General features: G+C 47.3%; 4 protein-coding genes and 1 pseudogene across 24 annotated transcripts; 4 read left to right on the top strand and 1 right to left on the bottom strand.

Moving 5' to 3' along the window:
* The first annotated feature begins 7,126 nt into the window (after positions 1–7,126).
* On the top strand, positions 7,127–146,284 carry PTK2B (protein tyrosine kinase 2 beta). 7 transcript variants are annotated; one of them, XM_027549973.1, is made up of 31 exons: positions 7,128–7,525; positions 80,730–80,970; positions 109,527–109,705; positions 110,216–110,303; positions 111,858–111,937; positions 114,317–114,379; positions 114,898–114,952; positions 115,384–115,524; positions 115,919–115,993; positions 116,609–116,710; positions 117,367–117,484; positions 118,039–118,078; positions 118,736–118,782; positions 119,913–119,963; positions 120,477–120,574; positions 121,296–121,380; positions 121,984–122,084; positions 122,321–122,436; positions 125,458–125,558; positions 125,737–125,826; positions 126,678–126,882; positions 129,276–129,384; positions 131,169–131,234; positions 133,417–133,542; positions 138,552–138,698; positions 139,253–139,288; positions 139,653–139,677; positions 141,850–141,896; positions 142,553–142,690; positions 143,116–143,196; positions 145,167–146,283. In XM_027549973.1, the coding sequence occupies exons 2-31, from the start codon at positions 80,767–80,769 to the stop codon at positions 145,380–145,382; spliced, it is 3,030 nt and encodes a 1,009-aa protein (XP_027405774.1). In that variant the 5' UTR covers positions 7,128–7,525; positions 80,730–80,766; the 3' UTR covers positions 145,383–146,283. The 7 variants fall into 7 exon arrangements, with proteins under 7 accessions (XP_027405778.1, XP_027405774.1, XP_027405780.1 ...); XM_027549975.1 differs by lacking the exon at positions 7,128–7,525 and adding an exon at positions 33,410–33,494; XM_027549976.1 differs by lacking the exon at positions 7,128–7,525 and adding an exon at positions 47,454–47,472.
* Positions 145,896–163,875, bottom strand: CHRNA2 (cholinergic receptor nicotinic alpha 2 subunit). Of its 11 annotated transcripts, XM_027549980.1 has the most exons (8): positions 163,689–163,875; positions 163,279–163,429; positions 160,355–160,589; positions 158,988–159,139; positions 158,501–158,545; positions 153,938–154,047; positions 148,617–149,631; positions 146,135–147,460 (listed from the first exon to the last, which is right to left on the bottom strand). In XM_027549980.1, the coding sequence occupies exons 3-8, from the start codon at positions 160,425–160,427 to the stop codon at positions 147,335–147,337; spliced, it is 1,521 nt and encodes a 506-aa protein (XP_027405781.1). In that variant the 5' UTR covers positions 160,428–160,589; positions 163,279–163,429; positions 163,689–163,875; the 3' UTR covers positions 146,135–147,334. The 11 variants fall into 11 exon arrangements, with proteins under 11 accessions (XP_027405784.1, XP_027405781.1, XP_027405782.1 ...); XM_027549983.1 differs by lacking the exon at positions 163,689–163,875 and having other exon boundaries at positions 145,896–147,460; positions 153,938–154,207; positions 163,279–163,607; XM_027549981.1 differs by lacking the exon at positions 163,689–163,875 and having other exon boundaries at positions 160,355–160,451; positions 163,279–163,611.
* Positions 163,876–181,554: 17,679 nt separating this feature from the next.
* EPHX2 (epoxide hydrolase 2) lies at positions 181,555–252,763 on the top strand. Of its 3 annotated transcripts, none has more exons than XM_027549991.1 (19): positions 181,555–181,776; positions 189,609–189,693; positions 192,566–192,725; positions 194,235–194,425; positions 196,364–196,486; positions 214,434–214,508; positions 219,801–219,896; positions 220,410–220,488; positions 223,987–224,021; positions 226,240–226,266; positions 227,940–228,025; positions 233,041–233,152; positions 241,772–241,843; positions 244,050–244,083; positions 245,261–245,363; positions 246,738–246,807; positions 250,368–250,448; positions 252,084–252,142; positions 252,287–252,763. In XM_027549991.1, the coding sequence occupies exons 1-19, from the start codon at positions 181,676–181,678 to the stop codon at positions 252,363–252,365; spliced, it is 1,668 nt and encodes a 555-aa protein (XP_027405792.1). In that variant the 5' UTR covers positions 181,555–181,675; the 3' UTR covers positions 252,366–252,763. The 3 variants fall into 3 exon arrangements, with proteins under 3 accessions (XP_027405792.1, XP_027405793.1, XP_027405794.1); XM_027549992.1 differs by having other exon boundaries at positions 220,428–220,488; XM_027549993.1 differs by lacking the exon at positions 189,609–189,693 and having other exon boundaries at positions 181,752–181,776.
* LOC113897339 lies at positions 222,772–223,545 on the top strand (annotated as a pseudogene). The gene has a single exon (XR_003512328.1). The product of XR_003512328.1 is annotated as a nascent polypeptide-associated complex subunit alpha pseudogene (transcript).
* Positions 252,764–259,379: 6,616 nt separating the features above from the next.
* On the top strand, positions 259,380–285,296 carry LOC113897340 (L-gulonolactone oxidase). Of its 2 annotated transcripts, XM_027549994.1 has the most exons (12): positions 259,381–260,089; positions 261,067–261,168; positions 263,160–263,285; positions 264,544–264,638; positions 265,007–265,097; positions 267,921–268,106; positions 276,206–276,313; positions 277,370–277,446; positions 279,643–279,792; positions 280,627–280,791; positions 283,651–283,741; positions 284,516–285,296. In XM_027549994.1, the coding sequence occupies exons 1-12, from the start codon at positions 260,087–260,089 to the stop codon at positions 284,642–284,644; spliced, it is 1,323 nt and encodes a 440-aa protein (XP_027405795.1). In that variant the 5' UTR covers positions 259,381–260,086; the 3' UTR covers positions 284,645–285,296. The 2 variants fall into 2 exon arrangements, with proteins under 2 accessions (XP_027405796.1, XP_027405795.1); XM_027549995.1 differs by lacking the exon at positions 261,067–261,168 and having other exon boundaries at positions 259,380–260,089.
* The last annotated feature ends 1,423 nt before the right edge of the window (positions 285,297–286,719 follow it).

Below are 286,719 nucleotides of genomic sequence, written 5' to 3' on the forward strand. Positions count from 1 at the left end.
TTTTTTGTACATGAAGTAAAGGAAGGGTCCAACTTCACTCTTTTGTATGTGGATATCCATTTTTCACACCACCATTTGTTGACGAGACTGTCCTTTCCCCATTGAATGGTCTTGGCACCCTTGTTGAAGACCATTTGACCGTATATGCAAGGGTTCATTTCTTAACTCTCAATAGCACCCCACTCCAGTACTCCTGCCTGGAGAATCCTGTGGATGGAGGAGCCTGGAAGACTGCAGTCCATGGGATCGCTGAGGGTCGGACACGACTGAGCAACTTTACTTTGACTTTTCACTTTCATGCACTGGAGAAGGAAATGGCAACCCACTCCAGTGTTCTTGCCTGGAGAATCCCAGGGACGGGGGAGCCTGGTGGGCTGCCGTCTATGGGATCACGCAGAGCCGGACACGACTGAAGTGACTTAGCAGTAGCAGTAGCATATGCCTGTCTTTATGCTGGTACCATACTGTTTTGATTACCGCAGCTTTGTAACGAGTTTATAAATCTGGAAGTATGAGACCTCCAACTCTGTTTTGGTTTTTAAAGATTATTTTGAGTGTTGGGGTCTGTTCAGATTCCATATTAATTTTAGGATGGTTTTTTTTAAATCTGTTTCTGTATTAAATGGTGTTAGATTTTCATAGGGATTGCATTAAATCTGTAAATAGCTTGGGAGTAGTATTGCCATCTTAACAATATTGTCTTCCAATCTATGAATGCAGGATATCTTTCCATTTACTTGTGTACTATGATTACTTCCAAATTGGGAAAGGAGTACGTCAAAGCTGTATATTGTCACCCTGTTTATTTAACTTATATGCAGAATACATCATGCAAAATGCTGGGCTGGATGAAGCACAAGCTGGAATCAAGATTGCCAGGAGAAATATCAATAACCTCAGATATGCAGATGACACCACCCTTATGGTAGAAAGCGAAGAGGAACTAAAGAGCCTCTTGATGAAAGTGAAAGAGGAGAGTGAAAAAGCTGGCCTAAAACTCAACATTCAAAAATGAAGATCATGGCACCTGGTCCCATCACTTAATGGCAAACAGATGGGGAAACAATGGAAACAGTGACAGACAGATGGTGACTGTAGCCATGAAATTAAAAGACACTTTCTCCTTGGAAGAAAAGCTATGACTGACCTAGACAGCATATTAAAAAGCAGAGACATTACTTTGCCAACAAAGGTCCATCTAATCAAAGCTATGGTTTTTCTAGTAGTCATGTATGGGTGTGAGAGTTGGACCATAAAGAAAGCTGAGTGTCAAAGAATTGATGCTTTTGAACTGTGGTGTTGGAGAAGACTCTTGGGAGTCCCTTGGACTGCAAGGAGATCCAACCAGTCCATCCTAAAGGAAATCAGTCCTGAATATTCATTGGAAGGACTGACGTTGAAGCTGAAACTCCAATACTTTGGCCACCTGATGAGAAGAGCAGACTCATTGGAAAAGACCGTGAAGCTGGGAAAGATTGAAGGCAGGAGAAGGGGACGACAGAGGATGAGATGGTTAGATGGCATCACTGACTCTATGGACATGAGTTTGAGGAATCTCCAGGAGTTGGTGATGGACAGGGAAGCCTGGCATGCTGCAGTCCATGGGGTCACAAAGAGTCAGACACGACTGAGAGACTGAACTGAACTGAACTGATGATTTCTTACAGCAGTGTTTTACAATTCTCAGTGTACAAGTCTTTCGCCTTCATTTTATCCTTTTTGATACTATTGTAAATGAAAATATTTTCTTAATTTCCTTTTCGAATAACCAGTCTGCCTTTGCTCTTAAAGAAGGAAAGATCTGTCTACAATTGCCACATTAAGCTCCCTCTTCTACATGGCAGGAGACTTGAGCTGAATAGCAGCTGCTCCCTGTAGGAGGAACATTTGTTCCTGTTTGCCAGGTTCCCCATCTAGCCAGCTTCCCTCTCACTCCCTGCCTCCGTCAGCATTTGGGGTTTTGACCCATTGTTTGGAGGTCCCCCTGGTGGCTCAGGCAGTAAAGAATCTGCCTCCAGTGCAGGAGACCTGGGTTTGATCCCTGGGTCTGGAAGATCCCCTGGAGAAGAGAATGGATATTCATTCCAGTATTCTTGCCTGGAGAATCCCATGGACAGAGGAGCCTGGCAGGCCATAGTCCATGGGGTCTCAAGGAGTCAGACACAACTAAGCAACTAACAATAACACTTGGAGGTCCCCAGTGAAGGCTACACATTACTGCTACTCCTTGTGAAGGAGCGAGGTTGGTAAAAATACTCTGGTACAGACTGCAACTTGACAACTTGACAAAATGAAATCTAAACCGATGTTCCATGTTCCTAAAATTTATCTTTAAGCGCTCAATTATTTTATGGCAAACATTTTCAACAGAAATTTTTTTAAATTACATCATGTGCTTTTCTCTCTCTAAAATAGAGGATGCAGAATATCATTTAAACTTTTCTTCATGACTTACCAAAATAGACAATAATCACTGGGCTAGGCTGGGTAATAATGGGGTGCCCTCAGAAGTTAATGAAGTGTGCAGGATTCTTTTTCTCTGCCCCTTCAGTGGCCACAGATCCCTGTGATTTGCAGGTTCTTGCATCGGCTGGGCTTTCTTTCTTTCTTTGTTTATTAGAGCCTGCCTATAGCAACCTGCACTTCTTCCTAGTTGATGCTTCTAGCATAGTGTGGGCTGGGAGCTGATAGCCATGTGTGTTAGAATCTCTGGCATCAGCAATGGCAAAACAAGATTCACACAGTCATTTGTTACTTCAGAGCTTTTCCATAGGCTGGAGGTGGGGGGACCTGGTGAGTTCAGTCACAGGTAGGGCTAAGGATTGAAAACCAAAGTCAAAGTCACAGGACACAGAGCTGACCCCGAGTGGGCAAGGCGGGCTCCCCTTCCATGCAGGCACCCTCCAGGAGCATCCCAGAGCCCACTGGCCTGCCTCCACCTTGAGGGGCTATAGAAGGGCTGGCAGCAGTGCCCCAGGCTGTGGAAACTGCTGAAAACAAAAACAGTCTTCTGCCTTATCCATCTGCCCTTCCACTTGGGTACCCAAATTAATTTCTCAGTTCATTTAATATCATTTTATTTTTCCAAAGGAGATACTTTGGATTATGTCCCAGAATTCTTTTTTCCCCCGCTCTCTGGAAAGATTTTATTTATTTTAACTTTCTTACTATGAATATTTTCAAACACAGTGTTAGAGAGAATAGTATAATTAACCCCCACATACCCATCATTCATCTTATGTCAGTTCTAAATTTTGCTGTTTTTGTTTCTCTTTTCCTTACACTTTTGGAAGCAGGATATGGAATATTTCAAAGTAACCATCATTTTTATTTCAGGAACACATTTTTTAAACTTACAACAGGTTATAATACCTCCCATTATTGTCCACTATGAACCATAGCACTAGCAAGAAAACTTCCATGTATTATTTCTAGTCTTCTCACAACTCTGTCAATTATTTCCATTTTATATATGGGGATGTTGAGGTTCTGCCTTAATTTGTATACTTAAAAAATGAACTAAATGATGGTATATTGAAATGGGCTAAAAGATGCAGTTTTGGCTTTGGTTTTCAACAGAAAAGCCTCAAGGCAGTAGTAACCTGAACAACTGAAGTGTTTCTTTCTCTCTCATGTAAAAAGTTTACCCAGGTCCAGGCCAAGTCTGGGGCCAGCACGCTGGCTTGATGGCATTCAACAGGGACCCAGGCTTCGTCTCTCATGTTGCTTAGCTATTCTCAAACACACAGGCCAAGAAGATTGCTTCAGGGTCCATCATCAGGTGGAAGTGGAAAACGGACTAGTGGAGGGCATACCCATTGAAGAAAGGACTTGGTCCTGATGCTGCATACGTATGTCTACTCACCAGCCATCACCCAGAACATAATCACCCAGTCACACTTGCAAGGCAGACTGGGAAAGGCAGTCTTTATTTTGGGCAGCCTCTGGCCAACTAAAAATCAGGGATACTACTATAAGTGAAGAGAGGAGGACAAGCAGGAGTGCTTTTGTGGATGGAATAAAGGGTTCTTTAGAAGTCAAGGGTATGGTTTTGAGTCCTTCATTTTGGCTTCAACCATGGCCCATTTAGTACACTTAGTGGTACCTGGTTAAATTAGAGGCAGATGGCTTTGGGTCATGAACAACTTAATTGTTTAGTGCATGTGCCCATGAGTTTTTTCTTTGTTTTTTTGTTCAGGACACTTATGACCATGCTGTCCTTTTAAAATGAAATGAATTGTAATAGTAAATTTATATTATGCGATTTAACTCCATTGTCCATAATGGAGAGACTCCAATCACTACCATCATGGCCCAGCAAATGGCTTCAGCTTCTCTCTTTACCACCTGGGTGGTGGACAAATTTTTTATTTACCTTCTCCAAGCCTCCTTTACCTTTCTGCAAAATAGGAGTATTATAATCAATCTGAACTGTTGTGAAGATTACTTAGATGATGGGTAAAAGTGCTCGTCATAGTGAACACTCAATAAACTGTATACATATAACAGATACATATGTAAATCTCCCCACTAATCCCATCCTATTTAATTCCTATCACTCTAAAAATAATAATTACAGTATTTTATAGCATTTTTGTAGTTGTTAACTTAAGCATCACAGAACCTTGTGAAATAGGCAGTGAAGGTAGTCCTTAATCTTCTAGATTAGGAGATATGAGCTCAGAGAGAAGGATCCCACCTGCTCAAGTTCACGTCTTCCTTCTCGACTGGATCCTTCCATGTGCATTTAAACCTGCATCTTAAGCAAATGATTACATAGCCATGTTTCAACCCACAAGTGCCTCAGCACCCCATCTCTTCAATTTTCCTTTCAGCCAACATGCTGCCTCTATGTTCACACTTGTATTTCATTCATTAACTCCCTCCCTGACCCAACTGTTGCCTCTTCACTAAGTTTGCTCCTGGCAAGAGCCAGACCTTAAGATCTCTGCTCCCTCTCACTGCTGTCCCAGACCATCGCACCTATTCCTGTGGTTTCAGATGCCAACTGGAAGCTCATCACCTGATCAGACCACTTTACTGAAGTCCAGATAGCAGTGTGGGAAGATCAAAAGAATCCTTTTCTAAAGTCTAGGCATAAAACAAACAGACCGTGACCCATAGTAGGGGCAATAGGACTAGAATGAAAATGACGAGTAGGAAACATGCTTAGAAGGATTCCAAGAACGTAGGGACTGAATGACTATGGGGCAATAAAGGAGAGTCAAAGGGGAATCCACCTGCCAATGCAGGAGCGCAACGGACACGGGTACTATCCCTAGGTCTAGAAGATCCCCTGGAGGAGGAAATGGCAACCCATTCCAGTATTCTTGCCTGGGAAATTCCATGATCAGAGGAGCCTGGTGGGCTTCAGTCCATGGGGTTGCGAAGAGTCAGACACGATTGAGCACACACACATTGGACAGAGTATAAGAAGACCTGAAGATGGAGTTATACATTGCAGGGAATTCCTCAAGGCCTATTTCACAAATAAAACCTGTGATGCTACAATTCCAGGAGCTAGATTTTGGAGCTTCAAAAAAATTTGCTAAAGACTTAAACAATCTAAATATCTGAAAACTTCTTCCTCTGAATTACAAGTCAATGAAGATGTAGTTCATGGATTTGGCCACACAGAGGCAGCATACACAAATTCAGCTTTTATTAAACCAGTCTGGAGTAGCTTTGCTCTTGAGTACCCACTGTCAAGACCTGGCACCAAACTCTCCACAGTTCGCACAGGTTCCCTTGCCTTCACACCACTGGACCTTCATCACCTCATTCCCATGCCAGGAAGACAATCAGGTCACCCGCTTTCTGATGCCCTCTGACAAGTTCCTCATAGAGTGGTCAGTTAGTGCCTCATCGTCCCCCATAAGTCCCCTACTAACTCCAGTTTACCCTATCTGACTCACTTTGTCGCCCAAGCCCTAGCCAAGGTATCCCTGGATACCTACTTGTGTGTCTTCTCACTGCTTTGTGGACCCCGGCAATACTTGGTGCTGAGAACACAGCTGATCAGTGTATGCGATTAACAAGGCTGTGAGTTCCAACAGATGGGTTGTAAGTTACCCTGCATGAGTGGGTGGGTCCCAGGCTCAGAGATTCTGATTTTCAGTAGCCCCAGAGTCACATCCAGGTATCTGCATTTTAAGAGCTACAGACAGTCCACTGATCACACTTACAGGAAACTTTGACTTTCTGATTTTGCAGCCTTGGACGTTTTAATCTAAATCTGTTTTCTTTTCAGAAAATGGGAAGAATGAAAGGAAATGTTAACATAGATAAAATGTAAACTGAGTGTTCCTTGGCACAGTGATTGGCATTTAGACATACTAACCAAATGCTGGCTTTTCTCCTGGGGTGGCTTGTTCTCTGAGTTTGGAAGTGCTTGGGGGGAGGAAGACTGGGGCTGGTTGTAGTGTACACTGGGCTGTCACAGGCAGCTGCACAACACCAGGGGGCACCATGCTCAGAGACGCCTTTGTGAAGAGCATCCTTTAACAGTGTGGGAGATTCCAGTTCTTCTCAGGATACAGAATGAAGAAGTTTGGGGTGGGGCTCTGGAGAGGAACTTCGAGAAGGTGAGGAATGCTGAGTGACACACCAGCTTTTTGACTTTATGCTAAGTCCTGTTCACCTGCTCCTACTCAAGAAAAAATCTACAATCTTTCTAGTGACAGAGAAAGGGGTTACTAAGTGTCCTTGAGTCACTGCCTCGACTCTTGCTGCCCTCCTGGCCTAAGTGAAGAGGCAAACCAGACTCTTGGTCAACAAACCAAGTGGACTGATGTGGAGAGGGGACGAGGAAAGGCTGCCCAGCATCTATTATTGTGCTTCTGGTCCTGGCTGTTGCAGTGCAGGAACCTGGTCCATGGCATTAAGACGCCTGGACCAGTTCTGCCAAAGCCCCTGGTGATAGTCACCTGATCTCTGGTGCCCCCACTCCACCCTCCCAAAGCAGCACTTTAGGACTTGAAGAGACCCGGAGGGACACCGATGCTGGGAGTGGCAGGCTGCTAACAGTCTCTAGCTCTGTAACAGACCTGGGAGCTAAGAGGAAAGCTTCCCAGTGGAGAGGAAGGGAGAGCGAGGAGGGGTGGAATTGGGGGTGCTCAACTGCTCACGAGGTGGAAGCGGTGGTGACAAAGACTATCAGGAGACCCCACGTGGGGTTGGGGGTGGCAGAGACGGCCCCTTCCCAGGTGGGCACGTGCAGCTCCGGGAATTGGCAGCGGCGTCTATTTCAGAGTTTATGGTAAGAGGCTGGAGCCACACACGCTCCACACCGCAGACAACACACCCCACCCTTTAAGGAAGTGGGGAGGAGAGCGGCAGGGGTGTGGTTAAGCCGGAGGAGGAGAAGGGGAAAACACAAACCTGTCAGCGCTCTTACTCAGCGGAGGCCTCCCGAGCCGCCGCGAGCCCCTTCGGAAGCGCCCCTTACCTGCCTAGCCCCCGCCGCACCTGGCCGAGCAGAGGAGAAGCCGCAGCCGCCGCCACTGGAGCCGGCGCTTCGCCCCGAGTGAGTCCCCTCCCGCGATCGATCGGCGCCGAGCGCCTGGCCAGAAGTTGGAGGCTGGACGAAGGAGGGGTGGGGGGCGACTCCCGGACCGCGGACCCAGATGTGGGAGCCTCTGGGCCGGCTAGCCCTCGGCCAGAGGGAGAAGGAGTCTATTTGGGGAGTTAATTTGAAACTCAAGGGTGTTTTCTTTCCCCTCTTAGTTCTCTTATCGGGTTCAGACAGGGAAGGCCGGGGTTATGATGAGAGGACTCAGAAGGGCCGCCTGCCTGCAAAGGTCAGATCAGAGAGCTTTCAGAATCCACCTTCCACTCCTGCCTTAGAGCCTTTGCCTGCGCCCCGCGCTGCACCCCCACCCCCCGCCCCTGCCCCTGAAGACAGCGCGCCCACCCCGGTCACGGGCCCATGAACACCCCGCGGCTCCCCGCATTGGATTCTTGTTCCCCCACCTGACCACCCCACGAGGCATCTTCTGTATGTTGCACCCCCGACTGGAAGCGAGCAGGGCTCTGCAAGGGCGTAGAGGCAGGACTCGTGTGTGTGTGTGTGTGTGTGTGTGTGTGTGTGTGTGTGTGTGTGTATGTGAGAGAGAGAGAGAGAGAGAGAGAGAGAGAGTACCTGTGTGCCCTGGGGGACTAAAGTTAACACCCGCTGCCGCCCTGGGTCTCTGTGAAACTACTTGGGAATACCTCTAAAGAGTTAAGCTCCCTGCCGCCTTCTCCTCCTGGCAGGCGGTGCGTGGGCAAACAGGCAGCATATGGGTGCTGTTCTGAGCCCAGCAAGAACCCCACCAACTGCCCTAACCCTCAGCCATCTGACACTCTCTACTCCCTGCACCCCAAACTTGGTGCTCAATCCAGTTAGACTCCTCCAAGGGTCAGGAGAGGAAGGAACTGAATTTGGGACGCAGGGGACACTCACCAGGGGCACTCAGAAGCCAGAGCAGAGAAGAGCTTCCCCCGACCTGTAGCTGGACATGAGCCCTCAGGGGCAGTTGGTGCCAAAGATGAGGGAAGGGGCAGGAGGAGGCCCCTCCCTCGAGGGCAAGGAATGCAGTTGTGGACCTAACCCCAGATTTCACAACTCCTCTGGGGGCGGGTGAGAGGAGGCAGAGATGAAAAAGTGGGTGAAGATGGACGGAGGGAGGGAAGTAGACACACCAAGAGACAAGCTCTGGCAGGACACTGGGCTCTCATTCCTTCATTCTGTACACACTGGCTGACTTCCTACCCCAGGCCAGGTGTTAGCACTGGGCGTCGGGGACCACGGTGTGCACCATCCGCACCCCCCCAACGCCCCCACCCACCAGCAGTGCTGTGGGGACGAAAGCAGCAGGTGCTGACCGCCCAGTTCTGGGGACTGTGGGAGGAACTAACTGGTCAGGGTATCCAGGAAGGCTTCCTGGTGAAAGTGGCTCTAAGCGGAGACATGAAGGATCAGTAGAATTAGTCCGGGAGGGAAAGAGGGGGATAAACAGCACAGGGCACAGCAAGTGCTGAGACTGGAGGCCAGAAACAGCATGACGCACCCAGAAAACTGAAAGGAGCTCGGGGTGTTCAGTGCGTGGAGAGTGCAGGGGCGAAGTGACGCTGCAGAGGTGGGGAGAGAAGCTCCAGGAGGGTCTGCTCGGGCTGCCATGGCAACTCCTGTCACTCAGGCCCTAGAGCCAGCAGCCTCTGACTTGACTCAAGGGCGGGGCTTCCAGATTTAGCAAATGAAAATACGGAACACTTGGATTTGAATCTCAGATAAGCAACGGTGTATTTGTCAAGTTCGAGTATGTCCCATGCACTCTTTGGGACATACTTGTACTAAAACATTATTCACTGTTGATCTGAAATTCAGGTGTAACAGGACGTCTGGTATTTTATCTGGCACCTGTCTTCCAGTACAGTGGTCCCCAATCTTTTGCGTACCAGGTAATCATTTCATGGAAGACAATCTTTCCACAGACTGGGAAGGGGGGAGGTATGGTTTCAGGATGATTCAAGCGCATTTGTTGTGCATTTTATTTCTATGACTTTTACATCAGTCCCACCTTGGATCCCCAGGCATTAGATCCCAGAGGCTAGGGACCACTGGTCTGAGAGAAAGCCGAGGATGCTATTGTGCTTGGAAGTGAGGGGTGGGTAGTGTGCAGGCACCAAGGGAACAGTCTCAGGACATATCATCTTGTAGCCAGTCCTCCTAGATTCCACTTTGGGGCTTGTCCACTAATTGACCATGTTGTCTCTTAAAAACAAAACCAAACAAAAACAATTCCTTAGTCTTTGGAGCTGAGTGGACCTGGTCAAATGCCAGCTTGGCCACCTGCCTGCTGTGAGACCCCCATAAACCACTTAGCTCCTCACAGCCCCAGAACCTCTTCTCAGAAATGAGGATGAGAGTACCTGTTTGTCCAGGTTATAGGCTGAATCCCTGGTATGTATGTAAATTACCCAGGGAATGCTGAAGAAAAAGTGGTAGATATTAATCTTTGTAACACTTATCCGGGGGTGACCAAAGTAGCATCCTCAAAGGACTTGGGGCTCATTTATTTCTGTTTTTATTTATTGAGTGCTCAGAGGTAGCATGGAGAAGGCAATGGCAACCCACTCCAGTACTCTTGCCTGGAGAATCCCAGGGACGGGGGAGCCTGGTGGGCTGCCGTCTATGGGGTTGCACAGGGTCGGACACGACTAAAGCGACTTAGCAGCAGCAGCAGCAGCAGCAGCAGAGGTACCAAAGTCTTCCCAGGTGGCACAGTGGTAAAGAATCTGTCTGCCAATGCAGGAGATGTGGGTTCGATCCCTGGATCAGGAAGTTGCCCTGGAATAGGAAATGGCAACCCACTCCAGTATTCTTGCCTGGGAAATCCCACGGACAGAGCCTAGTGAGCAACAGTCCATGGGGTCATGTGGAGCCAAACACTACTGAGTGATTGAGCACACAGAGGTCCCAGGGGAAATATGTGGTGGGGATTTCGCTCCGAGGGAGAGAGTGGGTTAGCTTCTGAGAGGGAGAGCCTGGCTCATTTTTCAACTTTGTCTTTGACCTGCTGCCTAGATGCCCTGCTTCAGGGGAAGAGATAACCAGCTCTTCTATTGGAGGACACTGGTGGTGGGGTGAGGGGGGTGAGGGGAGGGGAATGATTCAAAGAATCAACTAAAAGGAAATGTGAGTGAAGTAACAGGGAGCATCCAGGTAAACAGCTAGCACAGTGGCTGACAGAGACAAATGTGCCATAAAATTTGGCTGTCAATATTCCCATTTTTATATTTTTAAAGATTTATTTATTTGACTGTACTGGGTCTACATTGCTGTGCCTGGACTTTCTCTACCTGCCTCCAGCTGGGGTTACTCTTTGTTGCTGTGTTCGGGCTTAGACTCTAGGCGTGTTGGCTTCAGTAGTTGTGGTGAACGGGCTTAGTTGCTCTGCTGCCTGTGGGATCTTCCCAGACTGGGGATTGAACCTGTGTCCCCTGCATTGGCAGTCAACCACTAGACCACCAGGGAAGCCCAACGTACCCATTTTTATACTGAGTAACTTATTAGGAAAATAGAGCTCAGGGGTAGAAGTAAGGATGCCTTGTTTTGACTTTTATGGGGGTGTTTGTAAGGGCAAATTTACTGGCATTCTGAAAGGGAACCTGGAAGGAGCTAAGAATCTGTTAAGAGAAAGAGGAAATGGAAAGTGTGTTTCCCTATGAGAACTGCTGGGTTAAAAATGGCCTCTCTTTCCAGTGGCTGAATCTCCCCATCCTCCTGCCCAGTGATAAGCATTTTGTCCCCAGCTCTTAGAGCAACATTTGCCAAACAGTATTTAGAGGAACTCTGTGCCGTGAGATGGTTACAGGTGTTCCACTGGTGACACGTTCCAAGGAGCCCACTCTCAGATAAATATGCATTTGTCCCGCATGTCTGCATGATCTAGACCATGGTCAATTCCACAGAAGAGTCATCTGTATCACTGAACTTACTTGGTGATGGTGGTTTAGTTGTTAAGTCATGTCTGACTCTTTCGACCCCATGGACTGCAGCCTGCCAGGCTCCTCTGTCCATAGGATTCTCCAGGCAGAGAATAGAGTGGGTTGCCATTTCCTTCTCCAGGGGATCTTCCTGACCCAGGAATCGAACCCAGGTCTCCTGCATTGCAGACAGATTCTTTACCAACTGAGCTATGAGGGAAGCCCCAGAAATCCCTAAATTTGCTATAGACCCCTTGTAGCGGGCTGTTGTTGTTCAGTAGCTAAGTCGTGTCCAACTCTTTGCAACCCCATGGACTGCAGCATGGCACTCTTCCCTGTCCTTCACCATCTCCCCGAGCTTGCTCACACTCATGTTCACTGAGTCGATGATGCCATCCAGTCATCTCATCCTCTGTCGCCCCCTTCTTCTCCTGCCCTCAATCTTTCCCACCATCAGGATCTTTACCAGTGAGTCAGCTCTTCGCATCAGGTGGCCCAAGTATTGGAGCTTCAGCTTCAGCATCACTGCTTCTTATGAATATTCAGGGTTGATTTCCTTTAGGACTGACTGGTTTGATCTCCTTCCAGTCCAAGGGAACTCTCAAGAGTCTTCTCCAGCACCACAGTTCAAAAGCATCAATTCTTCGGCACTCAGCCTTCTTTATGGTCCAACCCTCATATCCGTGTGCGTAGTGGGTTGAGGAGGCCACTATTACCTTCTCAAGGGAAACAGCCAATCCACACCTAGTGACTGTTGATGTGAGTGCAGTTCTTGGACCAAGCAGATCTTTCCGTGGACATCATTCATCCCATACTTCTAGCCTGGACTCAGCAGTGTCCAGCTTATGGAAGATCTTCGGGTACTGGGCACCATGTGGCCTGTCCTAGCGTCACTCGTGCCTCACGGACACAAACCCTGACATGTGTCAGCCTACAGCCTCCTATGACAGTTCCCACCCATTTTCCCTGGTTCAGAGGACCCTGGAAAAGTGTGTCTCTCAGCCCATAAGCCCCCTGGGATGATGGAGGAGTTCCGTGTGTTCACATACTATTAAGTACAATTGAGGTAGGGGAGGGGAAGGAGTGTATCTTGGGCGAACCCTGCATGGTAGGTCTCCCGATCCCTAATTTTCTCCCTGCCCAGGAGTCCTAGGTTCGGGGACCATGTGGTCCCAGCCTCCCAGGTAAATGGAATAGATATGGATAATCCGAGGCGGCTGGAGTAGAGATCGGCAATTGCCAAGGTGTGCGGGCAGAAGGGGTGGTAATTAACACAAGTTCTTGCTGGCTCCTGATCGAGAGTTTCTCTTAGACTCTGGGCCAGTTCTAGAGTAAAAGGGGAGGAGCAGGGAGATGGGTAATGGTCTCCGAAACACTAATATGGTTGGTGGTTCTGTGGGCCAGAGCCTGGACTTGGTCAGCCAGCCCAGGTTCCAGCTTCAGCTCTGGGACTCATGGTATGACATTGGCTTGGCTAAGCCCTGTCACCCTCTCTTCCTCATCTCTGAGATGGAGACGATGACAGGGCTTTCTGTGAGGGGATACCAGGAGTAATAGTCAAAATGTTAACAGCTACTAAGGCCTGGGCAGGAATCTAACAGAACCCAGCCCGTTGTGTCAGTGTTCATGGGTAACCTGGGGGATGGACCAGGCAGGCAGTCAGGGCGCTGGGGGAGTGGACGTTTACTAATTTGGATGGACTGCTGTGCTGTGCTAAGTCACTTCAGTGGTGTCTGACTCTTTGTGACCCCATGGACTGTAGCCTGCCAGGCTCCTCTGTCCAAGGGATTTCCCAGGCAAGAATACTGGAGTGGGTTGCTATGCCCTCCTCCAGGGGATCTTCCCGACCCAGGGATCAAACTCATGTCTCTTATGTCTCTTACATTGGCAGGCAGGTTCTTTACCACTAGCGCCACTTGGGAGGCCCTCCAACTTGGATGGACTAGTCCAGTGTTTTCATCTCCCAGATGGACTTATGCACCAGCTTCATCGCCTTGACCGTACATAAGACATTCAGTCCTTTATCAGGCACATGGTAGGCATCCCATAAGTGTCAGCTCTCCTTATCATTCTGTATTTACATTTAGAGTTAATCTGAGCTGATGGGGAAGGAGCTTTTTTTTTTTTCCTGGTGATAAAGTCCTTCTTCTGAGGGGCTGAAATCAGCTTCTCACATGGACTGTCTCACCAACACGCAATCACATATGAGAAAGAATTTGCGTCTTGCCCCCAACCTGTACCCCTTACTCCTGCCCCCAGTTCACTCTTTTAGCAGCCTGGCAGGATCAGCTCTTTAGCCCACTGAGAGCCTTTCTACTCCCACGCATCAGACACTAGAGCCTGTACGGTCACTGAAGGTGTACAGAGGGCCGACAGGAGAAAATGGTGGCTTCAGCTTCCGGGGTGCTAGGCACCCAGCACAAAGCTCTGAGCCGTGTGAGGGGGTGGTGTTGGGGGAGGGGTGCAGCTTTTTTAGTCACTCTGCTGTTTCCCAGGGTATAATTATTACTCATGATGATGGTTTGATTAAGAGAGCAGGCTGGAGACTGTGTGCTCCGATGTACTTTTTACCTAGACCCGAGGAGTGGGTTGATAGCGGTGCAAGATTTTGTCTCCAAGTGACCCTCTGGGTGGGCTGTGGGTAGGCTGCAGACCCCAGCTAGCTCTGACCTTATCCAGCACTAAAGGCAGCCAGTCAGTGTGATTAGAACCGAGATCAGCCACCTCCAGTGCCTTGGAATGGAACCTTCCCCTTTTCTATCCTGGTGACCTCCACTAACATTTTCCTCCTCTTCTGTGTTCTTCCCTTTTGTGTCCTGAAATTCTCCCTCACAGGACCTGGCACTATCACTGCCTAGACAAGAGTTCAAGGAATCCACTGGCCTGGTGTTGAGAGCTTGCTCCTGGGTTTAGTTTTTGTCTCGTGGACTATCTCCCTTTCAATAGACCAATTCTCCCAACAACTTTGAGGGCACCCTGTTTCATGCCCCTTTTTTCTCTGACAGTCTTCCAGCTGGCTTGCTGACTCCCCGGCTGTTGCAATCCCCCTGGGACACATGCAGGGTGACCCGTGCAGGGCCCGAGAGTGGGCTCTTGTCTGACACTTGGAAATGAATTGTCTGAGGAGACACACATGCTGACAAAGCAAGAGACTTAATTGGGAAGGGGTGCCTGGGCAGACAGCATTAGGGTACAAGGACCCAGGAGAACTGCTCTGCCACGTGACTCACAGTCTCAGGTTTTATGGTGATGGGATTTGTTTCTAGGTTGTCTTTGGCCAATCGTTCTGGCTCAGGGTCCTTCCTGGTGGCTCACACGTTGCTCAGCCAAGATGGACGTCAGCGAAAAGGATTCTGGGAGGTAGTTGGACACGTGGCATCTCCTTTTGACTTTTCCCCAACTCTTCTGGTTGGGGGTGGCCTATTAGTTTAAGACAAGATCTCCTGCCGTAAAATAACACACACAAATGGCTACTATGGTGCCTGGTCAGGGTGGGTGGTTTCAGTCAGTGTGCTTCCCCTAACAGGCCCATTGGGGAATTTTACTCCGAGTTCAGGTTTTGCTCTTCTGAGGGCATGGGTACCACTTCCCACCAGTGAGAGAATGGTCCCTCCTCTGGTCTGTGCCATTTGGAGCATCATGTGTTTTCCGGGTTTCTAAATTAATGTCAATTGTCCCTCCTCAACAACCCCCCCCCCCCAACTTCCTCTCTAGCCTTAAGTAGTCTCTTTGTTCTTCAGGAGCTTTGAGGGTGAGAACCCAGCTCCTCTCTCTTTGGCTCAGGTGTATGCTCTTCCCACCCTTAGCTCCTGCTCCAGCAGGTAACCAGAGATCTGATACTCCAGCACCTTCGAAGATGCTCTTACCAGCATCGGCTTACCTGTGTTTGCTATGACATAGACACCAGGCACTGAAACACGGCCATGCCTGTTGAGCCAGTTGTGAGTGGCTGTCCCCAGCTGAACTTCTCAAGTCCCCAGCTCAGCACTGGCAGATTGTCAGCCTGGGTGAGTGGGAAAACGGTCAGGGGTCAGGAGACCCGGCTCTGGTTCAGATTCTTCCAGTCACTGGCTGTGTGACTTCAGGCAAAGTAACTTCGCTTTTCTCTTTCAAAATGAAGAAATAGTACTGCAAGTTTGACAGGGTTGTTGAGCTAAACACCTGACTTGTGTGAAGTTGCCCCATAAGACACCCCAGGCATGATTCCTGGAAAAATGAAGAGTTTGGGTCAGAAAGACATGGGTTGAGTCTTTTTTTTCTTATTATTTATTTATTTTTTGGCTATGCTGGGTCTTCGTTGCTGTGTGGGTTTTTACCTCGTTGAGGTTCACAGGCTTCTAACTGCAGTGGCTTCTCTTGTTGCAGAGCACAGGCTCTCAGGTGCCCTGGCTTCAGTGGCTGTGACTCCCAGGCTCTAGAACGCAGGCTCAGTAGTTGTGGAGCATGGGCTTAGCTTCCCCATGGCATGTGGAAACTTCCCAGACCAGGGTTCAAACCCATCCACATCTCCTGCATTGACAGGCAGATTCCTATCCACTGGACCATGAGGGAATCCCCGTGGGTTGAGTCTTGATCTGTCACTTTTTCCCCTAGATGACATCGCCAGTTATGTAACCTCTCAAAGCCTGAGTTTTCGCACTTGTGACTCATTCTTGGCGTTTATTCAACATTTCTCCCCTCCTTCAGCCCCCTTGTCACTCACAGAGTATATTATTTCCCCGAGTTTGAAGGATTGTATCTTTCCTCAAAGAGTTTACAGTCTTCTTAGGGACATAATGAAAGTGAAAGTGTTAGTCTCTCAGTTGTGTCTGACTCTTTGCGACCCTATGGACTGTAGGCTCCTCTGTCGATGGGATTCTCCAGGCAAGGATACTGGAGTGGGCAAGCCATTCCCTTCTCTGGGGGATATTCCTGACCATAATACATAAAGATAAATAACTGTGAGACCAGATAGGGACTTTTGATTCCATAAAGGAGGCACCAATAAAGTACAATGAGGTCAGAAAACAGAGAGAATTATTCTGTCTTGGGAGTCTGGGAATGCTTCCTGGATGAGGTGGCATTTGAAAAAGCTCTCAAGAGATGTCCAGAGTATAACCCTGGAAACATGGGATGGTGGTTGTGGTCAAAGAGCATGAATAAGAGGGAGGCTGGAAGGCATGATTTGAATGACTCATTTTGGCTGGAGCCAAGAGTATCAAAGGGCGATTAAGATAAGGGTGGAGAATAAGATAAGGTTGGAACATGGTGGCTGAGGGATTGGACATGATTCTACAGGCCATTGGGAGCCACTGGACTTTGTTCTGAACATGAGTAAAGGGTTAATAATCAGGTTTATGCAGCAGTGTATAAAGTAGATCAGAAAGAAGAGAGCTTGACCTGGAAAGAGGGGCATGAAGGAGTCTATTATTACAGCTCCTGCCTCAAGAGTCCGAATAAATTCTGTGATCTGGGATGATTTGCAGGTCCTGGAGAGTGTCTGCTGGTTAGTCGGAGGCTTCTGTGTTCTCTGAATTGAAATTGGTCCTGACGTGGATTTAAAAGATGTAGCATTTATGGGAGCATCAAACTGTTTAGGTTATATAAATAATTCGTCATTCCCCTTAGTCTTCTCCTTCCTCCACATTCTTGGTTCACATGTAAGCCATTTCCCGTGGACCTCATCTTTGGTGGAGATGCACTGTCATCCTGTCTCGAGATCCTATGGCAAGCTCTGTAATGGCAGCCTTCTGGAGAGGCATGCAGCTCTATCTACCACCTCCAATCCACCCTCATCACTTCAGACGACTCCTGGTTCCCTCCTCCTGCCTGATCCTTCTCCCTTGCTTCAGCTCTCCACTTCTAAGAAACTGTAAGAGATGTCCACTTGAGTAACTCATCTTCAATGCTGCAGGTTGAAAAACAAAACTTGCTGTTTTCTTACCCCAAAGCCTTGCCTTCTGGCTTGCCTCCTCTGCACAAAGTTGCAGCTCTCCTGGGCACGCAGTTGTAGTTCTCCTAGTCAGAAACTTTGGGTTATCTCCCCTTTCTCCTCTGCTCACATCTTACCCATCACTAATCCTGCATATTCTTTCTTCGTGCCTCTCATTCCTTCCTCCCACTTCCCATGCCCCTACTCTAGTCTGAGCCATGTTACCTGATATCACCGGATATTACCTCACTTCCTCTCCTTGCTTCTAGATTCCTCAGAAGGTTCTGTGCCTCTAGGCAGATCTGCATCCCTTACATCTACTGTTTAATGCCCTCTGTAATCTCACCTCCGTTTACCTTCTCTCCTAACTTCCCCATACTTTCCAAACTAAGCCCTTCACCCCAAGTAGCCTGGTCTGCTTCCCCATCAAACCTCTGCCCAAATCAAACCTCTGCCCAAATCCTCTTGGACGACCTGCCAGGACTGCCAGCCCCTTCACCCTTCTTCAATCAGACTCCTCCCCCAGGGCTCAAGCCAAGCCCCACCCACTCATCTGTCCTTCCAAACTCCCTTAAATTCCAAGGGTTGGAGATTCCATCTTCCTCCTTTACACACTCATCTGGCTTGGCTCCCTGGGGCCAGATGCAATCTTTGTCCTCTTCTGTGCTGGGCTTCACAACAGCCGGCTGCAACAGAGAGAGGACTGCATTCTCCATGTCCACCCACCATCCCTACCCCCTCCCAACCCCCTAAGGTCAGGATGCTATCCTGGCCTCTCAGGGAATGTGCAGGTTTTCCAGAGCCCAGAGAGAGGGAATGGGTGATTTAGAGCTTGATAATCCCTTTGTTGAGCTGCTCCTGTCTCTAATCCATTGGATCCTTGATTTCTTTTCCCTCTCATCTTCCTGCTTATTTGAAATCATTCTAGCCAGGCTGAGTGACAGTAGAAAGTCAGGGAGTAGGAAAAAAGACCAGAAGCTTTGGTCAAGGGCGAAGTCACTTTGGGGATACAGGAGAGATTTGCAAGGCACAGGTTGGCAAAGTGATTGCTTCAGGAGTACGTACATGGTGATAATGAGAATCTCACTTAAGATTCGAGCTTTGGTTGCTGGAAAAAGAGTCTCTCCTCCACTGAGAGCCTGAGTGATAAGGAGATCCTGAGTGATGAGAGCCACAGTTTTTAGCCACTTGGACTTCCACCCACTTGTGCACAGGCCTGGGGCTTGTCATGGTGGCTGCAACAGAGCTGTCCAGAGGGTGGCTCTCCATGGTCCCCAGAGTGGCCTCTGGACCTCCTCCCTCTTTCTCTACCTGACTCCCTGTCTAGAAAAACTTTTCCTGTACCTGTTTGCTAAACGCTTAGCAGCCAGCCTGAGTTCACTCCTGGGGAGAGGCGTGGGGACGGAGAGAGCGCTGCCTGGGAAGCAGACCCAGGAAGTGGCTGCTCAGTCACCTCCATGTCACTTGACCTTGGGTGAGTCACTTGGGTGGGCCGCTTCAAGCCTCAGGGTTTTTATTTGTACTTAGAATAAGGGGGCTTGGGAGTTGTTAACCAGAGGATATCTTCTTCAACATGGATCTTAGGGGAAAGCCCAGTGTGTAAACCAGGTCACATTTATAATATAATTCATATATTATAAAATTGTTGCTGCTGCTGCTAAGTCACGTCAGTCGTGTCCGACTCTGTGCGACCCCATAGACGGCAGCCTACCAGGGTCCGCCGTCCCTGGGATTCTCCAGGCAAGAACACTGGAGTGGGTTGCCATTTCCTTCTCCAATGCATGAAAGTGAAAAGTGAAAGTGAAGTCACTCAGTCATGTCCGACTCAGCGACCCCATGGACTGTAGCCTACCAGGCTCCTCCATCCATGGGATTTTCCAGGCAATAGTACTGGAGTGGGTTGCCATTGCCTTCTCCGAAACCAGGTCACAGTAGATCTTCCCAAAGTTCAAGCAGGGAGGGCAGGTCCCTCCATGCATCTCGAGGGGCCCACATCATCTGGGATCCTCTCCAGGCCTCCAGTTCCTGAAGTCCTCATTGTTCATGTGTCCAAACACACAGACAGTGGACAGCAGGTCTAGATTCGGGTGCATTCAATGAAGAATGAGCTCACAGTAAGGAATGCAATCTGGGGCATGGTGTGCGTACTGCAGGAGCTGAGGGGGGATTGCACACGTGAACACCCTTGGGGAAGATGCATAATTTCCACCTCTGAGGAAATGCACATGTTTATGAGAATAAAGTCCAAAGCTTTCATCTAAGCTCCAGGGAACCTATGGCACCCCTCCACCAAATATTAAAAACAACCCACAGCGTTTTGTAATCAATTTTATCAATTTTTAAAGGAATGATCTCCAACTTAAGCTCTGTTTTAATTCAGGTGAACTAGGCTGTAAGCTCTGTGGAGGTCAGAACACAGGTCTCAGCGTTTATACTGAGAGTGAAATGGACAGATGGTGTTTGATACACAGTTGACATTTAATACATACATGTTTCATGCCTGGGCACATGTGTCTCCTGATAAGGAGGGTTGTGTACAGCACAGCTAATGTAACTATGTAGACATTTCAAAATGGACTTCCCAAGTGTCTCAATGGTAAAGAATCTGACTGCCAATGCAGGAGATGTGGGTTTGATCCCTGGGTCAGAAAGATCCCCTGGAGGAAGAAATGGCAGCACAATCCAATATTCTTATCTAGAGAATCCCATGGACAGAGGAGCCACACAAACGTTTCAAAATATTTAATGTATAATTTTAGAGGCACACATTTTAAAGCACTTGATATTTATATAAAATAATATATTACATTTAAAGTATGGCTTTTCCCCAACTCTCCCTGTTTACAAAACAGTCAACATTTCACTCTCATCTTGACACCAGTGTCCTCTTCACTTTTTGAATTGACTGTGTTGTGGCCTATATCACCGTCCCAACAGTCTAAAGAGAGTTGGCTATTTCTTATAAACACAGAAGATGTTTGTATGTTTTTTAGGAACAGCCTTTTGGAGATAGAATTCATATATTATAAAATTCATTCTTTTAAAATGTACAGTCTGGTGAATTTTGGATCTACAGAGTTGAGTAACCATCATGGCTGTCTAATTGCATGATATTTGTATCACTGTCTAAGAAACCTCATCCTGTTAGTGGTCACTCGTCATTCTCCCCTCCTCCCAGTCCCTGGCAACCACTCATCTGCTTTCTGTTTTTGTAGATTTGTTATCCTGGACATTTCATACAAATCGTAGGTCTTTTGGTGACTGGCTTCTTTCGCTTCCAGTAACGTTTTTAAAGTTTACCCATGCTGTCGGGTGTATTGGTCCTTCATTCCTGTATATTTCCAGTTACTAGTCCCTATTTGTATATTCCACACTTTAGTTAACCGTTCGTCAGCTGATGCCCATTTGAGCTGTTTCTTTTTTCTTTCTTTTCTCTTTTTGAGTTGTTTCTACTTTTTGAGCATTATGAGTAATGTTGCCGGGAACATTCATGTACAAGTTTTTGCATAGACTTATATTTTCATTTCTCTTAGTTATAAACCCAGAAGTAGAATTGCTGGGCCATGTGATAACTACGTTTACCATTTTGAGTAATGACCAAACTGCTTTCAACAGCCGCTGCACCATTTTATACTCCCATCAGCAATGTGTGATGGTTTCCATTCTTGGGACTCTTGTTATTGTCCGTAATTTTGATTCCCTGGTGGTTCAGATGGTAAAGTGTCTGCCTGAGATGCGGGAGACCCAGGTTCAATCCCTGGGTCAGGAAGATCCCCTGGAGAAGGAAATGGCAACCCACTCCAGTATGCTTGCCTAGAAAATTCCACGGATGGAGGAGCCTGGTGGGCTACCATCCATGGGGTCACAAAGAGTCGGACACAACTGAATGACTTCACTCAGTAGCCATGGCGGTACCCTGTCATGGTTTTCATTTGCATTTCCCTAATGATTGAGGATGTTGAGCATCTTTTCATGTATTTATTGACCATTCATACAGCACTTTGGAAAAATGTTTAATCAAACCCTATAGAAGATATTTCTTTTAGATGTCTAGAGCATAACTACTTAGTGCATTGCTTTTTGAAAAAATGGTCTTTAACAAAATTCAGCACTTGTAATTATGAGGCTATATCCTCAAACAAAGTTTCTGAATCTATATTATAGTACTGTAATATGGAGATAAACTTTAAAAACATTACTGTAAGTGAAATCTACATTATAGTCCTGCACTTCTTCTCTAAAACAGTTCTATCGGGTAACCTTGGTAAACAGCCCAAACTAACATTTATTGTAGTGGCGTCAAACTAATATATTTTCCCAGCTTGTTCAAAATAGGCTGATTGTGAAGGCAGCCCATAAAATGAAAGATTATATAAGGACTAGAATACAAACTTCCTGTTTTCTGACAGATAATCTGGGGAGAGAAAGAGCACACATATTTAAAAACAGATGATGACCGAATGGATGGATGGATGGATAAATAACTTTAGGAATGAATGAATGAACAAAGGAAGGAATGCAAGCTGATGAGAGAGTCAATCAAGCAGCCACACCAATCTGGCCCTTTTTACTTCTTTATTCTCATGGAGAAAACCAGCACTGGTCTTTCATCTCTACTCTATAGAATCATATATAAATTATTAATTTTTTTGGAAAACTTGCAGTTCCAAGTTGGAAACAAGACACTAGATTTTCTGTTGTCTGACAGTCTCTCTCACCTTCTTTAAAATGGGAGAAGCACAGTCTGCCTGGTTTCTGAAAGTGGTTGAGAAACCAAAGGCCACGTAACAGGACTGCATGGTTGAAGGCTACGCTTCGGGGGAGCAGGGCCTTTAGGGATGTGACGTGGTACAAGGGTTTTCTTGGGTTTGCCCTGATCAGGCTCCAAGTCCACCGCTGCTCTTCCCACTAGCATGAGGACTTGGGGTGTCTAGCCCTGGAGGCTTCTCTCCCTGGCTTCTCAGGGGTGGGATGGCCTGACCACCTCACAAACCACATTCCCTGGTGATTCACCAGCAGACTCCTCAGAGAGAGACTGGCCCTTCCATACTTCCCTTCCCGTCTTCCCTTAGGACACATGTGAGCTGGAGCGTATAGCCCTCCTGGGTTTGGAGAATTGCTGCTGCTGCTCAGTTGTGTCTGACTCTTTTGACTTCGGGGGCTGTAGCCCACCAGGCTCCTCTGTCCATGGGGTTCTCCAGGCAAGAATACTGGTGTAGGTTGCCATTTCCTTATCCAGGTGGTCTTCCTGACCCAGGGATTGAACCCACATCTCCTGCATTGAAGGCAGATTCTTTGCTACTGTGCCACCTGGGACAGTGAGGAAGGGAAAGAGGAAGATTGACGGGCAGGAAGACCAGAGTGGAAGTTGTGGCCAGACGTGTGAAGAAGTGACAGACAGGGATGGAAGCTTGAGGGGTGGCTTTTAGAGGCCCAGACCCCAGAGGGGAAATCAGTGATGGATGAGACTGCTCTTTAGAAAGACCTTCACAGCAGCCACAGAGGGACAGCCACAGTATGGGCAGTTTGGGAGGCTGTGAACAGCTCAGGGATCCTGGACCCAGCAGGACTGCAGTTCTACTGGAGTGCGTGTGGCTGGAGTTGGGATCAGAGAGCAAGAGGTAATGAAGGGAAGTGTTGATGGGCCTGGTCCCCCCTTCCTTTACAGATGGTGGTCCTAAGGGAAATGGGGGGCACATCTGGTAAGTCAGGCAGAGCCTGGGTCCCTTCCCACCACTTTATTTTCTTTTAAAGGTATATTTTTTTTATTTTTAAAGTCCTTATTGAATGTGTTACAATATTGCCTCTGGTTTATGGTTTTTTTTTTTTTGTCGTTGTTGTTTTTGCCACGTGGGATCTTAGTTCCCTAACCAGGGATCGAACCTTCAACCCCTGCATTGGAAGGTGAAGTCTTAACCACTGAACTTCCAGGGAAGTCCCTCCACCACTTAGTCCATTCCTAGGCAGGGTCCCAGCATCCTCCAGTGACAGCTAGTCCTTACTTCTTTGCCAAGGCGGGACTGAGTCTAAGCTCTCTTCCCCTCTCCTACCCGCCATGTGATTGTTTATCTTGAGTTAAACTTCTTCAAGGAAGGACAGTCTGTATTCTTCCTCCTTGAAGTGCTGTTTCCTTCTTTAAGAATGTGGGATCAGTGGGAGTGTTACATGGTGAATCTGAAGCCCAGCTCCTCATCACTTAGTACCAGCCTTGGGCCAAGTGATAAGCAAGGTGCCAGGGTTACAAGGGTGCACAAGAGAGCATCCTCAAGATGAAAGAACCATGCAAGAGCTGCAGTAAAACCAGATGGGCTGCAAGACGATGGCCAAACGCTGTAGATACACAAGGCCAAGGCCACCCATGTTATCGGGGGAGGCTAACAATGCTATACTGTTGAGGTGATGCTGGGAAGGGTTTTAAAGAATGGATAGGAGTGTACCAGGCAGAGAAAGAGCAGGGAGGTGCCCCACCAGGCAGAGAGCACAGCAAATTTAAAGACAAGGCATCAAGGAGTGTGGATGATCTGGGAAGCTAAGAACAGCTCAGGGAGGCTGGAGCTGGCCGGACAGCAGTGGGAATAAAGCTGGAGGGATGCAGAGAGGCACTTTACTATGGTCACTTGGCACTGGACTTTGTTCTCTAGCAACAAGAAGCAACAAGACAGATAAGAGAGTGTGTCTATAGGATGTGTAGCCGTAGGAGTTTTCGAGCAGGGAAGCGAGTCAGATTTTTGTTTTGGGAAAGAGGACTCTGGCCCCAGACCAGAGTGGCTCTTGCACCAACTGCAGACAAGGATTGGCTCAGAGACCTGTAGACAGGCATTTCTGGGGCATGGCTATGGTCGGCAGTGGTGCCGTGCCAATGGCCCAGAGTTCCCGTCGTCAGCTTGGGTGTCACAGCTCCCCACACCGCTGGCTGGCCAGAGACGGTGGTGACAAGGGCTGGCCCACAGGGCTGGCTCTGAGAAACAGCCTACTTCTCGTTTCCTTCCCCTGGACATCCATCCTCATGCAGTGAGGAGGGGTCTGAGTGGACAGAGAGGGGCTTGGCCAGGGGAAGAGGAACTAGCTTGCCTTCAGTGGGCAGGTGCAGTGGGTGAGACTCAAGCTGCAGGAATAGGGAATCTAGGAGAGGATGCCTGCTGCAAAGCAAGGGGGATGCCCATCACCCTTGCTGGCCCCTCCAGTTGGAATAGGGTGTCCCACAGGTATTATGGGATGTATAGGATATTCAGGGCTTCCCGGGTGGCGCTAGTGGCAAAAAGCCTGCCTGCCAATGCAAGAGACGTAAAAGACACAGGTTTGATCCCTGGGTCGGGAAGGTCCCCTGGAGGAGGAAATGGCAAGCCCATTCTAGTATTCTTGCCTGGAGACTGAATTCTATGGATAGAGGAGCCTGGTGAGCTACCATCAATAGGGTCGCAGAGAGTAAAACACGACTTGAAGAGACTGAGCATGCTTGCACACGTAGGCTATTCAGGACCGGAAGACTCTGGGTGGGGAGTGGTGGGCAGAGGGATTTGTCACAGGATGGAAGCTCACACTCCACCTCCCCCGAGCCCCCCTCCTCCCAGAGTTCTTGGCTGTACCCTCCACTTATGCCAGGCACATGTTATCTTGAGATAAAATTATTTTTTCACACGTACACGCCTTGTTCAATGGAATGGGGGAAGGCGGGGACCTCGCCTCCTGCCCCTGTGTCTCCCGACACTGTTTCAGCAAATGTCAGGCTACAAACTCGTGCTCAGTAAACACTTGTACAGACAGAGGAGATTTTAGGGAAAAGAGCAGAGGAAAAAGTGCTTTATTTAGAGATGGTTTCCAACACTGGTGAAAATGAGGGACATCAGAGGAGTTCAGATAAAGCAGGATGTGAAAAATCTCATCAGCTGCTGAAAGAGGCAGGTGGGCAGAGGACTTCCTGACCCCAGGCCACGTGTACCTCGGAGAACTTTCAGGGCGGAAGCAACCTAGGTCCTCCAGCGGAGTAGACAGTGGTACTGATCAACCGTCAGTGCCACCTCAGAATCAGCTGGAGAGCTTTCAAAAGCCACAGGCAACTGGGCTCCAACTCCCTCTGCGTTTCTGACAGGTTTAGAAGTGACGGTGATGCTGCTAGCCTGGGGACCACTCTGTGTGTTGTGACCACTCTGTTACTTGGGGTGTGTCTTAGAGCTCCCCTGGAACCCCTGTGTCTGTCTGCAGTCAGACCCACACAGACATCTGTTCCCTCTTTTAGTTTTGCTCTGTTTTGTCCTTAACGCTCCCCAAATGGTTCTGATGCCCACCAAGGTTGAAATACCTACCGCATCTCCACAGACTTTGACATGACGCCTTTCCTGCCCACAGCCTCAGGCTGGCTTCAGCTCACCATCCTCTCTATCCCCAGCACTCTGTTCCTGACTCTGCTAGCACATTCTTCCTGCCTTGTTTTGTCATTCACTACGTGTGTGCCCTCTGTCCGAGTCAGTGTGGTGGCCATAACAAACTCAGCTGAGTGGTTTAAACAGCAGTCCTTTATTTTCTCAGGTCTAGAGGCTGGGAGGCTGAGGTCAGGCTGTCCGCACGGTTGGTTTCTGGTGAGGACTCTCTTCCTGCCTTGGAGATGGCCACCTTGTTGTGTGTCCTTTCTTGATTTATCTTTGGTGGATGTGTGTGTATAAGAAAGAGGGAGGGAGAGGAAGAGGGAGAAAGAGAGAAGGAGGGAGGAGAGCATACTCTGGTCTCTCTTGCTCTTCTTATATAGACATTAATTCCATCCAATCAGGGCCCACCCTTAAAACCTCCTGCATGTGTGCTAGTTTGCTTCAGTCACATCCCACTCTTTGCAACCCTATGGACTGTAGCCCACCAGGCTCCTCTGTCCATGGGATTCTCTAGGCAAGAATACTGGAGTGCGTTGCCATGCCCTTATTCAAGAGATCTTCCTGACCCAGGGATTGACTTCATGTCTCTTACATCTCCTGCATTAGCAGGCAGGTTCTTTACCACTAGCGCCACCTGGAAAGCCTCTTAAGATCTTATTTATCCTTAATTACTTCCGTAAAAGCCTTATCTCTAAATACAGTTGCATGAGCCATTAGGGCTTTCACATATGGATGGGGTGGGGTGGAGGGGGTGGGGCGCAGTGGGAAGGCCTCTCTGTCCATAACAGGAAACACTCTGTCCATAACACTGTCTTTCCCAATTAGACTGGAAACCTGGGAGATCACAGGCATGGTGCCCACGTGCCCCTCAATGGGTCTGTAGAGGACTAATTCAATCTGTGTTTGCTGAATCACACTGAGCGTCTGAAAGAAACCAAAACAAACTGAGACCTGTTTACTTCGGCCTTCCCTGGGTCCCCGTTCTTGAAAGACTGAGGTGATGGACAAGAGAAGGCATTTGCTGAACTCCATCCATGAGCTGATATGGCCAGGTCCCAGCATTGTGGATGGGCTCATCAGCCTTGAAACTAATTTGATTACTAATCTGTATCACTCAGGGAACTACCACCTCCAGAGCTGTATTAAGAATGTTTTTCTCAGGCCAAAAAAAAAATGTGCTGTCTTTGGCATTCAAGGCAGCCTCAGGAATTTCTTTTTATGATTGATTCTTCTCTCTGTTTTGTTTTGTTTTTTTGCTCCTTCCTGTGCTCCTTCCAGATCTCTCAGTTGACATATAACCAACCCCCATGCTGCCCTCTCAACACTCAAAAAACTTTCCAACATAGTTGCCTTCCCCCAACACTGTCTTGAAGTTCTTGCTAAGAGAACTCACTCCTTTCCAGTGGGGCTGCTGAGGTTCGCCGGGAGTTTGGTCTCCCTGCCCTGAGGACCCCTTGTGAATCACAGAAGCCCTGCGTGACCTGCATACATCTCTGGGACCACTGCCCTTTGCTGTTTATTTACGACTGTCTAATGACATGTGAATATTGAGCTTTAAGCCAACTTTTTCACTCTCCTCTTTCACTTTCATCAAGAGGCTTTTTAGTTCCTCTTCACATTCTCTTCTCATCCTCTTCACATGATACCACCATAAGGGTGGTGTCATCTGCATATCTGAGGTTATTGATTTTCATCACTTCATGGGAAATAGATGGGGAAACAGTGGAAATAGTGTCAGACTTTATTTTTCTAGGCTCCAAAATCACTGCAGATGGTGACTGCAGCCATGAAATTAAAAGACTCTTACTCTGTGGAAGAAAAGTTATGACCAACCTAGATAGCATATTGAAAAGCAGAGACATTACTTTGCCAACAAAGGTCTGTCTAGTCAAGGCTATGGTCTTTCCAATGGTCATGTATGGATGTGAGAGTTGGACTGTGAAGAAAGCTGAGCGCCGAAGACTTGATGCTTTTGAACTGTGGTGTTGGAGAAGACTCTTAGTCCCCTGGACTGCAAGGAGATCCAACCAGTCCATTCTAAAGGAGATCAGCCCTGGGTGTTCTTTGGAAGGAATGATGCTAAAGCTGAAACTCCAGTACTTTGGTCACCTCATGTGAAGAGTTGACTCATTGGAAAAGACCCTGATTCTGGGAGGGATTGGGGGCAGGAGGAGAAGGGGATGACAGAGGATGAGATGGCTGGATGGCATCACCGACTTGATGGATGTGAGTCTGAGTGAACTCCGGGAGTTGGTGATGGACAGGGAGGCCTGGTGTGCTGCGACTCATGGGGTTGCAAAGAGTCGGACACAACTGAGCGACTGAACTGAACTGAACTGAATGACATGTGACTCAATGGTAAAGAACCCTGCCAAAGCAGGAGACTCAGGTTGGATCTCTAGGTCGGAAAGATCCTCTGGAGAGAAGGAAATGCAACCCACTCCAGTATTCTTGCCTGGAGAATCCCATGGACAGTTCTCCCTGGAGAATCTTATAGCCTGGCTGGCTATAGTTCATGCAACTGCAATAGTCAGACACAACTGAGCGACTAAACAACAAATGACAAAGTCAGCCAGGAGGAGACCACAGTTTGCAGGGGGTGCCCTTGGTAATCCTTCTACAAGCTGTACATTATTCATTAACCTTGTCCCCTGCTTTCTGGCCTTTCCTCTCTGTTTTGTTCCTCTGAGAGCTGTGACTAAGTTAAAAATGGCCTCAGGTTGGAGAATGGGCTCCTGGACTCTGTTCTTGACCCCATCTTTCACTTCTCAGGAAAATGGCAAGCATATCAGCTGCCTTCTTTGTGTGCCACCACCCCCCCCACCCCCACCACTCCAAATCCTCCCCTCCCCAGCCCCTACCCGCTCCCCAGCACAAGCTTGGGTCTGACATTATTGCTCCCTTAAACATGGGGCAGTTGAGTTTCCCAAGGAGGCAGAGGTTCACCCAGCTCGCACACAAACAGTGACAGTCCATCAGCAAGCAGCATTGGTAACAGGAAGGAGCAGTGGTCTTCATCCTGTGCCCAAGGTGTGGCTCCTTACTCCCCAGCCATGTGGTCGCTAATCCTCAACTTTCCTCCCAGCCAAACAGTCATCAAGCTAGTGCTTTCCTTAAAGGGATACTGTAGAGATTAAAGAGACATAATATGTTTATGTATGTAAAGCACTCAGCCTGGGTGCAGGGCATGTAACAAGTTTCATGGAGCAGTTGCTCTTATTAATGGCACCTACGATTGGGAGACAGAAGTAGGTGCAACTGAAGTGACTCTGGGGGCCCTTGCTCCTCACCTGTCTGGTCACTGCTGACAGAAACCCCAGTTCCACAGCCCATGCCTGCCCATGACCTCTGCCCGTTTTAGATTCACCTCCTTGTGCCTCTGGTCACCTCTGTGCCATCAGGTCTTGTTCTGTCAGTCACCCCAAGGCCCAGAGATCAGCCCCCTTCCCCAGTTCCCTACACACAGATCCTACAACGTTCCATTCATTCTCTGGTCTCCCCGCACCCTACCCCTTCCATTCATTGTCTCCATTCTTTCCCAACACAGTGAGCAAAGCATACCTGCCAGGATTCCCTGAGCTTCACCTTCTAACTCCAGTGATGCAGTAGAGTATTACCTTAGTCCGCTTGACAACTAAAACAAGATACCATAGACTGAGTGGCTTATCAGTAGAAGAAATGTATTTCTCAGTTCTGTTGCCTGGAAATCCAAGATTAAGGCACCAGCAGATTCTGTGTCTCATGGGCACCTGCTTTCTGGTTAGACAGAAGTCTTCTCACTGTGTCCTCACATGGTGGAAGGGGCAAGAGATCTCTCTGGGGTCTCTTGTCATGAAGGCCCCACCTTCGTGAACTCATCATCTCCCACCTCCTAGTACATCACCTTATGAGTTAGGATTTCAACATATGGATTTGGAAGGAACACAAATATTCAGACCATAGCAGACATATTTCTAAGTAACTACAGCTTTATTCCTGGAGGAATTCTGTCACTGTCTCCTAAGGGAGTAGAGATCTCATTATTCTTTTTATTGATTGATTGATTGCTTTAGCAGCATCGGGTCTTAGTACAGCCAACAGGATCTTTGTTGCATCATGCAGGATCTTTCCTTGCAGCACACAGACTCTCTAGTTGTGGCCTATGGGCTCAGTAGTTGTGGCACATGAACTTCGTTCCTCCACGGCATGTGGAATCTTAGTTCCCAGACCAGGAATCAAACCCTCATCCACGGCATTGCTAGGCTGATTCTTAACCACTGGACCACCAGGGAAGTCCCTTTTTATTCTCTACATGTGTTAAAGCAAACACAAGATGCTGCCATATCCTGCCAACAGGACCCCAAAGTTGATGTCTGGGGAGTCAAAATGGTGAACAAGGCCACGTGGGACAGCTACCCATGACTGGGGACAGAGCAGTTGGAGAACAGAGATTATGAAATAGGTGCCCACTCCTTGTGAAGATAAACTGAGCCTAGTTGGAGTGTTTACTGCTTGTGAAGGATGGCAGACTGCAGACTGGACATTCTGGTGATGAGACTTATTAACCCCCACATGTACTTCCTGATAAAACAAGTCAACAAGAGAGAGAGAGGTTCTGTTAGATATGGATGAGTCAGCCTTGGAAAATCGAACCAAACCTAAGACAGGGTTGATGCATCCCAGGGCAGGTGAGTCATATGAAAATGTAGAAACAGCTGCCAGGAGCTCATGACCCTGGAGGTCTCAGAGAGGACTCCAGGCTGTGGTATGGAATTTTGAGAAGCAGGAGAGGCTCAGGGAGGGACTAAGCCTATCCCACTTACTGCATCACAGGGATCCAAACTCCTAGTCCCCCAAAGTGCTATTTGCTCTCACACGTTTTCCCAGAAGAGAATTCTCTGATAGCTCAGTTGGTAAAGAATCTGCCTGCAATGAAGGAGACCCTGGTTCAATTCTTAGGTTGGGAAGATCCGCTGGAGAAGGGATAGGCTACCCACTCCAGTATTCAGTTGCAAAGAGTCAGACACAATTGAGCGACTTTCACATCACTTCACTTTTTTTTGCCAGAAGCGCTGTTTCATCTACCCAAATGCTCCTCAACCCTGCGTCTCACTCTTTTTATTCACCCCTTAAAATTCTTCTCATCTTTCCCCCACACCATTCCTGAGGGGGCCTTCCTGAGTTCCTCTTGCCCATCATCAGAGTGAACTGCCCTGTTCTCACTGGTCTCCTAGCTCACAGCCTTGGGTGACAGTGGGCATTCCCCTCCTTCCGACTTCCAGCGAACTCTGTAAAGCAATCTAACCTGTTTTCCAATCCACTCTCAGCCCTATCTAGTGGCTTCAAGTGTCTGGAATTCAGTAAAATCTCCACAAATCTTTTAGAAATCCATTCAATGAAATTCTGAAATTTCAGTTTCAACTGAAAGTCTGGTCACTCAAGACCACGTTTGGTGTCATGGGCAGTTGGCCCTCGTGGAGTTTCCACTTCCCACTTGCAGATGGGGAAGAAAGAGCTCAATAAGGATGTTCTGTGGATCTACTCTTCTTGTAGAACTGCTTGCCCATGCTGCTGTGAGTAATGAGAAAAGTGATGGAGAATTTCTTCTGAGCACAAAAGAGCAGAGCATCCCCTAAGGACCAGAGATTACCTTGCTGATGAGAGCATTATTTGGGGGAAGGAGCAGGTGGCCTGCTGAAGTTATCTAATCTAAACTTGTGAAGAAAACTCTTCTTTTCCTTGAGCACTTGTGGGAAATGCCTCATCCATAGAACTCATTGTTGTTGAAAAACTCTTATTGCTAGAAGGTTCTTCCTTTCACTGAGCTGAAGTAGCTCTGAAACACACCCCACCAGTGCTAGATCTGCCCTCTGCAACAGCTGTGATCATGACCTTTTCAATATGGCTGCCCTGAAAGATAAGGACCACCCACCCTACGATTCTTGTTGAAGGCTTCACATAAAGAACTGTTTCACCTCTTCCTTGCATGACATAGTTTTCAGATGCCCTGCCTTTCTGGCTCTCCACTTCTGCATGAGTGATTTTGTTGCCATCTTAAAAATGCCAAAGCCAGCCATTGACATTAACACGCCATGAGAAACAAGACCTATTAGCTGGTTCCATCCTCTTCATCACTTATGGGCTCCCATCTTTCCCCTGCCCAAGCGGGACTTCTGTTTTGAAACATCCTCATTAAACTTAAAAAGTAAAACCCATCGACAGTCCCTTTGAATTCCTCAGCCTGGCTCTCATGTTCCCAGAAACTCCCATCAGTTTCTCTCTGGTCCATTCTCTCAGTCTTGCTTCTCATCATTCTTCTATTCCTCAGCTCAGCTGCATAACCAATACCACTGACTGGGCAGCTTAATGGAGAAGGCAATGGCACCCCACTCCAGTACTCTTGCCTGGAAAATCCCATGGACAGAGGAGCCTGGTAGGCTGCAGTCCATGGGGTCGCTAAGAGTCGGACATGATTGAGCGACTTCACTTTCACTTTTCTCTTTCATGCATTGGAGAAGGAAATGGCACCCCACTCCAGTGTTCTTGCCTGGAGAATCCCTGGGACGGGGGAGCCTAGTGGGCTGCCGTCTATGGGGTCGCCCAGAGTTGGACACGGTTGAAGTGACTTAGCAGCAGCAGGGCAGCTTAAACAAACATTTATTCTCTCACAGTTCTTGAAACTGAAAGCCCAAGATCAAATATTCACAAGATTAGCTTCTTCTGAGGCCTCCCTCCTTGACTCCTCCCTCAGTTCATATCCTTGTCTGTATTTCCTCTTCGTATAGGGACGCCAGTCATGCTGAGGAGGGTCCACCCCCAATGACCTTGTTTTACCTTAATTACCTCATTAAAAGTCGTAGGTCCAAATACAGCCACATTCTGAAGTCCTGGGGGTTAGGCCAATAACATGTGAATTTGAATGTGGGGGAAGACAATTCAGCCCATTACATTCTACCTTACCTTTGCTGGTTTGACCCAGTCTTCTCAGAACACATCCTTTACTTTCATCTCTCCTGCCTTTGTTCCTACTGCCTCTTGCCCTGCCTACCCTGCTTCTCCTTCAAGGCCACTCTTCAAAGATGCTGTCATGCCAAGTGGTTGTCCAGTCTGTGTAGACACCCCAGAGATGAAGAATTCCTGTTCTCCTAAACTAGTCCATTCTCCTGGCTTCCACAGCTTTCTATACGAGCAACCTGTACCTAGAAGCTCCAAGCTTCACAAACAGAAAGAGCTTCCCCTTCCAATTTAGATAAAATGATCCCAAATAAGTAAAATGATCTCTGGACACAATGAGAACTGAATAGCATGTGGGGGAAAAAATCTGAAATAGAAGTTGAAAACTAGTGAGACTAGATGCCTGAAAACTGTCTACCCTGAGATATTGTTCTTGAAATACAGACTTCAACAGAACTCGGTCCTCTTCTCATATGGTGAATAGTCAGGTTTCTTCATTGGTTCCTCACAATTCAGAGTCTTGCAGTCTTTTCCATGTTCCCTCCACAAGACGAGGCTCTCCCAGACTTCACCTGCCAAGATGCCCGAGTTAAAATGAAATCCACAGAGCCTATTTCTCTTTCCACTCCACTCTGCAACTCTTTCCCAGCATGCACACTCTCCAACACACACCTCCCAGAGCTTCAGCCTGGCATATCATCTTAATGCTGTTGCTTAGCAACGAGCAGGGGAAGTGTGATCACACCTCCGCGCACTGTCCATGGAGCACTGCAGACAATACAAACAGTTCCCTGGCTTCTCCGTGCAACAAGAGGAAGGTAACTGTCAGAGGTGGCCAGCATCATGCTCCAGAGATATTGGCTCATCCCCCGGGAGCCCTAAATTGGTTGCCGTTTCGCTCTTACTTGGCATTGGGTAATGTCTTTGTGGGGGCGGCTGGGTAGGTGGTTCTTGAAGGGCCGGATCTCTCTGCTTGCACTTGTTCTCAAGATGCCTGTGATGCAGACAGGGCAGCTTGCAGATCCTCTCTGCTCCCACGCAGCCCTGCCCTGCACCAGGCCTGCGTCCGCCCCGCCCCCAGCCACCGCAGTTCCCCTCACTCTCTTCCATTTGGAGATGGTTCTTCAACGTGCTGGCACTGCCCTTTCCCCACCCCACCCCCTTGCAGCCCTCTGTTCTTCCAGTCCCTGGTCCCTCTGCCTTTCAGATGCAGCTCCTGTGACCAGACAGCCCCCAGTTCCTCAGATCAGCAATTCCCCTCACCTTACCGCCCCGCCCCCTCCCCGCCATTTCCTGTATTCCTGTATGTTCCTTACATTCCAACCTCAGGCCACTGGGCCAGACACCACTCGGTGGACTGAAGTCCTCCTCCTACCCGCTGTTGGTGTCCTGATCAGAACCGGATGTTTGCGGGTTGGAGTTCACAGATGTGGTGTATGTAGCATGAAACAGTAGAGAAGGTGAGAGTCTGAAGTCTCAAGACCTATATTCCAACTCCTGATCCTCTTTTTTCCCCCTTGATTCTGTGATTTAGATCAAGTTTCTGTAACCTCTCCAAATTTTTGTTTTCTAAGGGGATTGGAATATTTGCCTCACCAGGCAATGATGACAGTCATACAAGGTAACATAGAAAGAGCCCAGCAAAATACATTGCAGAGAGCTGGAGAACTCCGTTTTTGTCCTTCTCCTTCCATCTCGATCTCTTTACCCCTTTCTTTGGCAGCTTCTCTCTCTCAAGGGAAAACCAGTTTTCTGGTTGGATTCTCAAGTGGCACCACTGTACAGTGACAAAGACACGGGCCCAGAGCGGGTAGACACACTCCAGGTCTCTGGGTCAGTTCCTCTGATCTTGGGTCCTGCCTCAATAGCCCCGAGGTTCCCTCTGTTCACCTGTAAAATGGAACTAAGAACACCTGAGTTGTCGAATGCATATTCAAATGCATGTTATCTCCTTTGAGCTGTGTGCGTGCTAAGTCGCTTCAGTTGTGTCCAACTCTGGGACCCCATGGACCATAGCCCACCAGGCTCCACTGTCTATGGGATTCTTCAGGCAAGAATACTGGAGTGGGTTGCCATGCCCTCCTGCAGGGGAGCTTCCCCACTCAGGGATCAAACCCACATCTCTTATGTCTCCTGCACTGGCAGGTTCTTTACCACTAGCACCATCTGGGAAGCCCATCAATATCCTTTACACATTTTAAAGTCTTTCACAAATTTTAGAGATCAGGATTATTTTGGACAAACCTGGTCCCATTTCCCTCCTTGTCAAATGAAAGAGTTAGATTAAAAAATGCCTAAAGCCCCCTTAAATGCAAAAACTGTAGCAAACTGAGAAATGACAGTGACCTTCAAAAGCCTCTGTGGAGAGAACTGAATCCTTCTTTACAGAGTGTATTTGTCCTGTGGCCAGAAGAATAGATTCCTCATCTCTGGACCCCATGACCAAGGTGGCTGTTTATTATCCAGTTGGAGGCTTCTTCTAGTTCTAGTTTGGAAGTATATAGAGAGCTCTGTCTTTTCAATAATGAAAACAAATGAGTCAGAACGTGCCCGAGGTGTGACAGAGGTGCTGGGGAAGAGGTGTTTGGATGGGTATCATGGAGACTTCATGGTGCTTCTTTGTTTAATAATGACCTGAAAAGGCTGCATTTGCAAATACAGGAGTAAGCCAGAGATACAGAAGTTTGTGACGTCAGCAGTTTACAGGAAGTTAACAAAAGTGTAGCCAAACCATAGAATTTGGATATTACTGAAATCTTGAAGGGACTTCCCTGGCAGTACAGTGGTTAAGACTTCAGGCTTCCACTGCAGGGATTGTGGGTTCTATCCCTGGTCTATGCAGGTAACTAAGATCCTGCATGACTCACGGTGTGGCCAAAAACAAAAATCTTGGAGCTTGGGAGTCTGGCCAAGGATGAACAAACATTCCAGAGCCTTTGCAGTTTCTTCAGTAAGACTTCCCCAGGCAAACACAGCATCTTCATACAAGGAAGATCCCAAGAGGAAAGATGGATACTTCAAGTGACTCTCAAAGCTCTGGCTTTGCCCAGAAGATCTATTTCCAAGCCCTTAGGAGAGAGGGGTCAACTTCACTTGGGGCCTTTACCCATTCTCCAAGCCCATGGCTTCAGGAGAAAGATGAATAAACACATTACAAAGTTGGGAATTCTTCCTGGAGAAGGAAATGGCAACCCACTCCTGTATTCTTGCCTGGGAAATACCATGGACAGAGGAGCCTGGCAGGCTACAGTCCATGGGGTCGCAAAAGAGTCAGACACGACTTAGCTGCTTTGCTAAACAACATCAGCCCGTGGGGTATCATTTTTTAGCAATCATTTGTGAAACACTTAAAATTTTATAATAAAAATTTGATATTTTTTAAGAGTCAACAAAAAAAGTTGGAAATTCTTGCTTTGTAATCAAGCTGCAAGGGATCCTGTATTGTACAAGTATCAGTGGTTAACCACATATTACCACTAACTTTTCAAAAATATAGGTGTTTGGTGGGGGAGCACCAGGAAGACAGATCTGATCTCTATTATGACTGGACCCATGTAATAATTGGGCTTCCCAGGTGGCACTAGTGGTAAAGAACCCGCCTGCCAATGCAGGAGATGTAGGAGACATAAGACATGTGAGTTCAGTCCCTGGGTCTGGAAGGAGGAAGGCATGGTAACCCACTCCAGTATTCTTGACTGGAGAATCCCATGGACAGAGGAGCCTGGTGGGCCTGGTGGGCTTGCAGAATCGGACACAACTGAAGCGACTTTGCACATACACGTGGAATAATTAGTCATTGAATTAGAGAAAGTTAAGCTGGAAGGGACCTTGGCCATCACCCATGACAGTCCTTTGGTCAACAAACAAGGCAAGAGTCTGCAACATGTAAACAGTACTTCATTTGGAATTGTGGAAATGTGGGTGACCACCACTTTCTAAATTTTTGCTTTTCAAATAAAAATACAAAAATGAGAAACCAGGAAAAAAAAAAAATGAGAAACCAGGAAAGTGATTTGCCTGAGGCCCCGTAGCAGTGTCAGGACAGAACCTGCCAAGCCCCACTGTCAATTTTTGTTCCTCTGCTTGTCCCCAGAGGATTCCACCCAGGGCTAGACCTGGGTTTGCAAAAATATCCTTTACAATAAGAACAGAATCATGCCTCCAATGAGACTCCACAGTTTAAAACCTAAAATGATCAGCATTTTCCAGTCATCCAGGGACAGGGGAGCCTGGTGGGCTGCTGTCTATGGGGTCGCACAGAGTTGGACATGACTGAAGTGACTTAGCAGCAACAGTAGCAGTAGGTTCATTTTATAAACATCTTCTGTTGAATACCAAGGAGTCTCACTCTGTGTTGGTCTTGTTGCCATTGTTTAGTCGCTCAATTGTCTCCGATTCTTTGTGACCTTATGGACCACAACCCACCAATCTCCTCTGTCCATGGGATTCTCCAGGCAAGAATACTGGAGTGGGTTGCTATTTCCTTCTCCAGGGGATCTTCCTGACCCAGGCATTGAAATCGGGTCTCCAGCATTAAAGGCAGATTCTTTACCGCTGAGCCACCAGGAAGCCACCTCACTCTGGCGAATGTTAAAAGTAAAATGTCAGTTGTACGCCAGTCTCTCCAAACACACCTGGTTTATGGGGTTAAACCTGCCCACTGAAGGAGGCTGTGCAAAATGGAACCTGTGTTTGATTTTCTTAACCCACAGCCCACGTAGCCCGTCCACTTGAGGAAAGAGAAACGCTGCTAATGGGTGTTAAAAGCAGTGTGAATGCTGGCCCCCGCACAGGCTCCCTGTGACAGCTTTTGTTCCCATGGTCTCTTCAATAAGTATGACTCAGTCCGCTGTTCAGGCCCCGCTTCCCCAAGCTGGGAGCTGACTTCGGCACTTGCTCTGCAGGGCCTGTCATGCATGACTCAGGGGGCATGTTGCGGCGGGGTGGTGGGACCCTGATTGAGTTACCTCCCCTCTCACTTGCTGATCCCCTTTCTGTTCTTCTGAGCTCCAAGACCCCCACCCTTCCCACCTTTCAAAATGCTCACCCATTAATACAAATGGTGTCCCCCTACCACCCCATTTTTTAAAATATACTCTACACATATCCTGACAGTGCCGAAGCTTTTTTTCTCACTCACCTACTCATCCTCAGAATTGGTAGTCTCCAGCATAGGCAAAGTAAGCATGATACCCTGAAGGCTAAGTCAAGGTCAACATGGGTTCCTGTGAGCAAGGAAAACAAAAGACAGGAAAAGCCTTGCAACCAGCTTGCCTCATGTCAGTGCTTGTTAGAGCAAGAACACTATCCTCACCATGCAGAGGGGACGTGTCATCAGGGCCAGCCCACACTTGTGGACTTGTTTTGGCTCTAAGAGTCAAGAGAGGAACTTAAATTGGGAGGCATGTGATTTTGAACCCAAGGGGATGGCATGGTGTCCTGGCACTTTCTGTCTCGAGAGCAGAAAAAGCATTGAAGGAGAAACATGTCTCCTTCCCCTGAGACAGAGGAGGCCACGCCCCCTCAAGGAGACACAAGGCAGAGAACTACATGCTCACAGGACTGCCTATCTAGTCTCAGGCTTGAAGGGGATTCATTCCAGAATCCTACGCCAAAAGAGATCCAAAAAAGTCTAGAGCACAAAGTTGCCATGAGCTCTTCATGGATGGGGTTGTTCCTGTTGGAGGTTTGTTCTATCAGATGTTCAAGATGAAGGCAGTGGTTCGGATAAAGAGCTACCAGGCCAAGCCAGTGAGTCACCCTTGATTTGGGGATGGGCTGCCTGTCCCCAAAGTCTATTGTTTACTAGGACAATTCAGAGACAGTGTCCATTGCTTTCTAATCCATTGTCAAGTTTTCTCTCCCTCCTTTCTTTTCATGGGATTTGCTCAGTCATGTCAGACTCTTTGTGACCCCATGGACTGTAGCCTACCAGGTTCCTCCATCCATGGGATTCTCTAGGCAAGAATACTGGAGTGGGTTGCCATTTCCTTCTCCAGGAGATCTTCCCGACCCAGGGATTGAACCCAGGTCTCCTGCATTGTAGGCAGACGCTTTACCGTCTGAGCTACCAGGGAAGTCTAAGGAAGGAAGGGCCCAGCTTGGACTAATTGTACGTGTTGACCTATGAATTGTTCTTGTTGCTGTTTAGTCGCTCAGTCTTGTCTGACTCTTGGAGACTCCATGGACTCTCCTCTGTTCATGGATTTTCCATGCAGGAATACTGGAGTGGGTTGCCATTTCCTTCTCCAGGGAGTCTTCTGGACCCAGGGCTCAAACCAGTGTCTCTTGCATCTCTTACATTGGCAGGCAGATTCTTTACCACTGTGGCCACCTGGGAAGCCCTGTGAGTATGAATAAGCAAAGTCCCTAGTGCATTCATTCACACATTCACAACCTCTCTCTCTCTCTCTCTCTCTCTCTCTCACACACACACACACACACACACACACACACATGCACTCATGCTTTGGTTACCACAACACAATCTCCATGTGTACCCTGTAATGGCAGTTTACATCAAGATCAAAGCTTATGTAAAAGAGGCACTTTGGTCACAGGATTGTTCTAAGGTGATGCTGCTTTGAAGGTATGATCTCCCACTATTCATCTGCTTGAGGATGACTAGCCTTCAAGTGCCTACTCATGAAACATCATCAGTCACATAGACCTTCAAAGTGTGGCCTTGGAATAAGTTTCCCAAATAGGAGCAAGAAAGCATCCACAGAAAAGAAACTGCTGTTGAGGATAGAGCAAGAAAAAGAAGGCATCCCACATCTGTTATCGCCACAGTCAATAGCCTTGTAGATGTAGATGACACAAACCGCAAAGATGCTGGTCCAAAGACAGGATTTGCAGGATCACATATCCAAACTAAGGGAAGATTCAGGAAGCAACTGAACTCAAGGTCAACTCAAACTAGGCATTTAGACATGGCCAGGGACTCCTGGCTCTGCCCATCTGCCTCTCTGGCTCTCATTGCATGTTGGCTTCATTCTTTCAGAACAACTTCTCCAAAAGCCAGGGGCATTGCCACTAACTGTGTCGAGTTTTCATCCACAACCTTCTCACCCACAAGGGAAATCCTCACTCCCTAAGCCAAAGTTTGAAAAATGCCAAAGAAAACTGATTGGTCTGGCTAAGGTCATGTGTCCATTTCTGGGCCATTGACTCATTTGAAAAGACCCTGATGCTGGGAAAGATTGAAGGCAGGGGGAGAAGGGGGTATGACAGAGGATGAAATGGTTGGATGGCATTACTGACTCAATGACCATGAGTTTGGGTAAACTCTGGGAGTTGGTGATAGACAGGGAGGCCTGGCATGCTGCAGTCCATGGGGTCGCAAAGAGTCGGACACAACTGAGCGACTGAACTGAACTGAACTGAACCTCCTGGCCAACAGGGCGGGTGCCATTTTGCCCTAGCGAGGGTGTCCTGCATCCTATATGTGGTCCAGACAGGAGAAGGAGATGGTCTCCCATGATGGCCAGCCTCCACTAGAACCAGCTGGTTGCCGTGGAAGGAGGACTAGCTCCCCACAAAGAAAACTAGGGAAATTCTGAAGAAGGGGAAGGAGGTATTGAAGGCAGACAAAACAATGGAGGTCCCCCTGCAGTAGTCTTGCCAACTTTGATCATACAACAAAGTTACATCTGCTGGCAGGTGTGTGTGTCTGTTGGGAAGATAATTCAATTTGAGGAATGGAGGGAAATGGTGACATCTAAAGTGCTTGGGAATTGACGATGTAGAATTATGTTACAGCCAAGGATTAAATACAGCTTTGCAGAAAGGACGGGTTGTAAGGTCATAAATTATATGTCCATAAATCATTTACATACTGTTGAACTGCTTGACAACAGTTATTATATGAAGGAGGAGATGACTGAGTTTGACTTCCTGGTCATGCAGCCAAGCTTGTAGGATTTCCCAGACCAAGTCACCTGCTTACTGGTCTTTCTTTCCTGGACTTGAAGACAATGTCACTAATAGTGGTGACACTAAAAGTGATTTTTAGTGGAATCACTAAAAGTGATTTTCTTTCATATTTATTTATTTGGCCACACCATGCAGTACTTGGAAATTCTCCATCCAGGGATCGAACCCATGCCCCCTGCAGTGAAAGCCCAGAGTCTTAACCACTGGATCATCAAGGAAGTCCCATCCTCGATTTTCAAGAATGACATTTTTATTGTACTGCCTATGTCTGAAATTTTAAAACCAAGGTGCCCTTTTGTCACAAGTGAATGTTGTTTTTAGAGTAAATGACTATTTTCAATTCTGCCTCTTCAGTCTCTAGACTACACTTTGCTCTTGTTCAAAAGGAGTCTTAATGCTTTAATACTGTGTATCTGGTGTATAATCAGAACCTCCCAAAGATGCCCAGGTCCTAATCTGAAAACCTGTGAATGTGTTGATTTACAGAACAAAGGAGACTCTGCAAATGTGATTAGGTTAAGGACCTTGTGATGGGCAAATGATCCTAGGTTACCTGGTTGCCTGTCACATGGGGTCTTATAAGAGGGTGACAGGAGGGTCTGGGTCAAAGAAGGTGATGTGATGTCAGAAGTATGGCTCACATGGAGAGTGATAAAGATGTTATTCTGCTGGCTTTAAAGATGGAGGTAGGGACCAGCAAGCTAACAAACAGTTTCTAGAAGCTGGAAAAGAGAGGGAAAGAGTTTCTGAAGGAATGCAGCCCTGTGTATCTGTGTCTGTGCTCATTCATTAAGTTGTGTCTGATTCTTAGCAACCGTTCCTCTGGCCATGGGATTCTCCAGGCAAGAATACTGGAGCGGGTTGCTATTTCCTTCTTCCTTCTTCAGGGGATCTTCCTGAACCAGGGATCATACCCACATCCCTACATTGGCAGGCAGATTCTGTACCCCTGAGCCACCTGGGTGGCCCACACAATCCAAAACTACTCAGTAAAAAGAAAGAAGGGACTGTTGATAAACACAACAACCTGAATGAATCTTGAGGGCATTATACATAGTGAAAAAAAGAGTCAATGCCAAAAGATTCCTATATGATCCCAATATGTAACATTCTTACAAGACAAAACTGTAGAGATAGAGAACAAAGCAATAGTTGCCGAAATGAAGGGTAACACAAGTGAGTTCTTTCATGGTGCTGGAACAGTTCTGCATTTTGATTGGGGAGATAGTTACACAATCATACGCATGGGATAAGAGTGCATAGGACTACACACACAGAGACACACACAAATCCCTGTGGAAAATGGTGAAAATGGAATTAGGTCTATTGTCCACTCACAGCAGTAAACCGATGTCAGTTTCCTGGTTTAGATATTTCAGCATCACAGGAAGATGGATCAAGGGTACTTGGAGTCTGTACTACTTTTGCAACTTCCTTTGAGTCTACAATTATTTCAAAATAAGAAATTTTTTAAAAGCTACCAACTAAAATTCATCTGTCTCATGATATTTCTTTTGTCCCCAAGAACTTCCTCACCACTCAAATAGTTCTGGGTCCATTTCCATTATTGTTTAAACACCTCATGGTTCCCCCATCACTTTTAGACATCTGCTCAGGATGGGGAGATGATGCTAGTAACTGACAGCAGAGAATAGAAAACTCACCTCCTCCCAGATCTCTAGTGCTGTGCAACACTCCATGCCTGCCTTCTCCCTCAACAACCACCGGGAGCATCATTTCCTGGTATATAGTGAGATTGGCTGTGTTTATGAGACACACTGGACATGTGAGAGCCTGGCTTTCTTCTGTTTCCTCTGCCAACTCTGGATGAGGGAGGGGAAATGTCCAGTAAACAGAATGGAGAAAGGAGAAGCCTTTGTTGTGGGGGGAGATCTGGGGGAAGGGAAGAGACAGATGGTTAAGATTAAGATGGGTAAAATAGGTGCTTTAACTTAATAGAAAAAAGCACAGACTTGGAGTATTATCTGAATTCATCCATTTATTCAGCAAACATCTTTATCTGTTCAAACTGCTGTAACAAAAGAACCATAGACTAGGTGGCTTAAACATCAAACATCTATTTCTCACAGTTCTGGAGGCTGGGAAGTCTGAGAATAGGGTGTCTGCAGTCTGGTTAGAACCTGCTTGCTGTTCACAGTTGTCTTCTCCCTGTGTCCTCACGTGGTGGTGGAATAGTAGTAATTCCTCTAATATCTCTATTATAAGGATGCTAAACCCATTACTGGGGCTCTACCCTCATGACCTAATCACCTCCTAGAGGACTTGGCTTCTAATTCCATCACTTTGGGCATCTGCACAGTTCTGTAGAGCTCAGACCAAATGAAGTATGGAAGGTGAAAATTCTTTATGTATTCCTGTTCATTTTTGCTTTATATTTTTATTTCATTGTGTTTTGATATGTTCATTATTATATCTTCTTGGTAAATTGTTTTCTTTTAAAAATCATTCTTTATCATAATCATATTTTTATTTTTTTCTTCAAATCCAGCTAGTTTGTTATTTTATATACTTGTATCAACTGTCTTTCATTTAGTAATGGTCTGATTTGCGGTTTTCCCCTTATCTTCAACTTTTCTAATATTTTAGTTTTATTTCTTGTAAAATACATAGAACTGGTTTTTTAAAAATTGAATCCAAAGGTTTTTCTCTTTTAACAGGCAATTTAAGATTTTTTTTTAATTTATTAAGACTTCTAATATATTCAGTATGTTTCTACTATATTATTGTATATTTGGAAATCCATTTTCCCTTTGTTTTTTTCCTGGCTTATTGTCTTTCACTGGATTGACTGTGTTTCTTTAATTTCCTCCTCTTTTACCCTCCTACTTTAGAAGTTATACATTACAGTTCTATTATTTTAGTGACTTACCTCATCTTTAACACGTTACTTGATTTGAAAAGTCTGCTGCTGCTGCTGCTAGTGCTAAGCCGCTTCTGACCCTGTGCGACCCCATAGATGGCAGCCCACCAGGCTCCCCCGTCCCTGGGATTCTCCAGGCAAGAACACTGGAGTGGGTTGCCATGTCCTTCTCCAATGCATGAAAGTGAAAAAGTGAAAGTGAAGTCACTCAGTCGTGTCCAACTCTTAGCGACCCCATGGACTGCAGCCTACCAGGCTCCTCCGTCCATGGGATTTTCTGATTTGAAAGTTTAGCATTAGCCAACATCTTTGTCCTCCTCCCCAAAGCGGAAGATAGGACACCTCAGCTCCAATCTTTGACTGTCCATCTTCCAAGCTATTACAGGCAAGCATTTTAATGTCACCTTGTTTTTAAAATTCTCCCTCCCAAATTTAGCCTAGTATTAAAAGAATTATCATCTTCGATTTCTCATATCTTTCCCCTGCCCACTCTCACATTTACATATTTGAAATAGACTCTTTATGGTCCTGGAATTATTCTGTTAACCCCAGGTCTTGCTTTTCTTTTTATATATATATATTTATTTTAATTGGAGGCTAATTACTTTACAATATTGTATTGGCTTTGCCATACATCAACATGAATCCGCCACAGGTGTACACGCGTTCCCCACCCTGAACCCCCCTCCCACCTCCCTCCCCATACCATCCCTCTGGGTCATCCCAGTGCACCAGCCCCGAGATCCTGTATCATGCATCGAACCTGGACTGGCGATTCGTTTCACATATGATATTACACATGTTTCAATGCCATTCTCCCAAATCATCCCACCCTCACCCTCTCCCACAGAGTCCAAAAGACTATTCTATACATCAGTGTCTCTTTTGCTGTCTTGTACACAGGGTTATTGTTACCATCTTTTAAATTCCATATATATGCGTTAGTATACTGTATTGGTGTTTTTCTTTCTGGCTTACTTCACTCTGTATAATAGGCTCCAGTTTCATCCACCTCATTAGAACTGATTCACATGTATTCTTTTTTATGGCTGAGTAATACTCCATTGTGTATATGTACCACAGCTTTCGTATCCATTCATCTGCTGATGGACATCTAGGTTGCTTCCATGTCCTGGCTATTATGAACAGTGCTGTAATGAACATTGGGGTACATGTGTCTCTTTCAATTCTGGTTTCCTCGGTGTGTATGCCCAGCAGTAGGATTGCTGGGTCATATGGCAGTTCTATTTCCAGTTTTTTAAGGAATCTCCACACTGTTCTCCATAGTGGCTGTACTAGTTTGCATTCCCGCCAACAGTGTAAGAGGGTTCCCTTTTCTCCACACCCTCTCCAGCATTTATTGCTTGTAGACTTGGATAGCAGCCATTCTGACTGGCGTGAAATGGTACCTCATTGTGGTTTTGATTTGCATTTCTCTGATAATGAGTGATGTTGAGCATCTTTTCATGTGTTTGTTAGCCATCTGTATGTCTTCTTTGGAGAAATGTCTGTTTAGTTCCCTGGCCAGGTCTTGCTTTTCAAATCTATGATTTTTGTCTGCTGAGCCTTCTCCACAGGTGGCTTGTTAATCTGCATGGTTTGTAATTTTGAATTGTGTGTTTGTATATGTAAAGAGTGGGGATTCCCACTTCATTTCTGATTGAATTCTTCCCCCTCAGCAAAGAGTTTTGTTTTTTCCTCTGCCAGAATCACTTGTCACCATTTCTGCATTTGTTTTCATTGATTTATTTTTAGTCGTGCCGCCACCATGGCATGTAGGATCTTAGTTCTTTGACTAGGGATCAAACCCGCAGCCCCAGCAGTGAAAGTGAGGGGTCCTAACTGCTCGACCACCAGGGAAGTTCTTGAATTTGTTTGTTTTAATTACTTGTATTAGAATTCTTGGTGTACATTACTAGAATGGCACAGGCTTTGGTTTCTAAGAAAAAAGTCTTTCTTTCTTTTTTTAATCGGGCCCCAGACAGAGGTCAAGCTTTCTCACCTCTCTGGGCTGGTAAACGGTGTTCCCAGGGCCCATCTCTATTTATTCTCTGTGCTCCACCCCTGCCTTGAAAGGATCTGGACCCAGAAGTCACCCTCTGCGTGTGTTCATCCCCAGGACCTGGGGTCTCCACAGTGTCAGCCCCCACTCATCTACTCTGGCCGTGAGTCCTTCCATTTGTGATACCTAGGAATCGCCTCTCGACGTTGGCTGTGATAAGATTTTTCTGTTATATTCTGTCCGGCATTTCTGCATATTTGGAGCAGGGCGGGCCAGATCTATACTAGATCAGTCTCACTATGACTGTAAATCAGCCGATCTCACGTTCTTAACCCTGATGGAAGCCCACTTTCATTCTTTTCAGTGAGTAAACGTCACTGAGCCAATGAGATCAGAGGGCTACGGTGCAGACTGAAGATCTGCCCTGCCCTCCCAGAAGGTGACACCCAGAGAAGGAGAAAGCCTTGAATCAGGTAGCCTGAGGAATAAGTGTAAATTTGCAACCTTAGCTAAGGAAAGGCATGTTATTGTGTCCCAACTGAGGCCTGATTCAGCCAGCAGTCAGGAGAGAAGCAGCCCAAATGTCACAAAGGCTGGAGGACCAGGCACCCGATGTGATCCAACCCTACAGGTGTGGGAATGGGTGGCAGGGGCAGGATTTCCCCTGGCACGATGCCCTAAAATACTGCAAAATACCCTCACAGATGATGCCATATATGCGATGAACAAAAAAAGAAAAAGGATGTGAAAGACTTGTCTGTGGAACACTGCACCTGGTATACTTTGACTGGCAGGATGGAGGGGAAAAAAAAGAACTGTGTTTCTTTTGTCTTATGGGTCTAGGACTGGGGATTTCTTCTCCTTCCAGATGATGACCACAAGAAAGGGTCCTCGATTATTCTCCAAGTACAACATTTTGGTTATTCAAATAGCCCGGGGGGTGATGAAGGATGGGTGCCTGCATGCGTGCTAAGTCACTTCAGTCGTGTCTGACTCTTTGGGACCCTATGTACTGTAACCCACCAGGCTTCTCTGTCCAGGAGATTCTCCAGGCAAGAATACTAGAGTGGGTTGCCATGCCCTCCTCCAGGGGATCTTCCTGACCTAGAGATCGAACCTATCTCTCTTACATCTCCTGCATTGGCAGTCAAGTTCTTTACCACTAGTGCCACCTGGGAAACCCGAAAGATAGGTGGGGAGGATGTTTTACAGGAAAGAGCCATGGGAGAACCACAGCCCAGCTCTTTCTCCAACTTCCTGATGGGACTACGGTCAGGGGCACCTGGCACCAGGCCCCTTCTCTGTAAGGTGAAGAGAGCTCTGGGTCTGGAAGGACCCTTCTACATCTAATGTTCAAGGTGCCTCCCCAGGGGAAATGGGGTGCTGGGGAGGCCCAGCCACCCTGCTCCCCCAGGGTCCCCAGTGAACTACCCCTATTCATGGGGCTATGGAGCAGCCTCCCAGCTCACCTCCGCAACACCCCCCCACTTCCTGTCACTGGTGACCCCGTGATCCAACACCCTCCCTTAGTAATTCTTCTCGTCTTCAAATCCATCTTGGCAGCCAGCTCAGCCCTTTTGTGCCAAGAAAACACAGTGTCTGAGTCATGAGTGTGAGTGTGCACCTTCTCGGTGTTTACCAACCTACCCACGTCAGGTGGTGGGGAGCCCGGGCCTGGTCTCCCTTTGGAACTTCCATTTATGGACACAGACTGCTGACCAACCCTTTGCAGGCCTGTACTAATCCAGGGCTGGCCTCAAGCCTTCTCCCTCCTCCAGTTTTGCTGACCCAGTTTATAAGCCTGCAGGCAGGGCAGATGGAGTTGAAAAGTCAGAGCCTGCAGCAGTCAGGAGCCCCAGCTTCCCAGGGCCTCATTCCCCTCCCCTTTCCCCCACCCCGAGCTCCTCTGGGCCAACCAGTTCTTCCCTTTCCACTTCCGGGGCGTGATTTGCCCAGAGGCTCCCTCTCAGCATGGCAGGTATGTGTCATTTCCTTATTGCTCTGAGACCCAGGCTTTGAGCGTGTCGCACCCCCGCTACCTCCAAGACCCCTCTGATCTGATTGAACAGGACTGAAAGGGTTGGACCTTCAAGCCCACTGCAGCATCCTGGTAGGGATTTATTTTTGGAGTGAATTTATCTATCACCTATGGGAGAGGCGGTCTGTGTTTTCCACTGGGAAGTGTTTGGGAAAAGCAGGGGCCTGGGACAGTGGGCTTCATCTTGTTCTCTGCCACCCCCACCCCCACCTCCATCCCCACACCCTCCCCACCAGTCCCCAGAACTGTTCCACTTTCTCCTCACCTTCCCACCAGTGATGCATCCTTTGGTCTTGTGGGCAACCCTGATGCGGCAGCCTGCCACTCCCTGGGAAGGCCAGCGGAGTGATGCTAGGCGCTGTGACTGGGCAGGAAGGATCCAGCCTCAGAAGTCCATCCCCGGCCTTCCTGGTTAGAGCAGGATGGGAGAGACCAGCAAGCAGGCAAAGAGCCATTCCCGTGTGAAAACTGGAACTGCTTGGTGGAAATGAGGTTCCATCATGCGGACATGGCACCGCTCTATAGGCACTGTCCCACCTCTCTGTGACCTGTGATGCCTGTGATGCCCACGCGGCCAGAGTTCAGCCAGGAATCCTTGTGATGTGGGCTCCAGAGGCAGGTCTTCTGAGGAGAGCAGCCATCCTGCTGCTCACAGTGGGAAGTGGGGAAAAGGGCAGGGTCCCATTGACCTCAGGGAAGTCTCCCTGTTGGCAGAGGGACCAGTATTGGGCCAGCACAGTCTAGGAGGCCATGGTACTTCTGTGGTCTCGGACCCAGTTCTGAGGGCCCCATCTCCATATAATGGTACAAAGCTTGCTGGAAGGATCTAGGGAGATGAAGGAGCTGAAGGTCGTGTCTCACGAGAAATGTCTGAAGGACTGGTGAACCCCTGGAGGAGCAGGTGAGCTGCTCTCTGCTACCAAAAGGCTGTTCCATGAAAGTGAGATGCACTTTGTCAAGTGGAGGTCCGGGAGACAGACTCAGAAAGTTACAGAACAGTGTATCTGGGCTGACTGGAAACAAACGCCTGCCTATAATGAGAGCTTTGAATAGTGTGAACAGACTGCTCACAGTTTGAGATAGTGAGCTTCTTATTGCTAGAGGAATTCAAGCAGAAGTTGGCCAAGACGGAGCTTCTGCAACTGGGCTAAAGCTCAGGCTGCAGGATTGTTCCACTCTCACCTCCAGGAGTCTCTGATAGGGTCTAGCTCTGCCTGTCTTCCAAACCCACAACACTCTTGCAGCAAATCTCCATCTTTCTCATCGTCGGAATCCTCCCCTGAGCGAGACAGAGGCCCATAGTCTGGCCTGTGCTCTGGCCTGGGGTGGCACTAGTGGTAAAGAACTGCCTGCCAATGCAGAAGACACAAGAGACATAGGTTTGATTCCTGAGTTGGGAAGATCCCCAGAAGGAGGGCATGGCAACCCACTCCAGTATTCTTACCTGGAGAATCCCATGGACAGAGGAGCCTGGCAGGCTACAGTCCACAGGGTCACCAATAGTCGGACATGACTAAAGCAACTTAACACACACACCAGCCTGGGGTGGGCTGGGTGACAGCTCTTGGCAGAGCCCCCAGAAAAGTCTGCCATGTGTTGAGCCAGTCCAGTCACCAAGCGTTTCTGTGACACATGTCTGTGAATTCTTACTGGTCATCTCACCCACCCACCAGTCCTGTGGGTCAAGATTACTCTCCCTCAGGCTGCAGATGAGGAAGTAAGGAGATATCCAGGCCACTGCAGAGCTAAGATTAGGCCCAGAGCCTGGCCTGCTCTTTCTGACGCTGTTCATGGGGCGCCTGCATGCTGTACATCCTACACGCAACCTCAAGTCAAATCCTTAAGGCAAGTCTGAAACATCTGTGTTATCAACTCATTGCACAGAGGAGGAAACCGAGGCTCAGAATAGATGGAACTGTGCCTGGGACACAGCTAGTAAGGGACAGAGCTGTGCTGCTAGCATATCCACCAGGAGCTGTAGGGACATCCCGTGGACTTGCCGGAGGGAGCCTCAGGCAGCTACCTGCATGTACTCCAGGGTTCAGGACCGAGCAGTTCAATTCCATACTCCTGAAGGTGTGACCTTCTCCATAGATTCCAGGCCCTGTGCTAAATACAACAGGGGTGGGGGGAGGAAGAGTATAAGGTACTATTTCTAGCTTATGAGAAAGCTGTGGTCCCAGAAATGAACATTGCGTGTTCACAATAAGCCAGGTGCACCTCACTGGGCCTAAGAGGTCAGCGTATTGAAGGACAGGAGGAAAAGCTTCATAACAGAGATGGAATTTGAAATGGACTTTGTCAACAGGAGCCTTGGGTGACAGAATTGGGCCTGTGAAGTCTTGAGCTGTTGTTAAGCAAGCATGCTTGACCCTCATATTTTCTCTACCCACTCTTGGGTGGCCCCAGCCCCCAACAGAACTGTTCAACCCAAGCTTCTCCTCCTCTGACTTGACAAAGAGCCTCACCAGGCTGCCAGCAACTGGAGGTTGTAGTAGGCAACACCAGGGCCTCTTCCAAACCACTACTGATGCCTGCAGCTTCTCTGCGGACACCTCCCTTTATCCATCCCTTACTGCTACCTCCTATCCTAGCCGAGACTCCCGTGCTTCTTGCGTAAATCAACCTATCAGGCTCCAGAGTCTTTCCCTGCAAATCCACCTTACGCATAGTTGGGCGTAGAATCACCTTTATAAACCTTGGCACTTGGACTGAATCCACAGCAAGACTTCCCTTTGCTGTGGTTTTGCCCACATTTATTCTAGGCTTTGCTGACAACCTTACCTGCCCATCTCCTTTGTTTTACAAACTTTGATTACAAACCTCACCACTCCCACCTCCCAATGCCGCGCCTCCTCAGGTGAAGTTAACTCCTGTTTCCTTGCTCGCGGGTATAACTGGATCTATGCTCCTCTGCCAGCACATAGGACACTTTGCCACGTGGAGTTAATCTATGGACACGCCTGCCTGTCTGCCTAGCTTGGCTCTAAGTTCCCACATGGCGAGTCATTTGCCTTTGTCATCCCTCTTCTGTCAGCCCGCTCATGGATTTGATTGTAATCACAGGGCCTGAGGTCCAGCCTCAGACTGAAGGGATGCAGATAGAGACCCTGGGAAAGCAGCTGTACACAGGGCTTGACCTTGGCAGAGCGCCATACACACTTTCTATGGGAAAAGAAACAAGTTAGCAAGAACAGGGACCTGCCATTGCCGTGGCTGTTCTCCTCCACTTTGTGACAAAGTCCTGTATGTTTCCTTGAGAGATGTGTGATATACTGTGAAGGAAGTGGGAGCCAGATCTGCAGCTTCCAAGCTCCATGACCCTGGGAAAATCATTTAACCTCTCTATTCTCCGCAAGTAACATGGCAGGAGAATAATAGTATTGACCTCTTTGCTTCATTTTGAGAATTAAGTTAATATTTATGTCACTGGTGTATTAAAAATACCCGATATATGTTATTATTTTAAGGTTATTTTATTAACCTTATAACTATAGTTGTGTTCATGCATGTGTGTGCTAAGTCGCTTCAGTGGTGTCTGACTCTGTGTGACCCTATGGACCATAGCCCACCAGGCTCCTCTGTCCATGGGATTCTCCAGGCAAGAATACTGGAGTGGGTTGCCATGCCCTCCTCCAGGGCATCTTCCTGACCCAGAGATCGAACCTGTATCTCTATGTCTCCTGCATTTGCAGGCGGGTTCTTTATCACTAGCACCACCTGGGAATACTATAACCCAAATAATGTAATAATAATATATTACTAATAACCTGGCCCCCTCTCAGCAAGCAAGAGGCACATATCTGAGAACCAGAGATCCTGAAGGGGGCCCAAGTGATGGGTACTGTTGGGGATAGTTGTTGGAAATGTACCTTCCTGACCACAAAACAGACCCTGGGAGGGTTCAGATGTGAGGTAAGGTCATGAGGGGCTGCAGACTGGGCGGTCCTGAGAGAAGGACTCAGAACACTCATCAGATCTCATGTTATAATGTTTCCCATTGGCGTTACCCCAGAAATACAAGACCTCCAGCCAGAAGTCCTACCAGCACCCTCTCCTTTGCTCAGCCTCTTTCTCAAATAGGACAGTAACCCACCTGACATTCCACTTCCTGTGCTCAACAGGAAATCTGAAACCCAACAGGCAAATCAGGCTAGGGACTTGAGTCTCAGGGAAAGCAAGCACATTCTAGAAAATCTTAGGGGACTCCAGAATTAGTTCAACCTCCCTGAGGACAGGTACCCCCTGGGCACTCCCATCTCCTCAATCCCTCCATCTGATGTGATCTGAATATGTGACCCCACCCCACCCTGCCACTACACACAAATCCATGTGTTCAAGTCTGTAACCCCCTCAGGTGATGATCTTAGGAGGTGGGGCCTTTGGGAGGTGATGAGGTCATGAGGGTGGAGCCCTCATGAACGGGATTAGTGCCCATATAAATGAGACCCCCCTCCTAGTTTCCTTAGCCTCTTTTCCCATGTGAGGACAGAGTGAGAAACCTGTCAGCCCACCCAGAAGAGGACACTGTCACCCTGATCTCAGACTTGCCAGCCTCCACCTGACTGCTCAGCCACCCTACCGTGTCCCTGTAGGCTTCAGACTTATTTCAGACTTTGGACTAATTCCCACCCCTCCCTCTTGTGGCGCTGTAGATTTTCCAATAACCCAGTTTGTTTCCCATGTAAACGGCACAGTCTGTCCAGGCAAAACCAGCTTCTAAAGATGTGGGTGCCTCATTCAGTGCAGGAGGTCTTTCAGCTGCCCAATCAGCATCTGCCTTGAATGGTGCAGAGTCTGTCCCAGACCAAGATCAGAGTGGCATCAGGGGAGGGTAGAGACCTGCAGCCTCTTCCTTGTACCCCTTGCTACCTAACCTTCCCCTCCCTGCTTCCCCCCCACCCCCCCCACCCCCCGCCAGGGACGTACCGCCTGAGCAGAGCTCCTGTGCTCGTCTGGTCAGACTGCACAGTATGCAAATTGCTCACGACAGAGCCTCTATCCCCCAGGGAGGCAGTAGAACAGACTCCACGAGAGAACAGCTCAGGGCTCCAGCTCATGTTTTTCTGGGGTGTTTGTGCTTATGGGTCAGTGTGTGAGGGCTGTAGGGTGGGAGTGGGGTGGGTGCTGGGCAGAGGGGAGTGATAAGCAGCAAGGGAAGTGGAGGAGAGAAGGTGGGAAGGGAGAGGGTGAGAGACTATTCTCTGGCTTACCTGGCATTCGAATCTTCAATTTCAAAAAGTAAAAGTTCCCTGATGATGGGGCCTCTCGGGTTCTAGAGAAGTCTGAACTACTTCCATTTTTGGAAGCTCTCTGCATTAAAAAAGCACAACTATCAAAGAAGGGCAAGGGATATCATGATGTGGTTTAAATGTTTACTTTCATCAACTAATAGTTTTACATACAAGACACACACACACAGATACATGGTGACTTTGTGAATAGACTCACTGAGAAATCATGACAGAGGCCCTTTGTCCTGTGAAGCCTGAGCCAGTGGCCCTATTGGCTTTGGGGCAGCCCAGTCCTCCCTGAGGGACCATCTTGGGGCACTGGGGGTGCAGAAGGAGACCTTGCATTCTGGGCAGTTAATAGAAAGGTCCAGAGCCAGGGACCAGGAAGGCCCCATGAATCAAGATTCAGTGGAGTCAGGCCTAGGCTGGGCTGTTCTGTGTGGGGAATGGCCCACACTGCCCATGTGACCAGTTCCAGGTAGTGAGAACTGTCCTTTCACTCTGCCCCAGGATGAGTGGATGACCGTCCTGTGGCCCTTAGGAGAGCTGATGCTCATTCTGCTTTGTTTCTGAAGAAGGAAAGAAAGGAGGCAGCAGCTTTTCATCCCAAAACTACTCTCTACTTCCATCCTGCTGGCAAGGACCCTGTCCTTGACTGAACTTGAGTCAGGAGCCCTCCTCTCAATGGGGCCCCATCCTGGGCCTGACAAGTTCAGTGCTGGAATATCCCCACCCTTGACACCTAACCAAGTTCCTCTTAGTCATTTTCCATCCACTAATTCCCTCTCCTGCCTGTTTGCTGTAAGCCCCCAGCTGCTTCTGTTGTATTGAGATGAACTCATTCTCTCTCCCCTGCTGCAGTAGTCTTGAGAAAAGTCTGCCTGGCCTGTTGGACTCCCTCCTGTGCATTGTTTTCTTCATGTACATGTACCAACACACTGTTAACAAACTCTCTGGTTCTGTTGGGTCATCTCATTATCTCTCCTGAGCTCAGGAAAGCTGCTGGGAAAGGACATTCAGGTCCAGGGAGAGGAAAGCCATCTGTCACACCCTGCCATGGGAGCCCTCATGAGGAAGGGTTGATCACTGTTACCCAGGCCTGCGAGTGATGGCAGAGCCATGTCCAGCTCCAAGCCCTGGGGACTCTGGGAAGAACCACAACTGCCCTGGACTGGAAGGGACAAGAGGGAAGCCGTCAGTGTCCCCTTCTAGGCTCTTCCTGCTCCCATTGCTTGAAAAGAGCTGTTCTAACCTTGGTTCCCGCAGAAACATTTTGTCATTAGAGGCGTTTCTTGGCATATCTATTTTGGAGCTGCAGCTGGTTGCTTCTCAGAATAAACAGAGCTGTGATATTGAGATAAAAGAAGAAAGGAATATCATCTCCTCTTTATGCCCTCACTCCTCCCAATGTTTTCTAGACTTCACTTTCCTCTTTTTACAGGTCTTCCCCTAAAATCCTTCCACCTCCCTCCCTGCCCTGTAGCCCTCCTTCAACCATCTGGTAATCACAGAATCCCCTCCCAGTCATGGATGGGTCCCTGCTATAGCCAGCCTGTGCTAGGCCTGGGGTTCCTGGGCCTACAAAGAACCCAATGTCAAGTGATACAAGGGTTCATATACTAAGGACTTGAGTCATAGACTGTTAAGAACTGGCTCAGTCCCTCCTGCTTAGATAAGCAACTAATGTCTTGCTGGGATGTCCTGTGCCAAGAATTAAGGTAGGAACTGTAACACCCTGACTTGCAGTTGTCCTCAGACCCTCCTATTTTGTTTTCAGAATGGGTGTGGGTTTTTTTGTTTTGTTTTGTTTGTCTTTTATTGAATTTGTTACAATATTGCTTTGGTTTATGTTTTGGTTTTTTTGGCTGTGAGGCATATGGGATCTTAGCTCCTCAACCAGGGATCAAACCTGTACTCCTTGCATGCATGGGTGCTAAGTCGCTTTAGTCATGTCAGATTCTATGCAACCACATGGACTGTAGTTAGCCAAGCTCCTCTGTCCATGGGGATTCTCCAGGCAAGAATATTGAAGTGGGTTGCCATGCCCACCTCCCAGGGATCTTCCTGACTCATGGATCGAAGTCAGGTCTCTTATGTCTCCTGCATTGGCAGGCAGCTTCTTTACCACTGCTTCCCTGGTGGCTCAGAGGGTAAAGTGTCTGCCTACAATGTGGGAGACCCGGGTTTGATCCCTGAGTCAGGAAGATCCCCTGGAGAAGGAAATGGCAACCCACTCCAGTATTCTTGCCTAGGAAATCCCATGGACAGCGAAGTCTGGTAGGCTACTGTCCATGGGGTCGCAAAGAGTCAGACATGACTGAGCAACTTCACTTTCTTTACCACTAGTACCACCTGGGAAGCCCCCTGTACTCCCTGCGCTGGAAGGCAAAGTCTTAACCACTGGACCACCAAGGAAGTCCTGGCTGTGTTGTATCGCAATCATTGAAACGAGAGCTCATTGCTTCTGGGACAGAAGGAGAAACCAGACTGTTGTTTGTTCTAGATAAAGCAAAAGTGGCATACCCAGGGTACTTAGGGACTGAAATGGCCCCTGGAGGGATCCAGACAATGATGCTTTCCAGAGACATGCTGGTGGAAGGGGTTGGTCATTAAGAAGCAAATGAAGAGACTAGTGTATGCGGCCACATTCCAGACCAAGTTCTTAGTCATCCTTTGCTGTGCCTTCTACTCCAGATGGGTCCCATGGGCATCCATGATTTGGTAAACCTCCCATCTCTCTGTGGTCCATCTGGAGCTCCTCCTTCTCATCCCCCTCCTGCCTCTTTCCTGTGCTTGCTGTGTTTTGCCATTCACCTAACTGCACTCACCACCCACTGTTTATCTGCCAGCTTGCTGTGCAGCTTGACCCACGTTGGGTTACAGAGGCCAAATGTAAGGATGGGATAGTTTCTAGAAATTGTGCACATTTCCTCAAAGCCTTCTTCCCTGCCAGAGCCAAGAGTGGTCAGCCTCCCCTCAGTCACTCTATGATCTGGCCTCTCAGCCTGGGCGTCTGCCTGCTCAGTCTCCTCTGTTCCCTGAGGCAGTTCTGAAAAAAGGAGGTGAACAAAGACCTCTGCAGCCAGTTTCCTGTCTTGCTTTTGTCTTATTTTTAAAGATGAAACTGTGGTTAGATGCTCAAATTAGTCTTTCGAAACCTCAGTGGACAGCTTGGTAGCAGGGCTATCAGTGTGCAGGCGGGTGAGGGGTGCTGAGCTGTGAAGGCTCTCACGCCAAGCATCCACATTGGCTGAGAGAGAGGTAGGCATGAATGTCAAGGTCAGGCACTGGAGACCACCACCCTGACTCCAGGCTCTTCCATCTTCACTGGGAAGAGGGCAGAGGGTCAGGAATGTGGGATGCTAACTCAAGTGATCTTGGGGTTGTCTCAGCTCCACCATTCCTTAGTCTTGTGACCCTGGGTATTAACATCTCTGAGATTCCATTTCCCCACTTGTAACATGAGGATATTAACTGTATCTCTTTTTAAGAACATTTAATTCAATGCATAATTTATTGACCACCCCCTTCTTGGTAAGTACTTGCCAGGCACGAGCATCATTGGTGGGAAGGATTGATATGGCTCTTGTCCTCTTGATACTCATGTATTCCAATAAAGGACTAGGTGATGTTCAGATTAAGAAAGTACACGTGTATGGATGTGTGTGTATATATGTGTATGTGCATGTCCCCTATCGTCATGCATGGTGCACAAAAGTGCTTGATAAATGGTAGTTGTTACTGTTATTATATTTCTTACATCTAACACTAAAAATATGGTGTAAATGGCCAGGCAGAGAATCAGAAATGATGTTTTCATTCAGTAAAATATATAGCTTCTTCGGACTTATAGTTCTCTTTTGGTTAAGGAAAGACTATTAGTCAGGGTTTCCCAGAGAAACAGAAACAGTAGGAGACGGGTATACATATAGTAATATATATGTATCTCATATATATGATGCATATATGTGTGTGTGTGTATATACATGCTATGCGCTGAGTCATGTTCAAGTCTGCAAACCCCTGGACTATAGTCTGCCAGGCTCTTCTATCCATGGAATTTTCCAGGCAATAATACTTGAGTGGTTTGCATGTATATGTGAATGTATAAAGAGATTTATTATAAGACATTGGTTTATGTGATTATGGAGGTTGACAAATCCCAAGATCTGAAGTCCCAATCTGGAAACCCAGGAGAGACAGTGGTATAGTTGGAGCCAGCAGCCTCAATACTCAGAAGGAGACAGTATTTTAGTTCAAAATCAAAAGACAGGAAAAATCCAATGTCCTACTTCCAAGGCCATAAGACAGGAAGAATTCTCTCTTATTTGGGGGAAGTTCAGCATTTTTTTTTTAAACCTGTTAGGCCTTCATCTGATTGGATGAGGCCCACCTGCATTAGGGAGGGAAATCTGCTTTATTTGGTTTACCAATTCAAATGTTATGTGCTGATATGCTCAGTCATGGCTGACTCTTTGCAAACCCATGGACTATAGCCCACCATGTTCCTCTGTCCTTGGAATTTTCCAGGCAAGAATACTGGAGTGGGTTTCCATTTCCTTCTCCAGGGAATTCAAATGTTAACCTTAATCCAAAATACTCCTACAGAAATATGCAGAATAATCTTTGATGAAATATCTGGGCACCCCAGTCAAATTGACACATCACAATCAACCAGCCCCAGGACCCATGGCTGGAGGATGTTTTAGCTGAGCAAGTCCTTGAGGAATCACTGAGTGACCACCCTATCCTGAAGGGAAGGGTAACCCTGGCTGAGGTCAGGACAGGATGCAAACTAGATGTCCTGGAGCTCTGTCCAATCCAAAGATGTATTGTTGATGGTTTATGCTGTACTTTATAAGTTTGTGCCAACATCTTGAAGAGTTCTCATTAAAAGTCTGAATTTCTAGCTTCTTATAAAAAAAAAACAAAAAAACAGAAGGCTTCCTCACTGGCTCAGTGCATGAAGAATCCACCCGCAATACACAGGAGATGTGGAGACACAAGAGATGTGGGTTTGATCCCTGGGCCAGGGGAAGATGCCCTGTAAAAGTAAATGGCCACCCCCTCCTGTATTCTTGCCTGGAAAATCCCATGGACAAATAAACCTGGCAGGCTACAGTCCATGAGGTCACAAAGAGTCAGACATGACTGAGCACATGAAAAAACAGAAGTGATTGTGTAGAGGTTAGACATCTGAGCTGGGGCTGCCACCCCCCTGCCGTGAGGTACCCCCAACCTGTTGGCTTAGCTTCCATCACCCACTCCTGACCTGCTGCTCTCATGTCTATTACTATCACTCTGCAATGTGGGAGACCTGGGTTCAATTCCTGAGTAGGGAAGATCCCCTGGAGAAGGGAATGACTATCTACTCCAGTATTCTTGCCTGGAGAATTCCGTGGACAGAGTAAGTAGCCTAGTGGGCTATAGTCCATGGAGTCACAAAGAGTTGGACATGACTGAGTGACTAACACTTTCACTTATTCACTGTTATAGGAACAGAGACACCTGACCTGAACATCAGCACCCCACCACCACCCGCCGCTTCCCCTAGCAGAGAGCCTGTGCCAACAGCAGGCTGTGTCCTTTCCTTGTGAGAGCAGAGGGAAAAGCAAGGATAAGACTGTTCAAAGCACTCACCAAGATCTTGCCCAGGTCTCCTCACAAGATTCTCTAACAAGCTTCTATCCAAAGCAGCCCCATGGCCACAGGCCCTCCAGAGTGCTATGACTGGGAAGGATCTTGGGTGGAGGTGGGAAAGCTCTAGATTCCCTCCAACCAGGGAACAGCCGAGCCATCCGGAGGGAATTGGCCTTAAGCGAGTGGCTGGGAGAGGACCAGCAGCCCCATGCTGCTACCATGTTTTGTGAGTTCATAGCAACATTTAAAAATTTGATTTCACATTCAAAATCTTGTGAAAACCTAGAAGAAGTGGTCACATGTAAGTCAGGCATCTTTAAGGTCAGGGTGTCTTTTCTTCTTCTTCAAGCCCAATACTCAGAGATGGACCTTGGGATGGAAACTTCTAGAGTCACAGAATCATGAAAAACATGACTTTCCACTAATGAGACACAGTGAGGGAACTAGGGGTGTTAAGATGGGAGAAGAAAAGCCTCTAGGGGAACCAAGAGCTGCTTTTTAAAAAGCTGAAGGGATGTCATATGGAAGTTTGGGATTGCACCAGTTTGGTACATCCCCAGAGGGCAGGCATCAAATCAGGGACCAACAGTCATGAAAAGGCAGGTTTGTGGTGAGCATAATGCAGATTTTTCTAGCAAAGAAGGCTCCTTGGAAGTAGAAAGGCATAATGCATAACACATTAAAGCCCCATGGCCATGGGGACTACAGAGGGGATTTGATCTTTAGACTGGAGGATGACTGTATCAAGAGTCCCAAACCTCCTTCATGGGTGGTACACATAGGCAATGAAAATATTCTTACGACAATAGGAGGTTGACTAGTGGGGATTTTAACCCTAAAGGCGTTGCATACAGGCCCAGGGTTCTAAGCCATTGCAGTTTTGAGGAGATCGGGGCTTATTATTATTTTTTAATAATTTCAGTTATTTATTTGTGGCTGTGCTGGGTCTTCATTGTTGCATGTGCTTTCTCTGATTGTAAAGAGTGGTGGTTCGTGGTCTTCTGATTGCAATGGTTTCTCTCATTGCTGAGCATGGACTTTAGGTGCACAGGCTTCAGTAGTCATGGTTCCCAGGCTCCAGAGCACAGGCTCAATAGTTGTGGCATGTGGGCTTTGTTGCTCCTCAGCATGTGGGATCTTCCTGGATCAGAGCTCAAATCCATGACTCCCGCACTGGCCGGCAGATCCTTTACTATTGAGCCGTCAGGGAAGCCCAACCAGGGATTATATTTAAGCAGGTCTGGAAAGATGTGCAGACATGGAGATGACAGTCATGCAGGAAGAATCCTGTGGACAGAAGAGCCTGGCGGGCTACAGTCTATAGGGTTGCAAAGAGTTGGACACAGCTCAAGTGACTTAGCATGCATGTCATGCAGGAAGAAGTTTATACATATGGGTTTCTAGAATAAGAGGAAGAACACGCTACACAGGGGGCCACACGGGGAAGCACCAGGCTGTGTCAGGAGGCAGAGGGAATGAGGGGGGGAAACATGGGGAAGAGCCTTCCCTGTGATTTTTTTTCTGAATAACATCAGAGGACTCTGGGGCATAGGGACTGTCTCTGGTTGTCTGATACCTGGCCCTGGGGTGATGAGGAGAGGGAGGTAGTGACCAGAGTATGAGAACCCAATAAATAAGGTGATTAGGAGTGATTAGGGACTCAGCTGGATTTAGAAAAGGCAGCGGAACCAGAGATCAAATTGCCAACATCCATTGGATCATCGAAAAAGCAAGAGGATTCTTGGAAAACATCTACTTCTGCTTTATTGACTATGCCAAAGCCTTTGACTGAGTGGATAATAACAAACTGTGGAAAATTCTTCAAGAGATGGGAATTCCAGACCACCTGACCTGCCTCCTGAGAAATCTGTATACAGGTCAAGAAGCAACAGTTAGAACTGACATGGAACAATGGACTGGTTCCAAATTGGGAAAGGAGTACGTCAAGGCTGTGTATTTTCACCTGCTTATTTAAATTATATGCAGAGTACATTATGCAAAATGCCGAACTGGATGAAACACAAGCTGGAATCAAGATTGCAGAGAGAAATATCAATAACCTCAGATATGCAGATTACCCTTATGGCAGAAAACAAAGAGGAACTAAAGAGCCTCTTGATGAAAGTGAAAGAGAAGGGTGAAAGAGTTGGTTTAAAACTGAACATTCAAAAAATGAAGATCATGGAATCCAGTCCCATCACTTCATGGCAAATAGATGGGGAAACAATGGAAACAGTGACAGACTTTGTTTTCTTGGGCTACAAAATCACTGCAGGTGGTAACTGCAGCCATGAAATTAAAAGACAGACGCTTGCTCCTTGGAAGAAAAGTTATGACCAACCTAGACAGCATATTAAAAAGCAGAGACATTACTTTACCAACAAAGGTCCATTTAGTCAAAGCTATGGTTTTTCCAGTAGTCATGTATGGATGTGAGAGTTGGACTATAAAGAAAACTGAGCACTGAAGAATTGATGCTTTTGAACTGTGGTGTTGGAGAAGACTCTTGAGAGTCCCTTGGACTGCAAGGAGATCCAAACAGTCCATCCTAAAGGAAAGCAACCCTGAATATTCATTGGAAGGACTGATGCTGAAGCTGAAACTCCAATACTTTAGCCACCTGATGAGAAGAACTGACTCATTTGAAAAGACTCTGATGCAGGGAAAGATTGAAGGCGGGAGGAGAAGGGGACAACAGAGGATGAGATGGTTGGATGGCATCACCAACTCAATGGACATGAGTTTGAATAAACTCCAAAAGTTGGTGTTGGACAGAGAAGCCTGGCGTGCTGCAGTCCATGGGGTCACAAAGAATTGGACAGGACTGAGCAACTGAACTGAACTGAGGGACTCAGGATTGGCAGGTTTGTACATGAAAAGCACCTTCTCAAGAATTTGCTAGCAGAGGGAGGAGCAGTCCCTCCAGAGTCAGCGCAGCCCCTGGAGTCAGAGCACCAAACACAGAAACCAGGAAACATGGTGATTAACAAGGCTCAGCCCATGTGCCTGGGGGCTGGGGAGATGGGTTTCTCCAGGTGCACCAGGAGGGGAGCGCCAGACCAAGTGATGCCTGCGTCTCCTTCCAGCCCAGAGGTGCTGTTAATCAGGTAGCACCTCTGAGCCAGAGGTAACCCAAAAGTCCAGCCTTACTCTTGGTTTGTTCAGAGGGGACCCTGGACCCAAAGAGGTAAACAGACTCAGTCAAAGTCTCAGGTTCGCTTCAGAGAAGGGCCTGGAACCCAGTGCCCCTTTGGTCACTCTCTGTGGTTAGAAGGAGCTAGAGGGAGCAGGCATGGATTCCTCATGCATAAAAGCCCACAGTGGGAGAATGTGGACTAGCTAGCAACATCTGGGGCTCCTGTTGTTGTTAGTCGCCAAGTTGTGTCCAGTTGTTTGCAACCCCCTGAACTGTAGACGGCCAGGCTCCTCTGTCCATAAGATTTCGCAGGCAACGATACTGGAGTGGGTTGCCATTTCCCTCTCCAGGGGATCTTCCCAACCCAGAAATCAAACCCACTTCTCCTGCCTTGGCAGGTGGATTCTTTACCACTGAACAACCTGGGAAGCCCCTGGGGTTCCTAGGGCAGGTGGGAACTGCAGTTTCTGGTAGTGCAGCAAAGCTCCTGATTTCCCCTTCTCTGCCCTAGAGGCACAAGGAAGACCTGGAAGCAGGGTCTGCAAGCAGATGCAGCCTGGGGGGAGGAGGTGCCACACTGGTCTCAGCTTTGTTGGCCCTCCAAGTGTCTCACTTGGGCAGCTTATTTCCCTCCCTATCATCAGGCTTATCAACTGTGATCCAGTCATTCCCAACCTGCTGCCTGATATCCTCCCTGTTAAAATAAAGTTTCCTCTTTCTTTGCCCCACCCACTCATTCTGCCTGATAGACCTTGAGTTCTACTGTGCTACTGCTACTGTTCTTAGTAACTCAGTCATGTCTGACTCTTTGACATCCATGGGCTGTAGCCCACCAGGCTCTTCTGTCCATGGAATTCTCCATGCAAGAAGACTGGAGTGGGTTGCCATTTCCTTCTCCACGGGATCTTCCCGGACCAGGGATCAAACCCACATCTCCTGCACTGGCAGATGGATTCTTTATCACTGAGCCACTATTGACTTCACTTTTCCCTAATTACTTCTTTAAAGGCCGAGTCTCCAAATGCAGTCACATCTGAGGACCTGTGGGGAGGGCTTCAGCACAGGAAGCCCATAGCCCTGTCTCCTGAGGCTGCATTTCTGCTCTGGCCCACACGTCTCTCCCATAGTGGGCCTCCCCCCACCCGAATCCCATCCCCCATTATGCACTTAGCCCGGCTCCCCACTGAGCCCAGTGTATACAACAAGTGCACTGTGTCCATCCACATCAGGCTCAGCATTCTGCCCATACCAGCTGTTTGCCCTCAGAAGGACTGTGGGCTGCAATGGCATGTGGGGCAGCCCGTGCTCTGGGTTCTTTATTCCCCCTCACCTGGCACATGGCCATGTGCAATTAGACACTTGACAAACGATGGTGGTGGTGATGGCGATGTTGACAGCTGAGAATAGCACAACGAGTGGGAGGTGAGTCTGCTCAACAGGTGCTATGGGGACTAAAGGGGGCAGGTGTGGTTGCCACCCCAGCTCGAGGATGAGCAGGGACCAGTGCTCAGAGTGGACTGAATGTCCCCAGGAGCCACATCGGTGACTACAAGGCCATGGGGAAGATCTGGTCTTCAAAGTCTGTGGTTGTTTAGTCGCTCAGCCATGTCCCACTCTTTGTGATCCCATGGACTGTAGCCCGCCAGTCTCCTCTGTCCATGGAATTTTCCAGGCAAGAATACTGGAGTGGGCTGCCATTCTCTCCTCCAGGGGATTTTCCCGACCCTGGGATCAAACCCATGTCTCCTGCATTGGCAGGCAGATTCTTTACTGCTGAGTCACCAGGGAAGCCCTTCAAAACCCATGAAGTGAAGTGAAGAGTTAGTCGCTCAGTCATGTCTGAGTCTTTGTAACCCCGTGGACTGTAGCCCACCCAGCTTCTTTGTCCATGGAATTCTCCAGGCAAGAAAATTGGAATGAGTTGCAATTTCCTCCTCCAGGGGATCTTCCTGACCCAGGGATCGAGCCCACGTCTCCTTCTTTGTACACAGATTCTTTTCCATCTGAGCCAACACATATACAGCTCTTAAGTCCTAAGAACCTAAGTCTAGATCCAAAGACCTGGGACCTAGGGCAGGCTCAGGCCAGGCAAGTCTGCAGGCTGAGTGGTCTCTGGAGGTGTCCAGTTACCATCACACTGGTGCTGGCATAGCTCATCCATATGATTTCTATGGGTTTCTTGGCATTAAGATGTGTATGTGCAGCAGGTGGTTCTGGTATGGAATGAGCCGAGAGTCCTGCAAACCCCGCTGTTTCCCTGCAGCCTTGTGTTTGGAACCAGGACTGGCTGTGCCAAGGATAGGTGAAGGGGCAGAGCTCATGATTAGCAGCTCCCGAGGCAGGTCCAGCACTTACTGATACAGAAAAGTGCCTTTAACATATCACAGGAAAAACCTCTCTAGTACTGAAATTGGCCCCAACATGGGACAAATGAGTTTCTTTGACAGGAATGAGTCTTTGTCACGGAAATGTTTGTGCAGATGCTTGAAGGAACCCAGGGATTGTGGATTAGGTATGATTATGACCAAAGCTCAAGGATTTAGTGTTTCCCCAATGCTTTTTTTTTTTTTAATATTGTTGTAATGTTTAGTTGCTAAGTCATGTCTGACTCTTTGCGACCCCATGGACTATAGCACGCCAGCTTCCTGTCCTTCACTCATTTTATTTATGTATTTATTTTTGGCTGTGCTGGTCTTCGTTGCTACCCACAGGCTTTCTCTAGTTGGAGACAGCAGGACTACTCTTTAGTTGCTGTGTGCAGGTTTCTCGTCGCGATGGCTTCTCTTGTTGTGGAGCACAGACTCCAGAGCGTCTGAATTTCTGTAGTTGTGGTGCACGGGCTTATTTGTTCTGCATCAGTGAGGGATCTTCCCAGATCAGGGATGGAATCTATGTCCCCTGCATACCAAGACAGACTCTTCACCACTGGGCTGCCAGAGAAGCCCCTCTGAAATGCTTTTATATACAGTTTTTTTCATTCCCCTTCATAGCAGTTCTAGGGAAGATAGTATTTTAACATACCTAAATTTTGTGGGTGAGCACACTGAGATGCCGAGAGGTAACAGAATTTGTCCCAGATGAGTGCCCTGAACCAGGACAGACCTCCAAACATGTGCTTCTTCCAGCATGATATGAACTTTGTTCTCCCAGAAGGCCTCCTTCGGCTGTTGATTGGGAGGCTTCAGTTCTGTTTCCAGCTGAGCATGGACCTTAACTTTTCTAAGCCAATGTCTCTTCCTCTGTAAAGGAATCAGGACCACCTCCAGAGAGAGGAAGAAGGAGAAGGACAATTGCTCTGTGGACTGTTACTTTCGACTACTTGTGTGAGGGGGGAGTGTTTCTAGTTTGAAAGTGTGAAAGTGTTAGTCACTCAGTCGTGTCCAGTTCTTTGCGACCCCATGGACCGTAACTCACCAGGCTCCTCTGTCCATGGAATTCTCCAGGCAAGAAAACTGGAATGGGTTGCCATTTCCTTCTCCAGGGGATCTTCCTGAGCCAGGGATCAAACCCGTGTCTCCTGCGTCTCCTGCATTGCAGGGACATTCTTTACCGCTAAGTCGTTGGGAAAGCCCCGTTTCTAGCTTAGCTCGCCATTGAAATGTAGACTTCCTTTCTGGGCAGCAAGAAAGCTCTCCCAAGAGGGCTGTCCATGATGGGCAGGGCAAGGTAAAGACCACAGAAGTGTTAGAGGGAGATATAGAAGGTTCTAGAAGGCAGAGTCCTCCTCTGTTTAACCCTGTTCCTGGCTGGCATCACCTACATAGTCAGTCCCTATAGGGTCGCCTGGACTCTAGCACCCACAGGGGATTCCCTTTTGGTGAGATGCACCTCCTGACAAAGACTCAGGCCCCCCAAGTTCTGTGGCTGACACATCAAAGGGCCCCTGCTCTGCTCCCTCACATCAAGATTTCAGCTCTGTGTCTTTGGGAAGGTCACTTGACATCTCCGACCTCAGTTTCCTCACCTACTGGTGAGGTAAAAATAAGACAGAAGAGGTAAAAATATATCATTTATGAGCCCCTTCAGCTCTGGTTCTCACCACCAATGAGTTTATAATCAGAGTCATTATGTTTTCTCCCTCATCAATATCCCAAATCATTCCTTTTCTTTTTGTACTCATGACTTACCCCTCCCTGCCCTTGTTTCAATGACCCAGGGTCTCTCCTTGGGGCTAATGACCTCAGCTTCCAGACTTTTCCATCTAAGAGGGCCCTTTGAGAGGCATCTAACCTAGTCCAGCAGTTCTAGCCTGGAACTCAGGGCCATTGAAAAGGACTTAGGTCGGGGGTTGCAAAAATGGAAGCATTTTCAGCCAAACAATGAGCTGAGCCACCCCAGGAACCCCTTTTAAAGTGAAATGTTCATGCTCTAGACTTTGTTAGAAAAAATCTTCCTCTTACCCTCACTTTTTAGATGAAAAAATTGAGGTCCCAGCAGGTAAGGTGACTTGGCATAGTTAACCAAGCATTTCTTTGGCATTTAAGTTAGATGGGATTCAAAAGAATTCACATGCTATAGCTTTTGTGGGTGTATGTGAGGTACCCAGAAAATTCTCAGCCAACAGAAGGAGGGAGGTACCAGAGCTGGGTTCCTCTGGAGACCCTACAAGACCTGGCTGTGGACGTAACCCCTGCCTGCTGCTACCCTCCCACCTATTTCTGCCGTCTCCCATCCCTGCCCGGTGGGGCACGGAGGGCCCACCAGTCCCCACGCCCCTCCTCTGACACGGGGCCCTTTCTGGGATCTGCTGTGCTCTGCACCCCACCCCCCACTGCCTCTCATCTGTGGTGAAGCTGTGGAGGAGTGGGGTTGCTATTCTTTTTTCTGACTTCCTGTGTGCTTTCAGAAACCTCAGTGAAAGACCAACTAAAGGAAGAAAGGGCCAAGAACCGTTATGCCAAACATAGACTTACATCTGACATGTGGGGAGCTAGACTCATGACTTTTATAGAACCAGACCCCAAGGTTCTGACCCCTACCTGGTCTCTAGGGAACACAAACGCCTGGGCTGGGGTCCACTATGCCTCGGGAGGTAGCCCAAATGATTCTTGAGAAATATGTGTCACTGAAATCAAACGCATTAAAAGAGAATGCTTACTCACCTCTTTACCACAACCATTTTAATTTCTCTGTCTCCTTTTCTGCATGCAGCTGGTTGTAACCATGGGAGCATATATATTTGTGTAATGAATATGCATCGAATCTTTGGAGTTTTTTTTTAATATTACTTTAATTGTATATGCCTAAGTAGTCTCTTTATTAAATACTTTTTAGAACAGATGGAAAGTAATGTATGAGTGAAATTTTATACCTGGGTGAGAAAGACAAAACTATGGAGAAATACCAGGCTCCTTCTTTCTTTCTCTTTCATTTTTCCTTCTTTCCTTTCTTTCTTTTTTTTTTTTTTGATGGCACATTGCTGAGCTTTCTGCCCATAAACCCCCATTCTCAGGGCCTCCTACTCAAATCATGACTCAAACTTGAGTCCCTAAGGGTCAGTTCTTCCCCATCCTAGCCTGGCCACCTGGCATCATTTGTATGCCTGCCTTTGGGTACATGAGACCTTTTCCTTGCATAGCCCTTGTAAAAGGCTAACAGTAATTTTGCTACCTTTTGGGCTCAGGGAATTTTGGCTTGGGTTTTCCCTTTGTATTTTGTTTTATTTTTCTAACCAGGGGAGGAAAAAAATATCCTATCACACTTTGAGAAGTAGTTGAGAAGATAGTGAGAGAAGGGGTATAAGCTGGGGGATTTCTTGCCACTACACTGAGGGTTTCCCTCCCTTGGAACTAGAGTGGCTAGAGTTTTCAAAGACCAGAGTTCCCCCAAATTTTCTGATTTTTCTGAGCTCTAAATAACTGAAGCCACCTGTCTCTTGTCGCTCAGTCCATTTCCCAATAATAGGCTTGGGTAACAACAAGAAACTGAAATAGAAACCAATACTGTGCTTTGCACTCAGTCTCGATGACAGCCAGGAAGGTCCCACACTTAAGAATCATAACTCACTGAGACCTGTCTGCATCAAGTGTTTATCAGACACCACCCTGCTAGTGGGAGCCTGTAGCCTGGGAATGGGGAGACCTGGGGTTCAGCCAAGAGTTCTCAGATTTTAGTCTCTCTGAAACTAAGTGCTCAGCAGGGAGACAAAGGCCAAACCAGCCATTCTGCACCCTTAGTGTTATGTATCAGAATCACCTAGGATGTGATTTAAAAAGTAGATGACTGGGCCCCAGTTCAGAGGGCCCAGTCATGGAAACTAAGATGAGACTTCTTGTCCTTTAGTTGCTCAGTCGTGTCCGACTGTTTGCGACCCCATGGACTGTAGCCCGCCAGGCTTCTCTGTCCATGGGATTTCCCAGGTAAATTTGCTGCAGTGGTCTGCCATTTCCTTCTCCAGAGGATCTTCCCGACCCAGGGATCAAACCCGAGTCTCCTGCATTGGCAGGTGGGTTCTTTGCCACTGAGCCACCATGCTTTGGGATATTTACACTTGTAAATTGTTAAAGCAAAACTATTAATGTTCAGAGGCTCGCTAAAGAATGGTACTGCTAAGTACTGCTAAGTCAATTCAGTCGTGTCCGACTCTGTGTGACCCCATAGACGGCAGCCCACCAGGCTCCCCCGTCCCTGGGATTCTCCAGGCAAGAACACTGAAGTGGGTTGCCATTTCCTTCTCCAATGCATGAAAGTGAAAAGTCAAAGTGAAGTTGCTCAGTTGTGTCCGACCCTCAGCGACCCCATGGACTGCAGCCTTCCAGGCTCCTCCATCCGTGGGATTTTCCAGGCAGGAGTACTGAAGTGGGGTGCCATTGCAGACCTTATTCAAGGGAACTACTACAGTGGGTTTTTGCAATAGGGGAAAGAAATTGAAACAAAACAAGGGAAAGAGGAAATTATTGCCAAGAACCACAGTGGGGGATGGGGGTCAGTGGATAGACAGAGTAAGAGGACAGGGTATTTCTTTTCTAAGTTAACCTAACAGGATTCTTACTGAAGGCACACTACAGTGATCAGATGTTACTTTGGGGGTGGGAGTAGGGAGCTATAGAAAGTAGGGAATTCTGACTAAACCTGCTTAGTGAGATTCTTACTAAAATCTGGACTCTACAAAGACAAGAACAGAAGCTGATATCCAGGCCTAATAGAGCAGAGGGGCTCAGAGGGGCCAGACTAAAGTTTGGTCAAGGAGAGAATCTTTATCCATACATGTATTAGCACATGAGCTCACAGCCAGCTGAAGAAGGCAGAGTCCAAGTGCTGTTAGGTGTTATGTATCAGGGCAAATAGTCCACTGTTTTCACCATTAGAATTCAGAACCCCAAAGGGAATTACCCTGGTGTTGTCTGTATGCTGAGGCCCCCTCCCCAAGTCATCCCAGACACAGTTACTGCAGGTGTGGCAGTCAAGAGCCCACACTCAGAGCCCTCAAGACAATGTGGGAATCCCATCTGGTCTCTGCCTCCTCTGTGACTTTCGGGAAGTCACTTTGCTCAGCCTCAGCTGTCCCATCCATGAGGTGGGTGATAACAGTACCTACCTTCTCAATTTGTTGTTAGGGCTGAACAGTCTTTGTGTGAACTGCTGCCAGTTCTCAGAAGTGAGCCTTCCACGAGTGTGCAGGGGAGAAGGAAGGGAACGTGGGCTCAGGCTGGAGACCTGTGGCAAAGAGCCCCCCACCAGGCCTTGCCATGTGCTCTGGTCTACTGGAGGACTGTCTTGGCCTGAGGGTAACTTTCTGTAGCTCCAGGTTCTCTTGGTAGCTTTTATTGAGCTCCCTCTCTGCCTTTTCACCCCAATTCCTGCTTTGAGTGGGATGCTGTTATCTACATATGGGGTCTGTTTGCTCTCTAGTCAAGCTCTGGATTGGCAAATGGAGGATTTGCCATTCTGGGCTATGTGGAGAGCACAGAAAATAAGAAAGTCAGACCATCAGAAGGGGAGCTGGAGGTCGGAAGGAGAAACAGGGCCAGCTTCTAGCCTTGTGGGAGCCACTTAATATTTGCTTATATTTAACCAGAGAGACAGACAGTGTGTGCATTCTCAGTCGTGTCCAACTCTTTGCGACCCCATGGACTATAGCCCACCAGGTTTCTCTGTCCATGGTATTTCCCAAGCAAGAATACTATTGTGGGTTGCCATGCCCTCCTTCAGGAGATCTTCCCAACCCAGAGATCAAACCCAAGAATCCCATGTCTCTTGCATTGGCAGGCGGATTCTTTACCACTGAGCTACCTGGGAAGGCAACCTAACAACAAAAGATCTTAACCTCTTTTCAGTTCAGTTCAGTTCAGTTGCTCAATCATGTCTGACTCTTTGCAACCCCGTGAATTGCAGCACGCCAGGCCTCCTTGTCCATCACCAACTCCCATAGTTCACTCAACCTCATGGCCATCCAGTCAGTGATGCCACCCAGCCATCTCATCCTCTGTTGTCCCCTTCTCCTCCTGCCCCCAATCCCTCCCAGCATCAGAGTCTTTTCCAATGAGTCAACTCTTCGCATGAGGTGGCCAAAGTACTGGAGTTTCAGCTTTAGCGTCAGTCCTTACTGTATGTAATTCAGAATGTATTTTTACATAGTTACAATCTGTACATAAGCCCCATTCCTTGTCACTTAACATTTTTAATATAAATACTAGGTTGGTCAAAATTCATTCAAGTTTTTCCATACGATGTTGTATGGAAACAGACTTTTTGGCCAACCCAGTATTTTCATGAATTACCACTGTTCATGTTTTTAAATGGGGTTTATCATTATGGATATTGCCTAGATAGAATTCCCCTTCAGCATTTCCCTGAACATTTTGTTCTGATTTCACTTTTACTCTATTATAAATATTATAGTTATGAACATTTCTGTGCACATGACCTTGCTTCCTCTTTAGATATGTGGGGTGTGCATTTCCCAAAGTTGAACAGCAATGTCAACCTATGTCAGTTACTTGTTTTGTTTTTGTTTTTGAAGTATAGTTGATTCACAATGTTGTATTTGTTTCTGGTATACAGCAAAATGACTCAGTTATACATATGTGTGTGTGTGTGTATATTGTGTATTTTCTTCAGATCCTTTTCCATTAGAGATTATTACAGGATGTTGAATATAGTTCCCTGGCTATACAGTAAATCCTTGTTGTTTATTTTATATATATGTGTGTGTGTGTGTGTGTATACATATGTCAGAGAAGGCAATGGCACCCCACTCCAGTACTCCTGCCAGGAAAATCCCATGGACGGAGGAGCCTGGTAGGCTGCAGTCCATGGGGTTGCTATGAGTCAGATACGACTGAGCGACTTCACTTTCACTTTTCTCTTTCATGCATTGGAGAAGGAAATGGCAACCCACTCATGTTCTTGCCTGGAGAATCCCAGGGACGGGGGAGCCTGGTGGGATGCCGTCTCTGGGGTCGCACAGAGTCAGGCACGACTGAAGTGACTTAGCAGCAGCAGCAGCAGCATATACATATATATATATAGTAAGGTTGTTCTGTTAATCCCAAACTCCTGACTTATCCCTCTCTCTCCCCCTTTCCCCTCTGGTAGCCATAAGTTTGTTTTCTACGTCTGTGAGTCTGTTTCTGTTTTATAAATAAGTTTATTTGTATTATTTTTTAGATTACACATATAAATGATGTCATATATTTGTGTTTGTCTCACTTAGTATGATAACTTCTAGGTCTATCCATGTTGCTGCAAATGGCAGTATTTCATTCTTTTTTATGGCTACATAATATTCCATTATATATATATATGTATACACCACATCTTTTTTACCCATTCATCTGTCAGTGGACACTTAGGTTGCTTCCACATCTTGGTTTTTGTAAATAATGTTGCTATGAACACTGGGGCACATGTGTCTTTTCGAATTATAGTTTTCGTCTTCTCTGGATATATACCTGGGAGTGGGATTGCTAGATCATATGGTGGCTCTATTTTTAGTTTTTTAAGGAATCTCCATACTGTTCTCCATAGTGGCTGCACCAATTTACATTCCCACCAACAGTGTAGGAGGGTTCCCTTTTCTCCACACCCTCTCCAGCATAAATTATTTTTGATAGACTTTTTGATGCTAGCCATTCTGACCAGCGGAGAAGGCAATGGCACCCCACTCCAGTACTCTTGCCTGGAAAATCCCATGGATAGAGCAGCCTGGTGGGCTACAGTCCATGGGGTCGCTAAGAGTCGGACACGACTGAGCGACTTCACTTTCACTTTTCACTTTCATGCATTGGAGAAGGAAATGGCAACCCACTCCAGTGTTCTTGCCTGGAGAATCCCAGGTACGGGGGAGCCTGGTGGGCTGCCGTCTGTGGGGTCGCACAAAGTTGGACACGACTGAAGCAACTTAGCAGCAGCAGCAGCATTCTGACCAGTGTCAGGTGATGCCTTATTGTAGTTTTTATTTGCATCCTCTAATAATTAGTGATGTTGAGCATCTCTTCATGTTCCTGTTGTCTTCTCTGGAGGAATTTCTGTCTAGGTCTTCTGCCCTTCATGAGTTGTTTTCTATTCAACTAGCTTATTCTTCAGGAAGCTGGTTCTGAATCAACTGGCAATTGTACTAGTTTTATTTCCAGTCCATAAACATAAGATTGTATTATTTTCTCCAGCTATGTTGGCTTGTTTAAAAGGTTTGTAGTGGTGCCTCAAAGTGTTTTTTTATTAGTATTTTAACTGCTGAAGATTTTCCCCTCTATTTTTAATTTTCCCAAGTCATTTCACACACAGGTGGCATCCTGTTTACTTGACAGGGCATCTAATTTCACTAAAGTGAAAGGCAATCACTTCAATGTACAGATTGAGACCACCAGCATGTTTAATGGCTTGGATATCTGTGTACAAAAAGCAAATTTGTTGTGTCTACTGAAGTTGCAAAGAGCAGCATATTGGGGGCTGCCAGGTGGAGAAGCTTGTTCAGGAGGATGTTTTGGTTGTTTTCAAGTGGTACTAGATGAGAAGACAATATCTGTACTGTCAGACCTGGGTTTGTACTATCTAGGTGAAAATAAAAAAAACTTGAGTTTTCTTTTCATGGTCAATTTTTTTCTGTTTATTAAATGTGTCATCAAAGACAAAATTCTATACACCATGATTATAATATTAATATATCAAAAGGCGAGTATCCCTTTTGGCACTGCAAGGCTGGAAACTGACATTTATGCGTGGGATTTCATCTGAGCAGAATTCTGGGGGCCATACCAGAAAAGCAGTGTCCACCTGAGCACAGGAATCACTTGCTGTGAGGAGACAAAGCACAAAGTTGGGAGACTCGGGCTGTGGGCTTCATTTGTTGGGTTAAAATGGGAAATTCTGAGTTCTGGTCCTGCCTCTGACATTTAACAACAGTGACCCCGGGCAAGCTACTTGATCACTTTTCCTCATCCTCCAAATGGGAGTGACGTCTGCCTTGGGAGAGAGCAACAAGATACCCAGTGAGGGGGCAAACGCTCCAGAAACGGGTGCACAGTGGGTACTCTGTGTGTATAAAGACCCTCTTTCCTCCCATCCGTCTGTTGCCCTTTTAAAATATTTTTTAATGTGGATAAATATTTTAAGTCTTTATTGAACTTGTTACAGCATTGTTCCTGTTTTGTGTTCTGGTTTTTTGGCTGCAACTCATGTGGGATCTTAGTTCCCCAACCAGGGATTGAACTTGCACCCTTTGCTTTGGAAGGTGAAGTCCCAACCACTGGACTACCAGGGAAGTCCCTGTTGTACTTTTTTTAAAACAATGACCTGGATGGGGGGAGTGAGTCCATCTCTTGCATGGCAGCCCTGCAACCATTTGAGACCAGCCATCCAGTCCTCACTTCCCAGGACTGCCATCTCCCTTTAGCCTCAGGGTCAGCCCTCCAGGTTCCCAGGGCTCTGAGTGTCCTGGGATGCTTATCTTAGAACACAGCCTATCAAACCTCGGGGCCGTAGACCACCAGTTTCATAGATGCAGTTGTTCCCATGCAGAGCCCCGGGGGGAAATCACCATCCTTATATTAGGGATTTTTCTAGTAACCCCAACAGTGCTAACTTTTTGGCAGCTATTTCATGGTGACACAACTTAAACTCCACTTTTTAATCCATGCTGTTGCTCAACCACATCTTCCTCATCCCAGGATGGAGGAGATCTTTTTTCTCTACATGAAGAACTTCACATTTAGCCCATTTCACTGGTTGCATTCTTTTTCCCTTGGTATGTCTTCCCTCTCGTGCAGATGTCAAGGGTCCTTCAGCCAGAGCCACAATCTCCACTAATCCTGTGCTGATCTTAGTGCTTCTCGTCTGACAACCACAAACTCCTTAAAGCCAAGCGCAGCGGTGTGAACAAGGGCCAGTTCGAACAGCCATTGCTCCTCAGGTTAACACAGACGTTTGATCAGTTGTTGGGGAAACCATCTGACCAGTTGTGAATTCACCTGCTTGTCATCTGGCCTCCTCATTCACTTCTCAAGAAAATGGGGAAGAGCTCAAAACACCCAATGGAGCATGGATTCATCATGGTGCCGAATTTCCCAGCCCAATAACCAACACTTAAGCACGCACAAAAAGAGAAATGGGGTTTGCTGGAGCTGAAAGCTGGAAGAGATGGAAAAGGCTGAGACTGGGACTGATAGTGGAGAAGTTGGAGAATTTAGTTGATGGTTAATGAGGACAGGGTGTGGCTTTGAAAACTACAACTTTTAGGAAATTGGAGAGAAACAGAAGTTCCTTGAAAAAAGGAGCGAATCTTAACATTCTATGCTTCTGGGTCTTCCCTCGTGGTCCAGCAGCTAAGACTCCATGCTCCCAATGCAGAGGGCCAGGCTTTGATCCCTGGTCAGGGAGCTAGATCCTACATACCCCAACTAAGGGTTCTCCTGCCCCAACTAAAGTTCCCACATGCTGCAATGAAGGTCGAAGATCCTGCCTGCCACAACTAAAACCTGGAGCAAACAAATGAATACAATAATTATATATTTTTTAAAAATTCTGTGCTTCCATACACCTTATAGTGTGTTGCTATCTTGCAGCACTGGCTGGCCATACCACTGCCAAGAGCAGGCAACATCCAGGGTCAGAGGTGGGCTTGAAGCAAGTGCTCTAGTCTCTGCCCCCATCCTATTCCCAGGTCTCTTCCTGATAAAACCCTGCAGGGCTGGGACCAGCAGGAGACACCCTTCTCTCCCCGAGTCTGCTGTCAGTGAGGTCACACTGGTAGCTTGAAATCAGAGATGCCAGAAGCATTTACACCAGAGAAATCAGGAAACACTGAAATTGAGCCATCTTTCCTCTGGATTGCTGGTTGTGAAACTCATGTACATGCTCAGTCACTTAAGTCGTGTCCAACTCTTTGCAATCCCATGGACTGTAGCCCGCCAGGCTCCTCTGTCTATGGGATTCCCAGGCAAGAATACTGGAATGGGTTGCCATTCCCATCTCCAGGAGCTCTTCCTGACCCAGAGATGGAACCTGCATCTCCTGCATTGGCAGGTGGATTCTCTATCACTGATCGACCCAGGAAGCCCATTGTGAAACTCATACAAAGGCATTATCTGAGCCTCTCCTCCTGCCTCCCATTTCTCACCTATGCTTCATTGTATGGCCCAAATTCTATTTTCTAAATGAAAATCTGCCTCTCCACAGGGTGGTATGTTGCTACCACCTCATTTCCCAACAGCCCTTCAGCACCCTCCTGGCCAGCTCTGTATCATGTCACATGATTTCCTGATCTTGCTGTGTTCCCCTTTCCTGAGACCCCAGGGACCCAGAGGCAAGTCCTTTTCTGTGATCCTCTGACACCTAGGGGAGACCCCATTAGATCCTGTATCACGTTGTGGCTGCTTTGCTTAATCCTTTTCCTTTTTACTGGATGAGTCCCTGCTTATGGGGACCCTCTTCCTTCTTCTGTTTATCTTCTTATCTCTGGATTCTGGCATGCCTCCTGAAACATAGCAAAGCAGAAAGGGAGAGAGAAAAGTAGGGGGAAGGAAGGGGAAGGAGGAGAAGGGAAGAAGAAGAAAAAGAAGGAAGGAAAAAAGGAAGGGAGGGAGGGGGAGAAAAACCAGCCAGCCCAAATCACTCATGAACTGGCCAGTTAGAAGCAAGGGGAGGGGGATTTTGTGAAGGGTTGGGGAAACAGGGGCACCCAGAAGTCACAGGAGGTAAAAATGCTCTGCCCAGCTGTGAGGCTCAGAGCCTTTGAACTAGTGAGAGAACAGAGGTTCTGTGAACAAGAAAGGGCAGGTGCAGCACCTCAGCCAGCCCCCTCCAGCCCCCTGAGAGCCAGCCCCCGTCAGGGGACCTCTGGTCACAAAGTGCTGGCAAGAGAATGAGCCGGAGTGGGTATTGTGTGCGGAGGTGGCAGGCTGAAAACGCGATAGAGTCTCAGTAGAGGTTTTTTGAATGACATTGAATTAGAGCTGGCATTAATCACAACCTTCCTGGGTCCTTCCTTTGCAAGATAGTGGGGAGGGATGCTTGGAGAGGAGGGGAAGGGATTAAACAAGTGATGGATTGGGCTTCCCCAGGGCAAGCAGAATGCCTCCACCCAGTGGGAACTGGGGTTTGAAAGGGCTTGGGCTGGGGAGGGGCACTGTGTGGAGCCAGTAGGGCCCGGCTTCCCAGAAACACAGGCCTGGCTCCCCAAGACTGCAAGGTCATTGCCAATTCGTTAAGTGGCTGTTCTCAGCAGGCCTCTGCAGAGGAAAGGCATGTGTTCCCCATTTTGTTGATGTGGAAACGGCAAGAGGAAGTGACTCAGAGACAGAGTGGAAATAAAGTGTGTGTCTCATGACATTCTGGCTTCTGCTGGACGCAGAGGACTGGCCTTTCAACTGTGTCCTGGGGGGCCTCCTTCCACGTACAGAACAGACGATGGCTCTAAGTGTGAGCAGAGGGTTGGAGGTGGAGGTGATCTTTTCAGGTGCCAAGGTAGATGGAGCGGGTGGGCACTGGTACTGGAGATAAGAAAGATTGTCACAACCCTCTGAGCCTTGACTTACTGGCTCTGTTTAATCTTTTACAAGTGGGCACTGGTATTGGGTTTCTGATTCTGTCTTCTGCCAAGTCACAGGCATTTAAAAAAAATACACATGCCAGGGAGTCTATCTAAGTAATCTCTGATTTTTCAGAAAATTCTCTAGGATAGGTAATGTTAGCCTCCTATCCCAAGAAAGGAAACTGAGGTCTTGAGAGGTATCTTGTCCAGATCACACAGCTGATAAGCAGCAGAGACTGAAGGCCACCACACTGCCTAACTGTGAAATCCCTCATGAGTAATGCCCCAGACTTGTGCAGCATGGCAGCCCCGAGGGCATGAGTTTTAAACCAGGTTCAAATGAGTCAGGTGTCTGTGCTCTCTTCCTGATACTGTGCCATCTTCCTGATTAATGGTGCCCTGTCTCTGCTCCCTGAAATCCAGGGCAGAACTTCCAATCCTCAAGACTTTGCCTTTTACCCTTGGAACTCCCAGTGTCACCTCAAGTCTGGTTGCCCAAGAGGCCCAGCTTCAATGTCAGTTGCCAAAGTCTATTACTGTCATCTCATAAATTAATGAACATTGGAAAACCAAACCAAAAAAAAAAAAAAAAAAAGGTGGAAAGACAAAGAATGAAAGACTGCCCCTGCGCCTCAAATGGAATACATTGAGCTTTATGATGGATTCTCTATAGTGTCCTTATTTTTTCTCATTTTGCCAAGGACACAGCAAAATATCACCAAAGGCCATCATCCACCTGCCAGCTGCTGTTTGGGAACTCTGTCCCATCCCAGCCTGACGTCTCAAGGTACAAGGGCTGGTTGGTGGCAGAGCCGGACACTTGGTTGGCAGGACATGATACCATGGGTCCTCTAATCTTTGGCAACTCAGCGGCCTTAATTCTCTGCCCTTACCAGTTGTGTGATCTGGACAAAGTCACCTCACTGGACCTCTCTAACATTACCTATCCTGTAGACTCTTTCTAGAGAATGAACGATTGCTTACACAAGCTCCCTAACACACTGTGTGTGTTCAGTAAGATGTAACGTTACCCTGCAACATCTTCAAAAACAAGAGTATATTTTTCTAACAGAAACAGACTCACAGACTTAGAGAATGAACTCGTGGTTGCCAGTGAAGAGGATGGGAGGAAGGGATAGTTAGGGAGTTTGGGATGGATGTATACATCTTGCTATATTTAAAATAGATAGCCAACAAGGACCTACTGTATACATGGGAAACTCTTCTCTATGTTGTGTGGCAGCCTGAATGGGAGGAGATTTGGGGAGAGAATGGATACATGTATATGTATGGCTGAGTCCTTTCACGCTCCACCTGAAACTATCACAATATTGTTAATCAGCTATCGTTGTTCAGTTGCTAAGTCATGTCTGACTCTTTTCGACCCCATAGACTACAGCACACCAGGCTTCCCTGTCCTTCATTATCTGCTGGAGTTTGCTCAAACTCATGTCCATTGAGTTGGTAATGGTATCTAACCATCTCATCGGCTATACTCCAATATAAAATACAAAGTTAAAAATAAATAAATAAATAAATCTCCTAATTTTCCCCCTGCCCGCTTCAGGTAGGTGAATGTCTCGTGTTGAGTGTCCTGTATTTTTATCCTGAACTCTTCAGGGACGCAAAGACTGTTCAGCTTCCGTCAGTGCCCTTGGCAGGTCTTGTCCAAGACGTTCTTAGAGCCAATCAAAACTTTTCCTGTTTTAATTTGAGCCCATTTCCTTGTGTTTGTTATTCTTTGGCTCTGACTTGGGCAGATCTGGGGGTTGGGAGGCAGCCCGGAGCCCACACTGGCTCACTGCCAGGGTTCTCCCTGGGGTGGTGGGATGGTCTCTGCTCCGCCAGTGCTCACAGGGTCTGGGGCTGGCCAGGACGCAGGGAGAAGGGGTCACCAGGCTGTAGTCCAGGTCTGGACTGGAGGGCAGGGGTTTTGACTCGCACATGGAGAGCCAGAGGATTTTGTGATCATCAAAATCCAGAGGCAAGCTGTCAGTGAGAGATTCACATTATCAGGCAAAGTCTGGAGGAACAGGCAGGCTGTGTTGTCAGGAAGCATGAGCTAGAGTCAGTGGGTTATTCTCCTGTCTTCCACACTGTCTTCCACACTGCGTCCACTGCCGTTAAGTTGGTAGATTGAAATTAGCCGTGGAGGGCTGGGAGAGAAGACCATGCATGAGGCTGAGGGCTGTTTTCTCTAAGACCCCAAAGGCAGATAACTGTGGCTTTGATTATAGAACACCTTTCAGTTACTCAGCTTCAGAGAGTTCAGGAGGGACCCCTTTGGCAGTTCACTGCAGATCTGTACTGACAGCTGGTGGTTTCGGATGCCCTTGAGGGAGTTGCCATGTGTCATCAGAGATGTGGGCACCACCTTTCTGGACTGAGGTCTTTTGCCCAGACTCTTAAGTCTCTCAAGGACCTGTCATGACCACATCCTAGCTTGGGAAGGGGTGACACTCTCTAAGCCACGAGGGTTCAAGACTCTTCACAGATTGGGATGTTCCATGTTGGGCTGACACTTTTTTTTTTCTTGCATGGAGTTTGTGCCAGTGTCAGTGGTATCAAGGTACAGAGATTTCCCATCTACCCCCTGCCCTCAAACATGCATAGTCACCCTGGCTACCAACATCCCCCACTAGAGTGGTACATTCATTACATTCTGGTGTGTGGTGTGTGTTCAATCGCTCAGTCATGTCCAACTCTTTGCAACCCCATGGACTGTAGCCCACCAGGTTCCTCTGTCCTTGGAATTTTCCCATCAAGAATACTGGAGTGGGTTACCATTTCCTTCTCCAGGGGATTTTCCCAACCCAGGGATTGAACCTGCGTCTCCTGCTTGGCAGGCAGATTATTTACCACTGAGATACCTGGGAAGCCCAGGTCCTTATTGTTATCTATTGTATATGTAGTAGTGTGTATATGTCAGTCCAAATCTCCCAATTTATCCCTCCCCACCCCTTACTCTCTGGCAACCAGAAGTTTGTTTTCTACATCTGTGATTCTATTTCTGTTTCATGAGTAAGCTCACTTGTCACTCCATCCTTCAGCCCCCAACTCCTAGTCTAGGAATGTCCCCTTAAAATCACAGTCTCTTGTTAGAAGGGAGAGATTTCTCTGTAGGAATGGGTTTCGATGAGAACTAAACTTAGTCTATAACGGAAGTTCCCAACCCAGCCTGAATGTTAGAAACATCCTTGGAAACTTAAAAATACCAATGCAAGGCCTCCCCCAGACCACCTCACTGACGATCTCTGGGCATGGGTCAGGATTTAGCTTCCCAGGGGATATTAATGCAGAGCCAAGGTTGGCATCTCCAGTCTGGTGTAAGACTTCCTTTGCTCCCTTTGAGTATCACTAAAGCAGGAATAGCTTTAGACCAATGATAGTAAACCCTACAGAGCTGTTGTTGAATCAAGAAGCCACGGCCAATGTTGGCTGAGATTCGGGGTGAACTGAAGATTCCTAGGATATTTATAGTCCATGTAGATGTCAACCAAACTGTCATCAGAACTGGGCTGGGTCTTCTAGGGCCCCAGTCGCACCCCCCAACCCCCTCAACACCCCTCCCTCAGCAGAAAGACCTCTCAGATTGGGATGCCAGGGTGCCATCTGATATGGTGACAGATGCTCTGGGAGATGACTTCCAATGGGACTGAGGCTGCCAGCCCTGAAACCCAGGCTGGCAGCTGCAGGTGGGTGTGGGCAAAGCCATCAGCCCCTGGCTGGTCCCCTACCTGGACCCTTTCTTGGCTTCCCCATCCCACTGCCCTCCAGGCTACCCATTTTCCACCTCTGTTTCTTCCAGGCTTCTCCCCTCTTGTCCCTGTTTCTCTCCTGCTATTTTCTACTGTCTTGCTCTTCACTTTTTCTGCTCAGCTGTGCCTTGGAACCATGCTGGGGCCGCCTCCTCTCACAGCTGCGTTTGCAAAGTGTGGGCCCCTTGCCTAGGAGCCAGTGTGGGAGGAGGAAAGTGATGGGGAGAAGGGGCCCCCCACAGAGAGTGCCCGCCTGCGCGCACCAGGTCCTCTGGCTGGTACCTGGATGTTCATTCAGACTGCTCCTTTACACTTCCGCTTCCCCATCCTCCGAGCCGGATGCCTTTAAGGGGAGTCTTCAGGAGTAGGAGGATGTGTGCTTGCTGGGTGCTGCCCCTGGGGAGTGAGGCAGGTGGGCTCACACCCATCATTTCAGGGCTATCCCTCTGCTGTCTCCGCAGGACTGCGATGTGCTGGTCCTAGCCGCCGTCAGAGAGGATGTCCGGGGTGTCTGAGGCCCTGAGCCGAGTGAAGGTGGGCACATTACGTCGGCCTGAGGGCCCCCCAGAGCCCATGGTGGTGGTGCCAGTAGACGTGGAAAAGGAAGACGTGAGGATCCTCAAGGTCTGCTTCTATGGCAACAGCTTCAACTCTGGGAAGAACTTCAAACTGGTTAAATGCACTGTGCAGACCGAGATCCGGGTGAGTGTGGCGGGCGCCACCTGCTCCATCCATTTGTCCATCTCTCCCTCACTCTTCCTGGGTGGCTGAGCATCTCTCCTTCAGCCTGACAGCTCTCCTGTATACACTCCTTGGATGGCGGGGAGGGGTGGGCACCAGAGGGATGCTCTCCTCCTGCAGCTCTGGGCTTCCTCTCCAAGGCTCTGCAGCTCTAGGGGTGGGGGCAGAGTGTGTAGCCTTCCTTCAAACCCTAGATCATTTGCTCAAGCTTTGATTTATCTCATTTCAACTTGTTCCTTATTTATGACATTTGAGGCTCTGCAAGAGATATACGTGCTCCCTCCCCCCTCAAAGAGTTCACACTCTCATGGAATTGGAATAACACAAGTGATTGCATTGAACACAGAACAAGAGTGACTTTTCCAGACATGCCCTGGATGCTTAGAAAAGGGAGCTGTGGAGACATTTAGAGGATGGTAATAAACTAGAGATGCCCTTGACCAGGTATCTGGTTGCCAGGCCCTTTCTGAGGCTGTACTTCAACAGGTTCATTCTCATCCAGAGTCACAGAATCTGTTTTGCAAATCCAAGTACCCACAGTCACCAGGGCACCTTAACACCAGGAAGCTAACTCACCTTAACCAAATGTATGAGAGCTTGTCATCAAAAGCAGAGCCACAATACACCGATTAATTTTAAATGCAACATTTATTGAACAATTCCTATCTACATGGGGCTTCCCTGTGGTTCAGATGGTAAAGAATCTGCTTGCAATGCAGGAGACCCAGGTTGAGTTCCCAGGTCAGGAAGATCCCATGGAGAAGGACATGGCAACCCACCCTAGTATTCTTACCTGGAGAATCCCGTGGACAGAAGAGCCTGGCGGGCTACAGTCCATGGAGTCACAAAGAGTTGGACATAACTAAGCAACTAACACTTTTCTTTCTTTCCTATACATGCCTGAATCAATCCCTCTACATTATCTGGTTGAACCTTTGAGATAGATACAGCAAGGATATCGTTTTCCACTGCTCAGAGTATTCCTTTCTGATGATGCGAAAGTAAGCCAAAGCCAAACTGATTCTCCAGAGCTGGCTTTGCTGGGTTTGTCATTTGAACAAAGGAAGCAGGAGGATCTTGGGAACACTCATCAGATCTGAGTGAGCTGGATGAACCATCTTCAGTCCTTTAATCAGCAACCCTGCCATGTCCCGGAAGTCAGCATTTCCCAGACTCGGCAAGCGTCTCTTCCAGTCGGCACTGGCAGCAGCCTCTCCACATCTGTGCATTTGGCTCCTTTCTGTCTGTGCACATGCTGTGCTTCAACACACTGAGCCAAATGTAATTGATTAGGTCACTGTCTTGGCCTATTGTCACAATTGATTCTGGGTTGGTTCTTCCCTCTGTTTCCTATAACTGATCTGATGAGGGTCTTGTCTGTATCTTATGGTTCCAGATATGTGTGTACAATTGTGTCCCAGAAGTAAGTCCTAGGCACTTTCCTCCAAAAGGATGTTTTCAGATCTCCTTAACTCTCTACTTCTTGAGCCTTCCTTTGGGTATATCATCTTTGCAGATAGCTGACGCCATCTACAATGGGGTTTACAGTTTAATTTCAGAAGGCAACCCACTTTCCATGTTTGGAGCACCTTCTTGCCCTTTGGGGCTGAAACCCAAAGAGCATGTGGTTAGACTAATCAGATTAGAATGTGCTCTGTGGTGTGCATGCATGCTAAGTTGCTCAGTCATGTCCAACTCTTTTCAACCCCATGCTCCTCTGTCCATAGGATTTCCCAGGCAGGAATACTTGTGTGGATAGCCATCCCCTTCTCTAGGGTACCTACCCACCCCAGGGATTGAACCCAGGGCTCCTGCATTGCAGGCAGATTCTTTACCATCTGAGCCACCAGGGAAGCCCATGTTCTGTGGAGGTATGGTGAAAGGGGACCCGAAAGGATTGGTGGATTGGAAGAGGCAGCACTGAAGAGGGCTTTCTAAGAGGAGGACATGGCAAGGACAAAGACAGAGAGGCTGCTGAACCGTGGGTAGCTGGGTTTGGCTGGGGCATGGGTTATATTTAGAAAAGTATCTAGAGTCAAGATCAGAAGGGAAATCTGATGGTGGATAAGGGAGGGCTTAGAATATCAAGCTGAGGAATCTGGGCTCAGACAGGCACTAGAGACACACAGCTTTCAAGCAAGAGAGAGGCTTACCTGGAGCCGTTTGATGTCTTGCTGGGTGCTTAAGGAGAAAAAATACAAAAGCCTACAGAAAGGACAAGGAGACCCGAGCTTAGAAAGAATGGCTCAGGGACTTCCCTGGCCTCCAGTGATGAAGACTTCACCTTCCAATGAAGGGGGTGCAGGTTCAACCCCTGGTCAAGGAGCTAAGATCCCACATGCGTCATGGCCAAAAAACCAAAACACAAAAGAAGCACTGTTGTAATACGTTCAATAAAGACTTTTAAAATGATCCACATCAAAAAATCTTAAGCAAAAGTGAAGAATGGCTAGTACTTGAAGTATTATCTGGAGAAGTATGAAAACAGAGGTGGAAAAAGAACAAAGAAAGAAGTGATAGCCTCCTAGGAGTTTATGTCCCAGCCTTCTGATTTTTCCTGTTTCACATCTGTCCTAGAGGCAGCATGTCACCTGCTCACTGAAAACAACCATGGCTTTAAAATTATCTAGACCTTGAGCTTGATACCACTCCACCCTTACTGGTTGTATGGCCTTAGACCCAACACTTAGCCAACCTGGCTCAGGTCCCTCACCTAAGGATTATGCCTGCCTGTAGCCTCATTGTTAAGGATCAGAGATGGTAGATGAGAAGCATCCAGAATATAGCAGAAGCTCAGTCCTTGGAAATTATTGACTGTGTGGGTATTATGTCTTTACCCTGCTCAAGAATCTGCAAGGGTTTCTAACTGCCTGTAGAATAAAATTAAAATCATCTTCTTTTAGTGTTTATCCACTTACCTGTCATATCTTCAAGTAAAGTAAGATGATCAGATTTGTATTTTGAAACAGCTTGTAGTGTCCTGCAAGATGTTAGGAAGTGCATTCTGGAGAAGGTTTTTTTATGGTCAAAGGCGTTTGGAGATACTTGGTTAAATAATTCTGAACCAATTCCTTTGTGACAGGACTTCTTAGAATCTTTAATATGCTGTTCTGCATGATGGGTTCTAATAAAGAGCCACAGCAGTGATGTTCTCTTCAGTTCAGTTCAGTTCAGTCGCTCCATCGTGTCCAATTCTTTGCGACCCATGAATCGCAGCATGCCAGGCCTTCCTGTCCATCACCAACTCCCGGAGTTCACTCAAACTCACGTCCATCGAGTCAGTGATGCCATCCAGCCATCTCATCCTCTGTCGTTCCCTTCTCCTCCTGCCCCCAATACTTCCCAGCATCAGAGTCTTTTCCAATGAGTCAACTCTTCGCATGAGTGGCCAAAGTACTGGAGTTTCAGCTTTAGCATCATGCCTTCCAAAGAACACCCAGGACCGATCTCCTTTAGAATGGACTGGTTGGATCTCTTTGCAGTCCAAGGGACTCTCAAGAGTCTTCTCCAACACCACAGTTCAAAAGCATCAATTCTTCGGCGCTCAGCTTTCTTCACAGTCTAACTCTCACATCCATACATGACCACAGGAAAAACCATAGCCTTGACTAGCCGGACCTTTGTTGGCAAAGTAATGCCTCTGCTTTTCAATATGCTATCTAGGTTGGTCATAACTTTCCTTCCAAGGAGTAAGCGTCTTTTAATTTCATGGCTGCAATCACCATCTGCAGTGATTTTGGAGCCCCCAAAAATAAAGTCTGACACTGTTTCCACTCTTTCCCCATCTATTTCCCATGAAGTGATGGGACCAGATGCCATGATGTTAGTTTTCTGAATGTTGAGCTTTAAGCCAACTTTTCACTCTCCTCTTTCACTTTCATCAAGAGGCTTTTTAGTTCCTCTTCACTTTCTGCCATAAGGGTGGTGTCATCTGCATATCTGAGGCTGTTCTCTTAAGTCAGTCATTTCTTATTTGCCTAAGAAATCCTTTCTTGTATGAGTTGGAGAACCAGTTCTCTAAGAAATCATTTAGGGATCTGTTTTCCCTCAATTCTGACCAAAGTACAAAAAGTGTAGGAGAGAGGAAAGGCTGGTGAAAGGCAGAGGAATTAGGAAGCCATGGCTGTCGTGTAGGTGGGATATGATGAACTAAGGGAGTGGCATAGGTTACAAAGACAAGTCAACAGATCCAAGTGCATCTAAACAGGCAGAGTCAACAGAACTTGATGATTAACTTGATATAGGGAGGAAGAGAAAGAAAGGAAACAAGGATGACTCAAGCTTTTGCTTGGGCAACTGAATGGGCGTTGATACCACTCATTGAGATACCAACAGAGAAAGGAAGGACATTCTGAGATTTCAGCTTTATGAGTGTTCTGTTTGACATTTTTATGAAACACCCTCATAGAGGAGCATGGACTTGAAGCTGAGGAGGGAGAAAGGCCCTAGAGATGAGGATTTGGGAGTCATTATGCAGTGGATATCATACGAATAGGTAGGATCACCCACGGAGAATGAAAAGAGCAAAAGAAAGGTTCTAAGTAGGAAACCTTGGGCAATCGATTTCTAAGGGGCTGATAAAGAGGGGCAAATGAAGGAAAACCAAAGAATCATCCAGAGGAAGATGAAAAGAACTAAGAGAGCAGGAAGGAGAGACAAAGGCAGAGGAAACGTTGAGGAAAGAGTGGTTAGCTGTGTGAGATTCTCAGAAAGGTCAAGTCAGATACGGCTAAAAATAGACTCATTGACTTCACCAGCAAGTGCTATAATGCTCTTTTTCTGGTCAATTTCAATGAAAAGATGGGGGAAGAAGCCATTGTGCAGTCAGTTGGAGAGCAGAGACCGTGAATGTTATCATTCCAGAGAGGCTTTGCTCATGTAAGGAAGGAAAGAGGAAAAAGCAAGAGAAACAGTGTTACTGGCAAAGGAAAGAGCTTTTGCTAAGATCCTGAAGTGACCAATACATCTGTTAGTTTTGAGGCTAAAGGATGTCCAATGTTGAGTAGTTAAACCATGTTAACAATTTTGGATTTTACCCCATCTTCCATGGAGAGCTACTGATAGAGTTTAAATATGTGAGTGACATGAGATTGTGTTTTTAAAAGATCACTTGGGTTACACAGTGGAAAATAGATTGGAGAGGGCAAGAATGGATGTGAGAAGATGTTAGGGGGCTATCGTGATGATCCAGATAAGAGATGATGGTAGTTTAGATTGAGACTCTAGCCATGGAGGTGATGGTGGTGATCATGATGGTGATGGTAATCTTGATAGGGTTGATGGTGCTGGTGGTGGTGCTAATGGTGCCGGTGGTAATGATGGTGATGATATAATGATGGCATTCATGGTGATGGTGATGACAGTGATGATGGTGGCAGTAATAGTGATGATGACGGCGGTGGTGATGGTGAGGATCGATGATGATCATAATGTTGATGGTATTGATGGTGGTGGTGATGATGGTGTTATGGTGATGGTAGTGATGGTGATGATGGTGGTAGTGATGTAATAGTGGTACTGCTTATGGCGGTGGTGATGATAATAGCAACTAGCAATTTTGAAAGTGCATCATAAGTATTATCTCATCAACTTCTCAGAAGAAACCTATGAAGTACATACTACTATTATCTCCATTCTCTATATATGGAAATAAGGTTCCGAAGTGTTAGGCAAATTGCTAGTAAGTGGTGGAAACTGTTGCAAACCCAGGCAATCCAATTCCAGAGCCTGCACTCTTAATCGCCATGGTTTAGGGAGAGAAGTGATTGTAATCCAGAAAATTTAAGAGATGAAAATGAAAGGTTTTGCTAATGAACCAGAGATTCAGAAACAAAGAAGAAGGTGTCAAGAACAGCAGCTCTAGTTCAGGTGGTCAGGGTCCCACTCCCTAAGGTGAAAGACACTTGAAGAGAAACTAGTTGGAGAGTAGGGAGATCCCAGAACCAGTTGTGGACTGTCGAGCGCAACTGGGATGCTCTGACATTTTCATGTCATGTTATATATGTGAAAATGTTGAGTAGACTGTTTGATACATGATTCTGGAGGAAAAACTGGGCTGGAGATAGATACTTGGATCTTGTCAGCCTCTGGGTGGTGGTTAAAGCCATGAATGTGGGTAAAATCATCAATGAAGAAGTCCTGAATAATTTCATCATCCATTCCACAAGGATGTGTTGAGTGCCCCCATGTACCTGGCACCATGCCGGTTGTGGCCTGGAAGTAAAACCAAACCCCCAAACACAAATACAGTCCCTGCTTTCAATGGGCTTTCAGGCCAAGGACCCACAGTAATGAATGACACTGACCCCCACTGATGAATGAACCTTTACAAATGGAGACAAGTGCTCCGACAGGAAGACAGAACTTCTGTGAGAGCACAGAGTACAAAAGAGCTTGGTCTAAACATCAAGGAACTGTTTAGCCTTTCATGGCCTTTTTGTAGATGCTGTGTTCCAGTCCTTTTAGATCCAGACCAGTTTCCCTGCCCAAGAATCTCCTAGACTGGCCACTCCCACCCTCTGCTTCCAGTATTTCTTTCCCCAGCTGGGCTTCATCCTCTGATGGATTTTTCTCCTTGCAGCTCTGTATCTTCTTTCACCATCTTCTCTGCGTCAAAGTACTGCCAGTCCTTTCAAGCTTGCCAAGCACTTGTCCTTCCACAAGAACACTCCAGAAATTCTGACCTCCAAATAGTGGAGGTGTCAAAATTGTGTCTGATGGAATAGAAGCCATGGAGAATGGCCCTGGTACAATCCACTTGGCAACACATTTCCAAAACATAGTTACTCCATGTCTACTTGCTGATCTCGTGTTTTCCCCTTTTTTCTCAGCCTCTTTCTACATAAATACAGTTGCCTCAGGATGTTTTCTCTAGGTTGTTAAAAGCTTTGTAAATAAGCCCTGGCCCCTGTGTTTAGGACCCAGCAGAAATTAGACAGGTGTTGGAGAGAATGGAGCAACGTGCTGAATGAGAAATGGAGATTGCTCCTCTTGATTTCTTGTTTCGCTTTTGTTTGATATTCATAGGAAATTGTGTGGGGGGGGGAGCTCTGGAGCAAGTGGAGGCTTCTATCATCATATATTTTTCTAACATGCTAATTTGCTTGTCGGGAAAGAGGTTAAGATAACACTTTGCAAACAGCCAGCTGAGTGCCACCCAGACGTGCCCACACAGGGCGTCTCTCTTTGACTCTTACAGCCTCTCCTTTCTCTCTCTCTCCCGTCTTCCTCTCCCTCCTCTTTTCTCCTTCTCCTCTCTTTCTTTAGGGTAGGTTGACCATATGTCCCAGTTGTATGGGGGAGTCCTTCTTTCCACACACTGTCCAGGAATGAATATGAACAGTACCCCTGCCAATCTCAAGAGCATCATGATTCAGAGGATAAATCACCTACAGCTAAGTGCCATTCTCACTCCTCTCTGCATAACACACTGATTGGCTGGTTCGTGGTGTTTTCTCTCCCCTGCTGACACCAGCTGACCCACACCCTGCATGGACCCATCTCTCTCCATCAGTGGACCATCTGTGTCTCACACAGGAGGGCCTTAAGCAGAAAATGAGGCACTTGTCTGTGATTCGGTGTGGTTCCAAGGATGTCAGCAGAGCCCCCACATTAAAACCCTCTCCCTCGGCCAGCCTCTATTGTGCTGAAAAGCCGTGATCAATATCTGTCCTTGGGACTTCCCTGGGGGTCCAGTGGTTAGGAGTCTGTGCTTCCACTGCAGGAGGCTCGGGTTCACTCTCTGGTCAGGGAACTAAGATCCCACATGACATGTGTACAAAAGAAGACAAACAAACAAAAAGATCCATCCTTACTTAGTCCCGAAGCATCACCCTACTTAGAATCCATGCCTACATCCCCGGGAGGGTCAGAGACAGAGCCATCTTGTGCCCTTTCCCAGCTGGTCCAGTTCTGTCCCCTCCCCTCTACAGCAGTGATTCCAGGCTGTGGGGCGGCCAGTAAAGGCCACTCACCTGGCGTGTGAGGAGAGCACAGTCCAGTCCAAAGGCAGCCTGCTGTACACCTGCTTGGACTCATTGCCCTCCCTGTAGATTCAGTGGTCTTACAGTACATCCCAGAATATTCCCAGAGAGGCAGATCCCAGATGCTGCCACCCATTGTCCCTGCCCTATCTTGTCAGACATTCATCCCAGTTACTCTTGAGTTTAAACTTATCACTTAACCAGACACAGGGTATTATGGCTTGAACATGTGCCCCCTCCCCACCCTACCCCCGGGTGGCTCAGTGGTAAAGAACCCACCCTGCCAATGCAGGAGACGTGGGTTTGATCCCTGGGTTGGGAAGATCCCCTGGAGAAGGGAATGGCAATCCACTCATCTTCTTGCCTGAAGAATCCCCATGGACAGAGGAGCCTGGTGGCCTACAGTCCATGGTGGTCACAAAGAGTCCGACATGACTGAGTGACTGAGCAGGCATGCCCCCTCCAAAATCCGTATGTTGAAGTCCTGACTCCCAGTGCAGTGGTACTACGAGGTGGGCTTGAGGTCGTGACCTTTGAGCTTCCATGAGGTCTTAGTGTGCTGAGAAGAAGGTGAAGAGACAAGAGCTCTGTCCCCTGCCATGTGAGAACACAACCAGAGGGTGGCTCTCTGCAAACCGGAAGACAACGCCCACCAAGAACTGGATCTGCCAACACCTTGACCTTGGACTTAGCCTCTCCAACTCTGAGGAGTACATGTTGGCATGTAAGCCACCCAGTCTGTGGTCCTGTGTTACAGTAGCCTCAGCAGACACAAGACCAACAGCTCTTTGTGGTCAGAGGAGGGTCTACAGGCCACAGTTCATGGGCTCAGGTTGTTTCCAGAACAATCCAAGCTGCCCTTATCATGTGTCTCCGGAGGGAAGATCATGAGGCTGAGGGATAAGAGGAAAGGAATTCGTGTCCTGGGAAGCTACTATTGCTAAGAGAAAGGTTACCCTAAAGAGCCACACAAGACCAGCCCCCCATGCGTGAGACCAGTCCCTGGAAACCCGAGACAAAGGTTCAGCCAGGAAACCACAGATCGACACCACAGAGACACAGTGAGACAAAGAGAGGTACATTCACAAGGACCTCCTCCTTTCAACACCCTCTCCCCATTTCCTGTGTGTGCTTAGCAGCCCAGCCCACCCACCCCCAACACCCACAGAGGTGAGCGAGAGGCAACTGTGCAGACCTCTGGGCCCTTTATTCACTGCGCACCCAGATTCATGACGTCCGCAAATTAGCAGTGAGGTGCCAGTGCTCACATTTCTATTTTTAAATGGCAGTCGCATCACTGAATGTCCTTGTTAGGTACAGGCTTTTAGCATATCTAAATGAATGCTTTCAGAGTGATAAATCATGTTAACTTTGATTACTTTGTTCTTCAGGCACTTTTTAAAAATTATCCCTTAGGTGCGTGGAAAACTCAGAACTTGTCCTGCTGTTGTTATTTGTTCTCTAGAGCGGCTGTTGTAAATCACTGTGGTCCTTGTGGATTAAAACACAAAAGTGTTTTCTCGCATGGCTCCCAAGACTGGAAGTCCTGTATCAAGGGGTCCCAGGACTGGGCTGCCTCGGAGACTCTAGGATGGAATCCTTGTTTGCTTCTTCCAGCTTCTGGCCACTCCAGACTTCCTCGGCTTGTGGGCTTACGGTTGCATCACTGCACTCTTTGCCTTCATCTTCATGTTCCATTCTCTTCTCTCACTGTTTCACTCCTTTGTGTGTCTTTTATAAGGACACTAGTCATTGGATTTAAGAGCTGTCGCCTACCTCAGATAGTCCAGAATGATCTCATCTTGAGATCCTGAACTTGATGGCATCAGCAGAGACCCTTTTTGCAAATGAAGTCATGATCACAGGTTCCCAGACACCCAGACCCATCTTCAGGGGGCCACCATTCAAACCCTCAGCGGGATTACAATGGCAGATGCTGGTACCCTCGTTCAGGAGCCCATAGGCCTGTGTACACAGTACACAGGGTGGTGTGAGTACTTTGCAACCTTTTTACATCCACACTGATACAAGGCCAAGTGTCAGAAAGTGACCACAGGCTGATGAAGGCCTATCACTTTGCCCTGCCCTCTCCTGAGACTCTTGGTTGCTGGCCAGCTGTGGGCTGTCCCCACCCCAGCCCGATTCCCATGACAGTCAGCCCAGGTGACACCATGGGCTGGTCCCTTGTCCCTCAGCAGGTGACCTCATCCAGTCACAGAGCTTGAAATTCTGATTTTACCCAGTGGCACCTAAGTGTGTAATACTGGCTCCTTCCATGACCCCAGGCCATAGGTACACCTACCTGCCCACCATCTCCACTGGCTGCCCACCTCTGTGTGAAGAAACAGCTCAGAATCCTCTCCTGAAATTCACTTCTCCACCAGTCTTTCCAGCTCCACCAACTGCAGCTGTTCTTTCAGTGACCGTGTCTCTAGCTGTCAACCTCCGAGTCCTCCTTGAATTCTTTCTTTCTGTCACACTCTGTACCTCATGCATTAGGAGATCCTGTCTGCTCGACTATTAAAACATATCCAGATTCTGAGCATTCCTCCTCAGCACCTCTGCTGCCTCTTCCCTGGTCTAGGCCGACAGCATCTCTTACCTAGAATAACGCATTCACCTCCTTACTGCCTCTGCCTGTATCCCTGTGTGCTCCATTCCACAGGCAGCAGACATGGTGAATTTTTCAAACACAGGTCAGAGGGATATAGTTAAGGTATACCTTCGATCATATCACTGCTCTGCTTTAAACTCTCTGGTGCCTACCTTCCTCACCCAAGGTAAAATCCAAAGTGCTTGCCTTGACCTGCAACAGGACCTGCAGGCCAAATATGGCTCACTACCTGTTTTTGTTAACAAGTTTTCGGGGGGACCTAACTACACTTGTTGTGTATTATTTCTGGTGCATTTGAGCTACAATAGCAGAAGTGAGTAGTTGCAACAGAAACCATCTGGCCACAAAACCTGAAGTATTTGCTACCTGACCCCTTCCAGAAAAAGTCTGCTGACCTCTGGCCTGGTCTTCTGACCTTTTCTGATGTCATCTCCTCTGTATCTTCCCCACCTCAGCCCCACTGGCCTCTTTACAGTTCCCCAAATGTGCCAAGCACACAGAGCTTCATAAATGCTCCCCCTGGGGACTCTGTACATCTGGTCCCTTTGCCTGGAAGATCCTTCCCCTCACAAGGCCATCCCTCTCTCCCTGACTTCCTTCAGAGATACATTCAAATGCCCCCTTATCAGAGAGAACTTTGTTGGCCACTCTACATAGAATGGCTCAGATGTTAAAGAATCTGCCTACAATGGAGGAGATCAAACCCAGGTTTGATCCCTGGGTTGGGAAGATCCCCTGGAAAAGGAAATGGCAGTCCACTCCAGTATTCTTGCCGGGGAACCCATGGACAGAGGAAACTGGCAGGCCACAATCCATGGGGTTGCAAAGACCTGGACACAGCTGAGCGCACACAAACACACCACACAGAACAGCAGCCTCTCCTGACCGTCATTCTGCTGCCCTGCCTTCTTTGTTTGTCTTCCTGGTATTTATTAGGACCCATGATATTATTATGCTTATTTGTTTATTGTTAACCATCCTCCCAACAGAAAATAAGCTCCATGAGAGAGCAAGCTTTTGTTTTCCCAGTTTGCTGAATTGAGTAGTTACTTAATGATGGATGGGTAGATGGATGAACTCCAGTTATAAAGTCAACAGAGACTGGCTGGAATTCCATGTCTCAACTCTAGATTCCAGCAAGGGAGAGAGAGTTTTGGACTGACCTGATGTGTACAGAGGGCAGTGTCTGGGGTCAGTGGCATTGAATGCCAAGAGATGCTGTGAATAGGGCAGGCAGAGGGGTTCATATAACCCCTACTACAATCTTCCCAGATGAGGCAAACAAGCTAAGTCACCAGGGAGACTGAAACTATGAGTTTTCCAAGTCACATCCAAAATTCACTGCTTTGAAATCTCAGGTTGCTGGGACTGGTCATTGCCCCGAAGTACCCACTTCTGCCTGCAGGCTGCCCACCTAGCTCACATGCCCTGGAGAAGGATTATCAACCATCACCCAGGTGGGGCAGAGCCCAGGCTACGGAGTCATGGTAGAGGATCTGAGAGCTCTTAAGATACTAGAAGTCTTGGAGGATCTGTGAAAAAGTGACAAGAGTAGGTGGGATGGGGTGGGGTGTAGGTGGGTTTCATGGGGTTGGAGGTGGTGCCACTGTGCTCCCATTTCCCTAATCTGAGCCCTAGAAAGGTTGTACGGTGCCTGCCTCTTGTCAGCCTCTAAACAGAGGTGGCTTCCTGGAAAGCCGGGACTGTGTCTCATTCACCATTGTCTCCCCAGTGGCTACTTAGTGCCTAACAGAAAGCAGACACTCAGATGTCTGTAGAATAAATGGATGAATGAGTGAATGAGCTGAGCCTGTAGACCACAAAGGAGACCAGGAATCTCCTACATCACTTGATGTAAAGACAAGGAGGAAGTTGACCTCAAGGAAGCTTGGCCTTCAAAAATGATTAAGTATAGGAGAGTTAATAGCATTTCAGCTGGCTTAAAATAGAATTTCCTGTATATTCCTGGGCAAGTCACTTGACCTCCCAGGCTCACAGTTTCTTCATTTAAAAACTGAATCAAATTAAGTGATCTCTAAATTTACTTAAGACTCTAGAATTATGGTCTAAGTTTTATGAGCTTATTAATGTCTGAATATTTGAATATCTGTGGAGCTGTAGATTGTATTGCTGTGGTTGCATCAGTGAGGTTTGCTTTTACATATGAGCTTCCAGGATCCAGAAGGCAAAATAGTTGTTCAATGTAACTTTCATCAAAACCTGAGTGAGTTTTGGCCATTGTTTTTCTCTGACCCTGTGACATTTGCTGTCCAGTCAGCATTTTAATTTTAAAGTGTTATATTGCACAGGGAGTTTGTGTATCTCTTAAAAGCTGATCCTATAAGTTGGGTAGGAGGTCTCTACCGGGTAGCATGTAAGCCAAGCATGTAGGCAAAAGTTACCATTTGTCTCGGACTGGAAGCTGATGTCTGCTCTTATTTCACTGTGGATTTCTTATGCCTCATCTGCTAAACTAAGCCTAATATAATAGCCAAATTTAGACATTTATTTTCAAAGTTTTTTACAAGTATAACAAGAATATATGAAAGACAGACATGAATGGAAAACTATAAATCATTATCTCTCATGAATATAGAGGCAAAAATACTCAACAAAATATTAGAAAATTGAATCCAACGATATGTAGAATGGAATACATGTTCATTTAATAATAGTACTTGCTGTTGTTGTTGCTGTTTTTTAGTCGCTAAGTCATGTCCGACTCTTGGACTATAGCCACCAGGTTCCCCTGTCCATGGGATTCTCCAGACAAGAACACTGGAGTGGGTTGCCATTTCCTTCTCCAGGGGATCTTCCTGACCCAGGTATCGAACCTGCATTTTCTGCTTGGCAGGCAAATTCTTTACCACTGAGCCACCAGGGTATATATATACTACACTTCCCATTTTATAATAGAAGCTGTTTTCAAGGGTGATTACAAGCTCTTTATACAATTTTTGTAAAATTATACTAGCACATAAACCCCATGTGGTCCTCCCATCACTTTCATGGGCCTTTTCAAACTATTTGGACTGGTGGCTTATGCTGGGGCTTTTGCTGTTTTTATAACTGCTACAGTGAGTTTCTTTGTATACAGAATATTTCTGGGGTTTGAATCAGTTCATCAATTTATGCTTTGGCTGCTGTAACAGCGTGGCCACCATAACAACATGGCTGCTGTAAGAACATAACACAGGCTACAGGGCTTAAACAACAGAGATTTGTTACTCCCAGTTCTGGAAGCTGGAAATCCAAGACCAGGGTGCCAGGAGGGCTGGGTTCTGGTGAGAGCCCTCCTCCTGGCTTGCAGATGGCCACTTCTTGCTGTCCTCACATGACAGAGAAAATGTTCATTACCCTTTTGTCTCTTCTTATAAGGGCACTAGTCTCCTACGTGAGGGCTCCAGCGTCATGACTTATTCACCTCTCAAAGGCTTCACTTCTAGCTACCATCCCATTGAGTATTAAGGCTTCAGAATGTGCATTTGGGGGTCACACCAGCAGTCTATAGCACACTTCCAGGCATAAAACTAAATCCAAGATATAAACACATTTCGGATTCTTGATGTTGTGTTGTGCTCAGTCACTCAGTCATGTCCAACACTTTATGATCCCATGGACTGTATCCCACCAGGCTTCTCTGTCCATGGGATTTCCCAGGTAAGAATACTGGAGTGGATTACCATTTCTTCCTCCAGGGGATCATCCCGACCCAGGGATTGAACCCTCATTTCTTGCATTGGCAGGTGGATTCTTTACCACTGAGTCAGCTGGGAAGCCCTTCAGATTCTTGATACAATGCAGATATTCCTATCTATCTTTGCACTAGGATGGGAGCTTCCCGGGTACAGGACTTTCTCTCATTCTCTGCTGTATCCACCGCACCTAGAAGGGAGCCTGATGCAAGAGTATGTTAATTATTGAATGCATGGATGAGAATCATTGAGAGGTTTTCTTGTGTAATTTTTGGTATCAATACATGCAGAAGAAAACAGTACCAAATAGATGAGTTGACAGTTCACCCTGAGGGCTGTTCCACATCTCCTGGAACCTGGCATTTGGAAACATGTAGGGGCCTTCTTTTTCGCTTGTCACGTTATCATCATTGTCGGAATGACCGGGGCGAGACATTCAGTAGGCTGCAGCCATGGGTGCCACATGGCACCACACAGCAAAGAATCATCTGGCCCCAAATGCCAATGCCTGTTAGCACTCACTGATGTGAGTTATGAAGCATTATGGTGAAATGAACAACCTGGAACCCATCGCCCTATGTGAGAATAAAGCTTCACCTGTCACACTGAAGCAAACTCGCTCTAAGGCAGACACTATATGCCACACAAACAAATCAGTGAGTCATGACTTCAAGAGATATTTTGGTAGGAAGACTTGTTTCAAAGAAGAACATGAGGGACTTCCCTGGTGATCCACTGGTGAAGGATCCGCCTGCCATTGCAGAGGACAAGTGGGTTCAATCCCTGGTTCTGGAAGATCCCACATGCTACGGAGCAACTAAGCCTGGGCACCTAGAGCCTGTGCTCTACAATAAGAAAAGCCACTCCAATGAGAAGCTCGTGTACCTCAATGAAGAGTAGCCCCCGATCACTGCATGCAGTGAGAGCCTGCGTGCAGCAATGAAGAACCAGTGCAGCCAAAAATAAATAAATGAAAAAAAATTAATATTTAAAGAAATGAGAAAGAAAAAAAGAAGTACATGAAGTCCTCTTGGTTCTGTCATAATGGATTATCTCATTCCTCCTCCCTCTATTAATAAATCTCAGCTTGGCAGCCAGAGTCTTTCCTTGGGGTTTATTAGTAAATCCAAATATTTGACAGAACGGTCTTATTCTTAACAGAATATTTTCCAGAGACACCTCTTACATTCTGTACAAGTCATTTAAAAAGAAGTCCTTTTCCACCTATTTCTGCACTTTCTCAGAACTTCACTTCCTGCCTCTATGTGTGGCTGAAGGGGAAAAGAAGAAGCCTGCTATCATGAGCTTTGCCCTGGGAATGCAAAACCCTTTGTGGCTTTCTTGCTCCAGGCAGAAGGAAGTCATTTTTCTCTGCATTATTTCTTCCCGGGCGACTTCTCCATGGCCATCACATGACATCCTCTGAGGCTCATTCATCGTTCGTCAGCTGCCTGCTCCCACCAGGACTGTCTTCAGCTTAGAAATGGTCTCAGATTCTTTTACCAGTGACAGCTTTCCTTAGCCACCTGGACCCCTTTGATGGAGCTGAAGAGCTGTTACCGGAAGTTACTGGTAACCATGGCTCTCTCTTTCTCCCTCAGCCTCTACTCAGACAGGTTCTCCATGGGTCCATTTCCCAGGCCTCCAGCTCCCACTCAGGCTGGGAGTCAGAGGAGCCTCTGATCAGGCAACTTTAGACTCTATTTCAGGCTCTCAAATTTTATGTCTCAGCTATAGACTTCTTGGGGATCTTCCTGGTGGCTCAATGGTGAAGAATCCACCTGCAATGCAGGCGGCATGGGTTCTATCCCTGGGTTGGGAAGATCCCCTGGAGAAGGAAATGGCAACTCACTCCAGTATTCTTTCCTGGGAAATGCTATGAACAAAGGAGCCTGGCGTGCTACAGTCCATGGGGTTTCAGGAGAGTGGGACATCACTTAGTGATGAAAACAATGACAAAATAGACTTCTTGAGTTCATTAATCCAACTCCCAGGATAACTTGACCTTGAGCCAGGCTCATCTCTTCTTCTTTGCCGACCCACCCTGACAATGGCCACTGTTTATTAAGCACCTACTCTTCTGTGTTACTTTAAGGCTAGGTAAGCTTGCTATGTAAGCTTTCTACGTAAGCTCTTTACATGTCTGGAACCCACCAAAAGCTTGGCCAGCTTGCTTATCCTTGAAGCCAATCTTAGTAGTTTCACACTCCAAAAAAATTATTAGTCTGCTATTTAAAAATAATTAGAAATCAGTTTGAATCTTTACTGTAATCTCTTAGGGAAAAAATATCATTGAGGGATCACTTTTATGAAAAATAGCAACATTTCTTAAACATTTTTATAACCATGTCTTAATATCAAATCGGGTTGACTGCAGACCAAAAATATCTTTACTTGCATTTTTTTTAATTTGTAAAATCCAGCCCACGAAGGCGCTTATCTTCCTTCCCTCTACTGCTCATGGCAAAATCCATTCTTTTTCTTCCCTTAGTCAACTCTTTGGCTTCCCAGGTGGCACTACTGGTAAAGAACTCACCTGCCGATGCAGGAGATGTAAGAGACGCCAGTTCAATCCCTGGGTCGGGAAGACCCTCTGGAGGAGGGCATGCCAACCCACTCCAGTATTCTTGCCTGGAGAATCCCATGGACAGAGGAGCCTGGCGGGCTACCATCCATAGCGTTGCACAGAGTCATACACAACTGAAGCGACTTAGCACACACACATACTGTCAACTGTTTGTTTCTTCCAGTGTATAATTCAAATTCAACTGCATTGCTTCACACTCCCCATTACCAAGTTCATGCTACCTAAGTTCAAGAGTTGAGTGGTCCATGGAAACCTCCTTAGAAGGTGGAAAAGGGACAGTGTTACACGTTTATAATTTTATATCTGCACCTTATATTTATAGCACGTTATCTAATCCCATCCAAAAATCTCATAACGAAAGAGGTATTCTCCCCATTTTTCAGATGAGGAAGTAGAGGTTAGGTAACCTGGTCGTGGCCTACTGCACAGTCTTGGCTGGATCTGAAAGATGCCAAAGTCTTGGTGATGTCATTAGTCACCACACTCTTGATCTCTTGAACATCTTTTAATGTTGGTCCCTGTTTCTCATAACCCTGACTTGTTATCCAGAGAGCTGGCTTCTATTCATTTACTCATTCATTCATCCCTGAAGTATTTGAGACTCTCCTGTGGGCCAAGCACTGGGCTTGTCAAGAGGATAATATTGTATGTAAGGTTTGGCTTCTGACCTTGCATTTGAAAGGTTAGAAAGACAAATATCAACCATTGTCTTAGTTCTAATTGGTGAATGTCTGTATTCATTTCTTCTGGCTTCTCTAACAAAGTAACACAAGTGGGGTGAGTCAAAACAACAAAAATTCATTTTTATCACAGATCTGGAGGCTAGAAGTCCAAGGTCAAGTTGTTGGCAGGGCCATGCTCCCTCAGAAACCTGTAAGAGAACAATGTTTCCTTGCATCTTCCTCACCTTGGGTGGTTCCTAGCAACCATTACCATTCCTGGGCTTGCAGAAGTATCACTCAGAATGAAAAGGAAAAGTAAAAATTTTACATAACCTCCTGCTCTTTCTGCCTCTGTAACTCAGCTTGCTCCTTGCAAAGTCTGGATCACCTATATCATATAGTCTCAGAAAGTAGGGACTTAAAATACTAGAAACTGGAGCTTATCTCACTCACCCTTGTGCTGCTTTTTGCAAGCCCCTGCAAACCTGCTTAATCATGCCTCTCCATGTAGAGGTCAGGAACCCCTTCCCCATCTTGACTGCTGTTCCCAGTGCGCGAAACCCCTTAGTTTAAACCAGCCTATTAACAGCTAATGTTGCCCACTATAGTCTGTCTATAAAAACTCTGTAACCCCTTTGTTTGGGGCCCAGAACTTAGAGTGTTAACTCCTCCAGGCCCACCAGCCTAATAAACCTGAGTTCTCCAACTTACCGAGTTTGATGCTTGATTTCCTGATTACTGGTTTCTGCAATAAGATCCCCTATCTTCACATGGCATTCTTCTTGGGTGTGTAGCTCTCATTGCGCCTGAATTTCTGTTTTTTATAAAGACACCCGTCATACTGGATTAAGGTCCGCTCTAACTACTTCATTTTAAGTTGATTAGTCTCTAAAGATCTTGCTTCCAAATAAGGTCATGTTCTAAGGTCTGGCAGTTCGGATTTCAACATATCCCAGTGGGGAGGGTGGGAAATTCAATCCATAACAGCAACCTGAAAGACAAACATGAAAGTGAAAATCACTCAGTCACGTCCGACTCTTTGGAATCCTATGAACTGCAGTCTTCCAGGGTCCTCTGCCTGTGGAATTCTCTAGGCCAGAATACTGGAGTGGATAGCTGTTCCCTTCTCCAGGGGATCTTCTCAACCCAGAGATCAAACCCAGGTCTCCCGCATTCTGCATTGCAGGCGGATTCTTTACCATCTGAGCCACCAGGGAAGCCCAACAGCATCTTAGAGTGTGCAAACTTCTTTGGGAACCCAGGGACGAAAACAAACCCTGTCAAGGCAATTCAGGCAGGGCTTCCCAGGGGACCTCAGAAAGCTTGTTGTTATTGTTCAACTGCTAAGTCCTGTCTGACTCTTTGCAACAGGCTTTGCTGTCCTTCACTATCTCCAGGAGTTTGCTCAAACTCATGTCCATTTAGTTGGTGATGCTATCTAACCATCTCATCCTCTGCTGTCCCTTTCTCCTTTGGCCTTCCGTCTTTCTCAGCATCAAGGTCTTTTCCAATGAGTCGGCTTTTCGAATCAGGTGGCCAAAGTATTGGATCTTCAGCTTCAGCATCAGTTCTTCCGATGAATATTCATGGTTGATTTCCTTTAGGACTGACTGCTTTGATGCAACTCAATCAGGAGAGGACAGGAGGGGAGGGGACCTGGCATCCTCCAAGATGCACCCTCCAAGAGGGAAGAGCCTCTTGGGCATGGAGAGTAATACTGGGAGATGGCAGGTGCTTAAAATTCATTGTGTGTCAGCATGGGAGATGATCTGGAAAAAACACACGGAGGAAAATTCCAGAGGGCCTTTTATGCCTCATGTTAAAGAGTCTGGATCTTATTGTCTAGAAAATGAGAACCCAGTAACAAAAGTCACCTCCTTAAATGTGCCTTTCATCTCAAAGGGGTAACTTTTAAAGTACAATTCAAGCAGGACTTTATAAAACCAAAGTTTCAAGTTATTAAAATTTTAATTTCTACTATTTTTAAAGGATTTTTTAAAAATGTGGACCATGTTGTTTCTGTTTTACGTTTTGATTTTTTGGCCAAGAGGCATGTGGGATCTTAGCTCCCTGACCAGGGATGAAATCCAAACCCTGTGCATTGGAAGATGAAGTCTTAACTATGGACCACCAAGGAAGTCCCTAAGTTCCATCATTTTGTTTTCATAAGCCAAAGAGTAAGAAGTAAGGAGAGTGAGTTAGATCAAGCCTGGAAAGCAAATGAAGGCCAGAGCCTTGGGTGGGTTCCCAGAAAGCAGACCCTAATGATCTTTGCAGGCAGGAAGCATCAGTGAGCATGCCCATGAACCTCACCTGGAGCGAGTGATAAAAACAACAGGACTGGGCAGAGAAAAGAGTTGGGCTGTGACAGGACACGTCACAGGGAGCACTGGAGCTGGGATGGGACAGCTCTGCTGGGCATGAAAGGATAGGGGCTTGAAACCCCCACGGTGACCAATCCCTGGTTGCAGGCTTCCCCCAGTAAGGGGTGTGACATCAGGCATGATGGTTTAGTTGCTGGCCATATCCGACTCTGCAACCTGGATTATAGCCCCCCAGGATCCTCTGTCCATAGGATTCTCTAGGCAAGAATACTAGGGTGGGTTGCCATTCCCTTCTTCAGGCAATCTTCCCAACCAGGGATCAAGCCCAGTCTCCCGCATTGCAGGCAGATTCCTTACTGTCTGAGCCCTCACACTATATATAAAAATCAATTTCAAAAAAGAAATCAACTTCAGATGGAAAAAAATATGACTCAACTCCAACAAAAGAGCAAGAAAATGGATTGAGGAATTAATTGCTCAGATGATCTTTTTTCTTTAGAACTAAATTATCCTGGGCATGGGGATAGGCATCTGGTCCTGCCCCTTGTTTGTTTCTGACCTGTACGAGGAGATGCCAGAGAACAGGGAGAGAGGTGAAGACAGTCTGAAGTCTTCACGCTGGTTGATAAAGCCAATACTTTTATGTCAGTCAAGCAGGAGGAAAAGCCACAGAAATCCCACTGTTTGCACATCCGAAGCTGTGAGCCATAGGCTGATTGGGGGCCTACCTTTCAGTAGCCCTCACATGGGCAGACTGAAAGATTTTCTTGTAGCAAAAAAAAAAAGAATCCTGGACTTAGCTCAATAACAATTGATACAATTAAGACAGCTTCCCCCCTCCTTTCTATCATGTTACGTATTGCAATTTCGTGAGTAGGTAGACATCCTATACCATTGTTTTTCGAAGTGATTTATTCATAGAGAAAGAAATATGGAACTCATTAATGACAGTTTATGAGCTATGGGCAGAGGGTTGATACTGCTGCTCCCACTGTTTGGACAAGAAGCTGTGTGGATATGAGAGAAGAGGCAGTGAAGGGTGAGAGGGGCGGCAGAAGCCTCCATGGTGAGATCATGTCAAACCTCTAAGTTTTTTTCTTTTAAATTGATTGCCCAGCTCACTCTAGGGCCCCCTTCCACTTAAGCCACTTTCTCCCTTCCACCCCCTGAAAAGAAGCGTCTCCTTTTTTATTTATTTTATTTTTAAAGTTTTTATTTTCTACTGGGGTATTGGAGAAGGAAATGGCAACCCACTCCAGTGTTCTTGCCTGGAGAATCCCAGGGACGGGGGAGCCTGCTGCGCTGCCGTCTCTGGGGTCGCATAGAGTCAGACACGACTGAAGCGACTTAGCAGCAGCAGCAGCAGCAGAGCTGATTAACAATGCTGTGATAGTTTCAGGTGAACAGTGAAGGGACTCAGCCGTACGTATACATGTATCCATTCTCCTCCAAACCAGGCTGTCGCATAACATTGAACGGAGTTCCCTGTGCTATATAGTAGGTTCTTGTTGGTTATCCATTTTAAATATAGCAGTGTGTACATGTCCATCCCAAACTCCCTAACTGTCCCATCCCCCCATCCTTCCCCTGGGCAACCACAAGTTCATTTTTAAAATCTGTAAGTCTATTTCTGTTTTGTAAATAAATCCATTTATATCATTTTTCTTTTTAGAGTCTGCATAGAAGGGATATCATATTATATTTGTTTCTCTATCTGACTTACTTCACTGAGTATGACAATCTCCAGGTCTGTTCATATTCCCGCAAATGGCATTATTGCATTCCTCTTAATGGCTGTGTAATATTCCATTATATTTATGTATCACATTTTCTTTATCTATTTGATTTGATGTTCCAACCTTCCACCTCCTCCTCCTCAGCCAGGCTAATATCACATGATTCAAAGCTCTAAACCTCTAATGACATGGTTGGTTTTTCCAACAAGGCCAGCCCCCTTCATGAGACTTTTCAGAGGCCCACCATGAATCACTTCATCAGCATAAACCTCAGTCCAAGGAACCCACCAGGAACAATAAAGATACTCTAAGTGATACTTTGGAGAAGGCAATGGCACCCCACTCCAGTACTCTTGCCTGGAAAATCCCATGGATGAAGGAGCCTGGTAGGCTGCAGTCCATGGGGTCGCTAAGAGTCGGACATGACTGAGCAACTTCACTTTCACTTTTCACTTTCATGCATTGGAGAAGGAAATGGCACCCCACTCCAGTGTTCTTGCCTGGAGAATCCCAGGGACGGGGGAGCCTGGTGGGCTGCTGTCTATGGGGTCGCACAGAGTCGGACACGACTGAAGTGACTTAGCAGTTAGCAGCAGCAAGTGATACTTAGGAAATTTCAGGGGTTCAGAGGCTCCCTTCCCAGAAGCAAGGACAAAGAGCAGCCAAGTTCTTTTATGTACAACATCCTTTCGTCAGTAACTAGTGGGGTGACGGTGATGGTGATGGTGGGTGCAGTAGCCATTTGGCAAAGCTCCCTCCCCCCAGGAGCTTCAGGTTTCCTCCTCTAGGAAGAATGCCTTCTGGTAAAAGCCTGCTCAGTATCAAGCAGCCCCCCAAATAGTACACTTTATACTCTTCCCTACCTGAAGCTGAGATCAATCTTCCTGTGAAAATCTGTTGGATGAAGAATCTCTTAATGATCTAGATTTAGCCTTATCCCAACATCCCTATGATAGAAGTTGGTTGTGTTTTAGAAGGAAACCTAGGGGGGAAAAAATTTGCACCAGTTATGCCCTGGAGAGTTTTACAACCACAGAGCAAAAAGTGGATACAGTCTGGTTTCTCTCAGAGACTCTTAAGTGGAAGAGAAACTGGACACAAGGCCCCTGTCAAACTCGGCAGAAATTCTATTAGTCCATTTGATATGGTGCCTTTAATTCTTATATGGCTGGGAATCTCCCTTACCAGAGACTGTCTTCATTTTGAAATTATTTAAAACATAAAAAAATTGAAAGACATGGCCTAAGTCCCATATCACCTACACCCAGATTTCCCAATTGTTTAAATGTGTCATTTTCCATATGTAGTGGCTCTATCTCTCCATAAACACGCATACACTATGCCCACTATCATATTCTCTTCCTGAGTTATTTGAAAGCAAGTTGCAGCAGTACTGCTCCATCATTGAAAAGACTTCAGTGTTTATTTCTCCCACACAAGGTCACTCTTCTACAGAATTGTGACCATCTAAAGTGGGAAATCACCATTGCTACAATGACCACTACCATCTAAACCATTTGTTGTCCAGTTGCTAAGCCATGTCCTACTCTTTGTGGCCCCATGGAATGTAACCCCCCAGGCTCCTCTGTCCATGGGACTCTCCAGGCAAGAACACTAGAATGGGTTGCTATTTCCTTTTCCAGGGGATCTTCCTGACCCAGGGATCAAACCCATGTGTCCAGCATTGGCAGGTGAAGTCTTTACTACTGAGCCACCAGGGAAGCCCAAACCATAGTACCCATTCAAATTTCACCACCTGTGCCTAAAATATCTATTTTTCCTGTCTGGTCCAGGAACACACATTGCATTTGATTGTTATATCTCTCTGGTCTCCTCCAATCTGAAAGAGTTTCTTAGTCTGAGAGAGTTAAGCCCTTTATTCCATCTATCAGTCTCTGAGGAGACCACTCACCCAGGTCTGTGCTAGACTCATCGTGAACTCAGAGCAGAGATGGCCCAGACATGACGTCCTGTGCCCATCTTCGTGTATCAAGGTGGGAGGCATGTCCTCTTTACTTTGTTCTAGCACTGGTCAAGTTATCTTTGTTGACCTGATCACTTGTGTCTGTCAGGTTTTCCTTTGTATTTGATTAGTGTCTAAAAGGAGATACACTCAGACCACGTCAGTATCCTCTGCCCTCCAGCCTTATCTTCCATTGATGAATCATGCCTGAACTAACCAACACTGAGTTTGTTGACAGTGATTTTCTATTTCCATCCTTTCTTCTACATTTCCTAGTTAGTATTCTACTCTAAAGAAAAACATCCTCTTCTCCCCCATTTATTTACTGATCTGTCCTAGATTCTGTTTTATTCTGTGGATGCACTCCACCATGGTAGACTGTAATGCTTATGTTCTCCCAGACTTGGCTTGTCCAGCCCCTTTGAGCTGATACTGGTTCCTTGTTATGTGTCCCCCAACATGCTCTAAACACTTCCTTTTTTTCTAGCACAAAAAGGTATTCCAGGGTCATCTCAGACCTTCTTTGCCCCAGCCGGGGAATCAGCATTTCTCCAAGGAATCCTAGATCTGTTTAGTACAGAAGGGTATTTGGAAAGTAAGACTGGGTGTTTGGTATCCAGCTGACTATCAGGGTGTCATTGGTCCTAGGATCTCTCAGTAAACAGACCTTTCTCTCTCAAACCATGTTGTTGTTCAGTTGCTAAGTCGTGTCCGACTCTTTGCGACCCATGGACTGCAGCATGCCAGGCTTCCCTGTCCTTCACTATCTCCCGGAGTTTGCTCAAACTCATGTTCATTGAGTCAGTGATTCCACCCAACCATCTCATCCTCTGTCACCCCCTTCTCCTCCTGACCTCAATCTTTCCCAGCATCAGGGTCTTTTCCAATGAGTCAGCTCTTCACATCAGGTGGTCAAAGTATTGGAGTTTCAGCATCAGTCCTAATTGTTAAAATTAGGAGTGAATTTAACAAAAGACCTGTAAAACCTATACACTGGAAAATACAAGTCATTGCTGACAAATGTGAAAGACAAGCAAAACGAATGGAAAGATATGCCATGTGTGAGGATTGGAAGACTCCATGCTGTTAAGATGCCAGCTCTTCCTCGCTAAGCTATAGATGTAACACAATCTCAATCATAATTCAGCAGATATTTTAAATAGAAAGTGACAAACATTCAAAAATGTATATGGAGATGCAGAGACCCAGAATAGCACAATAATCTTGGGGAAGAAATGGCGGAAGGCTTATGCTGTTTAACTTCAAGATCTCCTCTAGGGACTTCCCTGGAGGTTCACTGGTTAAGAATGATGGTTTGGCGGTTCACTCATTCTCTGGTCTGCCTGCCAATGCAGGGGACACAGGTTCAATCCCTGGTCTGGGAACTAAGATCTCACATGCCTTGGCACCACTAAGCCTGCACACTGTGACTACTGAAGCCCAGGTACCTAGAGCTCCTACTCCAAAACAAGGAAAAGACATTGCAAAGAGAAGCCCACGTACTGCTCCTAGGGAGTATCCTCCACTCACTGCAACTAAAGAAAGCCAGTGTGCAGCAATGAAGACCCAGCACACCAAACTAAATAAAATTAATAAATAAAAATTTAAAAGATCTTATCTAAAGCTACAGTAATGCAGACAGAGTGGCATTGGCACAGCGCAGGCAGAAATCAGTAGAACAGAACTGAGAGCCCAGAATCTATGTGGCCAATTGATTTTGACAAAGACAGCAAAACAATTCAATTAGGAAATGAAAATCAACAGCCAATGCTGAATAACCATAGATCTTTATGATTAAAAAAAATTTTTATTTGACCCCTACTTCATGCCAGACACAAAAGTTAACTCAAGCTCAATCACAGAGACAAAGGTAAAAGCTAAAACTATGAAGTTTTTATTTTATAACCTTTTAAAAATCAATTAATTTTTGGCTGCACCATGTCTTTGTTGCTGCGTGCAGCCTTTTCCTAGTTTTGTCTTCTCTTATTGTGGAGCATGGGCTCTAGGGAACGAGGACTCCAATAGTTGTGGCACACAGGTTAGTTATCCCTCTGCACATGGAATCTTCCCAGACCAGGGATTGAACCCACGACCCCTGCATTGGCCACTGGACCACAGGGAAGTTCTAAAGCTATGAAGTTTATACACGAAAACAGGAGAATATATTCATGATTTGGAGACAGGCAAAGATTTCTTAAGATGCAAAAAGCACTGGCCATAAAAGAATATTTTGGTAAATGAGACTTTATTGAAAGATGCTGTTAAGGAAATAAATAATAGGCACAGTACAAACCTGGGCTTCCCTGGTAACTCTGCTGATAAAGAATCCACCTGCAATACAGGTGATCCTGGTTCGATTCCTGGGTCTGGAAGATCCCCTGGGGAAGGGATAAGCTACCCACTCCAGTGTTCTTGGGCTTCCCTGGTGGCTCAGATGGTAAAGAATCCACCTGCAATGTGGGTGTCCTGGGTTTGATCCCTGGGTTGGGAAGATCCCCTGGAGAAGGGAATGACTACCTACTCTAGTATTCTGAGCTAGAGAATTTCACGGACAGAAGAGTCTGGCAGGCTACAGTTCAAGGGGTCTCAGAGTCAGACACAACTGAGCGACTTTCACTTTCTTTCACAGGACAGATCTAGAGAAAATATTCATAAAACATATGCAAAGTACTTTTATCTAGATTGTATAAGGACCTCCAACAGTCAATAGACACACACACACAATGGACAACGAATTTGAACAAGTACCTCACAAAGGAAGATACAGCAATTGTTACAAGCAGATGGAAGAGTGCTCAATATTGTTAGTCTTCAGGGAAATGCAAGTTAAAAACACAATGGGATACTATGCATATTCACTAAAATGTCTAATATTAAAAACATTTTTAACACCAAAAGTTGGAGAGGATGCAGTGTAATGGACATCTCATATATCACATATATATATATATATATATATATATATATATATATATATATATATAATGGAATCATCGTAGCAATCACTTATAAAGTTCATCTACCTTTGACCCAGTCATTTCTGTCCTAGGTATTTGTCCAGAGGAAATGACAACACACATACTCAAAAAGACTTGTACATTAATGCTCATAGTAATTTTATTTACAATAGCAAAAATGAAGAATAGCCCAGGTATTTAGCAACAGGAGGATGAATAATATATACGAAATGATTCCAATTATATGAAGTTCTACAACAGGCAAAGCTAAGTAAAAGTGGGAGGAAAAAATTGTTGCCTAGAACCAGAAGTAGGAATGTACCATGAAAGTTGACTGAAAAGGGATATGAGGGAACTTTCTGGAGATCTGGAAATATCTTAATTGATATGTGGGTTGCACAGGTTGTGTTCATGTGTCAAACTGTGTACCTAAACTTTGTATCTTTAAATTAATATATATTTCACTGTGAAAGAAGAACTGTAAAAATTGATGATAGTTGAGTGGTGGTTAAGTAGTAGATGGTGGTGTTATAGAAGAAGTAAAAATGACGAAATGTTAGTAACTGTTGAAGATGGGTGGGGTATACATGGGGATTTATTATACTAATCTACTGACTTCTGTCTTCTTCATATATATTAGAAGTTTTCAATATTCACAGAGGTCTCAGACTGGGTGGCATGTACTGCAAAGATACTCAACAGAGATTGGTTAGTGCTTGGGAGTTTTTTCATTTGCCTTTAGAGCACTTTTTACTCCATCAGGAGTGGGCTTGATTGACCAATTATGTGTGAAACTCCATGAGAAACCTGAGTTAAAGTGGAACCAATGTGATTTCAGAACTAGACAGGACTTTATAGATGGTGGTTTTCCAGGCTGCTGTCAATGGGCCTCTTAATCCAACTCAGGCTCCAGGCCAGGCTGTGGGGTGGGCTGGCTTCTGATCAAGAAAGCAGGAATAAGGAGGGCACCTAATTTTTTGTCAGTACTCTGTTTCTGGTGGCCATGCTTCTTGTGCAGAAATGGTGCCACTTAATCCCTAATGCTAGTCCTGCCCTTCTATCTTACCCTGCCCACCTTTCCATGAAGCAGCTTGATCTAGTACTAGTCCTCAGAGTCCAGGGCTCAGAGTCCATATTCCACCTTAATGCCATGAGCTGTGTGATCTCCATTAAAATGAAGTGAAGTGAAAGTCGCTCAGTTGTGTCCGGCTCTTTGTGACCCCATGGACTATATAGTACATGGAATTCTCCAGGTCAGAATACTGGAGTGGGTAGCCTTTCCCTTCTCTGGGGGATCTTCCCAACCCAGGGATCGAACCTAGCTCTTGAACCCAGCTCTCCTGTATTGCAGGCAGATTCTTTACCAGCTGAGCCACAAGGGAAGCCCAAGAATACTGGACTGGGTAGCTTATCCCTTCTCCAGCGGATCTTCCCAGCCCAGGCATTGAACCTGGGTCTTCTGCATTGCAGATGGATTCTTTACCAAATGAGCTATCAAGGAAGCCCCTGTGATCTCCATAAGTCTCCCCATCAGCCAAATGGGGATGTAATACCTGCTCCCTTGTGTTGCACAGATTCAGTGAAATAATGTATGCACAGTTCCCAGAAATGCCTACTGCAGACACTTAGTAATGCTGGCTGAATTGGAAGTCATTCAGAGGGTGCTTCTTACATGGTCAGTGCTCGGTAGTTATGGATTGGTTGGGTTGGAATGAAATGCATAAGCATGGAATCCATGCTGTTTGCCTCACTGCATTTTCTCCTTTGCTTCTCCTCTCAGTTCCTCCATTTCTGTCTGATTTTGCAAAGTCGTTCATTCATCACATAGAGCCTACTGTGTACCAAGCCTTACACTAAGTGCTAGTGAATTAGCAATGAATAAAACGTTTAAGTCAGAATCCCACCCTAGAGAATCACACTTCCAGGGGCTCTGTGAGGACTGTAGGAGCCCAGAAGGGCATACCCCTGAGTCAAGCCTCCTCTCTTCTCCTCTGTAGGACGTCATCGCCTCCATCCTGCTGAGCGGGCGGATCGGGCCCAACATCCAGCTGGCTGACTGCTATGGGCTGAGGCTGAAGCACATGAAGTCAGATGAGATCCACTGGCTGCACCCGCTGATGACAGTGGGGGAGGTGCAGGACAAGTATGAGTGTCTACATGTGGAAGCCGAGTGGAGGTAGGAGAGGAGCCGCAGGTTCTGGAGTGGGGGAGGGGGAAATGAGGAGTAGGGAGACCCTGGGAGGCCTTTCCTCAGAGCACTTACTGAGTGGCGTATTAGGTTGGCCCTTCTGTAGCATCCAATGCACGTGTTTGCGAAGACCTAATAAGGGCTGACCACACATCCGCATTCCAAGATGGATATCTAGGTGCATCCCTGGACTGGATGCTCTTGGAGCTGTGGAGGAGGAGGAGCAGAAGTGCAAGGAGGAGGGGGAGCCAGGCCAAGGGCTGGGGAGTGAACCTAAGCAGAACAGCTACCATCGCGGGGAGGAGAGGGAGAGTCAGAACCAGCACTGACCACTGTGGTTGGCAACCCACCCCTCTGTCCTCTGCGGTCCTCCACCCACCCGTGGAAAAGAAGGAAAGAAGGAGCAAGTCCTGAATGGGTAGCCAGGGGCTCCGTGGGCAGCCCCTGGTAGAACCAGCTTCCCTCTGTCAACCAGAGAATTTGAACTTCCTGTCCCAGGTATGACCTTCAAGTCCGCTACCTGCCAGAGGACTTCATGGAGAGCCTGAAAGAAGACAAGACCACGCTGCTTTATTTTTACCAACAGGTAAAAGTATTTTATCTTCCAGTCCCCTGGGTCCTATGACCATCCTCTCCTGGGGAGATGGAAAGACAAGGCTTGCATTTTGAAGGTCCCATTCCAGGAAACTTCTCTCGGGGACATTCCTTGGTCCCTGGTCAGCTATCCAAATCTGCTTCCTTCACACCTGAGGGCTGAATGACCCCTCCCCATAGGCACAGGCCCTCTTGGATTTTCCTAGGGTCTATTTACTACCCAGAAGACCTGGCTGGGGAAGCAGGCAGAGCAAGTCCAAAGAGAAGGGAAGCAGTCATAGCACACAGGCTTGGCTGTCTGACACAGCTGGTTTCTAGCCCACTTTTGCCACTTCTCAACCTGAAACCCCTCAGGACGTAATTTACCTGCATGAGGTTGTTTCCTCTTCTATAAAAAGGGGATGATAAGAAGAATACATACATTATTGGGCTGCCATGAAGACCTAACGCTAGTACTAGCAGTGTACTGGTAAACCAACTCTGATTTGCAGTACTTGCCAATTTCCATGGTGTAAATAACCCCTGGTAGCTCAGGCAGTAAAGAATCCACCTGCAATGCAGGAGACCTGGGTCCAGAAGATCCCCTGTAAAAGGAAATGGCAACCCACTCCAGTATTCTTACTTGGGAAATCCCATGGACAGAGGAACCTGATGGGCTACAATCTGTGGGGTCACAAGAATCAAACACAACTTAGCAACTAAACTAAATCAAATACTCCCATCTTGGCTCACAAAATTTTGGAAAACTTAATAACTGACTTCCACGAGCTGTTTGGAGCTCACCACACTCCTGGCTGTAGTGCCCCTGAGGTGCCCAGCACAAGACATGGCGGGGAATAAGCACTTTGTGCACGAGAGCCGCCATGGCTGTTTTGTGTCTGGCCTTTGCCCCAGCCTACATCTTCCTCCTGGTCCTCTAGAGACCAAGCCAGACTTTTCTTGTATCTTGGGTGACATCCAACACTACTTACCAACAAGGCTTTGGGTAAATTACTGCCTGCATGTGTGCTGTCGCTCAGTCATGTCCGACTCTGCAAACCCAAGGACTGTAGTCCACTAGGCTCCTCTCGCCTCTCCAGGCTAGAATACTGGAGTGGGTTGCCATGCCCTCCTCCAGGGGATCTTCCCAACCCAGGGGTCAAACCCTCATCTGTGTCTCCTGCACTGCAAGAGGATTCTTTACTGCTGAGCCATCGGGAAGCCAGAATAAATGACTAACTCCTCCCCCCATTCCCAGTTTCTTGATCTCCAAAGTGAGGAGTGGGAGAGGGGAACCTGAACTTCCTGCCTTGTGGACCCTTAAAAAAACGTGCTATGAAAGTGCTTCAAAAACTCGATCATGCCTGTGGGGGCACAATCGACACTACCCAGGGCACCTCCCCCTCCTGCTACACAGTTGTGCCTTTGTCGGGGGAGGGATGAGAGACCACTCAGGGCAGCAGGATGGTGTTCAAAGCCCCCTCCACCTCCTGGGGCCTCTGCTAATCTCAGGGAAATAAATGGGGAGCGAGGCGAGAGTCTGAACTGTGGCCTTTCTCCCTGCCAGCTCCGGAATGACTACATGCAGCGCTATGCCAGCAAGGTCAGCGAGGGGATGGCCCTGCAGCTGGGCTGTCTGGAGCTCAGGTAGGTGGCCTCCGGGCCACTCCAGGGAGGTTGCCTGCTCCTTCCCTCCTCCACTGGGCTCTCGGCCAGCTTGGACACTCTTCCAAGGCAGGAATGTGAGAGCCGGAAGGGGACAAGTGGTGGCTGACAGACGGTAAAGCCCTGAGGTGCTCACCGTCTGGCCCTGGGAAGAGAGGCGCCAGCCCTCTCTCTGTTCGGTGTCCCCTGTCTGCCTTTCGCTGCCATTGTTCTTGCCTCCAGGCTCCAGCTTCTTCCTTCTACCTGCCATCCAGGTGATCCAGTAAACGTTCCTTTGAATACTAGGCAAGCTTCTGGGAGATACTCGAATGCTGGGATTCCATCTGTGTTGCTCACTGCTGTATTCCCCACTCCAGTAGGTGCTAATAGACGTGTACAGAGTCGGTAAATCATCCAGCTCAGACACTCAGTCTATTTCTGACTCTGGGACCCCACGAACTGTAGCCCACCAGGCTCCACTGTCCATAGGATTCTCCAGGCAAGAATACTGGAGTGGGTTGCCATTTCCTCCTCCAGGAGATCTTCCCAACCCAGGGATTGAACCTGCATCTCCTGCACTGCAGACTAATTCTTTACCACTGAGCCACCAAGGAAGTCCCCAAAGTTGTTTGCTTTCCCTCAACATTCCTAGAAAACCTCGGAGCATGCCTGTGAAGCACACCTTGAGAGCAGGCAGTGTGGCCCTGGGCTCTTCCTTCAGTGCCCACTCAAGGGTCTCTCCATCTTGAAGTCTCCCATTTCCCAGGTCCACCCCACCTACCCCTCCCTGCATGGATTGGCCATAAGGCCCTATGTATGCACCACTCTGTCAGATGCCGAGTGGTTCACATGCACTAGTCTGAAATCCATCAAATCCTTGAACTCAGGGTTGGTACCACCTTCTCCTGGCACACATGAGGGCACAGTATGAATTTGAATGATTGGGTAACTATGAAAGATCTAAAGACCTCTTTGCTGGTGGACATGTGCTGACATTTATTTTGTAGAGTTACTTAACTACATTCAACATGCCAATATGGTCAGTTACCTGGAAGTACATTTTGCAGCTCACCCAACCCAGGGGGCGTTGCAGATGGCCACACTGCCTTGTACAATGTGGAGTATTTGGAACATGTAGGGAAAGAGAAAAAGTGACTAAAATCATGAACGAGAGATAACCTCCATTAGCAGAGTAGCTCCAAGTCAGGTTTTTTCCAATGCATTTTTTTTTCCTCTAAAATTTTTCCTCTAAAATAATTATTACTACTTATCTTGATTGACAATATGCTCAAAAATACCATTTATTAAAAATTGTTAAGGACGTAGCAGTACATGTTTCAAGTTTTTATATAGAGCTCATCTATGATTTCATGCTTTAGATAGTCTTCTAAGTTCCATGATTTGAGAATATTTCCCTAGCTTTTCTTCTAGTTTTAAAATAATTTTATTATTAAAATTTTCCCTTTAATCTATCTAGAATAAATATTTAGAATAAAGTGTGAGATGAAGGCCTAAGCATACTCTTTTCTAAACACTGTAAATTTTGTAAACTTATTGTTTATTAATCATAAGTTAGTTGCCCTTCTCTGCTTATGGTATCAGCAGCATAAAACTATTCCCAGATGTGCACAAGTACACGTGGGTTGAAGTAACACTGAGTTACTAATGTATGATCAGGAGTGGGACAATGTCTGCAACAGTTGAAGAAATTACTAGAAACAATGATCCAAACAGGGAAGGGAAGATAAGACAAATAGTATTGGCTATTTGGTCTCCACGTAAACAATTATTATAAATGAGTAATACATAAAAATCTCCATGAAGACATACATTTTAAGGGAAAATCATACTTAAAGAATATCTATAAAAATTTAATAGATGTCACCCCAGGTGGTAGGATTATGGATTTATTTTCTTCTTCTGTCCCATAAATGCTAAATTTTTTTGTGTATATTTTATAATTATTTGCATGCATACACATAGATTTCCAGAGGTAGCAAATGAGGGGAAAGGAAGTCACAAAGGGAACACAGAACCTAAAAGGTGGATGTCGGTGTTCCTCAGCTATAAGTCGAGTGTTGGCTGCCTTGGGTCATTTATTTTCAGAGACCACTGGTAGAACCTCTATCCTCCTCCTCTGCCCACAAACTCTATAAGCCAGAGGTGGACACCCTGGAGTACAACTGGAGTCTTTCCTAGGAAGGAAATTTGCAGGTTTTCTAAAACTCATAGTTTTCTAAATACTGAATTTTTCACCTCTCCTTCCTTTCTCCCTCCCAGTGGTTCCCACATCTGGCAGGGGAGGGTGCTTCTAGTCCAACATGTGGGCATTGGGTGGCCCAGCTCTGATGGCCCTGTTCCCCGTGGCTTCTGTCTCTGCAGGCGGTTCTTCAAGGACATGCCCCACAACGCACTTGACAAAAAGTCCAACCTCGAGCTCCTGGAGTAAGTGCCGGGACTGGCCCCAGCCTCTCCTCCCTTCCCCGCTCCTGCTTTGCTCTTCTTGCTCACCTCCTATACACCTCCACCCCCCAGACCAGAGCCAGGCAAGACCCATCTCCCTGGTGTGCTCACCTTTCCCTGATTGGCCCGAAGTCCTGAGTTGGGGATATAGAAAGTATTAGTCACTCAGTCTTGTCCAATTCTTTGCAACCCCATGGACAGTAGCCCACCAGGCTCCTCTGTCCATGGAATTCTCCAAGCAAGAACACTGGAGTGGGTTGCTGCTGCTGCTGCTGCTAAGTTGCTTCAGTAGTGTCCGACTCTGTGCGACCCCATAGACGGCAGCCCACCAGGTTCCACCATCCCTGGGATTCTCCAGGCAAGAGTGGGTTGCCATTTCCTTCTCCAGAGGATCTTCCTGACCCAGGGATCGAACCTGGGTCTCCCGCAACACAGGCAGTTCTTTACCATTTGAGCCACCAAAGGGGATTCAAATGCTGCTTTTTCCCCCTTACTCTCAGGAGAGAAGTGGGCCTGGACCTGTTTTTCCCAAAGCAAATGCAGGAGAACTTAAAGGTGAGGAAACCAGTGGATGAAGAGCCCAGGAAGACTCCCTTCGTGTCTCCCTTATGTCGCCCAAGGATTAGATCTATAAGGGATGGAGATGGGGACCCTCGGGGAAGCCAGGGTATCTGTGCTGCCTTAGGCCATCTGGACCTGGGACCATGCATCTTGTGAGCCCATCTGTGTCCGGGAATCAAGAAACCCTGCTCTAGTTCCACATCAAAGGCCAGTTAGCTCTATGGCCTGAGCACCGGGGATGCTACCACCCCGCCTCCCTCCCAGGGCCATGGTGAGCTCCCTTGAGACCACCATGATGTAAGAGATCACCACTGCCCTCATGGTCTATAGAGGCCTAAGGAACTGTCCTACAGCAGCGTGCAGGCCTGCGGTGAGATCCTAAGGGAAGGAATCAGGCCCCACTCACCCCTGACCCTCTCGCCCAGCCCAAGCAGTTCCGGAAGATGATCCAGCAGACGTTCCAGCAGTACGCCTCGCTCCGGGAGGAGGAGTGCGTCATGAAGTTCTTCAACACCCTCGCAGGCTTCGCCAACATTGACCAGGAGACCTATCGCTGTGAACTCATTGTAACGCCACCTTCTTTTCATTCTACCCCTGACCCAAATCTCAAGCCTCTCAGGAGGGCAACTCAGGGTGGGGATGGGGATCAAGACAACCCTCCAACCTACTGCTTGTAGATTCTGTGGCACCAGGACCTCCCCCAGTGTATCTGAAAATGCAACTAACGCTAAGCTACTTGCTTGCCGAAGGGAGCTGAAACCTTGGCTCCAACTCTGGGAGGAGGTGGGCAGTGCTGGCAGAGTGTTGGGAGCGGGGTGATCTGTATGGTGGGAGGTTAGGATGGAAGGAGCTAGAGGGCCCAGGAGACATGGCTTGTGTCTAGCTAGTGAACTGTTTTCAAGCCTCTGAAACACGGGCGGACAGAGAAGAGGCAACAATCTGTCTCTCCTTTGATTCCAGCAAGGATGGAACATTACTGTGGACCTGGTCATTGGCCCTAAAGGCATCCGCCAGCTGACAAGTCAAGATGCGAAGGTAGAGAGAGATGGGGTGGGGAGGGAGGCAGGCCCCACCCAGCTCCAGGCAGAGTGTTCTTCCCCTTTTGGCTGCCTCCCATTCTGGCCTGTCCCATCGGTTCTTCCACCCCATTGCTGAGAGCAGAGAGGCTTTTGGTATCAGTAGCCGTGGGGAGGCTATTTGGGATAACGGCATGGGGAGCATGGGCCATTACATCCCTGGGACTGTCCCTGGCACAGAGGGGGTGGGGACAGATGTGGTTAAGGTGGGGGAGGGGAAGAGGGAAGGATACTTCTGTTGCTCTTCTGGCAATAGTAGCTGCTCTTTCAATGGCATATGGGGCTATCATGTCCCTGGGAGTCAGAATAACCAGGTCCAGCCCTGGCCCTACCACCAGCTTGGCATATGACTGTGGGCAAACCTTGACTCTTCCCAGGCTCATTTTTTCTTCTGCAAGGGGCTTGGGCTAGGTGATCCTTCTAACCTGAATGGTCTTTGATTCCCTCTTCATCCCCGCCGAGAGACTCCAATGCCTGGTTCTTCCTCGATCCTCACCCCCACCCCATACTGATCAATCCTCATGCCCTGATCCCAGGAATGGGATGGTCTGAAGGAACCCCTCCTTTCCCACAGCCCACCTGCCTGGCCGAGTTCAAGCAGATCAAGTCCATCAGATGCCTCCCTCTGGAAGAGGGCCAGGCGGTACTGCAGCTGGGCATCGAAGGCGCTCCCCAGGTGAGCATCTCTGATTGGGCATGCCTGCTCAAGCCAGCCTGGCCAGGGCTTCCCTGGCTGCTGAGATCTTGTTAAGTAAAGGGCACCTAGTTCTTAGACCAGGTAACAGGATGATGTCAAACTAAGGAAAAGTACATCAGGAAGCAAAACTGTTGTTTAAAATGTCAAGAAAAAAGTTGTAGGAAGTTTGGGGGAGGGCAGGAGTAAAGTGACCAGGAATCAAGGTACAGATCAGAGGTCTAACTGTGAGCAGGTAACAATGACTCAGAACCAAGACCTTGGGGATCCAGGGCTTTTTGTAGGTGGGAGAATGGGAGAGACCTCAGACCACAAACAGGTTGTATGCCTGTCCTTTCATCCACGTGTCCTCTGCCCCACTCCCTCCCTCTTCCCTTTTCTCCATTTCTGCTCAAGCATGCAAGGCATGTGCTGTACACTGAGTGACTAGAAAAAGGCATTCCCTTCCTGGAGTGTAAGGTGGTCAGTTGGGCGGGGTGACGGGAGCGCCCCCTGGTGGCAATAGGGAATTCAAGCCGAGCCCCAGAAGAGGAGCTGGTGGAATCCAGGCAGGCCATGGTTAGAAGTCCTGCAGTCCCGTGGGGTTGACTCTAGCCAAGGCTCTGGGGTCTCATCCTTGGCTGGTCTCTTCCCTGCAGTCTTTGTCCATCAAAACCTCCTCTCTGGCAGAGGCCGAGAACATGGCTGACCTCGTAGATGGTTACTGCCGGCTGCAAGGAGAGCACAAGGGCTCTCTCATCATTCGAACCAAAAAAGGTGTGTTTCCACTTGAAGGTAACCTGGCCCAACAGGCAGTGGGTGGCATACCCGAGCCAAGCCTCCGGGGAGGAGCAGGAGAAGCTAAACCATTGACGGATATGTGAATGAAGAGCCTTTGGAAGTGGGGAGGGGCTCACCCAGCCCTGCTGGACACTCCCTGTGATCCCATCCCAGATGCTTGGCTACAGCCCTGGCCCCACTGACCAAGGGTGGCACAGGGTGCGGGAGTCAACTTGATGGAGAGATGTTTGTCGCCCTGGGAAGATCAAAGCTATTCCCAGAACATGGCTGGTCCGTCCTATTTGGCGATGGAATCAGAAAGCAAGGGTCAGGCTGGGACGTGTGACAGTGGCAGAGGAAGTCTGAGAGTTTCTTCTGCTAAAAGGATTCCAGTTCAGGGCAACAGCGTATCCAGCTTCCACTCGACTCTCATGGGCCACAGTGGCGGGAGGGGTCTCCTGTGTGTCGGCTGGTAGAAGCAGTGAGGTTCGTCATCCATCCGGGACCTGTGTCCCTGGTTCCAGCTCCCCTTCTTCTTCTCCTCTCCCCAGATGGTGAGAAGCGGAACAGTCTGCCCCAGATCCCCACGCTGTGAGTACAACCAACCGCGAGGCTGAGGCGGAGAACCGGCCCCGCCCTCAGCCGGTGTCTTCCTTACGAAGGCAGACCGAACAGAGAGGGGGCCTCCCCCGCCACGGTTTCCAGTTTCTGGCCCCCAGGAGAAAATGATGGAATTCCAGCATTTCACAAGTGGTTATTTTTCACCAGTAAATTTCTCCCAGTAAATTCGTTCAGGGTTATATTCCTGTGTCCTAAAGCCACCTGGCACCATCTTGGGCCGAGGAGGGCGGGGTGGGGAATTGCTGCTGTCCTCTCCTTTGGCGCTAGTGGTAAAGCACTTGCCTGCCAGTGTAAGAGACATGGGTTCAATCCCTGGGTTGGGAAGATCCCCTGGAGAAGGGCATGGCAACCCACTCCAGTACTCTTGCCTGGGGAATCCCATGGACAGAGGAACCTGGCGGGCTACAGTCCATAGAGTCGCAGAGTCGGATGCAACTGAAACGACTTAGCAAGCAAAGCTCCCTCCTGTCTCCTGGTGGCCTGGGCCATGCTCCCAGCTTAGTGCCATCAGAACACGCTGCTTCTCCAGGCAGGGTGGGAGGGAGAGAGGGGGAATGAGGCTGCCCTGGGTGGGCACTTCCAGGCTCTGAGCTCACTGGGCTCCTGCCCTGTCCTCTCCTCCTGTAGAAACCTGGAGGCTCGGCGGCCCCACCTCTCAGAAAGCTGCAGCATAGGTAAGCCTGCCCACCTGCTGCCAGTCCTCTGCCTGCGCCCAGAGCCTCCCTTCTGCCTGCTCTTGTGGCAATTTGAAGGATTCTCTCAAAGTTACAGACAAATGAACTTCCCCTATGACTGCTCAATGACGGCTAAAAATAAATAGCTAACTATGTATTGGGTGGGGCTTCCCTTGTGTCTCAATGGTAAAGAACTGACCTGCCAATGCAAGAGACACAAGAGACATAGGTTCGATCCCTGGGTCAGGAAGATCGATGGAGAAGGAAATTGCAATCCACTCCAATACTCTTGCCTGGAGAATCCCATGGGCAGAGGAGCCTGGCAGGCTACAGTCGATGGGGTTGAAAAGAGTTGGACATGACCTAGCAACTGAGCATGAACATGAACATGTATTAGGCAGCTAGTGGGGCGCCATGTTTGTCTTGGTCAGCTCAGGCTTCATAAAAAAGCCGCAGACTGGGGAGCTTAAACGTTTAAACAGACATTGATTTCTGACAGCTCTGGAGGTGGAAGTCCAAGACCAAGATGCCAGTGTGGTGGGGTCCTGGTGAGGTCTCTCTTCCCAGCTTGCAGACAGCCACCTCCTCCGTGTCCTCGTGTGGTGGACAGATGGAGAGCTCTAGTCTCTCTTCCTCTTCTTCTAAGGACACTCATCCCACCATGGGGGCCCCACCCTCATGACTTCATCTAACCCTAATCACCTCCCAAAGACCCCTTCAAACACCACCGCTCCTGGGGTTAGGGTTTCAACATATGCATTTGAGGGGACGCAAGCATTCAGTTCATGACAGTGTTAAATACATAACTGGTATTGTTTTCTTTAATATTTACATTCCCCAGAAATAGTCATTTCACAGAAAGGGAAGCAGATTAAAGGAGATGAACCAACTTGCCCTAAATAGCCAGGCAGCAGCAAGGAGGACTCAGGCTGAGGACCCTGGGCCCTGCGGCCACCCAGATACCTGGGGGAAACCCATTCTCCCCTGGCTCCTCCCCAAGTCCCTCCCAGTGATGTCAGCTTAGTTCCACTGACCTGTGGCGGGCGGGGCAGGAGGGGGGCTCACACCTGGTTCCTGGTGATGCCCCCCTCAAGGCATCTTGCCCATGGGGTGTCCTCCTGTCATTTCAGAATCAGACATCTATGCTGAGATCCCTGACGAGACCCTGCGAAGACCAGGAGGTAGATCCCTGACCGCCCCCCACCCCATGTCAACCACTGCCAGAGCCGTGGGAAGTGACATCTGGGGACACATATGACATCATAAGGGGACTTTCTTTCCTTCCTATGTCATCTTCCATGTGTGTCTCAGACAGGGACACAGCTGAGTGAGGCACCTGTGATTTGAAAGCAGAGATCATTGTTTTTATCCCGTCACCATTGACCTTTGGTGTGTCTGTGGTGGAGGGGCGTGCTAAGAGCATGGACATGGGACTCAGCTTTCCCAAGTCTGAGACAATGGAACCTTCTAGACCCCCTTTCCCAGTCTAGCCCCTGGTTCCTGGCTGAGGTGTTGGTGGGGGAGGTCTGGTCACACCTGGGCAGGAGGGGTCGGAGCCTGGTGTTAGAGCCTCTGGATACTCAGAATCCCAGGGATATGGGCATTCAGAATCCCCGGGGACGTCAGTTCTTGGATTCCCAGGGGGTGCCAACCAGTTTTGTGCCCCAGGACTGTCTGTTCTATCCCCTGTGCAGGCCCACAGTATGGCATCGCCCGGGAAGATGTGGTTCTGAATCGTATTCTCGGTGAAGGCTTTTTTGGGGAGGTCTATGAAGGTGTCTACACAAATCACGTGAGTTCATGATATCCAAGTTCTGCTCTTCAGTAGAAAGAGAAAGGAGCTCAAATACTCTAGTGTTGGGGGAGGGGGTGTGCTGTGGTGTGTGGAACTTCATGCATTTGGCCTTTGCAGTGTTTATGAAATACGCAAGGAGTGATGAAAACAAGAGTCATTTCCCGGAAAGGCTGCAATTGCAGGGATCGGAAGAGAGGCAACATCTATGGGGCATGGGGTGGGGCCCAGCGGCGGGGACTGAGTCTTATGGGAGAACATGAAGGGGGAAGCTCCATCTGAAGCAGTTGTGAGAAAGACAAGGTGGGCTCCAAGGTCACCAATGGGGGCTGGACAAGTTTGCCTTTGTGTTCGTGCTTCAACCAGGCCTGGGGAAAAAGCAAAATTGTAAAAACCAACAATAAAGAGAAAAAGGCCTGGACGCCATGTCCGATGATGGCCTTGCATGTGACCTGCACACACCCGCTAACTTTGGGCAGGTCACATGGACCCCCAGCCTCCGTGCCCTCACCTGGACAGCCAGGGGTTCAAGGGATCTGATCTTTGGCGTTCCTCCAGTCCAAATGTACCCTGATCAGGAGGAAGTGGGTGTGGAGGAGAGGAGGGGAAGAGATAGGAAGTAAAGGCTTTGCAGAGACCCAGACGTCACCTGTCTCCTGGGGATGCCAGGGTGGGGCGTTCTGGGCAGAACTGAGGGTACCTGGACACACTCTTATTTCAGAAAGGGGAGGTGATCAACGTGGCTGTGAAGACCTGCAAGAAAAACTGCACTCTGGATAACAAGGAGAAGTTCATGAGTGAGGCAGGTAGGTGTCCCTGGGGAGACACCAGCACAGGGGCTAAAAAAAGCCAGGAGACTATGCAGACCGGGAAGCAGGAAGGGGCCAAAGCACCTGCAGTGGAGGTCGGGCAGGCAGTGGACAGAGCTAATATCCACGGGGGGAAAGGCTGCACCCCTGGCTCTCGGTCCAGCCAGCAGACCTTGATTCTTGCTTTGGGCCTTGGAAGCGCTGGAGCACCTATCCCTATCCCCTAGTCCCTAGTCCCTGGCACCTAAAACAAACCCTTCACCCTAACCCTAACATTTAACCATAACTCTACCCTGAACCTAAACCTAAACACTAGCCCAAACCCTAACCCTAATCCCTAGCCATAACCCTAAACACTAACCCTAACCCCTAAACCTAACCCCAACCCCAACCCTAAACCTAACTCCTAACCCCGAACCTTAATACCTCACCCCAACCCTAATCCCTAATCCCTAAACCCTAACCCTAACTCCTAATCCCTAGCTCCTAACACTAATCCCTAACCCTAACACCTAACCACTAACCATAACACCTAACCCCTAACCCTGCCTTAACCCTAAACCTAACCCCTAACCCTAACCCTCTCACCCCCACTTGCAGTGATCATGAAGAACCTGGACCACCCGCATATTGTGAAGCTGATCGGCATCATCGAAGAGGAGCCCACCTGGATCATCATGGAACTGTACCCCTACGGGGAGGTGAGCTGGAGGGCCAAGGAGGACCCTGTGATGACAGCTGGACTGCAGTGGAGCAACACCTAGGGAGAGGGTAGCCACGGAGGATGCATTTGGAGCCAGGGGCCCTTAACTCCCGGCAAGGCTGTTTGGAGAGGAAGTTGCCAGATTCTTCTGCCAGCCTGGGTGTCCCCTCCCCCATCCCCCAGCTCCACACCCAGGTCAGGCAGAATCTTCAGGGCATCTTCCCTTTCCTACAGCTGGGCCACTACCTGGAGCGAAACAAGAACAGCCTGAAGGTGCTCACTCTTGTCCTGTACTCGCTACAGATCTGCAAGGCCATGGCCTACCTGGAGAGCATCAACTGTGTCCACAGGTGAGGCTGGGGAGGGCCCTGGAGAAGGAGGGGTCAGGTACAGACCAGGGTTGAAGGCCTGGCTTTGGTCCCGCTTAGGTGACAGCTTGAGCACCTTCTTGGGACCCGTGTCCCCCTCTAAAAGTACAACAGCCAGCGGTCCCTCCCAGGATTGCTAGGAAGAGGAAATCTGAAATCGGGGGTGTCTGCCTGTAACTCAGTAGCCCGCATCCCTGTGGGTGCAGGAAATCACTTCCCTGCTTGCTGCTCACTTATTCTCTGGCATTTCCATTTGGTGGCACCCAGCCTAGCAGGAGAAGGCAGTGGCACCCCACTCCAGTACTCTTGCCTGGAAAATCCCATGGACGGAGGAGCCTGGTGGGCTGCAGTCCATGGGGTCGCTAAGAGTCGGACATGACTGAGCGACTTCACTTTCACTTTTCACTTTCATACATTGGAGAAGGAAATGGCAACCCGCTCCAGTGTTCTTGCCTGGAGAATCCCAGGGACCGGGGAGCCTGGTGGGCTGCCGTCTCTGGGGTTGCACAGAGCTGAACATGACTGAAGTGACTTAGCAGCAGCAGCAGCAGTCTAGCAGGAGAGACTGGGTTCTGGCAGCACTAGGACAGTCCTGGGGTCCCAGGCCTTGCAGCCCAAGTGAGTAGCACTGCCCTGGTCTCTGACACCTCCAAGCTGCCAAGTCCAGTCCTCTGACTGTGGTGCTGGTCCCTTCTCCACCCGGCTTTGTCCCCTTCCCTGAAGGAAGGTCCCCATCAAGGGGGATATGATCCTCTGGAGGAGACAGAGTTTTGTTCAGTTGCTCAGCTGTGTCCAACTCTTTGCGACCCCATGGGCTGCCCCACACCAGGCTTCCCTGTCCATCACCATCTACTGGAGCTTGCTCAAATTCATGTCCACTGAGTCGGTGATGCCATCCAACCATCTCATCCTCTGCCATCCTATTCTCCTGCTTTCCATCTTTCACAGCATCCGGGGCTTTTCCACTAAGTCAGTCCTTCACATCAGGTGGCCAAAGTATCAGAGTTTCATTTTCAGCATCAGTCCTTCCAATTAATGTTCAGGACTGATTTCCTTTAGGGTTGACTGATTTGATCTCCTTGCAGTCCAAGGGACTCTCAAGAGTCTTCTCCAGCACCACAGTTCAAAAGCATCAATTCTTTGGCACTCAACTCTCTTTATGGTCCAGCTCTCACACCCATACATGACTACTGGAAAAACCATAGCTTTGACTAGACAGACCTTTGTTGGCAAAGTAATATCTCTGCTTTTTAATATTCTGTCTGGGTTGGTCATAGCTTTTCTTCCAAGGAGCAAGCGTCTTTTAATTTTACGGCTGCAGTCACCACCTGCAGTGATTTTGTAGCCCAAGAAAACAAAGTCTCTCACTGTTTCCATTGTTTCCCCATCTATTTGCCATGAAGTGATGGGACCGGATGCCATCATCTTAGTTTTCTGAATGTTGAGTTTTAAGCCAACTTTTTCACTCTAATCTTTCACTTTCATCAAGAGGCTCTTTAGTTCCTCTTTGCTTTGTGCCATAAGGGTGATGTCATCTGCATATCTGAGGTTATTGATATTTCTCTCTGCAATCTTGATTCCAGCTTGTGTTTCATCCAGCCCAGCATTTTGCATAATGTACTTCTGCATATAATTTAAATAAGCAGGTGAAACTATACAGCCTTGATGTACTCCTTTCCCAATTTGGAACCAGTCTGCTGTTCCATGTCGGGTTCTAACTGTTGCTTCTTGACCTGTATACAGATTTCTCAGGAGGCAGGTCAGGTGGTCTGGAAGTCCCATCTCTTCCAGAATTTTCCACAGTTTGTTGTGATCCACACAGTCAAAGGCTTTGGTGTAATCAATAAAGAAGTAGAAGTTTTTCTGGAACTCTTGCTTTTTCTATGATCCAACTCAAAGCCCTGGGGTGAGCAGGTGAATTCTTCAGTCCAACGCCATCCTCCTGAGATATGGGGCCATATGGGTGATACTATGCACAGCGATGTTGGGGGATGTGCATATTCATCCACCCATTCATTCACTCACTCGTGCAGCAAATATGGTGGAACTCTTCCTGTGGACCTCCAGGCAGTGTCCTAAGCTCTGCGATTAAGTCACAATCAAAACAAACAGAAACCCCTTTCCTTGTAAAGCTCATCTTCTAGCATCTTCTAGGGTGAACAGTCCTGGGGCAAAGTGGTATAATAGATTTGCATCCTTTGTGACATTGTCGGGCTTTGAAGTCATCTTTTCAATAACAAAGACAAACAGTAGGGTGCAGAACCTGCCTGGGAGAAGCAGGAGATGAGCCAGTTTGGGGTTAGAAGTGATTTGGGGATTCAAGATGACTGAGTCGGTAAGGGCTCCCAGAGTGGGGGATGGAAGTTGGGGGGGTAGTGAGAGCTCAGCTCTGGGCTGCACCTCTCACCTGCCAGCTGCCAGGTGTGTTCCTCCAGCTCTCTGCTCCGCTCTCCTCCGTACCAGGGGTTCCCAGGGACTCTGTGCCACGGCTCAGGGGCATGTAGCCTTTAGGGGGTCCTGGCTCTCTCAGTGCCCCCTGAAAGTGAGCTGTGAGCAGCTGTGGGGTCACAGAACAAGGAGAGGTTAATTGTGATCAGGAAAGTGGTCGGGCTTCCTCCCTGAAGTGTCAGCAGGGTGACGGCATCCCCAGCAGAGGGGACAATACGTGTAGTGACTGGAGCAAATACGGGGAACACAAGACAGGCTTGGAGGTAGAGATGCATGAGAAGGGATGATGGGAGACAGGGCTCAGCAGCGAGATGCAGGGAGGCAACCAGGGCATGTGAGCAGCAGGGAAGACCAGCCGAGGCTCCTGCCTGAGCCAAGTTCCAGCAAGACAAGTTGTGGGGCCAGGAAGGGCTGACCCACAGAAGCTGCTTGATTCTCCTCCGGAGGCTGGGGCCCTGAGGCTCTCTTCTCCTCTGCCTCTCTGTCCATCTATCCATCTGTCTGTCCCCCTGAAGTGTTATGAACCACCTCACCCTGGTCTTTGCCTCCTTCCAGGGACATTGCTGTCCGGAACATCCTGGTAGCCTCCCCTGAATGTGTGAAGCTGGGGGACTTCGGCCTTTCCCGATACATTGAGGATGAGGAGTATTACAAAGGTGAGTGGGGGTGTGTTACAGCATTGTCCCCGAAGGGCGTCCCTGAAGCCAAAATCCCCCCAAAAGGTGACTATAAGGCAAGTCTAGGCCAACAGTCTCTGGAGAGTAAGCTGCCTTTCTGGATAAGTCTGGATGGTTCTTCTCTAAGAGCTCCCATAAACCCTTGGTCCACCCACAGCCTCTGTAACCCGTCTACCAATCAAATGGATGTCCCCCGAGTCCATCAACTTCCGCCGCTTCACGACCGCCAGCGATGTCTGGATGTTTGGTGAGCAGACTCTCCATAGGGCATGGATGAGGGTTTGATTACCCCTCTGTGACCAGGATAACAGGGGGCACAAGAAGCAGAGGTCTGGACCCTCAGGTTCTGTTTTGCTGCCCCCACTGAGGAGTCCCAGAGCTGGGGAGTCAGTGGTGGATTGGGGGTGACAGGAGCTAAGGGCCAGCCTGCATTCATCTTCATGGAAAAGGCTCTTGATATGAGCATGAGCTCCCCCAGACAGCCCCAGGACTGAGGTGAGGCCACCCCGCAGGGGAGCCTCATAGGCAGAGCTGAGCTCTTCTCTGAGAAGAAGGTGCAGGGTGAGGAGAGACAAAACCCAGGTGCTGGACAGCCACTTAAAAGGCACACAGCCATGTAGATCCTCTGTCTCAGGTCTCCACAGCCTGCCCAGTACAATCTCATCATTCTTCTTCCCATTTTCCAGACAAAGAAACTGAGGCTCAGCAAGTCAGGGACTTGCTCATGATCACACAGGCAGCAAGCATTGGCTCTAGGCTTCGTATGCCAGCTTTCTGATGGAGCCATCACTCCCTCCTGGTGGTCCCAGTGAAGTTCCTTTGACGGTCTCCTTCTCCAGAACCCTAACAGCTCCATGAGGAAAGGGCCTGGGTGTGGGAGCTTAGTTCACTTACAGTCATAGGTGATTGGTCCTTTCACAGACTATCACGTGGGCAGGCCCCCCCGGGATGCTATCTATAGAGGAGAGAGGGGAACACAGGGTGGTCCCCAGCAGGCACTGAGTGTTGACCATACGGCTGTCTCTGGGGAGGATGGGCTGCCTCTCCAGGTTCAAGTCCCCTCAGCACGGGCCCTGAGCCCTCTCCTCCCGCTTGCAGCTGTGTGCATGTGGGAAATCCTGAGCTTCGGAAAGCAGCCCTTCTTCTGGTTGGAGAACAAGGATGTCATTGGGGTGCTGGAGAAGGGAGACCGGTTGCCCAAGCCTGACCTCTGCCCGCCCATTCTCTACACCCTCATGACCCGCTGCTGGGACTACGACCCCAGTGAACGACCCCGCTTCACCGAGCTCGTGTGCAGCCTCAGGTGAGCACGGAGATGGGTGTGGGGGGGAGGACTGCAAGCCCAGGGCCCCCTGAGAGCAAGTCTCCTCTTTAGCAGCACATAGAGGTTTATAGCTGTGTGTGTGTGTGCTCAGTCACTAAGTCATGTCCAACTCTTTGTGACCCCATGAACTGTAGCCCACCAGGCTCTTCTTTCCATGGGATTTCCCAGGCAAGAATACTGGAGTGGGTAGCCATTCCCTTCTCCAGTGGATCTTTCTGATTCGGATCAAACCAGGGTCTCCAGCATTACAGGCAGATTCTTTACCATTTGGGGCCACATAAAAATAGATAGGGGGCTATATTTGGCCTGTGGGCCTAGTTTGCTGGCTCCTACTTTAAGGAACCCAATGCTTAATTAACATTAAATACTACAGCTTTAAACACAGTAGGCAACTTGTGGGCATTCTTTTAGAAAATCATCCCCAGAAACTGCCACATGGGAAGGCATCACAGGAGAGGCTGGGAATCCCAGGTCCAGGCAATGGGAATCTTTGAAAAAAATTTACACAGTGTGAGAGCTGGGAGTTAAGTTTTGTTGCGAGCAAAATGAGGTCTGCAGCCTGGGAGACAACATTTCAAATAGTTTTGAGAAACTGTTCGGAAGAGGTGAAGGGGGAGCCAGCTTATACAGAAGTTTTGCAACAAAGGGCAGGTTGTCTGAACAGCAAACAATTATTGTTAATTAAAGAAAACCAGATACCCAAGTTAAAGAATTGAGTGCTTTTCTATGTATGGGAAGATGCAAGAGTCTGGGCTCACTGGAATCATTCCTTTGATATGCATCTCAGCTCTCTGGGGCCAGTATCCTGTGTTTTCACATCCTGAGTTTCCTCAGGGCTCACCGTAGGGAGTGGCTGCAGGTTGATGGCTCCTAGATGGCAGGTTTTCTTTCCTTCCTGAGTTCCCTCAGGGCTCACCAGCTCACTATCCTTGGTGGAGACAATTGCTGATGACTGTGACATCCTTGTTTACTGATATGGCAGGAAATATGCATTTCTCAGAATGATAATGCATTTGTTTATAGGTAGGGCTCTATAAACAAGCCGTATCATGACTTTTTGTATTGCACACAATAGAATGCATATAAATCTGAAAATATGGTACCAAATATTATATGTTTTGTAGTACTATTTAGGGCTTCTCTAAACAGTGGCTCAGATGATAAAGAATCCACCTGCAATGCAGGAGACCTGGGTTCCATCCCTGGATTGGGAAGATCCCCTGGAGGAGGGCATGGCAACCCACTCCAGTATTCTTGCCTAGAGAATCCCCATGGACAGAGGAGCCTAGTCAGGGGCTATAGTCCTTGGGGTCGCAAAGAGTTGGACATGACTGAGCAACTAAGCACAGCACAGTACTGTTTAAAATGATTAAACAAGGCAATTTAAGTGATACAGACAAACTTGAACACTGCGTGAAGTGGCCATCTCCATTTCCAAGGGCCAGAGCAATGGCAAATGGGAGTGGAAGGTAGGACACTTTTATAGGATAAAGAATAAGGAACAAAGAAGAGATAATTAGAGAATGAATAGGGAATAGGAAACAAGTGTAAAGCTGAATGGGCTTCCCTAGTGTCTGAGATGATAAAAAAAAAATCTGCCTGTAATGCAGGAGACCTGAGTTTAGTCCCTGGGTTGGGAAGATCCCCTGGAGGAGGACATGGCAACCCACTCCAGCATTCTTGCCTGGAGACTCTGCATGAACAGAGGAGTGTGGCAGGCTGCAGTCCATGGGGTTGCAAAGAGTCAGACACTACTGAGCAACTAAGCACATAAAGCTGAATTGGCATTTGGATTGGTATTTGGGTTGGCGTTTGGGATGCTACTTTGATTCTGATAAAGCATAGCATTTAGAAGGACGCAAAAGTTATCTGCATTTTGACCTGCTGATGTGACCCCCCTGGGCAGGAGCGGTTCCATCTTGGGCCTAGAAATATATTTCAACAACGCATAATCCCTGTCTGCAGACAATGCTTGGTACACTTGTGGATTCATGGACCCTCTGCCTTTATTCGAGTCCTTGGAGGTGTGTGATTCCCAGGTTGGGAACCACTGTTGGGTAAAAGAAAAAAAAGGCAAGAAGCGTGCATTCAACTAACCTGGGAGGAAATCCATGGCCCTTTCCTATGAGCACATATCAGGAATATATGTGTACCCTTTCCCATTAGCACACAACAGGAATGCGTAGGTTGGGGCAGCTGCAGGGTCCATGGTGCTGTGGCCTGTCTCCTAGGGATCTCCCCAGTGCCGTCTGCAAAGGACGTCGGAGAAGACTTGGGAGTAGGATCCCGGCTGCAGTGGAACACAGAGGGGAGCCCCCAGGAGTGTATCTGACCTTGTTTCTGTCTCCTTATCTGACCTGACTTCCTGGCAGTGACATTTACCAGATGGAGAAGGACATCGCCTTAGAGCAGGAGAGGAATGCTCGCTACCGACCTCCCAAAATCTTAGAGCCCACAGCCTTCCAGGAACCCCCACCCAAGGTGAGCCAAGCCCCGAACTCATTGGCCCCAGTGGCCCCATGAATCACAGCAGAGCGGGGACCCTGTCCAACCCCTCCCAGATCTGACTGTGCAGCTCCCCTTACAGTGGTGGTCAGATGGGCCCCTGCGTCTTCTCAGCCCTTCCACCCAACCATCCATCAGCCCTGAGGCAGCCCCCATCAGTCACCTCGGCAGATGGAACCTGAGACAGCCAGAGAGCAGGCACCTTGTGGGGCTGCTGGAGCAGGCAGTCACCCTGGAAACATTTCCCTCGGGAGACAGTAGCACTTTCCCTTTTGGTGTTTTTAGGGACAAATTAGATTCCCCTGAAGGTACGTGATGGGGAGCCCTGAAGTCCAGCCTGTGATGTCCATGGCATCTCTGGGTGCAGGAGCCAGTGCCCTTCTGCCCCACTGTTAGATGGGTGGGACCACGTCTGTAGAAGTCAGCTTGGGCTGCCATACGATATACTACAGGCTGGGCAGCTTACACACAGACAGCATGGAGGCTGGGAAATCCAAGATCAAGGTGTCTGGTGAGGACTCTCTTCCTGGATGGCAGATGTGCCCTTCTCACATGTCCTCACATGGTGGGGAGAGTGAGCTCTGGTGTCTGTTATTGTTATTAATATGACTGCATGCTAAGTCGCTTCAGTCATGTCTGATTCTTTGCCACTCCATGGACTGTAGCCTGCAGGGATCCTCTGTCCATAGGATTCTCCAGGCAAGAATACCGGAGTGGGTTGCCATGGCCTCCTCTAGGGGATTTTCCCTACCCAGGGATTGAACCCACATCTCTTATTCTCCTGTATAGGCAGGCGGGTTCTTTACCACCACCTGGGAAGTTCATTAATGCTACTACTAATAAGAATCATAGGAGTCCTACCCTTGTTACCTCATCTGATCCTAATTACCTCCCAAAGGCCCCACCTCAAAACACCATCACCCTGGGGGTTAAGACTTCAACATATGAATGGGGTGTGTGGGGTGGGGTGGAGGAACAAACATTCAGTTCATAACAAAGCCCTGTGGGTGCTGGGCCTCTTTTCGAGGTCCCCCTGATCTGCTGTGCCCTGCACCTTCCTGCAGTCAGGCCCAGCTCAGGTTTCATCACCTCCAGGAAGCTGCTGTGGACGCCTGGGCCTCCATGACTCACCTCTGGATGTCTGCAGCTCCCGATTACTGATTTGGCAAACTCTGCACATCCAAGGTTCACATACTGTTGAAGCCTAGCTTGAAGGATTTTGAGCATTACCTTGCTAGCTTGTGAAATGAGTGCAATTGTGCGATAGTTTGAACATTCTTTGACACAGCCATTCTTTGGGATCTTTTCCAGTCCTATGGACACTGCTGAGTTTTCCAAATTTGCTGGCATATTGAATGCAGCACTTTAACAGCATCATCTTTTAGGATTTGAAATAACTCAGCTGGAATTTCATCACCTCCACTAGCTTTGTTCATAGTAATGCTTCCTAAGCCATAGTTGACTTCACACTCCAGGATGCCTGGCACATGCAGAGAGGCTACACAGAGACTGGTAATGCCTCCAGTTAGCAGTGACCTCCAGAAGGGCAGAGAAAACTGGCCTCTTAGTACCGTCATATCACTCAGCAGTAATAGATGCACAGTTAGTGGACATGAATGATTTTAACGATTACTCTGTCCCTCGTCTTCATCACCCTGAACAAGCCTGACCCGACTCCTACCTGGTATTCCCCTTGGTGAGCTGTGCTCCCTCAACAGGACAGAATGAGGGACTGACTCATCTCCATATTCTCTCTGCAGCCCAGCCGACCCAAGTACAGACCCCCTCCACAAACCAACCTTCTGGCACCCAAGCTGCAATTCCAGGTAAACACGTAATTGGAGGGCTGGGGAAGTGCAGGCCTCATCTCTGTCCTTCCTGAACTTCCATCCTCGTGCCTTAGCAGAGCAGCAGTCCTATCTGCTCAGGCAATGGAGACAGTTCTTCCTGAGTACCCAGAAAAGAACTCGAACTCAAAGTGCCCAGAGATCAAAGAATCTAATTGAACCTCTACCAGGTTGTCCTCAGTTAAGACGACTTCAACCCACATCTGTCTGTCCACAGTATTGGCTGCTGCGTGCGCCTGCCTGCAGCTAATTCTGTATTCCTGGTCTCCCCAACCCTGAGCAGAGCCTCTGAAAAGGAATCCAGGCAGCTGGGGACCGGTGATGTTCCCCAGAGAATGGAGCTGCTCACTGGGGCTCCTTGCAGGGGCCCTGCTGAGAACCTCGGTAGCTGGTGGAGAGAAAGCAGGGTTCCCCCTGTGCTTCCCCGCCCCCACTTCCATGGTTACCAACCACAGGACCTGCCCAAGCTGTTGGTCCCTCTCGGGATGTCTCTGTCCTGTGTCCCTCTGTTGCATCTAAGTCAGAAGGAGCCAGGGGCCCTCTCTCTTTTCTTCCTTTCTATCCCTTAGCTCAGAGTCCCTCCTTAAAAAATGCAAACAGTGTCTTTTATTTGGTGCTCCTTCATTTGGTGTTCTGTGGTCAAGGAAATGCTCCTGAGCCAAAACAAGCCTGCTACTGCTAAGTCACTTCAGTTGTGTCCGACTCTGTGCGACCCCATAGACGGCAGCCCACCAGGCCTCACCGTCCCTGGGATTCTCCAGGCAAGAACACTGGAGTGGGTTGCCATTTCCTCCTCCAATGCATGAAAGTGAAAAATGAAAGTGAAGTTGCCCAGTCGTGTCCGACTCCCAGCGACCCCATGGACTGCAGCCCACCAGGCTCCTCCATCCATGGGATTTTCCAGGCAAGAACACTGGAGTGGGTTGCCATTGCCTTCTGCAAAACAAGCCTAACCAGGAACAAACAGACGAACCCTCTTCATATGAAAAAAAGAAAAAGAAAACAAACCTCAAGGCAGAAGACAGGAACGATATCCCTAGAAAGCAACATACCCCTTTGTGATGTTTAAAATAGTGGGTTTTTTTTTTTTAAGATTTTTTTTTTATGTGAACCATTTAAAAAGTTTTTGTCAAATTTGTTACAATATTGCTTCTATTTTTTATGTTTTGATTTTTGGGCCATGAGGCATGTGGGATCTTAGCTCCCTGACAGGGATTGAGCCCAAACCCCCTGTGTTGGAAGGTGAAGTCTTAACCATGGGACTGCCTGTGAAGTCCCAAAATAGTGGGTTTTAAAAATGTGTGTGTGTGTATATATATAGACTTCCATGTGGGCTCAGTGGTAAAGAATCTGCCTGCAATTCAGGAGATGTGTGTTTGATTCCTGGATCAGGAAGATACCGGGAGGAGGAAATAGCAACCCACTCCAGTATTCTTGCCTGGGAAATCCCAGGGATAGAGGAGCCTGGTGGGCTACAGTCCATGGGAGTTACAAAAGAGTCAGACATGACTTAGCAACTAAACCACAACAACATATATATACATACATATGTTGTTTGTTTTAGTTGCTCAGTCATGTCCAACTTTTTTGCATCCTGATGGACTGTAGCCCACTGGGCTCCTCTGTCCTTGGGATTTCCCAGGCAAGAATACCGGAGTGAGTTATCATTTCCTTCTCCAAGGGATCTTCCCAACCCCGGGATCAAACCCATGTCTCCTGCATTGTAGGGAAATTCTTTACCACTGAGCCATCAGGGAAGCCCATACACACATATACTTGTGGTTTAACAGTATCTGTTCATTTCTAACAACAATGATGACTTTTCCCTGAAGAGTCCTGAAGGAGGACATGTAGTCAGTAGGTCAGTGCCACACGTGGACCCATGGTATGCACAGCATCACGGGAACGGTTGTTAGATGAAAGAACAGCCATCACGTCTGTGCTGACTTCTAGCCAAGAGCTATGTATGTCGCTCTGCCACGTCTCCCAAACAGTACCAGTGAAATGCCCACACTTTGTTCTTTATAAGCTCCTGGATCGTAAGTCCCTTTTCTCCCATGGAGCTCTTGTATCGTTTCTCTGTGCTCGTGTTCGTAGCAGCTAACTGTCCACCTTGTTGCCTTGTCCCCGTGCCTGGTGCTCCTCTGCTTCTCCTGAATAGGTCCCTGAGGGTCTGTGTGCCAGCTCACCCACGCTCACCAGCCCTATGGAGTATCCATCTCCCGTAAACTCGCTGCACACCCCACCTCTCCATCGGCACAATGTCTTCAAGCGCCACAGCATGCGGGTAAGACGACTCTGCATGCTGGGTCCCGGCCAGGACAAGGAAGCTGCTGGAGGGAGGTGCCTGGGATACTGGGAACCCTGCATCCTCAGGCTCAGGAGATGCCCTCCCTGCACCAGTCAGCCACAGAGGGGCTCTGTGCCTCCTGCACCTCTACAAGCAGCAGAGTTTGAGGGCCAAGCCAGGCACTGCCCTTGAGACTCCAGCTGGACCCAGACCTGCCCCATCCCTACTCTGATGCTGTGGCAAAGATGTAAAACCACCCCCTTCCCTCAGCCCTGGTGATAGTGTGAAAGCTCATGAGCAGAGGGCAAGGAAGCCTGATGGTGCCAGAAAGTAAAAGATTCTAGAGGTCTTGCTCCGCTCTGCCCTTCCTCCTGCCTGATTGTTGTGACTGTTCAATTTCTCCTCGGTCAAAGAAAAGTCTGCCTTGTGGTTGCCAGTCCTGCTGCTTTGCAAAAGTTGCTGCTATATGAGAACAAACTTGGGGACTAGCATAGGGCTAAGCCACACCCTCCCCAGTCACCTCTTTGTTGTCAACTACCAATGAAGCCTTGAGTATTTCATTGTCGGTCACTCAGTCAGTCACTCATGTCTAACTCTTTGCAACCACGTGGACTGTAGCCCTCCAGGCTCCTCTGTCCATGGGATTCTCCAGGCAAGAATACTGGAGTGACTTTCCATTTCCTCCTCCAGAGGATCTTCCTGACCCAGGGATTGAACCTGAGTCTCCTGCATTGACAGGTGGATTTTTACCACTGCACACCTGGGAACTAGCTTCTAATTGTCAGATCTCCTTTTAAAAAAAAAAAAGTGCACCTTTGCTTGTCCACTCGTTACTTGTCACCATCCATCTTCTCCTCCTTCAAAACAAATGGGCCCCATGGTCAGTTGCCATGAGCATTTGATATATTTTATTGAACTGAGTCTTGATATGTGATATAACAGACTAAACCCCTTATTACTTTAGCTCTAACTCTGTAACCATGCATCATATTTCAGACTCGGGTATATAGGACTCTAAAAATTGGGGGAGACTACATTTCTATTACAATAGATTTACAAAAATGTAGGAAAGTATGTTGAGATATCCTTGCTGTTTTTCTTAATTTAGTAAAACTTTGAAATGATTAAGATAACTTAGAATTCAAGGCAGTGAGAGCTTAGTGGAATAAGTTTTCCCTTGACCTAGCTCATTTTTCTTTTTTACATTAGTTTTACCCAGACACGACTGAGCGACTGAACTGAACTGAACTGAACTGAACCAATTTATGTCTTAGCATATACTCAACAATAATAAAACTGCATCTGTAAGCATGCACTATCTTTTAGGCAGTGCTCAACTTCTCTCTCCTGCCCTTAACTCTTTATTCATAATTAATTGGGTTTTAGTGAGTTTGGCTTTAAAATGTGCCCTTTCAGAAAGAAGGTGTTTTGCACATTTGAGGGTTGGCACTGCCTTTGTCTAACCCCTGATTCACCATAAGGACTTTGTTCCCTTCCATAAAGACAAACTGTGCAGCAGGAAAAATGGCCTTTTGTGTCAGGGGTTTAGATGTACTTGCCATAGGAAAGCCTACCTAAAAGAACATAATAAGCATTTCTTAAAATAAGCAAAAAAGAAAAAAGTTAAAAATATAAACTCCATTTTATGGTATGCATCAAAAACACCAAGAAAGCCTCTTCCAGGTAGAATGCTGACAAGGTATAATAGACTCCCTGCAAAGCATTTGAAAGCATTTAACAAAAATCAGAGATGGTTTTCCCACAAAAACAACTTTTCTAGTGACTAACTCTACTGCCTGACTCATCTGAGAATCTGTGGGATTCGATTCCAGAGTCAGGATGGCAGCAGTCTCCCTCTTGAAGACCTCACAATTGAGGTTTAAAATAACAGTTCAGTAAACAGCACCTTTTTTTTTAAGGGACACTTTGCCAGGTGCTGTCCTAGGTGCTGAAGGGAGAATTGCCTTCAGTGAACTTAACATCGGAGGAAGGAACAGGGCAGATGGTTGCCTGTAATGTAAATCAGAGAGCTGTGAGTAGCACACAGAGGTACAGCCAAAGTGCAGCAGAAGTTCAGAGAGTAAAACAACTCTTTCCAGCTTCTTTTTTTTTTTTTTTTTTTTTTGCAGTTGGGCCTCAATGGATGGGAAAAATTAGAAGGATCCCAGGGGATGAGGAAGGCAGAAGCATGAGTTGGGGCCCAGATTGAATGATGGGAAAACTTAGGATGAGTGCAGGAGCTGTTTAGTTACAATAGAAATAGGCCTGGCAGGATGAAGAGTCAATTCCTGGAAGGGGTCACAGCTTATCAGAGTCTTTTTAAAACACCCCAAGGGTCTAATTCCTCTTAAAAATGACCAGCAGTGTAAGCATCCATTGCCTGATAAAAATTCTTGAAGTATATTTTGGACAGTAAGCCCTAAAGAGATCCAGTTTTTTTTTTTTTTAATCTCATTTGCTTCTTGAGTTTTATTAGAAAATTGGAAGACATAGGAATACATCCACCAATATATGTTAAAATATTTGGTCAGATGGTGATCAAGCCTGGGGCATACTAGACATTCGAGTGGTAGGAATCTTCTTTGGCAATTTCAAAACTACAAAGTGTTCTCCTGAGTCTGGAAACTCTTCCTGTCAGTATCTACTCTAGTCTTCCTCAGTCCATACATTTTCCTTACCTGGAGATTCCTAATGCCATATTCAGAACGTTTGACACTGAGTTCCTATTTGTCATGATTCGTCAATAGCCTGATATAGACACACCATTGTGTTTGCACGTGCTGGCATTTAACTGAGGATATTTACAGCCTTAAAATCCTTTCATTTGGGGGGCATAAGCCTTTATGAAGTAAATCTTATGTATTTTATCAATCCTATGATGATAAAATAGTCTTGTTCTGAGATTTGCTTTTATTTGTTAATTGGGATAGGTATAGTTGCTTTACAATGTTGTACAATGAAGTGAATCGGCTACACTATACATATATCCCCTCCTTCTTGGACCTCCCCACCCCATCCTACCCTGCAGGCCATCACAGAGCACTGAACCAAGCTCCCTGTGCTGTGCAGCAGCTTCTCACTAGTTATCTGGTTTTCACATGGCAGTGCACATCCGTCAGTCCCAATCTCCCAACTCATCCCACCCTCCTCCCGCACACCATGTCCACAGGTTAGTTTAAAATAAGGTCTAACTCAGTAAGTCAACTCTGGGTGGACATTTGGTAATGTGTGGAGTCATTTTTGTTACAACAAGGGAGGTGCTGTAAGCGTCTAGTGAGTGGGGTTGCTGTAAGCATCCTACAGGTTACAGGAAATCTTTCCCCAGTAAGGAATCATCTGGCCCCAATGTTAATAGTGCTAAGGCTGAGAAACCCCAGTCTGCAATTGGTTCCATAGCCTCATGAAAACAGGAAGGACACTGCGTATTTAACCATCACTGCCTTCCCAGCCCAGCATGGCCCAACCCTGTCCCTGCCACATAATAGTTGCTCAATAAACAGTCATTGACTAGTGTAATGAACAAGGACTATTTCAGCAAGACATCTTATGAGGAGAAGTATTGTTAGAAATTGAGAGCAGTTATTGTAGCCGACAGCCTAGGAAAAACACACCACTGTCACTATTTTCAAACTGTGCTGCTTAGAGACTTTAGTGGGGATAATCTTTTTTAGAGGCTTGGCAGAGATTATGGCTTGTTAAAGTAGACTGAGGATCATTTTTAGCATTTTATGTAAGTGACTTGTATGTAAACGGGCCACTTCAAAGAAAGGGATCTGAGCAGCCTGCGGACCTCAACGTCATAGAAAGGTCACCTGCCCCCAGCAAAGGTCACCCCAGGCTTTACACAATCAAAAGAATGCTGGTAACACTCGTTATGTCCAGGAGACCCAGGTAATCTTGTGCAGCAGAAAAAAGCAAGCCAGTTTAAAGGGACTGAGCAGATATTTATATAAATGAAACCCTGGGGAAGATTGAGGGAAGAGAAATAATAGGAAAGGGAAACATGCAGGGAGAAATAACAGGGAGAACTATGAATAGGTCCAAAGCCCCACAAATGAGTTGAAATGGGGTTAGATTAATAAAACTCAGGAGAGGAACCACTTATTGCATATCCATAGATCCTTATTTCTTTAAATTTTGTGCTTCACTTTATCTCTTAGCTCATGCATCTCTTTTAACCTTTGGTGCCTTTGGTGACATAACCCAGGTTAGTTTCTTAATCAAGAGAATGATGCAGAAAGATTCTTTACCTTCTGAGCCACAGAAAGTGAAAGTGAAGTCACTCAGTCATGTCGGACTCTTTGTGACCCCATGGACTGTAGCCTACCAGGTTCCTCCATCCATGGAATTTTCCAGGCAAGAGTACTGGAATGGGTTGCCATTTCCTCTTCCAGAAGATCATCCCAACCCAGGGATCGAACCCAGGTCCCCCGCACTGCAGGCAGACACTTTACTGTCTGAGCCATCCATAACTAGGATGGGGAAGCCCAAATAACAAGTATCTTTTGATAAAAAGGCACGATCAGATGGGTGCACACTCGTGCTCCTTCTCTCAGGCTCCACCCTTCAGTGGACAGCTTTGGGGGACCACACACCACTGCTCCTTGAAGCTTCCAGACCTGCCATCTCGGTTTTAGCTAAGCACTCAAGGCCTCCCAGAGGGCTGGCTTTGCATTCCTAAGTGTAAATTCAGTGACTGCAGCCATGACACATACCAACTGAGAAAATAATATTAGGACAGTCACTTGAAAATAAAATGGTACTAACGGATCACATGACGATTTGAAACCAGTACCTGTTAAACTCTATGCCCTGCGATTCAGCATTTCACAGACACACTGCATGTGACTGGGGTTGATGGAGCCAACAGTAATAACCATCTGCATAGATGGCTGCAGATCTGAGGCCAGTGAGGCCAAGGCGTGTGGCTCCCACAAGGCTCTCCAGAGGACTGTCCTCCCTGGGTCCGGAGACTGGGCTGACTGTGTCCTCTGCTGTGCTCCCAGGAGGAGGACTTCGTCCGGCCCAGCAGCCGGGAGGAGGCCCAGCAGCTGTGGGAGGCCGAGAGGCTCAAGATGCGTCAACTCCTGGACAAGCAGCAGAAGCAGATGGTGGAAGATTACCAGTGGCTGAGGCAGGAGGAGAAAGCCCTGGTGAGGAGAAAGCCCAGCAAGGGGAGGGAGAGGACATGCCCCGACACCACTGCTGGACACCTTCTGTTTTTAAATAATTTTACTTATTTTTTTTATTTTTGGCTGTGCTGGGTCTTCGTTTCTGCACACGGGCCTTTCTCTAGTTGTGGCAAGCTACTCTACATTTGCAATGCCCAGTCTTTTCATGGCAGTGGCTTCTCTTGTTGCAGAGCACAAGCTTTTGGGAGCTTGGGCTTCAGTAGTTGCGGCTCACAGGCTCTAGAGCACAACCTCAGTAGTTGTGGTGCATGGGCTTAGTTGCTCCGCAGCATGTGGAATCCTCCAAGACCAGGGATCAAACCGGTGTCTCCTGCATTGGCAGGTGGACTCTCTACTGCTGAGCCAGCCGGGAAGCCCCTGAACGCGTTCTGATAACCGTGCTCCCCTGGGAGAGATCCATGCCATCTTGTCCCCTTTCGGCTCCCCACCTGGCTGGAGTGAACTGCTCTCCAGGCATCCTTGGAGTTTTTGGTTATAGAATCCTAAGTCCTCTGATTTATTTTCCCCCTCTGCAGGACCCCATGGTTTACATGAACGACAAGTCCCCGTTGGTGAGTCACCGGGAGAGCACTCTACCTGGAGGGAGGGCTTGTAGGGTAGTTAGTGGGACCTCCGACTCCACACCTGCCCACCTCGCCCTCTCTGCCTCTCACCACGAGAGCACCTTTTTCCATTTCACTCTGATCTTGGAGTCTCCTTGCTGAGCTCACACTTGATCTGTACTCTTAGCGCCACCCCGCTCTGGCACAAGCCGCCCCCTCCCCAAGTCACTTCCAGTCAGGGAGTCCCCAGGTTCCCCTGCCTCTATGACCTCCAAACCTCTCAGACACTCAAGGGGGACGGGAACAAGCTAAGGGGGGATGTGGATGGCCCCCAGAGCTGCACCAGTGACCTCTTCTCTTTCCTTCCTTCCAGACCCCAGAGAAGGAGGCCGGCTACAGTAAGTGAGCACCCTTCCTCTTGGCAGGAATGTCCCCGGGCGTGGCATCTTGTGTGCAGCCGCCTTCCCTGCCCCTTGCAGAGAGCAAACGGAGTGTATTTGCCATAGAAAGAAACATCTGTCCTGAGTTCAGAGTGTGCAGAGAGGCCCAGTTTGGGAGTCAATATACACCACCTCCTATCCTCCACCTCCAGCCTGTGCTCCGACTGCTGCCTCCCACCCCTCTCGCGTCATGGCTCCTGTTCCCGCCTCTCTGCTGCTGCATTTATGTGGAGGACTTGGTGATCCTTCCTGTCTCCCACCCACTCTATCGGAAGCTCTAAAGTAGCGCCATGGCATCTCTCCCAAGTGACTCTTCTCTTCCCTCGGCCCCAGGAAGGGAAGAAAGAAAGAGGGAGGGGCCAGCTGAACGGAAGCAAGAAGAGGGCGGGGCCAACTGACTTTCCCACCCACCCCTGCCCCTCCCCAGGGTCTTTCCAGGAGCCTCCCTGAAAGGCAGGGAGGGAGTGTTACCTGGCAGGATCTTTGGCCTTTCCCAATTAACAGAAACTGACTAGAGGCCTGACAGGAAATTTAAGCAAAGTTTATTGGGGCTCCTGCACTGCAGGCTGCAGGAGGAAGTGAAAACAGGCTCCCTTGCTTGCTCCCAGAGGCAGGGGCGAGTTCATTCCTTATTATGGGGTGTGGATAGGAGTGGCTTAGGTGGTTTGCCCACCCCTCTGTGATGGTGCGTGCAGTGGGGCATGCAGGAGTACCCTGCTTTTGCTCCCAACACCCAGTTTTTTGCTCCTGGCTCTTCAGAAATGGTTCTTGGGTTTTATTTTGGGTTTCTTTTTTGTCTTTTTTGTATCTTTTGGTCCAGAATTTGCCCCAACTGCGGCATGCACACAGCTATTTTTAGTCCCATATCATTTCTTTGTATTGTCCTGGTGCAAACTTTGCTGCAAAGGTTCCCAGATCCCAGTCCTGCAGTGAGCCAGGCTCTTCATCACCATCCTAGGGGAATGAGGCTGATGATGATGGTGATGGTGACCATGGCAGCCACCAAAGACAATGACAAGCACTGGCCCAAGTTGCTTTAAAATGTCAGTTTAAACCCCACAGCAGTCCTTCCTATGCAATAGGTACAATGTATCATCATGCCCATTTTACAAACGACATGAAACATACACAGGAAGGGCAAGTGACTTACACAATGTCACACAGCTAGTGATTGCTGCAGCTGCTGCTAAGTCGCTTCAGTCGTGTCTGACTCTATGCAACCCCATAGACAGCAGCCCACCAGGCTCCCCCGTCCCTGGGATTCTCCAGGCAAGAACACTGGAGTGGGTTGCCATTTCCTTCTCCAATGCATGAAATTGAAAAGTGAAAGTGAAGTCGCTCAGTCTTTTCCGCCTCTTAGCGACCCCGTAGACTGTAGCCCACCAGGCTCCTCCGCCCATGGGATTTCCCAGGCAAGAGTACTGGAGTGGGATGCCATTGCCTTCTCCACAGCTAGTGATTAGCAGGGCCTAGATTTGAGCCCAGGCATCTGGCTCCTGCAGGGCCCTTCTAAGTGAACCCTCCTACTTGACAGATGAAACTTAAGGCCCGGGGCCTGTCAGTGAGCTGCCCTAGTCTCGCCCCACTCTGGGGGAAGAGTTGAAAGTGGAATCAGGGCTTCTGACTGTTGCTCCAAGCAGTCCCACACGGCCTGTGTGTCTTTGTTCATCAGAGTGGCCAGAGAACAGCATGCTTCTAGCAGTTCACTTCCTTGACCCCCAGATGGACAAAGCAGACAATAGGGAAGCTTCACAAATCTACCACACCGGTGGCTGTTGCACCCACTGGGTGAGGCTCCAGGGTCACCTGCTGCCTTCAGAGCAGGTTTCTCCCTCATGACAATCAAGGTCAGCGTCTCAGGCCCTGGTATACTGGAACACCCACTGCCATCACTCCATCTCCACCAGGACTATGGCTTTTTCTGTCTTTGAAATGGACATAGTGCCTATCCCTGCATACAGAGGATCAGGGAGACCAGAGGTGACTTTCCATTGTCCTGGGTTTCAGGTCCCATTTCCCTGGGGTCTCCTGGTAATAGTGGAGAAGGGCTGGGCTTGGTCATCAGCACCTATGAAGGGAGGGGTCAGGGTGCTGAGGACATCCCCTACTCATTGTCCCTTCCCTTTGCAGCGGAGTTCACAGCCCCCCCGCAGAAACCACCACGGCTCGGCGCACAGGTATGTGCTGGCTCTGCTGAAGCTGGTAATGGATTGGAATCAGGGCCCCACAAGACTCAAGGCCTGGACTGCAAAGACTGCAGAGGCCCACAGAAAGAATCGAGTCCTGTATCCTCATTATATAGCTGAGGCCCAGAGAAGGCAAGTGCCTTCTCAGCTAATTAAAGCCACACAGCTAATTCATTAAAAAAAAAAAAAAAAGCAGGGGTAAAACCAGCCCCGACCCTGACCTGGAGGAAAGCTCACCTGTCCCAAGGAGCAGGAGATGTGGACCCCCATTGGCTCCCTGAACCCTCGTGTTCTGGGGTAGCTGCTGCTTTCTTCACTCTGGAGCAGCAGTTCTCAGCCTTGGAAGCCCATGAGAATCCTCTGAGAGCTTTGACAGTGCCTGGCCCCCACGCCCAGGTGATGGTTCAGTTGCTTTGCTGTCCACCAGCACTTTTTTAAGACACCCAGGCAGACTCTCACATAAGAACCATTGCCCCAGAAGCAAAAGGGAAGGAGGCCCCCCAGGACCAGGCACTATTACTTCAGAGAAACGTCTTGGTGGCTGAGTTGGCACCACTAGTGCATGCCCAGGAAAGAACAGTGTGTCCCTCTGACTCGCCACCCTCCCCTCCGGCCACCTGCTTCTCCTCCTCCTCTCCCCGCCACAGTCCATCCAGCCCACAGCCAACCTGGATCGGACCGACGACCTGGTGTACCTCAACGTCATGGAGCTGGTGCGGGCCGTGCTGGATCTCAAGAATGAGCTCTGCCAGCTGCCTCCCGAGGGCTACGTGGTGGTGGTGAAGGTGAGAGCCAGGGAGGAGCCGTGGACTGAGGGGATGGAGACCACTCAGCCCATCCCTGGAAGGACATGGGAGGGGCTGAGCTTCCCAGTCTGCCCAATTAGACACCATTAGAGCAAGGCTGTCAAAGAGAAGTTAGTTCCAGGTAGCCTCGGAAGGCAGGCACCATTCCAGGAGGGCTCTTCTCAAGGGAAACGTGGCTTTCTCAAAAAGCAAAGGGTGGGACTTCCCTGGCAGTCCAGTGGTTAAGACTTCACCTTCCAGTACAGGGAATGCAGGTTCAATCCCTGGTCGGGGAGCTAAGATTCCCACATGCCTTGGGACCAAAAAAACCAAAACATAAAACAGAAGTAATGTTGTAACAAATTCAATAAAGACTTTAAAAAAAAAGGCAAAGGGTGACAGCCACCCACCCCTCTCTCTCCCAGAATGTGGGCCTGACCCTGCGGAAGCTCATCGGCAGCGTGGATGACCTCCTGCCCTCCTTGCCGTCGTCTTCACGGACAGAGGTGAGTGTCTCGGTGTCATCCACTGTCCCTTGCCCCCTTATCCTGCTCCAGGTGTGTTTCAACAGGAGACCCAGAAGGGCCACCTGGGCAGCCCCATCTCCTCTGTGAGACTTCAGCAGGTGGCTCTGCACTGTATATCCTTGCAGGTACCACTAGGGAGCGGAGTTGGAACCCAGGGACCTCACCGGCTTTCTGGGGCAAATTTCCTAGTTTAGGTCTCAGATCGTGGCAGTGACTTCTTAATGCCTGAGGACAGGCAAAGGAGGACACACATACTCCTTTTTAGCCCCATCCTGTCCATGACTCTTTGTCTAGTCACCCTTCTTACTAAGGTCAAGGTGAGTGTGTCACAGAAATAGCAGTTAAGTTTTCTTCAATTGATCGTGTAATCTAATTTTCTTTATTTAAATGAGAAGCAACCACTGAAAACCAAAATGGGAGTGCCAGTGCTCTATCTTGAGATGGTGCCAGTGGTAGGCAGAAGAATACACCCCCATAAGATAGCTGGAAAAGACCCGGATTCTGGGAAAGATTGAAGGCAAAGGAGAAGCGGGCAGCAGAGGATGAGATGGTTAGATAGCATCAGCGACTCAATGGACATGAGTTTGAGCAAACTCTGGGAGACAGTGGAAGACAGGGGAGCCTGGCATGCTGCAGTCCATGGGGTCACAAAGAGTCAGACGTGACTTAGCAACTGAACAACCAGAAAAAGGATGTCTGGGTCCTCAGAGCCTGTGTCTATGTGACCTTACATGACAAACAGGACATTGCAGGTGACTAAGTTAAGGATCTTCAGATGAGAAAGTTATGCTGGATTATCCAAGTGGGTCCAATGTAGTCACAAGGGTCCTTGTAAGAAGGAGGTGGAAGCAGAGGCTTGTTTCATAAGAGTCAGAGAAGGAGATGGGATAACAGAAGCAGAGGTTGGAATGAGGCCATTGCTGGAAGGATCCACAAGCCGAAGAAGGCAGCAGCCATGTGAAGCTGGAAAAGGCAGGGAACAAATTCTCCCCTGGAAGAAGGAAGTTCCCCTTCTGGCAGAAGGAACTTAGCTCTGCCATCACCTGGACATTGGCCCCAGGGGACCCATTCCAGACTTGTGACCCCCAAGAACTGTAAAAGCATAAATCTGCCTTATTTTAAGCCACTGTGTGGTAATTTGTTACCATGGGACTAGAAAGAGGCAGTGCCTCTGAGCATTTGTTGGTTTTGTCTGGAAACCCAGTCACAGACCCCCACACCCCCTGCCAGGCTATAACTTGAGCTACCACTTCCTAGTGGTCAGCAGTGTGACACACAGCTGACCCCCTGCGTCCCACCACTGTCTCCACCATCTTGACCACTCAAGACAGGCAGGACAGGGCAGGGGGGCCTGGGCACTTCCCAGGTTCCTTCAAGGTGGCTGCGGCAGCCTAGCAGAGCACCCTCCGGGTTGGTCACGTCTGGCATGAGAGCGCCGCACCTGGGCAGTGAAGGCCCAGTCTTTTCTTTCACTTGATAAATATCTCTTGAGTGCCAAGTCTTTGTTCAGCAGTGCACTAGATACCAGGATATAGTGGTTAATAAAACCTTACAGCCCAGACCGCAGTCCGTGATCTATTGATGTGATTGTAGAGAATTAACAGCTGTGTGGAGGCACTTGACTTCTCTCCATTCACCCCGTGTCAGGCCAGCACCCAGGCATTTTGCCAGGGAGGGGATGTTTGTGGGGCTGGATCGGAGGGGGCTGACTTGGGCAGGTTGGGGCCTGGGGTGCCTGCAGTGTTTGTCCTAGACGACCTGGCTCCAACCAGCACGGGCCTTGGACTCAGCCCAGGGCTGGGTCAGACCTGCCCCCCCCCGAGCCCCTCCCCCAGCCCCACCTTCCTGGGCCAGCACCGAGGTGGACCTCTGTGGGGCTTCCCTGTCCTCTGGGCCTGGACTTGGCAGCCCCTCAGGGTCCCAGCCCCTCCCATGTGCTCTTCCTGCAGATCGAGGGGACCCAGAAACTGCTCAACAAGGACCTGGCGGAGCTCATCAATAAGATGCGACTGGCCCAGCAGAACGCCGTGACTTCCCTGAGTGAGGAGTGCAAGCGGCAGATGCTCACCGCCTCCCACACGCTGGCCGTGGACGCCAAGAACCTGCTGGACGCCGTGGACCAAGCCAAGGTCCTGGCCAACCTGGCCCGCCCACTGGCAGAGTGAAGAGGGCGGCGCCCCCCGCCCGCGTCTCCGCCCCACCCACCCGCCCCTTCCTGCCCCTGCCCCTGCCCCTGCCCCTGCCCCTGCCTCGCCTTCGGTCCCGTGGGCCCACTTGGGGAGGGAAGGCCGAGAGGGGTCCTTCTTCCCTTGCCGTTTTGCACGACCCCTCTCCCCCACCCTACTCCCAGACTGTGCTCGCCAGGCCGCAGCTGGACAGAGGGGACTCGGGGCTGCAGGACACCAAGGGGTTACAAAGAGGCTCCGAGGGAGCACTGCTGCTGCCCACCAGCCACTCCTGCCTGGCCCAAGGGGGTCACATGGCAGTCCCCTGTGGCCAAGATGGCTTTACGCAGGGACAGGGCAGGCCGATTGGGGAACCAAGCTAGTCCTTCTCCTTCCTCCTCCTGCCCACGGAGGTCCCCTCCCCTAACCCCATGCACAGAGGGAGGGGCGGACAGGGGTTTTCAATGGGGACGCTGGTGGCTGGTGCCATGAGGGATGGACCTGGCCTTCTTGTACAGTGTATATTGGAATTTATTTAATGTGAGTCTGGTCTCGACCGACAGCCGTGTGCCCCACTGAGGGCCGGAGCGGGCCTGGGACGGTCAAGGGACAAGCTATTGGGAGTTGGCGCCCAGGAGGCTGTGTCCTCCACACGCAGAGAGGGAGGAGGGGAGAAACAAGGCCACACTGGACCTGGACGCCTTCTGCATTCCTCGCCCCCTTGCTTTTCTTCCCTCCCTTCCTTCCTTCTCTTTTCTTACTGCCTTTTCTTACTTGTCTTTTCTCTCCCCTTCTCTCGTCCACGCCCTGTCTGCCTCCCTCTCTTGTGTTTGTGCAGAGCACTCTTTTATCTCCTTTATATTTGACTTGTGGATGAATTAAAATTGTACCATTTGCTTTGTGGTTTGATTGTTTTTTTTGTTTGGCCTTCTGAGGCCCTGCAAGGAATCGATTGTGCTGTGTTGGGCAGAGATCAAAAAGCTAAAAGAAGCCAGGGCTCAACCCCCAGGGTACAGGTAAAGCCAGAGTGGTGGGGTCAGGTACCTGTGTGCTCCAGCCCTTCGCCCCAGTGCCTGACCCGAGGGCGGCTTTCCAGTGGGGACCCAGACAGCCCTTCCACTGCCACAAAGAAAAGCCAATGCACCCTCCCAGCCGCCATCCAAGAAACCAGGGCTCTGGGGGGCTGGAGAGGGGTCCCAGCTGCCTGAGCAGTGACTGCGGCTTTATTTGCTCTCTTTCCTCATTTGCAAGTTGATTGGGAGATGGATTAACCAGAAGGAGCATCTCTATATCAGGAGGTCAAGGCTCGGAGCATCCCTGCTTCAGGAGAGGTGGGAGGAGGGGTAGCAGGGCTGGGGCTGCATCCACAGAGCAGGAGGGGTCAGAAATAAGAATGACCCCCAGGGGGTTGGTTCTTGGAATGAACTGAGGCAGGTGGACTGGGCCTGCGGTGGCCAGCTTTCCCTGGAGTGTCAGGGAGAGCATGTGGAGGTGTGGAAAGGGTGGGCACCTGAGCTACCTGTCCCCTGAGGCGCCCTCACCCCACACATCCCTCCTTTGATGTCTGAGCCTCCTCACATGGCCCCATGCCACCCCCTGGGTCCCCCAACTTGGCCCTCCCATCCCTCTTGCATTCCAGGAGCATCTTATCACCACGTCACCATCTTCACATCATCCTCACCACATGGTAACTCTCTTTACCATGGTAACATGGTAAAGCAAGTTCCTCCTCGCCCAACTCCTAAAACCCAAACAGGGCTCTGTACCCAGCAGATTCTCAGCACATAGTACAAAAATGTCAAGTGAAGCATTCTAAGAAGACGTCCACGTCAGGACTCCATGGAGAGACACCTGCAGTCGGATGGCATTGACCCCAAAGGCGAACTCCAGAGGTGGCAGCAGGGAACGACGGTCAGCCACGCCACCTCTAGGCCAGAGCAGGAGATGTGACGTCAGATCATTCCAGCCAGGAAGGGAGGGAGGAAGAGTCCGACGGTCCCCAGGAAGCAAACGAGGATAAATAACCAGAGGAATATCCTATCAATGACCATGGCCACGTACCTCCAGTCTTCCTTCACCTGCAGGGGGAGATGGGTGCACAGTGAAAGGGGAAGTGACCCATCCACGCAGCCCCTGTGAGGCTGGTGCTGGGGGCAGTGGCAACCCCACTGAGACCTTGGGACGCTAAGGCAGTGGAGGGGGCAGGGACGACAAAGATGTCTCAAGACTCAAATAACCCTCACTTAGTGATTTCCACCCTATCCCACCCCTATGACAATAGCCCAGAGCCTTTCCATGGGCTCTCAAGTTCCAGGTTATGGGAGTTAGAGGGACACAGAAGGTTCTAGAATCACCCAGGGGCATGAACCCTCCCTGGAGGAGAGTGATTTTCAGCACGACACTCAGAAGTTGCAAAACGGTGAAGACTTGGTTTCCCCCACAGTTGCCTCCCCAACCACTCACCCAGCCACTGGGAAGGTAGGTGAGGGTATGGCCCAGAGAAGGCTAGCAGGGGGTATATGCAGAGAGGGTTGAGGGTTTCGTGGGATTGGGGCTCACAGCCCAGCCAGGTGCCTCCAGATTAGATAATAATTAATTTTTCTTATCTACTCAACAAGGCCACCCAGTCATAACCTCCTGGCCTTTCATCCTTACCAAGGTTGGTGAGAAGAATTCTGTGACCCTGGGCAGTGGCCTTGTCACCTAATATGCAGAACACAGCAGGGGTGGGGTGAATGGGAACCCACTTGGCCCACCCAAGCTCCTCAGGGTTTGTGGGTGAATAGTGAAGTTGACAAAGTGACCAGAGCCCAGGACAAGGACGAGGAAGGGGAGCCCACCAGGACAAAGGAGCAGGCCGGTTTTGGAGGATCTCCTGATGAATTCCCTCCGTCCGCCTCCGCTCATCCCCGTCCACCCACCTAGGGTCACTGGTGGGAAGTGGCTGGCGTGAGGATGGCGTGGGGGACCCCTCCTCCTCTGTCCTGCTGCCTCCCAGTTAAGCTGAGCTGGGACAGCCTTTACTGCTGGGCTGCCAATAAATGTCATAAGAGTGGCCAGCCAGCTGTTCTCCATCACAATGTATTCCAGATTCCAAAGCCATGACTAAGGGAGTTGGTCCTTATGGAGGAGACTGGGATGGTGCCAGCTAACACCCTTGGGGGAGGGGGAGTGGTTCCATTCTAGGCTGGCAGAGTCACCCAGGGGAGGGACCCTCCCCCAGCCCCCACTCACCGAGGAATCAGCATCCTCAGCCCGCAGGTGATCAGCAATATAGTGCACACCCTCCAGGGCCTTCTGTACACGAGGGGACAGCAGGAGCCCGCCCTCCGGCACCTGAGCCTCTGCCCTGGGACCTGAGGCCACTGGGTGCAGACTGCCACGGGTGTAGACGCCCACGGAGGGGGACGAAGGACCCACACACACCCATCTGCCTTCCTCCTCCTCCTCCTCCTCCTCTCTCTCCTCCACATCCACGTTGGTCTCCAGCCAGTGATAGGAGGGGCAGGGCTTCAGATCCGGAGTGTCTCGGAGCTCCAAGGGTGGCAAGGGCCGGCTTATCAGAAGCCACCGAGACACACAGCCCAGAAAGGCCACCCGCACCCAGTGGGGCATGTTGTGGGTGCTGGCGGAGCGGTGGTGGACATTGAGCACGAAGACGGTGATGACAATGGACAGGGTGACGAAGATCATGGTGAAGAGCAGGTACTCGCTGATGAGCGGGATGACCAGCGAGGTGGACGGGATGATCTCGGTGATGAGCAGCAGGAAGACGGTGAGTGAGAGCAGCACAGAGATGCACAGGGTGATCTTCTCGCCGCAGTCGGAGGGCAGGTAGAAGACGAGCACGGTGAGGCAGGAGATGAGCAGGCAAGGGATGATGAGGTTGATGGTGTAGAACAGGGGCAGGCGCCGGATGACGAAGTAGTAGGTGACGTCGGCGTAGACCTCGGCGCAGCAGTCGTACTTCTTGGTGTTGTAGGTGCCTGTGGCGTTGACGATGGCCCACTCGCCGCTCTCCCAGTAGTCCTTCAGGTCCACCGTCTGCTCCATCTGCACCAGGTCGATCTTGGCCTTGTCGTACGACCAGGAGCCAAACTTCATCTTGCAGTTCTGCTGGTCGAAGGGGAAGAAGGTGACGTCGATGCTGCAGGAGCTCTTGTAGATGGCAGGCGGTGCCCAGTGCAGCAGGCCCGAGGAGAAGAGGTGGGCCTTGGTCATGTGGGTCACCACAAACTCCCCATCTGCACTGAGGAGAGGAGAGGCATTGGGGGGCGGGGGGCTGGGGCACCCCAGCTGCCCAACCCAGGCTACTCCAGATAACTACCAGCAGGGGGACCCCAATAACACAGCCAGACCACACCGGGTTGTTGGGACTTGAAGAAGCAAGACTCTTCAGCACACAGACAGCTAGAGCTACCTGAGTTGTCTTTCAAACACCATCTTCTTAGCTACAAAAGTAGGAATTTTGAAGAATATAGGAAAGTACCAAGAATTTTTAAAATAATCACTGCTGTTGATGATATATATATATATATATCACATATATTTGATCATCATCTAGACAACACATATAGAATTTTTATATATTTGTGATCATAGGGTATATACATAGTTTGATGGCCTGTTTGTATTCATTTAATATTTTAGGGTAATTGTGCTGCAACCCCATGGACTGGAGCCACCCAAGCTCCTCTGTCCATGGGATTTCCCGGGCAAGACACTGGAGTGGGCTGCCATTTCCTTCTCCAGGGGATCTTCTCCGGGGGACTCAGGGATTGAACCCATTTCCTCTGTCTCCTGCATTGGCAAGCAGATTCTTTATCGCTGAGCCACCCTGGTTGTTTTTTTACTATATCCCCCCACCATCTGCCGCAGGTGGTGATGAAGCCCCTCTGCTGGAGGTCTTGTCTTTTCTACCTGGGATTTTAGTTTCTTCCTCAGCATAGACCTGATAATTTTGCTGATGAAGGAGGAATCCATCCAGTTAACAGCCATATTTGAGTCAGCTGCCCCTACCAGGGCCACTATAGGGGCTGTTGGGGGGATGGGATGGGAGACTCACGCCTGCCCTGAGGGAACCACAAGGAAAAGACGAGCCTCGAACATCTACAGTCCAAGGGAGGCAGTTTGGCAACAGGATTAGGAGGCCAGAGTCAGAGTGCTCCCCAAGAACTATTGGGGGGAGTTCCCTTCCGGTGAGCAAGCTGCCATTTTAGCAAAGCCTTGATGGATGGATGGTAGGATCTGGCAGAAAGCTGGGGTGGAGAATGGACCAGCAGAGCTTCCATGGAACAAGGAATGGAGGATGAAAGGCTATGGCTCACAGACTATGCTTGGGCTAGGGGAACTGCTGGACGGTGAGTTGGGGGCAGGGTGGGTCCTAGGTGGGGGTGGTGAGAGAGGAGGTCAGCAGCGTCCTGAGGCTACCCATCCAAGGGCCCATAAGGATGCTGGTGACACTGGAACAGCGGTGACCAGTCCAGTTGGGCTTCCTGGGATCCTGAGTCCCTGAATGCCCCTGCAAAGTGGGGCAAATGGGCTCTTGGCCCCAACCATACTTCCCTCCACAGTTTCCACAGTCAATCCTAAAAGCAGGTGAACCAGTATACACAGGAAGAGACACTTCTTTCCCTTGCAGTAGTTCCAGGCTAGAGACTTAAGCCGATTGGAAACCAGAATTTTGAAAAGGAGGTGCAAACTGATGAGGGCAAGTTTAATTTTTGAAGACATCATACTCAATGACCACTAGATGGCACCATGGGCCCCTATTTTGAGGAAAGAACCAAACACTGTCCCGGGTCTTCTTAACCTGAAGTGGAGGGTTTGGCTGGAGGAAAGACCTTTCTTCAAATGTCTGTAAGAATTTGATTTGAACTTTTGTTCTATCAAAGGAACTTCCTGTTATAATCAGGTAACACTGGCCTTATTGGCAATCCTAAAATTCCACGCCCTAGCTGATGCGAGGACTTTGCTCCTGCTCTCTGCCAGAAACGAGAAGCAGAAACTAGAGGGATCCTGAGTAAGCTGAGTGCTCTAACAGTGGCAGTGTGAGACAGTGCAGATAATCCCTGCCGAATGTGTGTTTACAGAGATGGCTCAGATGAAAGGGCTCTGGACCTGATTGGGGCTGGGCAGTGTAAAGGGGTCACTGTCATCTTCCTGACCCATCTAAGGACACCAAACTTCAGAATTGAATGTTTCCCTTTATTCTATTGTTTAAAAATATCTTTTTCCAAATTTGGGTCAAACGAATTGGGAAATGCTGGGCTCAAGGGGTGTCTTGTCTGTCCAACTTCTAACAACATTTATAATGACATTTTCCAAAGGACTAGAGATGGGGTGCCAAAGGGGTTTTAATGACATACAAGGTTATCTAGAATTATTTGACCACAAAACTATTTTTCATACCTAGTCATATCTCCAGGGACTAGTGCTTTCTGGAACCCCACTTTAGAAAACATTCTTAGACAAATATCATGCCAAACATCTCTTAATTTTCAGTTCTTGACTTCCAAATAAATAATTACTGGCTACTAAACATAAATGATTCCAGCTTGTGCTTCTTCCAGCCCACTGTTTCTCATGATGTACTCTGCATATAAGTTAAATAAGCAGGGTAACAATATACAGCCTTGAGGTACTCTTTTTCCTATTTGGAACCAGTCTGTTGTTCCATGTCCAGTTCTAACTGTTGCTTCCTGACCTGCATATAGGTTTCTCAAGAGGCAGGTCAGATGGTCTGGTATTCCCATCTCCTGAGGAATTTTCCACAGTTGATTATGATCCACACAGTCAAAGGCTTTGGCATAGTCAATAAAGCCATGTTTTTCTGGAACTCTCTTGCTTTTTCGATGATCCAGCAGATGTTGGCAATTTGATCTCTGGTTCCTCTGCCTTTTCTAAAACCAGCTTGAACATCTGGAAGTTCACGGTTCACATATTGCTGAAGCCTGGCTTGGAGAATTTTGAGCATTACTTTACTAGCGTGTGAGATGAGTGCAATCGTGCGGTAGTTTGAGCATTCTTTGGCATTGCCTTTCTTTGGGATTGGAATGAAAACTGACCTTTTCCAGTCCTGTGGCCACTGCTGAGTTTTGGGAGAAATATCAATAACCTCAGATATGCAGATGACACCACCCTTATGGCAGAAAATGAAGAGGAACTAAAAAGCCTCTTGATGAAAGTGAAAGAGGAGAGTGAAAAAGTTGGCTTAAACTCAACATTCAGGAAACGAATGGTCCCATCACTTCATGGGAAATAGATGGGGAAACAGTGGAAACAATGTCAGACTTTATTTTGGGGGCTCCAAAATCACTGCAGATGGTCACTGCAGCCATGAAATTGAAAGACGCTTACTCCTTGGAAGAAAAGTTATGACCAACCTAGATAGCATATTGAAAAGCAGAGACATTACTTTGCCAAAAAAGGTCTGTCTAGTTAAGGCTATGGTTTTTCCAGTGGTCATGTATGGATGTGAGAGTTGGACTATAAAGAGGGCTGAGTGCCAAAGAATTGATGCTTTTGAACTGTGGTGTTGGAGAAGACTCTGGAGAGTCCCTTGGACTGCAAGGAGATCCAACCAGTCCATTCTAAAGGAGATCAGCCCTGGGTGTTCTTTGGAAGGAATGATGCTAAAGCTGAAACTCCAGTACTTTGGCCACCTCATGCGAAGAGCTGACTCTTTGGAAAAGACTCTGATCCTGGGAGGGATTGGGGGCAGGAGGAAAAGGGGATGACAGAGGATGAGATGGCTGGATGGCATCACTGACTCGATGGACGTGAGTCTCAGTGAACTCCGGGAGCTGGTGATGGACAGGGAGGCCTGGCGTGCTGCGATTCGTGGGGTCGCAAAGAGTCGGACACGACTGAGCGACTGAACTGAACTGAAACATAAATTAAGTTATAGTTCTTTATATCTTCTATTAAAAAAAAAAAAAACCGACCTGGTTCTCTGGGGCTCTCTTTAGATTCCCCTGCCTTTTGTTTTGGGGCTTCTTTTGGGGCTCAGATAATAAAGAATCTGCCTGCTAATGCAGGAGACCCAGTGAACCTGGGTCAGGAAGATCCCCTGGAGAACTTCCAGTCCTTACACTCAAAGACTGGTCTTTTTTGGTTCTGAATACAAGGCAACTATAAATAATATTTTTAAATGTCACTTTCGCTCCTTTCAAAGGTGCTACTGGGAGATGCTGCTTACCTGTTCCAACAATCATGTCATCCTGCAAAACTCCCACCCTTAGGCATTGTTTTCACAGCCTGCATCAACCGCATTTTTCAAACAATATTCAGTGTTGGCAAATCTGTGTCCCACTAGCAGAGCGCAGGCACGGATATATAGTAGGTGCTCAGTAAACTTGGGGTGCATGAGTGAAAGCATGAAATGAAAGAAGAGAATCAAGAGACAAGGTGGAGCGTCGAGAAAAGCAGGAGTTTGCGAGGAAGGCAACGCAGCTGGGCCACGAGGGGGCACGCCTCTCAAGGCCAACGCAGCCCAGCACCAAGTTACCCGCCCGTCGCAGGCTCAGTGTCCCAGGACCCCAGCCGCTTCCTACTTGTTGTAGAGGACTATGTCTGGGATCCAGATCATCTCCGAAGGGACGCGGAGGGATGTGATGTTGCCGAAATCGACCGGGTTCCAGCGCAGCTTGTAGTCGCTCCACTCCTGTGCGTGGGGAAGGGAGTCCTGTGAGCGGCCCTGCCAGGGGAAGGGGCCTGGGAAAACCTCGGGCAGCTTAGGGACTCCCCGCAGCCGATTACAGAGCATCCGGAGCTGCTCACCCGGTCCTGCAGCATAGAAGGGGCCACGATGCCCCAAAAGGGCCCTGAGATGGGAAAGGGGAGTTCAGTCTAAGACGACCAAGCTCTCGGTTTGCCCCAACTCTAGTACTCAAAGTCCGGGTCACATCTGACCATGGGTCAACCCTACTCCCGCCTTTGTTATACCGGTCCCTAGCTGGACGACCCCGGCAAGCAACCTCACTCGTTTATAGTAACATTTTTTTTTTCAGTGCATCACAGTTTACAAAAGTTTTTCACACCCTCTGTCTAGAAAGAGCCTCAATGGGAAGAGCTGGGCAGAGGGCAGAGCAGGTAGAAGTATTGCCCCATCTAACAGATAAGGATAAGGAAACTGAGGACCAGATGGGTAAAAAACAACACACCAGAGTTACACAGCTGAGAAAGGAGAGTCAACCAGTGACTTTCCAACTGTGCTCCAGAGCGCCCCTTGTGGCCCTGATTCCGCTGGCTGGTTCAAGTGAACCTGTGTTTTTCAAGTGAAGCTTGGAGGGTATGCCGTCAACAAGCGGCGGCGCTAGGGCTTGAACCCAAGTCTCCGAGTAGTCAAACTTGCCCAAATTCTAGGGGTCATTTTCCTTTTGTGCATTTGCACTAAAATAGTGCAGTGGTGCAGTGGTGCACTCTTGAACTCTTGCCTGGAAAATCCCATGGACAGAGGAGCCTGGTAGGCTGCAGTCCATGGGGTCGCTAAGAGTCGGACAGGACTGAGCAACTTCCCTTTCACTTTTCACTTTCATGCATTGGAGAAGGAAATGGCAACCCACTCCAGTGTTCTTGCCTGAAGAATCCCAGTGAGGGGGAGCCTGGTGGGCTGCCGTCTATGGGTTCGCACAGAGTCGGACACGACTGAAGTGACAGCAGCAGCAGCAGCAGCAGAATTTTCCTTTAAACTGATTCACTAGTTTAGTTTAGTCGCTCAGTCGTGACCAACTCTTTGCGACCCCATGGACTGTAGCCTACCAGGCTCCTCCATCCTTGGGATTTTCTAGGCAAGAGTACTGGAGTGGGTTGCCATTTCCTTCTCCAGAGGATATTCCCAACCCAGGGATTGGACCCGGGTCTACCATATTGTAGGCAGACGCTGTACCATCTGAGCCACCTGGGAAGTCCTAGTTAAGCTTACATAAATTTTTGAATTTTACATCACTGAAGTAGCTGGAAAACCCACATCATTTGAACCCATCTACTAAAATACACATGTATGACTTTTTTTTTTAAGAGGTTTTGGAGCCAACTAAAATCATCTCAAGAAACTGCCATTGGTAGCAAAACCATGCTTGGGAAGACATTGGCTTAGCAGTGGTGCTAATTACTTGTGTGTAGGTGAAAGCTTTGGAGAAGGAAATGGCAACCCACTCCAGTACTCTTGCCTGGAAAATCCCATGGATGGAAAAGCCTGGTAGGCTACAATCCATGGGGTCTCAAAGAGTCGGACATGACTGAGCGACTTCACTTTCACTTTCAGATGACAGCTTAGACAGAAAGAGAAGCCAGATTGCAAATAGGAAAGATAAAAATGTTCCTAAAATTGTCATGATTTTTCAGGACATTGAGGAACCATTTTGAAAGGGATTGGTCTTTATAAATATTTCCCTTTCCCCCAGTCCATTGTGTCTCAAGTTTTCAGATTCGACCAACAGTGGAGGGGCATCCACACCAAGTTGGGTTATATTAATTGGCAAATAGGTTGTAGTATCCCCATTTTACAGATGAGAAAAGTGAGGCTCTGAGACTAACTTGCATGGTATCACAGGCTGGTCAGAGGCGGTGCTGTTGGCCTGACTTCTGCTGCAGTGCTTCTTTCTCTCTTTACTACCCCAGTCCCTGAAGCCAAGATAACTGGCCCACCGGGACAATTGCAGTCACCCAGGTTCAAGATCTGATCTTTGCACTGCTGTGTCTTCCCAGGTCCCTTCATGGCTCTGCATCTCATCTGTAAAGAGGAACCTCATGGCCCCCACAGTTCCAAGGTCAATAGCATCAGAGGGGTCTGATCCATGCCATCCATCTAAACATCCAGTTGTAAAGCCTGAATGGCCAGCAGACAGCCCCCCACCATCTACAGCCTATGGAGCAGGAATGGCACACCTGCCACTGAAAGAATATCCCTGGTGGTCCAGTGGTTAAGAATCTGGCTTGCTTCTGTACAGCATGAAGAACTATGCTGCTGCTACTGCTAAGTCACTTCAGTCGTGTCCGACTGTGTGCGACCCCATAGATGGCAGCCCACCAGGCTCCCCCGTCCCTGGGCAAGAACACTGGAGTGGGTTGCCATTTCCTTCTCCAGTGCATGAAAGTGAAAAGTGAGAGTGAAGTCATTCAGTCGTGTTCGACTCTTAGTGACCCCATGGACTGCAGCCTACCAGGCTCCTCCATCCATGGGATTTTCCAGGCAAGAGTAATGGAGTGGGGTGCCATTGCCTTCTCCAAAAAAGGACTATAGTCAATATCTTATAATAACCTATAGTGGAAAATAATTTCAAAAATAATGTATGTGTATAGGTATAACTGAACCACACAAAAAAGAAACCTACTTTTTAAAGTTAGTTATGTTTATTTTTTTGCCAGTTTTTCTAAATGTCCTGTGGACATCTAATAACAGCATATGAGATACAAAAGTTTAAATATATTTGTGTAGGATATAAGATTTATACAAATTAATATAAATGGAAATCTATCACATTTAAATTGTTAATAACATCATTCAAGATGCTCCTATTCTTATTTTTTCTGCACTTGATGAAATATTCTCAGAGAGATGTTAACATGTCTCACTATTATATATTTTTTCTTTTCCCTTATATTTCTTCTGATTTTTGCTTTATATATCTTAGCTTCTTTATTGTTTAGTGTCTAATGGTTTATGATGTGTCTTCTTTGTGCATTGTACCTTTTTTCATTAAAAATATTCATCTTTGTTTCATTTAAAAATAAGTTAATTTTAAAAAAAAAAAAGAATCTGGCTTGCAATGCAGGGGATACGGGTTGGACCCTGGTCTGGGAAGATCCCACATGCTGGGGAGCAACTAAGCCCAGGTACCACAACTACTGAACCCATGTGCGGCAACTACTAAAGCCTGAGTGCTCACCATACTCTGCAACAGGAGAAGCCACCACAGTGAGAAGCACGTACCCTGCAACTAGAGAAAGCCCATGCACAGCAACAAAGACCCAGCGCAGCCAAAACTAAATATATATATTTTAAAGTGACTCAAACAGAAATGTCCATCAAAATTCTGATGGTTATAGTTTTCAAAGTCCCAGCCTCTGAGATGGGGAGGGTTAGGTTGCCAGTGGGTTGGGGAGAAGATGCCATGAGAGGGACAGAGGCAAAGGGCTGGGCCCTCTTTCTTGTCTTCTCCCATCTCCACTTCAGGGTCTGGGGAAGGGTGAGCATGAGGAGGGCAAGGCACAGAGATCTAAAAAGGCCGTGCTCTCGAGTTCTGCCCTTGTGAGTGGCACATCAAAGAGGGCCACTCACCCATTACCAGAACTGATGCTGAACCAGTTTCTGGTTAAGAGGCAGCAACTACATTTCCTATCTCTTGGGACCCTTTCTCTGGGGTCCCTGGGCCATCAGGTGAGGAGTCCAGCTCCTCTTCTGGAGAGAACAGGTGGAGAGACCCTGAAAGTGCCTGGAGGAGAAGGCATGGCTGGGCCTGGCTTCCAGAATCTTTCAGAGTCTTCCAGACATCCCTGCTGAGGGATGGACAGGTGAGTGAAACCACCTTGGACCCTCCAGCCACCAGCCTAGTGCCACCAGGAGTCTCCAAGCAAAGCACTAAAATGCCTGGCCATAAAATCTCTTGATATAATAAGCTATCTGTTGCTTTAAGCCGGTGAGGTTTGGGGAAGCCTGTTAGGCAGTGTAGACACAGAGCACTCAGTGTTCTCCAGTAGAAGGAGCCTGGGATACCGAGTGGGACACACCTGGCCTCTCTTCTAGCCGAGATGCACTCTGCTTCTGTTTCCCTCGGCTGTAAAGGGGACAGAATAAAACTGCCCATGTTTCCAGTGACAATTCAGTGAGCTGACCTGCAAATGTAGCAGGGGATGTAGGCAATGTCCACTCCAGGAAAGGGAACCACGTGGCTCTTGTAGGTGGAGTCTCTATACTGGACTCAGAGCCTGGCCACAGCAGCACAGCCCCTCGCAAAAAGTGGCCTGAAATCGTCTGGCTTTGGAAGGGTCCTGAGTGGCAAGTCTCAGGCAAAAGGTGAGTTTAGAATCATGCTGCTAGTGAAAGAGTCCTGGGAGGGTCTGGGGTTCATGAGTTCCCACCCTGCTCCTGCCTTGCCCCGGGGAGGGACACTCACCTGCTTTAGCCAGACATTGGTAGTCATCATTTGGTTCTTCTCATCCTGACCAGCAGCGGGAGAGAAAGCAGTTAGACTGAGGAGCGAGTCCCAGAAAACAGGGCAGAGTGGGAGGAGCTGATTCAGGATCCCACTCGCCAAAGAAGCTTTGACATGATGCCCCAAGTCCAGCCCGCCCTCCACCCCTCCTGATACTGCCCTCCTCACTCAGATTCTTCAGGATCACACAGGCCTCTGGGTCCTCTGGGCTTATATCAGGTGACACAAGTAGGGCATTTAGAAAACCCACTGCTGCCAATCAACGCCCTCCCTGGAGGGGCTCCAGGGCTGAGAGTGGGAGGGAGACTGAATACCTGTGACGCTGAAGGGTGATGCTCTGACTGAGGTGGGCTGGGAGGGCTGGAGATGGGGAGGAACAGAGGAGCCCTGGAAAGGGGTCCATGTCCGGGGCTGATCCCAAGGGGGAAGGATGGTAGGACAGACGCACCACATCGATGAGCTGGGCGATGGACAGCCCGAACCGCACGATCACCACGTCCGAGGTGTTGGGCACCGGTCTCGCCCAACGGTTGTAGCCCCTAAAGAGGTGTTTGAAGAGGCGGTCCTCAGCTTGGGTGTGGGGGGCCCTCTTCGAGGATACTGTTGGACAGGAGGGGAGATGGGGGTTTCCAGGAGTCCGTGGTGCTGGGGGCTTGGCTCCCTCTCCCATCCAACCAGAGCCACTCAGCCTCACTGAACCTTAGTTTCCTTATCTGCAAAATGAGCACACTAATCCAGTACCTATGTCAAAACACTGCTGAGAATGAAATATAATAACGTCTGTTCGAGCTTACAAAGCAACCGATCAGTGTATAGTCGGCACTCAAGCAATATCAGTTACTCTATGACTACTGGATAAGGACTGATGCTGAAGCTGAAGCTCCAGTACTTTGGCCACCTGATGCAAAGAGCTGACTCATTGGAAAAGACCCTGATGCTGGAAAAGATTGAGGGCAGGAGGAGAAGGGGGCAGCAGAGGATGAGATGATTGAATGGCATCATCGATTCAATGGACATGAGTTTGAGCAAACTCCAGGAAATGGTGAAGGACGGGGAAGCCTGGCGTGCCAAAGTCCATGAGGTCACAAAGAGTCGGACACAACTTAGCAACTGAACAGCAACAACAATGGATAAGGGGTGAAAACAAGTGCTCAGAGGCGTGCAGAGCAGTGGGAAGAAGTCAGACAAAGGGAAAAGATTAAGCCTGGAACTGAGGAGACCCAAGGGACAGCAAACTGTGAGAGGCACCTGATTGTGTGGGGTGAGCTGGCCCCGGGAACTTTCACTCCCATCCTCTTATAAGGAACCTCTAATGCTAACCATGAAATTCTCTGCTACTCGGAGAATCTCCCCTGTTTTTCCTCAAACCACTGGTATCTGCTCCTTCTCATCAGCTAGGTAAAGTCTCCCCAGATTGTCTGACGGAATCACCCCTTGTCTGGTTTCACCCTGTTCTGCAAACAGCTTCACCTCTACAGGGTTCTCCTGTCTGAGCAGGGCGAGAACCCCCGCTCTAAAATTCAAAACATCGATAGCAGCTGCCATGTATGTATCTCAGGTGCTAGTCACTAGCCTTCATTCCAGGTCACACGCCCAAGAGCCCTGGGAAGGTACCGGCACAGTTAGCATTTTGCAGATGGGGAGAACTGGGCTTGGGAGGTTCAGATGCCGCAGCGAGCGCCCCCTACCTTCCCGCGATGGAACAGCTACCCTGAGGCTCTGGCGGGTCACCACCAACCCACTTGCAGCAGTTTCAACCGGAGGCATGTGCGCTCGCATGTGTGACAGGATGCCCTGGGGACCGCCCCCGCTCACCTGCCGGGATCAGAAGAAGCCACCAGAGCCCGAGCTTTGTCTTGAACGGGAGCACAAGACGGGAGGGACCCATGGCTTCAGAGGAGGGGTCTGGCTGCTGCTGGACATCAGAAGGAAGGCCGGCTTGGGCTTGGCTGTGGGTTGAAGCTGGGACCACTCCCCCAGCAGGGCCTGGGGAGCTAGCACGGCAGAACTCCCTGGGGGATTCCGAGGGGGTTCCCTCTCACCTCAGAACCTGAGTGAGCCCAACAAAGTGTTCTTAGGCTGATGCCTCCTTGACACAGAAGGCATCACCTCCAGAGCCTCACACCTTTGACCTCATTTGGACCTCCCATCAATCCTAGGAAGGTACGGGGAAGGGGCTAGTATTATCCTTTTTATTTAAATTAAAAATACTGGTGATCAGAAAAATCAACTGATTTGCCCAAGGCCACATAGTTATTGATGCTTTTGAATTGTGGTGCTGGAGAAGACTCTTAAGAGTCCTTTGGACTGCAAGGAGATCAAACCAGTCTATCTTAAATGAAATAAACTCTAAATATTCACTGAAAGGACTGATGTTGAAGCTGAAGCTCCAATACTTTGGCCCCCTGAGGCGAAGAGCTGACTCACTGGAAAAGACCCTGATGCTGGAAAAGACTGAAGCAAAAAGAGAAGGAGGCGGGAGAGGGTGAGATGGTTAGATAGCATCTCTGACTCGATGGACATGAATTTGGGCAAACTCCGGGAGATAGTAGAGGACAGGGAAGCCTGGTGTGCTGCAGTTCACGGGGTCGCCAAGAGTCAGACACAACTTAGCAACTGAACAACAACACAGTTAACACATGATGAAGTTGGAATTCAAGCTCACATCTCAGCTTCTCAACTATAACGTGTTCTGGTGCCACTCAGTGATGGCAACTAGAAAGATAATTTTGTATGGGCGACTCGGCCAGTACTGGCCTGTGTTTTGTAGGTTGTGACTGTCATTGCTCTGCCACAATCACAACTAAGGTCTGTGAAAGACAGGTGGTGACAAGGCCCAGGTGCCCCACACCAAAGCCAGTGTGGGGAGGTTCCTCCATGCACAGCTTCACTCCCTTCTCCTTCCAACCAGTATGATGGCTGCCAATCCCAAGACTATAATCTGTTTCACCTTTCAACCAAGGGCACTAAATAAAAGCATGTTTTTTTTTTCCCCCACTCATAAGAATAGGGGGAAAAGAAGTAGAAATCAAGGCATGCTGAACTTGCATCATATAAAGATTCAACCAGAGACATCCAAGACCCTCTGGAAGAATGTGCAAATGAGATTCAGTTGACTCCGGTGGACATATTCCTACAAGAAGACTCATACTTGCATATCTTGTAATTAGTCCACTATGATAATTTAATTAATTTGTCACTGGAAACCAAAGGAGAAACTGTTCCAGGTAATTAGCAGTAATTAGAGTAAACTTCCACCTCTTGTTCGAAAGATATGAAAAGACAAAGAGCCCCAAACCCTTTAATCTTCTACATGCCTGGATTGGCAGGTTAGGGGGTTGGTGCCTGTGGAGTGAAGACCCTATTTGTAAAGTAGGTCTGGATGAAGGGGGTGCATAGGGAAAGCTATACAAAAAGTATTGCATATATAAAGGACTCAAGGCTTCCGTGTGGCTCAGATGGTAAAAATTTGCCTGCACTGCAGGAGACCTGAATTTGATCCCTAGGTCGGAAAGATCCCCTGGAGAAGGGAATGGCTACCCACTTCAGTATCCTTGCCCAGAGAACTCCATGGACAGAGGAGACTGGCAGACTACAGTCTATGGGGGTTGCAAAGAGTCAGACATGACAAAGTGACTAACACTTTCACTTTCATTTCAAAGGGCTCAGACATGCTCACTGGGCTTGCATTGCTGTGACTAGAGCTCCCCACACCCCAACCCAAGTCAGCCTCTATTGCCCACGTCCTGAACCCTGATTCCACTGAAGTTAAGGTCGTATGCACTGACTTCTTTGTCCATCTTCCCACGGCAGATGGTTTTCAACTTCTCACACTGTTCTACTCTTTTCACAAGACTCCTCCATAAAACCTGCGTGCATCTCACTGAGCCCCTGTGCATTACCCAGCACATCCCCAGGCATGGGAGTCATTGCTCTCCTGTAACTGTCAATACCCCGGAGAAAGTCCCTCGGTTAGAGGAAATAATAGTGTTTCTTCTTCCAAATCACTTCATCAGAACTGCTTAGGCAGTGATAGAGAGAGCCTATTTCTAGCTTTCTTATGATTGGCTCAATACATTGATTAATCACAGAAGCTTAACCTCTCAAGGTTGGGTGGAATCTTAAAGGTCATCTGGATTACCACACCAGCTGGTCATTTTCCTGGTCATTTTCTTCTACAAATTCCAGCCTCGGGGGTGCGGGGGGCGGGGGAAACAGCAATGATAGAACTTGCTACCCTCCAAGTCAGTGAATACCATGGATGTCTGGTAGCCTTTATTCAAGGATATGGAATACTGAGTGAATAAACAAATGACAAAAGAGGAATAGTGATATTAAAGACATAGAAGCAGATTCAATAAAGTAAAGCCAATAATGCCTGAGATGGAGCTACCTTCACAGTGAGAGGAGGTGACTGTCACTGACTTGTACATCCCCAGCAGGGACAACCAAAAAACTAAAATTTTTCTAGAGGCAGGCATCTTCCAGCAGTCTGATGTACATCCCCACCCCCGCCGAAAGTAGCCAGAAGCTGCTAGTCTTCGCATATTCCTTTGAATCACCCACTTAATGTCTGCATATCCACCAAGTCACCAACACAAGCCGGGGGCGGAGGGGGGCACCTTTCTTATCTATGACCACAGAAGACAAGCCATTCAACAAACCAGCCCAGTTTGGAGGTCCTGATCAGCTGGCAAAAGTTCCCCCTCCACCCCAAGAATAGAAAAGCAGGCACAAACCAAGCTGGGTGACTTCTCTTCCTGGTCAGACAGATGCTGGGGCAGGACTCGCCTCGATGCGTGAGAGAGGTCTGACTCTGACCGGCAGGTTGTCTTCCTGGGGAGTGCTGGGCAAGTTCTGAATCAGGCTGCTGTTTCCAGGCTCTCAGCTCTGAAGGCAGAGAAGCTGCACAATCAAGTCCTACAGAAGAGCCTGGCATGGAGGCTTCTGCAGGTAAGAGTCAGGCAGGTCCAAGGGAGGGATTGCCAGCTTGGCAAGCACACAGACTCATGCTCGTATTCTGTCTCTCTCTCTCTCTCTCTGTCTTATACACACACACACACACACACACACACACTCTAGAGGGGAGGAGGAGGAGCCTCTGACTTTCCAGTCCGTGTCCAGTGGGGACTGACAGCAGATTGCTCACCCTCTGCGTGGTTACCAGGATGCTTCGTTCTTTGTTCTGAAGGATTCTGTGCTCCAAGATGACTTCCTGGGCCCCTGACCCTCACCCATTAGATGGGGAACCTCCTGGGTCCATCTGTCGATAGAGCAGTGCAGTTTTGAGTAAAGCAGGACCACAGAGAGAGCTGCAGGTCAGCAACCTGCCGTCGTCTCCTTTCCCTCCCGCCTCTAGGAAACCCCCCAGCCCCGCCTCCTCCCCGCAGCCAGCCTCCTGCAGGACCCCGGGGTCACTCCTGCTGAGACCTGGTTTGGCTACAGCTTTCCTGTCTCCTCCCCATCCCCCTTGCCAGTGACCTTGCCTTCAACTTCCCAGACAAGTAAAGTCACCTGACTTCAAACCAGAAACTGACCCCTTGCCTCCTTCTGGACCACATCAAACCAGGACTCCTGTTCCTCCTGCCATGTGTGGTACATGGTGGAGCTTGGCCCTGGGGTTCTGACAGTGACTCCATCTATCAAACGTCCCCAGACTTCCTCATCTCTTCCTCTCCTCCTTGTTCTTGCCCCTCAGCCCGTAAGGAAGCTTACCCTCCACTCTAAATACACCCTTTGGGTCTGCTCCCTGCTGTCTCATCTCCCACATATTGTTAAAAGCCAAGGGCCCAGGATACAACTGCCAAGGTTTAGCTTCTGGTTCTGCTCCCTAAAAGCTGTATGGTTTTGGACAGGTCTCTAGTAGAGCTTTCTGTGCCTCAGTTTCCTCATGTGTGAAAGGAGGATGTGAATACTGGTTCCACTGAATAAGTGTGTAATGATGAGTAAATATGTTAGTATAAATAAAGGGCTTAGAAAATGGAAATGATACATGATACATATATCAGTTCAGTTCAGTTCAGTTCAGTCGCTCAGTCATGTCTGACTCTTCGCGACCCCATGAATTGCAGCACGCCAGGCCTCCCTGTCCATCACCAACTCCCGGAGTTCACTCAGACTCACATCCATCGAGTCAGTGATGCCATCCAGCCATCTCATCCTCTGTCGTCCCCTTCTCCTCCTGCCCCCAATCCCTCCCAGCATCAGAGTCTTTTCCAATGAGTCAACTCTTTGCATGAGGTGGCCAAAGTACTGGAGTTTCAGCTTTAGCATCATTCCTTCCAAAGAAATCCCAGGGCTGATCTCCTTCAGAATGGACTGGTTGGATATATATATAGGTATGTGAATATACATGTGATACATATGTGTGGTATATACAAATATGGGAGCCCTGGTGACTTAGTGATAAAGAATCTGCCTGCAGTGCAGGAGATATAGACTCAATCCCTGGCTTGGAAAGATATCCTGGTGGAGGGCATTGGAACCCACTCCAGTCTTCTTACCTGGAGAATCCCATGGACAGAGGAGCCTGGCGAGCTACAGTCCATGGGGTTGCAAAGAGTTGGACATGACTGAAATGACTAAGCACTCATGCACACACATATGCAAATATGATATATAAGAGTATATATTTACATGTATGTAGAAGATAGATTATCTTTTGACAAAAAGATAATAACCCATAAAATACAAAAAATTTAACTACCCATATTCCCGCTATCCAGAATTAATAAATGTTAATATTTTACCATATGTACTTTCATATTGATATATATGGATATTTCTATGTGCATAGAGTTAAAGTATTAAAGGCATAAAGAAAGAAAGATAAAAGGAAGGAAGGAAGGAAAGGGGAAAATAATCATTGATTGTATCCATCAGGGTTTTTGGTTTGAGCAATAAAAAAAATCCATTGATTAAGCAGAAAGCAATTTTATTAAAGGGCAACAGGAAGTTCACAGGTGCACTTACAAAGCGAGAGAACCCCCTTGGGGCACAGATGAGAGCGAGGAAAATGCCTGTTGGAGTAGAGCCCAAGTCACAAGCCATCCCCTGCACAGTGGGCCCTGCTGCCACAGAACTGGATGTGAAGGCTTGCACCATCTGAAACTGGTTCTGTGTCACCACTGTCCCTGCTGCTGCCAGAATTGCTTCTCCTCTCTCCCTGCTTCTCTGTGTCACACTGGCTCCCAAGACAAAGGTCAGGACAGATACATCTGATTAATCTTGTGCTGGTCAACTATCTGTATAAAGCCAGAGGAAGCAGGAATCTGTGGTGTTTTGAGCTTCTATGTGGAAGGTAGCCTCTGGCTCCTTCAAGGGGGGAACTTTCACAGAATACAGTAACCTTCTAGTTGCAAACTTTCAAAAATGAGAACATGCATCTGGTTCCTGCAAGGAACCAGAACCTATGCCATCAACGTCAGGTGTGAGTGAAATCACAGCTTGCCCTCCATCTTCTATGGCTGATGATCCTTCAGCTCTACCATCTACCACCTCCTCTCCCCCTGCCAGTCAGTAACTCTTCTTGCCTGTTCAGTTGATGCCAGCCTCTGTATGCCAGCTGTTGTACTGGACTACTGTACTTTTCAAGGTACTGTACTGATTAAAAATGATTAAATGATTTAAATCTTTAATGATTAAAGATTAAAAATGTTTTCTTTATTTTTGTGTTTGTTTTTTTATGTATTATTTGTGTGAAAAGTATTATAAACCTATTACAGTACAGTACTATATAGCCAATTGTATTAGTTGGGTACTCAGGCCAACTTGTTGGATTTACAAACAAATCAGACTTACGAATGCACTTTCAGAACAGAACTCATTTGTATGTAGGAGACTTAGTGTGTTAGAAAGCAATTTAAATGCTGGGAAGCTCCCCCAAATCAAGCACTTTGGCTCTTAAAATAAAAAAAAAAGAAGTTTACACACCCAAGTTTCTTTCGTAATTACACTTTGAAAAAATGCATACATCTACATATCCTATTCTAGAATGTATACTCAGAATTTGTTTCAATCAGATATGGTAAGACATGCAGACAGGTGAATGATTTCATGAAGGAAGAAGTTTATATGCACAGATCCCCAGAAGCAGGAATCATAGCATGTAAGGTAGGGCCACTTGGGGAAGCACTTGAGCCAGACAGGGCAGAAAGGGCAGTGGAGAAAGCATGTCCCAGAGTGTGTACTGGAGTTTCTGTAGGGAACACAAGGCAGGATAGGGTAAGCAGCCTAGGATTGGAGGTTTGGGGTGTGACTGCATCTCCTCCCAGGTTTGTCCTTTGAACCTGCCTGCTGGGGCATGTGGGGACCCAACCCTTGTTCGAGTTTAGAGGCAGTGAGAGGTGGTTAGAGGAGGGAAGAAAGATGGCTTGCCTGGTCCATGATAAATCTTTCAGATGAAGAGGGGAAGGGAGTCGGGGAAATGAGTGAAATAGGTAAAGGACACTAAGAGGTATAACTCCCAGTTACAAAATAAGTGAGTCAGGGAAATGAAATATACAGTGGGGAATAGAGTCAATAATACTGTGATAATTTGGTAGAGTGACAGATGGTAACTAGACTGATGATAAATATCGAATCACTGTGTTGTGCGGATGGAATTAACAGGGTGTTGTAGGTCAATTATACTTCAATAAAAAATTTTTAAGATTAAAGAATAAAAATCCTTAGGTGAGTTTGTTGCAAGAATTTTTGCTAAAGCAGAAACAAGCTCATCTGATAGAGGAAGAAAAATACATTTCCCTGACAAGGGAGGCTTCCTGGCATTTGTCCTGGGATCTTGTCCCCTCCCCCGCCATAGATGCTATAAGTTAAATTGACGCAATAATTAGGCAAATCACAGGATCTAAACCTGAGTTTGGACCTTAGCCCTCTGATCAGTTATCTAGGTTCAGCCTCTCATTTCTAAATGTAGCTCTGACATGTTTCTTCAAGCATTTCTCCTTTGAAGGGTGCACGATGCTAAGCGTTCTCAGGAGATAATTCTGGGGAGACCTTGCAGGTGGAAGAGAGACAGGTTTCCTGCAATTCCCAGCACAGACAGGGCTGGAGTGCAGCTTGTAGTCTCAGCATGGCAATCACTTCTCTGCAGCTTTTTGAACATGAAAATCAGAGGCCTGTATGGCCTTCACATAGAACTGTCTGTGGCCAGGCAGTCACATATGAGGAAGACCACAGAAGAGAGAGTTTAGGGAGGAGGAGATCAGTTGAGATAACCAACAGGATGAATGTAGATGAAGAAGAGAAGAGGCCCAAGGACTGACTTTTAACTTAGAAATCAGAAAAATGATGGGAAGGGGAGGACTTCTCTGGTTGTCCAGTGGTTGACTTTACTTCCCAATGCAGAGTGTGTGGGTTGGATCCCTAGTTCGGGAGCTAAGATCCCACATGCTTCCTGGCTGGAAAAAAAAAAAAAATATATATATATATATATATAAAACAGAATAACAAATTCAATAAAGAGTTTAAAAATGATCCACATCAAAAAACAAAAATATTTTTAAAAGAAAGGAAAAAATGATAGGAAACCTGCAAAGAACACTGGAACTGCTGTTGCTTAAGGTGGAGGGCCATAGGACCTGCATCACCTCTGGCAGCTGTGGACCCCAGATGCTGCTGCTGCCCTGACGCTGCCAACCAAAACCCTTTTCCTCTCTCCCTGTTCTCTTCACCAGCCCCTGTTGTAAAGTCTGGGCTGGGTGCCTCTGATTTGCTGGGCTAAGCTCACTGACCTTCACCCCAGCCTCAAGGCAGGGAGCTAGGAAAGTGAGCACTTGGCAATTTTAGATTCTATGGTCAAGGTGGCTCTTCCAAGATTCATAAGGTGGCCACATCTGGAGTGCGTGCTAAGTAGCCTTAGTTGTGTCCCATTCTGTGAGACCTCATGGACTGTAGCCCACCAGGCTCCTCTTTCTGTGGGATTTCCCAGGCAAGAATACTGGAGTAGGTTGCCATTTCCTCCTCCAGGGCATCTTCCAGACCCAGGGATCAAACCCATTTTTTTTATGTCTCTTGCATTGGCACTAGCGTCACCTGGGAAGTCCTAGCTATGACTTATGGAGTTCTTATTTGCTACCATAGACATTTCTCTTGGTCTTATAAGAAAAAAGGGGCTTATTACAGGATATTGATAGCTCACAGACTCTCAGGGAGGATGAGAGAAGCAAGTGTGGAAAGCACACAGCCAAGAACAATTAGTGACAGTACAATGTTAACAAGGCCACCACTGCTCAGCAAGCACGCCCAGGATTAGACTGGAGAAGCTCTGTCCCAGCTCCCCAGTGAATCTGAAGTTGGAGATGGATGGGGCCCTGGGCCGGACAGCTGGTGTTTATCAAGTGGAGGAAAATTCAAGCTTTGTATTCACCCAGACACTCCAAGGACAAAGCTAGTGGCAGAATCAGAGCTCTGCTGAAGTGAAGGGATAAGATGGCTGCTCCTGAGGTCAGGAAAACTCCCCTGCCCACACGTACACAGGAAGACTCCTTGGGGGTAAAAAAGGGAGGGGATGCCACCCCATAATAAGTGTGGACATGCACCCATAGTCCTCTGTGGTGGGATCCATCTTAACAAAAAGTTGCATATAGATGTTGGGGAGGGTCCTAGGGGAAAAAAACGAGATAATTGGCCAAAGGTAAACAAAAACCAGGAAGGACTGTCCTATACAAGAGATTTAAATCAGGAGTTCACAACCTCCGGGATCTAATGCCTGGTAATCTTGGTACTGAAAGGTATGTGGGCCCAGCTGCTTGCCTCTCAAAAGCCAATAAACAGGCCAGATTGGTGGAAAGGAAAGTTTGTTTTATTTCAGATGCCAGCAATTGGTGGGGGAGAGTGGACACCTGTTTCAAGGGCGACTCCCCCAACCCCGCATGACAAGCAGGGGGTGAGAGCTTTTGTGGACAGAGTGGCAGGGGGCTACATGCAGAAACAGCATAGTCAGCTCTAAGAGCCACCTTCAAATTGGTTGTCGATGGTCTCACCGGCATCCTCTTGGTTGTTTTAGGTACACGACTTGATGGACATGAGTTTGAGTAAACTCCGGGAGTTGGTGATGGACAGGGAGGCCTGGCGTGCTGTGATTCATGCGGTCGCAGAGTCGGACACAACTGAGCGACTGAACTGAACTGAACTGAATCTTCAGTTTCAGGGTCTATTTGTTACCATTTCTCTGTGGTCAGTTCACGGAATTGTGGCAGCTTATGTCATGGCTACAGTCTGGTCATCATGCAAGTAACTTCTCCACCTGGTGTTTTAGTATCTATAAGACAGCTCATAGGACATGGCTCAGAATATTATCTGTGGCCCTTGAGAAAGAACTAAAGATCTTTGACTATGTTTAATGACTCATTATCATTATTTGGTCTCCTTTGACTATTTGCCTTTGTTTTCACACGTTCTCACTTCTCTGATTAAACTTATTCTTTGACTAAAGTTTTCCAGACAAAAGGCAGGCAGAGGACTTGGTAGGACAAGGACCATATTGTCCTGTTCTGTTCCAATTTGAGATAGAGCTGATGTAATAATAATAGAAATAAAGTGTCCAATAAATGTAATGCACTTGAATTATCCTGAAACCATCTCCCCCGCCACTGCCGGGTCTGTGGAAAAACTCTTCCATAAAACTGGTCCCTACTGCCAAAAATGTTGGGGACTGCTGATTTAAATCACCTCTTTAATGTGTTCCTCATTCAGGACACCTGTGCTCCTCCCTGAGGGTGTATTTCTGTCTCACTTCTGCTCTAAATAAACAAACTGTTTCTCTGTGTGCTCTCCCACATATTATGCTGTGTCTCTAATAATAAACTTTGTAACTGTTTGTGGAGTTTTTGCCTCCTTGAAACTTTCTTGCTTTCAAACCAGGAAAGAGTTAGGGCTACTTGGCTTCTTCCAAAGATGGAGAAGCTCTATACAGTCAGCAAAAACAAGACCGGGAGCTGACTGTGGCTCAGATCATGAGCTCCTTATTGCCAAATTCAGACTGAAATTGAAGAAAGTAGGGAAAACCACTAGACCATTCAGGTATGACCTAAATCAAATCCCTTATGACTATACAGTGGAAGCGAGAAATAGATTTAAGAGACTAGATCTGATAGACAGACTGCCTGATGAACTATGGACGGAGGTTCGTGACATTGTACAGGAGACAGGGATCAAGACCATCCCCAAGAAAAAGAAATGCAAAAAAATAAAATGGTGTCTGAGGAGGCCTTAAAAATAGCTGTGAAAAGAAGGGAAGCAAAAAGCAAAGGAGAAAAGGAAATATATAAGCATCTGAATGCAGAGTTCCGAAGAATAGCAAGTAGAGATAAGAAAGCCTTCCTCAGCAATCAATGCAAAGAAATAGAGGAAAACAATAGAATGGGAAAGACTAGAGATCTCTTCAAGAAAATTAGAGATACCAAGGGAATATTTCATGCAAAGATGGGCTCGATAAAGGACAGAAATGGTATGGACTTAACAGAAGCAGAAGATATTAAGAAGAGGTGGCAAGAATACACAGGAGAAATGTACAAAAAAGAGCTTCACGACCCAGATAATCACGATGGTGTGATCACTCACCTAGAGCCAGACATCCTGGAATGTGAAGTCAAGTGGGCCTTAGGAAGCATCACTATGAACAAAGCTAGTGGAGGTGATGGAATTCCAGTGGAGCTATTTCAAATCCTGGAAGATGATGCTGTGAAAGTGCTGCACTCAGTATGCCAGCAAATTTGGAAAACTCAGCAGTGGTCACAGGACTGGAAAAGGTCAGTTTTCATTCCAATCCCAAAGAAAGGCAATGCCAAAGAATGCTCAAACTACTGCACAATTGCACTCATCTCACACTCTAGTAAAGTGATGCTTAAAATTCTCCAAGCCACGCTTCAGCAATACATGAACCGTGAACTTCCAGATGTTCAAGCTGGTTTTAGAAAAGGCAGAAGAACCAGAGATCAAATTGCCAACATCTGCTGGATCATCGAAAAAGCAAGAGAGTTCCAGAAAAACATCTATTTCTGCTTTATTGACTATACCAAAGCCTTTGACTGTGTGGATCACAATAAACTGTGGAAAATTCTGAAAGAGATGGGAATACCAGACCACCTGACCTGCCTCTTGAGAAATCTGTATGCAGGTCAGGAAGCAACAGTTAGAACTGGACATGGAACAACAGACTGGTTCCAAATAGGAAAAGGAGTCCGTCAAGGCTGTATATTGTCACCATGCTTATTTAACTTATATGCAGAGTACATCATGAGAAACGCTGGGCTGGATGAAGCACAAGCTGGAATCAAGATTGCTGGGAGAAATATCAATAACCTCAGATATGCAGATGGCACCACCCTTATGGCAGAAAGTGAAGAGGAACTAAAAAGCCTCTTGATGAAAGTGAAAGAGGAGAGTGAAAAAGTTGGCTTAAAGCTCAACATTCAGAAAACTAAGATCATGGCATCTGGTCCCATCACTTCGTGAGAAATAGATGGGGAAACAGTGGAAACAGTGTCAGACTTTATTTTTCTGGGCTCCAAAATCACTGCAGATGGTGATTGCAGCCATGAAATTAAAAGACGCCCCAATGTTCATCGCAGCACTGTTTATAATAGCCAGGACATGGAAGCAACCTAGATGTCCATCAGCAGATGAATGGATAAGAAAGCTGTGGTACATATACACAATGGAGTATTACTCAGCCATAAAAAAAGAATACATTTGAATCAGTTCTAATGAGGTGGATGAAACTGGAGCCTATTATACAGAGTGAAGTAAGCCAGAAAGAAAAACACCAATACAGTATACTAACACATATATATGGAATTTAGAAAGATGGTAACAATAACCCTGTGTACAAGACAGCAAAAGAGACACTGATGTATAGAACAATCTTATGGACTCTGTGAGAGAGGGAGAGGGTGGGAAGATTTGGGAGAATGGCATTGAAGCATGTATAATATCATGTGTGAAACGAGTCGCCAGTCCAGGTTCGATGCATGATACTGGATGCTTGGGGCTGGTGCACTGGGACGACCCAGAGGGATGGTATGGGGAGGGAGGAGGGAGGAGGGTTCAGGATGGGGAACACATGTATACCTGTGGCGGATTCATTTCGATATTTGGCAAAACTAACACAATATTGTAAAGTTTAAAAATAAAATAAAATTTAAAAAAAAAAGACGCTTATACTCCTTGGAAGAAAAGTTATGACCAACCTAGACAGCATATTAAAAAGTAGAGACATTACTTTGTCAACAAAGGTCCGTCTAGTCAAGGCTATGGTGTTTCCAGTGGTCATGTATGGATGTGAGAGTTGGACTGTGAAGAAAGCTGAGCGCCAAAGAATTGATGCTTTTGAACTGTGGTGTTGGAGAAGACTCTTGAGAGTCCCTTGGACTGCAAGGAGATCCGACCAGTCCATCCTAAAGGAGATGAGTCTTGGGTGTTCATTGGAGGGACTAATGTTGAAGCTGAAACTCCAATACTTTGGCCACCTGATGCGAAGAGCTGACTCGTTTGAAAAGACCCTGATGCTGGGAAAGATTGAGGGCAGGAAGGGAAGGGGACAACAGAGGATGAGATGGTTGGATGGCATCACTGACTCAATGGACATGGTTTTGGGTGGACTCTGGAAGTTGGTGATGGACAGGGAGGCCTGGCGTGCTGCAGTTCATGGGGTCGCAAAGAGTCGGACACGACTGAGTGACTGAACTGAACTGAACTTTGCTTCTAGCTTCTAGCCCCTGGTAGTCTAGTGGTTAAGGTTTCTGGTTTTCATCCAGGTTGCTGCTGCTGCTGCTGCTGCTAAGTCTCTTCAGTCGTGTCCGACTCTGTGCGAACCCATAGACGGCAGCCCACCAGACTCCCCCTATCCCTGGGTTTCACCAGGCAAGAACACTGGAGTGGGTTGCCATTTCCTTCTCCAATGCATGAAAGTGAAAAGTGAAAGTGAAGTCGCTCAGTCGTATCCGACTCCTAGCAACCCCATGGACTGCAGCCCACCAGGCTCCTCTGTCCATGGGACTCTCCAGGCTTACCCAGGTTCAATTCCTGGGCAGGGAGTTAAAAACCTCTCTTCAGGACCACTCACAGCTATCTTTCCAAGATCAAAGCTAGATGCTTCTGCCACTGCCAAGGCTGGAAGCAAGTTCCACCTCACACGGCTGTCACTTCAGCTTGCTCATTCCCTTACCCAACAGGCGAGCACATTGACTGGCACCACCCAAGTCACGTGATCAGTGGGAAGACAGCCTGACTACTGTGGTGTTTGTGTAAAATTCAAAATGTGAGAGATACCAAAATAGAGAGATGTTTGAAGAACATTGTGCATCTCTGACTGACAGATGTCCACTTTGGGGCAGAATTTTCTAAAGGTAGCAAGAGTTTATAGGTGTTGGCAGTCCAAAAAATGACAAATAAGAAAAAACAACTTAAATTTTAAAAAAGTCTGGCAGCTTTCAAAATACAAGTTTTACACTTCTATTAAGCTTATTTTTATTATTTTATTCTTTTTGATGCTTTTATAAATGGAATTGTTTTTTACATTTTGTTTTCATATTTTTCACTGCTAGTGTATAGAAATACAGTTGACTATTTTATATTGACCCTATGTCCTGCAACTTGTTCAGCTTATTAGTTCTAACAGTTTTTAGTGGATTTCTGTTTTTAAGAACATGTCTTCTGAAAATAAATACAGTTATATTTCTTGCTTAAAAAAAAAAAAAAAAAAAAAAACAAGTAGCTAACATCACTATTCCCAATGTCATTTTTCTCATTGCCCCACAAGCAACTGGCAACTCCTTAATTCATCATTACACTAAAAATGGAAACTTTTTGTTTCTATTTTTGATCTGTTTTATTTCCCACTTGATCCCAAGTGCTGAGAAAGTACCTGGCACACAGCAGGTACTTGATACGTATTTCTTGAACGAATAAAAGAGATTCATTTGCTGCACTGAAGAAAGACCAACCTTCAGGTGAAATGAGGGCTTAGAAAACACTTGAGACAGTTTTGAGCGTGATTCAAACACCTACAGCAGGAGAAACAGCACTGTGACCCTCTCTCTCAACTATTAGGAATTAAGCAGGGTTTTAAAATAGGGTTGGAGGATTTCTCTGGTGGTCCAATGGGTGAGAATCATCCTGCCAATGCAGGGGCCATGGACTCAATCCCTGGTCCACGCATATCCCACATGTCATTGAGCAACTAAGCCCATGCACCACAACTATTGAGCCTGTGCTCTAAAGCCCTCAAACCACAACTACTGAAGCCTGTGGGCCTAGAGCCCGTACTCCACAGCAAGAGAAGCCACCGTGATGAGAAGCCTGCACCCTACAATGATGAGTAGCCCCTGATGACTGCAATGAAGACCCACTGCAGCCAAAACTAAATAAAAATAAATAAGTCTTTAAAATAGAGTTGGAAGACCAATGTCCGACAGCAGGTGGGGAAGGGGTTGCAGGGGCAGGAAATCCAAAATAAAATCTGATAAGCTCATTACAAATTGAGTGATTGATAGCAGGTGTAATTTCTGAATTTTCACTACTACACTGGCCATGTTTTATGATCCCAGTGCTATCACCTCAAACATATTTATAAATATTAAGATTAGTAGACATAAGAGTTAGGATTTACATCTCAAAAAGGTATACCATTTCCATTGTCCACCTGAGTGAACTCGCAACTTCCTATATCTTGTGTGGCAGAAAACAGAGGGGGACAATGACCTATGAGAAAAAGTGGAACACAGAGAAATGCAATTGAGATCTCTCATCTTTCCCTAAGCAATTCATCCAGGAAGTCCTGTAAGGTATTATAAAATAGTCCAGATCAAATCAGTCTCCTAGTTTACAGCCCTGGAATAAACAAAGGGTCACAATTTCGTCTTCAGCAAAGATGATTCCCACCTAAAGTGGGGTCTCATATTCTAACTTTCTTATTTTTTTTTCTCAAAGGGGGTTTTATAAAATCTAATTCTGTTGATGTGACCTTCCTCTTCACTTCGCTGCATTTCACAAACACATATGTGTATTCCTAAACAGTACTGCATCAGTCAGGCAACAGAAATCACTCTAGTTAATTTAAATAGCAAGAGATTGAATACAGGAAATTAGGAACCTGTAGAATCTTTGGGGAAAAAAAATGGCAGAATGAGCTCCAGACAGGGCCTTTAAGAAAGCAATAACATATGATATTCCTCTTTCTCTGTCTGAACTACTTCATTCAGTATAACAATCTCTAGGCCCATCCACGTCACTACATATGGCATTATTTCATTATTTCTACAGCTGAGTAATATTCCGTTGTAATGTGAAATAAAATATTTCCTGCCATATTGGTGGTTAAGAAATGTCACAGCTATCCATGACCCTGGCCCTCCAAATGTGAGTTTCTGAACCATGTTGACAAGTGCTCAAGTTCCTACATGAGGAACGATAATCATCAGTGATTATCGCAATCCAGTGTGAGCTGCAAGGTCTTAAGGAAATTCAAGAAAGAGAAAAATGTCACTGTGCAGGATGCTGCCCCCAGATAGCTGAGATGCATATGAAAGGAATGACTTCAATAATCCCATAGTCTTGCATCTTTCCATGCATAGAAGAACGCTAAATTCCTTAACTTGATATCTGGTTTTCCTTACTTCATAATAATCTCTAATGTTCAGACTGCCTGCTCCCTATGTTGCAAACTTGTATATAGCCTGATTCCCTCTCCTGCCAATTCAGAGCAGTTTTCTCATGGCTACTGAAATGATATCTCCCAGGCTTGGAGTCCTTAACATCCCCACCAAATAAAATAAGTCTACTTTCAGGTTGTGATTAATTTTTTTGTCGACGGTGTGTATGTACCATATCTTCTTTATCCACTCCTCTGTCGATGGACACTTAGGTTGCTTCCATATCTGGGCTATTATAAACAGTGCTGTAGTTAACTTTAGGGTGCATGTATACTTTCAGACCATGTTTTTCTGCAGATATATGCCCAGGAGTGAGCCTACAGGATCACATAAATGGGAAAAGAATTTGAATAAGGATACATGTGTCAGTTACACAATATGTATAGCTGAATCACTTCTCTGTACATCTGAAACTATCATAACATTGTTAATCGACTCTACTCCAAAATAAAATAAAAAGCCAATATTCTAAGAGATAAATTGTGTATGTTGTCACTCAAATGTTCATGGTTAATTAATTTATATAACGATGATTAATAAAAAAGACTTTATTTACTTAAAAAATAGAAAGACTCCCAGAAAAACACCACCACTGAACTGAAAGCTGTCACCTCTGCCCCAGTCAGCCAGCCTCCACTGGGATTAAGTTCAAGGACACACTTAGCTGGGAACCAGAGATATGTAAGCCGCTCCAAGTTTCTTAGATTGAGCAACTGCCTGATCGGAAATACCCTTTAGTAAGACCAAGAGGTACATGACATTGTACAGGAGACAGGGATCAAGACCATCCCCATGGAAAAGAAATGCAAAAAAGCAAAATGGCTGTCTGGGGAGGGCTTATAAATAGCTGTGAAAAGAAGAGAAGTGAAAAGCAAAGGAGAAAAGGAAAAATATAAGCATCTGAATGCAGAGTTCCGAAGAATAGCAAGGAGAGATAAGAAAGCCTTCCTCAGCAATCAATGCAAAGAAATAGAGGAAAACAATAGAATGGGAAAGACTAGAGATCTCTTCAAGAAAATTAGAGATACCAAGAGAACATTTCATGCAAAGATGGGCTCGATAAAGGACAGAAATGGTATGGACCTAACAGAAGCAGAAGATATTAAGAAGACGTGGCAAGAATACACAGAAGAAATGTGCAAAAAAGAGCTTCATGACCCAGATAATCACGATGGTGTGATCACTCACCTAGAGCCAGACATCCTGGAATGTGAAGTCAAGTGGGCCTTAGGAAGCATCACTATGAACAAAGCTAGAGGAGGTGATGGAATTCCAGTGGAGCTATTTCAAATCCTGGAAGATGATGCTGTGAAAGTGTTGCACTCAGTATGCCAGCAAATTTGGAAAACTCAGCAGTGGTCACAGGACTGCAAAAGGTCAGTTTTCATTCCAATCCCAAAGAAAGGCAATGCCAAAGAATGCTCAAACTACTGCACAATTGCACTCATCTCACACACTAATAAAGTAATGCTCCAAATTCTCCAAGCCAGGCTTCAGCAATACATGAACCGTGAACTTCCAGTTGTTCAAGCTGGTTTTAGAAAAGGCAGAAGAACCAGAGATCAAATTGCCAACATCTGCTGGATCATCGAAAAAGCAAGAGAGTTCCAGAAAAACATGGTTTTATTGACTATGCCAAAGCCTTTGACTGTGTGGATCATAATCAACTGTGGAAAATTCCTCAGGAGATGGGAATACCAGACCACCTGACCTGCCTCTTGAGAAACCTGTATGCAGGTCAGGAAGCAGCAGTTAGAACTGGACATGGAACAACAGACTGGTTCCAAATAGGAAAAGGAGTCCGTCAAGGCTGTATATTGTCACCATGCTTATTTAACTTATATGCAGAGTACATCATGAGAAACGCTGGGCTGGATGAAGCACAAGCTGGAATCAAGATTTCTGGGAGAAATATCAATAATCTCAGCTATGCAGATGACACCACCCTTATGGCAGAAAGTGAAGAGGAACTAAAAAGCCTCTTGATGAAAGTGAAAGAGGAGAGTGAAAAAGTTGGCTTAAAGCTCAACATTCAGAAAACTAAGATCATAGCATCTGGTCCCATCACTTCATGGGAAATAGGTGGGGAAACAGTGGAAACTGTGTCAGACTTTATTTTTCTGGGCTCCAAAATCACTGCAGATGGTGATTTCAGCCATGAAATTAAAAGACACGTACTCCTTGGAAGGAAAGTTATGACCAACTTAGATAGCATATTGAAAAGCAGAGACATTACTTTGTCAACAAAGGTCTGTCTAGTCAAGGCTATGGTGTTTCCAGTGGTCATGTATGGATGTGAGAGTTGGACTGTGAAGAAAGCTGAGTGCCGAAGAATTGATGCTTTTGAACTGTGGTGTTGGAGAAGACTCTTGAGAGTCCCTTGGACTGCAAGGAGATCCGACCAGTCCATCCTAAAGGAGATCAGTCCTGTTCATTGCAGGGACTAATGTTGAAGCTGAAACTCCAAGACTTTGGCCACCTGATGCGAAGAGCTGACTCGTTTGAAAAGACCCTAACGCTGGGAGGGATTGGGGGCAGGAGGAGAAGGGGATGACAGAGGATGAGATGGCTGGATGGCATCACCGACTCGATGGACATGAGTTTGAGTGAACTCCAGGGGTTGGTGATGGACAGCGAGGCCTGGCGTGCTGCGATTCATGGGGTCACAAAGAGTCAGACATGACTGAGTGACTGGACTGAACTGAACTGAAGACCAGGAGCAGACTTGGGAGGTGTGAATGCAGCAAGAACTCTGTTTCAATCATTAGAAATTCAAGATGCCTATGAGATATTCATGAGGAGGTATTGAATAGAAAATTGCATGTGCATATGTGGAGACCACAGAGAAGTCTAAATTGTAGATTTCAATTTAAGAGGTTTTAAACTACATAAGTCAGGCAGCCATTTTCTTTCCTTTTTTCGACTCAATTTTACTTCTGAGATCACCAACTTTTTAAAAAATTTTTCTGATGTGGATCACTTTTTAAGTCTTTTAGTGAATTTATGACAGTATTGCTTTTATTTTATGTTTTGATTTTATGGCCCCAGGCTTCCTGACCAGGGATGGAACCTGCACCCCCTGCATTGGGAGGTGAAGTCTTAAGCACTGGACCATCAGGGAAGTCCCTAAGATCATCAACTTCTTGAGTGACTACTGTATTTATTCACTTTAACTCTGGCTCAGTCTTCAAACCTAGGGTCTTTGAGCATGCATCCTAAGTTGCTTCATTTGTGTCCAATTCTTTGCAACCCTCCCTGTGGACTGTAGGCCCCCAAGCTCCTCTGTCCATGGGATTCTCTAGGCAAGAATACTGGAGTGGGTTGCCATGCCTGCCTCCAGGGAATCTTCCTAATCCAGGGATCGAACCCACATCTCAGCAAGTTGGAACATTAGGCCAGGTGTATGCTTTAACTCACAGAACTTACTACAAAGGCACAGAGAATCCAACAACCCATTAGTAAGCTCAACTCGGACACTCCTAAGGTTTAGGTTTTCCAAAAACACAAATGAGCCAAGAGTATAGTTTAAAATGAAGTTCAAACATTTTAAGGCAGCATTAGCATAAAAAGAATGTACAAAGGAGTAATCATAGTTCAAATGTGTGTCTTTTGAAGGAAATCAACCCTGAATACTCTTTGGAAGGACTGATGCTGAAGCTGAAGTTCCAATACTTTGGCTACCTCATGCGAAGAACTTACTCATTCGAAAAGACCCTGATGCTAAAGATTGAAGGCAAAAGGAGAAGGGGGAGGCAGAGGATGAGATGGTTAGACAGCAACACTGATTCAGTGGACATGAATTTGAGCAAACTCCAGGAGATCATGAAGGACAGGGAAGCCTGGCATGCTGCAGTCCATGGGGTCGCAAAGAGTTAGACACGACTGAGAGACTGAACAACAACGTCTTCTAAACCTCATTCCACAAGAGGCTGGGGTGGATGTATTCTGTTGGCATACCATACATGAGGCATTCTATTTTATTCTAGAATTACATTTTGCCTTGACAAACAAGTGTGACTAGAGGCACATGGTCAGGATAGTGAGGAAATCTGTATGTACTTAATCTAGAAAATTAGGGACACAAATCTATTATTTTTTTAGATATTCCAACTGAGATGAATATGCTGCTAAGTCACTTCAGTCGTGCCCGACTCTGTGCGACCCCAAAGACGGCAGCCCACCAGGCTCCCCTGTCCCTGGGATTCTCCAGACAAGAACACTGGAGTGGGTTGCCATTTCCTTCTCCAATGCATGCAAGTGAAAAGGGAAAGGGAAGTCGCTCAGTCATGTCCAACTCTTCGCGACCCCATGGACTGCAGCCTACCAGGCTCCTCCATCCATGGGATTTTCCAGGCAAGAGTACTGGAGTGGGGTGCCATCGCCTTCTCCGGAGATGAATATAGAAGATCCAAATATTGAATGAAGAAAGATTTGGCAACACACACACACTCTCTCTCTCTCTTTCTCTCTCAAAGGTTCTGTGGCCTCTGGCTTTTTCTCAGGTCCCCATCTTCACCCAGACTGGAAAGTCTGACAAGTACACTTTAAGCCTGTCAGCCTGTTCCCTGGCCTGGGTCCATCTTTTCAAGCAGCCACTGCTCCGGCCTGAGGCTTCTTGTTTAATCGCTCAGTCAAGTTCGATTCTTTTGTAACCCCATGGATTGTAGCCCGCCAGGCTCCTCTGTCCATGGGATTCTCCAGGCAAGAATACTGGAGTGGGTTGCCATTTCCTTCTCCAGGGGATCTTCTTAGGAATTTCGTTTTGGGGACAGAAGATGATGCATTCAGAAGCGAGATTCCAGCCCCAGATGCAGGCGCGAGGAGGCAAGGAGATGGAATCCGGGCCTCGGACGATGCTGCTGCTGCTGCTAAGTCGCTTCAGTCATGTCTGACTCTGTGCGACTCCACAGACGGCAGCCCACCAGGCTCCCGCGTCCCTGGGATTCTCCAGGCAAGAACACTGGAGTGGGTTGCCATTTCCTTCTCCAATGCGTGAAAGTGAAAAGTGAAAGTGAAGTCGCTCAGTCGGGTGCGGGTACATCAAAGGAGGGCTCATAGGACCTCCTGGCGACCCCAGCGGGGACCAGGACAGGGGGCGGGCGGAGATGGGTGGCAATAAAGTTTGGCACGGGGGGGCGTGGCTGAGGCGGGGCATGGGGGCGTGTTGGAGTGGCGGGGCCGGGGTCAGGGGACGTGGCGGAGGTGGGGCGTGGTCAAGCGCAAGTCAAGGGGCGGAGCGGAGGTGAGTCGCGGTCGAATCTGGTACAGGGGGTCGTGGCGGAGGCCGGGGCAGGGGCGGGGCCAGGGTCAGGGCAGGGGGCGGGGTGGAGGTGTGTCCAGTCTGAAGGCAGGGGGTGGGGCCGAGGCTCGGGCTGGAGCGGGGCCGAGCTCGAGTTAGGTAACCTTGGTGGCCTGCTGCTCCAGTCTGGCCGCCCGGTTTTCGTGCATCTTGCTTCGCTTGATTTCTGGTTGAAAGATCGCCATGGCGCTGCGTGCGGCCGTGTTCGAACTGGGCGGGATCCTGACTCTGCCTTCGGCCACCAGTTTCTGGGATCGCGCCGAGGAGGAGCTGGCGCTGCCCGGGTAAGGGACCCCGCATCGCTGCCAGTGCTCAGAAGCCTGCGTGGTTTGGTCCGGGCGGGTGGGGCGCCACTCCTTGGAGAAGTTGCTTTTCGAGACTCGCGGTTCTGATTTCAGATTGCTGTAGGGCGAGAGCGCTGGGTGGAAGGTTAGAACAATTATTCGGCCCTCAAATACCAGTGTGTGTAAGTAGATCCACTGTCTTTCTAAATGCTGAGTGTTTAAAGCTCTCTAAGGACTCCAATGGCAACCCACTCCAGTACTCTTGCCTGGGAAATCCCATGGACGGCGGAGCCTGGTAGGCTGCAGTCCATGGGGTCGCGAAGAGTCGGACACGACTAAGCGACTTCATTTTCACTTTTCACTTTCGTGCACTGGAGAAGGAAATGGCAACCCACTCCAGTATTCTTGCCTGGAGAATCCCAGGGACGGGAGCCTGGTGGGCTGCCGTCTGTGGGGTAGCACAGAGTCGGACACGACTGACGTGACTTAGCATCAGCAGAAGGACTCCAAAATTGACCTTTATATTGAAATCTCTTCTTAAAGTCAGAGAAATTACTCCCTGAGGTGTCTGCTGCCCACTTACTTCTCTGTAATGGAATGGGCTCGGGTTTTCCTTGTGGCTCAGCTGGTAAAGAATCCGTCCGCAATGAGGGAGACCCGGGTTCGAGCCCTGGGTTAGGAAGATCCCCTGAAGAGGGAAAGGCTACCCCCTCCAGCATTCTGGCTTAGAGAATTCCATGGACTGTATAGTCCATGAGGTCGCAAAGACTCAGACACGACTCAGCGACCTTCACTTCAGAGAGCTGCGCTGAAGGTTTTTAGAGGAAAACGTCGTGTTCCTGCACAATGTTAACAGCAAAGCAGAAACAGCCCCCAAACCTAACTACTGGGAAATGGTCAACTAGGAAGCATAACCAGTAACCGGAATGTTCAGGATGAGATTTCAGTGACATCAGAACATATCTATTATAATAAGTGCAGAAAAACAAACCCACCAGAATGTACAACTGTTTATACAGCATGGAAACTATGGAAAAACTATTTCAACTATGGAAAAACAGCTACCTGTTGAAGATGCCTGAAAGAAATGTTCCAAAATATCCCTGTGGCTGCACCAATTTACATTCCAGTCAATAGTGCAGGCAGGTTTATCATTCTCCACATCCTTGCCAAACATGTTATTGCTTGCCATTCTAACAGATGTGAGGTTGTATCTCACTGTAGTTTTGATTGCCTTTTCTTGAAGTCCTTTTAACCATGGTATTGTTTCACTTTTTTTACCCTGTAAGTTGTATTATTATTTTTTTAAAAGACATTAAAAGAGAGTAAGGTATGTCGTATGTTTATACCTGTGACCTCATCAGTGGGGGAGAGAACATGACTTGTGAATGTGCAAGTCACAAGAATACTTGTCAGTATACCAGTGCATATACTTGAGAGTATATCTGTGAGTGTACAGGTCACCAGTAGTCAAGTTTACAAATGTACAACATTTCAGAGTTCAGAGTGCTAACCATTACACAATGGAACCCACAAATGTACAGAATTTCAAACAGCACTGGACTTTGAGTCCCACCTAGGTTAAAATCTCAGTTCTAATACTTAGCGTTGGGCCTAATACTTGCTTAACCTGACTTATTCAACTCAACTGAGACCTTAGTCTTAAAATAAGAAAATACCTCCCCTCAAATTTCTGTATGGGTTAAATTAGATGACACGTAAGATAGGTGGGCCACTGTGTTCCTGATCCATTTTTTATTTATTCAGTTCTCATGCACAGGGAGAAGGCAATGGCACCCCACTCCAGTACTCTTGCCTGGAAAATCCCATGGACAGAGGAGCCTGGTAGGCTGCAGTCCATGGGGTCGCTAATAGTCGGACACGACTGAGCAACTTCACTTTCCCTTTTCACTTTCATGCATTGGAGAAGGAAATGGCAACCCACTCCAGTGTTCTTGCCTGGAGAATCCCAGGGACAGGGGAGCCTGGTGGGCTGCCGTCTATGGGGTCGCACAGAGTCGGACAGGACTGAAGCGACTTAGCAGCAGCAGCAGCATGCACAGGGAGAGCAATGTACTGGGATATTCTGTTCATCCAGTGTGGCACTGACTCACACACTATCTCTGTGACCATGGTGAGGATTGTTCCCAGTAGTCACAAAACAGTATAGCAAAGCTAGCTGACCCCGGAAGTCAGAGTCCATGACTTTGACCTTATTAGCCTGTGGACAGAAAATGAAAGTGCCTCTTCACTTTTCCTTGTTCCTCTCCACATCCCAGACATCATCATAGTTGATACATAAATCATTTAGGCAAAACCCAGGGTTTTATTTGTTTATTTTATAATCTTTTGGCAGCAAAATCTTACCTGGCTTCATTTGGTGTCAAATCTGACCTGAACAAGCATGAAGTTATTTATCACCGTTATCTCTCCTACTACTGTAAATAATCACCTGTGCATGTGCGTGTGTTCTCAGTCATGTCTGACTCTTTTGTGACCCCATGGACTGCAGCCCATCAAGCTCCTCTGTCCATGGGATTCTCCAGGTGAGAATATTGCAGTGGGTTGCCATGTCCTCCTCCAGGGGATCTTCCCGATCCAAGGATTAAACCGGCATCTCCTGCTTTTTCTTCGTTGGCAGGTGGATTCTTTACCACTTGAGCCACCTGGGAAACCTCAAATAGTCACACCTTTCACTATAAATATCTTCATGAGTTTGATTACACAGGCTGCCACAGCCTCCTGGAGATGTTACTTAATATATGGTATATTCCCCATTTTACCTTTATAGTCTGAAAAATGCAGACACGTTTATGAATACATTGGTTGGTAGGTAGGTAGGTTGGTAGACAGGTAGGTTTAAAACAAACAGAATTCTAGTACATGTATTGTTCTAGGTTTTAACTTTTTATTTAATTTTTTAACTTTTTATTTAATTTTAACCATTTTATTTCATTCAACAGTTGGATGTCTTTTTGTTTACATAGACCTACTTTTCTCTTTTTAACCACTCCATAGTATTCCACAATATGGAAGTTCCATAATTTATTTAACCATTTTCCCCTGTTGGTGGACATTTATTTGTTAGTGGTCACTATTACAAATAATGTCACTATCATATTTTCATAGAGTAGTTTTCTAAAAGTGGAGTTGCCAAGTAAAAGGAAGTAGTATTTACATTTAAAATATTGACTGATTCTGCCAAGCTATTCTCCAGAACATGCTGTACCTGCCCTGACAATGCTTGAGTAGGCCAGCCCAGATCCTCCCTAAGGTGGACATGACTCTCCTGAACTTTTGCCAGACATAGAGGGAAAAACATTATCCTGTATCAGTCTGCATTTTCCTCTCTGCTATTCATTTTTATTGGTCATCTGTATTTTTTTCCCTTGGTGTTTACCTTTTTATACCATTTGCCCTTTTTTGCATTTGATTATCACTTTCTTCTTGATTTCTAGGAACTTTTTATTTCTACCATGATGTTTTATGTTTTTTACTTACCATCTCTTCTGCTACTTCTTTTTTAAAAAATATTTATTTATTTGATTGTGCCATGGCATGTGGGATCTAGTTCCCTGACCAGGGATTGAACCCGGCCCCTGGCAGTGAAAGCTTCAAGTCCTAACCACTGGACCACCAGGGAGTTCCTGAAATTATTATTTTTTTTAAATCTTTTAAGGCTATCTTTTGTGTAATTTCAGTGGTATTTTAGACAGAGAGAGAAACAGATAAATGCCCAGAGTGATGTCTTGGTACAATCCCCTCTTTCAATAGAATCAAGGCTGCAAAGAACAAAGCGCTTGATTTAAGAGTCTTAAGAATTGCAATTCGGGAGAAACAAATTTGGGTAAAACCGAGAGTGTTTTGGGGAAGAGAAAGAGTCAAGGGCTTATTAAGGCAAAAGCCACGAGGCTGTGCTCTGATTCAAGAAACGAAATAGTTGCCCTTTGGGGAAGGAACCTAGTACGTATCCTGAGTTTCTGGCAGGTATTCTGATGTCTCCTAGGACAGTACATAGGACAATACATGCTCTCACCCAGACTGAGACGTACATAAGTCATGTGTCCTCGGCAGCCTCCTGGCTCCATTCCAGACCGCTCGTTCATTATCATTATTGCTCGGTCATTCAGTCATGTCCGACTCTTTGCAACCCCATGGACTGCAGCATGCCAGGCTTCCCTGTCCTTCACCATCTCCTGGAGTTTGCTCAAATTCATGTTCATTGATTCAGTGATGGTATCCAACCATCTCAATCTTGGTTGCCTCCTTCTCCTCCTATCCTCAGTCTTTCCCAGCATCAGGGTCTCTTCTGGTTTTCCTTTCACTCTATTGTAATCCGTGCATAACCTTGTGTGCCTTATAACTCTACTGCGTAAATGTTTGTGCCCTTTGTCAGTATAAAAGTTCTCAGTAGGTATACAATTTTTCTAAAGCAGTTGTATCAAATCCTGCTCCTACCAGAAATATAAGAGAGTTCTAGTTTCTCCACCTTGTCATTAGTACTTGATGTCATTCTGTTTAAATTTAGCAAATCTGGTGGGTTTATGGTGTTATCTCATGGTTCATTTTTATGTTTTTTTAGCCCTTGGATTTAAAAAAAAATTTTTTTTTTAATTTTTACAATGTTGTGTTGGTTTCTGCCATACAACAACTCAACTCAAATCAGAAATAATTATACTTGTATGCTCTCCCTCTTGAGCCTCCCTCCCTTACCCCCATCCCACAGAGTGAAATAAGTCAGAAAGATGAAAACAAATGCATATTTATGCCCAAATGTGGAATCTGGAAAAATGGTACTGACGAACCTATTTGCAGGGAAGGAATGGCAACACAGATGTAGAGAATGGACTTGTAGACATGGAGGAGGAAGGAGAGAGTGGGACGAATAGAGAAAGTAGCATCAACATATATACACTATTATGTGTAAAGTGGATAGTTAGTGAGAATTTGCTATATCACACAGGGAGCCTGGCCTGGTGCTTTGTCACCATGGCTTTAATTCATGTTTTTCTGATGAATGATGATGTTGAGCTTCTTATTAGGTGCTTACTGGCCATTTGATAATTCTCTTGAATGAGACAGTTGTTTGTTGTAATTTCTTTTAAACCATTTCTTTGCTCTTCTCAGGATTTTTTGATCTATCTTTAAGTTAACTGGAAGTCTTTCTTGTATTTTTTTTTCCTTCCAGGAAAGGCATGATGGCAAACTACTATATTAGTTTTCCCTGCCTGAACCTGGTTTGTGTGGGTCTCAGCTTACCAATAACCAGTGTTCTGTTTGGGCCAGTCCTTGAGGTTCTTTTTGTGATTACAAGACATCCTTCAGCAGTAGCCATTGGGGAACTTTGAAAAAAATAAAGATCTATTACTTATGGGACCTGGAAATTGCACAGCACACCTGGGGCCACATAGTGAGGATATGAGGAGACTGAGAGCACGTGGGCCTGAGTTCTGCTTTTATCAGGGTTCAGGATGTGGGCCATGGTTTCATGGTGTCACTCTTTATTGGTGAATTTCAAACAAGAGCGGGAATTTAAAGCATGGAAATAGAACAAATACCCCATTTGATCAGTTATGAAAATCAACCAAGATCTCTAAAACAAAGGTGCCTCCTTGGGCATAAAATAAGTTTTCTGGCAATAGACTTGGGGGGCATTCTTTCTTGCCATCTTTTTATCTCAGTGTCTAGTGTGTATTACTCCACCATTTTCTCACATTTAAAGCTGCAAGCATAAAAGGCTGTTGTCAGTCTGAATTGTTCTTCTTTTGTGTATAGTCTGTTTTTCTTTTTTGCCCAAAATGTTGTCTGTTAGACTTTCTTATCCCAAGAATTGAAACACTTCCCCACCCTCTATCTGCTGTGGTTATTTTTTCATTAATTTTGACTGGTGAACACTTTTTTTTTGGTGAACACTTTTGATTTAAGAACTCAGATTTTTCTTTAGCCTGGAAACATCTTCTCCTATTTTTCCTTTGACTATTGCTTTTTGATCTTTCCTTCTATGATTCTTATTGTTTATTGAAGGAATTTGGCCTCCATGGGCCTTATCTTTTTGTACATTAATTCTTTTTTTAAACTTTTTTTAAACATTGAAGTATAATTACAATGTTGTGTTAGCTTCTATTGTACAACATAGTGAGTCAGCTCTGTGTATAAATATATCCCCTCCCTCTTGGACCTCCTTTCTCATCCCCCACCTCTCTAGATCATCACAGAGCACCAAGTTGACCTCCCTGCTTGCACATTCATTTTAATTGCTTCATCATTTTACTCTTTGTCCTCGGAAATCTTGTTGGGTCTTTTGATTCACTAATTTCATTTCTGTGATAGCCATTTCACTGTTCCCTGCTTTTATTAAGCAACCTTAAAATTTGAAAGTCATACTTTCCAGTGCCAACAACTTATCTCCAATTGCTTCTCTGAGACACCAATAAAAATACTGCCTCCTTTTGTATTATAGAGTTATCAACCTCTCCTTCCTGTACAGCTACATTCTTCCTTCAATTCCTCTTCTTTTACCTACCCCCAATGTCAGGCAGCAAAATCAATTTTCCCTGTACTTTTCCATCTCACTCATCCAGTGTGTAATAGCTATTTGTTTATTTGTTGCCTCACTTGTTCCCCTAGGAGCTCCCTAAGAATATATCCATATTTTTTCATTTTTCTATCACAGCACCAGACACAATGCCCTGATGCCTTAGGTCCTCAATGAAAGATTGTTGAGTTGAACTGTGTGTTGTTTCTTCAAAGTGGGTGGCAGCTAAGAAGGGCACAAGGGATCTTTTCGAGGTGATGCACCATGTCGTGCTTAGTAATTCAGTCATGTCTGACTCTTTGTGACCCCATGAACCCTAGCCCACCTCTGTCCATGGGGATTCTCCAGGCAAGAATACTGGAGTGGGTTGCCATGCCCTCCTCCAAGGGATCTTCCCAACCCAGGGATCAAACCCAGATCTTCCCCATTGCAGGTGTATTCTTTACCATCTGAGCCACCAGGGAAGATAGAAATGTTCTAAAACTGCAACACAGTGATGTTTGCGCACCACTACAAAAATTACTACAAGTCATTGACTTGTACACTGAAAACTTGTGAGTTTGAGGACATGTAAGTATAATTTAATAAAGTTATATCTGAAAAAAGACAACCAATGGCAAAGATGTGCCAAAGCCATTGTTGATGTTAGAAAACTGAACAAGGCTATAAATAGTAGGGATATTTTTTTTAATATTATGTCTTAATGTTAATCACTGTTACCTGCAAGAGGATTCGTTGGGTAAAAGGTTGTTGACTTATCAGATATGAAACTCCCAGATGTCTGTCCTCTTAACATGGAATGTTAAATATTAATACTTTCAACTGGGTTGCCAATTCCATTCCATTCTAAGTTTTTGCCTAGAGCCCTATACTAAGAAGGACTATAAATCAATGTCTGAATGCAGTGGTATAGGATGTGACAGGTTAGAAAATCGGCCAGGAATTTGAGGGAACAGAGTTGTATCTGCCATCTGCTACCTGTCTGATGTCACCCAGCCAGCCATGGGAGGTGAGAAATTATCAAGAAAGTGGAATGGAACCTTTTGTTTTGTAATGTAGGAAAGTAAGAGGGTAATGGCCTGGTCTCTCTCTGTCTGCCTCTCCTTTGGGCCACATACGCAGGATAACCATGAACCAGTGTATTAATCAGCTAGGGTTACTGTAAAGAAGGACTACAAACTGGGTGTTTTCAACAGCAATTCCAGGAGCTAGAAGTCCACCATCGAGGTGTCTGTCCCCTGCCTGCTGCTGTGATGAAGTCATTGAAATGTTCCCAATGTTTCTTTGTGTCTTGCAGAGGCTTTCTGAGTAAAGCTTTCCTGAGAGGAGGCCCGGATGGTCCTAGCATCCGTGTGATGAAAGGAGAGATCACATTCTCCCAGGTGCAGTGACGTCTCAGAGACCCCCTTGAGGAGATGTTCTGTGCCTACACCCATCTTCCCCTGCTACCCATAAGCTCCGTGAGGGCAGGACGTCTTCTGCCTCATCCATTTACCCCTTACAACGCTTAACTCACAAGACTGGTGTGGAGACATTTCAGGCTGGTTTACTGTCTCTTTGAGCCAAACAGAGGGGCATGCCTCAGTGACTAGGAGATTCCCCAAGCCCTTGAAGATGTGTGCCAGGGAATTACAGCAGCCAGAGTAGCTTTTTTTCCCTCTTAAGCTGTAGTTAAATACACATCACATGAAATTTACCACCGTGATCATTTTTAAGTATACAATGCAGTAATGTTATGTATATTCATGTTAGGTAACCAAATCCACCATCCATCTCCAGAACTGTTTTTAAAAAAATTTTTAAGTTAATATGTTGTATTTTCTTTCTTTCTTTCTTTTTCAGTCACATGGAATGTGGGATCTTAGTTCCCCCACCAGGGATTGACCCTGCACTCTGTGCTGTGAAAACTCAGAGTCTTATCCATTGGACCACCAAGAAAGTCCCAGAATTCTTTTTATCTTCAAAAACTGAAACTCTATACCCATTAAACAGCAACTTCCCAGCCCTCCTTACCCCCAGCCCCTGGCAACCACTATTAAATTTTCCATGTATTTGGCTACTCTAGATACTTTATACGGGCTTCCTTGGTGGCTCAGATGGTAAAGAATCTGCCTGCCTATGCAGAAGACCCGGGTTGCATCCCTGGGTCGGAAAGATCCCCTGAAGGAGGAAATGGCAAGCCCACTCCAGTATTCTTGCCTGGAGAATCCCATGCATAGAGAGAGGTGCCTTGTAGGCTACAGTCCCTGGGGTCACAAAGAATAGGACACAACTGAAGTAACTAACACTCATGCAATATTTGTCCTCTTGTGACTGGCGTATTTCATTTTGCATGAGGTCTTCAAGTTTCATCCATACTGTAGCATGTGCCACCATTTCCTTCTTTCTAAGGCTGAATGGTATTCCACTGTATGGATAGATCACACTCTGTTTATCCATTCATCTTTCAAAGGATGTTTGGGTTGCTTTCTCCTTTTAGTTATCGTGAACAGTGCTGCTATGAACATGAGTGTACAAATATCTGTTTGAAACCTTGCTTTCAGTTTTTCTGGGTATACATCCAGAAATGGGATGGCTAGATCATAGGGCAGTTTCACTTTTTAATTTTTTGAGGAACCACCATATGATTTTCCATAGTGGCTGCACCATTTTACATTTCTGTGCAACACACCCAAGGTTACCAGTATTTCCATATCCTTGCCAACTTATTATTTTCGTGTTTTTTTTTTTTTTTTAATGGTAGTCATCCTTAGAGTAGTTGTTTTCAGGCCAAGCCACTGGGTCAGAGGCAGTTTTGCTAATTAATAACTATGTGATGGGTGGACTTTGGAATCTAGGGACAGAATGTGGGTCACGGCTCCCACTTATAGATGTGTGAGCACACCAAGTCACAGAAGCTCTCAAAGTCAGTTTTGCCATCTATAAAATGAGACAAATAACACTGTCCATCTCCTAGGTTGTTATGAAGATTGGAAAGTGCTTAGCACAGTGCTTGTCATGTAATAAGTGCTTAAGAAATAGTGGTTATTATTATTACTACAACCTTAACTTTTTTAATTTGTGCATGCTCAGTCGCTTTGGTCGTGTCCAACTCTTTTGTGACCCTATGGGCTGTAGCCCACCAGGCTTCTCTGTCCATGGGATTTCCCAGGGAAGAATAATGGAGTGGGTTGACATTTCCTCCTCCAGGGTAATCTTCCCATCCCAGCGATCAAACTCAAGTCTCCTGCTTGTGCTGCCATTTAAAAAAATGCCACAGACTAGGTGACTTAAACAACAAAAATTGATTTTCTCAGAGGTCTAGAGGTAGAAGCCCAGGATCAAGGTGTCAGCAGGGCTGGTTTCTCCTGAGGCCTCTCTCATTTGCTTGCAAATGGCCTCCTTTTCCCTGTCCAGACACATTGGTCCCTTTGTGTGTATCTGTGTCCTGATCTCCTGTTCTTTAAAGGACACCCATCAGATTGGATTAGGGCCCCCGGTGACCTCATTTTACCTTAGGTAAGTGAGTGAGTGAAAGTCACTCAGTTGTGTCTGACTTTTGGTGACCCCATGCACTGTAGCCCGCCAGGCTCCTCTGTCTGTGGGATTCTCCAGGCAAGAATATTGGAGTGGGTTGCCATTCCCTTCTCCAGGGGATCTTCCCAACCCTGGAATCAAACCCAGGTCTCTCGCATTGCAAGTGGATTCTTTACCATCTGAGCTACCTTAATAATTCTATAAAGACCCTCTCACCAACGACATCACATTCCAAGGTCCTAGGATTTAGGACTTCAACATGAATTTGGAGGAAACAAAAGTAGGCTCGTAATAGGGATGTTTGAGTAGTTTCCAACTGGGAGCTCTTGGGAATATCACTGTTAGAACACTTTGGCTCATGTCTTTTGACATGTGTAGACAATTTCCACTGAGTATGTGTACAGGACCCTAATGCTGAGAAAAGACCCTGATGCTGGGAAAGATTGAGGGCAGAAGGAGAAGGGGGTGGCAGAGAATGAGATAGTTGGATGGCATCACCAACTAAATGGACGTGAGTTTGAGCAAACTCCGGGAGATAGTGAAGGACAGGGAAGCTCAGTGTACTGCAGTCTGTGGGTCTGCAAAGAGTCGGACATGACTGAGTACGAACAATAATGTGTCCAGGAACAGATCTGGTGGATCACAGGCAATGCGTGTCTTCAGATTAAGTACGTGCTGCCCAAAGCTTTCCCAAGTGGTTGTACCGACTGACAGTCCCTCATCAATTCACTTTTGCAGTGGGTGCCATTCATGGAAGAAGACTGCAGGAAGTGCTCCAAGGACTGTGGAATCTGCCTCCCAGAGAATTTCTCTATAAAGCAAATCTTTGAGAAGATACTTTCATCAAGAAAGATCAACTACCCCATGCTTCAGGCAGCTGTCACTCTCAAACAGAAGGGTAAGGATTCAATACTGGCCATTCTCTGACCTAATTGCAACGGAACTGTTGGGAAGGTCAGGTTGTAGTATGTTGAAATGTGGTTGGAGATCAGGAATTTTCTGGGCCTAGATGGAAAGCTGTTCTTCAAACACAGCTTCAAAGTAAATTTTAGGAAATGGCCAAAATCAGCACTATCAGAATACCTGTAAGAAAGAATTTTGTTTAATTAGCAATTTATGCTTCATGAGCAAAATTCTCCCTCTACCATGGTACCAGTAATGACCTGAATGACCCAACCTCTTATCACAGTGATTAGAAAACAAAGCCTTTTTATTTTGTTTTATTTTGATTGTGCCATGAAACACAGAAGATCTAAGTTCCCCAACCAGAAATCAAACCCACACCCCCTGCAGTGGAAGCCCATAGTCTTAACCACTGGACCACCAAGGAAGTCCCAAAAACAAGACCTTTTAAGCAACCATGATTTTCTCAACCTCTTCATGTCACAGTGGTTGAGCTATATGAGCTGGCTGACATGGGTTCAAGTGGTGTCAAATAGTCTAGGACATGCGGTCATGTCCACTCAATAGGCATTTACTTATTTATCACAGAAATTTTAACTGTTAATTACAAAGATGATTTAAAATATGGAGAAATGCTTTAAACAGGAGGTTAAATAATAAAAGCAGAATGGTAAAAGTGTCAGAACACTAAGATTACACTTATGTAAAAATGCAGTTGGGTATAAAGAAGGAAAGGGCTTCCCAGGTGGCACTAGTGATAAAGAACCCACCTGCCAGTGCAGAAGACTTGGGTTTGATCACTGGGTCAGGATGATTCCCTGGAGGGAAAGCATGGCAACCCACTCCAGTATTCTTGCCTGGAAAATCCCATGGACAGAGGAGCCTGGAGGGCTACAGTCCATAGGGTGGCAAAGAGTCAGACACAACTGAACACACACACACACACACAAACAAACAACACACACACTAACAAAGTTTGCAGTAACGTGGACTGGGAGGAGGGTGGAGGGTTGGAGTGGCAGTCAGAAGGTGGGATTCTAGGCCTTGCTTGGCTCTTCCTGTACTGTGTGGCTCTGGGCAGGGTAGAATTTGTCTGAGCTTTCATTTTCCTGTTGGTAAAGGTGGGATGGTAAGGCCTACCCTGCCTGCCCCAAAGGCGTAAGGATCAAAGGGGCTGATGAAAGTTAAAACACTTTGATCAGATGAGCTGACAAATGTCACAACTTCTTGCTCTGCAATTGCAAGGAATGAAGGGATGTATCATCTCCATCCAAAAGCCCTTGGTACACACCACTAGCTGGCTCTCATGTCTGCATCAGAAGGGGCGGATGGGTAAAGATGGTGCTTTTCCAACTTGTCAGTTGAGAAGCCGAGCATGAGGAGATTGATGTAAGTGAGCAGAAACCTGTTTGGCCCCATCTTTGGGGCCCCCTCAGTGGGACACCCTGAGCTTCGCAGAGCAAAGTTCTGTAGCTGGCCGATTCATTGGCACCTTCTTGCTTAGGATTTACAACCTGCATCCTCACCAACACTTGGCTGGATGACAGCGCAGAGAGAGGCAGCCTGGCCCAGGTGTTGTGTGAGCTCAAGCCACACTTTGATTTCCTGATTGAGTCATGCCAGATTGGAATGGTCAAGCCTGACCCTCAGATCTACAAGTTTGTGCTGGACACCTTGAAGATCAGCCCCAGTGAGGTATGTGGACACTGCCTTTCGATGGAAAAGAATGTTCTAGAGTGATTGCAATCAAGAAAAATTGAGGGACCTTCCCTAGAGAGTCCAATGGTTAAGAATCTGCCTTCCAATGCAGGGGACACAGGTTCAGTGATGTGGGGTAACCAAGCCCGAACACCCCAGTGGAGAGATCCAGGGTACCACAACTAAGACTTGATGCAGCCAAATAAACAAATAAATTTTAAAAACATTAAAGAGGTGTGGACAGGTAGGGGACACCTGGGACTTGGCAGAGTGGTCCAATGTCCAGTGGCAGAAGCGACTTCTCCCAGGCCAGGACTTCTAAAGGGTTTTCACCTGCCCCTTCAGCCTAGGAAGTTCTACCAGAGATGGCCCTCTGGTTGACCTCTGTGCCTCTTGCAGGACCTTGGTTAAAACAGGCATTATTGTCCAGACCCTTCAGAATGGCTTCCCAGGTGGCACTGGTGGTGAAGAACCCACCTGCCAATGCAGTGAGACGTCAGAGATGCGGGTTCAATCCCTTGGTTGGGAAGATACCCTGGAGAGCTTGGTTAAAACAGTCATTATTGTCCAAAGCTGCCAGACCAGCTGCCTGCATTTACCTATAAAGAAACATAGACCCTGGGAGACTTTCCCAAAACCACAGGCTAGTCAGTGTCACCCAACCAAAGGCTGTACAGGAAGGGGATCCAATACTGCAGGAGTCTCCTTGTAGGCACCCCCACACCCCTAAATCCTGCCTTCGTGCCATCTCTAGATTATTTGGTCTGAAATGTTGTTTTTGTTGTATTTCACTACTCTATTCTCCACAAACGTGATTGGACCAAGACAAATTCCTCTCTGACACTTTCCTGTTGGCCCCTTTCACCCATAAGCTGTTTGTTTGACACACGGACTCTCTAGTTGTGGTGTGAGAGCTCAGCAGTTGCAGAGTCAGGCTTAGTTGCTTTACAGCATGTGGGATCTTAGTTCCCTGACCAGGGATCTAACCAGTGTCCCCTGCATTGCAAGGCAGATTCTCAACCACTGGACCACCAGGGAAGTGCCAAAGGATCTTTTTTTTTTTTTTTTTAATTTAGATCTGATCTATTCAGAATTTATATAGAGAATAAGTGAAAGAAGGAATAACTTTTCTTCCCCCCAGTTGAAATATTTAATCTTTTAAGTAATCCTTTTCCTTACCAACTGGGCATGACAATTTTATTAGAAACTAAATTCTCATTTGAGTCTCATATGAGTCTATTCCTAGACTCTTCTATTTCATTAATATGTTTATTCTTTTCTAGAACAAAACTTTTTCTTTTTATACCTTTTATAGCTTCATATTTTATGAAACCTTTTATTATATGACCTTATTATAGGTCTATTCCAAACATTTTTTTGGAGGGAGTCTATTCATACATGTTGATTTTCCTAGATGAATTTTAAGTTTCATCTAGTAAGTTTATATGCATCTTTCATCTTCTTACAGTTTCAGATTCAGGGAACATGTGTATCTAACTATGTGTTTATATGTATGCTTACATAATTAAATTAATTACAAAATTTATTTTAAGAGTGAACAGTTACATGGAGAGAAAAATACTCAATATTTTATCAATCTTATCATGAGATTACTAATCCTTTTTTTTTCTTTTAAGATTTTTTTATATGGACCGTTTTTAGTCTTTATTGAATTTGTTACATTGCTTCTGTTTTACGTTTTGGTTTTTTGGCTGAGACGCTTGTGGGATCTTAGACCCCTGACCAGGGATAGAACCCACACCCCCTGCATTGGAAGGCAAAGTCTTAACCACTGGACTGTCAGGGAAGTCCTGAGATTACTAATTCTTAACCTCAGTCACTGTCCACATTGTAGCATATTTCAGGCTAATGGCCCTCGTGCTTCAGTTTTGCTTTGATCAAACTAACGCTACCATCCATGCTCTTTGCATTCAGGTGGTTTTCTTAGATAACTTCGAAACTAATCTGAAGCCGGCCCATGAGATGGGGATGGTCACCATTTTCGTCCACGACACTGATGCAGCCCTGAAGGAGCTAGAGAAAGTAACCGGGGTGCAGGTAACTTTCCAGCTGTGCCGAGTCGGATTTCCAGTCACTTGCCTATGTTCAGCCATGCTCAGCAAAACACGCAGAGTTCCAGGCGAGGACCTCCTGGGTGGAAGACTGTTACCCTTCCTGTAACCAGCATGATGTCTGTGACAAACTTCCTAGTTCCTTCTCTGCAATCAGTGAACAGGGAACGGATGCTCGGAGAGCAAGAATCTATATTGGTCAGAGGCAGGGGACCAAGACTAGAGCCAGGCCCTCAGAGTCACATATTCAGAGTAAATACTGAGAGTGTCACTGCTGGGTCCTCCCCTGAGGTGGTCAGGAGCCCTGTTCTTCTCTCATCTGCCTGGTGATGCTACTGGCACTCAGGCATAGTGGTTTAGTTCCACCTGGGCCACACCCTCTTGGTAGTCAGAGGGAAGGCTCCAGAGTTAACCTGTTCCTCTCTCAGGAGGCAGGGAGGCCCACCAAGATGCTGCTGGGGGCTGCTAGGGGTTAGCCTGCTCTGCCAGAGAGGAGGTATCTTTTGTTCTTTTAAAAATAAACTTATTTATTTAGCTGTATCAAGTCTTAGTTGCCATACACGTTCTTTCTGACACTTAATACCACCAAATGTGTGAAGGTTTTTCCCCACATCAAGCAGTTCTCTGCTGTTGGGCTCCTTCAATGGACCGGAACCTGGTGGTCCAGAGTCAATGACAAGAAAGTGAAAGAAGGAAAGAGGCTAATATTCCCTGGGTTTGCAGCTGGCCTTCACGCTCCAGGGAATAAGCCAGAAATAGAGAGAGAGATGGGAATACCAGACCACCTGACCTGCCTTTTAAGAAATCTGTATTCAGGTCAGGAAGCAACAGTTAGAACTGGACATGGAACAACAGACTGGTTCCAAATAGGAAAAGGAGTCCGTCAAGGCTGTATATTGTCACCCTGCTTATTTAACTTATATGCAGAATACATCATGAGAAACGCTGGACTGGAAGAAACACAAGCTGGAATCAAGATTGCCGGGAGAAATATCAATAACCTCAGATATGCAGATGACACCACCCTTATGGCAGAAAGTGAAGAGGAACTAAAGAGCCTCTTGATGAAAGTGAAAGTGGGAGTAAAAAGTTGGCTTAAAGCCAAACGAAGATCATGGCATCTGGTCCCATCACTTCATGGGAAATAGATGGGGAAACAGTGGAAACAGTGTCAGACTTTATTTTTTGGGGCTCCAAAATCACTGCAGATGGTGATTGCAGCCATGAAATTAAAAGACGCTTACTCCTTGGAAGGAAAGTTATGACCAACCTAGATAGCATATTAAAAAGCAGAGACATTACTTTGCCAACAAAGGTCTGTCTAGTCAAGGCTATGGTTTTTCCTGTGGTCATGTATCGATGTGAGAGTTGGACTGTGAACAAGACTGAGCGCCAAAGAATTGATGCTTTTGAACTGTGGTGTTGGAGAAGACTCTGGAGAGTCCCTTGGACTGCAAGGAGATCCAACCAGTCCATTCTGAAGGAGATCAGCCCTGGGATTTCTTTGGAAGGAATGATGCTAAAGCTGAAACTCCAGTACTTTGGCCACCTCATGTGAAGAGTTGACTCATTGGAAAAGACTCTGATGCTGGGAGGGATCGGGGGCAGGAGGAGAAGGGGACGACAGAGGATGAGATGGCTGGATGGCATCACTGACTTGATGGACGTGAGTCTGAGTCAACTCTGGAAGTTGGTGATGGACAGAGAGGCCTGGTGTGCTGCGATTCATGGGGTCGCAAAGAGTCGGACATGACTGAGTGACTGAACTGAACTGAACTGAGAGAGAGAGAGAGAAGGAAGGACACGGGGACCCAAGTCTGATGAAACAAGGGTGCGTTATTGAATTCTGTGTGACTATATATACCATATTACAAGGTAGCTTTTTCAGATAAAGATCAAAAGACCAGGCCTTACAAGTTACCAAGGAAACAAAGAGCAGTAGAAGCCATAAGGCCAAAAGGCAATCCATATCAAGAGGGTCGTAGATAATCCCTTTCACTGCCAGGGTCCAGCCCTGGTGGATCCAGGGAATTCGAAGCGGGGACGGCATTGGCAAGGATCAGGAAACAACTGCTTAATTAAACTTTAATTAAGGATATAAAGAGTAATGGAATAAGGATAGCTCAGTGAGGAAATTCAGTGGAGAAAAGAGGCTGAAATAAGGATAGCTCAGTGAGGAAATTCAGTGGAGAAAAGAGGCTGAATAATTCAGCCAGAAGGTAAGAGAAAGAACGACATGGTGAGACCAAGTTTCAGTGAACAAGGCCCGCACTTTAATTTCCAAAGTAGTTTGTATACCTTAAGTTATGCATAGAGGATAATGGGGGAAGGGGTAGAGTCATGCAGCAAGCCAGGCTTTCTTCCTGCAAACTTATCATATGCAAAAGCTTAGGTGATTTGCATCATCTTCTGGCCCAGAGGCCTGTTAACATTTTAAGATCCTTTCTTCAGAAAACTTATTTTTCTCTAAAGGTGGTAAGTCAAGCGCCACCCTCCAAAAGCATTAGATAGCAAAGGTGTGGTGGGCTATAACAAGAAAAAGAATTAACTCAAGGGTCCCAGGTTACAAACATTAAAGCTACTATTTACACCAATTATATTAATCAATACACTGCCAGGGACACAGCAGGTAAGGGATATGGAAACTTAGCAGCAAACATTGGCCCAAAAAGTGAAAATCCCTTCACCAATACAATTTCTAATCAATCTTTTAACTGCTCAAAGGAATCTGTATTTAGACAGTTTAGAACATCTCATGCCTCTCACAGTTTGGAGGCTCTGAGCAATCACATGTGGCCAGAAAAACCTATTCAGGCAGGCTAGAGGATTTCCAAAGGAGTTTGTAGGTTAAACACTGTCACACCCAGGAATTATTAACTGAGCTGTAAGCTAACTCTTTTTTCAGAGAGAGGTAGTGGGGGACATCCCTCCGAAAAGTCAGAGGTGTAGGTGAAAGCACAAAGCAGAAAGTAGGCAGACTCTGGTTTTGGGGGTAGATGCTCGAGAATTTCCAGGGGGACTCCTGAAGCTCGATCCCGCCTTTGCGTATGCCGAGCCTCCTTCCTCATGACCTTTGTCATGGGCAGAGTTCCTCATGCTGGCTCCTGGCAGTGATAGAATTCCAGTTGAGCTATTCCAGATCCTGAAAGATGATGCTGTGGAAAGTGCTGCACTCAATATGCAATATGCTGGCTCCCAGCATATTGCATATTGAGTGCATATTGCATAGTCCAAGCAGTAAACAGTCTAAGCAACATCCAAAAATCCTTTTCGGGAGGCAGGATGAAAGCCCAAGTTTGTTGGCTGACGTTTATGCATAATTCCCCTGGGCCCAGGCACAAGGGAAGGAGGTCATAGCCTAAAGAAATGTTAATTCTTTTTCCCTCCTCGCTAGAGTGTGAGGTCCCTTGCACATTCCAGGGAAGGATATCTGGGTAGAGTCATTGGTTGATATGGTTGGTCCTTTCTCCATCCATTCTGCGACCTGCAGTAAAAGGGGGTTGGGTAAACCCAGTAAGTATGATTTGTTAATCCAGCTAGAGTGGGGGTCGTGCAGGCCAACAGATCAAGCATAGCGATAAGAAGGTTTTCAGGACCTGAGGCATTCCCTGTGGAGAAACCAGATTTTCATCTTGATTAGTAAGGGTTTTTATCTGTCCCCAAGAGGGGCGGTCATAAAGTTGATGTCGCCCAGGGCAGTGCTTCCTGGAGATCTTTAAAGCCGACAGGGCCCGTATTGGAATTTCTTCCTCCTCGGGTTTTTGTTGTTTTGTCTCCATTTTGAATGCCGGGGTCCCCCTTAGGTCAAATTTTCCGAAGAGGGAGCCATGTGAGTTCGTTGGATCCATCTGGGGAAATACAAGCATAGCCCTTTCCCTGTAAGATTAATTTCCCAGATTTCCATTGTTTATTGAACCCGTCTTGATACCAAATGGGCAGAGGAAGAGAAGTGTCCTTCAGGTCCTCGAAATGTTTTTTAGCTCTTATCAAGATACCTCTTTGTGGTAAGTGTGAAAAACTTAAAACAAATAAAGCTGTATTAACAATAGTTATAGGTTTAGGGAATATCTATGTTGGAATCTAGTAGAGTCTGCTTTAGAAAGGGAAGATAGCAATGTTCCAGTGTACTCCCCTGTTGGGATCCTTTAATGGACTGGAACCTGGTGGTCTGGAGTCGATGATAAGAAAGTAAAGGAGAGAGAAAAAGGCTGATATTCCTTGGTTTACACAGAAAACCAATAAAGCTCCTGACATGGGGCTTGCGCTGTTCACGAAGGCACCTGGCGCCCTCTCGATGGGGTGAAGGCACAGAGCGCCTTCTTGAGAGGGTCTTAGAAGCCTGGGTGGGAAAGTGAACACAACAGGCTTCTGCGCTCCAGACAATTAGCCTGAGAGAGAGACAGAAAGAAAGACACGGGGACCCAAGTTCTGATGGAGCAAAGGTGTTTTATTCAACACTGTGTGAGTATTTATACTGTCTTACAAGGTAGCTATTTTCAGCAGAGCTAAAATCAAAACTTACAGGTTATCGAGGAAACATGAAGTCATCCATATGAAAGAGAGAGGGTTGTAAATAATCACTTTTATGGTATGGTTCATAAAAAGGGTCTTAAATACTTACTTATCACCGTATGGAAAAACTAACGAAGGAAATGCATGCATTCCTAAGCCCCCGGGAGTAGTTTGCTACTCCACTTAATTCCTGAATATTCAGGAATTAATAAGGGACAGAGGACAGATCCAAAACAGCACACAGGAAGCCTCCTGTTAAATGCTTCCTGACAATTCCCCCTATTTTATTTTATTTGTAAAAAAGGGCCTGACCAGTTGAGTTTGTTTAGTATTAACCAACCTTATAGAAAGGCAACGATAAACAACAAATATAATTACCAAGACAATCAGCAAAGTTATAGTTCCAGACCCGATGCTGTGGGTAATTCTTTGCCTATGGCTATAACAAAAGGAAGTGGGACACAGGCCTATATAAGATATGACTGATTATAGCAAAAGAAATAGTTACTATGACCATGACTGTTCCCTGTGAAATGTCCGGTCTAAGTTCCAAGTTGTTCGGTGCTCACAGCAAGTTTCCAAATGTCCCATTGTTCAGGCCCACTCTGTTTATCGAGGATAATCCTAGGACGAGGTGGGGCTAATCCACCGTCAAGCCACCCAAGAAGTCCTATGTCATGGTAATGCTCCATCGTAGTGTCAGTGACCCTCCATGTCACTTGTGTAACAGTCACACACCATGCTGTTAACCTCTTCTGAGCAACTGGATCACCACTTATCATGGGGTCCCCAATCAACAATTGTATGATTAGCCACAAACATTAATTTTCCTGATTTGGCTTGACATTTGTCCCAACGAACAGGAGTATATGTAAAGTTCTTATAAGTAAACCTTTTGCGTAATGTTCTTTGTTCTTTCCCTAACTCTTTCCCTAACACTTTCCCTAAAGTCTCAATAGTATAAACTTGGTTCACAAAGAAAGGGCAGTAAATAGTCCAAGCAACGTCTGAAAATTTTTGGGGGGAGGCAGGACAAAAGCCCAAGTTTGTTGGCTGACGTTTATGCATAATTCCCCTGGGCCCAGGCACAAGGGAAGGACTTCATAGCCTAAAGAAATGTTAATTAGTTTTCCCTCCTCCCCAAAGTGAGGGCCCTTTCACATTCCAGGCTTATTGGTGGAGTCATTGGTTGATATGATTGGTCCTTTCTCCGTCCATTTTACGTCCTGCAATAAAGGGCAGTTGGGTAAGTAAGCCCAGTTAAGTCTGATTAGTTAATCCGGCTCAACCAGGGGTCGCGCAGACCAACTGAGGTTTTCAGGACTACGAGGCATTTCCTGTTCAAAGACCAAGTTTTTAGCTCGATTAGTAAGAGTTTTTATTTGTCCCCAAGTGGGGAGATCATATGGTTGATGCCGCTGAGGGCGGTGCTTCCTGGAGATCTTTAGAGCCGCCATGGCCCGTATTCGAATTTCTTCCTCCTGGTGTCCATGTTGTGCCGTCTCCATTTTGAAGGCCACGGGCCCCCTTGAGTCGAATCTTTTGAAGGGGAAGCCATGTGGGTTCGTTTGATCCATCTGGGGAAATTCAAGCATACCACTTTCCCTGTAAGATTAGTTTCCCAGATTTCCATTATTTCGTTAACCCGTCTTGGTACCAAATGGGCAGAGGAAGAGGAGTGTCCTCAATTCCTCAAAATGCCTTTCTGTTCTCGTTAAGATATCTCCCTGTGGTAAGTTTAAAAATTTTAAAACAAATAAAGCTGTATTAACAATAGTTATACGTTTAGAAAACATCTTATATTGGAATCTGGTAAAGTCTGCTTTAGATAAGGAAGACAGTAGCGTTCCTGTGTATTCCCTCTTTTTTATTATTTTTTTTTTATTTGTAACTTTAGTGTGTGATGTGTTCGTTCAACTATGTCTTGTGTCTGTGGATTATAAGGAATACCTGTAATATGTTTAAAGAAAAAGATTGTAAAAATTGTTTAAAGTGTCTAGCAATATAGGCAGGGCCATTGTCTGTTTTTCTAGAACTAGGAGTTCCCATTACAGCAAAACAAGTTAATAAGTGGGTTATAACGTGTTGTGTAACCTCACCACGAAGAGGTGTGACCCAAATAAAAGAAGAATTCGTGTCGATACAGACATGCAAGGAAGAAGATGGAGAAAGTTCAGGGCAATGAGTTACATCCATTTGCCGTAATTCATTAGGTTGCAAACCGTGAGGATTAATACCTTGTGCGATGGGTCGAAGATGTAGGGGTCTTCATCTACCAGTAGAGCAATTACTAATAATTTCGTTAGCTTGGTGTTATGGGATTTTCCATAGCTGGTGTAGGGAGCCAGCATTGTTATGCAACAGAGCATGCTGTTCCTCTGGAGTAGCAAAGGAAACCAGTTTATCAGCTTGTTCATTACCATAGTCACGGGGCTAGGAAGACAAGAATGTGCTCGAAAATGTGTAATATAAATGGGAGAATTGCAGTTTCTAACAACAGATTGTAGTTCGAAAAAGAGTTGTTGAATAATAGGTTGATTGGAGTTTATGGTGGAGGTTTCTATATTTTTTAATACAAAAACAGACTATAAAGAGTCAGACTATATTAATGGGGTAAGGATGTAGGCAAACAACTTGAATAAGAGCATATAATTCATTTTGTTGAGCAGAATGAAATTTAGTATAAAAGACTTTATATTCCTTAAGAGACTAGAATGAAGCTTTGGCATTTTTAGTCCCATCTATACAAAAAACCTCAGGCTATGGTATAGGCTGTGAGCTGATAATGCAAGAAATAATACATTCAGCATTTTTGAAGAAATTCCACAGCTTACCAGAAGGATAATGAAATGAAACTTCTCCAAAATATTCCAGAAAAGCTATTTGGAATCGGTAGAAGTTTGTAATGCATTCTCAAATTGAGATTTATTGATAAGTATTACAATTTTATGAGGATCAGAGCCAATTAGAGTTTTAGTCCTATTTCTTCCATTGATAATGATTAGAACAATTAAATCAAGGTAGGGTGTAAGTGACTTTATTCCCCTAAAATGGGTATAGATCCATTCTACTGGGTGTTCTTGATGGGCAAGAAGTCCTGTGGGACAATGAAGAGAGGGGAGTACAAATAATTTTAGAGGTAAATCTAGTTTAAGGTGAGTAAGAAATTGTTTTTGTAATTTACTTTGCACTAAATACAGTTCCTCTCGTGTCTCTTGAGAAGGTGAAGAAGGGCTATTTAAATCAGGACCTCCTTTTAAAGTATTAAATAGGTTATTCAGTTCATAATTAGCAATGTCTAAAGAAGGCCTGTACACATGGACATCACCAGATGGTCAACACCAAAACCAGATTGATTATATTCTTTGCAGCCAAAGATGGAGAAGCTCTATACAGTCAGCAAAAACAAGACCGGGAGGTGACTGTGGCTCAGATCATGAGCTCCTTATTGCCAAATTCAGACTGAAATTGAAGAAAGTAGGGAAAACCACTAGACCATTCTGGTATGACCTAAATCAAATCCCTTATGACTATACAGTGGAAGTGAGAAATAGATTTAAGGGCCTAGATCTGATAGACAGAGTGCCTGATCAACTATGGATGGAGCTTCGTGACATTGTACAGGAGACAGGGATCAAGATCATCCTCATGGAAAAGAAATGCAAAAAAGTAAAATGGCTGTCTGGGGAGGCCTTACAAATAGCTGTGAAAAGAAGAGAAGTGAAAAGCAAAGGAGAAAAGGAAAGACATAAGCATCTGAATGCACAGTTCCAAAGAATAGCAAGAAGAGATAAGAAAGCCTTCCTCAGGGATCAGTGCGAAGAAATAGAGGAAAACAACAGAATGGGAAAGACTAGAGATCTCTTCAAGAAAATTAGAGATACCAAGGGAACATTTCATGCAAAGATGGGCTCAATAAAGGACAGAAATGGTATAGACCTAACAGAAGCAGAAGATACTAAGAAGAGGTGGCAAGAATACACAGAAGAACTGTACAGAAAAGAGCTTCACGACCCAGATAATCACGATGGTGTGATCACTCACCTAAAGCCAGACATCCTGGAATGTGAAGTCAAGTGGGCCTTAGGAAGCATCACTATGAACAAAGCTAGTGGAGGTGATGGAACTCCAGTTGACCTATTTCAAATCCTGGAAGATGATGCTGTGAAAGTGCTGCACTCAATATGCCCGCAAATTTGGAAAACTCAGCAGTGGCCACAGGACTGGAAAAGGTCTGTTTTCATTCCAATCTCAAAGAAAGGCAATGCCAAAGAATGCTCAAACTACCACACAATTGCACTCATCTCACACGCTAGTAAAGTAATGCTTAAAATTCTCCAAGCCAGGCTTCAGCAATACGTGAACCATGAACTTCCAGATGTTCAAGCTGGTTTTAGAAAAGGCAAAGGAACCAGAGATCAAATTGCCAACATCCGCTGGATCATGGAAAAAGCAAGAGAGTTCCAGAAAAACATCTATTTCTGCTTTATTGACTCTGCCAAAGCCTTTGACTGTGTGGACCACAATAAACTATGGAAAATTCTGAAAGAGATGGGAATACCAGACCACCTGACCTGCCTCTTGAGAAACCTATATGCAGGTCAGGAAGCAACAGTTAGAACTGGACATGAAACAACAGACTGGTTCCAAATCGGGAAGGGAGTCCGTTAAGGCTGTATATTGTCACCCTGCTTATTTAACTTATATGCAGAGTACATCAAGAGAAATGCTGGGCTGGATGAAGCACAAGCTGGAATCAAGATTGCAGGGAGAAAAATCAATAACCTCAGATATGCAGATGACACCACCCTTATGGCAGAAAATGAAGAGGAACTAAAAAGCCTCTTGATGAAAGTGAAAGAGGAAAGTGAAAATGTTGACCTAAAGCTCAACATTCAGAAAACTAAGATCATGGCATCTGGTCCCATCCCTTCATGGGAAATAGATGGGGAAACAGTGGAAACAGTGTCAGACTTTATTTTTCTGGGCTCCAAAATCACTGAAGATGGTGATTGCAGCCATGAAATTAAAAGACACTTACTCCTTGGAAGAAAAGTTATGACCAACATAGTTAGCATATTGAAAAGCAGAGACATTACTTTGCCAACAAAGGTCTGGCTAGTCAAGGCTATGGTTTTTCCTGTGGTCATGTATCGATGTGAGAGTTGGACTGTGAACAAGGCTGAGCACCAAAGAATTGATGCTTTTGAACTGTGGTGTTGGAGAAGACTCTGGAGAGTCCCTTGGACTGCAAGGAGATCCAACCAGTCCATCCTGAAGGAGATCAACCCTGGGTGTTCTTTGGAGGGAATGATGATAAAGCTGAAGCTCCAGTACTTTGGCCACCTCATGCGAAGAGTTGACTCATTGGAAAAGAGTCTGATGCTGGGAGGGATCGGGGGCAGGAGGAAAAAGGGACGACAGAGGATGAGGTGGCTGGATGGCATCACCGACTCAATGGACGTGAGTGTGAGTGAACCCAGGAGTTGGTGATGGACAAGGAGGCCTGGCGTGCTGTGATTCATGGGGTCGCAAAGAGTCAGACACGACTGAGCAACTGAACTGAACTGAAAGAGGGTCTAATCCAATTTATATCACCTAAGGGTTTCTGACGGAGAAGGCGATGGCACCCCACTCCAGTACTCTTGCCTGGAAAATCCTATGGACAGTGGAGCCTGGTAGGCTGCAGTCCATGGGGTCGTGAAGAGTCGGACACGACTGAGCGACTTCACTTTCACTTTTCACTTTCATGCATTGGAGAAGGAAATGGCAACCCACTCCAGTGTTCTTGCCTGGAGAATCCCAGGGATGGGGGAGCCTGGTGGGCTGCCGTCTATGGGGTCACACAGAGTCGGACACGACTGAAGTGACTTAGCAGCAGCAGCAGCAAGGGTTTCTGAAAATCATTTAAGGTTATCAGTATGAATCTGAGTTAGTTGGGTAGTAATATGTTGTCTATTAACAACAAATCCTAAGTAATGATAAGGTGTAGAGGCTTAAATTTTTTCAGGGGCAATAATTAATCCAGAGTATAAGCATTGTTGAGCTGTATCAAACATACGTTGAGTTTCTAAAACAGATGGAACCGAAAACAATATATCATTCATGTAAAGGATAACAGGGCTTCCCCGGTGGCTCAGACGGTAAAGTGTCTGGCTGCAATGCAGGAGACCCGGGTTCAGTTCCTGGGTCGGGAATATGCCCTGGAGAAGGAAATGGCAATCCACTCCAGCGCTCTTGCCCAGAAAATCCCATGGACGGAGGAGCCTGATAGGCTACAGTCCATGGGGTCGCAAGTCAGGAAATTGTTTTCTCACAGGCTCAAGGGCTTTAGCTACGTAGTACTGACGCATAGTGGGAGTTCATCATTCCTTGAGGCAATACAGTCCATTGGTATCGTTTATGAAGCCTGATATGATTGGGATAAAGGAGAGAGAAAGTGAATCTCATAGAGGTATATTAAAAAAGCAATCTTGCAAATCAATAATAATAATGTGCCAATTTTGAGGAATAGTGGTAGGTGATGGGATTCCTGGTTGTAATGCACCCATAGGTTTCATAGTAGCAATAACTTTTCTAAAGTCTGTTAAGAGACGCCAGTTTTTAGATTTCTTTTTTATAACAAAAATATAACTTGGAGAGTTCCAAGGAGAGTAATATTCCTCAATATGTTTCAATTCTAATTGTGTATCTATAAGTTCTTTAGCAGCCTGTTCTCTTTCATAAGAGGCCACTGCTCTGTCCAAATGGGCTCATCATTCTTCCAAGTTATTTTAATAATTGTATTATTTGTTAAATGAGCAGTGGCCCCTCGGAAAAATGTGGACTGTATATCTGAGTTTGCCATTGCATAAGTAAGTCCCTTCCTATTAGATTAAGGGGTGCATCTATCACATAAGGTTTTAATGTTGCAGTTTGACCTTCTGGTCCCTCACATGGGTAGATTTGAACACTTTGATGAACTTCTTGTACTTTGATTTGAGAAATTCCTGCAATTTGGCAAGAGATTTTTTGTATAGGCCAGGATTTGGGCCATAAATGTTTGGATATAATAGTAATATCAGATCCAATATCAAGGAGACCAGAAAATCTTTTACTGTTAATTTTGATATTTATATTTGGTCGGGCATATTCAGATACCAATGATGTCCATAAAGATTGTTTTTGATCTGTACTGCCGAATCCGCCTGTCCGTACATCATTAGAGGAGTTAATAGAAATGTAGGGTAAAAGAAGTAATTGAACAATTTTGTCCCCCCTTTTGAATTGCCATAAAATCTTAGATGATATCATAATTTGAATTTCTCCTTTATAATCTGAATCGATTACTCCAGGGTGAACAGTTAATTAATTCCTTTAGAAGTCAAACTAGATCGGCTGAGTAAAAGACCGAAGATTTGTGGGGGCAGACTTTTGGAGGTTTTTTATTAGCTTACTTAAGACAATCCCTTTTTAAATAGTTATTGTCCCCGCATGTAAAATATCCCCCATTTCCCTTTTTAAAGCAAGCAGCCATTGTTTCAGCTAGCATTTGCATTTTTTGAGTTTCTGATGCTAGATTGTGACAAGCCTTCAAATAATCAATAATAGTCCTTGTCTCACGAACTGGGGCTATAGCCTTTTGACATCCCTGATTTGCATTTTCATAAGCAAGTAGTTTCTCAAGTTGCCTTTTAGCTTCTTCTCTGATTACAGTACGGGAAATAGCAGTTTCTAATCTAGCTAAAAAAATCAGCATAAGTTTCATTAGGTCCTTGTAATATTTTAGTGTAGCTACCTGTAGGCTCCCCTTGAGGAGTAATTCCATCCCAAGCTTCAAGAGCCACTGTTTTTAATTATTCATGCAAGAAAGGTGGGCATTGTATTTGAGCTTCTATAGCGTCAAATTGTCCAGTGCCAGTTAACATTTCAAAAGTAATTTGGTTTGGGGGAGTGCCAGCTCGAGTGTTTTTGTTAGCATGATCTCTGGCTATATCTTAAAACCACATTGTCCACTGAAGATATTCTCCTGGTTTAAGGAGAGCTTTTATTAAAGTTGACCAATCATAGGGAATAAAGGTTCCAGTAGAAGACACCATAGCATTTAGAATTTTTCTAGTAAAAGGTGAATGTGGGCCATACATATTTACAGCCTTTTTCATTTGTTGCATGTGAGAAAAGTTAATACCCTCATATTGAGATATTGTTTGCCTTTGAGCATTTGCATTTCCTAAAACTGGGAAGGCAGAAAAAACCATCGGCTTCAGAGACATGTGATTGCAAAGCCAGCAAATCAGAGTGCCTCTGTCGCAAAGGAGAGTGAGTAGGTAGCAATTTTTTGCAAATATGAATTTGTGCTAAGGACATATCATTATTATCCAGAAAAGTATTGCCAGTTTTGGTGTCACAAAGTGTCTCAGGAGAGTCGTCAGAAGCATTAAGTTCTAGAAAAAGAGAGACTTTTGGATTCGCGCCTGTTGGCAGAGGAGGAGCATTTGGAGCAGCCGGGGCAGGGCTTGTAGGAAAATTCTGAAATATTTTATGTTGTTCTAATTGGGCCTTTTGTAAAATTTCATCATCTAATTCATATTAATGTAATAAGCGTTCTGTCTGTTGTCGAATATCGGGAGGGCTAGAATTGCCTTGAAATGGCAGATTACAGCTTTAATGAGAGCCCACAGGGGCCAGAAATCAATTGGAATATTTTTTCCCCGTCTAGCGGCTTGTTCAACATTCTCTTTGACCCAGTGCCAAATTTCTAAATCAAAACTGCCTTCATCAGGGAACCAGGGATTATGTTCAACTATTGTTTGAAGGCAAGCCTCTACTCATTGGCACAAAACCGAAAGTCCCTGAACTTTAAATAGATGATGAAGTAGAGTAGAAAAGTGAGGGGGGCTTTCCAGCCGTTTGACCCATGTCCTTGTACTTACCGGCCTCAATAGGCCCTGAGTCACTCTGTCCGAAGTACCGCATATACCAGGCCCCTGTTCTGGGCGCCACTTGTTGGGGTCCTTCAGTGGACCAGAACCTGGTGGTCCAGAGTCGACGATAAGAAAGTGAAAGAAGGAAAGAGGGTAATATTCCCTGGGTTATGCAGCTGGCCTTCACACTCCAGGGAATAAGACAGAAAGAGAGAGAGAGAGAAGGAAGGGCACAGGGACCCAAGTCTGATGGAACAAGTGTGCTTCATTGAATTTTGTGTGAGTATATATACCATATTACAAGATAGCTTCTTCAGATAAAGATCAAAAGACCAGGCTTTACCGGGAGTTACCAAGGAAACAAAGAGCAGTAGAGGCCATAAGGCCAAAAGGCAATCCATATCAAAAGAGGGTCGTAGATAATCCCTTTCACCGTACGGAAAAGCTAATGAAGGAAATCCTATGCAAGAATCCCATCTCTTTGACCTCAGTCCTGGGAGTGGCTTGCCACTCCTCTCGCTCCTATCAGGAACTGATAAGGAACAGAGGGTTCAAGAGAGATAGGAAACAGCACACAGGAATCCTACTGTTGAACATTCCCTGACACTCTGCCACTTGAGCCGGTGGCCTTCAGTTTAGCTTAGTTCTGACACCATCTACCTGGAGAGGGTATCAGAGCTCACAGGTTAAGGGCTCAGTCTGACAAGACTGACCCCTCGACTTCAGATGCCAACCCCACATTGAAGTCGTCACCTGTGCTTCCAACTGATTGGCTATAAATTGGAGCGTCTCAGAACCCCACCCCCCGAATCTATTAACTTGTTACAGTGGCTCACAGAACTCAGGGAAGCACTTTTGTTTACACGTTTATAAAGTGTTATTCGGGCTTTCCTGGTGGCTCAGTCGGGAAAGAATCTGCCTGCAATGCAGGAGGCCCAGGTTCGATCCCTGGGTTGGGAAGATCCCCTGGAGAACCCTAACCCTAACCAGTTTATAAAAGAATTTAATAAAGGACACAGATGAACAGCCAGATGAAGGGAGGCACAGGGCAAGATCTGGGAGGGTCCCGAGCACAGGAGCCTCTGTCTCCCTGGAGTTGTGGCATGTTACCCTTTCAGTGTGGATTTCACCAGCCTAGAAGGTCTCTGAACTCCATGCTTCTGGAGTTGGGTGGATGTTCATGGAGACTTCCTCATGTAGGCACGATCAATTATTAACTCCACTTCCAGCCCTTCCTCCCTCCCTCCCCTTCCAGACATTGTGGGGAAATGGGAGGTGGCTGAAAATCCCAAGCTTCTAATCCTGGCTTTGTCTTTCTGGTGACCAGCCTCCACCCAGGAACCCACCCAGAGTCACCTCATTAGAACAAAAGATGCTCTGAGCATTCTTCAGTTCAGTCCAGTTCAGTTGCTCAGTCGTGTCAGACTCTTTGTGATGCCATGGACTGTAGCATGCCAGGCCTCCCTGTTCATCATCAACTCCCGCAGTTTACTCAAACTCACGTTCATTGGCTTCCCTAGTGGCTCAGATGGTAAAAGCGTCTGCCTACGACACGGGAGACCCGGGTTCGATCCCTGGGTTGGGAGTATCCCTGGAGAAGGAAATGGCAACCCACTCCAGTATTCTTGCCTGGAAAATCCCATAGATGGAGGAGCCTGATAGGCTACAGTCCATGGGGCCGCAAAAAGTCGGACACGACTGAGCGACTTCACTTCACTTCACTTCATGTTCATTGAGTCAGTGATGCCATCCAACCATCTCATTCTCTGTCATCCCCTTCTCCTCCTGCCCTCAGTCTTTCCCAGCATCCGGATCTTTTCCAGTGAGTCAGTTCTTCGCATCAGGTGGCCAAAGTATTGGAGTTTCAGCTTCAACATCAGTCCTTCCAATGAACATTCAGGACTGGTTTCCTTTAGGATGGACTGGTTGGATCTCCTTGCAGTCCAAGGGACTTGCAAGAGTCCTCTCCAACACCACAGTTCAAAAGCATCAATTCTTCAGCACTCAGCTTTCTTCACAGTCCAACTCTCACATCCATACATGACCACTGGAAAAACCATAACCTTGACTAGAGGGACCTTTGTTGGCAAAGTAATGTCTCTGCTTTTTAATATGCTATCTAGGTTGGTCATAACTTTCCTTCCAAGGAGTAAGTGTCTTTTTATTTCATGGCTGTAATCACCATCTTCAGTGGTTTTGGAGCCCAAGAAAATAAAGTCTGCCACTGTTTCCATTGTTTCCCCATCTATTTGCCATGAAGTGATGGGACCAGATGCCATGATCTTCGTTTTCTGAATGTTAAGCTTTAAGCCAACTTTTTTACTCTCCTCTTTCACTTTCATCAAGAGGCTTTTTAGTTCCTCTTCACTTTCTGCCATAAGGGTGGTGTCATCTGCATATCTGAGGTTATTGATATTTGTCCTGGCAATCTTGATTCCGGCTTGTGCTTCTTCCAGCCCAGCATTTCTCATGATGTACTCTGCATATAAGTTAAATAAGCATGGTGACAATATACAGTCTTGACATACTTCTTTCCTATTTGGAACCAGTCAGTTGTTCCATGTCCAGTTCTAACTGTTGCCTCCTGACCTGCATACAGATCTCTCAAGAGGCAGGTCAGGTAGTCTGGTATTCCTATCTCTTCCAGAATTTTCCAATTTATTGTGATCCACAGAGTCAAAGGCTTTGGCATAGTCAATAAAGCAGAAATAGATGTTTTTCTGGAACTCTCTTGCTTTTTCAATGAGCACTGTTACTACTTAAGAATTTAAAAGGGCTTCATGAGCTCTGTGCCAGGCAGAGACTGAGATATATTAATATATTTTCTAATCTCTTACACAGTCATTGTAGATCTTCAATAATAGTGGTGCCTCCTTTGCACAAAACATGTGGTGAAAACAAAGCCAGACCACAGTGGTGCCTTGAGGGGTCTTTTGGGGGAAGTTAAGTGGCTCAGTAGTAAAGAACCCACCTGCCAATGCAGGAGACTCAGGTCCATCCCTGGGTCTAGAATATCCCCTGGAGAAGGAAATGGCAACCCACTCCAGTTTTCTTGCCTGGAGAATCCCATGGACTCGGAGGAGGCTGGTGGGCTACAGTCCATAGTATCGCAGAGTCAGAGACGATTGAAGCAACTTAGCATAGCACACACAGCACAATGACTTCACAACGTTAGAGCATCTCTCCCAAGCTTGATTTGTCTTTCCGAAAGCCCAGAAGCCTTGTGCAGCAGAGAAGGAAGCGCCAAACCTGGGATTAGAGTGGCCACTTGCTGCTCCCACTTACGAGATTTATCCCCTCATCACATCTGAGCCACACACACCGGCCTTATTATAATAGGGAAAGTAAGCTATGTCCCACTTGTCCTCCTAAGAGGCATGGGGAAGGTGTAAGGAAAAATGCTAATCACTCCTTTTTAAAGAGGGAAGTGCCTCTTATCTGTCAGAAAGGCTATGGGAATCAGTCATGAGTGGGCTTTATAAGCTGGACAAAAACATGGGAGAACCATGTGTGTGGAGGAAATCCCCACCTTCCCCACCCATGGAATCAGGGAGACAGCCCCTAGTGTGTGATCTGGGAAGTTGGGGACACATTAGAAAAAGGACTCCAGGGTACACTGGCCCTGGGGGCTGTCTTGACTCCCTCATCACTGTCAGAGGCACCCAGCTGCCCATCCCTGTCACCTCACCCTGGGTCCTTTCTGAACACTGCATAGGTGGAGACCCACCAGTCTCACCCTCTACAGATTCCCAGGCAGACTCTTCCATTTTTAAAAGGAGGTCAGTTTCACAGTCTACTTCCTCCATTATTTGCATGTGGATTTTCACAGGTCTGGTGGTCAGACCACGCTCTTCTTCTTTTATTTTTCATGCATTTTAAAAATCTTTTCCCTGGTGGCTCAGCGGTAAAGAATCCTCTTGCAATCCAGGTGATGCAGGTTCGATTCCTGGTCTGGGAAGATCCCCTAGAGAAGGAAATGGCAACCCACTCCAGTAGCCTTGCCTGGGAAATCCCATGGACAGAGGAGCCTAGTGGGTTACAGTCCATGGGATCGCAAAAGAGTCAGACACAACTTAGCGACTACACAACAGCATTGAATATAGTTCCCTGTGCTCTATAGTAGGGCCTTATTGTTTATTGTCTGAGTCTGTTTCTCTTTCACAGATAGGTTCATTTGTGTGTATTTTAGAGTCTACCTATAAGTGACAATATGGTATTTGTCTTTTCTCTTTCTGAGTTGCTTCTCTCAGTATGATCACCTCTAGTTGCATGGGCCATACTCTTTTGTCTGCTACCCATTGGCCAGAACTCAGTTATCAGACTCCACTGACCCAAGGGGAAATGGAGGGAGTGAAGCCTGGCTATGACCCGAGGGGAGAGGGGGCCAGTAGGTCAGTCACCTCATCAGCTCAGGAGTCCATGGCACAACTTGGGGCTGTCTTGCAATACTTTGTGAACTCAGAGGTCTTGTGGACAGAAGCAGAGCCATCTCCCTTACTGTGTGTCTCTTACTTTCAGCTTCTCCAAACCTCAGCCCCCCAGCCCATCTCATGTGATCCAAGCACCATGACCCATGGATACGTGCCCATAAAGGTGAGTCCATGCGCTCTCGCTGTCAGCCGAGTCCTCTCCAACCAGCCCATGTACATTTGTGAAATCTCCTGGGGAGCTGCACACCCACCATTTATAGGGAAAAGGCCTTTCCCACAAGCATCCACCTTCCCTGGTGGCTCAGTGGTAAAGAATCCACCTGCCAATACAAGAGATATGGATTCGATCCCTGGATCAGGAAGATCCCCTGGAGAAGGAAATGGCAACGCACTCCAGTATTTTTGCTTGGGAAATCCCAAGGACAGGGGAGCATGGTGGGCTATAGAGTCCATGGGGTCAAAAAAGATTGGACATGACTTAGCAACTAAACAACAACACAACAAAAGCATCATTCCTCAAAACTTGACAACAGATGTGGGCCAGTGTGATCAGACTCCCACCAAACAACAGGCCATGTGGGGGCCTTGCTTGGCCTGCACATCCTGTGTGTCTGGCACTTAATTTCATTATTTCATCTGGCAGGGTGTGATTGGGGCCTTCCTTTGTGTCAGGCATGAGCCAGATATGAAGGGTGCAGGGAGGCACCAGACCTGTCCTGGGGAAAATGCAGGGAAAAGAAAAAGAGGGAGATGGCCAGTTTTAAGCCCAGGGATCAGAGCTACGGCAAGACCAAGGCCATGTGCAGAGGGGCCCTGACTTCCGACCCAGTTGGCATACAGGACAGGGCTTTGGGACATCTACTCAGGTTCATTTTGGGATCTTTCTTCATTTGGCACTGTTACCACTTAAACTAAAAAAGCAAGTATAGCTATGGGTTAGCTGACACACAACAAAAAAAACCCCAACAGTTGCTTTGGAGCCGGAAAGAACCAGTTAGAATCCTGCATTGGCACTTACTAAGTCTACACATATGTGTACATTTCTTAATGTCCTGAACCTCAGTATACACAGCTATGTGATGTGACGGTGCTAATACCTGGTCTTGGTGTTCTTGTAAGGATTAACTGAAATATCCTGTGTTGATCATGGGGTGTTGTGCCTCATGCTCCACAAAGAAGAGAGCTGAGGACAAAGAGAGCAGGTGTCCTGAGCTGTGCGGGTCTGGGACCTGGGTGTGTGTGGGGGGGGGGGGGGGTGCCTGATGTCTTGGAGGAGAGCCACAGGGATATTCAGGGAGCATTGCTGTTTGCTCGGCACCTCAAGAAACAACCTAGATGAATGGAGGTCTTCCATGACCTCGGGACTTGTGCGGTCTGCAGTCTGCCAGGAAAATATTTCCCATGGTGACATCACAGGATATGGCCCTACTGGCAGTGACTCAGGTACTCAGAATGGGTGCTATGGGGATGGAGAAAGTGACTATAATGTAATTGCTGGGGATAAGGCTCAGTGGCGAAGCAGGCATCAGAGAATGAGTGGGATTTGAACAGTGAGAAAGGGCGTTTCTGGTGAGCATCAGTGAGTGCGGTCCTGGGTACTCCTGGAGTGGTGAAGGTTTCATAAGCTCCCTCCAGACCTCATCTCTAATACTGAATCAGCATGAGGGCCTCCTTGCCTGGGGCTGGGGTCTGGGCTGTGACCCTGCGTCTCCAACCCAGTGGACAGTGTTTGTTCTCACAATCCTCCTGATGTTTGCATATCCAGCCAGTTTCAATAGATTCCTATTTGACCTTGAAGGAGTGTGATTCAGAGCTGCCTAACCACCTCCTCTGGCCTCACCCCAAACTTAAGGACTGGGGTAGTGGCCTCTGGGGATCCTAGGCTCTGAGGGTACTGTTGCCTTGATGCCAGTGAAACTCAAAGTGGGCTAATAATAGATCTCCGATTTCTGGCTTAATGACAGTTGTGTTAACAAGTTCTTCAAAGGATGGGAAAGTGCAGGTGTTTGCTGAGCTACTCAGCTGAAAGAACAAACCTTTTAGTTAAGATCCATTAAGAACAGAGGGCGGTTAGGATCATTTGACTGAACAAAAGCACTGTAATATTTTTCAATATAAAGGAGTATAGAATTTAAAGTTCAATTCCTGGAAAAGGAAATGGCAACCCACTCCAGTATTCTTGCCCGGGAAAATCGCATAGACAGAGGAGCCTGGTGTGCTATAGTCCATGGGGTCGCCAAAGAGTCCAATGACTTAGCGACTAAATAACAATTTTACATGCAAAAGTCAAGTTTTACAAATTAAAGTATATTGCTGCTGCTAAGTCACTTCAGTCGTGTCCGACTCTGTGCGACCCCATAGATGGCAGCCCACCAGGCTCCCCCATCCCTGGGATTCTCCAGGCAAGAACACTGGAGTGGGTTGCCATTTCCTTCTCCAATGCATGAAAGTGAAAAGTGAAAGTGAAGTCGCTCAGTCGTGTCCGACTCTTAGCGACCCCATGCATATTAACTGTTGCCTAAACAAAAAAGTTCAATTCCCTTTCTTTGCCAAGTACTGAAGGAAAGACTATAGAACATATTCTGATTTAAAAAACAACAACAACAACAACTATTGTCCATGAAATAGTTTGTGAAACATCAGCCTGATATTTCTTTTTTTTTTTTTAGCCTGATATTTTCTTGAGCAAAATAGCTCATTGGGAATTATGAGTGAAACTTCCAGTTTGGAATGCCCACCCTGGAGTTGTATGACCTGCAGTGAAATAGAGTCATTCCAAGTAGATTTCCATAAGATGGAGCTTTTTTTTTTTTTCATTTATTTCCATTAGAAATTTAAAGATATGTATTTTGAGGAGAAAATAGGGTGCTTTGACTATATATTGCTTTAGCTCTTTTGCTTAGACCCTGCTGTAATGGTCAGGGTAGGCTCGATGCTGTAATAAGTAGCCCCACACTTCCAGTGGCTTGACTCCCAAGTTTGTTTCTGTCTGGCAGCGAAATCCGTTGTGGTTTGGGAATGGGCTCTCTCCTCACAGTCATTCAAGCACCCAGGCTTCTTCTTTTTGCAGGTTCTTCCTTCCTCACAGTCCAGTCCATTCGGGTACAGATAGAAAAAGCGAGGGGGAACCAGGTGCGAGAGAGGTTTATGGCCCAGATGGAACTCAGGGCTCTTGCACTCAGGCAGCACTGGCTAAGTCACACGGCCAAACCCACTGCAGCGAGGTTGGGAGAGGCCTGGAAAATGTCAGCAGAAGCCAAGGAGTAGAGAAGAAGGTGGATTTTCAGCCCGAGCAGTCTTAGGCACACCTGTGTAGTCCACCAAAGACCAGAAGTATAACAGAGCTGGGGAAAAAAATTCATATTCAAGAGACAAACGGCTTTTAACGTAACAATCACGGTGTTCTGCACCTTCATCTGAATATTATGCCCTGCACGAGAGCAGCCCCCAGTTTACTTTATTTTTAATTAATTAATTGATTTCATTTTTGTTTATGCTGGGTCTTTGTTGCGGTTCGAGGGCTTTCTTTAGTTGCAGCAAGCAGGGGGCTACTCTGTAGTTGTGGTGCTCAGGCTTCTTGTTGCCATGGCTTCTCTTATTGCAGAGCATGGGCTCTAGGGTGCACGGCCTTCAGTAGCTGCAGCTCTTGGGCTCCAGAGTGCAGGCTCATTAGTTGTGGTGCACGGGTTTAGTTGCCCCGTGGCATGTGGGATCCTCCCAACCTCGGATGGAGCTGGTGTCCCTTGCATTGCAAGTAGGATTGTTAAGCACTAGACCACCAGGAAAGCCCCAGCCCCTAGTTTAAAATATGCAATACATATGGTACCAGAAACCCTGACAGGATATGAGGGCCTTTTAGGGAGGAAAGCAAAATCAGTTTGTTTTCCAACGTTCACTTCAATTCAGTTCAGTTCAGTCACTCAGTCATGTCCAACTCTTTGCGACCCCATTAGCCACCGCAGGCCAGGCCTCCCTGTCCATCACCAACTCCTGGAGCCTACCCAAACTCATGTCCATTGAGTCAGTGACGCCATCCAACCATCTCATCCTCTGTTGTGCCCTTTTCCTCCTGCCGTCCATCTTTCCCAGCATCAGGGTCTTTTCAAATGAGTTAGCTCTTCACATCAGGTGGCCAAAGTATTGGAGTTTCAACTTCAACATCAGTCCCTCCAATGAACACCCAGGACTGACCTCCTTTAGGATGGACTGGGTGGATCTCCTTGCAGTCCAAGGGACTCTCAAGAGTCTTCTCCAACACCACAGTTCAAAAGCATCAATTCTTCGGCCCTCAGCTTTCCTTATATTCCAACTCTCACATCCATACATGACTACTGGAAAAATCTTAGCCTTGACTAGACGGACCTTTGTTGGCAAAGTAATGTCTCTGCTTTTGAATATGCTGTCTAGGTTGGTCATAACTTTTCTTCCAAGGAGTAAGTGTCTTTTAATTTCATGGCTGCAATCACCATCTGCAGTGATTTTGGAGCCTAGAAAAATAAAATCAGCCACTGTTTCCCCATCTATTTGCCATGAAGTGATGGGACCAGATGCCATGATCTTAGTTTTCTGAATGTTGAGCTTTAAGCCAAATTTTTCACTCTCCTGTCTCACTTTCATCAAGAGGCTCTTTAGTTCTTCTTCATTTTCTGCCATAAAGGTGGTGTTATCTGCATATCTGAGGTTATTGATTTTTCTCCCTGCAATCTTGATTCCAGCTTGTGCTTCATCCAGCCCAGCGTTTCTCATGATGTACTCTGCATATAAGTTAAATAAGCATGGTAACAATATACAGCCTTGACGTACTTCTTTTCCTATTTGGAACCAGTCTGTTGTTCCACGTCCAGTTCTAACTGTTGCTTCCTGACAGGTTTCTCAAGAGGCAGGTCAGGTACTCTAGTATTCCCATCTCTTTCAGAATTTTCCACAGTTTTTTGTGATCCTCATAGTCAAAGGCTTTGGCATAGTCAATAAAGCAGAAATAGATGTTTTTCTGGAACTCTCTTGCTTTTTCGATGATCCAGTGGATGTTGGCAATTTGATCTCTGGTTCCTCTGCCTTTTCTAAAACCAGCTTGAACATCTGGAAGTTCACGGTTCACGTATTGCTGAAGCCTGGGTTGGAGAGGTTTGAACATTACTTTACTAGCGTGTGGATGAGTGTAATTGTGCGGTAGTTTGAGCATTCTTTGGCATTTCCTTTCTTTGGGATTGACATTATGATCTTCTTTTCATGCTTTTCTTGTTCCAGTGAAGCTGCCTATTTCTGTTGCACAGTTTGACCATTTGTCTCTTCTCAGACATTTTCTTCTAACATTGGGGGTTTTCGCTGAGAAAGCCAGGCCAGGCGCAAGTGATCTGGCAGCATACTGAAATGGCCGTGTGGTCTGGGGAAGAGGTGTTGGTTCCCTCTGGCCTGCAGGCTGTGATCACTCCCTGTTCCCCTCTCTCTTCTACAGCCAGGGGTGCGTCTGCATTTTGTGGAGCTGGGCTCTGGCCCTGTCGTGTGCCTCTGCCATGGATTTCCTGAGAGTTGGTTCTCTTGGAGGTATCAGGTAAGGGAAACTGGGAGAAACACCACGGTCAGGTGAGGGGAGGGAAGCATCTAGACAGTGTGACCCAGCCTTGGCTATCGTTAAGAAGCTGACACCTTGCTGTGGAGCGTCGTCTCCCAAGGATGACCGTGATATCTCTGAAATATTGGGGTTGGAGATGGCTTCAGAGCTCAGAGCTCTGCTAGTTCCTATAATCTCTTTGCAGATTACATAAAGGTCGACTTCCTCAAGATGCTTTATGCCACCTGCTGGGAAGTGTCTGTAGTGATTATAAAAATCTGCAAGGTCTTTACTAGGAAAGCTACTCTCTCTCGTGTCGCAGTAGGTGCAGTGTACAAACCCTACCACCATCCATGGCAGCCCCATCCCAGTGAGATTCCAACCCCATGGCAAGGATTCCAGGTAGTATCATGTGGCACTTAGAATCAAGCCATTTATAAGAAGCAAAGAGGGAGTGTCCAAAAAATACTAATGAGACCACACCAGAGGGGTTCTGAAATGTTTGTGCTCTAGATCCCTGCTCTGGCCCAGGCAGGTTTCCGGGTCCTAGCTGTGGACATGAAAGGCTACGGAGAGTCATCTGCTCCTCCTGGTGAGTTAGCTGTTTTACAGCTGTTTCTGTGTGAGTCATGCCCTCTGACTGTCTGAGCTCTCCAACTGTACTGTCTTCCCCTGGTCTCATGTCAGAGCAGGCAGCCCTTCCAGGAGGTCTGACTTACCCCATCCCCTCCCAGTTCCTGCAGTGTCCATGTCTGTGCACTTTGGGCCCCAGATGACTCTGGTCCTCATACTCTGAATGAATATAAGAAACTCAGCCGTCTGTGCCCCCAAGGGAGTCTCCTGTGAGTCAGTGAGGGTATAAAGTGTAATTGGTACCATCTAGCTTTTTCCAGAGAAGGCAATGGCACCCCACTCCAGTACTCTTGCCTGGAAAATCCCATGGATGGAGGAGCCTGGTGGACCCCGCAGTCCATGGGGTCGCTAAGAGTCCGACAAGACTCAGCAACTTCACTTTCACTTTTCACTTTCCTACATTGGAGAAGGAAATGGCAACCCACTCCAGTGTTCTTGCCTGGAGAATCCCAGGAACGAGGGAGCTTCGTGGGCTGCCGTCTATGGGGTCGCACAGAGTCGGACACGACTGAAGCGACTTGGCAGCAGCAGCAGCAGCTTCTTTTTCAGAGAAGGCAATGGCACCCCACTCTAGTACTCTTGCCTGGAAAATCCCATGGACGAAGGAGCCTGGTAGGCCGAAGTCCATGGGGTCGCAAAGAGTCGGACATGACTGAGCGACTTCCCTTTCACTTTCCACTTTCATGCATTGGAGAAGGAAATGGCAACCCACTCCAGTGTTCTTGCCTGGAGAATCCCAGGGACGGGGGAGCCTGGTGCTGTCTCTGGGGTCGCACAGAGTCGGACATGACTGAAGCGACTTAGCAGCAGCAGCTTCTTTTTTCAGTTTGCAGAACTGAATCTCTGGACCATTAACCAGTGACTCCCCGTTCTCCCTCCCCTCAGTTTCCATCAAGCTCCCTTCTGCTCTCTGATTCTATAAACTTCACCAGGTACCTCATCTAAGTGGATCATACAGTATCTATCCTTTTGTAATTGACTTATTTCACTTAGCATAATGTCATCAGGGTTCATCCATGTTATACCCTGTATCACAATTTCCTTCCTTTTTAAGGGTGAATAATATTGCATTGTGGGAGGCTCAGTAGATCAGTGATAAAAGAATATGCCTGACAATGCAGGAGCCTCAGGAGATGCAGGTTTGATTCTTGGGTGGGGGAGATCTCCTAGATGAGGGCATGGCAGCCCACTCTAGTATTCTTTCCAGAATAATCCCATGGACAGAGGAGCCTGGCGGGCTACAGTTCATAGGGTTACAAAGAGTCGGACACCACTGAGGGACTGAACACACACACACACAATATTTTGTTGTATGAATAGACCACAGTTTGTTTATACATGCATCCATTGATGGACACTGGGATGGCTTCACCTTTTGGCTATTGTGAATAATGCTGCAATTAACACGGGTGTACAAATATCTCTTTGCATCCCTCCTGTCAGTTCTTTGGCATATATACCCAGAAGTGGAATTGCTGAATCATACCGTAATTTGCAGGCCAGATTCTTACTTAACCCGGCATCTATGGGCCCTAGTGGGAGCCCATCCGAGGATGTCAGGGCCTGTGAACCCTTGAGACCACATGTGGGTTTATGAGCATTTCCCCTGGGAAGGGAGGAATCCATTATATTTTTAAGATATTTTTTTAATTAGGGCAATTTTTAAAGTCTTTGTTGAATTTGTTACAACACTGCTTCTGTTTTATGTTTTTGGTTTTTTGGCCACAAGGCATGTGGGATCTTGGCTCCCTGACCAGATATCTAACCTGCACCCCCTGCATTGAAAGGCAAAGTCTTAAGCACTGGATTGCCCAAGAGTGCATTGTCTTTATCAGTGTCAGAGGGTTCCTCAGCCCCCAACCTTTAAGAATGCCATGTGGAGGAGGGAATGAGAAGCAGTCAGGTGTGCAGCAGAGTTGCTGGTCCCTCTGTCGTCAAGGATGCTCTTAGCAGCTTAGTGAGCCCAGGCAGTGGCTCACCACCCCTTTCCTGAGCTGCTGCAGCCACATTCACATCAGCCCTGCTATGCTGAGTTGGAAACCCGCTGACATGGGCTGGGGCTCTTAGGCACTCAGGGGCCACCTCCAGGCCACTCAGCCTATCATGGCAAGAGTGTGCCTCTATGATTGTTCCCTAAATGTCATCATGTCAACTCAGCCTCAGCTTACTACCTCTTGAATGACACAGAAGCATTTTAGATAAAAGGAAGGATTCAGCTCTTTCTGCCGCCATCTTGGTTCCGCGTTCCCCGCACAAAATGCCTGGTGAAGCCACAGACACCGTCCCTGCTACAGAGCAGGAGTTGGCCACAGCCCCAGGCTGAGACAGGGTCTGGAACAGAATCTGATAGTGATGAATCAGTCCCAGAACTTGAGGAACAGGATTCTACACAGGCAACCACACAACAAGCTCAGCTGGCAGCAGCAGCTGAAATCGATGAAGAACCAGTCAGTAAAGCAAAACAGAGCCGGAGTGAAAAGAAGGCACGGAAGGCTATGTCCAAACTGGGTCTTCGACAGGTTACAGGGGTTACTAGAGTCACTATCCGGAAATCTAAGAATATCCTTTTTGTCATCACAAAACCAGATGTGTACAAGAGCCCAGGTTCAGATACCTACATTGTTTTGGGGGAAGCCAAGACTGAGGATTTATCTCAGCAAGCACAGTTAGCAGCTGCTGAGAAATTCAAAGTTCAAGGTGAAGCTGTCTCAAACATCCAAGAAAACACACAGACTCCAACTGTACAAGAGGAGAGTGAAGAGGAAGAGGTTGATGAAACAGGTGTGGAAGTTAAGAACATAGAATTGGTCATGTCACAAGCAAATGTGTCCAGAGCAAAGGCAGTCAGAGCCCTGAAGAACAACAGTAATGATATTGTAAATGCTATTATGGAATTAACAATGTAACCATCTGAAAAGAGGACCTTTTTTTGGTGTTTCAAAAGAGTAACTGCAGCTGGGTTTGAAATTTGTACTGTTTCTATCATTAATAAAGTTATGGCTTCTTGTTGGATGAACTAAAAAAAAAAAAAGGAAGGACTCAGTCCAGATATTCAGGAAAGATGTCTAAGGGTATTTTCTTTAATTATTTAAGTGTTTATTTTCATTCATCTCTATTGTAATCTTCCCTGAATCCCTTGTACGGACTGTATCAATCTAATCATGTAATAAGATACGTTTTTTCTTGCTAAGGGGCCTTTTTAGTTTGTTGGTAACTGGGAGGGATTGGGGGCAGGAGGAGAAGGGGATGACAGAGGATGAGGTGGCTGGATGGCATCACCAACTCAATGGACATGAGTTTGGGTAAACTCCAGGAGTGGGTGATGGACAGGGAGGTCTGGCGTGCTGCGATTCATGGGGTTGCAAAGAGTCGGACATGACTGAGAGACTGAACTGAACTGAATTTTTAATCACACAAATTAAATTAAATTAAATGTTTCTTTTATTTATAATTGCAGAAATAGAAGAATATTCCTTGGAAGTGTTAAGCAAGGTAAGAAGGGTCTTTGGGTAACATCTGTAACTTATTTTCCATCCTGTGTTTTCATTGATAAAAGACAGAAGTGTGATTTAAGTCCTAAGAATGCAGCATTTCACAACATTTGGGTATAAGTTCTTTCTGAAGGTTGAAATATTTTGAAATAATAGCCAACATTTACTGTATATCAAGTAGGTTTTCCCAGGTGGTGCTAGTGGCAAAGAACCTGCCTGCCAAAGCTGGCGACGTAAGAGATGCTGGTTGGAATTCAGGGTTGGGAAGTTTCCCTGGAGAAGGACATAGCAACCCACTCCAGTATTCTTGCCTGGAGAATCCCATGGACAGAGGAGCCTGGCAGGCTATAGTCCATAGGGTTGCAAAGAGTCATGACTGAAGCAACTCAGCATGCACGCACACCCTGTATATCAAGTATTTTTCTAAGTGTTTGATGGAAAAGGAAATTGAGTACAAGGAGTCATATAATTTGCCTGAGGTCAACAGTTTTAGAGCCAGGTTTGAATTCTATAGTAGCTCCCCTGCTCCTGCTCTTAACTACTCCACCATATCAACTTTCTATCCTGAGAATTTTAAAAAATCACTTTATTTTGGTAAAGACATTTTTGGTCAGACCCTGGGAGTGGGTGTGTGGACTGGAGACTGCAGTGGTCTTCCTATTCTAAGGCATAAGCACCATTAGGAGGGGGACCCTCATCTCAGAGCTTGCTCCCAAACCTCCATCAGCCCTAGAGCAAAAGCAAAGGCTGGAGGGACCGGGAGGAAGAAACAGCCTCCTGTGTGGCCTGGAAACTGGTGATGCCACTGATTATGCTAAAATTACAAATGCTTATTACTGGCAGGATGAGGGGACTGTGGCCTGCCCAGGTATAAGCCTACCTGTCATACAGAAAAAGTACACTTAGTGAGTTTTCCAGTGGATAGTTATCTGGGTAGACCCCTGAGAATATGTATGGATCCAGGACCTTCCTTCTGGAAATGATTTCCCCAGGACCAGAGATCCTTCAGGGAACTGTGAGAATGATGCTGTTTCTTGTTAGAAATGAAGTGGTCCCAGGAACAGCACAGGATTCTGGCTGCCCTGGAATTAGTGACCCTGACTTCACTCTAGCCTGTGAACAGCCTCTGTAAGTTGCCAAAAAGCAAAGCCCATGCTCTGAGTTGCTTCCAAAGCAGAGTTGTGGACTCGGCAAACAGTGCCCGTGCTCAGGCAAGTCTGAGGAACCAGTCTGAGAACCCATAAATTAAGGGAATGATAAAGAAAGAAGGAAGTGGAGAGATGCTATGAATAAAACTTTAGTGCTGAGGGAGTGGTATGGACAGTATCAGCTAGGAGGAGAAGGTAAAGGGGTTCCTGTGTTTATTTCATTTCCCACATTCCTCCTTAATCACTTTTCTTGCTGATGGGGGACTCAGTTCACCCCAGTCACTGTAGCTGGACCACAGTTCTGCACCCTTCACCCCTTGGAGATGCTCTTACATCAGACAGTCTGTTGGTTCCTCATCGGGAACCTCATGGGTGCTGCCACTTTGCACGTCATGGAGTTTCTGGGAATCTCTCAGCTAAATTCCCCATTAGTGTATGCATTAGTCGGCTCGAGCTTACATGACAAGACACCACAGACCAGAGGGCTTAAACCACAGAAATGTATTTCTCCTCTTTCTTGAGGCTGAAAGTCTGGGATCTGGTTCCAGTAGGCTCAAGTTCTCGTGAGGGACCCCCTGGCCTGCAGGTGACTGCCGTCTTGCTGTGTCTTCACATGGCAGGGAGAGAGAACAACTCTGGGGCTATTCTTATAAGAACACTAATCTTACTGGCCCAGGGCCCCACCCTTATGGGCTCCGTATATGCAGCTCTGTAGACTTACTGTACTGAGCAGAGGCCCTTTGTGTTGGCTCAGGCAGAGATGGTGTGACAAGTTACCTGGGAGTCTTTTTGGAGGAGCGGGGCTGAGAAACAGGAAGCCATAGTTGTTTTCCCTTTTATATTGGATTAAGGCTCATCCTAATGATCCCATTTAACTTCATCACTTTTTAAATGACTCTACTTTCAGATATTTAATACAGCCATATTCTGGGTTAGGGGAATTTGGGGATGGGATTGTGGTTGGGGAGGACACAATTCAGACTGTAAAAAAGGCAAACACAGTAATTCTATCTTCAAACTGCTGAGTTGGATGGCTACAGTTCTGATTTTGCTGTGTGCTTTCTTTCTTAGGACATGATCACCTTCCTGGATAAGTTGGTAAGTTAATTATCTTGAACTGATCTCTTTGGAGAATTCTGTTTGGGGCTGGGCAGTTAAAGAAAAGATATAATCCTAGAAGATGTCATCTGTCAGAGCTCTCAAGGGAGTGGCACAGGCCAGGGAAGTGGGGGTGGTGGGTGGGAAGGGACCACAAAGACAGGTTTGGAGAATACACAGATGAATTTGTTTTGCTTCTTGTTTTATGAAAAGCATCTTCCGAAGGATAGGATATCTTTGTTGGCTTTAAGCCAGGTGGAGAGGCTTAGTGCCAAGTTAAGAAGTTTGGAAAATATCCTAATATTCCCACAGTGCTTCCCAGGTGGCTCCGTGGTAAGGGATCCGCCTGCCAATGCAGGGGATGTGGGTTTGACCCCTGAGTCAGAAAGATCCCCTGGAGAAGGAAAATGACAGTCTACTCCAGTATTCTTGCCTGGGAAATCCCATGGACAGAGGAGTCTGGCAGGCTACAGCCCATGGGGTCACAAAAGAGTTGGACATGACTTAGCAACTGAACAACAATATTACACAACTTTTTAAAAGTTACACCCCTTTTGAAATATTTAAAATCTAATGCCTTCATTTAACGTGGTTTAGAATGTTTGAGTGTATAATGAGGCTCAAGGTCTATTGGAGGTCGAACCTTTGCCATCTTGGGCCTAGTACATTCTAACAGATTTTTGTGATATCCTGATCTTAATGGTTGTATCATTCTTTTAATGATTGTGTCCTGCCCACTTCCTTCCAGTGAGGCTGGGAAGGATCTGAAGGCCCTAAATGTGATCAGTAGGTAGGATAGAGGAGGGAGCCCAATTTTAGGTTGGGGGCTGTGTGCATGCTAAGTCACTTTGGTAGTGTCCAACTCTTTGCAACACTATGGACTAGCCCACCAGGGTCCTCTGTCCATGGGATTTTCCAGGCAAGAATACTGGAGTGGGTTGCCATGCCCTCCTTCAGGGGATCTTCCTGACCCAGGGAAGCATCTCTTATGTCTCCTGCATTGTCAGGTGGATTCTTTACCACTAGCACCACCTGGGAAGTCCTTAGGCTGGGGGACCTGGGTCTGACCTCCACCTGGGACCTCCACCACTTATCATCCGTGCAGCATGGGCAAGTCTCTTGACCACTGTGAACCATCTTTCATTTGCAAAATGTGCGTTAGAAGACAAAGAGCCTGTGACACAGTAGGTCTTCCATGGAAGGGAGTGTGGTCATTCGTGGTTACAGCAGCAGAGAAGAGGAAGTTCCAGGGAGAAATCAGGAGATATAAGATGCTTTTGAGGCTCTCCTGGCTACTTAGGGGAGAGAAGATCCCAAAAGAATGGGGAACAGAATAATAACCACTCAGTGTGAGATGAGCACAGGAGGGGAGGGGAGTCATTTTAACTTTAAGACAAATAGGAGGAAAGAAGGTGAAAAAAATTTTGATTGGAGAGAAGGTAGAGAGGGAATTCATGGCCAGTGGCCTCAGTCTTCCAAGAAGATTTAAAAGGCCAATTGTTTGTGTGGCAGGTCTGTGGGGCCCACACGTGGGGACAGAGGTTTCAAGACAGTGGACATTGGAAGTAGTTGCTATGGTTGGACCTCAAGGGAGAACCAGGCCTTCAGCTCTCAGCACCTATCCCCCATCCCAGGAACCTGCTCACACTCTTCCCCTTTCTTTGTCCTCCTAGGGCATCTCTCAGGCTGTGTTCATTGGCCACGACTGGGGCGGCATGCTGGTGTGGACCATCGCTCTCTTCCACCCCGAGAGAGTGAGGTAATTAGGCAATGGGCATCAAGAGTTTGGGTCAGACCGGACTTGAATTCCCTAAAATCCTTTCTCAGGTCTTGAGTTCCAGAAAACATCTTGAAAATGGTAGGTTGTTATCTGAGAAGGTAAAACCTTATTCCCTTAGCTCACTGGTGTGTGAGTAGAATTGAAAAAATTTTTCATAACTTGAGTGTTGTAAGTTTTATTTGCAGCAAAGTGAGGACTGCAGCCTGGAGACAGTGTCTCAGATAGCTCTGAGAAACTGCTCTGAGGAGGTGAGCGGGGGCCAGGTTGTATAGCAGTTTTGCAGCAGATGGCAGATGTATGGCAGAAACCAGCATCATATTGTCAAGCAAGTATCTTCCAATAATTTTTTTTAAGTTGATTGTTAATTAAAGAAAACGAGATATCTCAAGTTAAGGGAATTGAGCACTTTCCCATGTAAGGAAAGATGCTTCCCATGTATGGGAAGATGCAAGAGTCTGGGCTCACTGAAACCATTCCTTTGACGTGCACTTCAGCTGTCTGAGGCCAGCATGCTATGTTTTTACATCCTGAGTTTTCTCAGGGCTCAACTTAGGGAGTGGCTTCAGTCTGATGGCTCCTAGATGGTAGGTATTCTTTCTTTCCTGAGTTCCGTCAGGGCTTACCTGCTCACTTTGGAGGGCTGCAGTTGCTGATGACTGCGACATCCTTTGTTTACTGATATGGCAGAAAATATTCCATTTCTTAATAGGGACAGTTTAATGAGCTAATGTCTTAGGCACCAGGCCTGTCCCAGTCACCAGTAATGCAGGGAATAATGCAGCACCCTAGTAGCCAGAATGCAGGACAATGAGGGTGGGCTTTGAGGGGAGTGGGTGAGGTAGCAGGGATGTCAGCTTCATAGAATTGAGGACCAGGAAAGACTTTAGCCCTGGTTGGAGTCAGAAAATGCAGCTTTCGATTTTGCCCTAAACTGGCTGTGTGACAACTCACTTCACACATTAGGCCCTGGTTTCTTCAACCACAAAGTGGTGATTGCCACTCCTGCCCAACTCTTCCAGGGCTTCCCAGGTGGCTCTGTGGTAGAGAATCTGCCTGATAATATAGGAGCTGCAGGAGACACAGGTTCAGTCCCTGGGCTGGCAAGATCCCCTGGGGGAAGAAATGGCAACCCACCCCAGTATTCTTGTCTGGAGAATCCCATGGACAGAGGAGCCTGGAGGGCTATAGTCCAGGGGGTTGCAAAGAGCTGGCACAACTAAATGACTGAACACATACACACACACATGGCTACTTCCCCTGCAAAATGCTGTACAGAAGTCAGGTTGGAGTGATATTTCATGATCATGATCACATCACTCATAATCGTTTTGAGAATGGCATTTCAGGGCACCCATGGGAGCTTTCAGATGACCTGTTTTGAACCTGGAGGGTCAGATGGTCTTTGTGGCCACACACCACTTGAGTTGGTAACTGCAGTTAAAGCCTGTCTGACCTCCCATTTCAGCCTTCTATCTTAGCAAATTAACTAAAACATTATCCTTAGGAGTCCTCTGTGTTTCCCTAACTAACCCAATTACTTTTTGTTTGGCAGACTTTATACAAATGGAAACACTTGAGAAATTTTAAAAATGTTTATGCTCAGTTCAACCCCAGTTCAAACGGTTGGGTGATCTCAAAGACCAGAAAAAAATCAAACATTTCCTAAAATAGTTTTTAAGTTTTTGTGCTCTGTTCTTCTGATCTCTTTAGCTTCTCTCTCTGTTTTCTCTCTCTCATTCAAAAGCAAGGTAAGAAATCAGCTCTCAAGAATCAGTTTCACCAAAAAGTTACTCTGCAGACCGTGTTAGGGGCTTCTTCTTCTTCTTTTTTTATTTATTGGACTGCACCGGGCCTTAGTTGTGACTTAGTTGCCCTCAGCACGTGGGGTCCTAGTTCCCCGACCAGGGATTGAACCCACAGACCCTGCATTGGAAAGCAGACTCTTAACCACTGGGTCACCAGGGAAGTCCCTGGATGCTTCTTGAAGGGAACAAAAAGAAATAGAGCAACAACATATGGTCTCCACATTGCTGTTCTATTAAACTTAGTCTCTCTCTCTTTGTCTCTTTCTCTCCTGTGAGAATTTTAAAAGATTTAACATGAGCCAAGTGAAATTTTGTGCATAATAACATCAGATCTGAGACACGCAGGCGTGCTCTGGTTTCCTGTTTCTTTTCTCCCTGTGCTGTTTCCACCGTGTCTGCTGTTGGTTCTGGGGTAGTAGCTTCTCCTCCATCTGCTCTCATCAAATCAGCCCTGTTACCTTATTCCTGGGAGGTTGTAAGGGAGCTGAGACCCTCTCAGGGTCTCACATCTCTGGGTCTCCAGAGAATAGGACTGCGCATCTCTGGGTCTGGGAGCATCTTTTATTAAAAAATATTGTTGATAGCACTGATCTCTGCCTTTCTATTCAGACAATGAGTGAAGGAAAAAGAAAAGGTAACATTTGATGTGGAATATTTCTTTGAATCATGGTTTTGCCATTCTACTCAAATAAGCTTTGAGGACCTATTTAAAATAAGGATGTACTCCCTTGTTTGTTTTATATCCTTTCTAAAGATGCTGCTGCCAGGAGGCTATGGTTCAGCTTTTCCTAATCTTAATGCAGTTTATATGTACTAAGTAGTCTTTAAGTATTTACGTGCTATCATCTCATTTAGTGATGGTTTTTTAATATGGAATAAATAGTGTGTCAAGGTGATTAAAAAGAAAACCCCATTCTGTCCAAAGTATTTAGTAAAAGTTATAGTTTCTTGACTTGTGACTTAAATAGCACTTAAAATGGGTTCACTATGGTATCATTAGAAACCTATAGGCATAAATATAACTTATTTGTACCATCATATCAGATCAGTTGCTCAGTCATGTCCGACTCTTTGCGACCCCATGAATTGCAGCACGCCAGGCCTCCCTGTCCATCACCAACTCCCAGAGTTCACCGAGACTCACGTCCATCGAGTCAGAGATGCCATCCAGCCATCTCATCCTCTGTCGTCCCCTTCTCCTCCTGCCCCCAATCCCTCCCAGCATCAGAGTCTTTTCCAATGAGATTTGTACCATAACTTGCACTAATCATGGCTATTGAACCTTTGAAATGTGGCCAGTTTGAATTGAGATTACTATAAGTAGAAAATGCCTTCCAGATTCCAAAGATTTAGTATGAAAAAAAGAATGTAAAATAGCTTCTTAATAATTCTTAATATTGATTACATATTAAAATTATTAATATTTTGATATATTAGGTTAAATATTAACGTTTCAGTTAACATTAAATTAAAATTAATATCAAATTAATTAATATTAAATAATGTTTAAAATTAACCTCACATATTCCTCTTTACTGGTTTTAATTTGGCTACTGTGCTGTGCTTAGTTAGTCATTCATGTCCAATTCTTTGTGACCCTGTGGACTGTAGCCTGCCAGGCTCCTATATCCATGGGGATTCTCCAGGCAAGAATATTGGAGTGGGTTGCCATCCCCTCCTCCAGGGGAATCTTCCCAACCCAGGAATTGAACCCAGGTCTCCTGCACTGCAGGCTACTAGAAAATTTTAATCATGTATGGTTTGAATTATATTTCTATTGGCTGGTATGGAGTAAGCCTTACCAGTCTTTCCTCTGATTATTTCTTTTGCCCTGATTATCCCATTGCTCCTATTTTATATATAAAATATGTATATTTTTTATATATCTGTTTTTTAATAATTTCATATATCTGGTTTTTTTAATGGGATTTTTTTTAACTGTTTATTTGGCGGGCGTGGGTCATGTCTAGTGGCATGTGGGTTGTTAGCTCCCTGACCAGGGGTCACACCCACACCCCTTGCATTGGAAGCACAGAGCTTTAACCAGTGGACCACCAAGAGAATCCCCTATATATCTGTTTCTTTCATAGGAAGTTTCCCCAAGGTAAGAGTGGGATATGGAATTCTTGACAACCAGTCAAGCTAACTGTATTCCTGGCCAACTTCTGTTAGTTCTGCATTCATGGGGTCTTTCAAATTCACGCTCTCTTTTATTCCTATGGGAAGCCTAGTAATTCAGTTGGTAAAGAATCTGCCTGCAATGCAGGAGACCCAGGTTTGATCCCTGGGTGAGGAAGATTCCCTGAAGAAGAAAATGGCAACCCACTCCAATATTCCTCCCTGGGAACTCCCATGGACAGAGGAGCCTGGCTGGCTACAGTCCATGGGATTGCAAAGAGTCAGACATGACTGAGCACACATGCATGTATCTGTCTAGGCTTCCTATTAGACCATAGTAATCTCCTGGAGTATTGGTTTTATGTTTTCTCTCCCCTAGTATGTGGCATGGAATTGCACTCAACACAGAGGAAACAGTGAGTGAAGGAAGGAAGGAAATATGACTGTGTTTTTAAAATCTAGAGAAAGATTATGCTATGCACTTATTCTAATCAAGATAGATATACTGCATGTAACATACATGAGGGCATGCTTGTGTGCATGTCTTTGTCGAAGGCAAGTAGGTGAGAAATACTGCAGTTATGGTTGCTGGGGAGAAGGGATAGTTAGGAACTTTGGGAAGGTCGTGTACACACTGCTATATTTAAAATGTATAACCAACAAGAACCTACTGTACAGCACAGGGAACTCTGCTCAATGTTATGCAGCAGCCTGGATGGGAGGGGAATTTGGGGGAAAACGGATGCCTGTATATGTAAGGCTGAGCCCCTTTGCTGTCCACCTGACACTACCGCAACATTGTTAATTGGTCATACCTCAATAAAAAATGTCTTTGGTTTTGTATTGGGGTATATAAAATAAATAAAAATTAAATTAAAAAAAAAAACATTGGACTGGAAAGTCAAGAAGGGTGGTTTAGTTTTAGGTCCTGTTGTCTATGCACTGCTGAAGTGAGATCATGTATGTGGCACTCCCCCACTCCGATCTACATTTTGATACATAAGATCCTTTCTGGTCCTTGCAGACTGTCTTCTTATGGGGTCTGTGTCTTGACACCTCTTCTTCCCACAGGGCAGTGGCCAGTTTGAATACTCCCTTCATGCCGTCAAATCCCAAAGTGTCCACCATGGAGATCATCAAGGCCACCCCCACCTTCAATTACCAGCTCTACTTCCAGGAACCAGTAAGTTCAGGGCCCTGCCAGCCCACCGAGGGTTTTGTTCTTTCTCCTTCCTCCCTCCTTCTCCCTGATGGTCTGATCTGTGTCTGCCCTCTTGAGTTTTCTGTGGCTTCAGTGAGAAAGGTGTTTCACAAGAAGGCTTAGGTGAAGCTGAGCTCAGCTGGTCCTTCCTGAGTGATGGCAATTCTGCATGTGTGTGTGTGTGTGTGTGTGTATTTGGGGTGTTGATGGAACAGCAGTGTGGTGGATGGGGTTCTCCTGCTTCTCTGAAATGGGGAAGCAGGGGGCTTGAGCATTCGTTTGGAGCCACCTCTTCTTAGTTCTCTGGCTAAGCAGCTGGTGAAACTCACCTCTAGTTGTGAACACCTCCTGGCTTCCTGCCTGGGACCTGATATTTCTGTGTACTGAGGAGTGATGTTTGTAGTTACAGACAGCACTGGAGCCTAAAAGATGGAGCCCCTGCAGATGTCCTTTGAGAGATGTGGGAGGCTTCTAGGTATCACCTGTGTGCCTCAAAGCCTAGGATGCCTTTCAGAGTTGCCTCCCAGGGTTTGGGTGCTGTGTGATCCATGTGGCTGCTTTCTACCTGTCCCTGGATTCCCTGAAAGCAACATCGTCCAGCCGGCCTGTCCCCCTGAAGCTGCCCTCATCTGATCCTTCTCCGTTTGTGGGCTCTGCACTCTGATGCCCAGCTATGTCTGGGTAATTCCAGAAAGGATAAAAATGCTCCCTAACACTCCAAAGAGAGAAGGATGGATCGAGTCTATTGATAAAGATCATGACAGCATCTCACCACATCTATCATCCAGCCTTTGCCTGTCTGCTACTCATGTGTGTGTGTTTGTGTGCGCGCGTGTGCATGTGTGTGCTCAGTCACTAAGTTGTATCCGACTGTTTGCAACCCTATGGACTATAGCCTGTCAGGCTCCTCTGTCCATCAGATTTCCCAGGCAAGGAAACTGGAGTGGGTTGCCATTCCCTTCTCCAGAGGATCTTCCTGACCCAAGGATCTAACCCACGTCTCCTGGATCAGGAAGATCCCCTGGAGTTAGAAATGGCAACCCACTCCAGTATCCTTGCCTGGGAAATTCCGTGGACAGAGGAGCCTGGCAGACTACAGTCCGTGGGGTTCCAGAGGGAGACACAACTGAACATGCGCACACGCATGCAGTATCCCATTGTGTATTTGGCTCATGCATTCTTCCCTTGATGGACGCTTGGGTTGCAACTCCTGCTGTTTGGGTGCCTATTGGGCCAGGTAGTTCTGTTTGCATCATCACGTGGCCTTCTCTCCCATCTCTTCAGCTGAGCTGGCTCGAGGAGTCTTTCTCAGTGGCCAGAGACCAGATCCTCGACTGGGTCAGGATGCTGACCTTGCCTTGTTTGTCTTCAAAGCCCTCACACCTCCTCTTCAGCCACACTCAGAGGGAATTTGGACTTTATCTGTGCATCCTGTGCATCCAAGCAGGGAGGGGAGGGGCAACCCAGGATAAGCTCAAGGTCAGAGTGACCTCAGGGGAGGGGGAACGATGCTTACTAATAGCAGCCATTGTAGAGCAATGATTTTTGTTTCAAAGGTTATTACAGTCATTGTGGAAAAAATCAGTACCTTTATTGTTCTGTGGTCACTGTTTGGGGCTGGCTTTGTTCTTAAGGACAAAGCTTCTTGGCAGGGAAGTGTTCTATATTCAAATTAGTGATCTGACTACTAGAAGACCAGACTGAGTGAATTCGTATCTGGGCCTGGTAGGATGCGCCCCAAGCTGGGTCTTAAGGAGAAACCATGGTGGCTGATGAGTCCCTCCAGCCTGTATACTCCCTGCTCAGTGAGGAAATGGACAAGCCCTGTATGCTTCTGTCTCTACACTCAGTTTTCTTATTTGAAAAAGGTGGGTCTGGTTGGATAGTTTTCATCCAGGTGATAGCTTTAAAGATAAGCTGAATTCAGGCCAATAAATAAAACACAACATAAAGCAAGTCTTTGATTCAGGGGTGGGCACTGGGAGCCCTGGGCTTCCCATGTGGCACTAGAGGTAAAGAACCTGCCTGCCAGTGCAGGAGATGTAAGAGACTCAGGTTTGAACCCTGGGTCAGGAAGATCCCCTGGAGGAGGGCAAGGCAACGCACTCCAGTATTCTTGCCTGGAGAATCCCATGGACAGAGGAGCCTGGCGGGCTACCATCATAGGGTTGCAAAGAGTTGGACACGACTGAGTGACTCAGCATGCATGCAGGCACTGGGAGCCCCTCTTTCCCACCCTTTACCTACCCTGCACCACCACCACCACCCTCCTGTCTCCCTACCACAGCTGCCACCTCTCTCCAGCCTGCAGGTGGCGTCTGTGAGCTCTCAGGTGTCCAGACTCCTGTCCCCAGCCCTCCCACCTCAAGTTCTTCGGAGCACCTCGAAATGTAGCTTAGACAAACGCCACGTTGAGATCCAGCTCTTTGAACCGTTAGCCAACATGTACTGTTCTGTCCTGGGAACTCGCCAAGTCTGGTGGAAACTCAAATCAAAAGCTGTGTTTTTCTTCTCAGGGAAGGGATTATGACCTTCACCTTTTTGTAGGAGGAAAAGGAGGAGGAGGAGAAGGCAGTGGCAGCTCAGGACAGCAAAGACAAATAGAATCTAGGTGACTTCAGTACGACCTGTTCCATTTGTTTTTAATCTTAAGATTCTGACCCTGGGGACATCTCAGCACGTCCAGTGTGTCCTGTTAACCCTGCCCTCTCCCAACCCCAACACTGCTTCCTCTTTATTTCTCCTTAGCAATGTATTTATATTTTATTTCTTTGGAGAAGATTTCATGGTGCCCAGGGGTGTCCATGTGTGTGTGTGTAAAACCATAGCTATGGGCAAATTTCAAGCACCAAACACACTTTCAGGTGTTTAACCAGCTGAGAAACTAGGGAATAAAGATAAAATGTGGGGGAAAATTATAGGTAATTAAGAGAGATGGTTTTGAGATAGAAGGAAGGAACCTTGACATCCACATCCACATTACTATCTACATCCACATTACCCTTGATGTTTAGAATCTTTCTTAATCCCTGATGCTGCTGCTGCTGCTAAGTCGCTTCAGTCATGTCCGACTCTGTGACCCCATAGATGGCAGCCCCCCAGGCTCCCCCATCCCTGGGATTCTCCAGGCAAGAACACTGGAGTGGGTTGCCATTTCCTTCTCCAATGCATGAAAGTGAAAAGGGAAAGTGAAGTCGCTCAGTCGTGTCCAACTCTTCTCGACCCCATGGACTGCAGCCTACCAGGCTCCTCCGTCCATGGGATTTTCCAGGCAAGAGTACTGGAGTGGGGTGCTATCGCCTTCTCCGTCTTAATCTCTAGAACACAGTAATTCCTTGAGCTACAGAGACTGCTTGTGGTTTGTTACATCATTTATTCTTTAGGTATTTCATGCTTGCTATCTGAAAAAAAAGTACCGAGTTGTCTAAAATAAAAAGTCAGATCCCGCTTCACTTCTGTAGAACTAGCTACTATGAATAGCTTGATGAGTATTTCCCAGATGTTTTAAAACTATGCTTTTAAGTGTACTTAAGCATATTGTTGTTCCCTCTCTCAGTCATGTACGACTCTTTGTGACCCCATGGACTGCAACACTCCAGGCTCCACTGTCCTTCACTATCTCCCGAAGTTTGCTCAAACTCACGTCCATTGAGTCAGTGATGCCAGTGATGCCATCCAACCATCTCGTTCTCTCTTGCTCCCTTCTCCTCCTGTCCTGAATCTTTCCCAGCATCAGGGTCTTTTCCAGTGAGTCATCTCTTCCCATCAGGTGACCAAAGTATTGGAGCTTCAGTGTCAATCCTTCCAGTGAATATTCAGGGTTGATTTCCTTTAGGATTGACTGGTTTGATCTCCTCGCTGTCTGAGGGACTCTCAAGAGTCTTTTCCATCACCACAGTTCGAAAGCATCAATTCTTTGGCGCTCAGCCTACTTTATGGTCCAACTCTCACATCTGTACTTGACTAGTAGAAAAACTATACAGACCTTTGTTGGCAAAGTAATGCCTCTGGTTTTCAGTACATTGTCTGGGTTTGTCCACCATGGAAGTCCCAGAAATGCAAAATCTTATTCGAGTCAAAGTGAGGACTGTAATCCAGAAACAGTCTCTCAGAAAATTCTGAGAACTGTCCTACTGATTAGAGGTCTAGACACAGTTACACTTTTTGAGACAGAGGGCTGTATATTAAATGATGTCTTATCAACAGTTTACACAATCTAGTGAGTCATCATGGTTCATCATGGCCCCTTACAAGGTCAAGGTTTTCTTTTAAGGAGTTGTCTTGTTGATGTGAGAAGAATGTTGTTCTTTATGGTTGAGCAGGTATTTCTGCTGATGGGGGTTTGTTCCATGTCTAATGCAGATACACAGTGCACAGTGTTGGGGGAGAGGAGGCTGAAAGTCACAGAAAAAAATTTTATGTCTAAATTATTCTTGTCCTGCCATCAGTTCAGTTCAGTTCAGTCGCTCAGTCGTGTCCGACTCTTTGCGACCCCATGAACTGCAGCACTCCAGGCCTCCCTGTCCATCGCCAACTCCAGGAGTCCACCCAAACCCATGTCCATCGAGTCGGTGATGCCATCCAACCATCTCATCCTCTGTCGTCCCCTTCTCCTGCTCTCAATCTTTCCCAGCATCAGAGTCTTTCAAATGAGTCAGCTCTTCGCATCAGGTGGCCAAAGTATTGGAGTTTCAGCTTCAACATCAGTCCTTCCAATGAACACCCAGGACTGACCTCCTTTAGGATGGACTGGGTGGATCTCCTTGCAGTCCAAGGGACTCTCAAGAGTCTTCTCCAACACCACAGTTCAAAAGCATCCATTCTTCGGCACTCAGCTCTCTTTATAGTCCAACTCTCACATCCATACATGACCACTGGAAAAACCATAGCCTTGACCAGACAGACCTTTGTTGGCAAAGTAATGTCTCTGCTTTTCAATATGCTGTCCAGGTTGGTCATAACTTTTCTTCCAAGGAGTAAGCGTCTTTTAATTTCATAGCTGCAATCACCATCTGCAGTGATTTTGGAGCCCAGAAAAATAAAATCAGCCACTGTTTCCCCATCTATTTGCCATGAAGTGATGGGGTCGGATGCCATAATCTTAGTTTTCTGAATGTTGAGTTTTAAGCCAACTTTTTCACTCTCCTCTTTCACTTTTATCAAGAAGCTCTTTAGTTCTTCTTCACTTCCTGCCATAAAATCTGCATTTTCTTTCACTTTCTTTGGTGAATAGGAGCTTACAGTAGAGGGCAAAGAAATAAAAGCCACAATCCATGTGGTCATTTAGAAGACATTCCCACCAAAGACAATTCTTATGCAATCAAATAACTTTTAACTGTTAGGTAGTTAGAATAGGAAAAAGGAGTCCAAAATGGTGGTGGCTAAAAGACAAAGAAAGGGAAAAGCCCTTGAAAATGGAACAAAAGAAAATCCAAGTCACTTTTAACTATGGAGGTAATAATAACAACAATAATAATCACCATTTATTGGCATCTCTCCTACGTATACTCTTCCAGGCATGATCAGAAACAGGCATTATCTCCTGTTATCCTTATAAAACTCCCATTTTACAGATGAGGAAACTGAGGCTCTGGAAGATTAAGTTGCCCAGTTAATAAGGAGAAGTAGTGGGGCTGCCCTGGTGGCTCAGACAGATAAGAATCTGCCTGCAATACAGGAGACCCAAATTCTATCCCTGGATTGGGAAGATCCACTGGAGAGGGGAATGGCAACCCACTCCAGTGTTCTTGCCTGGAGAACTGCACAGACAGAGGAGCCTGGAGGGCTACAGTCCATGGGGTTGCAAACAGTTGGACCCAACTAAGTGATTAGCACTTGCAGTGGGGCTTGAAACCTTGTTTGTTAGATTCCAAAGTTCATCCTTTAATTCTTCTGATCAGGAGCACAAAGGGAGGAGCCCCATACAGTGGACTAACAGGAGGCTTGTCATTGGTCTGTGGGACTTAAAAATAGAGTAACACCTTTTGTAAATTACAGAGAGCCCGAGAATATCAACAGACCACACCACCAGAGTACAAATGCTCTTATCTCCCCTTCTGGCCCTCACCTTTGTCCTCATCACCCCTGTTGATCTGATATGCTTTCATGTGGGTGGACAGACTTATTTACCTTTGTGTTCTCTTTGATTTTCTGGTTGACCCTTTTGATATTCATTTGCTCTTTTACGGACTGTTTGAGCTCTGCAGCCTGTCCAGACCTCTGACCCCGTGGAGATTCCTCCACATGCTGAGACATATCCCAAGCTCATGAACACCAAGCTGTTTCCCAGATGGGGGCTGTTCACAATAAATAAGAATGATGGGGCTTCCCTACTGGCTCAGTGGTAAAGAATCCACTTGCCAATGCAGGAGACACAGGTTCGACCCTGATCCAGGAAGATCCCACATGCTGCAGAGCAGCTAAGCGCATGGGCCACAACTACTGACCCAGCACTTTAGAGCCTGGGAGCCGCAACCGCTGAACCCACATGCTGCAAGCGTGGAAGCTTGGGCGCCCTAGAGCCTGTGCTCCACACAAGAGAAGCCACCACGATGAGAAGCCTATACACTGCCACAGGAGAGTAGCCTCTGGGGGCTTGTCGCAACTAGAGAAAAGCCTGAGCAGCAATGAAGACCCAGCACAGTCAAAAATAAAATAAATAAATAAGAGAGCAAAGAAACCAATAAAAAGAAAAAAGAAGAAGAAGAATGATGACCTGTGGTAACATGTGGGGCCTTTATTGAGCACATAAAATGCACTGCCTTCCATGGCTATTTCTGGCCCCAACATTCATCACATCACTGAAGGCCACGATTGATTCTCCATCGTGATGGAATCCTATGCTTGTCAAAGGATTGTGATTAACATGCCAACATTGCTTTCATCAGAAAACCTCAAACTGCTGACGCAGCGCTGCTTGATGATAAATGTTTCCTTGCCTGTAGTGCCGCTCTCTTGTAAATCCAGAGCTCTCATGATATGCAACCTACAGAATAAACAAGTGCAGGGTAGCAGGACCTCTTTAAGTGTGCAGGGTCTGAGGGCCACCAGCACCCTTTGCCAGCTTGGCTTACAGGACCCCCTTCTTAAAACAGAGCAGGACCCTATTAGGGTCCTTGCCCCAAGCCCACCCATATCATCTGCCAGCCTTTTGTCTGTGGAAAACTGTAGTCAGAGAATAAGTTTAATCAGACAAGTAAGAAACAGTTAAAACAAAGGAAAAGAGTCAAAAGAAACCAAATAACAGTAATGTACTCATTAAGCATAGTTGAGGACCTTTAGTTCTTTCTCAAGGGCTATAGATAATATTCTGAGTCATCTCCTGTTAAGTTGTCTTGTAGATACTGAAATCCCAGGTTGAAGATGTTAACTACATGATGACCAAACTATAGCCATGACATAAGCTGCCACAATTCCAAGAACTGAGCTCAAAGAAATGGAAACAAATGGACCCTGGAACTGACTGTACCTAAAACAATCAAGATGATGCTGGTTGGACCACCGATGACCAATTTGAAAGGTGACTGTCAGAGCTGACTGTGCTGTTTCTGCATATAGTTCCCCCACCTTCTGTCTATAAAAGCTCTTGCCCACTGGTTGCCAGTGGGGGTGGGGGAGTCAGCCTTTGGACAGACATCTGCCACCCTCCCTCTCCAGTTGTCAACATCTGAAATGAAGCAAACTTTCCTTTCCACCAATCTGGCCTGTTTATTGGCTTTTGAGCAGCAAGCAGCCAGACCCCACACCCTCCTTTCGGCAACACTCTCTGGGAATGTTACTAGCAGGAGACGAATAAACCTTTCACCACATCCAGCTTCTGGTCCATCCAGGACCAGTCACAGATGCCCCCGGAGTGGATGTTTTCCTGCTTTCTCAGGGTGGACCACGGAGAGCACATGAAAGACCCTGTAGGATCCAGGAAGAGCAGAGCTGTTTTATTGTGATGAGGGATGTGGGGCTTCAAGGAGAAGGCAGGGTTTGGTACAGGGTTTGATTTGGCCTGGAAATGACCAAAGAATCAGATATGGATGAAAGAGTCCAAGGTACAACTTGACCTCCCATGTGGCGGGAAGAACTGGGAGCACAAATGATATGCATCCCAGCTCCTTAGCCAAAGACACCTTACTGTCCTGTTCTTGGGGAGACAACCTGGGTCCAAATCAAAGGAGTTGGTTTTGACGTTACCATGGCAATTCGAGACCCGTGGATGGAACCGCCCTTGGCTTCTAGGCCTCCTCCAAACCCTCCTCTTCCCCTCACCACCCTTCAGCCCCCAACACTTCATTCCTGCCCCAGTCTATAATAATAAAGTGATTATTATAAGAACTACATTCTCGTTGTAAAAATTTAGAATAAGAGAAAAAAAGTGATAGCCATAAACCTATCTCCCAGGTTCAGGGTGGGGTGGAGGGGACCTCTGTCAGAATCTCATATTTTATTTGAAGCTTTAAAAAAAAATGTTTTCAATATGAAAATTCAAAATCATGCACTTCTGACGAATCTTGGGCTGAATGGGACAGAGGTCATGGGCTTCTTGCTTTGGGTCAGATAGGTTTCCGAGATCTCTGCCGCATCTTTCATTTTGTTTCTTGATTGTTTTAGGGAGTGGCTGAGGCTGAACTGGAAAAGAACCTGAGTCGGACTTTCAAAAGCTTCTTCAGATCAAATGATGAGGTGAGGAATGCGGGGCGTGGGGTGGGTTTTCAGCAGAAAGTGGGAGCTGCAGGGGTGCAGGTCCCCAGATGCCTCCCGCGGGAGGATGCGGGGATGGGAGGATGGGGGTGTCAGGGTCTGGCAGTTAGCAACTGGCCTTCTTTTCTTTGACTTCTGTGGTCAGGGTGATTGGGGTCCTCACTCCCACTGGTCCCTTCATTATAATGGGGAAAGGTCTGGTCCTGACTGAAACACACCAGGAAGGCTTTGAAACATATGTATATATAGATGAGATGGTTGGATGGCATCACCGACTTGATGGACATGAGTTTGAGCAAGCTCTAGGAGCTGGTCAAACAGGGTTGGTCAGACAGGGAAGCCTAGTGTGCTACAGTCCACAGGGTCTCAAAGAGTCGGACACGACTGAGTAACTGAACTGAACTGATCATAATGGTGACAGTTAAGAAATTATTACCATTATCATTTTCATATGCATGATTGCTTATGAAGGTACAGAATGAGTTGATGCTTCTAACTCTTTTCTGGAGCAACGCAAGAGCCCAGACTGCTTTATCGTGGTAATCCCACTGTCCCGTCTTATGTGTTAGGAGTCACTGTTGCTTTGCCTGGTCAGTGCCTGCTCAGATGTCCCGATTTTTGCCAGTTTCTTTGCTGAGTACTTCTGGCACCTCACTCTTTGATATTCAGTTCAGTTTCTTTCTTCCTGAAGTACCTTCTTTTGTAGTTTTTTCAATAAGTTTGTTAGGAATAAACTCATCATATTTTGGCCTAGAAAATATCTTTATTTTGCTCTTAGGCCCGAGGAACAGTTTATCAGAGCATTCTAGGTTGACAATTATTTTCTTCTAGAAACTTCTATCACTGATTGTAAGAAATCGGTCTCAAGTCTACCTTCTGTGTATTATTTGTCTTTTAGTCATGTCTGATCCACAGTTTAACCCATCTTTGAGGTTTTAATTTCAGTGAACAGTTTTTTTTTTTTTTAATTTTTGAAAGTTGTATTTGATTATTTTTCAAAGCATTCAGATCTCTGTCCATAGAGTCTTGGTTCTAGTCTTGTTGTTCTGTTCCTTCTTCTATCTTAGTCTGACTCCACGTGACCCCATGGTCTGTCCATGGAATTCTCCAGGCAAGAATACTGGAGAGGGTTGCCATTGCCTTCTCCAGGGGATCTTCCCCACCTGGGTATTGAATCTGGGTCTCCTGCACTACAGGCAAATTCTTTACTATCTGAGCCACCAGGGAAGCCACATTAATCATCTTAAGCATACTCATTTTTTCTTCTCTCTCTGTTCAGGTTCTATTAGTATTCTTGAAGAGTCTTGTTTACTGTCTGCTTTGCTTGCTGTCTCTTGCAGTGGGGCCTTATTGTGTATGTGGGGGTAGTGGAGAGAGTTCCATAATTTTGGTTTGCGAGCTCATCTTCAGTAGCACTTAATCTGCTCCAACCTGCTTCAGATGACATGGAGGAAATGCCCTTCCTGGGTGGTCCAGCATTTATTGCTCCTGCCAGGCCTCCTGGTAGAATTTACCAGCCCAGGCTCCCTTTCGCTACTGTAGTGTTTTACATCACTTACTGGGGCTTTCCAGATCTCACAGTGTGGATTCAAACTCAAATACATGCAAAGGCAGACTTGTAGCTGTGAATTCCTAGGGAAGTGTTTTTAGCATCTTCTTAGTATCAAACTGAATAGACAGCTCCCTTGATTTCTCTCTATCATGATGGGTGGGTTTTTCCTGCTGCTGCTGCTAAGTCACTTCAGTTGTATCCAACTCTGTGGGACCCCAGGCTCCTCTGACCACAGGATTCTCTAGGCAAGAATACTGGAGTGGGTTGCCATTTCCTTCTCCAGGTTTTTCCTAGTCCACCCTTTAACTGATGACCCCAGATTAACTCTGTGGATGGTGGGGACAATCTCATTTTTAACTTCCCATCTGCCATAGACCTAAGGCCTAATCTCTTGTTCCTATTGGTTGGTACACCCAGGTTTTTACGTTACCAAGACCTGCAAGCACCCAGGAGCAGCTGTAACCTGGAGCTTGCTGGGAGCTGTCTCTACTCTGACCACTCAGGACCCGCCTAGCAATCCTGGGCATTTAGAATATTTGTGTGGTCTGCTGGCACTCACAGGGCTTTTAGATGCCCTGTTCATACGTATTTCCTTTGCTTGACCAATGACGTTGTTTCTAACTTTTCTCCCTCCAGACTTTCATCACAGTGAGCAGAACCTGTGAAATGGGTAAGAGACATTCTCAGGAGGGAAGGGAAACAGGAGGGGCCATGGCAGGAACCAGATGAACGTTTAATGATTGTTTCTCCATCTGCCGGCTGCGGGCAGAAGCAGTCACCTGCCAGCCTGATCTCTGACATGCTTAACATAGAACCTCTGCTGGTGAATCACATTTACCCTGACCCAGGGTGACCATGAGGCCCCAGCTTCCGTTTACCCACAGAGTTTTAGAGCCAAGAGCTTGGAGAACTCTCAGAGCTTGTCAAAGCATCCTCTACTGATTAGGACAGAGACCCAAGATAGAACCTGACCTCTGTATGGTCACCTGGTCCAGGTAAGGAGGAAATCAGGCCACACCCCAGCCAGGTCACTTCTGTCACAATTCCCTGGCCTCCCCTCCATCAAGCTCTGTTCCAACAGCCCCTGTTCTCTCTCCCAGTTTGGAAATAAGCAAGGAGCCAGAGCCAGAAGCAGACCAAGTGCTCATCCCCTCAGCTTCTGGATCCAGCACTGTTTCCAGAGAACCTTGCTTGACCCCAAGCCTGTGACTTTGCCATGATTCCCTTGTATTTTGTATTAATGATGATGATGGCTACCACTTGTTTGAGCACCTACTCTGTGCATCAGACACTGGGCTAGCCCTTTTTAGATATATTGTTTATCATCCTCACGACATCCCTGAAAACTCTCACTATTATCTCTGTTCTACAGATGAGAAAAATGAGTCTTACAAGAGTGCCAGAGTTTGTCCAAAGTGGCCAGGCTGGGGTTAAACTCCGGTCACTGGTCAAGAACACCTCTCCCTTCCCTCCCTTCACCCCTTTACTCATTCACATGGTCACTGATTCATTCATTCATTCCTCAAACATTTAAAGTGTACACTTGGTGTAAAAGCAGGAGCAGGTATCCAAACCCATGGGAAAGCGTCTTTGCCCTCAGGGAGTCCCAGTCTGTTTTTTAAAATTTATTTATTTTTAACTGGAGGATGATTGCTTTACAATATTGTGCTGACTTCTGCCATATAGTCTCTTAAGGAGGCAAAGAGCACCCTAATAAGACAAGGAGAGGTGGTGGAGGGTCTCAAGAGACACCAAGGTGTTGTAACTCAGACATCTGACCCCGGGGAGGGGCTGGCGGTGAAGAACAATGGAAAGGGGATGGTGAAGAAACAAGTGGCTTTTTGCAGGAGGACTCCTTGTGAACACCCCAGAGGAGCCCACCCTCAGCAAGATGGTCACTGAGGAGGACATCCAGTTCTATGTGCAGGAGTTCAAGAAGTCTGGTTTCAGGTAAAGAGGACAGCACCCCGAACGCAGGAGAGAGAAGGTGGGCAGACAGCTTCTACTCACACGGTGCAGGGCGAAGCCCGGAGATCCTCCAGCTCATCAGCCCTCTTGAATGTCTGGCTAGCCTCTGCTTGAATGCTTCCAGTGTCAGGAGGCTCTTTACTGACGACGCTCAGTCTGCTCTAGTTTGGAGAGTTTAGTTTGTTCTCCCTTATGCTTAGGAGTCCCTTCAGAGCACACGTTTTTAGCTTTTTTTCAGTCGTGATCTCAGTGAGGATCAGAAGACAGTTCTGAGTTCTTACTTCAAAAGAACACAAAAACCCACGTAAACTCAAAACTGCATACATATTTCTGAAGTGGGTAGCAATTTAGGAGCCTCAGACTGGGGCATAGATGTGCTATAGAAAGGAGCGTAGAAGGCTATCTGCTCCAGCCCCTCCTCTCACAGGAGGGAAACTTAGAAGCCCCGAAGTATTAGAAGCCCACTCCAGGACTCTTGCCCAGAAAATCCTCTGGACAGAGGAGCCTGGCAGCCTATGGTCCATGGGGTCTCAAAGAGCCGGACACAATTGAGCACACCACCCACACACACTTGGGGCTTCCCTGGTGGCTTAGTGGTAAGGAATCTGCCTGCAATGCAGGAGACTCAGGAGACATGGGTTTGATCCCTGGGTCAGGAAAATACCCTGGAGGAGGGCATGGCAACCTACTCCAGTCTTCTTGCTGGGAGAATCCCGTGGACAGAGGAGCCTGGCTACCGTCCATGGAGACAACTGAAACGTGCATGCTGAAAGGACATGTGGCTTGTCTAGGGTCTTTCCAGGCCTCGTTTACACTGGAGAAGTCTCAAGGGCCCAACAGCACCAACCCCTACTGTGCCTGAGGACTGGGAGAATGTTCCAGGCACAGCCCTGGGGCCACCCTGCTAGTCCAGTGGAGACGCCTCAGCAACACTCACTGGTGTCCCATTAGGAGGAAGCATCTCCTCGTATCCCTTTTCTGTGGGTTTCCTGGGGTAGGGGGAGTGGCTCTGGCTGGTGAGGCCACTAAACCAAGTTCCCCACCCTCTTCTGAGACAGCCCTGGGAGGAAGCGGAGAGTCCTGTGGGGCTGGCTTCTCTGTGTCCCCTAATGCTGGTTTCAGAGAGTGCCAGCTCCCAGTCCAGGGCCATGCCTGCACCAGGCTGTGCTCCACAAAGCCTGGCAGGCATATAAGGCACCAGGGCGTGACTCCTAGGCTGTGTTCTCGACCCCCTGCCAGAATCTTGGCTCTTCCTGGGAAGACTGGCTCTACGCCAAGCTGGTTGCTGGTGGGGTCTGTAACACAAACATCTACTAAAAGCTTTCCTCTTGTTATTTCCCAATCTGCCCCTCCCAGGGGGCCTCTAAACTGGTACCGAAACATGGACAAGAACTGGGAGTGGGGCTTCAAAGGCTCAGGGAGGAAGGTGAGTCCCACGCTGTTCTCTCCCAAGTCACCCTCGGGGCATCCATGGACCCCACTTAGCTGGTCAGAGTTAGGGGTGGACAGACTGCCAGCTGCTCTGGGAAGCACCTCCACTGCAGGGTTTCCTCTTGGGACCTCTGTGTGGCTGCTTCTCTTGGAATGGCAGAGGGTGGGGCGGGGGGACAGGGGTCTGCCAGGTGACTTCACCCAGGTCTCCCAGTGGTGTCCCGGCTCAGGGTGCAGGTGGTCCAGGGCAACCCCCAGAGATCACAAGGTTGAAGCCCCCAGCTCACAGAAGGAGCATCATGTGCTTTCTGAGAGACAAGAGAGGTAGGGCTTTAACCCCTGGGTGTGTCACCTTGACCAAGTCAGCCTGAGTCTCAGTTTCCTCATTTGTCAAGCAGAAGACAGGTTTCCAATCTCCAGGTCAGCAAACGGAGTAATGGGGTCCCAGGTTTACACTCAGAGCATTAAAAATCTAAGGGAAATTGCATTTTCACCTTCCCCCGCTCATTCGGTAACCCCAGCCATCTCCTTGATTCAGGTGAAAATGAACATCCTCCATGTGCCAGGAACTGTACTAGACTTTGGGGCACCAGACGAATAAAACAAGGGCGGTCCCAACCTCTCGGGATCAGGTATTCAGTCAGGAGAACATGAAACATAGTAAAGAGCAGGTGGGGCAGGGATTTGCCTGGTGTTCCAGCGGCTGACTCCATGCTCCCAATGCAGGCACCCAGGTTTGATCCCTGGCTAGGGAACTAGATCCCACATGCTGCAGCTACAAGTTCACATGTCACAACTAAATATCTGGGCTTCCCTGGTTTCTCAGATGGTAAAGAATCTGCCTGCAATGCAGGAGACCTGGGTTCTATCCCTGGGTCTGGAAGATCCCCTGGAGGAGCATGGCAACCTGCCATGCTTGCCTGGAGAATCCCATGAACAGAGGAGCTTACCAGTTTGCTGTTCATGGGGCTGCAGAAAGTCAGACTCGACTGAGCACATGTAACTAAAGATCCCATGTACTGCAACTAAGACCTGACAGCCAAATAAATAAAATTTAAAAAAAGAAAAAAGAACAGGATGGGCAGAAACTGCCTTGTAATCCCTGTGTGACCTTGGGCAAGGCACTTACCCACTCTGTTCTCTGTGGCTGCTTAAGATGGAAATGGCAAGAGTGGTGCCTTCCTCAGGATCTGTGTAAGGATACAGTGGGTTGATGCATATGAAATGCTGAGCTAGAACAATGCTTGATACATAGTAGTGGCTTAATTAATGCTCTTGAGCCAATCATCACTCTACTCTGTGATGGACAAAACCCCAGTGTGATCGGTAGATTCTCTCATAGCGTGAGGGATGGAGATGAGGTCTTTAGGGAGGTGAAGCCCAGGGATCTGAGGTTGGGGACCCCTTCTTCTGAGGTTTCCTTCCAGCTCTTCTCTCCCACCTCCTTCTACACCTCTACTATGCCTTCACATTTTCCCTTGGAACACTGTGGAGGGCGTCCCTCCACAGCCCCCCACAGCAGCCTCAGGATTCATTTCAGCCACAAAGCCACCCCTGGGTCTTCACTCCTCAGAGGAGGGGGAGCAGTGAGAAGCACACAGCTCTGCATTGTAGGTAAAAAAAAAATAGTGCAAATTCCTTAACCAGAGACAATGAACACTGTCTGGAAGTTGTAATGGTGGCGTGAGAACAAGAATAAAGAGGGGCTCTCTCGATCTGGCAGTGCCCCATTTATCAGAGGACAAAAGTGGAGTCATTTTGCTGCCTCGAATGTCATGCTGGTCACCATGTTGGCTGCCCTTCTAAAGCATCCGTTCAATTCAAAGAAAAGAAATATTGATCTCCACCCATCCGAGGGCATCTTCCTCCTTCCTGGTGCCATTTGATTGGTTCCAGAAATATCAGTCCCTGGAGCAGACCACATGCATGTATTACACACACATACACGGAACCTGAGTGGTCACTACATGCCCAAATCCATCCAATTGAGAAAAACACAGTCTTTTCCTTCTCTGTGTCTCTTTTACTTTCACACAAAACACTGTCTTCTTTTTCAAAACAAACTTAATTATTTATTTATTTATTTGACTGGACCAGGTCTTAGCTGCGACATGTGGGGTCTAGTTCCCCAATCAGGGATCGAACCCAAGCCCTCTGTATTGGAAGCAGAGAGTTTTATCCACTGGACTGCCTGGGAAGTCCCCAAAACACTTTCTTTCTGACACTTACTACCACCAAATGTGTGGAGGTTTTTCCCCACACCAAGCAGTTCTCTGCCACACGAGCTAGGTGGCCTACAATTTAACTTATTCTGACACTATCTACCTGGAGAGGGTATCAGAGCTCACAGGTTAAGGGCTCAGTCTGACAAGACTGACCCCTCGACTTCAGATGCCAGCCCCACATTGAAGTCGTCACCTGTGCTTCCAACTGATTGGCTATAAATTGGAGCGTCTCAGAACCCCACCCCCCGAATCTATTAACTTGTTACAGTGGCTCACAGAACTCAGGGAAGCACTTTTGTTTACCTGTTTATAAAGTGTTATTCGGGCTTTCCTGGTGGCTCAGTCGGGAAAGAATCTGCCTGCAATGCAGGAGGCCCAGGTTCGATCCCTGGGTTGGGAAGATCCCCTGGAGAACCCTAACCCTAACCAGTTTATAAAAGAATTTAATAAAGGACACAGATGAACAGCCAGATGAAGGGAGGCACAGGGCAAGATCTGGGAGGGTCCCGAGCACAGGAGCCTCTGTCTCCCTGGAGTTGTGGCATGTTACCCTTTCAGTGTGGATTTCACCAGCCTAGAAGGTCTCTGAACTCCATGCTCCTGGAGTTGGGTGGATGTTCATGGAGACTTCCTCATGTAGGCACGATCAATTATTAACTTCACTTCCAGCCCTTCCTTCCTCCCTCCCCTTCCAGACATTGTGGGGAAGGGGGAAGTGGCTGAAAATCCCAAGCTTCTAATCCTGGCTTTGTCTTTCTGGTGATGAGCTCCCACCCAGGAACCCACCCAGAGTCACCTCATTAGAACAAAAGATGCTCTGAGAATGCTTACTACTTAGGAATTTACAAGGGCTTCAGGAGCTCTGTGTCAGGCACCAGGGGCAGAGGCCGAGATATATTAATACATTTTCTAATCTCTTACACAGTCATTGTAGATCTTCAATAATAGTGGTGCCTCCTTCGCACAAAGCATGTGGTGAAAACAAAGCCAGACCACAGTAGTGCTCTGAGGGGTCTTTTGGGGGGAGTTAAGAGAGGCTCGGTAGTAAAGAACCCGCCTGCCAATGCAGGAGACTCAGGTTCTATCCCTGGGTCAGGAAGATCCCTGGGAGGAGGGCATGACACCCCACTCCAGTTTTTTTGCCTGGAGAATCCCATGGACAGAGGAGCCTGGCTGGCTACAGTCCATGGGGTCACAAAATAATCAGACACAACTTGGTGACTAAACAAGTGGAGGAAGCTACAGGGCGTGAAAATAACATTTCCTTTCCCAGGTGATGGGGGAGCCCAAGCGTGAAAATCGCTTCTACTTCCTGTTAATTTCTCCCCAGATCCTGATTCCAGCCCTGATGGTCACCGCGGAGAAGGACTTGGTGCTCACTCCTGAGATGTCCAAGCATATGGAGGACTGGGTAAGGGAACAGTCCTGCTAGGGGTCATCGGGGCTTCCTGGCAGAGGTCTCAGGTGTCCCAGAGGATGCAGAGTGGGATGTTCAGGGAAACCACTTGCTTAATAAGGCCTTCCTCCACAGTGAGATAGTCACCTTTGGGGAGTAGCAATTAAGACCTCCTTTCCACCACCCTGCTGCAGTCTCTCATCACTCACTCTTTCATCTCATGGGCTTTTACAGTGCACTGAGACGCATTGGGACAGTGCTAGGTACCAGGGAGGTAAAGATGAAGAAGGTACGGAGCCCGCCATGCAGGAGCTCATGGCCAGCCGTTAATGCGGTACCCAAGAGGCTTGGGAGGATAGGGGCACAGCTGGGAGCAGGGGCTTCACAGAAATGCTGACCACCACTTCTGGGCTTGAGGAACTCTTAAGGCTTGCCTGGCAGAGAGAGAATGGGAGACGAGATGGGGTGTTGAGAGGTGAGGGTAGATGAAAGAGCTCAGAGCATGGTAGGAACCCGATAGGCATCAGGGTCTCCCTGAGCCTGCTAGGAGCTGCTGAGCTGCATGGACCTAAGCGCATGGAGCCCACTGAAGTGGAATTGTTGTTGTTGTTCAGTCGCTAAGTGGCGTCCGACTCTTTGTGACCTCATGGATTGCCACATGTCAGGCTTACCTATCACCACCTCCAGGAGTTTGTTCAAACTTATGTCCATTGAGTCAGTGATGCCATCCAACCATCTCATCCTCTGTCATCCCCTTCTCCTGCCTTCAATCTTTCCCAGCATCAGGGTCTTTTCCAATCTTTCCCAGCATCTAGTTTTTCACATCAGGTGGCCAAGGTATTGGAGCTTCAGCTTAAGCACCAGTCCTTTCAATGAATATTCAGGGTTGATTTCTGGGGATTGACTGGTTTGATCTCTTTGCTGTCCAAGAGACTCTCAAGAGTCAAAGCTGTGATTTGGAAGTGTTCTCTGACAAAAGCTTGGAGGTTGGTGGGAACTGGGAGGTCTTGAGTGGGGTCACCATGACTGCTCAAGTATTGGGGCTGGATACTGAGAGCATTCGCCTGCACTTGGCCGTGGCTTTGTTAGCATCATCTCGTGCGACAGAGAGACTGTGTTTCAAGGGCTGCTGCAAAGGACACCCTTTGTGGACTGTGGAACCAGTCAAGAAAGGGCTGTGACCTACTTTGGGGGTTCAGGTGCCAAAGAGAGGCGGAACAGCCCTGCACGGAGACCACCAGGGAGGAGGGAGGCAGCCTGGGGAGGGGACAAGATCATGGCTGCAGGGCAAGAGTCAACCAAGCTTGACTTGGCCTTTTCCAGGTAGCGAATGGACCAAGTCCTAATGGTTCGGAAGGGAGGCAGTCTGTTGTGATGAGTATGGGTCAGCCTGAATTTGAGTCTTAGCTCAGCCACTTTCTGTGTGGCTTTGGGCCAGTCACCTAGCTTCTTTTCTGAGCCTTCAAGTTACCCAGAGGATCATGGTCAAGGTTAAATGGTGCAGTGTGTTTAGAGCACCTAATACATAGTAGGAACTTGAGCAGTGGTCATTCCTTTTGTAAATAATGTGGGGTTTTCAGCAGGGTGGCCTGTGGAGAGCAGAAAACTTGCCTTCTGCCATTTACTTTTCTGGGTGGGATTTTCTTCCAGATTCCCCACCTGAAAAGGGGACACATTAAGGATTGTGGACACTGGACACAGATGGAGAAGTAAGGAGATGGGGGTCCCTGGGTGGGGGACAGCAGGGCTTCCTGTTCACCTCCAATGAGCTGCTCGCTTCGTCACCCCTACCTTCCCGCGAGCCAGGTGAGTGGGTGGAGACAAATGGGAATTGCCTTCTGTTCCCTTTCCAGGCCCACTGAGTTGAATCGGATCCTCATTGAGTGGCTGGAGACTGATGCCCGGGACCTGCCGGTGGTCTCAAAGCTTTAGGGTGTGATGTGTCAGCTGCCAGCAGGCATTCTGACCTCTTCATCTGCTGGGGAACTGCTCTGGTACCCACATGAAGCTTTACATGTGTCTTTCAAAACCAGCAGCATCATTCAGAAGGGGTTTGCAGCCAAGAATGCTTTTCTTTCAATGAAATGAGTCAAGTCTGACCTAATTTTAGATATGGGAAAAATCACATGTGATTAATTCTCTGGGTACAAAGGCATCAATTTGTCTCTAAGGGTGGTTAGTGTTCTGTGGAGGACAGAATGAGATGATCAGGGGGTGATTTCTCTTTAACGGATCAATTCACTATTTTGATTATGCAGAATCAGCAATTGAGACGCTTTTCAGCAGAGATGAGAGCTCCTTTATTCAATAAAGCAAAGGCAATGATGATACTGCTGTTTTCATTCTTGGGAGGAAGGCAGGGTAACTGTGAATCCAGTTCCCTCTGCACTTGTGTCTGCAAGACTCTGCATGGCCTAGAACAACGCTGTCGGGTAGAACTTTCTGATGTTATAAAAATAATCTGTGCTGTCGGATAGAGGGGCCACCAGCCAGCCACACTTAGCCTTTCACCCTGTCTCCCTGCTCCCCTGGCACGGTGTCCTCAGTAACTTATGCTCACCTCCCTCGCTGCTCTTCCTGCAGGGCAGTCTTGTGGACAAGGTGGTGTCACCAGGCTGAATTCTGATGAATATAAATTAACTAGGAAAAAAAATGGCATGTGTATCTAGGTATATGTAGAAAGCAAGGGATAGGTTAGAAATGTTAGCAGCTATCATGCTTCTTTTAAAAAAAAATATTTATTTTTATTTATTTGGCTATGGCTGATCTTAGTTGTGGCGCACAGGATCTTTAGTTGCAGCGTATGAACTCTTTGTTGCAGCATATGGGATCTAGCTTCCTGACCATAGGTTAAACCCAGGCCCCCTGCATTGGGAGCATGAAGTCTTAGCCACTGGACCCCCAGGGAAGTCCCAGAAGCTCATTTTTAAGTACTTCTGTGTGCCTGGAGCCCCATACAGACCATCTCTTATTCTTCCCATTTAGCAGATTAGGAAAACTGAGGGTCGGATAACTTGCCCAAGGTCACTGGGCTACTGTGGGACAGAGCCTAGATTCAGACACATGGTATCTGGTTCTTCAAGCAGAGCTCCTTCCAGCAAAAGCTCTTCTCTTTTGTAAATCTGGAGTCAGACTACCCAGATCAAACTCTGCTGGGCCACCGATCACAGTGTGACCTCAAGAAAGGGTTTCCTCTGCCTCAGCTTCCTCTGTTAAAAAAAAAGGACATTAATAGCACTAAACTCTTAGTGGTTGTGTTGTGGAATGTGGGGTCACAAAACACATCTTGGAGGACACTCAAGACAGCAGAGTACAGTTTGTTACTCCAACGGGTCCAAGGGCAATCAGACTTCAACTACAATCTCCATTTGCCATCTATAGGGAGGGAAGGAAACCTGTTTTTTGTTAGCAATGGTTTCCTCATTCTTGAGCAGAATTCAGGCCCAGTTCACATCCTTTCTTTAAGATGTATGACAGGCTTTAAGATGGAGTCTCTCCTGCTTTCTTCATAGTGACCCCAACAGTTGTATTAAATGACTGAATACATGCAGGACCCCTGGAGCAGTGCCTGGCACAGAGAAAGTGTTCCAAGCATTAACTGTAAGTTTTCCGTTTTTAATTCTTAAAGAGATGGGAATACCTTACTACCTTACCTGCCTCCTGAGAAATCTGTATGCAGGTCAAGAAGCAACAATTAGAACCAGACATGGAACAATGGACTCGTTCAAAATTGGGAAAGGAGTACATCAAGGCTGTATATTGTCACCTTGCTTGTTTAACTTATGTGCAGAGTACATCATGCTGGGTTGGATGAAACACAAGCTGGAATCAAGATTGCCGGGAGAGATATCAATAACCTCAGGTATGCAGATAACACCAGCCTTATGGCAGAAAGTGAACAGGAACTAAAGAGCCTCTTGATGAAAGTTAAAAAGGAGAGTGGAAAGTCTGGCTTAAAACTCAGCATTCAGAAAACTAAGATCATGGCATCTGGTCCCATCACTCTATGGCATATAGATGGGGAAACAATGGAAACAGTGACAGACTTTATTTTCTTGGGCTCCAAAATCACTGCAGATGGTGACTGCAGCCATGAAATTAAAAGACACTTGCTCCTTGGAAGAAAAGCCATGACAAACCTGGAGAGCATATTAAAAAACAGAGGCAATACTTTGCTGACAAAGGTCCATATAGTCAAAGCTATGGTTTTTCCAGTAGTCATGTATGGATGTGAGAGTTGGACTGTAAAGAAAGCTGAGCCCTCAAGAATTGATGCTTTTGAACTGTGGTGTTGGAGAAGACTCTTAAGAGTCCCTTGGACAGCAAGGAGATCCAACCAGTCCATCCTAAAGGAAAGCAATCCTTAATATTCATTGGAAGGACTGATGCTGTAGCTGAAGCTCCAGTACTTTGGCCACCTGATACGAAGAGCTGACTCATTAGAAAAGACGCTGATGCTGAAAAAGATTGAAGGCAGGAGGAGAAGGGGACAACAGAGGATGAAATGGTTGGATGGCATCACCAACTCAACAGACATGAACGTGAGCAAGCTCTGGGAGTTCGTGAAGGACAGGGCAGCCTGGGGTGCTGCAGTCCATGGGGTCGCAGAGAGTCTGACACAACTGAGCCACTGGACTGAACTTTCCAGTTTATCCCAGGACAAGGTTTCTGAGGACTTTAAACTCCCAACCACTCCACCACCAGCTCCTCTCTTTTGGATCTGAGAATTAAAGGACTCATTTCAAATGCAAATGTGTGCCCCAGGGGGATGACTACAAAATCCAGATAACATTATTTCACTGTGTCCAGGCTTATTTGTCAGGGAGCAGTTGCTAGAAGAAAGTGAAAGTGAAGTCGCTCAGTCGTGTCCGACTCTTTGCCACCCCATAGCCCACCAGGCTCCTCCATCCATGGAATTTTCCAGGCAAGAATACTGGAGTAGATTGCCATTTCCTTCTCCAGGGGATCTTCCCAACCCAGGGATCGAACCCAGGTCTCCAGCATTGCAGGCAGACGCTTCACTGTCTGAGACACCAGGGAAGCCCAGTCACTGGAAAGAAAAATCTTAAAACATCTTTCATCAGAAAAAACACAAGTAGGCAAACCTCTTCAACCGGTTTGCGTTTCCAGAATTCTACGCAGAAATCTCCGTAAACTATTCAAAATGTTCAGAAATTCTCTTTTGGCAAATAAGGGCCAGATGAATCAAGTCCATAGCACTGCAACACAAATATCACCAGTCGTACAAGACTGCAGGTCATTAAAAAAAAAAATTGCTTCATCGGGAAAAAGTTTTTAGGTCATTCCCAAAAATACTTTTCAGAGGCCATGTTAAGTGCAACTTGTTTGATGTATGTTCAAACTGCTTTGATTTTTTTTAATGTTATTTTTATTTCGGACTGCTGCTGCTGCTAAGTCGCTTCAGTCGTGTCCGACTCTGTGCGACCCCAAGGACTGAAGCCTACCAGGCTACTCCGTCCATGGGATTCTCCAGGCAAGAACACTGGAGTGGGTTGCCATTTCCTTCTCCAATGCATGAAAGTGGAAAGTGAAAGTGAAGTCGCTCAGTCGTGTCTGACTTAGCGACCCCATGGACTGCAGCCTACCAGGTTCCTCCATCCATGGGATTTTCTGGGCAACAGTACTGGAGTGGGGTGCCATTGCCTTCTCCCTTATTTCAGACTACGAAGGCATAAATAACAAAGTGTCTTTACCTCTGCAGAGGGAGCTAGTGCTCACTCATGTCCAACTCTTTTGGGACCCCATGGACTGTGGCCTGCCAAGCTCCTCTGTCCATGGGATTTCCCAGGCAAGAATACTATAGTGTGTTGCCATTTCCTTCTCCAGGAGACTTTCCCGATCGAGGGATCAAACCTGCATCTCCTGCGTTGGCAGGAGGGTTCTTTACCACTGAGCCACCTAGTGAGCCTTTTAAAAGAAGCATGGCAGACCCCACGTTCTCTATGACACCCACATCCCACTGGGGGCAGGAATGCCACGCTCACTCACAGGCACTGTCCTCACACCCAGTGACTGTCAACTAGCAGTGTCCAAGGTTTCCAGGAGAAATGTCTTCTAAAAGTGGGTCTGTTTAGAATATGCAACAAAAAGCTATTTTTGTCTCTCTTGGAGCATAATGAAGCCGTGGTTTTAGGCCTGGCAGTGATTCTAAGGCCCACTGTTCACACTGATGTTAACATGACCACAAATTAAAACCAAACAATGGTTAAAATATGTAGGTCAGAGAAGAAAATATATAGATCAGAAGCTCAAAGATTTTAGAAACAAGAATTGGAGATTTCCCTGGTGGTCCAATGGTTGAGATTTCGTCTTCCAATGCAGGGGCTGGTAGTTTGATCCCTGATCCAGGACTAAGATCCCACATGCCTCGGGGCCAAAAACCAAAACGTAAAACAGAAGCAATATTGCAACACATTCAATAAAGACTTTAAAGATGATCCACACCAAAAAAAAAAAAAAAAGGAAGAAAGAAAAAGAAAAGAAACAAGAGTTGCGTGAAAACATCCTAACTCGCTATTCAAAGGAACACAGCGGGCCACAAATGATAAAATACTTTCTTAGCAATTGGGAAGTTTCTCCCCGATGTTAGCTAAATACATTTTGTCTAATTTCCATCCATATTTCCATATTTCAGATGTTGGGTGCATAGGCGTTTGCCCGCTGTCAGAAGAGTAAAAACTCCAACTGCGATGTGGGAGACTCAGGTTCTATCCCTGGGTTGGGAAGGTCCCCTAGAGAAGGAAATGGTTACCCACACCAGTATTCTTCCCCAGAGAATCCCATGGACAGAGGAGTCTGGTGGGCTACAGTCCATGGGATCGCAAAGAGTCAGATATGACTGAGCGACTAACATTTCTCTTTTCACTTTCAGTGCTGTGTAGATGGTGCCATTTAGATAAAATTTATTAAAAGAGAATGAGCTGGCTGAGCAGGTCAAGGAAGTAGTATCTGCCAATCAGAAATCATTAAACACTCTTCCAGATGTTCACGGTGTTTCAAAGAAAAGTGTTAAGTTGTGCAGTCACTAAGTCGTGTCCAACTCTTTGCAACCCCATGGACTGCAGCACACCAGGCTTCCCTGTCCTTCACTATCTCTCAGAGTTTTTTCAAACTAGTGTCCATTGAGTTGGTGATGCCATCCAACCGTCATCTTCTGTCGCCCCTTTCTCCTCCTGCCCTTAATTTATTGTGTATTAAGGACTCATTTTCACTGATTAATAAGCATAGGAGGGGAAAAGATAAAAACGAGCTTCAGTGGCCATCAGGACAGTAACATTAATTTCCCTTGCCAGCAAATGTTTGAAAAAGTTAAGACTCAGCAAGTATAGAACAAGCTGAGTCCTTCAGATAAGGAGTAAGCAATAAACCATCGACCTCAACCATGAGATGGCAGCGACGCAGATTGAATTAACTGATAGACACCATTTCTGCTGATCTTATTTCTTTTCATGTCATTTTATTTCCTTCAATAAGGGCCATTTGTAGGAGTGATGTTCCTGGTTTAAGGGAGGTGAGGAGGACGAGTTCCATGCAAGGGCCGCAGCGTGGAGTGAACAGAGCAAGCCTGATGGGTGACTCTAGGCTCCAGGGGGTCTCAGCGGAGCACAGAAGAAGGCCCCCAGGCAGTTTGGGGGCACAATCCAGGTGCACCCACACCCATGGCACCCAGCTTCTGGAATGTTCTGCCTCGGAATGCATATGCCCAAAGGAGAAAACCTGGCTTCAGCTGTAGCTGTAGGAGGCATTTGTGGATGGGGGCAGGACACATTTTGCCTGAAGTGTGGGAAACAAACTCTTACATCCTGCATTGGCAAGCAGGTCCTTTACACCAGCAACACCTGGGAAGCCTCTGTGTGTGTGTCCTAATCTCCTCTTATGCACAGTTGTATTGGATCAAGTCCCATTCTAATGACCTCATTTTAACCTCATTATTTCTAAAAACCTTATCTAAACACAGTCACCTGTTGAGGTCCTGGGGATTAAGCCTTCAACTTAGAAACTTAAGGGTGGGGGAGGGGACACGATTCAGCCCATAACAGGGGCTCCATCTCTTGTTCCCAGTCAGCTCTGTTCTGTGGCCCTGAGCTCTGCAGATTCCTTACCCATCCCATTCTTTCCTCTCTGCTGTTGAGCTGCCTCTAAGCGATCATAAACAGCAGCATCTCCACTAGCTGGGATCTCCCTGTGGGGAGCATGTAGCTGCCACCCCTCCCCTCCCCCAGCACATACATTTGCAGACGGGGAGTGTGATCATGTTCACACACACACACACACACACACATGAACATGGATACACACAAGCACCTGGCAGCTGTATGAGACCCTGGTTTTGAGAACACATGTGCGACTCTGACCACCTCCATCCCAGAACTTATGTATGTGTCTGACCTCAAGCTTTGCTCCTCCAGCCCAGCCTCACCTCTCAAACCCCAGAGTTGTTGCTCTCACTTCCCACTAGACCCCAGCTCTTGGCTTGGACAGATGTGATGCCAAGGTACTCAGCGATGATTAATCTGTTCTGTTGGACAAACGTGCCTCAGAGGCCAGTGCGGTGCCAGGCATGGAGCCAAGGGGCAGTGACGGGGACAGGAATGTCCCAAGGAATCTGCCACTGGAAGCTCAGAGCCAGGAGCAAATGCAAGAGCTTGATACCATGTCAGGCTCTGATTGTGTCCCAGTGCTTCTCAGACGTCTGCTCTAACCTTGATGTCTGCCCAGAGAAGTATGCAAAAAAAGCCCACTTCAGGGCTTCCCAGGTGTCACTAGTAGTAAAGAACCCGCCTGCCAATGCAGGAGACCTAAGAAATGTGGATTTGATCCCTCGGTCAGGAAGATCGCCTGGAAGAGGGCATGGCAACCCACTCCCGTATTCTTGCCTGGAGAATCCCATAGACAGAGGATCCTGGTGGGCCACAGTCCACGGGGTCACACAGAGTTGGACATGACTGAAGCAGCTCAGCACACAGGCACATGCCCCCGCTTTACTGAAGAGAAAACTGAGGTTCATGGAGGTTAACCAGCAAAGCACGAAAGAGGAACCCGGGTCTGTCTGCCCTGAGGCCTGGAGAAGGAAGACTTCAGCTAGAAGGCTGCCTGGGCGGTCACTGGTCCCTCTCCTCCCCCGCACACCACCCCCTGCTACAGCCACCAACATCCTGTCCTTTCTCCCTGTAGCAGTGGGCAGCCTGGTGAATTCCTCCCCCAACTCTGACAAATGAACTGACACATGGGCCCCATGTCACAACCTCCCCTGATCTGTGGCATTAAGGACTCAGTTTCAAGGCCAGGGGTCCTTCAGCTCCAGAAAGCCCCCAAAGACCCTGTTGGGATCAGAGCTCCACAGCTTTTGGGGAAAAACCGGCCACCCTGCGAAGGCTGCCTCTTCACCCTGCTGCCTGAGAGGGGCTGAGGGGCGGAGGGCCGGCCCAGCGGCTGTTTGTCTGGGTGGAGCCTGTCGTCACACTGCTGATCCGCCTCCGGCAGGCCCCTCTGTGCCTCCCTGAGCTTCTGTGCTCACTGTCACCACACTGCTGGTTCCAGCCCCTCTGCTTTGCCCCAGGGCCCTGCTGCCCTGTGCTCTCTTCCCAGAGGAAGCCGGAGTCAGCCGAGGCCACTGACCCACCACTGGAGCCATGGTAGGGCCAAATGGTACTGCTGGTCGGGTCAGTTCAGCCGGTCAGCCCCACCGGCTACATCCAGACTGAGCCCGTGAACCTGGCTTGGGGCAGGGGGCAAAACTGGGCAGGCGTGGGGCTGAGGGGTGGCCACAGGGAAGCCTTCAAATTGGACTCGAGGCTCTGAGGAGCCGTTGGGGTGCTGGGGAAGGGATAGAAGAGGAAGGCCTGGGTTGGGCTCCTGTGTCTTTACTCGGTTGCTGTGTGAGTTTGGGGGAGTTACTGCACCTCTCTGGGCCTCAGTTTCTGGTCCTGAAAATGACCGTTGATATCATCCATCCAGTGGTATCGCTGTAAGGCCTAAAAAGGTATGACATGTGGAAGAATCCAGGCACACAGCAGAGGTCCCTCAAATGGGAATCCCTTTCCCAGGGCTCCCTGCTTGGCTTCCAGGCCAGGAAAGGCTACCATGGAGTCTCCCAGACGCGCCCCTTCCTGCAGGAGAAGACTGGTGGGAAAGCTGAAGGCCAGTTTCCTTCCTTCTTGGGCCACCGGGCCAGTTCATGCAGCCCCTCCCCCACTGTCCTACTCAGCCCAGGGCACCTTATACTACTGGGTCTTTCAGAGGGCTCACCACACTGGAGCCGGAACCCAAACACTGCTTTCTCCAGCTGCACCCCTGATCTCATCTCCCTGCTTCTCCTAAGAGCGCTGAGTTTTCTGCATGATCTGCCCAACCCCCCAACCGTCCCGCTCGGCCATGAGCTGATAGAGGAAAATAGTAGCAGGAAGCCCCCACATGGCCACTTGGCTTCAGAACTTCTGACATGTGTTTAGGCTTCCCAGGGGTGCAGAGGGGTGACAAGGGCAAACCGGAGGCTGGCTCAGTGCCGTGGCCTCAGCCTCCGTCTCTACAATGTCAGGGCAGTGGATGGGTGGGGGTCAGGCAGCCTGAGACCACTCACTGGAGGTGACCCAGCTTTTGTCCTATCACATAGGTCCACGGGTACAAGGGGGTCAAATTCCAAAACTGGGCAAGGACCTATGGCTGTTGCCCGGAGATGTACTTTCAGCCCACGTCCGTGGAGGAGGTCAGAGAGGTGAGTATCTTGTCTCAGAACAGTGCCCGATGGTCCAGCCACCAGATCTCCAGTTCCATCCAGAGATGTAGATCAGAAATGCCCCCAGAGAGGAGGCTGAGAGGAGGACTTCCCGGCTAAGACCCACATCCCCACCCCAGAATTGCTAGCCGGGCAACAGCACCATGGGGTTGGCTCCAACTGAACTCTGCTGTCACGTGACCACCTGGGGTGTCCACCAGTGACTGTCCGGTTGTTATTTCTGGCTCAGGCCTCTTCCCTGAGCTGCAAATTGGCATATGACTTCTTTCATCAGAGACATAACAAACTTTGATGCCCCGAAGGATGTTTTTGATGTTTCTTTGCTTTCAGCCTATTCTATTGCGGTCTTCCTAACTCTGTACCAACCACCTGGTTGCTCAAACTAGAAGCCAGGAAGTAGGTCACTGTCCTTTCTTTACCCTTATCTGACTTCAGCAAGTCCTGGCTTGGAAGTTTCTAGAACCCACCTCCTTCTCTCCAGCACTGTTGTCACTAAGCCCAGGCCACCGCCCCTTCCCCACCTGCCATGGCCTGAAATGGCCTCACTACTGATCTCTGTCCGAAGCTTTGTGACCCCGTGGACTGTAGCCCACTAGGCTTCTCTGTCCAGGGGATTTTCCAGGCAAGAATACTGGGGTGGGTTGCCATGTCCTTCTCCAGGGGATCTTCCTGACCCAGGGATCAAACGCACATCTCCTGCTCTGGCAGGCGGATTCTTTACTTTTGATCACAGGAAAAACCAAGCTTTTTCCTACCTCTGTATCTTAGCCCTTGCTGTTCCCACTGCCTGGGATGCCTGTCCCTTCACTTTTCGCGGGACCAACTCCTTTGCATCCTTTAGCACTCAGGGTAAATCACCTCCTCAGAGACTTCCAGACCACTTCATCTGAGGATGTCCCCATCTTCTGCATCTCAGCTCCTTGCTTATTTCTTTCACTGCATTCAAAACCTGCAGTTATTTCATTGACATGAACTTTTTCATGCTTTTTTCTCTCTCCCTCATAAGGATGTAAGGCCACATTTTTCCTGTTTTCCATTGGATCCTTAGCACACCTAGCCCTTTATCGGGCACACAGGAAGCACTTAATGAATATTGTTGAATAAATGAGTGAATGAATGAACAAATGGACAAGACCCAACCTCTGCTCTTGAAAGCCTTACCCCTAAGACAGGTTGCATAGGACTAACCCAGAGGATGCAGATGTTTCACTAGTATTAGCAGACCACAAAGAGGGGAGAGATTCACGTGTTTGTGAGCCTGTTCATACGTGTGTGTGAGGGCACTCAGAGGAGAGTGGTGGGAATGACATGGTCACCACTGGTGATCAGCACCACCTGCTTCATATCTGTGGTCTCACCTGTCCCCATCCATACCTGTGAGGTAGTGATTATTAGCCCATTTAACAGATGGGCAAACAGGCTCAGAAAGGCTTTGGAATTTCCCCTTGTTATTAAATACTAAATATCAGAGCCAGATTTTAAACCCGGATTCGAAGCCCCCAATTTCTTAAGCAGAAAAATGAAGAAAAATGATCACTGTGTCAGCCCGGAAAATGAATAGGAGCTCAAAAGGGAGCTGGGGTAGGGCAGTGGGAGATGAGGGGAGGACAGGTGGAGAATGATCAGAGTCTTCAATGGCTGGTGGGGGATGTTTGTGGAGCAGAGAGGGCAAAAGAGGAAGGCTAGGAGGTGGAGTGGCTTTGAATGGATCTGAAGTCCTTGAATGCGGAGAAAACAGGCTTCATACTGAGCTGAGGGCTGATGTCCTGCATGCGAAGTTTGTTCCAAGCCGTGCTGGCCTGCACCCCGCTCACTTTCTGGTCCTTCTCTCTAGCTCTTTCTTGGAGTGGCCTGCACAGCGGCTTCCAGCCAGGCAGCACCTGGGGGACTGGGGGTGCAACACCTGGGTTTCCCGGCTGCCTCACAGAGAAAGGCCTGGGCTGAGGCTGATACAGATGCTGCCTCCACAGGTGCTGGCCCTGGCCAGGCAGCAGAACAAGCGGGTGAAGGTGGTGGGCGGTGGCCACTCGCCCTCAGACATCGCCTGCACTGACGGCTTCATGATCCACATGGGCAAGATGAACCGCGTCCTCAAGGTACTCAGAGTGCTGGGCTCCCTGCCTCTGCCCCACCCCATGCCACTCCATCCCAGACTCCAGGGTGGACGCGGAGCCTTCTTTTCCCTCATGCATCATCCCCTCCTGGCCTCTGAGTCCCAAAGTGACCCCCCCCCATTCCTGGTCCACTTGTGGTCACCCTCACCTCACACAGGCCTGCCCTGGACTCCTTCAAGCCTCACATCTGGTCTGTGTGTATCCTTGTGGCCACAGAGAGGATGTCCACAAGTCAGGCCCCCAAAGGTGGATTCATGACAAATCCAAGATTTGCACCTAACTTGTTCTGCATATAGGGAAACTGGAGATCAGAGAAGGGGAGTGACTTGCCTAAGGTCACACAGCTGACCAGTGGCAGAGCTGGCCACAGACTCAGGAGTCTGACACCAGCCCTGTGCTGGGATACATTAATCCAGGCGTCTCACACCCTCCCCTGCCCCGCCCACAACCAGGAGCCTGCCAGGGAGTGAGAGTGCAGGCATGTGCAGGGCTCTTGTTCTCACCTGCCAGGGCCAGCTCCTCTGAGCTGTCTTTTTTGCCTGGTACCCACCCCTCCAGCTCTGCTAGCAGAGATTCTAGATTTCTCTGTACTATGTATTTCCTGATTTGCTCAGGCCAACCATCTCCACCCCGTAGAAAATGCTCTGGTCAAAACATCAGTCATGGCAGGAATTAACTCTGATCACTAATTAGTGAGGACCGGGCTCTGGTAATTGATTTTGCCCAGGCTGTGTGCTCAGGGTCAGTGAAATGTGTGTTCCGGAGTCCACAGATGTGAATCCTTATCTCGGTTCCACTGCGGATGTTTGTGTGACCTTGGGCAAGTGACTTAGAGTCCCTGAACTTCAGTCTCCATGCTGTGAAATGGAGAGACTACTCCTCCCCTCCCTCCCCCACCACTCCTGGACAGCCATGGGGGTCTCAGGGCATAGAGCCACTCTCCCACATGGCTGAGGGGACCTGAGCACCAGTCCCAGCCCTAAGGTGACCTTGAGTAAACCTCTTCTCTTCCCTGCCCCTTATTTCTCTCCCCTGTGACTAGAAGGGTTGCACAGGACGGTCCCTGAGCCCCAGCACTCTAGGGCTCTGCCTGCACGCCCTTTTGGCTGCCTGCAGCGGGAGGCAGCTTGGGCTGACTGTGGGCTGGGACAGATATGCTTGTACTCACAGCCTTGCGTGGCTGCAGGACGAGGGCTGGGTGACAGCCTAGCTCACCCTAGCCTGTGCCGGTCTCTTGCAGGTGGACACAGAGAAGAAGCAGGTGACCGTGGAGGCTGGCATCCTCCTAGCTGACCTGCACCCCCAGCTGGACAAGCACGGCCTGGCTTTGTCCAAGTAAGAGCCACCTCGCCCATTCCCAGGGCGGGTGCCAGTGATGACCATCACTCCCAACCCTGACCTCAGCCAGACACTCAAGGATCTGACAGGGGCCAGAGAGGAGCACATTTTAGGATAAACTTGTTTCTCTGGATCCCTGTACAGGGTACCCATCTCCCCATCCCCGGGTGTCCAGGGGCTATTATATGTAAATAGAAAGAAATTGTTGTTTAGTTGCTAAGTCATGTCTGACTCTGCAAGCTAAACTGGGGACAAGATTCCCAGGCAGGAGATGAATCAGCTGTTCTGCTTTGAGGGGCCTCGCACCACAATCCTGGGAGATATTGTCCCAGGAAGACTAACCGTGTCCCTCCTCCTCTCCCCAGCCTGGGAGCTGTGTCAGACGTGACCGCAGGTGGCGTCATCGGGTCTGGAACCCACAACACAGGGATCAAGCACGGCATCCTGGCCACACAAGTGAGTTCACTTGCTTCGATGCTGACCACCAGGGAGAGGGGAGGATGGGTCAGGGCCCCTTCACCCTTGTCATCGATGCTCCTGACAAGCAGGCATTCCAGCATGGTGTCGGCAGGGCTCTGTGGGGGCCTTGAACACATCTGGGTCTCTCTTCTGATGGAGACTCTGCAAGGCCCTCCAGAAACATTGTCTCTCTGAACCTCATGAGTCCCCAGCAGACACAAGTGACGAAGGCACCCCCATGTGTGTTGACACAGCCCCATCTCTAGGGAGCTTCCTGGCCACCCTGGGGAAAAGGGCAAGCAGAGCAAAGGGTTCCATCCCCAGGGAAAGCTCTGAACTGGAAGCCAGGCAGGGCGAAGGGCCTTTTCAGGTTAGCAAGTTGGGGAGGAGCCAAGAAGGAGCTGAGCACATGGGCCTGGGATCACATCTGACCTTCACCCAAAAGCTTTTAAGATTTTTTGATGTGGACCGCTTTGCTTCCCTGGTGGCTCAGATGGTAAAGAGTCTACCTGCAGTGCGGGGGACCAGTGTTAAATCCCTGGGTTGGGAAGATCCCCTGGAGAAGGAAATGGCAACCCACTCCAATATTCTTGCCTGGAAAATCCCATTGGGTGGAGGAGCCTGGCAGGCTACAGTCCATGCGGTCGCAAACAGTCAGACACGACTGAACGACTTCACTTTCTTTTCTTTCACTTTTTACAATCTTTATTGAATTTGTTACAATATTGCTTCCTTTTTATGTTTTGGTTTTGGGCATGTGAGATCTTAGCTCCTCAACCAAGGATCAAACCCCCTGCCCTCTGCACTGGAAGGCAGAGTCTTAACCACTGGACTGCCATGGAAGTTCCCACCCAAAAGTATTTCTTAAACTTCATGGGAATCCAGTATGGGGCACAGATTTGGGACTCAGATGTGGGGCCAAAACCTGCCTCCCACATGCATTGGGTGTGCACATGTGTGCAGGTTGTTTAACTCATCTGGGCATCCCTGTTTTCAGCTGTTACCTCAAGAGAATCTTCCTCAACCTGTAGGAGGTTGGGGGTTAATGAGACAGTGTGTATGAGAGCCTGGGGGCCCAATGACAGTTCACGACACTTGCGTCGGGAGCCACCCCTTCCACCTGCAATGCAGGAGTCCCTGGTTCGACTCCTGGGTCAGGAAGATCCTCTTGAGAAGGGATAAGCTATCAACTCCCCACCCCTTCCACCTGCGATGCAGGAGTCCTTCGTTCGATTCCTGGGTCAGGAAGATTCCCTTGAGAAGGGATAAGCTATCAACTCCAGTATTCTTGGGCCTCCCTGGTGGCTCAGACAGTAAAGAACCTGCCTGCAATGCAGGAGACCTGGGTTCAATCCCTGGGTTAGGAAGATCCCCTGGAGGAGGGCATAGCAACCCACCCTAGTATTCTTACCTGGAGAATTCCATGGACAGAGGAGCCTGGTGGGCTACAGTCCATGGGGTCACAAAGAGTCTTTCACTTTCACAAGGGACTTTCACTTTTACTTTCTTTCCCTTAGGAAGCCCAGGTGAGTAAGACAGGCCCTGGCACATGGGGGTGAGAGCTCCTCTGTTTAATTCTACACTTATGCTGATGGCAGGGAGCAAGGGGAAGACACTGGCATCTTTAATATCTACTGTCCCCCAGGCACTTAACTGGGTGCTTCACCCAGTCTCTCTGAGTTGGTTATGACCCTCATTTCACAGATGAGGAAACAGAGAGGTTAAGTCACACATCCAAGATCACACAGCTGGTGAGTCAGTGCCCACCTTTATTATTGCTGGACCCCGCTGCTGTGTTTCACTGGCCAGTGCTCAGCTCATCCCCAAATCTCCAACAAAATCTGTTTGTTTCTGTTTTTAATAAAAACCATCCTAACGCCCTCAGTCCCACAGCAGGCCACTGTGCCCCACTTCTGCCAGTTTCTCTTCTCTGGTTTAGGTCGCTGTTAACCAGAATTAGTTCAGCTTTATCTGTTCTCTCACCCTGGGCACCCTGCCACCAACCGCACATGTCAAAAGCAATTTCCATCCCAGTAAGCAGATAGCAGAGTGTGGAGAGGAATTTCAGCAGGCAATGAAAGAGGGTTCCTCTGGAAACAGGAGCCCAGGGCAAGGAGAGTGATGTTCATCACCTGTCTCCAACTGGGCGGCCCACTCTGCAGAGCCCAGAGATTCTGCGTTTGGTAGAGCCAGGTAGGGGAATCTAGTTCCTAAGGCAAGGGAGAGGTCCCCAAATGAGAAAATGGACTAGACTTGGCTGAGATGGTGCTCAGGTGGGCAATGAGCAGACAGCCTGCAAGGGACTCTGGTCCCCAGGGCTGTGTGTTGGGACAGCAGAGCCAGCTCCGGACCCCCAGATGCATGCACACCCTTTGCCTTTATGAGCCATTTCCACCCAGGGCCTCGTGCTCTTTGGAGTTGATTTCATCTTAGCTCTCTTCCGGGCAAAGGACAAGCTTGCTGAATCCTGACTTTGAAATCCACAGGATGAGCAAGGCAGCTGGGGGAGGGCAAGCCACTGGGGTGCCATGGAAATGCCTGTGATGGATGGGCCCCCTCCCTGCTGAGGGCTGATGCCACCCAGAAACAGCCCCCCTCACTCCATTTCTCCTCCTACCCTCCCCCAAGACTGAGGCTCCCTCGGGCTGTGATTGGAGACCTAGCTGGGAAAGTCTCTGGGGCCAGAAACATGGTGGGAATCATGGCCAGATACATCTGGGAATCGGAGACACTTGGCCTCATTTGCAAGGACAAACAGGGAAGTGAGGGGTTTGCCAGAAGCCTGGGGATGCTGAAGTGTGGTTCTTCTCCCACCGCCAGGTGGTGGCACTGACCCTGCTGACAGCCAATGGGACCATTCTCGAGTGTTCAGAGTCCAGCAACGCAGAGGTGTTCCAGGCTGCGCGCGTGCACTTGGGCTGCCTCGGAGTCATCCTCACAGTCACACTGCAGTGTGTGCCCCAGTTCCACTTGCAGGAGACCACCTTCCCCTCAACCTTGAAAGAGGTACTGTCTCTCCTATGCCACTGCTCAGCCTCAGAAAAGAAATGGAGGACATTAATAAGTCATGCTTCTCTGAGCTCCTCTGCAGGTCCCCAGAATGGGGCAGTGAGCTGACCTCACCAGCCCTTCCTTGACCCCAGAATACTGTGGCAGTATCCCTTTGTGAGCAGGTCAGTGGAGCTCAGAGGAGCTGGATGATGAGGGGCAGAAAGGATGGCTTCTGAATGATAGGATTGTTTTTTGAATGAATGAAAACCCATGTTGGTTAGCTGGGAAAATGGATGATTGGATGGATGGATGAATGGATACATGGATGGATGACTAGATGGACAGATGATCAGATGGATGGATGAATGGATGATGGATTGATGCATGGATGGATGGATAGCATGCAATAGACCAGAAATGCCTGATAAACATGGATCTATCCCTGGTAATTGCTAAGCTACAGGACTCAAATCTATGGTTCCAAGTCCCTCAGCATCTGAGCTCCTCCATAGTCAACTCACTATTCAATATGAGTAGACCCTCTGCACAGATGGAGTTGGTAGTGATGTGAACACTACTGGCCCCACATAGTTATGGTGGAATTTGGGGTCAAACTGAATGCTGGCAGTACCACCCCCAAGCAGTGACCTTGAGTCAGCCATTTAACCTTGCTGAGCCCGTTTCCTCATGCAAAAACAGAGTAAATCATGTTTACCTGAAAGGATTGAACCTGAGAATTAACTCAGATAACACTTGTAAAGTATCTAGTTCAGTACCAAAACACGCTCCCCAGGGTACCTAGTCAGTGAAAAATGGAAAATTCTGTTATCTAGCATCTGGTCGAAAAAATCCTTACCATTGGAATTTCTAATACATTATAAACCTTACAGCAAAGGATTTAAATGCAGAAGGTCCTTTATGCAGAGGCATGGTGTTTGGTGGGGCCTCCCTGGTGGCTCAGCGGTAAAGTGTCTGCCTGCAGGAGATGCAGGAGACGCAGGAGATGCGGATTCAATCCTTGGGTTGGAAAGATCCCCTGGAAGAGGGTATGGCAACCCACTCCAGTATTCTTGCCTGGAGAATTCCATGGACAGAGGAGCCTGGTGGGCTACAGTGGGTGGGGCTGCAAAGAGTCGGACCCAACTGAAGCAGCTGAGCACACATGATGTTTGTGGAACTTTAGCCCCAGAACTCTCCACTGGTGGCTGACAAAGTGATTCCAGGGATGCTCTTGGGCAGGGGTCCCCATTCCCTGAGATCTAATGCCTGATGATCTGAGGTGGAGCTGATGTAGTAATGACAGAAATAAAGTGCACTTGAATCATCCAGAAACCATTACCCCTGTCCTGGTCCTTGGAAAACTTGTCTTCCATGAGACCAATCCCTGGTGCCAAAAAGGTTGGGGATGCTGGTCGAGGGGATGCGGCATTGATTCCTAGAGCATCAATGCTGAGCATGTGTGGGCCAGTCTTGGCAAATGAGTTGCCTGATGCTTTGGCCCAAGAAAGGATTACAAGGACATTTCGTGGAATTGTTTGGCAGTGATACTGTGTGGCTAAGCCAGGGAGCTCCAAGAGGGTAGAACCAGTCCACCTGGAGGCACCCCAGACTCTGAGCCACCTCAAGAGCCTGCTTCAACTAGTCACATCCCCAGACCAGTGTTAAGGGGCTGATCTAAGCTTCTTGTTCACTCCAAGCAGGCCCTAGCTTCAAATACAGTCACATGCCGAGGATGAGGGCTTCTACATGCTGCATTTTAGGTCGATGCAATTCAGCGCAAAGCAGAGGTCGACACTCCCCTCAGGCCGTGAGAGTAGATGTGGTCACCCACAGAGAGAGGGCTTGGCTGAGGAGAGAAGGGAGCCTTAGTGCTCAGTCCAGAGCAGAGCAGCCAGACGAGTCCAACGCTGTTAGGAGTTGGGGAGCAACAGCAGGGTCTGGTCATCAGGAGATCACTGCTGACTTCAGTGAGCATGGTGTCAATGGAGAGGTGGGCAGGTTAAGGGGTCGGCATCTCAGGCAGAGAAGGGAGATGGGCAGAGATCACCTTCAATAAGAAAGGGACCACCTTCCGGCCTCTCACTTAGGTCAGAACTTGTTCATTTTTAAGCTGAATAATTTGACCCAGAGATAAAGAGATTGCTTCTTCTTTTGCCAGTAGGATTGGCCCCGGGGCTCCTACCAGGGCATTAGAACCAAGTGGACAGACAGACTCCACCCTCTTCCTGCTCCTCCTTTGACCTAGCAGAGATGTATTAAGACTGACCACACCTAAGGCCTGGTTCTTGCAGTCTTATCTCAGGCTGTCCCCCAACCCCAACACACATACACAATTACACAGCAATGAATGCTCGGTGAGTATTTAGAGGGGCTCTGGGGAGGCAGGCAGCCCCAAGCCTGATTGTGCAGCTCCCTCTGTGGAACCTGGACCAAGCCCTTCAAACTTTTGGAGCCTTTATTTTTTAAATTATTTGTCTGGTCAGGTCTCAGTTGCAGCATGTGGGATCTAGTTCCCTGACCAGGGATCGAAACCAAGTCCCCTGCATTGGGGGCATGGAGCCTTAGCCACTGGACCACCAGGGAAGTCCCTTCTTTGCCATTTTAAAAGTAGGGTCAGATTAGATGAACCTGAGGTCTTTTCCAGCCCTGACATTACATAAACCAGTGCAGCACTTGGATACAAAACTGTGCCCCACCCTGGAGACAGAGGGTCCTTCTCTCCCCTGGAGCATCTGGGGATGTTCTTGGGTCTTATCCCTGGGGAGGGGCATGAATCCTGGTGTGGATTCCCCCACCGTTCCCCTGCGACCCCGGCCCATCCCTCGAGGGCTCACAAGGCTAGATGCTGCTCCTCCTCCTCTTCTGTGAGTCAGCAGGTCCTCTGTGGATTCTCTCTCTCTCCTCTGCACAACTCTGGCTGCTCTTCCACCCGGAGCTGCATGGGTCTCCACCAGGCCCATCATCAGTGTCCATCACGCCCATGGACAAGCCTTCCCCGCCCAGTTTTGGCCACAAACAAGGACTGTGCAGAGGGTGGGTGGCATTTACAACCCTATGATTTCCTCCCAGGGGCGTGTGCTGTCCATGGCCCTGCATTCAACTCTCTTTTACCCTCTCCGCTCAGAGCAGCCTTTAAAGGGCCCCTTCAAGGGGCTGGGAACGCTTGGGAGGAAGAGTAATATGCAGGTGGGAAGCCGAGTCCCAGGCTGCTCCCTGCTCCCAGTCTGCTCAGTGACTGATCAGAAAACTGTCACTGGAGCAGCTTCTCCTCACTCTTGCTCCCCCTGAATGTTTTCCTTCCGAAAAGAAAAATGATGAGACCTCATTTCCAGGAGCAGGCAGGTGCCTGAGAACCAATGTGTGCTTAATCACTTAGTCGTGTCAGAGTCTTTGCAACCCCATGGACTGTAGCTCACCAGGCTCCTCTGTCCATGGGATTCCCCAGGCAAGAATATTGGAGTGGGTTGCCATTCGCTTCTCCAGGGGATCTTCCCTACCCAGGGATCGAACCCGAGTCTCCCACATTGACAGCAGATTTACTGTCTGAGCCACAAGGAAGAATTTATTAACATCCACCCCTCTCTGAGGTTACCCTCTCCTGCCCACCCCTGTGCTGTGTGTGGTCCATCTCAGACGCAGCTCCCTGCTTCCCAGGTCTGATTCTCTTATCTGCACCTCAACACAGCTTCTGAAGGCCGCTCAAAGCCATATGAGGGGAAGGGAGAGTTGGAATCAGTGCTTCTGGGCAGAGGGGCCAAGAAAGGGGTGGCCTCCCTGGCTTCTTATGACAAGGTCTCAGCATTCCCAACTTCCTGCAGTCCAACTTGTATGAAATCACAGTCAGAGAGAAGACTGGAGGATTTTGGAAATGGCTGTCAACCTTTGCCCTTTATGCCATGCAAATCATAATGAGATGTGAGAAGTACAGCCGGCTGCCTGCGTCACCGCCTCCCCCCGTGCCGTAGGAAGCAGGGTTGGTCCCTGGGACACACCAACCTTGTCAGCAGCATCCCAATGCCCGCCACTCTCTTGAGTGGCTGGCCAGTGACGACTAGGTAACCCCCAACCAGGGGACAGGTAGCCCTCAGCTTCTGCTCACAGGCCTGGTAATCAGTTCTCGTGAGTCAGTTCAGTAGGGTGCTAATTTTGGAGGGGATGGAACCCTCTAGAACCCTTCCTGCCAATGACATTCCAAGGAAGACGTTCCTCTGGGGCCCACCCGATTTGATGGTGCTCCCAGGAACCACCAATTAGACTTGAGGAAACATGATCCTGGGGCCCTCCTCCCCCAGATAGGATTGTTTGTAGGCCCTGAAGAGAGTCACAGTGGGATGGGTCCAGGGCAGGGGGCTCCATCCTTCAGTGACCACACAATGCTCAGTTAGAGACCACAGGGACACAGAGCTGGGGGGTACATGCTGCCTGCCTGGAGGAGCTTGGAGTTTAGCATGGGAGGAAAGATATGCCTTGTCCCTCTAAAGCAGGGAGGAAAAGAAATGACAGATGCCAGGAGAGAGGCACAAAGTGTGCTGTGAAAGTGGCTCCATTACTCCATTCTGGTGGGAACCTGGGCGCCCTGAAAGGGGTGCCACCGTTACTTTTACTGCTGAGATTCTGGGCAACCTGGGAAGGCCCCGGAGGCTGGGACAGGAGGGAAGGGGGATTTTCCGCTCTCTCAGTCCCATCCTCCAGGCAGAGCTCCAGACCATGTTCCTATCCTCCCAGGAGAAATAGTTCTGCCCAGAGGAGATGGGCCATGGGTCCATCACCCAGTCAGGATGGAAGTGATAGTGACAGGGACCTGGTGTTTCTTCCTGAACTTTTCACGGATCTACAGCCCAGCAGAAGAGGGCCTCCTCTTCCAATAAGGAATCATAGGGCGCTTTCTTTTCTTGGACTCCAAAATCACTGTGGACAATGACTGCAGCCATGAAATGAAAAGACACTTGCTCCTTAGAAGAAAATCTACAACAAACCTAGACAGCATATTAAAAAGCAGAGACGTCACTTTGTGGACAAAGGTCCATATAGTGTTTTCCAGGAGTCATGTACGATGTGAGGGTTGAACCATTAAGGCTGAGCGCCAAAGAATTGATACTGTCAGACTGTGGTGTTGGAGAAGACTCTTCAGAGTCCCCTGGACTGCAAGGAGATCCAACCAGCCCATCCTAAACAAATTAACCCTGAATATGCATTGGAAGAACTAATGCTGAAGCTGAAGTTGCAATATTTTGGCCACCTGATGCGAAGCCAACTCATTAGAAAAGGCTATGATGCTGGGAAAGATTGAAGGCAGGAAGAAAAAGGGATGACAGAGGATGAGATGGTTGGATGGCATCACCGACTCAATAGACATGAGTTTGAGCAAACTCCAGGAGATGGTGACGGACAGGGAACCCGGGTGTGCTGCAATCCACGGGGTCACAAAGAGTCGGGTATTACTGAGCGGCTGAACAACAGCAGCAAAGAACCCTGCCGCATTTACTGTGTCCAAGTCCCTGTGGCAGCGGATAGGATGAGGGTTTGGGAAACTGGCCCACAGGCAAGATCTGGGTCACTACCTGCTTTTATAAATAAAGTTTTCTTGACACACCACAACGATCCTCATTAACGTATTGTCGGTGGCTGCTTTCATGCTACCACAGCAGAGGTGAGGAAACAGAGAGAGCAAAGCCTAATATATTTACTATCTAGCCCTTAACAGAAAAAAATGTGCTGATGTCTGCCCTCGAGAAGAAACCAAATGTGAATGAGAGGCTTGATGACTTTCAGGACAGATGTATGCTTCAGTACCTGTAATATACTTCTGGGATGGATGTAATATAATAAATAAACACCACTTAGAATGGAAAGAGACAGCATTGGTGGGGGTAGGGGTGGGGTTGAGTTGAGCATCTGAGTTACAGCACATCTGAATTCAGATCTGACCCTTTTCACGTGGTCACTTGTGGGCAGTGGCAACAGAACTAGACAGAGTGTGTGGAAGAAGTCCTCTTAGTGCTGAACTATTCGGGCTCGATTCCATTGGAAATGGAGCCCTGCTGGAGATTTTTGAGCTGTGTCTTGGAATGCTTCCCTGTAGATGTTGTCTGGAAAGATGAAAAATGGGGAAAATTATGAGGCTAGTGCAGAAGAGCCAGTGAGAGCTAAGAAGGGCCTGGACTAAGCCACGTTAGCAAGAGCCGATTTTAGGGGAAGGCTGGAGAGATATGAACAGAGATGCAATCGGGTGACCCACAGCCTGGGCTGACGTGTGGCAGGGGAGGTTCGGGATGGCAGCCAGGTCACTGGAAGGTGACAATGGTCCGCCCATTCCTGTATCTCCTGGGCCCCATCAAGCATCAGTTAACAAGTCAGGGGTCCTCCCTGAAGTGATGACCAGGACCCAGAATCCTAAAATTCCACTGCTCCCAGGTGCTCCAAATTGAAGTTTTAGATGGACTCATTCCTTGGTGTTTCACCTTGGTTTTTCCTTCCTTTCTGGCCAGATATGGAAATCACAGGTGGTTTTTGTTGTTGTTCAGTTGCTGAGTTGTGTCCAGTTCTTTGTGACCCCATGGACTGCAGTGCACCAGGCTTCCCTGTCTTTCACTATCTCCCAGAGTTTGCTCAACTTCATGTTCATTGAGTCAGTGATGCCATCCAACCATTTCATCCTCTGCTGTCCCCTTCTCCTTTTGCCTTCAATTTTTCCCAGCAACAGAGTCTTTTCCAATGAGTTGATTCTTGGCAGCAAGTGGCCAAAGTATTGGAACTTCAGCCTCAGGGTCAGTCTTCCCAATGAGAATTCAGGGTTGATTCCCTTTCAGATTGACTGGTTTGATCTCCTTGCTGTGTTTACAGCTTGTAAACTACTTTCACATCCATGACCTCCCTTGGTTCTCACAAGAGTCCTGGAAGGAAAGAAGGAAGGAAGGAAGAAAAGGACAGAAGGCTATTTCTGTCTTGGTTCTACAGATGAAGAGATGCTGCTTCCTGAAACTCGCAGCTGGGAACCTGGTGGGGAATAGGGCTAGATCCCCAGATGTGTGCCAGGATTGCTCACATTCAGAACCTAAACTCTCCACTGGGTACATGCCACAGGCAGGCACTCTACTCAGGAGCTTCAGCATAGATTATCTCATTTCATTTGTACAACTGCCCATGTGTTTTTGGGGAGGGTGGGAAACCAAGGCTCCAGGGATATGGATCCGGCAAGGTTGTGCAGCTGCCAAGTCACCAGGCCAGGCCTTGAATCCAGAACTTACTCCAAAACCAGCACTCTCCCCCTCCCTCCCAGCTGCCTGTCAAACCCCAAATCTGCATCTCCTTTGGCTCAGAATCTGTCATGTGTCAGCCTGATGGGTGTCAGGGAGAGATGACTTGCTCTGTGATATCTCGACGTATACGGATGAGCCATTCAGAGTCAGACACTCCTGTTCATTTTATTAAAGCCCACTGCAGTGTCAGGGGTTGTGGGAATAAGAGAGGATGACAGTGATGCTGCCAACGACAATGGAAGAATGATAGTAGCAGCAGCAGCTTACTCCTGTATGGAGCTTACCGTGCTCATGACACCACATTAAGGGCTTTCTAGGCATTAGTGTGTTTAATCTTCATAACAATCCTGACATAGATACTGTTGTTAATCCTATTTTGCAGATGAGGAAATTGAGGCACTTGCCCAAACTTATACAGCTAGTCTTTGTTCAAGTCAGGATAACCGAGAACTCATTTTTATCCTCTGCATAATTCAATGAAGTCAGCCTATAAAGTGGACCATTTTAATGCCCGTGGCATGCGTGTGCTCAGTCGTGTCCAACTCTTTGTGATTCCATGGACGGTAGCCCACCAGGCTCCTCTGTCCATGGGATTATCCAGGCAAGAATACTGGAGTGGGTTGCCATTCCTTTCTCTAGGGGATCTTCCCAACCCAGGGATCGAAACTGTGTCTCTTGCATCTCCTGCATTGGCGATAGATTCCTTACTACTTGACGTCCAGCATCTTATAGGACACACCCCTTGTTATTTGGCAACGTTAGGACAATTTAGGATATTTTCTTTTGATGGGGGGGCCCAACTTCCAGCATCCCCACCATCAAATGTGACCAACACAATCTCTGCTCCTTTCTCAGGTTCTTGACAACCTGGACAGTCACCTGAAGAAATCCGAATACTTCCGCTTTCTCTGGTTCCCACACAGCGAGAATGTCAGTGTAATCTACCAGGACCACACCAACAAGGTAGCTGTGGGCATCTCCCCCATTCCCCCACACTGCCCAGCTCCCAGGGCGCCTAACACTTATTATCATCCTGATGATCGGTGAGAGATGAGAGGAAAAGCAAAGGGTGAACATCCCTGAGCATGAGGAGAGAAGCACTAAATGCCAGAGGGTGGAAGGAGAGGGAAGGTGGTCCCAGTAAGGGTCCATGAGTCTGTGAGCAGGGATACAGGAGTAGGAGGTCAAGGGACAATCCAGATGTGGGAAGCAGAGACAGAGGTGTTGGCAGGACTGGCTAATGAGTCCTAAGCAGTCAGGATAGACCTCAGAAGCCAGCTAGCGCATCCCACCTTCACTCCAGCACCCCATCCTTCCCACCCCCCAGGGGAAGAAACCCATGGTTCTGTCTCCTCACCACCATGTCCTTGGCAAACAGGCTGCTTCTCAGCAGAATAAAATAAAGCCATCACTTAGGAAGATGTTGGAGAAGGCAATGGCAACCCACTCCAGTACTCTTGCCTGGAAAATCCCATGGATGGAGGAGCCTGGTAGGCTGCAGTCCATGAGGTCGCTAACAGTCGGACACGACTGAGAGACTTCACTCTCACTTTTCATTTTCATGCATTGGAGAAGGAAATGGCAACCCACTCCAGTGTTCTTGCCTGGAGAATCCCAGGGATGGGGGAGCCTGGTGGGCTGCCATCTATGGGGTCGCACAGAGTCGGACACGAATGAAGCGACTTAGCAGCAGCAGCAGCAGGAAAATGTTGACCAGACAAGTCAGGCAAAGGCCAGAACACCTACTATGTGTATGGGGCTGGCATGGGGTTCATAAAGGGTGACTGCTGAACACCAGGCTCATCAGCTCTGCAGAGAAGAGACATAGGCATTTCTTGGTCTTGAGCAAAACGATCACATAAGCACGAAACAGAAGGGGACAGGACATGGGGATCGGCAGTGCCACCAAGAATGAGGCTTTCAATCATCCTGGCAAGTGGGTTCCCCCTCCCCCAGCACACACACTCTCCTGGGACACTCAGCTCCAGCTCGGAACTGACCACAGACTCTGCTTCCCAGCCGCCCTCCTCTTCAGCCAACTGGTTCTGGGACTACGCTATTGGATTCTACTTACTGGAGTTCCTACTCTGGATCAGGTAGGAATGCTACTGTATCTTTCCCCAGCACCTGCCATCTACTTCTGGGGATGTGGTTCATCAGGAGAACAACATCCCACCTTCAGACATGCAAACTGGGTCTGTCTGCATGGTCCAGAGCAGTGAATTCCAACGCTGTGGAGCTTTTTTTAAAAATACCCATGCCCAGGCTGCACACCCTGACTCATGGGTGATGTGAACCTTCCTATTGTCCAGTTTCTTACCTCCTTCCCAGCCTGAAGTCTGTGTTCAGGCTCAAGCACCAGACACATAACTATGAGTGATGAGGAAGGCCTATGGGTCCTTGAGCAGTGATGCTATATTCAGCCAAGACGTGGAATGGCATCTGATAAAAACTTTTGAAATGTTTCATACACATAAATAATATAGGCAACACATATTTAAAGTATGTTGCTGCTATTGTTGTTGTTCAGCCACTAAGTGTCAGACTCTTTGAGACCCCCTGGACTGTAGGCCAGCAGGCTCCTCTGTCCATGGGATTTCCTAGGCAAGAATACAGGAGTGGGTTGCCATTTCCTGCTCCAGGAGATCTTCTTGACCCAGGGATCAAACCCACTTCTCTTGTGTCTCCTGCATTGACAGGCAGATTCTTTACCACCTGGGAAGCCCTTATGGTGTATAGACATATTTAAACTTATTGTAAAGTGTATCCATCTAGTCTTTTATCTTGGAGACTTTGGTGTCTTATTAAAGACAGTGAGTCCAGCCTGGAGGCCATTGCTCCATCAGATGATGGATTGGGGGTGAGAGTGGAAAATGCCCAGCCAGACTTCTCTCCCCTTCCATCACAGCAGCCTGGCAGCTTTATGTGCCTGTGTCTGTGGAGTCCAAGCCAGGAAGCATCCAAATAAATTGAGCTCTAAATCACAGTGGCCACATCCCGGGCCGGGACACATGCTCTGAGGGAGCTCCATGGCCTGTGAGCCCCGCCCATGTGGCTCTCATTTAGTAGCTTCTGAAAACCATGTCCACTTGGCCTCACCCTTGCAGCTCTGGGCCACTTGCTGAGCCATGTGCCCAAGGATGCAGTGGTGAAAGCTAAATGATGGATTGGGTCTTGGTGATTTGGCTTCCCCGGTGGCTCGGTGGTAAAGAACTCGCCTGCCAATGCAGTAGACACAGGTTCGATTCCTGGGTCAGGAAGATCCCCTGGAGGAGGAAATGGCAACCCCCTCCAGTATTCTTGCCTGAGAAATCCCATGGACAGAGGAGCCTGACGGGCTACAGTCCACAGGGTCACAGAGAGTTGGAAGCGACTTAGGACGCATGCACTGTTGGTGAGAATATAAACTGGTGTAGCCACTATGGAAAACAGTATGAGGTTTCTCAAACAGTTAAAAACAGAATTTCCCTTATGACCCAGCAATTCCACCTCTGACTATATGTCAGAAAGAACTGAAAGCACAATTTCAAAGAGACATTTGCACATCTGTGTTCACAACCAAAAAGTGAACATAACTATCCAACTGATGACTAAACAAAATGGGACATATAGCTATGCAATGGAAAACCAGACAGCCTTTAAAAAGGAAGGAAATTCTGACACAGGCTACAATGTGAGCGAATCTTGAAGACATGATGAAAACTGAAATAAGCCAGACACGTAAGAGGACAAATATTGAGGATTCCACTTATACGAGGCAGCCAGAGCAGTCAAATTCACAGAGACGGGAAGTATGGAAGGTTGTGGGAGAAGAATGGAGGTTGCCGGAGGCTGGAGGGAAAAATGGGGAGTTAATTTTTAATGGAGACAAGAGTTTCGGTTTTGCAAGATTCTGGAGATCCACTGCTCAGTGATGTGAATATACTTAACACTACGGAACTGCACACTTAAACAATGGTTAAGAGGCTAAATTTTATGTGTTTTTTTCTTTTAAATCACGATTAAGATGAAACACTCTAACACTAAAAACAACCTAGTCATTAAAGAGGGAGAGAAGAATAAAACGTAGGCTAAAATCCATAACTGGAGCCCTGGGCAGCCACAGAGAGAGTGTTGCAGGGGGATCTTCAGGTTCCCTGGAGGGATTTCCAGGCTGCAGATTAGCACATGTGGCACAGGATGTAGAGAACGAAGCCCCGGTTTGTAAAGGACTCGGTCCACTGCCCACAACACAGCCAGTACTTAACCGCTGGATAATTTGATGATCATGACCCCTCTGGCCTGCCCCCCAGCACCTTCCTGCCAGGCCTTGTGGGCTGGATCAATCGCTTTTTCTTCTGGCTCCTGTTCAACGGGAAGAAGGAAAACTGCAACCTCAGCCATAAGATCTTCACCTACGAGTGCCGCTTCAAGCAGCATGTCCAGGACTGGGCCATCCCCAGGTAAGGGCCGAGTGGGCCACCCTGCGGGTGGGTCAGCAACATATAGCTCCCTTTGGGTCCTGCTCATAGCCTATGCACTGCCAACCAGGCTCCCCATCCTACCTGTTATTTCTGGGGGAAACGGAAAGTTCCAAATCCCCGTTCAGTGTCCTTGCACCATTGTGCCTCTCGGGAAACCAGCCAGGGGATCCACTCCACTCTCCCCATTGGCCCCTCTCCAGCCATGAGGCTGGGAGAGCAGGTTTAGACTTGAAACATAGGGCTTTGTGGCCAGCATCTGGTTCTTCTGAAAGACTGTACCCTGTGTTCAGTCCCTCCGTTAGCAGAGCCCACCTGGCAGGCTGGGGGCCTCTTCATGGGGAGGGACCCTCTTGAGACGGAAGCTAGGTCTGTACCCGACTCACTGCAGCTTCCTCTCTGAATTGCCCCTCTTTGTCTTTCTCCAGGAAAAGGGGGATCAGTGCTCAGGGCTCAGGAGATCCCTCTGTCACAGTGTTCAGGGGCTGGGGCCACCAGACTCTCAGGGCTGGACTATTAGAAAACGTAGGAATCTTGGCATCAGAGTGGCTTGATCCTATCTGAAGAAGAGGAGGCCACGGCCTGGGACAGCTGTGGCCAGAAAAGAGACCTGAGGAGAGCCTCCAATTGGGTGGGGGTCCTGGGGGCTGGAGCAGGAGCAGGAGGTAGCTCTCTGCTTCTGTGAGAAGGACTTTAAGAGCAGAAGCCATGAGGAAGGGGCTTCCTGGGGGCCATGCTGAGCCTCATGGGACATCTCCGGAGGCCCCTTCCTCAGGTCTGGGTTCCATCCCCTCTCCCACCCTGGGCCGAGGGCAGAGAGAAGACCAAAGAGGCCCTGCTGGAGCTGAAGGCCATGCTGGAGGCGAACCCCAAGGTAGTGGCCCACTACCCCGTGGAGGTACGCTTCACTCGCGGGGACGACATCCTGCTGAGCCCCTGCTTCCAGCGCGACAGCTGCTACATGAACATCATCATGTACAGGTGAGTGGTTCGCTCGGGGCGGGGCGGGGCTGGGGAAGGCGGTAGTGAAGGGGCGGGGCTGCGGAAGCAGGTCCCTGCGCTTCGAAGGGCCCCTCCCTCCTTCCCCAGCTTTCAAGGCCAGTTCAAATGCCACCTTCTCCAGGGAGACTTCCCTGGTCCTAGCAGCAGAAAATAGTCTCTCTCCTTCCCGTTCCAACAACTACCCTTTCTAGCTGTACTGTGTTAATGTGTTCATTAATGTTAATTAATATATAATATTATTGTTAATTAGAATTGTTTTATTTATACATAATAATTATAATTGTTAGTTATTATTGGAGATATTATTAATATGTACTATTAATTAATATGTAATACGTAATGGGCTCCTCTGGTGGTAAAGAATCCACCTGCCAATGCAGGAATCACAGGTTCAATTCCCTGGGTCCAGAAGATTCCCCTGGAGGAAGGCATGGTAACCCATTCCAGTATTCTTGCCTGGAAAATCCCAGGAGCCTGGTGGGCTATAGCCTATGGGATCACAAAGAGTCAGACACAACTGAGTGACTGAGAATACAGGCAAATAATAAATGCTGGAGAGGGTGTGGAGAAAAGGGAACCCTCTTACACTGTTGGTGGGAATGCAAACTAGTACAGCCACTATGGAGAACAGTGTGGAGATTCCTTAAAAAACTGGAAATAGAACTGCCTTATGATCCAGCAATCCCACTGCTGGGCATACACACTGAGGAAACCAGAAGGGAAAGAGACACGTGTACCCCAATGTTCATCGCAGCACTGTTTATAATAGCCAGGACATGGAAGCAACCTAGATGTCCATCAGCAGATGAATGGATAAGAAAGCTGTGGTACATATACACAATGGAGTATTACTCAGCCATTAAAAAGAATACATTTGAATCAGTTCTAATGAGGTGGATGAAACTGGAGCCTATTATACAGAGTGAAGTAAGCCAGAAGGACAAACACCAATACAGTATACTAACGCATATATATGGAATTTAGAAAGATGGTAACGATAACCCTGTATACGAGACAGCAAAAGAGACACTGATGTATAGAACAGGCTTATGGACTCTGTGGGAGAGGGAGAGGGTGGCAAGATTTGGGAGAATGGCATTGAAACATGTGAAATGTCATGTATGAAACGAGATGCCAGTCCAGGTTCAATGCACGATGCTGGATGCTTGGGACTGGTGCACTGGGATGACCCAGAGGGATGGTATGGGGAGGGAGGAGGGAGGAGGGTTCAGGATGGATTTTCTTTTAAAAATTAAGAAAAAAATAATGAATAAAATTTTTAAAAAATGAAAAGAATAAAAAATTAAAAAAAAGAAAAAAAAAGAGAATACAGGCAAATGTTAATATTAATGTTAATATGCAAAGCTACCCTTTGCAAAACTGATATTAAGGAATGACAAGTTTATGCTGTCTCATGTGCTGCCCTAGGCAATGATTCTGAGAGCCCGGAACATTGGGTTGAGAAGGACTGTGAGGCCAGGTTTCAGTTCAGCAGAAAACAGAGTTATGCCTGGACACGGCGCCCATCTAGCCAGCTCCGCCGGGCCATAGGCAGACACCTTACGCTCATACTGTGTTACTGTTTCCTAAGTTGGTTGGGCAATGACCTCCCATGTGAGGCTTAAGGACACACACAGTTTAAGAAACTCATCTTTTCTAAAACTCCTTGCTTAAGACACATCTATCTTCCTTCCCATCCACCACTGATACTAGTCCTTCCCTGACTTTGTAAAAGACAAACAGACCACCTCTCACCCAGCCTGAATCTTACTATGCTTTATTTCTCCCATCTGTAAAATACCCCCAAACTCAGGGGATCCCAAGGGACAATTTAAGAGGGCGCTGCCCTGGAGGGGGGTCCGGAAGCCAGAAAAGAGAATTTCAGAAACCCACACTGAACAGAAGGCAGCTTATTTCACGCAGGGACAAACTTAGGGCCTGGCTCAGTCCTCAAGATGTCTGTCCATTTTGTCCCTGCCTGTGAATGCAAATTCAGAAGCAAGAAAATTCGCCTGGGGGCTGCATCATAACATTTGAGTTTTTGTGAGTTCTGATTCTTCTCTGTCGGTAAGTCTGACTTTGCAGCAAGGACTGACCAACTAGGTTATATTGGCTGTGATTTCCATACATCAAATGAGGTGATTCTGATAGAAATATTTATATATCTATTTATTTATTATTAAGATTTTTTGTATATATCTTTTAAATAATCTTTACATTAAATTTTTAAAATTTACATTTTAAACTATTTAGATTTAAAATTCAAATCTTTAAATAACTGTATGTGCTATGCTTAGTCACTCAGTCATGTCCAACTCTTATAACCCTATGGACTGTAGCCCACCAGGCTCCTCTGTTCATAGGATTTTCCCTCTGTTCATGGGATTTTCCAGGCAAGAATACTAGAGTGGGTTGCCATTTCCTCCTCCAGGGAATCCTCCCAACCCATGTCTCCCGCATCTCCTGCATTGGCAGGTGGATTCTTTACCACTAAGTCACCAGGGAAGCCCAAATAAGTGTGTGTGTATAGATACACACACACAGAGGAAAAAAATGTATTAATTTAAAATTATTCACACTCATACACATGGGGTTGCAAGGAGTCGGACATGACTGAATGACTGAACAACAACAAAAATACAGCAACTTTCAGTTGACAGTTAAAATATATGTAAGAGGTTGTAAACTTTTTCCAAATCCGTCTGAGCAAAAGCTGCAGGATGCTGAGTCACTGCCATCCGTGCTGTGTGGACAAGTGCTGGGCAAGATGCCTGATAACCATGGGTGAGACCACACAAGACAAGAGCATAGCCTCACCTCCTTCTGCCCCCTCCTCAGGCCCTATGGCAAGGACGTACCGCGGCTGGACTACTGGCTGGCCTATGAGACCATCATGAAGAAGGTGGGAGGCAGGCCCCACTGGGCCAAGGTAAGACGCGTCTGTTGGAGCCTCACCATGGGTGGGAGCTGGGCAGCTACTGTGAGCCAGGGCTTCCACCAGAGGGCGCCTCTCTTCCCTATTGTCCTGCCTGCCCAGGGCTCCAACCTCCTGGGGAAACTGTGAGCTGAGCAAGTCAGAGGAAGGAGGACCTCCACCACCTCAACTAAACCAGCTTCTCTGCATTCATGTTCCAGCAGCCCAGTGACTGTAGTTCCCTTCGAGTTTTTAGTGCTCACTTTTCATTTTATTTAATTCTCATAGAAACCCTATAAGCAGGCTAAGGCAATGAGTCCATTCAGCAGACAGGAAACTAGGGGTCTCTCAGAGATGATGGGACTTACTAATTAGCAGTAGAACTGGGGCCAGAGCCCCCTCCACTGCCCGACGGCAAATGGAACGGGAACTTTAATACTGCATTTTAACCGCTTCCTTCTCTGCTTTCCAAGAACTTCCTCCCTCCTGTTTGGGTTCTTCACATTATATGTATGTGCATGCATGTATGTGTGTGCGTATGTGCACACACATAACACATGTGTTTGTGCATGAGCCTATATGCATGTATACATGTGCATACATGCAGACATGGGTGTGGTACACGCATGTGGGTTTATGAGTGTGTGCATGCATATACCTGCACGCATGTGCTCTGTGTGTGCCAAGGGATGGGGGATCACACATGCAGGCACACAGACACAGGTTTGCAGCCCCGCTGAAATGCCGGCTCCAGGAAACAAGGCCTGTTGTCTCCGGTTGCTTCCTCAGGCCCACAACTGCACCCGGAAGGACTTTGAGAAAATGTACCCGGCCTTCCAGAGGTTCTGTGCCATCCGAGAAAAGCTGGACCCCACAGGGATGTTTCTGAACGCCTATCTGGAGAAAGTGTTCTACTGAAGCACAAACAGAAAACAAGTCTAGCCCACCTCATCCCACCTCCAGGCCCACCTCCCACAGGGCTGAAGGCTCAGTGTCCCGCTGTCCTGATGGGGAACAGACATCTCCCCTGGGGCCCTCTGCCAGGACACCCACAGCTTCTCTGACCCACAGCAAGGAACCTGGGTCTGGGCATCCCCTACCTCCTTCATCCTCACAACACCCTGGCTAAGGAAGAGCACCAAATCCCTTTACCTCTCCAGCAGCATCCTCTTGGCCCAAGCCTGCAGTCACCACATCCTGTTCCCAGGACACAGAGAAGCCCCCAAACATTCTGTGTATCTAGGAGGTAAGGATTCGGCCATTCACAGGTTCCACCTGCTAGCTGGATGTCTGGAGCTCCAGGGATCACCCTGCCTACCCTCATAAGGAGGAGTCCCACCAGCATACGTTTAGACATAGAGGTCGTGTGTGCTGTGCCCTGCTTCCTTTCACCCTCCAGGGTCTTTCAGATGCTCAGAGGCATGTGCCCTGCCCTGGGACTGTTCTCTTCAGGGGGTCCACTTGTCCACCTGACCTCCCATAGCCCAACCTGCAGCATGTCTATTCCAGGGATGTTTGGAAAGGGGGACTTTCCTTGCCTTCTTTTTAATAAAGGCCAAGAGTTCATTTAGTCTAGTCTCTGCTCCTTCCTCTCCATCTCCAAGGTAATCCTTTGGGAACAGAAGGCTCCTTGATTCCCCAGCTTCCCTCCAGAGTCTTGGACTTGCCTGGAAAATGCTCTTCATATTCCTTTTGCAGTTTCAAGTGGCCTCTGACCTCCCACATGTTGTGGCTAGTATTTCACAAAGCTTTTGTTGAATATCTACAAGGTGCCAAGTGCTTTGGGGGAAATTAAAAGAACCTTAAGACAGGCTCCTGGATCAAGAAATGTGTATTCTAATCATATGTCTCATAAGAGGTTAATATGCAGAAGATACAAAGAACCCCTACAATTTATCAACACAAAAACAAACTAATCAAAAATGGGCAAAGGACTTGAATACACATTTCTCCAAAGAAAATATACAAATGGTCAATAAGCACATGAAAAGATGCTCCATATCACTCATCATTCAGTTCAGTTCAGTTCAGTCACTCAGTCGTGTCCGACTCTTTGCGACCCCATGAATCGCAGCACGCCAGGCCTCCCTGTCCATCACCAACTCCCGGAGTTCACTCAAACTCACATCCATCAAGTCAGTGATGCCATCCAGCCATCTCATCCTCTGTCGTCGCCTTCTCCTCCTGCCCCCAAGCCCTCCCAGCATCAGAGTCTTTTCCAATGAGTCAACTCTTTGCATGAGGTGGCCAAAGTACTGGAGTTTCAGCTTTAGCATCATTCCTTCCAAAGAACACCCAGGGCTGATATCCTTCAGAATGGACTGGTTGGATCTCCTTGCAGTCCAAGGGACTCTCAGGAGTCTTCTCCAACACCACAGTTCAAAAGCATCAATTCTTCGGCGCTCAGCTTTCTTCACAATTCAACTCTCACATCCATACACTAATCATTAGGGAAATGAAAATAAAATCACAATGAGATGTCCCTTTACATGCATTAGGATTACTATTTTCCAAAACAACAACAGAAAATAACAAGTGTTGTCAAGGACATGGAGAAATTGGAATCTGTGTATATTGCTGGTGAAACTGTAATAATATGGTGCAGCTGCCAAGGAAAATAGTACAGGGTTCCTCAAAAAACATAAAACACGATCCAGCAATTCCACTTCTGGGCATACACCCAAAACAACTGAAAGCAGGGACTCAAACAGATATTTGCACACCTATACTCATAGCAGCATTGTTCACCATTGCCAAAGAGTAGAAGCAACCCACATGCCCACTGATGGACGGCTGGGTAAATAAAATGCGGACTCATATTCCACATACAGTAGAATAGTACTCAGACTTAAAAAGGAAGGAAATTTTGATATATCCTACAATTAATGAGCCTTGAAAGCTTTCTGCTAACTGAAATAAGCCAATCACAAAGAGACAAATCCTGCACGATTCCACTTATATGAGGTACCTAGAATTCAGACTCAGAAACAGAA

The sequence above is a fragment of the Bos indicus x Bos taurus genome, chromosome 8 (assembly GCF_003369695.1).
Source record: "Bos indicus x Bos taurus breed Angus x Brahman F1 hybrid chromosome 8, Bos_hybrid_MaternalHap_v2.0, whole genome shotgun sequence".
NCBI lineage: Eukaryota > Metazoa > Chordata > Mammalia > Artiodactyla > Bovidae > Bos > Bos indicus x Bos taurus.

Excerpts from the sequence above, each read along its gene's own strand:
- PTK2B (XM_027549973.1), top strand. The coding sequence starts at position 80,767 with ATGTCCGGGGTGTCTGAGGCCCTGAGCCGAGTGAAGGTGGGCACATTA. Across the intron at positions 125,827-126,677 it reads CAGCGATGTCTGGATGTTTG|CTGTGTGCATGTGGGAAATC; the intron begins GTGAGCAGACTC and ends TCCCGCTTGCAG. Across the intron at positions 126,883-129,275 it reads GAGCTCGTGTGCAGCCTCAG|TGACATTTACCAGATGGAGA; the intron begins GTGAGCACGGAG and ends ACTTCCTGGCAG.
- CHRNA2 (XM_027549980.1), bottom strand. The coding sequence starts at position 160,427 with ATGGGTCCCTCCCGTCTTGTGCTCCCGTTCAAGACAAAGCTCGGGCTC. Across the intron at positions 159,140-160,354 it reads GCTTCTTCTGATCCCGGCAG|TATCCTCGAAGAGGGCCCCC; the intron begins GTGAGCGGGGGC and ends CCTGTCCAACAG. Across the intron at positions 149,632-153,937 it reads GACATAGTCCTCTACAACAA|TGCAGATGGGGAGTTTGTGG; the intron begins GTAGGAAGCGGC and ends TCCTCTCCTCAG.
- EPHX2 (XM_027549991.1), top strand. The coding sequence starts at position 181,676 with ATGGCGCTGCGTGCGGCCGTGTTCGAACTGGGCGGGATCCTGACTCTG. Across the intron at positions 189,694-192,565 it reads GAGAGATCACATTCTCCCAG|TGGGTGCCATTCATGGAAGA; the intron begins GTGCAGTGACGT and ends TCACTTTTGCAG. Across the intron at positions 241,844-244,049 it reads TCTTCAGATCAAATGATGAG|ACTTTCATCACAGTGAGCAG; the intron begins GTGAGGAATGCG and ends TTCTCCCTCCAG.
- LOC113897340 (XM_027549994.1), top strand. Across the intron at positions 261,169-263,159 it reads CCGTGGAGGAGGTCAGAGAG|GTGCTGGCCCTGGCCAGGCA; the intron begins GTGAGTATCTTG and ends CTGCCTCCACAG. Across the intron at positions 263,286-264,543 it reads AGATGAACCGCGTCCTCAAG|GTGGACACAGAGAAGAAGCA; the intron begins GTACTCAGAGTG and ends GGTCTCTTGCAG.